The sequence below is a fragment of the Pteronotus mesoamericanus genome, unplaced genomic scaffold (genome assembly GCF_021234165.1).
Source record: "Pteronotus mesoamericanus isolate MK-2021 breed Mesoamerican mustached bat unplaced genomic scaffold, CSHL_Meso_final contig_75, whole genome shotgun sequence".
In the NCBI taxonomy this organism is placed as follows: Eukaryota; Metazoa; Chordata; class Mammalia; order Chiroptera; family Mormoopidae; genus Pteronotus; species Pteronotus mesoamericanus.
In genome coordinates, this window is record NW_026555249.1 from 10,099,129 (window position 1) to 10,358,304 (window position 259,176).

The 259,176-nt window shown below is 42.4% G+C and overlaps 6 protein-coding genes, 2 non-coding genes and 3 pseudogenes across 11 annotated transcripts; 4 read left to right on the top strand and 7 right to left on the bottom strand.

The window, feature by feature from the left end:
* Positions 1 to 5,133: 5,133 nt before the first annotated feature.
* TTC33 (tetratricopeptide repeat domain 33) lies at positions 5,134 to 35,668 on the bottom strand. Of its 2 annotated transcripts, none has more exons than XM_054583971.1 (5): positions 35,406 to 35,668; positions 31,575 to 31,796; positions 10,746 to 10,827; positions 9,175 to 9,306; positions 5,134 to 5,736 (listed from the first exon to the last, which is right to left on the bottom strand). In XM_054583971.1, the coding sequence occupies exons 2-5, from the start codon at positions 31,793 to 31,795 to the stop codon at positions 5,383 to 5,385; spliced, it is 789 nt and encodes a 262-aa protein (XP_054439946.1). In that variant the 5' UTR covers position 31,796; positions 35,406 to 35,668; the 3' UTR covers positions 5,134 to 5,382. The 2 variants fall into 2 exon arrangements, with proteins under 2 accessions (XP_054439946.1, XP_054439947.1); XM_054583972.1 differs by lacking the exon at positions 35,406 to 35,668 and adding an exon at positions 35,273 to 35,342.
* Positions 35,669 to 39,141: 3,473 nt separating this feature from the next.
* PRKAA1 (protein kinase AMP-activated catalytic subunit alpha 1) lies at positions 39,142 to 69,879 on the bottom strand. Its single transcript, XM_054583970.1, has 9 exons — positions 69,737 to 69,879; positions 56,326 to 56,467; positions 54,624 to 54,717; positions 51,070 to 51,214; positions 49,572 to 49,659; positions 47,005 to 47,229; positions 44,938 to 45,424; positions 44,709 to 44,835; positions 39,142 to 42,319 (listed from the first exon to the last, which is right to left on the bottom strand). The coding sequence occupies exons 1-9, from the start codon at positions 69,861 to 69,863 to the stop codon at positions 42,075 to 42,077; spliced, it is 1,680 nt and encodes a 559-aa protein (XP_054439945.1). The 5' UTR covers positions 69,864 to 69,879; the 3' UTR covers positions 39,142 to 42,074.
* A 968-nt stretch (positions 69,880 to 70,847) lies between these two features.
* Positions 70,848 to 73,416, bottom strand: LOC129079036 (39S ribosomal protein L30, mitochondrial-like; annotated as a pseudogene).
* Positions 73,417 to 73,621: 205 nt separating this feature from the next.
* Positions 73,622 to 74,641, top strand: LOC129079037 (WD repeat-containing protein 5B-like; annotated as a pseudogene).
* Positions 74,642 to 76,318: 1,677 nt separating this feature from the next.
* LOC129079062 (U1 spliceosomal RNA) lies at positions 76,319 to 76,480 on the top strand. The gene has a single exon (XR_008530040.1). It is a non-coding gene; the product is annotated as a U1 spliceosomal RNA (small nuclear RNA).
* An 8,154-nt stretch (positions 76,481 to 84,634) lies between these two features.
* Positions 84,635 to 87,662, bottom strand: RPL37 (ribosomal protein L37). Its single transcript, XM_054583973.1, has 4 exons — positions 87,584 to 87,662; positions 86,331 to 86,466; positions 85,990 to 86,074; positions 84,635 to 84,750 (listed from the first exon to the last, which is right to left on the bottom strand). The coding sequence occupies exons 1-4, from the start codon at positions 87,584 to 87,586 to the stop codon at positions 84,681 to 84,683; spliced, it is 294 nt and encodes a 97-aa protein (XP_054439948.1). The 5' UTR covers positions 87,587 to 87,662; the 3' UTR covers positions 84,635 to 84,680.
* Positions 84,833 to 84,912, bottom strand: LOC129079061 (small nucleolar RNA SNORD72). Its single transcript, XR_008530039.1, has one exon. It is a non-coding gene; the product is annotated as a small nucleolar RNA SNORD72 (small nucleolar RNA).
* A 3,503-nt stretch (positions 87,663 to 91,165) lies between the features above and the next one.
* On the top strand, positions 91,166 to 98,782 carry CARD6 (caspase recruitment domain family member 6). Of its 3 annotated transcripts, XM_054583968.1 has the most exons (4): positions 91,540 to 91,565; positions 92,599 to 92,706; positions 92,785 to 93,339; positions 95,851 to 98,782. In XM_054583968.1, the coding sequence occupies exons 3-4, from the start codon at positions 92,829 to 92,831 to the stop codon at positions 98,211 to 98,213; spliced, it is 2,874 nt and encodes a 957-aa protein (XP_054439943.1). In that variant the 5' UTR covers positions 91,540 to 91,565; positions 92,599 to 92,706; positions 92,785 to 92,828; the 3' UTR covers positions 98,214 to 98,782. The 3 variants fall into 3 exon arrangements, with proteins under 3 accessions (XP_054439941.1, XP_054439942.1, XP_054439943.1); XM_054583966.1 differs by lacking the exon at positions 92,599 to 92,706 and having other exon boundaries at positions 91,166 to 91,565; XM_054583967.1 differs by lacking the exon at positions 92,599 to 92,706 and having other exon boundaries at positions 91,166 to 91,565; positions 92,914 to 93,339.
* A 22,761-nt stretch (positions 98,783 to 121,543) lies between these two features.
* Positions 121,544 to 173,844, top strand: C7 (complement C7). The gene is made up of 18 exons (XM_054583974.1): positions 121,544 to 121,657; positions 125,955 to 126,010; positions 127,751 to 127,826; positions 131,416 to 131,557; positions 133,573 to 133,720; positions 134,783 to 134,921; positions 139,980 to 140,156; positions 141,364 to 141,607; positions 143,826 to 143,939; positions 146,961 to 147,127; positions 149,445 to 149,673; positions 151,567 to 151,744; positions 156,414 to 156,501; positions 158,630 to 158,762; positions 162,817 to 163,008; positions 167,274 to 167,364; positions 169,631 to 169,815; positions 172,641 to 173,844. Exons 1-18 carry the CDS (start codon positions 121,652 to 121,654, stop codon positions 172,820 to 172,822), a joined length of 2,547 nt encoding a protein of 848 aa, XP_054439949.1. The 5' UTR covers positions 121,544 to 121,651; the 3' UTR covers positions 172,823 to 173,844.
* Positions 169,861 to 169,961, bottom strand: LOC129079059 (uncharacterized; annotated as a pseudogene).
* Positions 173,845 to 182,674: 8,830 nt separating the features above from the next.
* Positions 182,675 to 240,519, bottom strand: MROH2B (maestro heat like repeat family member 2B). The gene is made up of 43 exons (XM_054583999.1): positions 240,393 to 240,519; positions 231,150 to 231,311; positions 229,338 to 229,399; positions 227,796 to 227,906; positions 226,631 to 226,790; positions 225,911 to 226,009; positions 223,550 to 223,704; positions 220,497 to 220,637; positions 220,032 to 220,124; positions 219,870 to 219,939; positions 219,327 to 219,440; positions 218,331 to 218,404; positions 216,617 to 216,739; positions 215,619 to 215,732; positions 214,633 to 214,789; positions 214,422 to 214,462; positions 213,664 to 213,805; positions 213,043 to 213,086; positions 210,818 to 210,925; positions 210,069 to 210,185; positions 207,408 to 207,515; positions 206,749 to 206,901; positions 204,562 to 204,588; positions 203,786 to 203,905; positions 203,480 to 203,559; positions 200,794 to 200,929; positions 200,609 to 200,704; positions 200,231 to 200,320; positions 199,756 to 199,876; positions 198,266 to 198,363; positions 195,845 to 195,997; positions 193,248 to 193,405; positions 192,573 to 192,699; positions 191,818 to 192,005; positions 190,629 to 190,769; positions 190,069 to 190,183; positions 189,320 to 189,466; positions 188,886 to 189,068; positions 185,296 to 185,451; positions 184,876 to 185,010; positions 184,393 to 184,495; positions 183,186 to 183,251; positions 182,675 to 182,781 (listed from the first exon to the last, which is right to left on the bottom strand). The coding sequence occupies exons 1-43, from the start codon at positions 240,517 to 240,519 to the stop codon at positions 182,675 to 182,677; spliced, it is 5,022 nt and encodes a 1,673-aa protein (XP_054439974.1).
* Between the last annotated feature and the right edge of the window lie 18,657 nt (positions 240,520 to 259,176).

Below are 259,176 nucleotides of genomic sequence, written 5' to 3' on the forward strand. Positions count from 1 at the left end.
GACATGTATAATAGGCATTTTATTACATGTAAATTACACCTGCAGAGAGTTAACACTGGGCACAGAGAGCATCAGGGCTTGTCTCCCGTTCTTCCCTTCCCCTTAAACCTATGGGCAAGATTGTAGTCTATCACCATTCCAAGTCGGGAGGCTTTTTAAGTACCCTGAACAAATGTTTACATGTTACCCAGTAATTAGCATTACCCATTTTCAATAGAATTTCCACAGTTTAAAACAAACTTAAGATTAGAAAAAATGTCCTCATTGGGTTTCTGTCCCATGCTTACTTGGAAATATAATCTGCACTCACCTTTGCTGGGGTTACAGTGCATCGTGTAACACCCCCATCCCCTCCTGATTTCTGAGCCACTTGAAAGCCAAAAGGAGTCAGGCAGATGGAGAATCGGCATGTCAGACTTACTGAGATTTGCTGCTGAAGAAGTGTAGGTGAGAGGGTGTAATCTGGGTCTGTGCCAACGATGGCCACCTACTATCAGCCCAGAATTAGGCAGACCTACACCTAGTATCAGCCCAGAATTAGACAGACCTGCTCCCCAGGGTTTGGGCAGCTCTGCACAGCCACAGGGAGGCAGGCAGAGAGCCTTCGGGCAAAGCTCACACGTCTATCAGGTTAGACTCTCTGCAGGCACGGCCAGTCCAAAAGAAGGGGAGAAAGATCTCTATGTCCTGTGACTTAGCCTAAACCCCCTCTCCTGTGGATGTGGGAGAGAAATGGAAAGGGAGAGATCAGGATTCCTTGGTTAGTGGATGTCCGGAGAAGCCCTGTGAAAGGAAGCCATCTTGACCTCTGCCTTCCCAATGAAGCGAAGGTCAACGGTTCTCAGCCTTTTTTTCCACCTTGGCACAAGAAACAGGTGAAGGTCACGCACGAGGCAACTAAGGCACAATTCGTGGTACGCTGGCTATAGGGCCACCCCTTCTCTTCCATTCAAGTGAGCATATTTAACTGCAAGTGACTAAAGTGACATATTTCAATTTACTTTGGTAATGAGTAAACCATTCACAAATTTCTATAGTACTGGTTTAAAAAAATTAGTTTCTCAGTCCCAAAATGCCACCAATTACAAAATACCCCATCAGTGTAATAATCGTTCGGGGAAAAAAACCCACACATTTAATATAGCCATTGATTTGAAGATAATTATGAAACTACGGTTCTTGTGTCAACTCACAATTCATTTAGATACATTATGTCATGAAATCAAAGTCCAGAGGCAGTTTAGAAGGGCTTCTAACTCAAGAAGCCTGAAAGTGAAGAAGTGATTGGCCATTTTCTGACTGCTGGGAAAGGCAATGAAACAAGCTTTTGGCATCATGACATAAAGCATAATTTTCACACTAAAAAGGCTACACCGATCAGCTATAATCAAGGAAACTCCAGCTCTCTGAGACAAACCTTTTTTGTCTTCATTAGTTTTGCCATATAACATCAATTTAAAAGCGTTTCATACTGAGACTACCGCCTTAAAATGTTGGGCAAAGATTCCAGTGGCAGTAGATTCAGGCTCTGTGATCTATATCTTGCATGACCTTTCAATGTTTATGTAGCATTTGTTAGTAGATTTAAGATTAATAGTCTATAATCTAAGAACCTGTTGTCTACAGGATCGTATATGACTGTCAAATTATCAGGCACGGTGTGTGGATGTGTAGTGTTCTGACTAATGAGCATCTAGGCCATACAATTTTCAACCAACAAAAAACACAAATTTTATTCCATATACTTTCAGTGTTTAGCGTTATTTCAGAAAATATATTAAACATCTTTAATTATATTACCATAATGAACATCAATTATTTTTCTTTCAAGTTCAAAAAAAATGTGCTAGTACAGTCAGTCAGCTTAGTAAACGTCAGTACATCAGTACGCAGATCCTTATAAAACAGCACATGCATTTTTCTCTTCATGCATGGAAGAGCGTCAGCTAAGCGTCTTTCAGGGCCTGTAGAAATGAGCTGTCTGTCTTCTCCACAGTTCAGCACTTCTTCTCTGCCCCGCCTGCTGTGAAAAGCATCTCAGGTCTCAGTCTGAGAAAGGAAGAGACGGCCTGCCTCCTGCTGTCACTTTAGAGGAAACGCAGGGTTCTAAGCAGCACCCAGTGGCGGCGCGCCGGCCCCCCCACTCCGCCCCATGCCCCAGCCCGGGGCCTTGCCTCTTCTGCGGCTGGACACAGACCTTACACCACCAACAGTCCCCAACTGATAATCCTCTGTCCCATAACATCAAAAGCAGTGACTTCTCACTCTCAGATAAGAATAAAATTACAAAATTCTCTTCCTTTCTTAAAGTCGGAAGAAGCTGAGGTTAAATATCTCCAAACTAATTCAAGCTCTTTGTAGAAAGAGCTAGCATTTACTGAGTAATTCATATGTGAGATACCATACAAAGTGCTTTACATATTTTATTTCACATAAGAAATAAATCAATCTAACTTTTCAAAAGCGAATAACACAAAATAGGCAAAACTTTAAAATACATAAAAAAACTTCACAAATTACATAATAAGTGAACACCCATTACTCAAAACAACATACCAGCTTCTCTAAATACCCAACTATCTATCCTTTGAGAATATTTCTTATTAAATGACATAAAATAGAATATTTGGGGTTTTTTGGATCAGTCTAAAACTAACCTCTCCAACCAGAGCTAATTTTCTAATGTAACTTTGGGGGAAAATGTAATATTTTTCAAGGCAAGTGCTCTGACTCTGAAAAAAGGTAAACATTCCTCTAAAAGAAAAATTTCAAAAATCCTCTCAGAAAAATATAAACCATTTACTTACATGCTCTAACAGGGTAAGATTTCTTAAAATAAAGTAAGTTCATCTCTAACAAAGATAAAATTAATTGTATATCAATAATAGCTTCCTGAGTGTCAGAAGTAACAGTACCCAGCAGTTCTATATCACTGTACACAATGTATACACAATGTATGTACTATAAAAATAATAATTCACATTAGCAATGGCAATACTGAATTGTGGCCATAACTGTGGTGTTTCAATGAACTATTTCTTCAATATAGCCTTCTCTATTCATGGTCTCGTACCACAAATCACAGTTCAGTTTCCATGTATGCTGTTCCTAAGTTAGTCACTCACTGGAACTGGAAGAGTCACGCCCCTACTTTTTTTTTTTAGAAAGATATAATTTAGTATTTAAAATTATGATTATTTCTCATTTTACTGACTAGTTCCAAACAAGTTATCTAGAAAAGGAATTCCAAACCATCAGCTGGAGAGTTATAAGCACAAGATATTTTCAAGGTTTTTAACCTTTTTTAAAAAAGATTTACTTTTAGAGAAAGGGAAAGGGAGGAAGAAAGACAAGGAGAGAAACATTGATGTGTAAGAGAAACATCAATCCATTGCTTCTTGCACACCCTCAATTGGGGACCAAGCCTGCAACCCAGGCATGTGCCCTGACCAGGAATTGAACAAGCAATGTTTTGGTTTGCAGAATGATGCCCAGTCCACTAAGCCATACCAGTCAGGGCTTTAAGCTTTTAAAAATAAAGAAAATACTGCTTGTGACTAGGACAACATTGCAGTACAATTTATGATGTAGTTACTAGAACCATTCATTTAAAAAATGGACATCTTAAAAATGACTTATGACTTCTGATCAAGATGGAGGCATAGGTAAATAAACCTTGCCTCTACACACAACTAGAGGAAAAAATACAGCCACACTACAAAGCAATTATCACCCAGAACTGTCAGAAAATCTGGTTGTGTGGAGTCTGAATCATTGGGGTGCCAGAAGAAAAGGAGGAAGAGAAAGAAACTGAAAGCTTATTTGAAAAAATAATGAAAGAAAACTTGCCTAATTTGGTGAAGGAAATAGACATACAAGTCCAGGAAGCAGACAGAGTCCCAAACAAGATGGACCCAAAGAGGACCACACCAAGACACATCATAATTAATATGCCAAAGGTTAAAGATAAGGAGAGAATCTTAAAACCATCAAGAGAAAAGCAGAGAGTTACCTACAGGGGAGTTCCCAAAGGGCTATCAGCTGATTTCTCAAGAAACTTTGCAGGCTGGAAGGAACTGGCAAGAAGTATTCAAAGTGACGAACGCAAGGACCTGAAACCTACATTACTCTAACCAGCAAAGCTATCATTTAGAATGGAAGGGCAGACAAAGTGCTTCCCAAGCAAGGTAAAGCTAAAGAAGCTCATCACTACCAAGCCATTATTACATGAAATGCTGAAGGGAACATTATATAAGAAAAAGAAGAAGATCAAAACAATGAATATTAAAATGGCAATAAACTCACAACTATCAATAACTGAATCCAAATAACAAACTTAGCAAACAAGCAGAACAGGACCAGAATCATAGTTATGGAGATCATTTGGAGGGTTATCAGTAGGGACAGGGAAGGAGGAAAACGGAGGTAAATATGCAGGGACTAAGAAGCACAAATTGGTAGGTAGAAAATAGAAAGGGGGATGTTAAGAACAGTATAGGTAATGAAGTAGGCAAAGAACTCATATGCACGACCCATGGGCATGAACTAAGAGGTAGACAGCTGGAGGGAATGGGGGTGCTAGGAGGGGCAAAGGGGAAAAAGTTGGGACAACTGTAATAGCAGAATCAATAAAATATATATTTTAAGAAATGACTCGCTTGTGGTAAAGACTATCTACCATTGTTAAAAAAATGAAACCATCATTCTTACATTTCTTAGTACTTCCTACATCCGACAAATACTGAAGGTGGCAACCCCCGTGGTTATAATTATTTTAAAGTCAAAGTCAAAACAAGCATACATCAGAATTAAGAGAAACTGCAGAAAATGTCCAGAACGTACACATTTGCATGCATTTCCAGCCAAACTTCCCAAGAATCTGCATATAACCAAATGACAACCTTGAATCCAAATGAACATCAAAAATATTCAAGCTTTGTGACAAAATTACTCTAACAAAGCCAGAAAAATAGGAGATTGAGTAGTAACAGCAGTATATTTTTAGGAAGGAAACAAATCACCGACTTCCTTTATCATAAAAACGACAACATTTTAGTAACACTGGCCATCAAGTTACTCACTATTCGAGCATTCACTTCCAAGTGGTGTCTTTAAAATGTATTCACTTCTATATTTGGATTAAGTTTATTCATCAAAAGCCATTGTAGTCAGAATTCTAGTCTTAGTAAGTTTAAATCATAACTTATCAAAGCATAGTCCAAACACTATGTAATAACTCTACCCTTTAGTTTTTGTATGCCTCATGTGAAAAACTTATTTTACAAACAGGAGCTTTGCCCAGTTTCTCCAGAGTAAATGCCTGTATGCCTAAATCTTGAAGTGGCAATCAAAAAGGTAGACTCTAATACCTCCTGCAAAACCTCATCGGGCTTTGATAAACACAGAGCCATCGGGTGGTGTAGCACCATCTTCCTTCTCAGTTACAGTCTCTACAGTCCCAGAAGCTGACACAATAACCATTGTTTTATTTGCTGAAACTGCCTTTTGTTTTTCAGCAATAGCTGCACAAACAGCAACAATCTCATCACTTTCAAAGTCATAGTCAGGAATCGACTTTGGGGAGACATGTGTGGCTTCCGCTGGTGCTGCACTTTTTTTAATCTTCTGGGCTACCTTCTGCTGCTCGTGGAGTGTTCTTGCCCAAGAAAGGTCTTCTTTCCATATTTCAGGGTTCATTGGATAGATATGAAGGGCTACTTGAAAACTTCGAATTGCCTAGGGAAAGAAAAGGTCAAGTGGTTTTTTTTTTTTTTTGCTTTGTTTTAAAAGATGAATGTATTTAACATAATCCACAATATCCACACATATATATATCTTTAGATATATGTATATGTATGTACAGATAATATATGCATATATATTTTTTTAACATAATAGGCTATAAGGATGGAAGTTAGGGCTGTGCCCTAACCATTAAAGATGATTATGATGAAAAAAACAAAGGTTACAAAAGTGTGAAAGTGACCGACAAATTGCTGATGAGGACTAAAAGTCCATTAAAATCAAGAGATTACGGTTCAAAACAAGGCAAATGCATTGCTCAGCTTCTGCAGATCAGCAAATACATGAATCTAGGGAATCTCCTGGGCTAAAGCATGGTCATCAGGAAGGTACCAGGAATGCACAACGTTGAAGCCAACTCTCAGGGACAAAAGCAAACACTGCATAGTAACGCAAGGGTCAATCCTCCAGAATTATATAACAATTATAAAGATATATACACCCAACATCAGAATACCTAAGTATGTAAAGTAAACATTGACAGAACTGAAGGAGAGAGGATCAATAAGGAAACAGTGTTTGAATAACACTGTAGAGCAAAGGGACCTATAACAAACTTCTACAAGACATTCCACCCAACAGCAGCAGAATATACATTATTCTCAAGTACACATGGAACACTTTCCATTATAGATGTACGTTACATCACAAAACAAGTCTTTGGGACAACTGTAACAGCATACACAATAAAATTTTTTAAAAAATATATAAATAAAAAGAAAATTCACACTGCAAAAAAAAAACAAACCCAAATTTAAAAACACATACGAACCATCTAACCATCTTTTCTCAGTCTAATGGAGTTAAAACTACAAATCAATAGCAAAAGGATAACTGGAAAGTTCACAAATATGTAGAAATCAACGTACTCTTGAACAATCAGTAAGTTCAAAAAGAAATCAAAAGAGAAATTAAAAAGTATCTTAATACAAATGATAATGAAAATACACTAAAAGTATGGGGTGCAGAAAAAGCAGAACTACGAAGGAGGTTTCTAGCCATAACTGCCTATGATAAAAAGAAAGATCTCAAGTAAAAAAGCCTACCTCTACACCTCAAAAAATTAGAAAATGAAGACCAAACTAAGCCTATAATCATTTTCCAATATACACAACCAATTCTGCATAAAAGTCTACATAATAGAATTATACCCAACTCTTGACTTTTAATTTATTGCCTGTTCTATTTACCTACATATTTTGTTATGTTTTTATATATAGGGTGGGGCAAGAGTAGGTTTATAGTTGTGAGTACACAAAATACAGAGTGTATTCTTATGCTATTATTTATTATTGTATTATTTTTCATATGAACTGCAAACCTACTTTTGCCCACCCCGTAGTGTGAAATAAGTTCGAAATTTTAGCTTGCTTTCTGTATATTTTTCATAGTATAGTAGAATCTCGGTTCTCGAACTTAATTTATTTCAGAAAAGGGTTCAAGAAGCAATTTGTTCAAAAAACGTATCACATCTTAGGGATGCACAACGGATCACACAGGTATCAGCATGAAAGGGTTGTATAGTCCAGAACCAAGGTTTTGGTTGACAACCAAAGACATTTTTTCCCTGAATAACTTGGTCAAGAACTAAATTGTTCAAGATGGCAGATGTTCAAGAACTGAGGTTTGACTCTATCACTTCATTATGCCATTGAGTAAAGTAATTTTTAACCATTCCAGTCTTTCAAAATAACATGAAGTTTAGCCCTGGCCAGTTAGCTCAGTTGGTTAAAACGTCATCCTGATACACGGCTGTGGGTTCAATTCCTGTCAGGGCACTTTAACCAATGAATGCACAAATAAGGGGAACAAAAAATTGATGTTTTTTTCTCTCTCTCCTCCTTCCTCTCTCTCTAAAAGGAATAAAATTTTTTTAAAAAACAGATTTTTATATAAAAATTACAAATTTAGATCTTTTTTCATGTAGAACCCTTAAAAACATTAAATGAGGACAAAATTACTTTTAATTCCTCCAAGAATTTTACAATATGAGTATAACAGACATAACCATATCCATAGGAAAAAAAGAACTGAACTAGTATTCTTAATTTAAAAACTTAGAATTTTGAATAATTTTGTTGTTGTTTCAAAGTACCTGTTATCTCACGTGCAATGTATTTTCTTTCTTTATAGGACAATATTTTGCTAAATATTTTGTCCTAGGGATTTTTTTTTCCATTACCATAGCAAGAGCATAAGTATTATATAAGTTTTTATTTGTTTTCCTGTTAACCTATTAGAAAACCAAATTTCTTGAACTTTTTTCCAACTGTAGTATATTTAAGTCTTCAGGAGAGAAAAGATGACTACATGGCCAAGAAAGAAAATGGCCTTTCGTTTCTGTTACGGCTGGTTTCTGTTACTCTGAATTTCATTTCAGATTATCATTTTTACTTTACTTTACTCCAATCAATTCTCCTCAAAATTCCCTCTATATGATTTCTGAGTATTTGACACACCTTTGTTTTGGTATACAGAAGTAATATATTTACAAGTGTACCAGAAAAACCTAAGTTATCCACAACTTACTGACACCAGTGCTAGCAAAATTACACTCAGGGTTTATCAATAATTTTAGCCTTTAAAGAAACTTGGTTTTTGTTCTGTTTTTAATCTCAAAGGCCTATAAAAGCATTAAAAATATGAATTTATTGAATGACAAAAAGGAAGTTTTGCTATATTAGGTGTACACGTACTTTGTAGGAAATCGGCTGTCAGGAATATACAAGCCCCGCCGAAACAGAAACAGGACAGTCCTCACAGCTAGCTGTGCCACCTACGTGGTCTTTGCAACCTACAAGGTGTAGTCCAGACAAGCTGACAAATCCATTAAGCACCAGCTTATAGTAAATTTTACACAATGAGTATTTCATTTTTATAAGCTTCCACCCTTCCCCATTTTTCTCCTCATTAAAGACTGGCAACTTTTCAGTCCAAATATTTATCATCGTTACACTCCCATATTCTCCTTTCTTCCTTTCCCCAACATAATCTTTTAGTGATTTCATCTCCATGGTGATGCATTATAAAGTGCTCACACCGCTTTATAATGTGATAAGTTTAATGATGAAAAGAATTAACCCCAAAGTTACTTATTGTATATTTACCAAATGTCAATGTTTTATGTTAAATTTCTAATTAATTTCCATGATTCCAAATACCTGAAAAATATTCTGACCCTGATAATAAGTGGTGCACAGGATGGAAATAACAGTAATAACTTTGATCTGTGTTTGTGGTTTAATACCTTTAAGAGGTAATTTGCTATTTATTTTTTGCATAGATTTGATACATGTTTAACTTTCAGTTACAGGGGATCAAAACCTGCCAAGATAAAATGCCAGCATCATAGGAAGCACCTGACTTCCTTACCAAGACTATCTCTCCTAACCCCAGCTGCGCACGCCCCAAAGTCTGCCAGGACTCCCAGGAACGCGGGTTTCTCTGCACGGCCATTTCCGCTGCGTGAACTGCAGGGAACATTTCATGAAGTGACATGAGGACCTATGGTCAAAAACAGAAACAGGACTGTCGGTAAATCTCACAAACTAGCAAACTCCTAATAGGTTACCATGCATAAATAACCCTTTTCACTTCTACAAGTATATTTTTAATCTGGTAAACGTAGCACCTCAGTGGTTTTGACCCCCACCTCTGCCATTCAGGGTCAGGAATTATATTCTTCCTCCTACTACTGAAATATCAATACTATAAAAATAGGTACTGTTCCTTTTCTAATGTCTGAACCCTACTGTCCACCTGGTCAAAACCATGCAGCCTTCCTCCAGCCACGGTGGCTCAGAACTATCTGAACTTTCAGTTCCACTTCTATTCGTGCTGCTCACCATGGGGACTTTAGAGCGCTCCAGGCCTTGCCGTTGAACAAGGCAAACTTAAGCTTGTTCAACCACACATCCTGTCCCTAGGGAACATCTTCCTGCTCTAAAAATCATTCAAACACTCCACAGCCTCCTCTCCACCCCCCAAAAACTGGGTTCTTCATACCACACAAATCAGAAAAATCAGGGCATTCCAGAACCTTTCACCTTCGATCTATGGCAAAGGGCTGGATTTCATCTATAATTTCCATCTGCACTTCATAAAATTTGTGACACAAGCATCATCATTAGGTTCCAAATTAAATAACTCATTTCATACAATTCGCCCCAAATCTTTCCTTTAATATGTACATATTAAAGGTTGAAAATAACTTATCCAAATGAAGGCCCTCATGCCACTTTTATTCAGGAGACATAATTTATTTGGGTTTTTCCTGGACAAACTAAAATCAAAGCTGATACAAGTGTGCCCCAGCTTGAGGTCATCATGAGGAAAGCCGTCTGCCAGGCGGATGGAGGCAGGCGGCACTGCAACTGCTCCCTGATGTCCTGCTCCCTGAAATGCGTCCCACGCTCGGAGTCCTGGAGCCTCTTGCATAACTTAGTTCAAGGGCTCGGTGGTTTTCTTTGTGAACTTTCCCACAAAATATTAGAAATGTATCTTTAAATACAACTGTTATTTTTAAGCTATTAATAAACGGAGTCTATTCTGTCTTTTTGCTAGAACTAGGCCACTTTCAGAGAAACAGCATCACTTGGAATCCAGTCCATTGGAAGATGCTAAGTTATCACTAAGTCTACTGCAATTAATCTCCAAGGAGGGCAAACACACTTCATTTTTTAGGAGATCAGCAGTGACTTCTTAAAAGATGCCCCCTGTTCACACTTTACCACAGTCAGGTGGGATAACAGTCAACTTCATTGTGAAGGTAAACAAATTTCTAATTTGATACGTAAGGAAAAGCCACAAATGGTATCATAACCTTTTTTTCCAAAAAAATTTGTATTTAAAAAAGAAAATGGAAGGAAATGCTATTTTGGTCCATCATTGCTCACCAAACAGTGCAACTTCATACCGACAGGGAAGTTCTTCATAACCCTTACCTGTGACTTCATCTCATACAGGGTAGCGTCGTTCGGTGTTAGCTGCAGGGCTTCATCCCACTTCTGAATTGCCTCTCGGTATCTGTGGTTGTTAAAGTTACATTTATTTCATACTTTTAATAAGTCCTTGAAAGTACATGACCAAATTTAAAAACCAGATACTAAGGAATAATAGTTTCTCAAGAAATATCTCTATTCAAGAACTAATAACGATGATGGTAAAAAAGCAGGAAAATTTACGAGATAAAGGGAAAGGAGAGAAAAAGGGAAAAAAGCAAATTATAAATTAAAAAGTTCTTGAAAATCTTTTTCCAAGATTTTATTTCCTGGGCTGAGAAATCACCAGAAGAATTTCTCTTTTTTTCATCAACCTTAACATCTGCATATGTTGTCATTCATTTTAGATGCACTGGGTTGGCCAAAAGTTCATTAGGTTTTTTCCCTATGATGGCTCTAGAAGCACTTAGTTGTCTTTACCTTCATTTGAAAGCATTTTGTTAGATTGTTTTCTGATGGCTGTCATATCAACCTGCATTTAAAAAAACTTATCAAAATTGGTACATTTTTGTGTAGCCATTTTAATATTGAAGACGGAAGAAAAAGTGCAACATTTTGGGTGTATTATGTTTTATTATTTCAAGAAAAGCAAAAACACAACTGAAATACAAAAAAAGATTTGTGCAGTATACGGAGAAGGTGCTATGATTGAGCGAATGTGTCAACAGTGGTTGCAAAGATTCTTGGTACTGTTGACATTTTAGCCAATAACTCTGCTATGGGGCTGCCTTATGCATTGGAAGGTGTTTAGCAGCACCCCTGGCCTCTACCCACTAGACGCCAATAGCAGGAAATAGCTGACATACTCAAAATACCAAATCAATGAAGTTACTGGTGGAAATAAAAAATGTGTCTTTTTTTTTTTTTTACAGAAAAAAACTAAATAGACTCTTTGGCCAACCCAGTATTATAAAGAACTTTTCTGAGGCATGTACAATCCACTTGTAACCCTGGGCTCTGGACAGCAGCAAACTAGCTGACAGAGATGACAATTTAAGGAGCAGCCACGTGATTTTGTAAAGATGCTTCAGTTTTAAGTTTCCTGGTGTGTAACAAGCTCCATGAACACAAGAGACCATGTCTTGCTCAACACCAGTAATGCATGGCAAGTCTGGAAGCTATGGGTCAAATCAACGACCAGCAGCATGCAGATGGTAACTTCCGCTACCACCTTTTCACCGATGTTCTCCTGGTCACATCTCTCTTTTGAGCTCCAAAGCCATATAGTCACTAACACCTTCACATAGGTTAACTCATGTATACTTGATTATTTCTATGAAGAGAAAGTTCTGATTACCAGACCATTTTTCATTGTACTTTTCTGTCCTGCACCTTTCCCCCAATGCACCCAGTTCTGCTTTCTAGAGCCAAACAGAGAATGTATTAACCCACCAGCTTCCCTTCCTGGCTCCATACAGAATGCTCTATAGAGGCTACAGAGGGGAAAGCGCACACACACTCACGCCAGTCCCTGCCACAGATCAGTTAGAACAGATATTCTCAGAGTGGGACCCAGGCACTCACATTTTTTAAAAGCTCCCCAGATAATGCTATTAAAAACCTGGGCTGTGAACTGCTTTTAATACCTCTCCTAGTACATTAAGCCCCGCCACAGGCGATCTTCTCTTGAGTCACCTCTTGTTGCCTCCTTTCCAGGCCCTTCATGTCCTCTGAACGTGCTCTTGTACATCCTTTCCTACCTAATAGGAGAAGATCCAAACCAAACATGAGCAAAAAAAGGTGAGCTGATCTGTACTGATTTTAAGCAGGGACCAGAGGGCCAAAGAAATAAAGGCAGAATTTGGTAGAAAATACAAAGTTGAAGAACACATATGGGGGGACCAAAATAACCAGAATTTACTTATAAAAAACTGTATTTATTCTTACATGTTTAAACTTCAGTCACCTTCAAAGTACTTTCTACTTAATGCAATACACCTACCGAGGCTTTTTTCCACTGCCCCATACAGTTTTTCAACTCGCTGATTCTGATGCCTTTTAGTCTCATGCCCTTTTTTGTTTCGCCTCTTCCACATCAGCAAAAGGTTTCCCTTTGAGGACTTTTTTCATCCAGAGAAACAAAAAGTGTCACCAGGGCAAGACCAGGTAAACAAGGAGGGTGGGGCATGGGGGTCAGGCCATTTTTGGTCAAAAACTGCTCAACACTCAGCCTGTGGTGTGGGCAGACGGCTCGTACGTAACTCACCCGCCATGAAATGGGCGCACACACTGAGAGAGTCTTCAGAAAATATTCACTGAGGCTGAACACGGCCTCTCACGACGCCGCAGCTGGTGCACTGGTACAGACGGGTTCCTCACTCACTCACCTGGCTGGGGACACCTGCAGCACAAGGGGCCCGCCCTCCAGAAGATAATTCCGGTTTTGGGGGGAGTGTCTCCCATTGTAAAAATGTACATTCCCTATTTTCACCTCGTTAGAGAGTTAATTTACTAGAAATTAATTCCAATTGGCAATACCACCTCCGGGGGCTTATGCTATCTAGGCACACGACAAATGGGCCACCGCCAGCTTGGCAGACGCGTGCCACGGAGCCGACTCCGTGCTGGCAGCGGCGAGGGCCGGCGGGGGGAGTGTGCGCTCTGCGAAGCCCCCAGGCACGGCCGCTGCGCGCCGCAGCGGTGGCTGTTGCTGTCCGGCAGTAGCAGGCGTGTGTAACGCTCTGCTGAAGATTCACCCCGCAAAGGCTGCCGCCTGTTCCCAGGCACACCAGCTCTGGGTGGGCAGAGGTGGCTATGAGAGCTGCTGCCTGGACCACTGCCGCTCTCCGCTTCCCTCGCAGGGGCCTCGGATACCTGCGGGTGGCTTTCGGGAAACCGGGTTGGGCTCTGGGTGAAAGACGCCTTCCTCCGGGCTTAGGAACGGCCAGTGATTTGAACACTGTGCCCATTAGTCCACTCTTTTTAATCACATGCTACCATCTGCCTCTGCCTGCATCAGAAATTTTCTTTTGTTACCCATCAAATCTCCAAAGATTTTACCAAGAATTATTTCTCTATCAAGTATTTGCCAAACTCAAGGATCTATCACAGCCGGGTCCCCAAGCGGGTAGGGACGAGAGACACGCAGTGTCATGGGGCCACGTTATCGGTGCTCTTCCTCCGCCCCGCTGGCAGGTACCCGCCCCCCGCCCCCTACGCTGCTGGCACTGCTGCCTTTCCCGTCGGCGGCCCCGCCAGCGGCGCACAGGCCTGGGGGTGGCACGCGTGCCCCACACACACTCTGTGCTGGGCAGGTGGCAAAAGGGCTGGCTACACTGCGAGTCCCACTGTTGTCTCTTTGTTACCCTGAGTGGAAATCTGAAGTTCACAGTTATTTTTAGATAATTTCCATGTTAATATTAGCTTAGAACCTGCCTAAAGCAATTCAAAGTAAGCCATTAAGGTAATTTTCAGGTGTCATGAAAATTCTTTGTTTGCAAATTGCGATTAATCTGCTAAAGTACCACTAACTAGCCCCAGCTAGTGTGGCTCAGTGGGCTGAGCGTGGGCCTGCAAACCGAAAGGTGGCCAGTTCAACTCCCAGTCAGGACACAGGCCTGGGTTGCAGCCAGGTCCCCAGTTGGGGACCTGCAAGAGGCAATTGATTGACGTTATCTCTAGCACATCAGTGTTTCTTTACCTCTCTTTCTCCCTCCCTCCCCCTCCCTCTAAAAATAAATAAATAAAGTCTTTTAAAAAATAAAATACCACCAACTGTACAGAACGCACTAGCTGCTTTTGACCGGCTACCTTCTAACAGGCCACGCTGCTTAGATTCTAAGCCTAGCCCCTCAAGGGTCCCATGCTACCGCCCTGCCTTTCCCAGCCTCCCACGTAGAGTGGTATCCTTTTAGCAAAACATACTTTTAATTTTAAAAGAATGGTAGAGACAAGATGCAAGCACTTCACCTGGTACCTTTTAGCAAAAGGGAGGATAAAAAGGAACAGACAAAGAAGGAAAAAGAAAGTCTAGACTTGCCCTGGCCAGGAAGCTCAGTGGTTAGAGCGTCACCCCCAAACACCAAGGCTGCTGGTTCGGCCCCCAGCCAGGGCACATGGGCGAATCAACCAGTGAAGTGCATAAAGAGGCGGGACATCGATCGATGTTCCCCCACCTCCACCCCCCCCGCCACCTCTGTCCTGCTCCCCCTCCTCTCTCTCTAAAAACCAATGAACATAACCTTGGGTGAGGATTTTTTTTTTTTTTAGGTTTTAAAATAAATATTAAGAAAGTATTAAACTGCTGAGTTTTACTCACTAAAATTTATTAAAAGTGTCTGAACATAGGATTAGATTGAGTCATAAAATCTACTTTCAGAAATAATTTAAACTATTTACTCACACAAAAGAAGAAACAGTTCTTTAAAATTTTCTCATTTACTATTGACAAGAACAAACCACTCAGGTCGGATCAATTCGTTCTGGAAACAGTAGAAAGGAGCTCTGAAATTATATGAAGTTGTACATACACTGAATAAAGGTCATTTTCCAAAGCAAATTAAAACAATAATGCCAACTTCTACCTAGTGCAGCACGTTTTTTAGTTGTGACTGTATTAAAAGCAACTACCCTATTGTACCTCTTGCTACACTAGATAATAAACTCTGAAATAAGTAAAAAGTTGCCATTTTAATCTCTCAATATCTACTTCAGATACAGGGATTGTTTAAAATATTTTACCGTCTATATTATTCATTCACTTAGCATACACCTAAATGTTACAAAGTAAAATTCACCAGAAATTAACTCACAGGACTCCCTCTCTTCACCTAGATGAATCCAATCTGTTGTCTCTTGCTTCCTGAAAGAATTCAGTAGCCCCTTATCTAAATCATTCTGGTAAATATTGGCTCATTGTACCCAGTTCTTTTTCTTTACAGAACAATTTGAAAGTTTACATTTATTTCTGTGTTTGTTTAAACCAAATGCTCTATGTAGACAATGTGACAGGCACTTTGCTCACTGAGTTACACGCAGCTGTAGCACCCATCACGACAGCATATAACCCATATCAATAACTTCTGGAAAAAATAAGGTGCACCGTGTCTGTGGATGAATTAGGACAATGGGGAGCAGGCCCTGACAAGAAAATAGCTGCCAGTGCCCAACACAGTTTTAAATTCCACAATGAGAAATGCAGCCTAATGTATCTTAACATTATTTGGAGAAGTTAGCAATAAAATCAAAGTACACTTTTATCCTAAGACACATTATCTGAGAAAAAGAAGAGCCAACTGACCACTGAAAACTTCCTAAGCCATAAAATAAGTACAAAAATTCTACATCAAGGTTTAGCAAATTATACCCAATAACTTACTGAAGTACAAAATCCCAAAGACACATGCACCCCTGTGTTCATTGCAGTATTATTCACGCGGCCAAGACAAGGAAACAACGGAAATGTCCGTCGATAGAGGAGTGGCTAAAGAAGATGTGATGCACACACACAATGCAATACTGCTCAGCCGTAAGAAAAGATGAAATACTGCCATTTGCGACAACATGGATATATCTTGAGAATATCACCCTAAGCAAGATAAGTCAGACAGAAAAAGTCAAGAACCGTATGATTTCACTCATATGTGGGATATAAAACTCAAAGTGGCAAATGAATAAACAAGACAGACAAACTAAAGCTCACAGACACAAACAGCAGTATGGTGGTGACCAGAGGGAAATCGGGGTGACGGGGCCGTAGGGGGTGAAGGGGGTCAAACACATGGTGACAGAAAGAGACCTGACTTTGGGTGGTGGGCGCGCGACGCAGTGCACAGATGGTGTCTCACAGAACTCACGCCTGACATGTCCCGACCACAGGTGGGCCCCTGCAACCAGGTGAGTGACCTAAAGCACACACATGGAGCAGAACTGCCCTGCTGAGCCCAGCCACCCACAGTCATGAGAAGTAATAAATTTTAAACCACAAAAAGACTGTGCATATATTTGAAACCTATACAATTTTATGAATCATTGTCACTCCAATAAATTTAATAAAAATAATTTTTTAATGTGATAAAAAATAAAGTATAAAATCCACATGACCATGTAGTGTGCACTTCAGAAAAAAATTATGAAAGGTTTCATATCTAATAGATAAATGGGAAAATAAGTGTACATGACACTCAACCATACTCAATATAATTTAGCAGCCATTTCTGGTTCTTTATAGCTATTTCCTATAATGTTCTTGATAAAAGTAGATACAGATATAGATTAGATATAGATATCTCAAAGAAATTTAATCTTCTGGTGCTATTATCCACTAAGCTTCAATATTACCTCTAAAAGCAGGAGGTGATTTCAATCCTATCTCTAAATAGTATTTCCAAATGTTATTATAGACACAACATAAAAGCTTTGGAAATATGCTATGTTTTGTCATCTTTCTCTGGAAAATTAACTTGTTCCTTAATCTTTTCACTCACAATTTTCCCGCAAATGAAGCAGTCACAACTGCTGCAGGACTTAAGAGGAGGAGACGTGGCGCTTCCGGCACCAGCCTGCCGGCCCAATCTCGGGTCCGCCGCCCCCACTCACGCCTCTGCTCCGCGCAGCTGTGTCCCGCCGCGCCCCCACCACGCACCGGCCTGTGTTCATGCGAGTCCCCAGGGCGGGTCCGCAGCACAACGAGCATTCTGTTCCTCCTCCTCTGCATCGACTCAAAGGCTCTCTCTCAACTCTAACCCCAACTTAAAATCCCCGGTTCTTCACTAAGACCATGAGTACCACTCTGACCACAAAGTAACACAGATTTCTAAAGTATTTGTTTTCAAAATCATTCTAAATATAATTATTTAACATACAATTATTTTCACAAAAAGTTAACTCAATACTTATAAAAGTCCTATACGACTGGCACTATTTATTCTCATTTTACTGAGGAGGATACAAAGGTTGGAAGCAGCTGCAGGGCTAACTCTAAGGCACCTGATACTAATCCTGCGAAACAAAGATTTGAAGCGAGCTCTTTAACCGAAAGACCAAAGCTTTCTCCAGCTTCCCTAATGCCTCCTCCCGTGTAATACTCTTCTAACTCTCCGTGTAGTTTTATCTTCTCTTTACTAATGAGTTCAGAGATCAAAGGGCAGATGTAGTTGCATCCTCTACACCCCCCAGAACACGGCTGGCCTGTGATATTAGATGGTGCTGGTGTCACAGAATCTACCCGCCTCATTTGTCCTACCTTCCCTTCTCCCAGAGAAGCCCTGGGAAGCATCAGACAGAGGCATGGAAGACAGGAAAAGAGGGGACAAGAGCAGTTAAAAAAAATTCTACCCTAACACAAAAGTAGCAAACACTTTAATCTTTACTTTTTCCATCTCACCGTTCCAGGTTCAGAAGTTACAAGAAATCACAAGACCTGGGGATTGGGAATATGGGCAGAAAGAGCCAAGAGATCAGAAAGTTAGGTATAGCAGAGAGACCTTAAGAAACTGGGGTGTCTGAGGTTTCTGGGGTCTTTGTGCCTTTTGAGGAAGGGGCTGTAGGTCTTTGGTCTCTAGACCAAAAGGTCCATTCAGTGAATAGTTTAGGCTTTGAGTGCCATACAGTCTCTGTCCCAGCTACAGTCTCAGTTCCGCTGTGGCGCACAATCAGCCGCAGACGACACATGAACAAATGTGCATGGCAGGGCCCAAACAGAGCTTTAGAAAAGGAGGCTGTGGTGAGCCAACCCCACTCTCCTCGGCCCGACCACTGTTAACGTCTGTCACATTTGCCAAATGTCTCTTTTACTTTCAGTCCTCTTCTCTGCCCAACTCAACCAGAAGCGATTATAAGCCCATGGAGGTCATTCACAGCAACGCACGGAGGCATTTTGGGTTGTCACTAGGACTTGGAGGCTCTAGTGGTGAGGGACCGGGGATGCCCCTGCAAGGGAAAAGGGCAATCCTGTACAAAGGACTGTCCCGCCCAAAGTGCCACCGGCACTATTCTGGAGAAATAGGTCACTGACCCTATCCTTATCCCCACACAGCCGCTTCGGTACCTAGACTTTCGTTACCCCAAAGTACAAAGTAAACTAGGAAGTTCAAGATGACCCCACCCAGCCACCATCACTAGGTCTGATTCCCCTTCCCACTAGGCGGCACACAGGTGTGCATGCGCATGCTCACACGCACACATGCAAACACAGGCTCGCAGGTCTGAGGGAAAAAGAAGACTGTCCTCTCCCCTCAGCTACACCGCTCTCTTTCTGCAAATGTGGCCACCGGACAGCAGGGGCGTCGCTAGAAGAAACGTGCCTCGGCGCCCACAGGGCACACAGAGGCGCACAGAACCAAGGGAGCCGTTTTCTGCTGACTAAAGAGAAGCAGGCGTGGCGGGCACTGACCTCGCTATTGTTGGCCTGCTGAGTTCCCTGTCCTCCCCCACTTCTCTCTTTGCTCTGCTTCTCCGGGCCTACAACGACACGGTGACACCACCCAGATCCTCCACTTCTGGATCACTGGAAACTTGGCACCTAATAAATCAATGGTCTCTCCTGATTACGCTCTCAGAGAGCACAGAGCAGATATGCTCCACAGCATATCACTTAATTCCGCCCCAGTGTGGGACACACCGCAGACGGCGCCCTCCTGCAGCTGCTGGGCGGGAAGCGTTAACAGATTAAAGACCTGGTCTGAAGTCACTGTGGTTAATAAGTGACCCAAGTCTGACTCAGCCAGTTTGAAGACAACCCTTCAGTATCCAACTGAACCAGCACAAGGACGGAAGCAAAACGACCAGCTCCAGGGGCGGCACCGGGCAGGGTGAGATAATAGCCTCCTCTGGGGTAGGAGCAGCTGGTGATCAAGCCCAATAAGCACACTTATTTATCAGAGAGAAACGTCAAAGTGTTCAGCTACTTTGCTCCCAATTAGATTTCTAATTTACTATAACTCCAAGTTTAATGAGCTCTATAGTTATCAGCGTATTCATTTAATAAATATTTATTGAGCACGCACTCTGGGCTGAGTAGGATTCTACAAACTGAGGATGCAGCATTCAACAAGATAGAAATGGGGGTGGGAGCTGGCGAAAGAGGGTAAAGGGGGACACACGGTGACGGAAGGAGGCTTGACTTGGCACAGGGGGGGCACACGATGCAATATACAGATGATGTGTTGTAGAACTGCACGCTTGAAACCTATATAACTTTACTAACAATTGTCACCCCAATAAATTCAGTAAAAATTTTAAAAGATATAAACAACTCTGGCTGGTATGACTCAGTGGATTGAGTGCTGGCCTGTGAACCAAAAGGTCACCGGTTTGATTCCCAGTCAGGGCACATGCCTGGGTTACAGGCCAGGTCCCGGGTTGGCGGTGCGACAGAGGCAGCCTATCGATGTTTCTCTCCCTTACTTTCTCCCTCCCTTCCCCTCTCTCTAAAAGTAAGTAAATAAAATCTTTGTAAAAATAAAAAGATATAAACAGACCCTACTCTTCTAGATCTTACATTATAGAACATTTGTGTGTGGGAAGAAAGCAGAGAAAGACAATAACCGCAGGTTAATATATGGTAAGTGCCATGGTAAAAAAAGCAGAGTGACCAGGGAGTGACCAGGCAGCCACTCAGAATGCGCGACAGGGGAGGTCTCTGGGAGAGCGTGGGGGCTGAGGTCTGAGCGTCAAAAAGTCCTCAGCAGCTTAAGATCTGGAGAAAGGTCCCTCCTGACAAAGAGCACAAAGAGCCCAGGCAGGACTAAACACCCCTGTCTGGAGGAAAGGAAAGGAAACCCCAGGCACGGCCACAGCAGGAGGCAGAAGGGGAGGGAGAGGTGCAAGAGGCAGGCCACGGCCAAATCACTGAGGGACCAGCAGGCTTGGTTACAAGGGTGAATTTAATGGGGTGTGTGATGGGGAATCGTAGTGTTTTTATGTAACACAGAGACGCCAACTGCTTGACACTCTAAAAAGGTCAGTGAGGCCTAGGGAGAAGAGTGGACGGCAGGGGTGTGGGAATGAGCACAGGAGACCAGCTGGCAGGCTACACGAGCGACAGAGGCAAGCGATGGCACATTAGACCAGGTGACAGTGAAAACAGAGGGGAGGGTAAAAGAGATTTAGACTCTGTTTAAAGAATGAAGTCAACTCAACTTGGTTCGGATGTAGGAGTTTAAAAAAAAAGGAAAGGAATCCAGGTTGCCGTCTTAGTTTGGGTTACCGGGCACCAGTGTGAGGCCTAAGCTAGGCGCTCTGCGGGGAGCAGGACCCAGGGGAGCAAGGGTGAGGGGAAAAAAGAGACGTGAGGTGGGAAGGAGGGAGCATACTGAACAGGGGGCGTACAACCAGCAATAGTTTCAAAAACCAATACCCACAGTTCCTAATCTTACAGAACTTCTAAGAGACTGCATGAGACCTGAGTCTTGGAAACAGTCCAGTGGCAGGAAAAAGGAAAAAGAATATTCATCTGCAGGCTCCAGCCCACCAGGCAAGATGTTCCCTGCAAGGTGTTAGCCCACGCCCACTCCTGGGTGCGTGATCCAGTCCCTCCAGAGCACCTGTGGGTCCCCGCTGCCAGCATCGAGGTGGGACGGCCTCAGCACTGCACATGGGGCTCGCTGCTCTGGGAGGGCAGCAGCTGTTGCCAGGGCTTTCTGGTCTCAAAGGCAGCAGCGGGAGGTGGCCGGGGAAGACCGGCTCCGGCTGGCATGTGAACCAGCTGAGGTGACCCCTGGCGTCTGGGCTTCAGTAACAGGGTTAAGGGTAGGGCCCTTCACTGACATAGGGATGACTAGAAAGGACCAGATGTTTGGGAGAAAAATCAAGAGTTCTGTTCAGCGCATGTTCAGTCTGAGGTACTAATTAGACGTCTAAGTGGGAGTAAAGCAAACATCGGAGGTTGGAGACTCTGGGATTCAGGGGGGAAGACAGCAGAGCAGACACGTGCTTGGCCGTCATCGGGCTAGAGACGGTGCTGAAAGCAGGAGACCATGTCAGCTGAAGGAGAGCCTGAATGTGGAAAGGACAGGAAGCGAAGGACTTCCTAAGCAAAGGGGACTGAGGAGCAACACTGGAACAAAGGAAAAGCACGACCGCGCAGACCGGGGTAGCAGTGTGTGGTGGAAGGGAGGGAGGGAGGGGTCGGCGGGGCTCAATTCTGAGAGGTACGGAAATGAGCAGAGACATACGACTGAATGTGACGAGGTGTGGGTGACATAATCTTTATAAGGGAAGGTTAGTGGGTTAGTGGGGACAGAAACCTGACTGGAATGGACGGAGCAGATGATTCATGAAGAAAGGGAGCCTGCAGGGAAGGGGCGCGGAGAGTGGGAGGGCCCATGGGGTCGAGGGCGGCTTCCACGTGGAGGCCCTCAGGGTGTGCCTGCAGCCGTGAGAAGGAGCCAAAGGGAGGGAGCCGCAGAAGACATCAAAATGAAGATCGCTGTCATTAAACATATCCTTGCTCCACTCAAGAGAATGTGTGTCACATAGCCAATGACCCTCAAGTTCACTTCTAGACAAAAGACAAATGCATGGTAAATTCTAACAATATTCCTGCTTCACACAGACACACAAATTCTTGAAGTGAAAACAGACCGCTGTGCTACACAATCAAATACCACCACCTAGTGGCTGAAACCGTAGAAGCCAACGTATCCAAGGTGGCGCCCACACTGCAACTACTGAGAAGGTGTATCCTTGTTAGTAATAATTCTAGAAAAAGATGTTTGAATGAAATACATTACAAAAAACTAATATTATATGAAATGTACCAATCACACATGAAATCCTAACTAGGTGCTAGGCGGCATGCTAAGCTTTTACATGGACTTGCTCTTTAATTCCCAAACACAGGAAATAAGTGTCACCACTTTACTACATCTGAAGAAATTGAAAACTGACACTTAGAAGGTTAGTAATTAGACAAAGTTTACACAAGCAGAAATGATAAAGCTAAGATCCAAACAGAGGTAAAAGGACTTCAAAATCAACCATCTCTACATAGCAGCCAAATGATTTAGAGGTTGAGTAGAAGAGTAAACCAGTTTGGGGTTACAAAGGATCATGAACACTACAAGGCAGAACTTCAGAATTTAAAAGGTATTCCACGGCTCACCGAACGCTCTGAGCCTGAGCCTGCTTACGGTCCGGCGCGAACGAGGGAGAGCGAGGGCAGGAGGCTGGCGCCCAGAGCAGGCCTCCGTTGGAGGGAGGGCGCCACGAGCGCACCGACTGGTCCTCCATTCAGTGTCTTCAGACAAGTCTCCATGGGCTAAGCAAACCAAGTGAGAAAACACTGACAGTGAAAAAGAAACAGAACACCACTCGAGGTAAGAGAAAGCACCCCGGGACACAGAAGCGGCTCCCCTCCTTCCTCCCTGCTGCCTCCTCTAAGCCATCCCTTCAGAGGCAGGGCTACCTCTCCACCCCTCCAAGGACTGCTACTCCTTCCAAGTGCAAAGCTGTTCCATACTTGGTTGCACTTAATCCTCACGATCGTTTTACAAACTAACAAACAAAAACAGCCCCAAAACATTACGTGACTGTTACACATCCTCTGAAATGCTGAGGAGGTGAGATTCAAACTCCAGATCTGGGAATACATGCAACTGCAAAGATCCCCACCCAACTTCTAGGTTGAGACGGGGACTTCTGTCACTGCTCTCACAGCAGGGGACTGGCTGAAGAAAGCTGACAGGTGACAAAATGGTCAAGACGCCCCAATCTGCAACATCCAGACTATGAGTTTCATTCAAATCTAAATTTTTCCTTCTTTCAATTAATTGTGAATAATAGCAAATATAGGATAAAAATTCATCCTGAACATTTAATAGAGAGATATAAAACAAATACAAAATTAACACCTTAAGTTTGGTTTTTCAAATCAAATTTTGGTATAATTTATACACCAAAACATGTACTTATTTTAAACCTACCCTTTGCTGGATTTTGGCAAATGTATACACTCATGTAAATTCCACAACCATCACAATAAAGAACATTTCTACTGACCCAGAAGGTTCCTTGCTTTCTCAGTCACACCCCTCTCCTCCAGTTCCTGGCCCACACAACCACTGATGTCCTGTTACTACAAATCAGATTTGTCTTTGAAGAGACTTGCACAGATGAAATCAGACTATATGCACTTCTGATTTCTTTCTGTGAGTATAATGATTCTTGGACGCATCAATTATTCCTTCTCATTGCTCATTAGTATACCACTGGACGGATATACAACACTCTAATTATCCATTCACCTGCTGAGGGCCATTCTGGTTTGTTCCAGTTCATGGCCGCTATTAACAAAGCTGCTAAGAACATTGTTAAGCCAGTCTTCGCGTGAATATAAGGCTTTCATTTCTCCTGAGTAAGTATCTAGGCGTAGAACTACTGTATGGTATAGTAAGGCATATGTTTAACTTTGTAAGAAAGAGCCCGACTGTTTTCTGAAGTAGGAAAACTATTTCACCTTTCCATCAGCGATGTATGAAATTTCAGTTGCTCCACATCCTCACTTGACATTGTCAGTTTTTTTCCATTTTAGCATTCTGATGCTTATGGAGTAATATATTGTGGTTTTAATTTGAAATCCCCTCATGTTTAATCATGCTAAGCAGCTTTTCAGGTGCTTATTGGACATTCACCTATCTTCTTTATAAAGCTTCAGTTCAAACATTTTAATGGGACAGTTTCTGATTGAGTTGTGAGAGTTCTTCGTAAGTCCTGTGTCAAATATGTATTGTACATCTTTTCTCCCAGTCTGGCCTGATGTTTTATTTTCTTAATTATGCCTTTTGATAGCCAGAAGTTTTAATTTTTAATCAACTGACCAATTATGAGTCATTTCTGTACCTTATATTCTTTTCATTGCTCCATGAGGTCTGTCCCCAAAAAGTCCAGCTATTGTAAATATAACAAGAACGGTTTGTGCAACATCAGTGTAGCCTAGCAGCCAAGGAGAATGGACTAAAAGGCATATGCATGAATGATGATGACTTGACTGTACTAGTCAGTGGGGGCAGCAGACACAACTGAGTGAGCATGTGTACTGTTCATCATATTCAAATGACTGAGAGAGTAGAGCAACGAATCTGCATCAAATTTTGCGTTAAGCTTGAACATTGCTCCGCCAAAACTATTTGGATGATTAAGACGGCTTTTGAGGACAATGCAATGAGTGTAGCATATATAAAAGTGTGGCACTAATGCTTCAAAGATAGTCGAAGATCTGTTGAAAGTGATCCATGTTCTGGAAGGCCTGCAACAAGGACACCTGAGAATGTTGAACGTGTATGGGCCACAATCAACAAAGATCAGGACTGACAATGTGAGAACCAGAAACTGTTCTGGGAGTTCCAAAAATGCCTGTATCCAAGATTTTGACACAGTATTCTGGCATGAAACATGTCATCGCAAAATCTGTTCCATGGATACTGCTACCAGAACAAACAGAACATTGTACTGTAGTTGCTAATGACTTGATAAAAACTACTACCAAAAAACCAGATTTCCTCAAGAAGGTCATAACTGGAGATGAACCATGGGTCTACATGTGTGGCTATGATCCAGAAAGTAAGGCCCAGTCATCCCAACGGAAGTCACCTGGTTCTCCACGCCCAAACAAGGTGCAGCGAGGTGCGGCAAAGTTGAGGCAAGATCAAGACCATGTTAACTGTATTTTTTGATTACAAAGGTGTTGTCCCTCACGAGTATGCCCCTCCAGGCCAAACAATTAATAAGGAGTACAGCCTCAATGTTCTTTCTTGGTTAAGAGATGCAGTGTAATAAACATGGCCGCAGCTACAGGCAACTGATGATCGGCAGCCTCATCACGAAAACGTGCCCATTCATGCATCACATCTCATGCAGTTTTTTAGCAAAATATCAAATCACCCAGGTGACTCAGTCCCCCTACAGCCCAGATTTGGCACCCTGAGACTTCTGGCTTTTCCCAAGAGATTTCAGAACATCGAGATTCAGGAAAATATGGCAGGACAGCTGATGGTGATTCCAACAAAAGATTCTACAGTGTTTTTAGCAGTGAAAGAGACACTCAGAGAACTGTGTGAGGCCCCAACATGTCTACTTTGAAGGGGACTGAGACAACATTGTCCTATGTATAATGTTTCTTGTATCTTCTTCAATAAATGTCTCTTTTTCATAGTACATGGCTGGATACTTCCTGGACAGATCTCGTGTATATGTCTATCCTTATACTGATAAAGTGTTATCTCAGCATTCCTCAATTCGTTCCAAAACTCATGACAAGTGCCAAACCAACAAGCACCGAACAATGAAGCATCTTCTCTTGCAGGGCACCATGGTGACTCATACAAGTTCTAGCAAGTATGACAAGTGGTGAGCAAGCACCAACTGCTGAAACTTTTTCTTGTCAAAATACGGTAAGTACAGGGTTTGACGAGTTCTGAAGCCAATGAGTACTGAGGTATGACTGTTCTATAAAGATCCATCATTCAAGAATGTTGTAAGTGTTGAAATAAAGTAGGCTAAGTTTCCTAAGTATGTTTTGTTCCACAAAATTTTTTGACTAGTCTATATTCTTTGCACTTCCATATGAAATTTAGAATAAGATTGTCAGTTACTACAAAAACAAGCTTGTTGGAATTTTCATTGGAATTGCATTGAGTTTACAAAGCAATTTGGGGAGAACTAACGCCTTTACAAACTTATTCTGATATACGAACATGGTGGGGGGGGGGGGGTGTGGGGGGGTGTGTGTGTGTGTGTGTGTGTGTATACGTATATATAAAAACACAATTAAGGTCTTCTTAAATGCTTTTCAGAAATGTTTTATAGTTTCCAGTGTACAGTTCTTACACATACTCTGTTGAGTTTTTCTATTTTGTTTGGGACCAGTACTGTAAATGCTACTTTTTAAAAATTTCAGTTGCCAACTATTTAGTTTTACCACCATTATTGGCTTATGAGCCTTTTATTGACTATACAGAATTTTCTGGCTCTTTTCTGACATGCTATCAATTTGAACCCTTCCAAATCTGTGTCTAAGCTCTGCCACGACAGGCACAGAGTAGCCTTCTCTCCAGGACAGTGGACTTCCTCTACTAAGGCACAAAGACTCCATGCTGACTCTAGTTAATGTCCTTGGTGATCTTCAAACTCTTCACGCTGGTTGGTTCAAGCCTAAACACCTGTCTCTTCAGTCTGTGTGAACTCTACGAGTAGTTCACCTTACAACGCTCCAGTCTTTTTACCTGAATTTGTGGAATTTTTCCCACAGTGGAATGGCCTAATGTTCAAAAAACATTCAAGGGAACCTCATACAGACTACTGAAGCTCTGTTTCTAAGCAGTTCCATCTCCTCTGGTACACTATTCCACAATTTCTAGCTGCCTTACTCTCTCCCAAGCCCAATCCCCATCTCCCTCGCTCAGCAAGTCCACTGTGGTATGTCTGGTTTCCCTGTCAAGGGCTTATACCTGCCTTCAGGCAGAACGTAAGGCGGGCACAGGGATCACCTCATTTGTGTCCCAACCCTCTGTGCTGACTATTACCCAATGTTTGAAAACAGTTGTTTCATATCTTTTGTCAAGTTTTCCAGTTGTGTGGGGCTGTCCAGGTCAAGTTCTTGACACTGTCTCCTCACTGCAAGTTGAAGTCCACATCTAATTTTTAATGAATTTTTTTTTTTTAATCCATCATTGGATTTCAGGTTCACAAGAACCCCATAAAGCAAAAATACAACCAGTGAGAAAATACAGCACCAATAAAGGATACCGAATAATTGAGAATATTATAATAATAGTATCAATAATAGCTAGTATTTATTGAGTACTTACTATGTGGCAGGCACCACATTAAGTATTTTACACAGGTAAGTTCATTTCATCAGCGCAAGAGCATTATGAGGCAGGTATTTTTTGCAGAAGAGGAAACCTAAACACAGACAGGCTCAGGAACTTGCCTAAAATGGCAATGCTGGTAAATGGCCGCACTGAGATAAGGAATAAGCCACCTGGCTCTAAGGCCAAGCCCTTAGGCCGCTACACTAAAACCTGCTGTTATTTTCTATTGTATGAATACAAGCCTCCTGCACAGAAAACAACTTGGAGGATAAGGGGCGGGAGTATGGGTTACAGTGATAGGAATGAGACCTACAAAAGAGCGATGATCCTCAAGTGCCATATTCTCATGCTGGAGGAACATGGGACAGTGCTGTTCTCAGAGGCCCTTTCTGGCTGGGATATAAAATAAAATATGTTCTCAGAATACTCCCAGAGATACAATGCAATAAATGACAGTTCATCCACAAACACCTATTTAACCATAATATAGCTAAAAATAGCAGCTTCATAAACAGTCAATAAATATGTACTGAGAGCCTCGTAGAGGCCACGAACTGTTCTGAGAGCTGAGGACACAGTTCAAAAGTCAGACCAAATCCCTACCCTCCTGAAGGCTGTATTTCTACAGAAGACACACAATAACACAAATAAAAAATTAAAAAGCGAGTAAGGTAACTTCAAAAAGGAAGAGATGCTAAAAGGAAATTTTAGAGGCTGCTGTAATGGAGGAGGAAGGGGTGTGAGGTGCTACTTTATACTGCGTGGTCAGAGAAGGGCTCGCTGAGAATATGATACGTGAGAGGAGACCTGGAGAACAAGATGACGGACGTGGAAAATAGGAGCTGAAAGCTTTCCATACAGGAATTATAAAATCAAGTTGCAAGAGAACTGCATTCAAAAATGCTGGGAAGGCCAGAGTGGCTAAAATGTGGTGAAAATGAGGGTGGTTTAAGATAAAGCTGATTTGAAAGGCAGGGACTGAGTTTTCCTTTCTTTTTTTTTTTTTTTTTAATTTAACTTCACTATTTATGCTTCTATTATTTTCTACTTATATTCTTTTCAGCCAAGCTTAATACGCTCTTAAATATTTTAAACTATTACTTCTATTTATTTTTGGCATGGAGTCACCAAACTACTCAATTCCTCTAGATTCCTTTAATTCTGTTTAGTTATTCTGCAAAGCTGTGTATACACTACTCTAAAACCAATGCTAATGAGCAAAAAAGCCTTAATGATCTCACAGTGTTCTTCATTCAAAATAAAGCATCTAATCCAGCTGATTTTAATGAAATGACTCAATGTTTTGACATGCAAGCAAAAAAATAAGAGTTATTTTGTTTATCTGCAAAGCTGCTATCTGTCCTCAACCACAGGAAACTCAGAGGGGATCCTGTGGCAGCAACTGAATCGCTTTTCCCTTTCACACACTAGTGTGGTCTAGAGAAAAAGGCAAAAACAACAAAGTTAATGAACTTTTAAGAGGCATTTACAGGAATTTCTAAAAATGTTTTATGGCTGCTCTGAAAATTATTTCATAAATGTGGAAAATTTACAGTTGGTTTTCTTCTGACTAAGAATGGTCCATCCCATGGTGTACTACGAGACAAAAAATCTTTGTGCCTAAAATACCTGCTAGTTTTCCTTGATATTTATTTTCTATCCTTCTTTTCCAATTTGATGTGCTGGTATATTATAGCTTCAGTATGATTTTATGTTTTATATTAAAATATGTTAATAAAAAATTACACCAGAATAAAAAAAAAAAACCTAGAAACTTAAATGTTGGTTCTTCAACTTTGACTCATTTATGACAAAAACAGTTAACTAATCTTCTAACTGGCCCTACCAATTAGAAAAAAAACAAAGAACAAAATAAAAAGAGAAGACATAGTACTTGTTCAGCACTGCTGCTTTTACTTGCCCAAGCTCTTCAATATCACCTGGGAGATACCAGTCCAAGCCCACAGGCCTTGTTCCGACCCCTGGGGAGCTGAGGCGTGTCCCGCCCTCCCAGTCACCTATCCAGATGCTTCCCCTGCTGATCATACACAGGCCTTCTAAAAATCCTCTTTAGGACAAAGAAACCAGCAGTTCTCATGTTGTCAAGGGTAATTTTCCTAGTGTAAAATGTTTCCTTCACCAAAGATAAATATTTCAAGACTTTTATAAAAACATGGTTTTCAGCAAATATTACACAGCCAGCAGGCTGACCTAAGCACAATGTCTTTCAAACGGATGCACTAATAACAACCTAACGTCATTTACCTCCCAGTCCAATGCAGTGTAAAGCATAAACACTACAGGAAGCAGTCTTACCCAAAATGTTTAAGTAGAATATAAATCAAAGTTCAACACTTAACTTTCTGTCTACAAGAGACACATGAAGTAGAGACACAGTTAAAGAAACAATCAGATAGAAAACTGGTCTGGACTCTTCAAAATGTAATGTCATGGGGGATAAAAACAGGGGACTCTAGTAGACCCTAAAGAGATATAATCACCAAATGCAAGGTGTGAACTTTGGATTCTGGGTTTTAAAAATCACTATTTAAAGACATTTAGGTGAAAACTGGAAAAATCTAAGGGTGAACTGGATATCAGATTACAGAATTGTTACTTTTCATAAATTGGACAGCTATTGTGTTTGGTAAGAGAACATCCTTATTGTTAGGAGATGTATGCTGACTTAGGGACCAGATGTCATGTCTGCAACTTACTTTCAAATAAATCATTGAAAAATTAAAAGTATACAATTGTGTGTGTGTGTGTGTGGTGTGTAGGAAGAGATAAATAAAGCAATTATTAAGAACTTTTTAATCTAGCGCCAGCTGGTGAGGCTCAGTGGATTGAGTGCCGGCCTGCACACTAAAAGAAAGCTGGTTCAATTCCTAGTCAGGGCACACGCCTGGGCTGCAGGCCAGGTCCCCAGCAGGGGGCGCTCAAGAGGCAACCACACGTTAATGTTTCCCTCTCTCCCTCCCTTCCCCTCTCTCTAAAAATAAATAAAATCTTTTAAAAAAAGAAGTTTTGAACCTAATATAAAGTATAGCATAAGGAATATAGTCAGTAATATTGTAATAACTATGTATGGTGTCAAGTGGGTACTGGAAATATCAGAGAGAACATTTTGTAAAGTATATGATTGTCTAACCACTATGCTGTACACCTGAAACTAATACAAAATAATACTGAATGTAAACCATAATTGAAAAATAAAATTTTTTTAAATATTGGGGTCCAGACAGAGGGTATAGGGGTATCCAACTATACCTCTATTCAACCTTTCACATTGAGATTTTTAATTCCTCTAGAGTTCATTCTTTATGTGGCATGAAATACAAATGTTTATTTTCCTCTACGCAAAGCTTTCTCTACACAACCTACTAAACAATTTGTCCTTTCCCCAGTGATTTGTGGATGAGTAATTTTTGATTCCGCTCAAAGAGCTAAGCCGAGGAAAGGGAAAAGGAATAAGAAAAGTAGGAAAAACAGCAGGGAAAAAGATAAAAAGGGTGCATCTAAAGAAAGCATTAGAACTTAGCTGAGGAAAGGCTGAGAATAAATGAAGCTACTATCAAATTCCATACTTACTAAAGTACATAAGTCAATAAAAAAATAAGTGAAAACCTCTTTTAAAAAATATATACACACTCAAAGGTTTTCAGGGAACATCTAACTTATGTGGTACACATTGATACTATCACAAAGAGAAAGTTTCCAGAAATTACATCATCTCCTACCAACCAGTAAATTGGGTTGCTTTATGCTGAGCATTTACTCCACTTCAGACAAAACAAAAAGGATGGCAAAGCAGAGACACTATAAGCATCTCGAAGACTTTTTCTAAACTTTGAGATTCTATGGGAACATTTAAAGGTGACTTTAAAACCTATTCTTAAATTCGGCACCTAGATCAGATTTTAAAAACATGAACTTACAGAATTCGTAACTCTTCATTCCATTGCTGACAGCAGGTCAGAAAATGTAGATATTCTCTGTAAGAAAAGTCTAGGGAGCATACCTTTTGTTTTCCGCCAGGTTTGCTCCTTCATCCTTCAGCTGTTTGCTTTTCTCAGCAGAGCCTTCAAGCAGCACTTCTTTCCTGCGTTTTACGGCATGAAGCCAGTTCCCTTCATCACTCTCAGCAGCATCCTTTTCATCAGCAGCCTCTGCTTCAAACTGCTGGGAAGTGACCTTTGAGACTTTCTCACCAATTTTCCTCTTCCATCCAAAGGAAGCCATTCTGGAAAACGATGAAGAAACAGCTTTAAATTTCAAACTTGGCCCTTTCCAGAAGGATGCCCACTAGGTGAAGAAGGAATAAGGGTCAGACTATCACCGTTTTTTAACTCCTAATTAGCCAGTGGTCCTAGGAAATAATCATCAAAGGCCACTAACTAAACATTAAGACAAGTGGACGTTATACATCTCCTGATGGAAGTGACAGCCCCCCCATGACGGACTCTGTCCAAAAATTAATTCTGAATCAGATCTAGCCTCTGGTTTATAAAAAAAAATATGAGATCCAGATAAGCATGCAAAATAAAATGAGAGAGATGCAGACAGAAAGCTAAATAAATAAATAAATAAATAAAGCAAGCCGGTTTCTTCAAGAAATAAACTGCCAGTGAAAAAAAGAGAGGAGAGATGGAAGGGAGGTAACTCCTAGATTAAGAAAGACTAAGAGACACAGTAACTAAATAGAATAAGAGGGTCTTAAGCCAATGATGGGGAAACTAAGGTAATGAGAACACTGATTTGATATTTGATGATATTAAAGAATAGCCGGTATTTCCTAGACGTGGTAAATAATATTATGATTGTTTATTTAAAACCTTATCTTTTATGAATATATACTAAAATATTTCACATGAAACTATATGATATTTAGGAATTATTTTAATGTAACCAGTGAGGGTAGGGGTGCAGCAGAGAAGCACAGATGAAAAGATTGTTGTGAGTGGATCGCTGATGAAGTTATGCAATCGGTACATAAGATTCCTTATGCTCTTCTCTCTTTTCATGTATGTTTGACATTTTCCATTAGTTTTTAGAATCACACTCTGCAAATTCACAGTGTTGGGTGAATCAAAAAAGATAACGAATGTTAAATTGTTTTGTGAATCTGTAATGATTCTGTAATAAAGAAATTTTATTTCTTACAAATGTAAGAAATAAAAAAGAATGAAAGAGTAACTGATGGAACAAAGTTAAAGGAAACCCAGGAAGAATTCAACAAATATTTACTTAGATTTCCTGAGGGATCTAAGAATTCTTGCTAATTACATGGGTGGGCTTAAAAATACTGAGAAATCCCTGGAATTTTTGTATAAATTTTTATACATCTATGTGCATTCTTAAAGACGTCTAGGACCCAAGGAGCTTATAATCAACCGAGTGATCAACCTGAAGGATAAGAAAAGCAATAAACCAGAGGTCTTCATAAAATTATCAAAGAATGGGCACTGTGGGAACAAGGTAGAGAGAAAAATGAAATAGGGAGTAAGTTCTAGCAGATATCAAGGTCTTCTCCATTGATTCCCATCTGAAGTAAAGTGTAAGTGATCACTAGGAGGAGGGTGCAGAACAAGTGAGGTGAGCTGTGAGGCCGTTCACATGGAAAGGCCTGAGATAGTGGCAGAACTTAAGAGTAAAAAAATTGCAGGTTATATGCCTAAATTCTTAACGAACATGAGTGAGTGCCAATAACTTACAGCAATCAAGAAACATATAGGCTGATGACGGTGAACCAGATCTTTTACAAAGGAGCAGGGATTTTTAGAAAAACCCAGAAAAGTAATGGGTTATAAACTGTACTACAGAATTAGGACAATGCCAAACTCTCTCCCCAGACCCATTATAATACGAGAATGAGATTCCTATGTTTGAAGATGACTACAAATAATGTAGGGGAAGACCCAAGAAAGGGCTGAAAATGGAAGTGCGGTTACTTTGGAACCCAAGTCCAGAGGTGCAGAGTGAGGACAACGTGCCAGAATGAATTGCTAGGAAAGTCTCACAAGGTATCAGGATAATTCAAGACCAGAAATAAGTGTTGTGTTTACGACTGTCCTTAAAAGTGACACGAATGAAAATGATTTAGTTTTCTGGTTTCAAGTTTCCTAGTGGAACTTTGTGTGGCACCCTATCAATGGGTGGGAACCCTATCCTTGCAGATGGACGTCTGGTGTGCTTACTGAAGGCAAATGACATCGTGACTCATAGGTCAGGTCTGCCGATTAATGGGAGCAGGGGTTAGGGTAGCAGGAAAAGGAAAAAAGGACAGACAGACCCACATGTATTTTTAAAAATTAATAGTTCATTCAGAAATCCTAGAGATCAGAGGCTGTGGAGGTTAGGACACAGTGAGGTTTTAGGAGTATAAAAGGCCTGATGTCCCCTATCAGTTGATAAGTTTAGCCTTGACGAGAGGGACAAGAATACATTCCTCTTGGACAAGAGCTAATATTGAATGAAAACTATAGGCAAGTTCAGAGGTAGAGGAAAAAGAAAATGACAAATTTCATACCCCTCAAGCTTCACATTTTTCAGAGAAATAGAGGACTAGTCATCCGTGTCAAATAAAGGGAAAAGAATTGATCTGAGACATGACAATAGAAAAGATCTGAAATAGTCACAGTGAAGAACACGAAAAGCAATAGTAAGGGATGAGTAAAGATGCCAAACAGTACCAAGGGTACACTGATGTTAAAAAGCACAAACCTCTTACCAAAACCAGTAGTATAGTTTTATACTTTCTTCAGAATTGTCTGGAGACCACTATTACTGTTTGCAATACAAAATAAGTGCTGTAACAGAATAAACAAAGGATGCTGGGATGTCAAAGAAACACTTCAGGGTCGATGGATTTTGAAGAATAAAAATGTGCCAGGCTTTTTTTAAAAGAAGGGTGAGTTCTATAACACAAACAACACATAATTTCCACCTTGGAAAATTCAACACTATGAACTGGTTAGTGCACGTTTATTGTTCTAAGGCTATATATTTGGATATAAAATTAAAATTTCTTATAAAGAAGGGTTTCCTGAATCTGTATTTAGATGTACAAGGCACCAACACCCTAATCTTTACATTTTCCACCAGGATAGAATAACCATATAGGTAAATCACAATCAAATGGGTTTTATGCTAAACTCATAAAACAACACAACATCAATTTTACGCAGAACTGTATTTAATTAATGCCATGAAAATTCTAAACAACAATGTTGCAATCTAAATTTTCTTGGGGGCACAATGAACCCTACAGCAGGCACTCGATTACTGCAGCCGGCGTGACAGTTCGCCCAGTCCCCAGCCTGAAGCTCGTCTTCGCAGGGTGGGAGGATGCAGCTCCCGAGGCGAGAAACCGCTGGGTGAACAAGGTCAGGAAATCAAAACAGAACCCTTCCGGGTACAGGATGTATTCGGAGGTGCGAAAGGCAAGAAACGATTTACCCGAAAATGTCGCCGCAAGACTGAAGCAGTATTAGCGACTTCCCTTCATTTTTCACAACAATAAAAATATGCCAAGTTCATCAAAGCTGCCCGGAAGGTCCCCGCGAGTTCCCTAGCCCCGCCCTCAACCGCAGACACAGTGCACTCGGTTCCGCTCCTCCCACTGCTAAACCGCACCGACAGCCCAGAAGCCCGGAGCCGTCCCGGACGCCGCTACCTAGGAGGGCCGACCCCCAGACCTGCTCGTCCCTAGACACCAACCTTAGTGTCCCGGCTATGCCACAGCCCCGCTGAATCTCAACTGCAACTTCTGAAGCAAGTTTTCCCTTAACCACAAGCCCCACTCGCCCCCTCTTCCAGCTCTTCCCAGCCCCAACCGGGTAGCCCCACTTACCTGATGACCACTCCGGTCCCGTGTTTACATTCCTCTTGCCCTTTGCCCACCGGAAGCGGAAATCATCATGGCCGACCGCCGACCTGCGTACTCTAATGCATGGGCTTTCAAGGGGGTTGGCCGAGCCCAGCCGTCGGAACGGTCCAGAGAAACCCACGGGGGGAGAGGTGCTTCTCAAAGCGTTTTTCATCCGCCAATCTCTCCCTCGGGACCACAAATCCCAGAAGTCGCTGCGGCCAACCCCACCCCCATTACCCTCTGGGATTTGTAGTCCGGGCCTCTCGGGTTGGGCGCGCTCTCTAGTGGCAGGCGGGAGTGTGGAGTGCGCAGGCGGCCGCGGTGAGGGAGCGCGGGAATCTGGCTACGCCGGCTGAAGTGCGCTCCGAGCGAAGCCCGCCAAGCTAGATTGTGCACCCAGCCAGTTGGCAGACAGAGCGGGCGAGACATGGGGAAAACGATTTGGGGGACTTCACTGCATAAAGATATAACCCTTCTTCAAAAGAGTTCACACCCTAGCTAATGAGGTCGACGACACGCAGAAGCCAGAGGTAAACTCTCTGAAAAGGGGCTCAACGGCGGCCTTCACGTCGGAAAACAGGAGTTGGACCTAGGAGAGAGAATTACGGTCTGAAAAAAGCTGGGCTTCACGTCTTGAAAAAAAAAGAAGTGCGGGAAAGTCACCCAAGGAAATGTTTAGGCAGTGGAACAATGGAGATGGTTGTCACTGCAGCTGGCGGGGGCAAAGAAGACCGTTTTGGCCGGCCAGGCTCCCTCCGCGCCGGCCCTGCCTCCTGGGTCCGGGAAGGCGAGCTCACCTGGGCCCCGCGCGCAGCTCCGCCGCGGCCCCGGGCCTCAGCCGCCAGACGCCCTTCGCACCCACCGCCGTCGCGAGCTGTGCCCCCTGGAGACGTGTCTGGACGTCGCCAAACATCCCTGGAAGAAGAGTTTTGCCACTCCTGCCCCGTGGAGACCCACTCATGCGAACCGATGGTCCTCAGACCCCCGAGGACGCTTCAAAGACAAAACCGTCTTCACACTGCTGAGGCGACATCCTGTGCCCCTTTCCCGACGTTTGCCCGGAGAGTGGAAGGCTCAGGCGGGGAAGTGCCGGCGCCTTGGCGCCCATGAGGCGGTGCTCACAGCGGGGAGTCACAGTGTGGGGAGTCCCTTCTGCCCCACACAGGGCACGGGAAGAACAGCCCTTCCGAGACGGCCTTGAGGAAGCAGTGATTATTAAAATCACTATTCTTTTTAATGTTCTGCGTGGGGGGAGGGGGGTGCGGCGCGGTGCTCCCGAAGTCCTGGCGCTGCGCCCCGAAGTGTGACGCCTGTGAGATCGCCCTCCAGGCCGAAGTGCCCGCGGATTCATCGGGGCACAACTTCGACCCGCAACGCGCGGCCCGACTGGTTACCCAGGCGTGGGTATTGACGGCCTTCTCTTGACATTGCACAAGGGGAGCCTGCTTCTCGTAAGGAAACAAGTGGTAATGTTGCCAAAGATAAAATTCAAGAATTGAAAGACAAATTGTGGTTTTTGGAAAACACCTGCCATAACAATCTTGACAGGTTCCCAAGCTGTCCTCCCTTTTTCTAAGATCATCGCGGGTGATAGATATGACTTGTATGTATATTGTTGGATTGAAGGCATCAACAGGGCTGCGTAAAGCGAACCCGTAGATCAAACCGGTTAGCGCACAATGAGGTGGGCGCAGTGCTTCCTAAGCTGGGTAGAGGATTATATGGCCATGTTCACCACAAACCTAAAACACTGAGAATTCAAGCTAAACTTAAGATTTGTGCACTTTTCTGCTTATACCTCTACAAAAGTTCTGACTCCCCAACAAGACACTCAGAGCAGGTTGTATGCCCTATGGTCACATTGATAGTGCTGGGTTAATAGTTGCTATTATGAGGGGATATAATTGGCAGAATAATCAAATGGTGCGTGAAGCTGCCCTGGCTGGTGCGGCTCAGTGGACTGAGTGCCGGCCTTCGAACTGGAAGGTCGTGGGTTTGATTCCCAGTCAGGGCGCATGCCAGGGTTGCAGGCCAATGTCTTCTCTCTTTCTCCCCCCCTTCCCCTCTAAAATTAAGTAAACAAAGCCTTTTCTTAGAAAATGACAGGATGAAGCCCATTCCAGGGCTTTCCTAAATTTCTCAGAACTCAACCTTGATCCACTTTACTGTGTGTGGTAAAGGCCACCCCCTCCCATTACTTCTCTACTGAAGTTTGGCCTATGATCTTGATGCACCTATTGAAAAAGTTAATATATTTACCATGCCTTCTGTCTACAGACCTGATCATCTTCATAATTGCTAGAAATCCTCTAAATGTATTATAGTATTTATTGACATTCACAATAAACAGAACAGTTCAGTATTTTCAAACCATTTTTTGTAACAATTGTGTATAGTCAGAGTAAATACAGTACCTAAAAGGTCAACCGTATGTGCTGTTCATAATAGTCTTTAGTACGGTTTTGTTACAATTATCCAGCTATTTTAATGATTTGGAATGCCAACAATCTAATACAGCGATTTTTTTTTTTAAGATTTTATTTATTTCTCGAGAGAGGGGAATGGAGGAAGAGAGGGAGAGAAATGTCACAGTGTGGTTGCCTCTCCCACGCCCCCTACTGAGGACCCGGCCTGCAACCCAAGCGCGTGCCCTGACTGGGAGTGGAAAGCGTGACCCTTTGGTTCTCAGGCCGGCACTCAATCCACTGAGCCACACCAGCCAGGGCCAGCGATTTTCAACCTGTGTTCCATGGCAATTTTTAAAACATGCAATACCTGATTTTTTACTCAGGGGCACTGACCTGTTTTCCCTGATTGTCAAATTTAAAAAAAAAAAATGAAAACAGCCAACACAGTAGCCATCCAGTGTGAATCAAAATTATAACATTTTTGTCAGATCAGCACAACACGTTTTTTTTCGTGTGCTGCAGAATTTTAGTAATTAGTTTATGTGTGGCATGAGATGAAAAACGGTCATCCTAGCCAGTGTGGTTCGGTTGATTGGGCATGGTCCCACAAAACAAAAGGTCACCAGTTGATTCCCCAGTCAGGGCACATGCCTGGGTGGCAGTTTCAGTCCCCTGTCCAGGTGCATAGGAGAGGCAGCAGATGGATTTTTCTCTGTCAAATCGATGTACCTCTCCCTCTCCCTTCCTTCCCCTCTCTCTAAAATCAGTAAGCATGTCCTCGGGTGAGGATAAAAAAAAAAAAAAGGTTGATCGAAAACCACTGATTTAGTACAAACCCTGCCTAACAATACCACATGTAATACAAGATTTAATTCTAACAATTCTACCAGTAGTGGAATAATAACTAAATCTCTAACATTAACAGCCAGAGAGAAATGGTAGCTGCTTTGGCTTTTATCATATATATCTTAATATTTTGTTCAGTTGGTTGAGACAAAAATCACAATGTTTGCTACAGTTTGTTCAAGCACTATATTTTATATTTAGGCACGTTGTTTTAAAAGGTGCACAGATGGTCAGCTATAAAATGCTGTTATTTTTTCAGTTTTTCCAGAGATTAAAAAAGTTAAGCACATTTTAACAGATGAAAAATGTTTTTCTTTATTGTCCATTTTCTAAATCTAAGTATTTTAAATTTTATACTTAAATATACTCCATTCAAAACAAACATGAACATGTCTCAGAATATTGCACTACCAAGATTGATTTCTACCCTAGTAACAATTTATAGTTACGTTTTATGTGGAATTTCATTCATCTGGTCAGAACTCAAAATGAAAATGAGATTTCTATTGTGGAGGTAGGCAATAGAAGGAGTTAGATAAGATTTAAACAACACACATTTTTCTTTCATTCCAAAGGTGCCAGTCAGAGCACAGGCGCATAGAGTCCTGCACACAGCCATAGTCCACCAAGCATTAATTCAATGTGAAGGGTATCACTGCCGGGTCAAAAAGGGTGAGGCAAGGGTAGGAGAGGGCAGAACTTCTTATATACAACCATTTAAAACTCTGAAAAACTATAAAAGCACCTCAAGAGAAAATATAATCAAAGTAAAAGCAATGGAGTTTATTTCAGTGAAATTATTTTAAATTAGATATGATATATTAAGCTCCCATATCCCCCAACCTGGTAGAAAAATTCCTCTCAGAGAGAAATCATTTATTTTAATGGCAAAATTTTTACATATCAGTAAAATCTGTTATATTTAAAACTATGTATATAGTACATTTCTGGCAAAAACCTTATACATCTTTCAGTTGTCAAAACAAAGTAAAAATATGGTTGCATAAAATCACAAAAAATATAAATTGCTGAAAAGATAATAAAAAAAGATTAAAAATCATTTGCATTGACTCCTTTACATCTTCAGTTAGTAAGAATTTGCAAACTACAATAAATTTGTGAAAATTCTGGTGCAACCTTTACACACTCAACCAAAAGTTGTCATTTCAAATATCCCAGCTTAAAAAAGAAGTTACTGCAATAGTCCGTGCATTTATCATACTATTTGTACAAGTGCAATATTTAAATATCTTCACAATAAAACTCAGTAACTAAAAGGAAACAATAACTTAAAAAGAAGCAAAGTTTACAAAATTAACAATTTTTGGAAGGTCCTATGTAATTGGTTCCTCCTTTTATTCCCCACCCCACCCCCCAACAGCTTATAGAGACATTACAACAATGTCTTAGTTCTATATACAAATTTGTAACTTTAAAAATACAGTCTTCTGTTCTTAATATCAGGAACAAATGCTGCATTTAGAGAGCCTACTTAAAATCAGTATCTTCAAAACAGAGGGCCACATACAGGTTAAAATACAGTTTCGAACTTATATTTAAATGGAACTGCTATTATTTTATATAGCTTTCAGATTCTAAATTGAATAGAACAAGCCTTTTGCCTGGACAAAAAGAAGCCACGATTTTTCTTTTGAATTCAGTGCATGTTTCTCGGGGTGCTGGAACCAAATCTACAACTACAGTAACTATGCAAGCTCTCATGGCATCTGAGTACATTATTGTCTAAGTACACAGGTGCTCACTGTATTTGCAAAAAATAAAACAAAACACAAAAACTATATTAACAAGTAGTCTTAAAAGGGAAAAAAAGATAACCGTTGCAATGGAAAAATGATTAATAGGAAAAATATCAATTTCTTGAAGTTAAAATAGTATAAGGCAAATATGAGTAATACTTATTTTTTATTAGCATACACGATACCAATTTTATCCGAGGTGACTTCATATCTTCATTTATACCTATTGTGTGATGCTATTACTAAGAGCAAGAAAAACAATATAAATCAGAAATCTTAGAAAGATTAGGCATCTTTGGGCAGTTCCCATAATGCTGTTTTTTAAAAATTAAAATTCAAAACAAATGTAACCATTTAGAATTGTCCAATTTGTTCCATATTTTATAAAAATGTCATACCTGACTAAGGAGACATAACCAAATGCAATAGGTAAACTTGAACTGGATCTGGTTTGAAATAACCAGCTGTAAAACAAATTTGGAGGACAAGCAAGGAAGTCCAAATATGCATGATTAGATGACAGTATGGAATTATTTTTATAACACGACTGTTTTTTTAAGGACAGTATCATTATTTTTAGAACATGCTTGAAGTGTTGCGGGTCGATGAGTACGTCTGCAACACCCTTATGGTTCAGAGGAGTATATCATATATACACATATATAACTATCTATATACACAATTAGATATAAAGCACATGTGGCAACATGTTAACAAGCATTGAATCCAAGTGGTAGATACACATGTAAAAATGTTTATAATAAAATTTGGGAGAAAGTGTCTTATCTGAACATTTAAATAGTTTGTAAGAGATGTTTTTTCTGTGCACTGAATCAATTTAAAAGATACATAATCGAATAACAAGAAGTGTTTGCACACATTCAATACTGACTGACATGAGCAGAGGAATCTGTGAGATTGGCAAAAACAACATGATTTATTTACAGTATATGCAACTCAGCTCTTGTGACAAAAAGAGCAATTTATGTACAGAATATAATGGGATAAATTGTTAAGATTAAACAGTGCCTAGAATATCTCAATATGTTAATTCTGTGTGTTTTTTGACTTAATGAAGCTGAAGAAAAAACTTGCATGTGTTTAATATCTTGATGTGACTTACCGTATACTATAGAATATTAAGGAGGGATACAGAAAAGTCATCCACACTGTCCCTACTGTTAGAAGATACTTGCTACTTAAGGAGCCCAGAAAACAAAATCACCTATAAAATTCTCTGAGGATTCTAGGCAAATATTTATTGAATAAATTTATGAAGCAAATATATAACACAACATGTAATAATATATGAAGGCCTTTATGGTAAATTAATATTCTACAAAGCCCTGTGTATGCTAAATATAAAATAGCCAAAAATCAAGTGAGCCTGAGAGACCTATAATTCATTGTGTATATTATATTATGCTATAGGCCTACTGAACAATGAACAAAATTATCTTAATTCATTTTTGCACATTAGGTTTTTAACTATTAATCATGTTCTAATCCCTGTGCAAAGTACATTCCAAAAGGCCAATCCTCAGTTATAAAGATGTATAACTTGATTATAAATGGAAGCATTTGGCTATAATTTATTATGCATGCTTATTGCTATCAAAGAAATAAGCAAAGTTTTAGGTTTACTGTGCAAGAATTTTAATTAGATTCGCGCACATCTCAAAAAATTCTATTGTGTGACTTCCGGGTCTTGGAGTTAAGTCAACAGGAGAAGAGTCAAGTGAGGTCACAGATGAGGTAAGAGAAGCTTCTGAGGATTTTCCTTGAGCCTCAGCATCTGAATCACTCCTTTGGCAAGATCGATAGTTGCTAACTGATCCCGATCTCTGTGGTGTAGCAGTCCCTGATTTGGCTTCAGTAATTTCATCTGGGTAAAAAAATAATTCAACTTATTATAATCCATTACACCCTTAAAAAAAGATTGTTAATAGCATTTCCTTTTCTTCTTTGAAGGCAACCACTGACCAGCTATCAAGAGCATGTCTATTTTGAATACTTTCTCAAGTAGAGGAAAAGCATCTATCTATGTGAAATTACTCACCTTTTGTACACACAGCATGTAGTCTCCTGATGGCTAATCAAGATGGGGTATAGTATGTAGCTACTCATCAATCTTGCAATCTAAGATTAAGAGCCCAATAAACTAATAACTGGGGGTTTAATAAACATCATTCCCTAGCAATAAAAATTAACACCTCTAAAATGAAATCACAGAATAAATGCACTTAAGAAGACATTTTAGAATCATCTCATCCAACTCCTTGATTTATCATATGAAAAGAAACCCCCGAAAGTTAAGTGACTTCCCACAGGTAACAAATGAACAGAGAATCCAAGTCTCCTATATTTCTCTTCATATTCAATGTAAGATCTCAGGGAAGAGCATTTTCTTTTCATATTTGATATAAGATCTCATAGAAGAGCAGCAATCCACAAAATCAAGGAAATGAACAAAAGCAGGAAAAAACTAAAGTTAGGAACACAATACAAAAACAATAAATGGTCATTGCATTGGTAAACCCAGGTGGTAAGTTTGGGAATTTGATCCAAATAAAATGAGAAAAGTATCCCATTCCATATCTCAGACTGCATTAGTACATGTTAGCAGATAAATACCCTTTGGACATAAAGATAAGCAGACAAACAGGTTTGGCAAGCATATCACAGCTCAAACTGGTATCTTTCTGATACTATCCTTGAGTTTACAAAAAAGACAAAAAATTTGTGCATGAATCTCACCTGACAATTCCACACAATCTCAGATGAACAAAAATGGCAACATATCTTAACTCAATTAATTTGGCCAATAAAGAATTGCCATAAACATTTACCTTTGTTTGTGAGAGAATTTTTATATATATAGATATATTCTTTTATAATGATGGAGTAGAGAAAGAATATTTACTTGAATTGTAAGTCAAATGTGTTCCAACAACTTTTTAATAGATAAGGTAAATTAGATTTAATAGCATACACACATGAGAAATCTGAGTTAATGTAAATTTCAAATCATGTCATGATTTTTGTGCCATTTACTGTATGCTATTATAATCATATATATACCTTAGCATTTAAGACATTTTTCTCATTTAAAAATAAAAGCAAAAACAAAAACCAAAAGTCTGCTTTCTGCAATTAATTTACCTCAAGTTAACTAACCTAAATAGTTGAGAAGAGATATTCTGGCAAACTAAACATGATGGTAACCAGAGATACATTTTCTAAGTATAGATTTTCATTTTGAAACTACTAAAACAGTAAAACAATACTCAATATAATTAATGTTTCTTTAATAAAATTCAAGAAGTTACTTTAAGATCTTATAGTGAAGTAGGTTCACTACTTTGATAACCAATTAAAAAAAGACCTAATTTAAAATTTTAAATATTTCAGTGATTTAATCATCAGTTGTCTGATTGTATCCTAGTTGGTAAATAGAAATTTACAACATTCTAGGTTTAAGGTTAATGTCACTGCCAGCTAATATGATAGTCATGTTGGACATAAAATCCTTTAGTCCCAGGAATCCTTCTACAGTGCATTTCACACAAAAGTGATCTATTATTTAAGCACACTTTTTGAAAGGTAAGTAAAATTCAAATCATGTAACTATCACAAAAATTATAAAAGATGCATATTTCTGATTAAGTCTCTATTGTCTGGCTGGAAGGAAAAGGCTAGTTCAGAGGAGAAAAACAACTGGAAGTCCCTACAAAACATGTCTCTTAAGTGACCTGCAAGAAACACATAATTCCTTGTCCTATGAGCTACTAATGAAATCTATTTACAGTGCCTTGTTGCTTAACTCTAAAAGCTAGTAACGAATTATCCTTAGTTAAAAGCTAATAATCCTTAAGTGAAAAAAAAAAGTTTCATTAAATATCAGATATAAAAATAATTTAATACAAACTTACAAAAAAGTCAATGACTATTTCTAAATAAAACACTTTATCTTATCAGAATGAACCACATCAAAAAACAGAAATGTGGCATAAACTGTCACTCTAGGACTAGGCTGCATCTGCCTTTCAGAATTCTACAAGATAATCTTAAAAAATCAATATGCTCTAAGATTACAGTAACAACAAGATTCACAAGTGATGACATCACAAAGGCACAAAATCTCACATTTTACATTCTTTTGCTATTGAGTTACTAGGAACAATTCAAGAAGCTTCAAAAGAATCAACGATTAAAAGGCCAAGTTAGGTAACAAGGTCTAATACACCCTCTATGGTGTCTTGTGATGTACATACCATCAATACTTCGGAAATCCAATAAATACGTTCTACTATCCACTTGGTATAACTGTAGGCTCATTTTGGAGTATGTACTTGTCACAGGATTCTTCCTTCGGACTCGCAAATAATATGGGTTTACAACCTAGCATATGGTATGGACAAAAACAACATCAAAAGCAATTCTTCCATAGAACACTACAGGTTTGCAAACGTGCTAATAATCAGAATGCTCTTTCCTTCCTACCTTCCATTCATAATCCAGTTGTTTAATTGCTCTACAAACTTCTGCCATGATATCATTTGGTCGACTTTGACTTCTAATTCCCAAATGCCATTTTGCCTTCCTTACACCTTGGTGTTTGGATTTCTGTGGATTTAATTCATCAAGGGTATGGCGTGCCCTGGGTGTCTCAGCAACCAAGAAGGGCACTCTTTCAGGATGGGGCCGAGTCAAATGGTGATCATCAAGAAAAGAATCAGGTGGGCTTGTCGCCAAGTAAAAGTCTTTGGCCTCATTCATTATTCTCCGGTTGTCTATGATGAGGTGATAGGCAACGGCCAAAGGGTCCTGGTGATTTCTGTTATAAAGGCAGCTGAGGACCTCCTCTTCTGAGCACTCAAATTTCTCACACACTTCTTTTAAGGCTTCATCATCAATCATGGTTGAACTATAGGATGGATCCTCAGGAAAGAGATATTTTGGAAGATCCTGCTTAAACCATTCGTGTTCCCTGAGAGAAAAAGGCAGGGCCAGGGGAAGGATTTTGAGTAGAGATGGGACTGAAATTAACAGTTTGGAGAATTTAGGATACAAATTCGTCTGTATTTATACTCATACTGTATTACCATTTTTTTTTTAAACTGAGACTTCCCTCTTCTGCCTCACATTTCATTATACATATTAAGGGAAATGCTGTAGCCTCAGATTTTCAGAGGGAGAAAGCATTGCTGTAGTAACAGGAAAAGAAATGTGTATACTTTAGATCACATTTAAATTGGAAAAAATATGTAAATGAGAAGAGGCACCCCTCACTTAGATATTTTAAAGTGTAAATTTTATAAAACGATTTGTCTCTTTCCTCAGCTGGTAAAGGCATGCCCTGACCTTTGCGGTCCCTGTTTTGGCTGCTCTGCAAGCACACTGAGTGAAGGGAGAGCACTCAAGCTTTACGTGCCACGTACATATAACCCTTCCTCCTCCTCCATTTCCCTAATGCTTCCTTGTTTACTATCCCAGATGTACATCTGACTTCTTCCTTCCTAGTCCCTCCATCTCATAGAAATATAGCACCTAGCCACATTTCTCCAGAGGGAAATTCCCATGGGCAGGGGGGGGACAGAACGGTAGAAGAAACATAGTTTTAGTGAATTTTAAAAGCCTTCATCAGAAATGGCTCGTCTAGCCCTGACCTAGGTGGCTCAGTTGGTTGGGTGTTTTCCCACAAAAAAAAAAAAAAAAAAAAAAAGAAAGGTCACCAGTTTGATTCCCAGTCAGGGCACATGCCCTGGGTTTGTGGGTTTGGTCCCTGGTTGGGACACCTACCAGAGGCAACCAATCAATGTTTCTCTTGCACATCAATGTTTCCTTTCCTCTTTCTCCCTCCCTCCCCCTCTTTCTAAAAATAAATAAAATGAAACATTTTTTTAAAATTTGAGTAGTTTTGTCACCATCACTTTTGTCTCATTTAAACTATGAGTTTGAACCATATGAAAATGGCCATATTGATGGATTTTTTTCCTACGGAACAGCAATTTCATACTGATTCAATGTCTACCACTATGAAAAATACATTTCATTGATTATATTAAAATTTCCTCATTCCTTGAGATGAACAAAGGAAAAATATATAATTCATGAGATCAGAACTCAAACGACTACTACATAAACTTACTATTATAAAGTGTATAATCCTAATATGTGAACCTAATGAAATTAATCCTAATGAGAACACATAAAAGTCAAATATGAAGCATACTCCAGAAAAGCTTAGAGAGCCATTATAAAAATCTAACACCCTTCCAGCATTTTTTATTAGTTATTTTTTTAATTTAAAAAGTAATATAATGTTCATTATTACAATTTTAAAACAAGTAAAGATGCATAAGTAAAAAGTGCAAGTCCTTCCTCCTACCAACCCTACTTCCCTAAGGTAGCCAGTATAGTGTATATTTTTAAGTAACAAAATAAATAAGTGTATCTATACACTATTTTTAACATAAAAATAGCACATACGGTCCTGCCACTTTTTCTTTCACTTAACTTGCATCACTGATACTGTTGGGTCTGATCCTCCCCAAGTGGCTTCATTACCTGATGTCTTTGACTGTGGCCCTCTTCATAGGGTCCACCTGCAGCATATGTTTCAATAGGCTGATCACAGAAGGATTTAAATACTGAGGGGTGTAAAAGATGCCATCACATATCTTCTTAAAAAGGGTTGGCACATGGTCATCATCAAATGGAAGGGTTCCACATAATAATGCATAGAGGATAACCCCACTGCTCCATATATCTACCTCTGGACCTGCATACAATCTGCAACAGGAAATACCCATTGGGTTAAATATACATTACTAACTTAAGAGTCATTTCATTTAATCACAAATTTTAAGTATGAATACTTCATTTGAGGACACCCCCAAAAAACTGTAATTATCTTCTAGAAGGCAGGACCCTGATAGCACAGGCTTCCCCCACTGGGTGAGTGTTCTAGGAACCTATCTGTATCAGTGCACCAGCTGGCGTTGTTGTGAGAGGCTGCATTCGGCCTCAGTGAATTTCTTTTGAAGACTTTCAACACGTTTGCCCATTTCATGGTGGGTAATTTATGAGCACCTGCCCACACCGTGCTGAGTGTCCAGCAGTTTTTAACCAAAAACGGCATGGCCCCCGTGCCCCACCTCCCTAGTCACCTGATCTCACTCCGAGTGACTTTTTTTCCTTTCTGCAGATGAAAAAAGTCCTCAAAGAGAAACATTTTGCTGATGTGGAAGAGAGGAAACAAAAAACAGCAAAAGCACTAAAAAGCATCAAAATCGTTCAAAAACTGTTTTGAGCAGTGGAAAAACCACCTTGATAGGTGCATTTTATCAAATGGAGAGTACTTTGAAAGTGACTGAAGTTTAAACATGTTAGAATAAATACACCATTTTTAATAAGTATATTCCAGGGTTTCTTGAGACCTCCCTTATAATTATTAGTTAGAATACAGTTTGTGTAATCACTGTTGAATACTACACATAAAGGTTTTATACTAATTCTACTACACATAAAGGTTTTATACTAGTTCTATCAGTATTTTCTTTGGAAAAAAAATGCCAAAAATTTTTTTTTTTTTTAAGTTACAGACTATAGCTAAACTTCTCTTCTTACTAACTTACGATGGTCCTCACGAGATCCAACCAACAGAGCCAAACTTTAAACAAATCTATCATCACTGAATTTAAAACCCTTGTTTAGTTGTTTGGTTACAGAGGAGGGAGTAAATGATCTTTCATCAGCTGAGAATGTTCATTACTGATGGACTCCTACCGAAATCTCCTACCAAGGCAAAAGGGGCCTACAGCTGGGGAAGGAAGCCAAGCTAACTGGCTCACAGACCTTACATATATCTGCAGACTAGTTAGATAACCCATTCAAAATCAGGCTTCAGAGAAAGGATTTCTTTAAATTGGTCAGATAAATTGGTGGACTGATCAATAAGCACTGTTTTGAAAGTAAAAGTTTCCATTCATACCGACCTTACAGAAAGGTCTTATGCAAACCAGAAAAATTAGACTTCGGTCATAGCACATTGCATATGTGCATAATTATAATACATTTATTTTTATTTATTTAACCCTGCCCCCAGTATCTAGGTCCTGAATTGTTTTCTTCCCAAAAGACTTTAGACAACACAAATGAAATATTCTTTTAAAAGAATTTTAAACATTAAGTTAATATAAAATGATAAAACTTGATAAATCTAAAATTAGGATACTTCTCTCTTATTCATTGCAATGACTTTACAGAAATATAATTTCTCTGAGCAGGTTAGGCAAGCAAGCTTATGAACATAGAAAGAAAGTACTATAATATCTCTGAATTGTGAGTTAATCAGGATGTGCAGCATTCAAACAAAGAAACATGTTTCAAATAAAAGTTCTTAAAAGTCGATTACAAAAAATAGTAAACAAAATCAACTTTCTGTTTGGAATTTCATTGGTATAGTGAACAACAATTACTCTTAAAAAAAAATTAAATTTCCCTGTCATCTAAACTATTCAAAAAGCTGCACCTTACAAAGGTTCTCATCTTCTCAAACATTAGGTTAGTAAATTGAGAAGTTAGATTTTTTATAATATTGCAGGCTCTAAAAGATTTTTAGAATTAAAATTCAAAATTAATGAAGTCTGAAAATTTTATTAATACATGGGTCCAATTCTCCAGGACCCTTATCATAAAACCGTAAGCTACTACAAAATATCATCTATTTGAAATGTTAAAGCTATACATTATACTTTTAATTCTTCATTTAAGTAAACAGTAAACCACTTCTAACTACTAGGTATTTCTGTATTATTCAAACTTTTTAATGTCTTACCTACTCTAAAACTCACTAGTTTTAAACCTTCAATTTCTTCCACCAGGAAAGTAAGTACTCTCATCTAACTACTTTAATATAATATTGACTTTGCATACCAACATTATCCTCTATAAATGGAGTCTTTAATTATAATGTTTTATTCTTAAAACAGAACATTTTCTGGATGAGAAAAGAATAAGCCTTAAGTCTCTTTCCTTCATGAGAATTAAACACTACACGCACTACAGACTAACAAATCTAGGCGGAAAACACAATCACAAATGCACTGAGGGCAGGGAGTGTCGAATACTACCTTCCTGAAATTACTTCTGGTGCAGCATAGTTGGGTGAGCCACAACTTGTTCTTAAAAATTCACCATCTGACATCATGTTTGAAAGACCTGAAAATGCACAAAATCAACTACTCAAGATTTCCCAAGGACAAAAATAAAAGCAAAACTCCATTAAATAATACAAGTGAGTTTGCATTCTGGTAATAGATCATTCTTTGCTCCAACAAAATCCTATAGTCTTTTCTATTCCCAAATATTTTGCCACTGTGCCCTAAAATTTGTAATGTATTTCAGCATTTAAAGTTAGTGCACTTTTGGAATTTAATGAGTATACGTTAAGATATTAGTCATTGTGCTTACTAGAATAAACTTCATGTTCAAATTTTATTAATACAGAAATTCCTAGGAAAACATGTAGAACAGAGGAGTAGAAGGATTAAAATTAAAGGATTCTCTAAACCCATTCTGATTCTTTAATAAGATATAATAATTTTGAAAATCAAAGTTTCCTTTTAGTTTTACTCCGTAAAGATGCCTCTGCCTTCTCAAAAATGTCCTCTATAAAAATTTTTATCACAGTTGAGGTATAAGGAAATCAAATAATTTAGTCAATTACCAAAGAACAGAACAAAACAAAAAAATAGTAGCTTAGGGCTGGTTGGCACTATTCAGTGAATCTCTATACGGTGAAAAATATATATTCAAAACTGAGGAAAATATTTATAAGACTCTCCTCTGATTGGAACTGAAGCTAAGTAAAAGAAAGTTGCAGATGCCCTGGCTAGTGTGACTCAGTGGACTGAGAGCCGGCCCATGAACCAGAAGGCTGCAGGTTCAGTTCTCAGTCAGGGCACAAGCCTGGGTTTGGGCCAGGTCCCCAGTTGAGAGTATGTGAGAAGCAACCGATCAATGGTCTCCCCACTCCCAACTTCCTTCCCCTTCTCTAAAAATAAATAAATAAAATGTTTATTTAAAAAAAAAGTTGCAGAGATTTCAGATTTAATAATGTCAACGGGCAATTTATATAGGAAACAAAGGGAAAGTAAATTCATTTTGACAATCCAGGTTGAAATTACATCTTTCTCAAGTTGAAATAGTTTTTCTATCATTTACCTTTTTTCCCTAAATAATTTGTTCATACAGTTTACCTCCTGGCTTTCAACGCCTGAACAGCTCTGCCTCAGGCTCTTTCCTCTTGCTCCAGAACTGATTGAAGGACACACTGGAAATAGGTCGTTCACTAACTTCTCCTTCACATGTGATAGGCTCTTTCAAATGATGTCTCTACTGCCATCAACTTAAATTGTTAACCTACTGTCACAAACCTCAATTTTAAAGACATAAAGCTAAGAAAAGAGAATTCCTTATCTTTTCTCCTTTCTGTATGCTCATGAACAAAATGGTGAAGATATAGTTCTTCGGGAAACTCAGTCTATTACATAAAAATAAAAGTTATCTGAAGACTGCTACGCTTGTTCATTAAACATAGTGAACACAGGAAACTAAAAATCTCCTTACCAAAATCAGCTATCTTGGCATTCATGTGCGCGTCCAGCAGGACATTCTCGGGTTTCAGGTCTCTGTGGACCACCATGTGCCTGTGGCAGTAGTCCACGCCAGAGAGGATTTGCTGGAACAGACGTCGACTTTCTTTTTCATCCAGCTAAGGAAAGTAGAGAGACATCTTAATGGTGCGTCTTTCAAAGAAATTCTTCTACCTATAATTCTCCAACCTGTAAAACTGTATGCATGCACAAAACCTTCCTAATGGACCTCACTTATAAGACCCCTTTGAAATGCAGAGGAGAGAGATGCAGCACCAAACAGGAATGCTAAAGAGGGTCTTGGAACCCAAATCAGTAACTCGATCTTCTAATGTTATTGCTCTCAGGAACACACGGTTATAGCTGGCTTTCCTTTTTATCTCATGAGCCATTGCAAATAGTTTTAATTTCTGCATAACAGCAGGCATGTTTTCTCCCATAAATTCAAAATGTTTCATCTGCATTGCGCCATGTACTGTTTAATGCTATATAGCAACAAAAACAAAGGACCTAATACAGTTGATGAAAATAGACAATAAAATAAATGACTGATAGTGCTTTGAAGGAAAATAATACAGGATAAGGACACAAGAGAGTTACGTGTGGTGGGAATACTACTTTAAACTATATAAGGAATCAACATTTAAGCACTGCTAATGAATTAGCAAGCAACGATCTTATTTTATCTTCCAAAATAAAAGATATTTTAATTTTAACAAAAAAACCTTCATTTCATTTATTTTATAAAATATAAAAGCATTTATCTTTAATCTGCTTACTGAAAAAATTAACTTAGGCAACAAATACATTTTTTAAAATATTCTTTTACAAAATTTTTTTCCAGCCTGGCCGGTATGGCTCATTTGGTAGGTTGGAACATCGTCCCATAGACGAACAAGTCGCGGGTTCAATTCCCAGTCAGGGCACACACCCAGGTTGTGGGTTCAGGCCCTGCTCGGGGCATGTATAAGAAGGCAACCCCAGCCGATGTTTCTGTGTCACATCAATGTCTCTCTCTCTCTCCACCTGCCCCTTTCCTCTCTCTCTAAAAGCAATGAAAAAACTGTCCTTGAGTGAGGATAAAAAAATAAAATAAAATAAAATAAAATAAAATAAAATTCTCTTTCCATTTATCTGTATTTCTGTATTTTCTTATTTTCTTTTTGTCCATGATCATTACTCAGACATGCTTGCTCCTAAGAAGTCATATTTAATAAATAAGCTATTAAATCCTTTAGGCAAAGGACTCTAATATGCAGTTCTCTAACATAGGTCACAAATTAGCATTCTTGAACCAGACTTTTACACCTTAAATGACATGGATAATCTGGGAGGAAAGATGAAATAATTTTTTAAGGCAAAATTAAAACTACTGAAGTACTATGAGATACCCTTCCTCTAAAAAAAAATACTAATGCATTAGCAATCTAACACCTTAATTTCTAAAAGAAATGTAGGTTCATTTTTTTTAAATACTTTATATCAAATATACTAAATGAAAAAAATGTGTTCTAAATGTGAAAGAGAAGAAAACTTAATTAAGCAAAATGTAAGTGGTAAAGTAACGAGATAGGCTACAAAAATGCAGATTACACTATATTAATAATAAATACAGTACAAAGGATGAAGAAGGGGAAATCTACAAAGGAAGATTAGAAAAGTCAAAGTACCTTTCCAGTTACACATGGCAGACTGAACCTTCTGTCTCTACTCCTTGAACTATTACTAAAGTAACATTATTATATAAAGATAAAAGGAACCAGAGAAGAGACAGCAGTAATCAAGAGGAGCCACCAAACTGGAGGGCAGATGAACAGTGATAAAGACTTCACCAGCCAGAAGACACTGGAACCTAAGCCTATAGGGATGGAAACCAATCGTAAACTGGTCTCTATACAGAATCCTGGGAAAACTCAGAAGCTGGATGTATTGGTAATTTCTGAAGGTAGAAGTGAGAAGTGGTCTGACAATTGGTTAAAGAAAGAAGTTTCAAACTCCTCCCCACTAGGAATGAGACCGATGATTTACTCTTTAGTAAGGCTGACGCAGCTCTGTCCTCAAGGACTCCATGGCAAGTATGAGGCATCAGAAAGAAAACGGGGGTGAAGTGAAAATTGACAGACTAACTAGGGCCACCTGCAGCCTCCTCCCCATTCAGTTTCCAAGTGCAGGCAGCTAAGCTGATGGTCTCAGGGAGACTAGAAGGTTTCTTCTGGAGCAACAATCTGATCCAAGGGAAGATATTTGTAATTTTTGGCATCGGGTGTACCCTAATGAAATGGACAGGTCACTACCTAATCAACTTATGGAGGCCCACCAATCAGTAAGTTCTACCCCCATGAGGTTGCATTTACTACCTCACTCTCAAGTGACGGCACAACCAAGGAGGAAGGGACAATGCACAAAAGACAAAGACCAATAAAATGAACAGTAACAACGACATGGAGCAGGGAGCACAAAGCGTACAGAAACAGTGCAGGGAACACAAGAAAAACATTGTCATTTTCAGATAGATAAGATTATCATATCTGTGGAGAAAAAGTGGCTAAAGGAAAAAATTTCAGGAAACAAGGTAGATCTTTGAAAGAGAAAAATGACAGCTGAAATTATAATAAGCAACAGATAAAAACTGAAGACAATTCCTATAATATAAAGCAAACTGATGAAAAAATGAAAAATAGAAAAGAAAACAAGATACCAGTTCAACTTGTGCTTATTTCCATTTTTTCCTGGCAGAGAGGGGGAAGCGGAGGGGCATACAGTGAATAGAGAAGTACAATATCTAAAATTTAAATGAACCAATGTTTAAGAGATGACAAATCAAAATTAACCTGAATAGTGAGTTGAGTTTGATGAAAGTAAACATATGTGACATAGAACAAAATTCTTTATATCATGAATGATATAAATGATATACTTTATCATATCATTTGGTTGGGAGGGGAAAACAACGGGTCCTCAGCTCTAGACACGGCACTTGTGCACCACACAGCCTGGAGGTGAGAAAAAGTATGGGCCGGGGGCAGTGCTTAGTTTTTGCATCTGTAACTTGAGGCACTGCTCAAAATACTCAGGTTCATCAGATTCCTGAGACCAAAAAATGAATGCAATTTAAATGTGGCTAGGGTTAACTAGCAAGGCCTAGATCTTTAAGTATTTAATAACATATTTTGTAAGGATTAAATACCTACAATATTTTAAGATCTATATTAAAATTGTAGGCCCCAAAGCATTAAGTCTGAGGATCATGAGTTCTGGGGTCTCATTCCAATTCTGTCATTAATAAATCATGTGACCTTGAGCAAATATACAAACTGTGAGTCTCCATTTCCACATGTGTGTAAATGAAAGGAAATAATCTATAAGGTCATTACTGGTTCTAATAATCTATGATTCTAGACAAATATGTGACTAAGGGCAAAGGTTATGAAATAGACTTCTTAACAAAATTGCTTTCCAGTGTCTTATAACTAGTAAGGGATAAGGGGAGTTACAAAACAGATACAGGATTAAATAAGAACTGCTTACCCTTCCATTTTTACAGATATAATCAAATAGCTCTCCTCCTGAGACATATTCCATCACCATGAAAATATCAGATGGTGTACTGATGACCTGGTACCTGGTGAGAGAAAACATTGCCTGCCAAGGTTAAAACATGTCCATTCATTCATTCCATCAATATTTACTGAACACCTATAATAGTCCAGGTACTGCCCTAGGAGCTGAGAAAACTGCAGGAAACAAAACTTCTCTGCCCTCCTGGAATTCATGTTCTAGGAGCCAGGAAACAAACATTAAATGAATAGGCAACATGTCAGGTTGGGGACCGCGCTACGAAGAGAAAGAAAGCAAACTACAGGGACTCTCACATGGAGTGCTCGAGGAAGGCCTCCTGGAGGAAGCAGTATTTGAGCAGCGCCTGAGGGAAGTCAGGGCGTAGAGGGTGCCACTGTGGAGGAAGCAGGAGCAGCGAGCACGAAGGGACCACGCAGGTGGAGGCCCGCCTCCTGCGTAAGCAGTAGGAGGACGGCTGGCAGGCTGAGCTGGCAGAGAAACACGTGGGGAGCCAACGAGGTGACTGGGACACGAGGACACAGACCCTTACAAGCCATGCTGGAGCTCTGGCTCTTACATAAAGGAGATGGAGGTTTCAAGCAAAGTGGTCATGTGATCTGGCCTATTCACAGGTTAACTGTGGCGGCACCGGGAAGAGCTGGCGGGGACAGTAAGGGCGGATGCAGGGGCTGCTGCGGTAGGAAGGCAGCTCACACCAGGCTGGTGGCGATGAAGGGACTGAAGGAAGAAATGCGATGGGTCGTGGGAAGTGAGAGCAGCAGAGAAGGTACGGGTGGTTCCTCAGTTTCCGAGCAGAGGAACTGGACTTCACCGAGGCGGTGAAAACTTTGGGAAGGGCAGGCTGGGGAGGCCAACAGAGAGCTCAGCTTCGGCCGCGCCGAGTCTCCTGTGCTCCGAGGACATCCGCGTGCAGGGGCAGCGCGGGCAGTGGGCCGGGCCTGGAGTTCAGGGAAGAGGCTTCAAAGCAGAAGATGGCTATGCAGGGGTCATCGGCATATGGCCAGTGTTTAAAACCACGCACCCCAACAAAGGAAGAGAGGGGAGAGTGAAACCAATTCTGAGTCAGCCAGTTCATTACAAAAGTCGCAGTCGTTATAGCTTACAGCTTGTAGAATAAAGCTGAGCAATAAATAAATAATCTGAAAACCCTACAAACTGGCCAGTGTAAAACAATGGTAACGTTAATACCCTTTGGAAATGCGGGATTCCTGACATTCAATTCTTTGTTATTTGTTTTACCAGATTTTTACCAGATATAAGCAACCCGGGAGAAAATCCTTTTTACTGCAGGGACCCTCCTAAAGCTGACGGACACGTGACTACTCACGTGGAGGCTAAGGGTTTGTACCAGCAAGTCGATGTGGGTTCTGCAGCAAACAGGTCGCTAAACATTATCTGAACAGTACCTGTCAGAAGGGCACGGATCCGGGAGACAAGAAAGAGTGGGAAAGATAACCGCTGATAAGCACAAGGGCAAAACAGGAACACAGGCTTGGGTGACAATGAATGGCATTGGACAAATACACGGACAGGAAGACACCCCAGAATCAAGAACCAAGGAAATGCCAGTCATCTTTCTCACTTATATTAATTAGGTAACAAAAATGATGAAAAAAATTAAAGGACTGTATTTAATATAATCAGAGCTTACAGTTTAATAATATGAGGATGCCTGAAGAGCTTGAGGTTCTGAATTTCTCTGCGGATCTTTCCTACCACATCAAGGCTTCGAATCTTCTGTCGATTAAGTATCTTCACAGCAACTTTATGCCCAGTCAATTCGTGTTTGCCAACTGTGGAAGAAATCATTTTAATGAATTAGTGCCAGGCTTGCCTAATTACATTTGTAGACATATTTATTCTAAGAGGAGTAATCTTAGTATTCTCAGAAAACACTTGAGCACATTTAACTTCCTTTCAATTCCGCCTGATTTACCCGTGTTTACATGAGTGATTAAGCAGAGGAACACAGGAGAAACTGGTTAACACTGGTTCCTTCCAGGAAGCTGGAAGGCTCAGGGAGAAAGACAAGACTTCTTTTTTGCCCTTTTAAATTCCCTTTTTTTATTTTTCATTTTTAAAACTATAATATCAGACATATAAGCCGAACTTTTTTCTTTTGGTGTACAGTTCTACAGATTTCAACACATGTAGAAACTGGTGTGACCACCATTATAATCAGACACAGAACGGCTCCATCACCCCAAAACCCTCCTCGTGCTGGAGGCGAACTTCTCCTGTCCACAGCCCCTGAACCTTTTACAATTTGGCTCATGAGCATGTAATTCTTATTTTTTTTAAATAAGAAAAAAAATTAAGTGATTATCTCTTGATTTTGAATGCAATGCCCTGATATTCAAAATGGTGATATAATTTAGACATTTTTATAGAGGCAAAGTCTCTAAAAATTTCACCCTTTCTCAAGAACCAAGAAAATGGTATCCACTGCAGAAGGAAAGCTAAGAGGACCCCCAATATGGTAATGGACCAAAGTCCCAGGTTAACAGATATGCAGAAGGCCCAGAAGGCAACAAATCCAAACAGAAATGTTACAGAGGATCCAAGATGGTTATTTCCATGGGGGGAAAAAAGAATAGAGTCTTCCAGGGAAGAAAGTATGGAATATTGTACTGACAGATTTTACAAAGACATCTGAAGATGTGGAGACTTTAAATTTAGGTTCAAGGAAAACTAAACATGAGCCCTGGCTGGTGTGGCTCAGTGGATTGAGCGCCGGCCTGAGAACCAAAGGGTCACTAGTTCAATTCCCAGCCAGGCCACATGCTTGGGCTGCAAGCCAGGTCCCCAGTAAGGAGCGTGCAAGAGGCGACCACACACTGATGTTTCTCCCCCTCTCTCCCTCCATTTCCCTCTCTAAAAATAAGTAAATAATTTTTTTTTTAAAAAAAGAAAACTAAGCACAAGAAAATGAGGTAAGAACTCAAGGAAAATTAAAAGTTCTACAGAAAATATACTCATAATATTGGCTTACCAAACAGTTTTTATACAGTCACAATTATGAAAACACCAAATATGGATTTTTAAAATAAAAATATAATGTATTAGGAGAATGAAGAGGTAGAGAAAAGTATAAGAGAATATCCTCATCCACCATAACAGGAAGTAAACAAAAAAGCCTGTCAGTAAGAATTAAGAGGTAGCTGTATGCATGCATATACCAATGAGAAATGTGAAGGTTTAAAGAAAAACAACAGATAAATACGAGAAGAAACAACTAAGAGTTGAAAGTGAGGCAAGGGAATTCTGTTTTATAAATACACCTCTTAGCTCTATTTGACCTTTTAAAATATACAGGTATCACTTTACAAAAAAAATTAATTTTTAAATATGTGATTTAACATTTTAACTATACAGGAAGAAAATGTTCTCTTCTAAATTAGAACACAGTGTGTAAGACCACGATCAGCGAGCTCTCCCCGGCAATCTTGATCGTTATCAGCTGAATATTACACAAAATAACAAGAAATCCCTTCTTAGTGACTTGCATTTGTTATGGGCTGAAATTACATTTCCCTTAAATTTTACATATTGAAACCCTAACCCCTTGTACCTCAGAATGTGACAGGCCATGGACACAGGGCCTTTAGAGAGGTGACCAAGTTAAAATGAGAGAATTCAGGTAGGCCCTCACCCCAGCTCACTGGTGTCCCTGTAAGAGGAAATGTGGACACGCGGAGAGGCGGCGGCGGGGCGCACACGGGACGCTGCGGGCACCGAGGGAGAAGGCAGGCCTCCCCAGGCCGAGGGCAGAGGCCTCCGAAGAAACCGGACCTGCTGACGCCATCGTCTCAGGCTTTAGCCTCCAGAAGGTAAGACAATGAATTTCTGTTGTTAAAGCCATTGAGTCAGTAGTATTTTGTTATGGCAGCCCTGGCAGATTAATATAATATTTTTTACTCTTTCTCAGTTGAAAACTCAGTATTGATACCCTAAACTTCTTGTGTTTAAACATTATCTTAAACACAGAATTTTTCTCAGGCCAATCTGAATAGGCTCTCCTGCTCGATCTGGGATTTGGGACAGAGCTGAGCCTCACCCTCCTTGGAAAACCCCCAAGAAGGAGAACCTTACAGATTGGGTGCAGAGGTTTTCACCCAGTTACCATTTCCCCACCACGCTAACCCAGGCGACGAGTGACGCGCGCTTCTGCCCCCACCCCCCAGGCCCTGCAGTCGTGACGGCCAGAACAGGGGATGGCATAGCTCCTCATTACTTTGAATTTTTTAAGCATTTCCTACTAAAATATTAATTAAATATTTTAATTAATATTAAATCCAAGGCCAAGTTGTACAGCTGTTTCACAACGAGAGAAAAACGTCTTTTTACAGTGAGACTCAAAGAAAAGTGTTTAAGTCAAAGTCCTAATTCTCAATCCTTTTCTTGCCACCTACGTTCAACTTCCATTTTGACCAGATCCTTTAACATTCATGATGTCTCCACAAAGCGAATTTCACAAGTAAACAAGCAAACGTGCAACACCGCCAACTGTAACCCAGAGGCTCATCCCAGAATCAGAGAGTAAAATGTCATTTCTAAGTTACTATAATATAAAAGGAAACTTTAAATTTAACTACCCTTTATATAGCTCAACTAATCTCAAATCCCCCATGGCTAAGAAATTATAGCAGCTTCCTGAAAGATGACAGAGTAACGGAATGCATTGGATGTACAACAAGGTCTGTCCAGAAAAAGTCCAGCCATTACTAATACAACGAGAACAGTTTGTGCGACACAGATGTAACCTGGCAGCCAAGGAGGCTGGACTGGAATGGGCCTGCGTGAACAATGATGATGTCACCATACTAGTCAGTAGGGGTGGCAGACGCCATTCAATGAGCTTATGTACTCTGTGGCTGTCGCATTCAAAGTGACTGAGTGAGTAGAGCAACAAATCTGCATCAAATTTTGTGTTAAGCTTGAACATTCCTCTGTGGAAACTATTCGGATGATTCAGAAGGCTGCAGCTATTGACGACTAGTGATTGGCAGCTTCATCACAATAACGCACCTGCTCATGCATCACGTCTTGTGCAGAGTTTTTTTTGCAAAACATTAAATCACCCAGAGGAATCGGCCCCACTACAGCCCAGATTTGGCGCCCTGTGACATGGCTTTTTTCAAAACTGAAATCACCTTTGAAAGGGAAGAGGTTTCAGACTGTCAATGAGATTCGGGGAAATGTGGCACGACAGCTGATGGCAAATGGGAGAACTGGGTGAGGTCCCCAGGTGCCTACTTTGAAGGGGACTGAAGCGTCATAGTCCTATGACCAATGTTTCTTGTATCTTCTTCAATAAATGTCTCTGTTTTTCATATTACATGGCTGGATACCTTCTGGACAGACCTCATACTTCTATCGAAACCTCATTAAAATAAACATGAAATTAGTGAGGAAGAAAACCCTACACTCAAAGTTAAAATGAACTGTGGAAATCAAGCACATTCTTATTTCTGATAAGGCTTTCTTCAATCTCCTATACCAAACAGACGTGATTAGGAGCCATCAACTTGACTGTTCAAACACTATTCAAGAAGTATTTTCTTTCCAAGACCTAGTTTATTGATATGTGAAGAAGTAGTAATCTCATCTGTCCCCACTACCCCCTAAACCTCCAGGCCCTTGGCTTATTTACTAGGAACCTTTTCCCATTAACTGCATAGCTGAAACACTGGGAAGTATGCACAATGCTGTTAATACTGGCAGAGACTGAAACCTGGAAATATTAGAGCAGAATCCACTGAGGTCCGACCTCCCTCACAAATCAACCAATCCCCTCTCACAACATACTCTGCTCAATTTAATTTCAACCCCATGTAGCTTTAAGAAACAAGTGGGGTTATTCAAAACTCCAGACGTATATTCTCTCATTAAATATGGAATGGCAGCAGGGGACCCAAAGCATTCTCTCAAGTTCGTTCCTTTGGCGTCATGTGCTCAACATGTACTCGATGCCAGGCCATGCTGCCGGGGAAAACAGAAGCGGCCGAGAGTGGCCTGGGTCCTGCAACCTCTCTGGCCTCCGAGGACCAAAACAATGATAAGGTTAAAGAAGTTATAGTGTCAAAGAAAGAAAGGGCGGGGGCAAATACACGTTAAGCTCACCCAAGAAACGAATGTTTTAGGAAAAATTAACTACTTAGGGTGATAGTTAAGAGAATGTAGAAGTTATGAGATAAGAGCAGAGCAAGACGAGTTTTGCATCTGAAAAAAAAATCATTTAAAAAGCAGTAAACTGTAGCAAAAATGTGACAGAAAAATTTATGGAATGCACACCAAAACATGGGAAGAAATTAGCGATAATAAGAGGGAAAAGGATACAGAATCAAGTAAAATTCAACTCATGAGTAGGGAGTAGAGTATCATTCCACCTATGAATAATAAAAATAACCCCCAAAGGATAAACAGAATGAAATCAAGGTATAGCTCAAAACTTTTTTCTAATTCATGACTATTTCATCAAATTAAAATTATAAGTATAAAGGCATAACTTCTTCACTTTTGAAACATTAGAAAAAATTCACCCAAGTATGACCGCAAAAGTATTCAAACAAAAGTCAAGACAGAGGTAGGGAGGGACAGGGGCCTGGCCAGCAACTCTAAACAGATCATTCGAATGCACCTGTGCACACACGCAAGATTGAGAACTAAGTAAACTGGCAGGGTACATGGTTAGTTTGGTTTTTTAAGTGGGAAATTAATACACTAATTCCTTTTTCATGGCTGGGTGAGCTAAGAGAATATTATAAGGGAATAAAAGAGTTGCTAATGTCCAAGAAGAGTATGAAGGATGACGTTCATTTTCTAAAAATCTGAAGTTCCCTTCCTCAGAATTTAACTTAGAATTAAGTAGGTGAAAAAAATGTGCATAAATATGTTTATTACAGTGTCTTAGACAAGAACAAAGAGTGCAAATAGCTTAAACAACCAATTTCAAAAAACAGTGTAATATGTTGTTTTTCCAGCACCAATAAACTCTCATAGGAAGACTACTGAAAATGTTCTTGTAAAAAGAGCAAACAAATTTATACATGCATTCCACATTTTCCAGCTACATAAACAATATTTACATGAAAATGATTATGTGAAAAGTTATTCTACAATGATTTTTTTCAAATTGTACATACTATTTTGCAGTCTTTTCGATTAAAAAAAATCCAAAGGGAAGTTAAAAAAAAAATAGGTGTTAACAGATTGACCTTTTCCAGGAGTAGGGTGGGGCACCCAATTCCACTCCCACACCAGAAGGCAGCCTGTACAAGGCATCGACTTTGTAGTCACACAGATCTGACTTTTGTTCCTGTACAAAGGTGTCTACTACATGCTTGACTTGGGCAACTTAAATTATTTCAACCTTCTCTTCACTCATCTGTAAAAATAAGAATACCACATACTCCATAAGGGTGACTGTAAGGAATACATAAAGTAGTATGTATTTCCATAATGCATGATACATAGTAAGTGGATGATAAATAAATGGTCACTACTACTTCTTAGGGCTATTTATTTTCCATTCCTCCCAGCCCTGTCCCCCATCCCTACCTAACCAGCCCTAAATGTTCTGGGCTAGCCAACTTGAGCTCAGCTCTTTGACTGTCTCCCCCCGCCCCCCCATCCACTTAGATCCAGTAGCATGCCTTTACCCAGGCACAGACTAAGCGCTAAATAATCGCCGTAACTTCTACACATCTAGCTCCCGCCTCCGTCAGGTTCAAACCCACCCATCCAACCTGCTCCATCCTTCCCCTTCCCATCCACACCAATGCTGAGATTTCTACCTTCCACAGTCCAACCCATTTCCCAACTGTGGTTAACTGTCAACAGGTTACTGCCAGACACTCATTCACGTGGCACCAAGCCCCTGACGGGGGCTTCACCAGGACCCAAAAACTACAGGAACACTCATTCGGTCATATGAGAGCACAGCAGTAAAAGACAGCTCCACTTGACTTGAATTTAAATCAGACTTTTTGAATGAATACTGTTTTTAAAAGACATAAATCTAGTTAATATATAATTTAGATATACAATTTACTAGTTAACACGCATGACATTCTCACTTTGTACCCAGACATGCTGACTCTAAGTCTCACCAGCCTTAGAAGGTCAGTATTATTAGCAACGCTTTACGGGTAATGAAGCACAGGAAGATGAAATAACTTGCCCAAGGTTACGCAGACAGTGGCTTGCAAAGCCAACAGCTGAACCCAGGTCTGTCTCAAAATACTGTGCTTTCTCCAAATGGTACATGAAATGTGATAAATTTTTTTAAAAAGAAATCCTCCAGAAGACATTACATAGTATAATAATACAAATATAAACACCCTTTTATCAAACACAAGTAGAAGTTAACACATGAGAGAAATTCTTAATTTATAGTCTTATAGTTTAAACAAAAGAATAAGAGACTGATTAATAGGCTAAAACTCCTTTCATTCACTTAGGAAATAGCTAATGAGTGCCTGCAAGTGCACTGCTACTGTGAGCATTTTCCTGCGTGAGAAAATGAATCCGGTCTACTAAAAACCTGTTTTAACACAAGATTCCAAGAAGGCATTTTATTTCTTCTATCAAATTGATTTAAAAGTTACTCAAAAGTTAAGGTATTATTAAAGGAGAAATGAAGACCATAAAACTATAAGCATATAAAGTAAAATGGCAAGTGTAGTGGGTTGAATAGTTTCCCTCCTCCCCAATTTCAAGTCTACCTGGAACCTCAGAAAGTAATCATACCTGGAAATAGAGTCTTTGCGGGCATAATGAGCTAAGGATCTCAAGATGAAATCATCCTCCTAAACTGAGGGTGAGCTTTATACCTAATGACCGGTGTCCTTCTAAGAAGAGGGGAGAACACAGGAAGACACACACAGACACACACAGACAGAAGGTGGCCGTGTAAAGACCAAGGCAGAGACTGCGGTTTTGCTGCCGCGAGCCAAGGAGCGCCAGCAGCCACCTGAAGCCAGAAGAGCTAAGGGGCAGACTCGCCCCCCCACCACACTCTCAGCCGGGCTGTGACCCTGCAAACCCCGGGCTGTGAGAGGTCAATCTGCTGGGTTAAGCCACCCAGTCCGTGGTACTTGGTTACCACAGCCCTAGGATATTGACCCAATACGTTTTTCAGTTTATAAGTGAGTTTTCTGAAATGATATTCACCATGAACATTAACAAGTTAACAGAATTAATATCTCTGGAAAACAGGTTTTCCGAACTGTACTGCACATGCCCAAGTGCTGTTAAGTGGAACACGCTGTGCAGGGCTGGGGACCAAGCAGATGCTCGGCGGGTACGAGCATCAGCTACTCGCCGTGCCCTCACACGCTGACGTCCGTAGGAGTCGCCTGGCTGGACAGGGCTTCTCGCTCCTAGCATCTTGCTCCTAGGCTCCATGTTCCAGCTCCTGTGGTTTTCTGCGTCTTGGAGTTGTGTCTCATCTTTCACAGACTACCAAGAGCCAATTCTTACAGCCAATGCTCTAATTTAGGGATTCTAATCTTCAATGGGCCAGAAAAATCATAAAACTAAAATTATTATAATAGATTTTTAAAAGTATGCTCTACAAAACACTAGGACTGGAGACTCCACTGAAAAAAATTCATAATCAAGAAAATCTGGGAAAGGACATGTTTTCCCTTTTCAAAATCACTATGGTCCCTGACAGGTAGCTCAGTTGGTGAGAGCATCATATACACCAAGGCTGTGGGTTCAGCCTCTGCTCAGGGCACATACAAGAAGCAACCAATGAATGTATCAATAAGTAGAACAACAAATCAATGTTTCTCTCTCCCTCACTCTCTCTCTCTCAAATCAATAAACAATTTCTTTAATCAGGTGTTCATATATGATTTAAAAACAAAAACAAAACCTTGCCCTGACTGGTGTGGCTGAGTGGGCTGGGTGTCACCCTGCAAAATGAAAGGTCGCTGGTTTGATCTCCAGTCAGGGAACATGCCCAGGTTATGGGCCAGGCCCCCAGTTGGGGGTGTGCAAGAGGCAACTGATGTTTGTCTCCTACATTGATGTTCCTCTCCCCCTTTCTCCCTTCCTTCCTGTCTCTGAAAATAAATAAATAAAATCTTTAAAAAAGCAGCTCACTATGCGTATTAACAGAGTAAAGGCTCTAAAATGCCCTGCAGTAAAGAAACCTGTTGAAAGTTGTTTAGCCTGGTGTTCCCCAATCCTGACTGGAGCGGTTTTTCCTTCTGAGGTTTTCCAACAATGTCCCAGCACTAAAGGCACTAAAATATTCCCTCCTTCAGAGAAGGCAGGATCCCCTCTAACTACTCCTCCTCCGTCTTTCTTCCCTGCAAATCTGGGTAATTTAAGACCATCATATGATAATCTGTGCTTTTGTTTCTTAATAGGAACAGAAATATTTGCCTTGAACTCAATTACCAAAATACTTCAATGTTAGGACTTCAGAAGCATAATACTTTTGGAACCATAGTGTCTGATAGCTTAGGAAATACACATGATCACATTTAAGCCTCGCAATAACTGTAGTTTTCTCAAAACTAGACCAAAGATTCTCCACTGACTACACTCAGTTGCAGCCCAGTTAATTGCTCTCTAATCAATCATTCCAATCAGCAATGTATGTCTTTGCATGCTTTTTAAATTTACATAAATATCAAGTGTATATATTCTTCTACTTCTGCTTTAGCGACCTAATCTTACATACTTGTGATTTGCCCACGCTGATATATATAAGCTCCAGTTCGTAGCTTAAACGGACCGTGTCATAAACGGACCGTGGCAGGATATGCACTACTGAGATGTCCCCTTTTTCCCAAAGCTCAAAGGTTTACTTTTCAGACTTCTCCTGTTTTACAGTAGTGCTAAGATGCTGCTCTTGAACAAAATGGAAAATCTGCACACAACTCACAGCAAAAGTTACCATAATTCATGTCTCCCTCACAAGAACAGCAGAATAGTCAACTAAATATTAGCTAACAGCCCGCTCTGGCTCTCCAAAGGGAACTTTGTGTAATGGTAGGACATTGTAACAAATGCTCTTCTAACCAGACATGTAATCCTGAACTGAATCAAGATCATACTTTGAAAGAGAAGATTTTAAACAGGAAACAGATGCCACCCACAAAGGCAGAAATATCTATTGAGGATATTCTAATCACCTAACAACTTCATCCCCAGTCTAAAATGCAAAAAAATTAAAATCTCACTTCTAAAAATATTGGCTAAAAAAAACAGTCCTGGAAAGGGGTAAGCTTTAAAAGCTATAGGTAGAAACTTGAGGAAGCTACCTTTTAACAAAACATTTCGGGCACCCATGAGGCACACCACCCAGCACGTCTCACCCACCAATGGCTGAAGCATAAATAGGACAACTCAAGCCCAGCGTGACTCCTCCCAGATCTTTCTCCTTCCTCTCTCTCCAGAGAGCCCACTCCCTTGAATGTGGTGTTTGTCTTTCCCACAAGTATGACTCCATAAACAATATAGTGAGATTGTTTTCCCATGCTTAGCTTGCAAATTTAATTTTGTATACTCTTTCACTACACACTTCAAAAGTGCAAAAGGGTAAGCAGTGAAATGTCCCCCTGCTACCTAGTTCCCCTCCCCTCAACAACTAATGTAACAGTTTCATTTGGATCTTGAAAGAAACAGTCTATACCTAAGTATTTACACTTAGATACATAGTTGCCCTGCTTCTTATACCTAATGATAGGTATGCTCTACATGTTGTTCTATTACCTCCTTATTCTTCCTCTTAAAAAAATACACCTTGGAAACTGTTTCTTAAATTATATAGTCTCTTGCTCTTTTTTTTTATTCATGTATGCAAGGCAAATCACTGTATGAATAAACCATAATTTAACTATAATCCTACTAGAAAGTTACTTCCAATCTTTGTATTTACAAATAGGGAAATGAATACCTCATCATTTCACAAACAGGAGTATATCTACAGGATGAATTCCTGGAAGCTGAATTATTGGGTTAATTTTAATAAATACTGTCACACTCTACAGAGGGGATGCCAACTTACATTCCAACCAGCAATGTATGTTTTTACATGCTTTTTAAATTTACATAAATATCAAGTATATATATTCTCCTATTTCTGCTTTAGTGACCTAATCTTACATACCTGCGATTCACGCATACTGATAACATATAAGCTCTAGTTCGCATATAGATTTTTTTTTTACTTAAATAACTTCCACTGTGACTCATTTACAAAGGAAACACTCACCTACTTAACTGACATTGAAGTTTTATGTAGAGATACTCGCCAACCTAATAGATTCTATGTATGAACAACTCAAAGGCAGCTTTCTCTTGGAAAGCTAACAAAAACTGCCAGTTTAATGTACTGCAAGAGCCACGCAAGCCTTTGCTCACTCAGGCTGTTAGAACCTCTGCCTGGAGGGAAAGGGGTGGGTCAGCAAGGGAGAGGAGACTAACACCATGCGGGGGGGGGGGGGGGGCAGGGTGGCGCTTGGAAGTAATAAAAGAGAGTTCAAGCCTAATTCCAAATTAACCCTAGTGGTCTGTTTAAACTTTCCCCTCAAAGTGTTACCAACGGATGCTTTTAGCCTGTAATAGGAAACAAAATAATCATTATAAATTTACAATTACTTCATAAATGCCTTTTCTATGTTGATTTTACCAGTGGGTTTAACTAACTTTAAAAGCTCTTTCTACTTCCAAGTTACCTCCGTTAAACTATATGGCTAACTCTACCATTCATAAGAAGTCTTGTCAAATTAAGGCGGGTGTAAGTTACCAATATCACCACTGGAGTAGCTACTGTTGCCTGGTCACTGAGCACCGATATCCCCCTTCCTCCTAATAATACCCATTTCTGTCTAGGTAACGACCCCATCCCCCTACACTATCCACGTACTTCAGAAGATCCCCTGCCCTGCCCCGCTACACACACCCCACACACATCCGAGAGCGGCCATACCCCTCCAAGGGGATCCCGCTTCCTTGGCTAGTGCCCGCTGAGGGCGCCAGCCTCCGCCAGTCGGCACGGCACCCCTGGCCAGCCAGAGGGACTGGGTGAGCCAATGCGCTTCACGAGAGGTGCACCAGCAGGCCCGCCCGAAAGAAGTACATGAAGAGATGCTCCTGGCTAGGTGGAGTTGAATTTTCTATTAGGACAAAAAGCATCCCAACTGTTTAACAACTTAAAAATGCACTGGTTGAGGGTTTTGACCCACATCAACTAACGTATTTATGAACAAATTGAACCATATCTATGCATCCTGTGATCCTTTGACTAATACCGGCCCTTCTACATTTGATGAAGTTGTTGACTTGGAAGTGAAGCAATGAGGAGTGAAGGCTAAGGAACAGCAAGTCACTGTTCCTCACGTCACAGCCACATCACAGAGCAAATCCAGAACACAAAAAATTTCCTCTTCCTTTCCTATCTGCCATGCCAAAAGCCACCTAGCAAATTAAAAAAAAAAAAAAAAAATTAGACCTGACCCTGCTCGGGTCCGTATGTCTATATTAGGAGAATGATGAGCACCCCAACCCAAGCCGAGCTGGGGAAGGGGTGAGGGCATCAATACTGTCGTCACCATGGGGCTGGGGGCGGGGGGCAGTGTAGGAATTAATGAGCTTTTCTTACCAATACCTTTAAACTAAAAGCAGTTTGTAATTGCTAACAAGCGAAGAGACAGCACAGCCAAAATAAATAACTTCGGGGAACAACACCGTCTTACTGACCTAATACACACCCACCCTAATGGGTGTTATTACCCTACCTTGCCATTTGTTTCTTCCTTTCTCACATTGTTGGCCCCGCTGATTTTCCTACGAGGGGTTAGGCAGTTGTTTCCCTGTGCGCTACACAGCGACTTTCCAGTTCCATGACTCAGAAAGGGCAAAAGGAGGGGTTCTCCTCCTCCGTCCCTAGATAAAGTCAGAACGTTTTTAATTTAGCTCTAGTACAGCAAGGCTGTTAGCTGATTCACTGTACAGACTTCCACAAACTTTTCCTTTTTTCAAGTCAAAGAGTTACATGCAAGTCACAGGCTGTGAAAGCCAACGCCTGAATTGTTCTCTGTTTCATACTTTTTCCCTCTGCATCCCTCATAACAAAGTCAAATTTTTTTTCTTAAAACATGCCTCACAAAGTTTTCAGTTACACTTTTGTGCCAGAATTGGGTGGACTGAAGAGCAATTTGCTGTTTCCAGGAAACTGTGTTGAAACACAAGAGTAAGAGAGTCCACACACTTTTCCTTTAAAAAAAGAAAAAAACTTCAAATGATGTGCACTAAATTGCTTATCAAAATATAAATACCCTGTGAAAATAAATGGAAAGGAACTGCATTGAAGGACTGATAAATGCTATCCGGAGGCAACATCCGCACTAACTGCCAGGCTGAGGTTCGGCACAGAGACTGCAAACTGGTGATTCAGAAACCCTGAAGGCACGGGGTCTGCATTCAGAACACAAGCCGTGCATCGCAAATGCGGGACCAGCGTTTGATGCATTAACTCCTCCGAAAAATAATTAGTCACCCTTTCCGACAGGATGGCCTCTTTTTTTTTTTTCCCCCAATTCTGTAAGCTACCCGTAACGCAGCCTGACTTTTTGGGGAACACACTTCACACTGAGAATCGGCCGCTGCAGGTACGTCGACAGCACCCCGGAGAGGACGGAAACACGGACAATGCCGAGAACTGCCAGGGAAGCGAGGGGGCCGGCCCTGAGCCGAGGGAGCACTGCCCGGGCGAGCCGGGGCCGCGGGCAGAGCCCCCCAGGCCGCGCGCGGCCCCCGCCCTGCCACCTGGGAAAGTTCGCCCCACCGCGTCCCCGCCCCTCGCGCGGGCGAGCCCCCGGCCGCGGCGCCGTCGCCATGGCGACCGGCCCCCACCCCACCCCCACCGGCCGCGGAGGGCCCGGCCGGCCGCGGCCTCGGGCTCCGCTCCCGCCGGACGCAGGACCCGGGCTCCCGAACTGGGGGGCGGGGGACGCGGGGGACACAGGGGATGAAGAGGTGCGCGAGGCGGAGGTCGCCGGATCGGGGGCTGGGGCCCAGCCCCGCCCGAAGGTCCTCACCCTTCACTTTGCCGAAGGTGCCGACCCCCAGCGTGTCCCCCAGGATGTAGTGGCCGATCTTCACCCGCCCGTCGTGTTTCTGCTTCTCGGCCGTCGCCATCTTCCTCCAGGAACTGAGCCTGCGCATGGCGCCGCGGGAGGGGGCGGAGGGGGCGGGCAGGGCCGCGCCGGGGGCGGGCGGGGGTGTGGGGACTCGGGAGGGGGGCCCGCCGCCAGCCGCCGCCCAGCGCAGCCCGCCGAGGCCCCGCCGCTGCCGCCGCCGCCGCCGCCGCCGCCGCCGCCGCCGCCGCTGGCGCAGACGCTCCCCCTGGCGGGGCGGGAACCGTCTCCCGCGCTCGCCCGCATCGCAGCCGCGCGGCGCCCGCCCACCTGCACGCGGGACGGGGCGGGCTGGCGGGGCGGCCGCCCCTCCCGGGCTCCGTCCCCTCCGCCCGCAGGGGTCTGCCCCAGGGATCTCTGCGGCCGCGGGGCAGCGCTCCGGGGCGGCGGCAGCCCGCTGGCGCAGGGCAGCGGCGCGGCTGGCTACGGGAGCAGCCCGCGCCGGAGCGTGGTCGGGGCACCGCCCTGCCGCCGCCCTCCAGCCTCTGCGTTTTCCCTGCGCGGGTGGAATCCGGCAGCCACGGGCAGTTGTCAGTTACTTCTTTGACGAGTCCCACCCCCCTCTCGCCGCTATTTTTTTTTAATTTAATTTTATATTTTATTTTTTTACTTTGAGCCAGGAAGTCGCCCTTGGGCACCTTGACAGCGCAAGCAGCGCTGTGGGTCTTGCTTCCACCTGGACGCTTTCCTGAAATGTCCTCCCCAGAGCCAGGTCTGTTGGAGGGACTAGGTTGGGGATGTGTGTGAATCTATTTGTGCTCGGGGACTGGGGTGCTACCCACACATTTTGATGCATGGGAATTAGTATTTTAGACTACCATTAAAATGTAGACTTTCACTGAACTGAAAATAACGCTTGCAGTTGCATCCACCACATCAGTCAACAGTTTGTTTTTTTTTGGGGGGGGGGGGTTGGTTGGGGTTTTTTAGTCAATAAAAATGACCGGCATTTAAACTATATTTTAATGAGAACATTTTCTCACCATCTTTAAAAGAAAATGGTTTGCACTTTTCAATCCAAAATAGCTCTGGCATCGGGACTTAATTGCTCTCTGGTCCAGGGGGCGTGGGCGCCGCGCACTAACCCCCCAGGGCTCTGGGGGCACGTGTGGCTTGTCCTCTTTGGGAGTCCTCGGGGCAGCGCAGGGGCTGGGTTCTTACCGAGCATTTCACCACTTTCGGTTTTGCAATCACTGAAGGGATGTTTCTGGGAACTTGAAAACACGCTTTTTCTAACCCAAGCATCTTTATTACATCTTTTTCCCAATATGGATGTCTTTCGGTACGTTTTATTCTGGTAACAATACGCAGTTTATGAGGATGCTGTGCCCCGCCACCGTATTTCTCCTGATCTGCAGGTGAAGGCTGAAACACCGTATCTAGAATTCTTGACTTGTAAATTTATGACGATTCTGCTCTGTGCAAACAAGACACTCGCACTCTTTGTCACAGTTTGTGATCTGCCTGGGCGCCTCTGAACTACTGAGCCGAAACCCAGGCCGGGGTGATGACTGTCCTCGGCAGAGGCTGCGGACAGGGAGCTGAGCACGGGGAGCCGGCAAATACTGTGCTTGGAATGAGTAAGATCTGGGCTCTTACCTATACAAATGGCATCATGCCGTATCACAGGGGAAGTAGAGAAAGTATACTTACTTATAATGAATATACTTCCTTTGTAAACAAAGGAATTTTTAAGTGAGTTTATTGCTTGACGTAGGCAGAAACGAGTCAGATCATATAAACTGCTTTCTTGGGGGGTGCCAACCCCCCCCAAAAAAGCAATTTCTAGTATCTTAATTTTGCAGCATCATAGCACTTGGGCCAGTGTCAACAGGCAAAGAGTTGGACTCTTCATGAAAATAAAATTTTAAAAAGACTGAAAATGTTATTTTTTCCCAGGGAAAATTATGAAACTATCCTGATTCATATAGGCTTTCTATTTATGAAATCAAAGCAACATGCATTAATTATTGCTTTGTTTCAAGCAAGGTACTGCAGAGGACCCAAAAGCCTTTGAGCTTAGAACACATGAAATAAACAGAGAATAGTTACAGCTCTCCGTGGGGAGAGCATCAATTCCTGCTTTTTAGGGACGGCTTATATTTGGAAGGGCCAAAAAGTTAGGAAACCTTTGATTACTGAGATATTTAGTAGGGGCAATGACTACTGCTGTAATTTTTGCTTTCTGGTTTCTTCACCTTCACTGGTTTGCCTTGTGAGTTCCTGCAGCTCAGGCTTTTGGGATCTCTACCAAGGAGAAGGAGCTCTCTGGATTCTCTTAAAAGAAAAAAAAAAAAAAAAAAAAAAAAACACTTTAATTTCCCCCCACCCCCAGAAATAAATTAAATTACTTTAAATTTATATCTGTTTTCTTTTAACATAAAAGGAAAAAAATCACAAGATTCCTCAGCTTCTTATAGTTCTAGTGAAGCCAGAGCGTCTTACAAGGGAGCAAACAGAAGCTGAATTTTGCAAATCCATGGCCAGTCTTCCCTGAAACTATGAAGACATGATTCAGAAAGAACAAACTTTTTTTTTTACATATATATATATATATATATATATATATATATCAGGAACATCAGTTTGCTTCTGCTTTGGGGTTATTTTAGATTATAATTCTATTTAATAAGTATTTATTAAATACCACTATTCACTCAAAAGCATTGTTGGAGAAATGAAACCTAAAATCATAGATCAAAGAACTGACTAGGAACTTTGAAGTCACCTTATCCAGTCTCCGACAGTCTGTTCAAGCAGCTTTTACTGCTGTTTTTTCTTGTCCCATTAAAAACTGAATGTTTCTAAGAAAGTAAATAATAACAGTAATAAGCCTTCTTTATTTCTTTGCTTTTTCTCTTTCCTTCATTCCTTTTTAAAAATTTTTGTCACATTTTCTTCCACTCTTCCTTTTATTCTCCCATTGATCCATAACTGAGACCTTCACATCCAGCATCTGATAACCACCAGACACTGTGGATAGATACAAAATGACAAGTCATGTTCCCTGCTCTGGAGGAGCTTCTAATCTAGGATGGCAGTTCTCTGAGTCCTCTCCCCCATCTTCCTCAAACAGATAACATTCACATGTTCAACATCTTCCAGGGCAGATGCAAAGATAAGGTGGACAGTGGCTTCCACCCAGTCTCTGGACCCATCCGTTGTAACTCTGCCCCTAACAAAGCAAAGCAAATTGGAATATAAGTGGGCAGGAGTGACATCATAGAAGTAGCCTTGAATCCACTCTAGTTTAAAGCGAGGGAAAAAGTACTTGTTTTCGGACTTCAGTACTTCAGCTTTCATTAGTACAATTTCAGCACCGATGACATACCCAGATGACCCAGAACTGCGGGGGAGACGCTCAGCAGTTACTTGTCAGCTGCTTCCTCTGTGGCCCTTCAGAGAGCCTTTCAGGGAGGGGAGTCCTCCTAGCCTTTTCGTCTCAAGAACGTCACAGTGTTGGTACACCCGACATTACACCACCTCACTGCCTTCCTCTAAATACGGTGACCAGAGGTAAAAATTCTGTAGCTACATTATAACTTATATTCAGTATTTATTAAACACACACCTAGGTACATATTAGGCAGTTTGCTAGGACTCAAAAAACAAAGGAACAATATCTGCCTTCAACATGTCATAGCAATGTGGGAGATGCTACAAAAACAAAAAGAAAAAAAAAAACCAGAGCTCGGTGCACTCATTCGCGCCTGCAGGATGCAGCCGTCAGAAAGCCAAAATACCAGGCTGCCTGGTTCCAGGCTGGACGCCTAGCCAACTACTGCTTGGAGCTTCAGAGCCATGGCAACAAAGGAGTCAGACATCAAAGCAGTCGACCCTCACCTCATCAACCATTTCCAGCAAACCGGACTCTGAAAAACTGAACTGTGCTCTCAGATGTACTCTCGTGGGACATACAGAAGCAGTATCATCGGTTAAGTTTAGTCCTAGTGGACTAGATTTTTAAGTTGGAGAATGGCTAGCAAGTTCTTCTGCTGAGAAAGTAATTATAATTCGGGGAGTGTATGATGGAAAAGATGAGAAAACACTTTAGGTCACAATCTGGAAATACCAGATGTTGATTGGTCATCAGATTCCAGGCGTCTTGTTTCTGCCTCGGATGATAAAACTCTAAAGTTGGAGATGTGAGATGTGGAAAGCGTTTGAAAACGCTGAAGGGACACAGTAATTACGTATTTTGCTGTAATTTCAATCCACCATCCAACCTCATAATTTCAGGATCTTTTGATGAGAGTGTGAAAACATGGGAGGTGAAAGTGGGAAAGTGTCTCAAAACTTTGCTCATTCTGACCCAGTTTCCGCTGCTCCTTTTCACTGTAATGGGCCCATGATGGTGTCTGGCAGGTATGACAGTGTCTGTGGGACCTGGGATGCTGCCTCAGGCCAGTGTTTGAAAACACTTAATGATGACAGCCCTCCTCTTTTGTAAAACTTCCTCCGATGGTAAATATATTCTCATTGCAACTTTGGACAATACTCAAACTATGGGATTACAGTAGCGATAGATGCCTGAAGACATAAACCAGTCATAAGAATGAGAAATGCTAAATATTAGCCAACTTTTCGGTTACTGGTGGAAAGTGGATTGTGTCTGGATCAGAGGATAACATGGTTTACATTTGGAATCTGCAGACTAAAGAGATTGTACAGAAATGACAAGGTCATACAGATGTAACCTCACCAGCTTGTCGTCCTACAGAAAACATCATTGCATCAGCAGCGTTAGGAAATGACAAAACAGTTAAGCCATGTGTAACTGCTAAACTCTTTAGAAAGAAGAAGTAGAGTCAAGTTGGAAAGAAGATATTTGAAAAGATGATTTCTCTTAATTTTGGCATGGTTTTATATTTCTTTTTAACATTGTCTTGGATTATGTAAGATTTTATGACCTATATCCTAAATTTACAAAACAAGACAGTTGGAAAATCAAGTCTGGAAACTAGGGCTTCTGACGTTTTATCTTGAAGTTTGCTATTAATCTCTTGTGTCTGTCCCTAAACAGATTTCCATTCTATTCCTGTCAATGACTATCCTAGAGGATTGGTGTATTGATACTTGAGAAACATTTAGAAGATTCACAAGACAGAATGACTGACTAAATGAGGGGAGCAAAGGAGTTTCGAATAACCCCAAGGTTTTTGGTTTGGGAGATCAAGTGAGTAAGACCATAAGCCTGTGATGATGATGGATTGAAGATGTATGTCAGATGCCGCTCACACACTTTAAGTGACAGCCCTACATGATGGGATGTGAAATGGTCCACAGAATCAAGCCTGCAAACTGGGGAGAAGAGGTGATGGTTAGATTTGTTCTGAAAGTCTCAAACATTATGAATGGCATTTTACTAAAGGACCCCTCAATGCCTTGTCAGGTTGTGCCCTCTCGTGATTTTCAAGCAAACTAAACATCTGAACGGGAAGCCACTCTCTTGCATTGTGTCGGACCCACCAGCTCCTACCCCTGCATCAAGCTTAGTTCAGAAATCACCACTTTGTGGAGCCACCACTGCCTGCCCAACTCCAACCACAATTGACAGCTGAGTTAGGTTTTCTTGCTATTTCTATAGTTTCTGTTAGTAAAGTTAAAATGTATCATTTACCAATTGTATTGTAATGGTTTCATGGACCATGTTTCCAGCATATTATGTGCTCTGTAGAGCCAGTTAAGTATATTATTCATCTTTGTAGTCTCAGTTTTTGTATACTTGGTGGACTCAAATAATGTTTGATGATAGCGAATTATACCACAAAAAAAGCCAAAAAACAAAAAAAACACACATATATTTGGACCTAGTGGATTGAGTGCCAGCCTGCTAACCAAAGGGTCGCCGGTTCGATTCATAGTAAGGGCACATGCCTGGGTTGGGGGCCAGATCCTCAGTAGGGGGTGCATGAGAGGCAAACACACTGACATCTCTCTCCCTCTCTCCCTCCCTTCCCCTCTCTAAAAAAAATAAAATCAATACACACACACACACACCCACCCCCCCACCCCTGCACGGGATTATGATAAGTTGGTATAAGCTTTAACTGTGGAAGTCCGTTAGGGCTTGCACTTCAATATATTTAGAGGAGCATTAAGAGATGGTGCTTCGTACTCAAAGCAAAGGGTGGCAGGCTTTGGGGAGGCAACCCACACAGGACGAGCATGTACAGACTCACGGAGGGAGGGAAGGCTCTGGCTCTCTAAAGAGCAAGTGGTTAGAGGGGTTGGGGTGAGGGCACGTTATAGTCCAAATCCTTAACCTTACACTATGTACCTCCAGGTATGTAGTGTAAGAAGTGAGTTTTGAATTATAGGACACCCTGCTGGTGTTCGGGAATTGGGTCGTTTCAGATACAGACCCACTTGGATCAGCCTTGTAGTGTAATTAAGCTGTGCCTAGCTGCATTCTAAGGTACTGCATCCGGTCTGAAACAGTGCTTTTAGCTTACTAGTTCTTTGCTAAAGCAAGTATTTCCCATACTTACCTGGCAGGGGAGATCCATGAACCCAGGGGTGGTTTTGCCAGGGCGAGGCATATTAATTGTACTCTGGATGTGCTGACACCTACGATTCCCCTAAATGTGGGAAATTTAACTGCGTAATTCGTGGTAGTGAGGACTGCATTAGAGCTCGCCCCTGGTTTAAAAAGAAATATTTCCTACTTTCCTTTCTGGTTAGTTTCTGTGAGCCATGGAAAGGGGCTTTCTCGGGAATACAAAAAGAAGAACGCTCTTTCGGAGTTAAAGCGATCGTTTGCAGGCCATCAGGAGCATTCTGCCTGTTTGACAATTGCATTTTTGATCAACTGGCAAGCCTATTTGCAAACAATTCTTTTTTTTATTAATTGTTCAAATACATTTTCCCACCACCACTTTCCCTGTTTGCGAACAATTCTTAATTATCTGGGAGTGCATTAATCCTGGGAGCAGGCAAAATGCATGGTGTGCTGGAGAGGTTGCATTGATGGAGAAAGTATGACCTTGAGACTGAACTTGAACTCACATGGTAGGAATCCCAGGAATAAGCTTTCTCTGCTCTTTGCCTTTCAACGGATTCCCCACCAACTAGCTGAGGAGCCTCAATCAGGGATAACCCCCAAATGCTTAACCATCCGTGCCTGGAGAGCAAGAGGGTTTTTTTTGGCGGGGGGCGGGGGGTGGGGGCAATAATGGCTTTAAGTGCCTGACGGATACTAGGAGTAGGGCACGTTAGTACCATTACTTGAAGCACCCACATGCTTTCCATTCTCAGGCTAACTTGTGGGGATGAAGTGTGCTGAGTGACTGAGGTGGGCATGGGGGGGTGCACCGAGGAGCCGCGGAATCATCAGAGGAGGGAGCTGGGGAGAAAAGTGTGGCAAAGACAAACATTGCCCCCACTATTTACGGAATAATCTTTGGCAATCCCATGGGCTATGGGGCTTTCACTAACTGCTTGACACAGCAAAACAGGCAGCTGAGTAAGAGCTAGAGACGTCAGTGTTGTTTTCAGAAACTTAGAGGTGTACTTTGGAGTGTTCAGCCTGAAATACCTACATTAAAGCAGGTCAAGGACCCAACAAGGCTGTTTAATTGTGTAGGTTACTCAGTTCTTACTGATGCAGCCACCTCCACGGGTCCCAGTCCAGGTCCTCTGGAAGTCATACCATCTTCCCACGATGTCCAGATTTGAGCTTCCTCAAAGCTCATTAGCACCTTTGAGGGCTGAAAGGGGAAGGGGGAGGTCGCTCCCAAAGGCCTTCCCGCAGCCCCCTTCATTCCTGCGACCCAGAGGAGAGCTCAGTGCTCTATCTCCTCTGCTGCGGGCAGAGCCGTCACAGGACTTCCTGGTCCATGGTAACTGCAAGGGAGACCCTGGGGTCACCTAACTGGGTGCCCCGAGCCCCGAACCCCCGTCTGGTTAACTGCCCCTGACAGCGCTGCAAGGAAGGCTGAGGCGGGCCGAGGGGCGGCCGGTCCATCGCCTTGGCAGCACTTTCACCCAGCAGCGCAGCGCAAACGCTAGGGAGCTCCTTTAACCTTTAACCACCTTCCCTCAAGCTGCAGGGACTGTTCCGGAAGAAATTAGAAAGCAGATGCTGAAAGCTCTTTGAAATGCAGAGAGGGCAGGGGTATTTGGATGGCTTCCTTGGGGTAAGGCTGAATATTTTTCTATAATTAACAGTAAGGAAAAAAAATGAACTGTCTGTGAGGGCATTTTACCTTTAGCAAAGTCATCTTGACTGGACCAGCTCTGCGCCCCAAAGGGGAAAGCTGACCTGTTTAGACATTCATGTCGCTGGGAGGGGTCAGTCGAGGGAATGGAGGCCTGCCGTCCCACAGGGGTCTTCGGCTCAGGGAACTATGGGGGGAACGTTAGAGCTGGGAGCTTAAATCTTATTTTATAGTCTAGGGAAATGAGACCAGAAAGACCACCCTCCTCAACGTGAGGAAGTGAGAACAGTCTCCAATAACCTGTTTTATTAGTTTAAAAAAAAGAAAAGAAAAAAGGCCTGCCCTGGCCTGGCAGGCCAGTTGGTTAGGGGGCTGTTCTGGTACACCAAGGTGGGTTCACTCCCCAACCAGGACATGTACAAGAATCAACCAATGGATGCATAAGTATATGCAACAAACTGATGCTTTTTTTTCTCTCTCCCTCCCTTCCATTCTCTAAAATCAATTATAAAAATAAAAAAATAAAAAGACCTTTCCCTTAAAGGATTTTTAAATTTTCTCCACATATTAATACTCAGGAGCTCAAATCATTTTAGACATTTTGGAAGGCAAAGCAAATACTTTTACATTAGCTATTTATTTATTTGCAGAATTACATCGTTAACACTATTACAATAGGGCTTTTCCTGCCTCAGGGAACTAGCAGCTTACACACACACACACACACACACACACACACACACACACACATGCATGATGTATCTAAGAAACTGGTCACAGCTTTTAGAATCCCAGCCCAATCAAGGACATAGATGTCCGAGAAGGGAGAGATGGGTAAAGAAATTTCTTTGAATGAAAGTTTTAAATATTCAATCCAACCTTCTTGGAAAAGGGGGTTACTACATTCTAGCTCTAAACCTAGCCAGGGGAACTTCAAAGGCACCCCTCAGAGAGCTCTGAAATGTGTTTTCTGCTACTGCCAGGAGGCCTCCTTGCATTTAAGAATGTGCTCAGGCCCAGGGTGGGAAGTGCCCTGTGGGCCACTCAGACAGAGTGTGTGGAATAATTTTCAATCCCCACAACAGGACCCTCAGAGGTAGAGAAAACCTCAGAAGAGGTTGGATCCCGGGGCAGGAAGGAATCAAAAAAACTTTCAAATTGAGATGGAACTACAGGAGAAATAACCTCCAGAGGTCACAGGCGTGCTCCAGAGAGAAAATGTCAGGTTAACGATCTGCGGGGTCCAGAGGTTGTGAGCGGACACAGCCAAGGAAGAACCACCCCATCCCCTCACCCCTCCCACCCTCCTCCGATCTACCCATTAGCCCCACTGAGAAGTGGACTTGCAGCTCACAGGCCCCAGGGCGGCTCTACGAGGAGGAAGCTGGGATCAGGGGGATGGAGGCCCCTCTCCACTGCTGGCTTCCAGCCCAAAGGAGGCCCAAGCTGGGAGACGAGCGTTAAGGTAAGCCAACTTTGAGTTTTGACTCGTACATAGGATCATTTTGTTTATTAAAATAAAACTGTTTTCACAACTAATCATGACTGGAGGGTATTTACTGTGTGAGTGATGTGAAATTACATGGGTGAGACCAAGTCTGCACCGTGCGGCGCTGCGGCACAGTCCCACTGAGTAAGGACATGGGCACCAGGAGAAAGTCAGGTTTTTATCTCGGTCCACACACCATGCCCGTTCTACGAACACTTCCATACATGAGAAATCTGATTTCCCTAACAAAACATCTTTCTACCTTATTATACTGTTAAAGAAAGCTTTTAAAGGAAGCTTAAAAAAAAAAACAGATTTTATTTCCTTTTAGAGAGAATGAAAGGGAGAAGACAGAGAGGGAAACATCAATGTGTGACAAGTACATCAACTGGTCGTTTGCTTCGCCCACACCTGGGGACCTGGCCGGCAACCCAGGCCTGTGCGCCAACCAGGAACCACAGGAACCCGTGACCTTTCGGTTCACAAGCCAGAGCTCAATCCACTGAACCACACCAGCCACGGCCAGAAAGCTTTTGCTTCAGATTCCATTCTTGGTTCCTGAGGTTACTGATAGTCTTTGCCCAGTGCTTCTTTTAGATTATGATTCAAACTATGTTTTGAGAAAAAAAAATCTAAATATAATCCCTACATACTAATGTGAAACCTTTCTCTGAAACCAACACTTAAATAAAAACAATTCTATAGTGTAATACTTCACTTTTCTTACTGAGCATACAGTACTACAAAGTTTGTTAAATACAGCGAAAGTTAGATTTTGCAAGCAGCCCAGAACTCAAAAAAGGCTGAGAAGCGTCTGCCTGAAAGACTGTCCTTGTTTTTGCAGGAGTGGCTCCTTATCATTTAGCTTCCCTCCCTCCCTTCCTTTCTTTCATTGGTTTTAGAGAGGGCTGGAGACAGAAACACTGGTTTGTTGTTCATCTTAGTTCCGCATTCACTGATTGCTTCCTGAACGTGCCCGACAGGGAGCACACCTGTAACCTTGGCGAATCAGCTGACCGAGTGGCCAAGGCCTCACTCAGCCTTCTCAACGACCTTTCTGAAGAGGGACTCTGCACTCCCTGCCACACTCACTTGTCTTTGTCTTTCCAGCACTCAGTCACTACCCGAGATGGCTTACTTGTTCCCTGTCACCGCCAATACACATAACGTACGCACAAGCACACACCACTGAAATGCGCCAGCTGGGCAGCAGATGAGACTAGAAGCCTCTACTGACAGAACAAACGCTTTGAAGGTGCCAGTGACCTCATGTCCTCCTGGGAGGGGCATGCCAGGACTGACCCCTTGCTGAGTGTGCCGGCTTTGGAAAGCCCTTTCAAGGGTAAAAAGACTTGTATCATTTCGTTCCTCACCTCTTCTCAATAAACCAACCCCTTGCAGAGAAATACCTTCAGTTTATGTGGAAACCACCATTAACTAAAATGCTCCTACCATGGAATAACAGATTCTGAAGTCTTTATTTTCCAAGTTGTCTGTTCTCTGGAATAGCCATCACTGATTTAATACAAAATAACAACCTTGTTTTCCATTTGGTTACTATGGTGTTATATATACTAGGTGACCACTTAACAAGTCAGTCTGGGCCTTTAAAACCACAATTATACAAATGGTCCAGGTATATCAAGACCAAAATTACCTAAACCTGTCTAGATTAAAACATCAGGAATAACTTAAGTCCTTAAACCTTTACATTATAAAGTGTTCTTCATAGGCTTGTACCAACATGAACAGTATACACGGGTGTGTGTGTACAGTACACACGAATTGTGTGGGTATATGTAGTATAGACACACACCAAAGCTTATTTCCTTATTAAAATTTCTCCATTCTGTCAGATTCTCAACTCCAGAAGTTAGACCTTTATCTCAGGCTGTGTGTAGGCAGAGTAAGAAACTCTTTTCATACAGTTATTATAGAAAAAGAACATCCTAATGGTTGTACTTGTAATCAAGTGATGGAGTCATCCCTTGCTGCCTGACCATCTTAGGCTACAATAAACTGTGCTGATTAAACAAACAGAAAGCTCAGCGCAGGTTCTCGTCTGTCTTGTTTTTCACTTATGTCTCCTGGGCCTGGAACTGCTTCTGGCACAGGCTCACTGAACACGTGCTTGGCTCCTGAGGACAGGCACGCATCAGCAACAGAAACGAAAGGGCACCACAGGATATGGACGTAACCTTCCCAACACATCTTTTGTTTTCTAAACCAAATCTCGGCTCCTAGTTGCCCCATCTCCCCTGCGGCTCTAGCAAGCAGGTTTTTTTCTCCATACTCTACTGAAATGGGGTTTATGAAAACACTAACCTAAATTTTGCCAAATCCAGATGTCTCTTTTTAATTTTAAAATCTCCTTTCTCCTTGGCCTCAGCCTCATAGGACTGAGTGCCCCTCAACTACTTTCTGCAACCCCTGAGGCTGACTGTCAACTGCAACCGTGTTTTTGCTCCCACTGTATCTTTCAAATGGCCTGGCACATGGTAGGTGCAGTCACCTGATTATGTTGAACCAATGAACAAACCACTCTCCCCCCGCCCCCCGCCCCCATGGACCACTCCTGTAATTGCTGAGTTGGTCTCTTAATTGTTTTCTTTCTGGAAATCGTAGTTTCAAATGGTTTCAACCATCATTGAATAAGGGATGGTTACTGAAGCCGATTAAGAAACTGAATCATTTTCTCTATCACTCTCATTCCTTTAAATTATCTTCACCATTCTAACCCTGGAGTCCATTCCCTTTCACAACTGTGTCGTTTCTGCCGAAGGCGGATCGCCAGCCCACTCCCCACCTGAACTGCCACCAGGCTTACTCAGCGCTTCCTAGAGCCGGCCTTCTGCTGTCCCACAGGCATCCCGACGAAAGCCAATTTTAGCGCCCCTCCCCCATTCTGTATTCCCCCTGTGAGTGCACCAACCACCTCCTCACCCTCAGAAACCTGCCGCCCGAGTTTCCTGACAGATCTGAGGCCTGCTGCACTAAACACAGTGCAGTTTCTGCGAATGTGACCCCACAGAGCCCTCAACACAGCCTACAACACAGAAAGGGGGCTAGGAAGCTCTTCCCTTTGATTCAAGTCCCAGATGTTCCAGGGAAGACCTGCCCACTCCAGCCAGCCCCACTGGCCCTGCCTCAGCCCACGTCCTGGCGACCTCGAGACTATTCAAGAACCCGCTGCCTAGCCTTCCAGCTTCAAGACATCACACTCACACACCCAACATGAATCTTGCTAATGACTAATGGTGTGTCCCTGGCACCTCTGGAGATGTATTATTGCTTCATGACCATTAGATTCTTCTCAGGACAACCCCACCCACCTCCTGACCTGACAAACCCCAGCATCTGTGATTGAAAGGCCAAGTCAACACAACACATCCGTGTCCCTGGGTCTCATTTCAGCCACCCACTGGTGACACCCATCCAGTCCCGAGTGCCCTCTGCCCCAGAAACACACTTCCCTAGCTGGTGTGTCACCCGGGCACACCAGTCAGTCTCAGTGGAACAAGAGCAGCACTGGTCCCAGGCACCTTTTGTCAGATCAGGGATCCACTGCTTAACCTTTAACTCCAATCCTCAGGACTTCGGATCCATAGAACACATGATCTTTTGCAAAGTACAATTAAATGAGCAACAATTGCACCTGTTTGCACTTCATTTTGCACGTGTTAACCCAGCCCCATCCCCTCCCCATTGCTTCCTCCTCGGTCAACCGAACTTCAGCTGCGGCCAGCGCACCTTCGCTTGGTGTGCGCCAGCTGTGATTGATGGGGACAGTTACCATTGCACCAACGTCCCGCTGAAGCCCACTTCGTGCCAAGGGCCACAGGCCCTGGCTTACGAGGGTTAAGTTCACCTTATACCCAATACTCAGGCCTTTCCTAATGCATCACTGCCCCCCTACCCCTATCGTGCCAGCTTCTTTTCCTGACCCAGGATTCAGCAATTCCATCGGCCTTCAGGTCAGTGCCCGCTTGCTGCAAATCCTGACGTTCAGTCCAGAGTGCTACGTATCTTAACGGGCCCCTCCATTGCTCAGGAATCAGCCACCAGTACCACCAGGATTTCAGAAAGATCTTAAGAACAAGTCACATTTCAGCTCTAGCAAGACAAAATTACTGTTTCTTACGTTGCGAGGAAGCCCAGCACCGATTTAGATGAGCAGGGGTTTCTGTGCAAGTGAGTAAACCCCGAGACCCGAAGCGAGAGCCAGGAGCTGAGGAAGGAGCAGGATGAGGGCAAGATGAACCAGTTCCTCGGGAACACGTTCTGAAGTGCAGCAAAGGTCAAACTGTGCAGGTGGCGAGGCCCACAAACCCTCTCAAGGCCGCGTGAGGCTAGAGAGCAGTTCGGCCACCTGACTACTTCACGGCGCCGGATCCAGCGCCCGTGCTGTTTGACCTACCTCCTCTCCTCTCACTCTGCAGGCCAACAAAGTTGGCCTTGTCTCATGTCAAAGAACTCTTTGGCAAGAAGCCACCAAAAGTGGGAAAGCGTGGCAAAAAAACCCCCAGAGCATTCAACACAGAAAAATCCTTGATCACCCAGTTCTAAAATGTTCTAACCAGGGACCAGTTTATACTTGGCTTTCCTTTATTCTGATTCAGTCCACGGTGTTTGCATGTGGCCCTACAGACTTTCACGCACCTAGCAGGTTGCTTTAGTTTCCCACTTAAACTTCATACACAGCCTCCATGTCAGATGCCAAGAAAGCATTTTGGAACAGAATTCATTTGACCCCTAGCCTTCATGTTCTCACTGACACTCAATCTCTACTGTACAGGACTAACAATCACTGCCCCAAGTCATTACACTATAGCGGATGAATGTTACTAAAAGGAATTAATTTACGCTTTCATTCACTCTAGCATTTTAAATATTGTGTGGCACATAAGCCACACAAACCATGCTACTTTCCCCCTTACTACATTCTTTACATCACCTATAGTGTTGTTTGCTTGAAGGAATCCTGGAATTCTGCTTGTTTCTCATCCTCTTAAGCAGTATCAAAACTCAATTCAGGAGTTAGTGCTCCAAAACATCACTTAACAAGTAAATCTGACATTAAGTTGTCCCACTCCCAAACCTCTAGTTCATTGTTACTACAAGTCTATTAAAAATACCTTAGCACACCAGATATTTTTGGACACCAGAACATTTATTGTGGGACTAATCAGTGAAATCCTTAAGATGAACTGGACGCGGCAACAGCTGCCCTCTTGGGTTTAGGTGTTGTTCCTTCACGGAATCCATGCCTGCACCGTGTTAAAAACAAGAACCGTTACTTCAGCAACCTCACATAGACATTTCAGTTTTTGCTAGAACAGATGTTTAATGAGCTTATCTCAGTTAAATGCTGAAATCAATAATGAATTCATATGTTCAGACATTTATTTTTACAACATCACCGATAAGCTGCAACATTTTATTCAAACCCTTCTGCTCAAGGCACCTATTTTAGGGATATATATAGTTAACTGCACTTGAAAAATAAACTCGACATTGGTTCTACTCATCACTGGACTAGTATTTTCCCACAGCTTGTTAAGAGACCCGAGGTCCTTGTGAAAGTGGGCCCCTATGTTGTGAGGCAGATATTAACTACTTTCCTTTAACCAGGGAAAGACAACAAGCATGTTCAATGGCGGGGAGTTTGTAAACTGCTTGACAGTGCTTTATTTTCTAACTCGTTTACCAGTTAGCCTACTTGAAGGGAACTGCACTGTGTTCACAACCATTTGGAAGACTCATGAACTGATGCTCAGAAAGGTTAACCCCTCCACCACACCAGCAGACCACTCAACACGAAGTCCACATCACTGTATAAGGGTTTGAAGGGTAAAACAAAGGTCACCTCAGAATACCAACACCAACACATCTAAGGGTGCTGTGTTCATAAAGCCCCGTCTCATGATCTTTGAAAATTATAAAATCTGGAATTGAGTGGGTAGCAGCCAGGGATTCTGCTAAATATCCTCCATTGCCCAAAACAGCTGCTCCCAACAAAGAATCGCCTATGTCGAGACCGTAGATGGATTAATGCTTTAAAAGCAACTTGTAAGTCCAGGTTAGGGCTGAAATCTCTGCTTTCCTAACAGAAGAGGTAGAAGTTCTCTTACACAAACGCAGCAGCAAGTACGACAGTTTTCTACTTGCCCAGAGCCACAGAGCTGAAAGTCTGGCTCCAGACCTCATTCACACAGTGCTGTCTTGACAAATTTTGGTAAGAAAAGGAGATGTAGGTATTAATAAATACTATCACATCTCCGGAATCTAGCTTGAAACATACCCATGGCATTTGTAGCTCACACTACTGTTTACTCAGAGATTAATAAAATCCAGGGTTAATGGATCAGGTTATGTTGGCAAAAGTACCTCCCAACACCCTTTCCTCCCCCGTAAGGCCAGCATTCTTACTTCACATCGGTAAATGAACAAGGGGATTCTGATCCGGGCTCAGAAAACCTACAATGACCAAAACACGGAAGCTGTACCTGAATCTGCGGTACACGATTTTTAGGTGCCTCATGCGACCGGTCCCGGTGGTGTTCCGCCGTTTAGCCTTGGCACTCCAGTTATCTAAAACACAAAGTTCGGGTGAGGCTCTAATGATTTTCCCCGGACACCGTGCAGGCACCACTGGTCAATACAGGTCAGAAGCTCCCTTGGGTTTTCAATCAGCTTCATGGGCACCCAGACACACTACTTTATGGGAGGCACCAAAGAACGTCCAAAACCAGCCCCTCCCTGCCAAGAGCAACACCAACATCACCATTCTTAACCTCAAGATTCACCCCAACACCTCGCACAGTGGGCTAGAGAGCGGTCAACTCACACTTCCTCTTCCGCTTGGCCGGGTAGCCACACTTGCCGCAGGTGGACTTCTGCAAATGGTATGCCTTCGAGCCACAGCGGCGGCACAGTGTGTGCGTCTTGTTGCGGCGTTTGCCGAACGATGACGTCCCCTTCGTCTGTAAATTAAGGGGACAAACAATTCTGAAACATAGCAATTAATATTCATGTAGAAGAGAGAAGGTTTAAGACAGTCATAAGGGCTGACGATTCTGTTGGGTTGGCCAGATAGTTCATGTGGTTTTTCCATAAAAGGTGTTTTTCATTTTCACCAGTAACTGCATTGATTGGGTATTCTGAGTATATTGGCTGTCTCCCGCTATTGGCTTCTAGCAGGCAGAGACCAGGGTGTGGCTAAACATCTTCCAATGCATAAGACAGCCGCCCAGCAGAGAATTATTTGGCCAAAATGTCAGGAGTACCGGGAAACTTCACACTTGACACATCTGATCAATCACAGCACCTTCTCCATACACTGCACAAATCTTTGTTTCCATTTGTGTTTTTACGTTTCTTGAAATAATAAAGCACAATAAGCCAAAATGTTATTTTCTTTCATCTTCAATATTAAAATGGTTGCATAAAAATTAATTTTAAGTTTATTTTAAATGCATGCTCATTTGACAAGTGTCACAATGCAATCTAACAAAACTGTTTCGAAGTTAAAGACAACTAAGCACTACGAGGCACCCATACAAATAAAAACTATACGAACTTTTTGGCCAACCCAGTTAATTTTTCTTAAGAGGTTCGATCAAAAACCACTACCAACATTTCACATTTATCTAAAGCTTTCCGCAAGAGTTACTGTTTTGAAATCCGCCACATTTAAGAGAAAAAAAGGCAAAAGACGAAATAACCTGATTCTCCTACCCTCACCCAAAACCTTAAGGACGCCTCCCAGACAACACCAACAAAATTCCGTTCCTTACACAGCGAAGCGCTCCGAAACCGAGCTTCGTCCTTTAGTTCTCATCCGAAAGCAGGGCGGTGCGGGACCCCAAGCTCAGACCGCAGCAAGAGATCTAAAGCGGTTGCAATTCCACGACTGCAGGCTCGGCACCCCAGTTATAGTTAAGAGCCATTCTTCTGCTTCGTGAAGGCCCCAGCATGTCCCTTCCCTGCCCACCCGCTCCCATTATCGGGAACCTTGCCGGCACCCCCTCGGAGAGCAAGGAGCGTGGCATGGGGGACGAGGATGGAAGGCGATTCGAAAAGCTCTTGAGTACAACTCACCATCTCGCGTCTGCCGCTGAGACCAAAGAGACCGGAAGCGAAGACACTTCCGCTATTTCGCGCTGAGAAGCTTCCGCTCAGGAGAGTACTTCCGGCGGGGCACCGTGCAGCGTCCTCAAGTGTCCGTCGCTGCGTGGGGTCCAGAGGAGGATCCGGAACCAGGCGGGGCCAATAGGGGTTTCAGCTCTCGGCAGGCGGGCGGGGACAAAACGCCGGTCTCAGTGCTGTCGCTGTTTCTGCTGGTGCTGGAGCCGCTGCCGGGCCTCCTTGCGTTTTCAGCCAGAGCTGCGGTCACCTCGCGGATTGCGGTCCCAAACTGAAGGAGAACCTGGAGTGTGAAGCTGTCCCTCCCCCGCCCCGGGGGTACCTGCGCCGACTCAGCGCCTCGGGAGCGTTAGGCCGGGTCGTGATGGGACTGGGATCCCGATGCGAAGAAACCTGGTTCTCCAAGGTCTTCCTGCCACTCGCTGGAAGCTTCGCTGAAGGGTCGCTGCGCGTACCCAAGCTCAGAATCTGAAAACCAAGCAAATAATGTTAGAAAACTGTAGTAATTTGGAGGTAGAGTTTTGGTTACGAATGTCATTGTGCCAAGGAATCACACGTGGATCTTGAGGGTAGTTTCCTGCATCGTAACGTGAGGAAATCCGATTCGGCAGCTTTAAGTAGGCTCTGGGAGCCTGCACTCAGGAAACACTTTCTAAATAGTTTCGAAATTGGTGGTTACCAGGCTTCGAGTAAAGTGAATCCAGTTGTAACCCCTTCCCCACCAAAGCCCCTGCCCTCGCAAAACGATGAACCGACCAAATATTTAAAAATTGTAGGGGAAAACGATCCCAAATAACCCTATTAATGTGCTTTCTAAAGCAAACTCTACCTGTCAATGTGAAATGTCAGCAAAGGTCATTGACTAACCGCTGGCAGAACGATGGTGAACTCTAGGAATCAGGTTTAACTGTGTCAGGTTAACAGCTGGGAACAGAAGCAAAGATAAACCTTTACTAAGATTATATGCCTGGGGCTTGACCACACACCATGACCTGCCCCAGTTAGAAATTTAAGATCAGATGACCCTGGGAGGTTCCTTTGGATCGAACCTCCCTCTTTTCCACACGTGAAATACTCCAGATTATTCCTCCAGTGTCCTGTTGATCATTATTTTACATTGCTTTCAGGTTCTTATGAACTGCATCACTGAATAAAGACCAACTAGTTTTTTTTTAATGAAAATAAAGTTTGCTAACAAAAGCAAAAAAGAAAAAAAAAAACCCATAGCGTGTTAAATAGTAATGTTTAAAGTAGAAGGTTTGACTCTGTAACCTCTCTGCAGAGATACCAGTGTTACAATTGGGGTATCTCTTTCATAGCTGTCTTATTTTAAACACAATGTGTATTTATATGCACATGTTATATATGCACACTATACACATTAATTTTAAAACAAAAATAAGATCTACAACTTATTTTTTTAAAATATTTAGTTTTAGAGAGGAGAAGGGAGGAAGAGGCAGAGAAACATCAATGTGTAGTTGCCTCTCTCGCACCCGTACTGGGCACCTGGCCCCCAACTCAGACATGTGCCCTGACAGGGAATCAAACTACCCACACTTTGGTTCACAGGGCAGCGCTCAATGCACTGAGCCACAATAGCCAGGGCAACTTTCTGTTTTCTATAACGATATATCATGGGTATCACTGCCTGTCAATATGTAAAGATTTATTTCATCCTTTTTGACTACTTTTTGATGTTTTGTTGTTGATGTGTTACCATTTATTCCACAAATCTCCAATTTTTGGAAATTCTCATTACTTTCACTTTTCAATTATTATAAACAATTTTGCAATACAGAGTCTCATGCACACATCTTTGGGCATTTGGTCATTTCCTTAAGAAAATTTCCTAGCAGGGGAATTGTTGGATTCTAGGGTATAAATATTTTTTTCTTTTGACATTTATTTGTTTATTGCTGCATATTGCCAGATTTCTCTCCAAAAAGATTTTATCAATTCACATTTTTATTATCACAGAACGAGTTTAGAGAAGGGAATACCTAGTCCAATCTGAAGTTCAAGAGAGACTGCTCAGAGGCATGGACCCCGGGGGCCAGTCATGGAGCCTGAGTCTAGTCAGAGAAAGCCAGCAAATAAACCGCAGGGAGCCAGTCTGCAGGAGGGCTGGGGACGGGGTTGTCGCAGGGCCCCGGCTTGTTCGAATCAGCCCTCTCCAACACTAGGCAGCATTGACATATTTAATCTTTGACAAAAAAAATTATCCTTTCCCTTTTTAAGTTTTTTTCTTTCTTGAGACATTATTGCTTGTTCTGAGGATAAGGACACAGATAGTTCCATTTTTACACAACTTTTAACCTGCATACCTACAGACCCAAAACCTAAAATATAGGTGTGATTCTTTTTCTACAGTTATTCCAGTGACCTTCCAGCTTAAAATTGGGAAGCAAATTTTCCTTAACAGAATATCAGGTACCAGTATCTTCAAGTGTTGATACACTGTTACATCATAGTCCCACTAATTCACTATTTAATATCATATACACAACATAATCTAATATTCAGTCTTTCACTGCACATTAACAATGTTACGAGGAAAATTGGACTACTACACCAAAGATGTTACAGAGTGCACAAAATTCTGACAGGGGGAACCAAGATCAAGGAGTGAGATTCTTTAGGAAACAATTCTACCAAAAACAGGGGAGTAGAAGTAATTTTAAATGTTGAAGACATGTTACATGCACAACTGACTACAAATTGCCATTAACTGTGCTTTGTATTATAGGACATACCCCCATTTATGGAATGTTAAGCTGACCCAAGACAATCAAAGCTTGCCATATTCAATACCCCACTACTTTCTGGTTGTACCAAAAAGTAACCAGCAAATGATTTCACCTCTTTAAAAAAAAGAACTTACATTTTTTTAAAAAATGGGATGAGGTGGATCCCTCCTTAAAAATGTCCCTTGAGCCCTGGCTGGTGTGGTTCAGTGGATTGAGTGTCCACCTGCAAACCAAAGGGTCATGGTTTGATTCCCAGTCAGGGCACATGCCTGGGTTGTGCGCCAGGTCCCCAGTAGGGGGCGCAAGACAGGCAACCACACATTGATGTTTCTTTCCCATTCTTTTTCTCCCTCCCTTTCCCTCTAAAAATAAATAAATAAAATATTTTTTAAAAAAGATCCTAGAGCTACTAAAAAAACTTACATTTACAAAGTAGTTGATAAAAATATTCCTTTGGATTGTAAAAAAGGGAGCCAGGGACCACTGATAAGACATGGGGTATGATATTAATCAGACCTAGCTTCATTCTCTCCTGCTTCATCAGAAGCTGATCTCTCCTCATTTTTAGATTCAGTCTGATCTCTCCATTTTCTGCAAGTCAGTCTTCAGTGTCTTGGATAGCCACTTCATCCTGCTTTCCCCTTGCTTTCCTTTCCCCCTTTGTTTGCACTTTCTTGTCCGCAGATTACCCTCTCCTGCCACCTTTTTCTTTGGCTCCATTTCCAGTTTTGCAGGAACTGACAAACTCGCCAATCTCCTTGGGCTCCTCCTTCACCGCTCTGTAGCATAAGGTGACCTTCACGGGCAGTGTGGCAGCAACCAGCTGCTCGGATCCGCCTAAACTTGTTTTTGTATGTTGAAAGGGTTTTGTAATCCACTTCCTGGGCTAGAGAAAAAAAGAACAATGGCTACCGAGAGCGCTCCCTCAGAGATTATAGAAAGAGAACGGAAGAAGTTACTGAAAGTCCTCCAGCAAGATCTGGATTCTGTCTTAGATTCACTCACCTCTCGGGGGCTAATTTCTGAGGATGAGTATGAGATGCTGGAGGATATCACAGATCCCCTGAAGAAAAGTCGAAAGTTGTTAATTTTGGTACAGAAAAAAGGAGAAGTCAGTTGTCAGCATTTTCTCAAATGTTTACGTAGTACTTTTCCAGAGTCAGCAACCACTTGGGGCTTAAGGCACGGTAAGTTGAATTTCTATGCTTGGGTAGTGGGGCGGCGAGAGGGGCGGGAGAAAGGGTTGAAAGGGAGGAGGCAGATTTCCTGAAAAAAAGAAAACAATTACTTCTTATTTTTATTTGTATGTTTTGCAGAGATAATCTTTCACTGAAAGATGGTAAAGGGGAAGTGGCCAGGATTTAAAAAGCAGGGAACAATGTATCTTACTGGTGTAGGGGAGTGATAATCTTTTGTTTAAACTGCAACCAATATGGGCAGTTGTTTTAGCGCCCGCGCAGACTGCTCATTATTACCACAGTCTGAAATGCGCACAGGTGGGCAGACACTGCTCTTCGTGATGACACAGCAGGGATTTCTTTATCAAGTGAGTGAACTCACAAATGTCAACAGTCCCCAAACCACAAGCTGCATCTTTCACTTAGTACAGACATTTGGGAAATACAGGGAAAACAATCCGCATGCATGGTGGATCACTCACTTCCTTTTTTCTTTTCTTCTGTGATAAGAATGCTAGCAGAACCCTAGTTTTCTGAAGAAATGCTAATGCTAGTTTTTCAATGTTCAAAGATAGTGGCAAGTGAGGGAGCAATTCTCCCAGAATGAACTGCTCAGCAGTTCTGTAGGTGACCACCAGGGGCAAGGGTAGCTTCTTTTATGGGCATCTAATGAATATTGAGGAATCTAAGGAGTAGGTTAGAGATGTCAGAGAGGTGGAGTGATGGATAAAAAGGTTAATGTTAATGGTCCTTAATGTAGAATAAGACCTGTATGCTTAGAGAAGTAGGTCTTATTACTTCTAGGATTTGCTATTTTAAGTTAGAGCTATCTGCTTCCTGATTAGAAATTATTAGGATCAGACTTTATTAGCAACGACCCTAGGAATTCTGAGCTGGTTTGGGGTCACAGTAAATCCATAAGTAAGTGCTGTCCATAAGACTTAATTTCCCCCCCCCGCTCATTTAACATTTGAGTTTGCTATGAAAGACTTGAAATTTTGAGCAAGACCAGAGTGTGGTCTAATTTTTTTTTTTTTTCCAGTGGGAAAAGAATGTTCTGACAGTTGACTTACTGCCATTTATGTTGGAGGTTGTAGGTATTCCTGACTTCCAATGAATTAAAGAAGAGAGATATTGCTTGGAAACTCAAGTAAACATAAAATTTCATTTTTGTCAGTTTGGAAAACAAAATTAAAAAAAGCCCTAAAACTTTCTTGTCCATTTTCAGAATTTTTTAAACATGAGAGTACAGAACCTCTTCAATCTGTGGGTATGAGCAAGAATCCAGAAGAGCCATTTTCCCCGGGAGAGAAACAGCCTGAGAATTCTGAGCTCACAGAATTCTTTCCCTTCACAGAGAAAGAGCACTTGGATTTGGAAACCTCTGAGAAGTTCATGGACAAGAAAACTAGTTATGGGGAAACAGCTTGGTCCTCGAGGGCATGTGCGAAGGACCACACACCAACACTCCCATTGCCACACTCAGGAGAGAACATTGAATATAAAGTTTCTGAAGCTATTTATTTACAGGACGGACACAGATACGATCAGATCGATGATTCTTTATACTTAGGAGATGAGGACTACCTAGAATCAGTCACGTACTCTGAAGATGTAGAAAGAGTGGAAGAGGAGGATCCTAGCGACCCAGAGTACCTGGTCTATGATGGCGAAGGGGAGCCTGCGTATTCAGAAACCACGGAGTTCTCTGGAGAAGAACAGAGTTACGAGGAGTCAGAAACGGGTGTGTCGTTGGAGGAAGAGGAGGAGCAGAGTGTGGAAGGTATGGGAATGATATGTGATCATTGGACAACAGCATATTTTTAGGCTGCCATGACACAATGGGGAGAGAGGAGGAGGAAGGGCACCAGGTGTCCACATCTCAGGAGCTCCTTGTGTCCCTCTAAGTGGACTGTCCTCAGAGGAAGGTGCTGACAGGGAGGAGACCCAGAACCTAGGAAATGCTGCACAGGATAAGCAAAAGTAAATATTGATCACAGCTGATAGGTTTCTGGAGTCACGCCTGTCACACGTTGATGGAGTTGCTAGCCACTTACTTGAGGCGTTACCTTCTACTCCTTAGATTAAGTCTCTTTCGTCAGTCTAGTGCCTTGTAACCTAGGGGAGATGGCGATTATGGGCCTAACTATTGAAGTGGAAGCAGGAGAGGAGTTCGTGGTGAATGGAGGAAATTTCAAGATACTCTTGTTTAGCTTGGTCCAGTCCACCATATAGTGCCACCTTGAAGAAGGAAACTATATTAGAATCTTCAATGAGAATATTTTTTTCTTTTTAAAAAACAATTTATTTATCTTTATTGAAGTTGTTGGAGTGACATTCATTAATAAAATTATATAGGTCTCAGGGGTACAATTCTATAATACATCATCTCTGTAATGTATTGTGTGTTCGTCACCCCAAGTCAAGACTCCTTCCATCACCATTTACCCCCCTTTATCCTCTTCCGCCTCCCTCTGCCCACGCTTTCCTTCTGGCAGTGACCACTCTGTTGTCCATCTGTGAGGTTCTGGGTTTTTTTCTTAATCCCTTTACCTTCTTCACCCCTCTTCCTACCCCCTCCCCTCTGACAGCTATCAGTCTGTTCCCTGTGCGAGTCTGTTTCTATTTTGTTAGTTTATTTTGTTCATTAGATTCCACATATAAGTGAAGTCACATGTATTTGTCTTTCTTGGACTGGCTTATTTCACTTAGCATAATGCTCTCTGGGTCCATCCATGCTGTCGCAAAAGGTAAGATTTCCTTCTCTTGACGGCTGAGCCGTATGCCATTGGGTAACTGCACCACAGCTTTCTAAAAATTCAAAATATGACAACTGCTTTATTTGAGGAGGTGCTGTCCAGGGAAGCAAGCATAACCAAGCTCTGAGTGGGGAAGGGAAAGGTGACTACCATCTCACACTCAGTCCCAGGCCTGGGGGATTCATAATCCAGGTCCGGGTGGGGAGGAGGTATTCCCCGCTTGGCACACCTGTGTTAGTTTGCCGGGGCTGCCCTAGGGATGTGCCACAGACTGGCAGCTTCAACAGCAAACAACAGACCTGTATGGTCTCAGCAGCTTGGACGCTGGAAGGCTCGCGTCCAGGTGTCCGCAGGCCTGGGACTTTCTAAAGGCTGCAGAAGAACCTGTTTCTCGCTTTGCTGGTTTGCTGGAAATCCTTGGCAGCTTTCAAACAGCCCAAGATTTCTTAGAGTTACTTTTGTTAGTTCTTGAAATCCATACTTTTGTCTTACTTCTAGGGTTTCTTCTCTATTTTCTAATAGAGGATCCATGAAGCTTATGCTAATTTGCTATCCATCAAGAGCAAAAAAATGCTCGCAGCTCTTCTTTCTCTACTAAGCACTGTCTCTATATTCTCAAGAAGTAGCTAGAAGGTATATTAGAAAATGGGAGATCAGGAGAAGTTAGGTACAACAAGTAAATTCTGAGAAAAACTTATTGGTAATAAAATATTCCATGTTTCCCAATTTGGGCAAGAAATACTTTTAAGAAAGAAATCAGGCCCCGACTGGTGTGGCTCAGCGGATGGAACGCGAACCTGCGAACCAAAGGTCCCTGATTTGATTCCTGGTCAGGGCACGTGCCTGGGTTGTGGGCCCGGTCCCTGGCGGGGGCTGTGGGAGAGGCAACCAATCAGTGTTTCTCTCACACATCAATGTTTCTCTCCCTCTGTTTCTCCCTCCCTTCCCCTCTCTCTAAAAACATAAATAAAATCTTTAAAAAAAAAAAATCAGTATCAACCTAGAGAATTCCTCATACATGTGTATAATGATGCATTAACAAGGTTTTAAATTGCTGCATATAAACAGCCACAAAATTGGAAAACCTAAGTAAGCATAGACAACAATTAAATAAATGATGGTCCATCAAAGTCATGAAGGATAATGGATTAGCTAAAAGTGATGTAAGTAGATCTGTATATATACTGTCTGGGAAGAATTTACAAGGAATGCCATTAAGTGAAAAGAGGTTTGAGAATCATTTGTTTGGTGTAATATCACTTATGTAAAAATAAACTAGCATCCATTAAACCAAACTAAGTCTTTCTATATACCAGTGCATGCTTATGGCCTTGCACAGAAAAAGGATGGGAAGCAAACATACTGACGTCTCTTAGAAGGAGAGTAGCATTGGCAGAGTGGTGAGACGGAACCTCCATTTTATTTGTACTGCTTCATCTTTTTATAATGAAAACGCCAATCACTTAACTTTACAAGTGAGTAAAGGACTTCCAATTTGAAAGTGATTCAAGGAGTATCTATCTTCTTTCCTGCAGAAAGAAAAAAGGTCTTTAAAGACGTCCTGTCGTGTCTGAACATGGATAGGAGCAGAAAGCTTTGGCCAGAAGCTGTTAGACAGTTCTCCTTGGACCGAGGGTGTCAGTGGGCGCCCGAGGCTCCGGGAGACTTGGCCTGGAACTTCCTGATGAAAGTTCAAGCACTGGACGTGACGGCTCGAGACGCGGCCCTTCCGCTGTGCGAGGAGCGCCGAGGGGAGCTGCCTGCAGGCCCGGAGGACGCAGATGCCGAGTGCGCGCGCGCCATCCATCCCCTGGACGCGCTCTGCGCCGCCGTGCTGTGCTCAGACAGCACTTTGCAACGCCAGGTCCTGGCGAACATGTATCGATGCCAGTTCGCCCTTCCTCTGCTGCTGCCAGATGCGGAGAACAACAAGAGCATTTTAATGCTGGCAGCCATGAGAGACATAGTGGAGCAGCAGCCAGCGCGGGCTTTAGGAGGGCCTGCAGGGGCAACAGAAAAGTTCCTGACGCTCCTGAAGGTGCCCGTCCTCGCTTTCGTGCGTCTCGGAGACTGTAGCTTCTCCAAGTCCAGGATCCTCAACGCGCTGCTCAGCCCCGGGCGGCCGGAATCCCGTGCAGTCTTCCTCCACCGCGAACGGGCCGTGCCGGGGCCTCCCCGCAGGATCTCCGACGGCCTGGTGGAGATAGCGTGGTGCTTTCCTGATCGCGGTCTGTGGGAGAACGCTCACCTTTTCCAAGAGCCCGTTGCCCTGGCCAACCTTCGTGGAGATCTCGAAAGGTTTTGGATGCAATTTGGCTTCTTGATGGAAATTTCCTCGGCTGTATTCTTTTTCACTGACTGCCTAGGTGAAAAGGAATGGGACCTGCTCATGTTTTTAGGAGAAGCTGCCATCAAAAAATGCTACTTTGTCCTCAGTCCCCAGGCCAGGGAGAGCGAAGAGGCTCAGATTTTCCAGAGGATTCTGAAGTTGAAGCCATCACAGCTACTGTTTTGGGAGGAGGAGGAAGGTGGAGAGGAAGGGAGGAACATAAAGAGCCTCCAAGCTGCCCTCCAAGAAGTGATGTCCTCTTCGCTCCAGCGTGTGTCCGTGGAGGACATGGGCTCCCTGGCCAGGGAGCTGGGGATCCAGATAGACCAAGACTTTGAGAACGCCAAAGGAATTCAAGTTGCTCCTAGTGAAAACTTGGCTGGAAGCACTGAAGATGAGGGACCACAAAGACACAGTCAGCAAGAAAGCTCATCCGAAAGCCCAGCTGAGCGGCCGGCGAAAGAGGCAGGAGCTGGAGGGGAGGCCAGCCCGGCTCCTGAGCACGGCCACCTCACCCCAGGGGTCAGGCCTCCCCTGCAGAACTCCTGCCTTCTCCCCATCATAGTGGGAGGCCATGTCAACCGTGTTCCCTTGAGAGCTCCCTGGCTTATGGGCTCCCACTCTGGGTCAGGGCAGAAGTCTAGGTGGGTCCGTCCTCCACCCTTTCAGAATTCGTGGGTCCATAGTCAAGGTAAAAGTTTTAAGGCCCAGTACTTCCAACCCCAGAGATTTTGTTCAGGTGAAAGGTTTATGAAATTTCCGAGACCTCCTTGGGGACAGCACGTGTATGGACTATTTGGCAGACCACCAAGACCTTTTAACCCATGTGTACAGCCCTGGCCTTGCAGACCACAGACAATGGGAGCTTGTGAAAGGCCTGCCGCAGCGGTCTCCCGGGTACCTCACCTCCATGCCCCAGGTTTGCGGCCAGCAGGACCATTTGGGAAGCCACAGCCTAGGCAAGCCCACCCCCGAGGACCACAGCCAACTGAGGCAACTGGAAAGCCTACGAGGACAACATCCCATCCTGTGAATCCTCACTTGCAAGCCTGTGGACCAGCAGGAGTCATACAAAGACCTGTAAGACCCGCCCTTCAGCAAGGATTCAAGCTGAAGGCACAAGGCAGGCCTCTAGATCCAACTGGCCGAATGGGGTTCCATCCCATGTCCAACAACAAATTTTCCCCCAGCTCTCCAATCAGTCAGGCCAAGCCACCCCAGCACCAGCACCCCCAGCCCAAACCCTCCCAACCTACGTCCTCTCAACCCAAACCCGCTCAGACAAAACCCACGCAGCACCAGCCCTCCCAACCCACATCCTCTCCAACCAAACCCACCCAGCACCAGCCCTCCCAACCCAAGTCCTCCCCGTCCAAACCCACTCAACACCAGCCGCGCCAACCCCAGTCCTCCCCGTCCAAACCCACTCAGCACCAGCCGCGCCAACCCCAGTCCTCCCAGTCTAGGCCTCAGCCCAGACCTACTCAACCCAAGACATCGCAAACCAGCCATCCACAGGCGAGGGCGTCCTACGCTAGAGCAGGGCCCAAGAGGAGTGGAAAGCATTAAAAGGCTTCCTCTAGAGACCTGTGGAACTACCTTTAGCCAGGCCATTCTGATCATAAAGCAGCAACTCGAGGGAGAGTGGCAGTGATCATAAGAGACTGGTATCCTTGGTGTGACTCAGAGAAACAGATGTACACAACCCACTTGGATATCATTGAACTATCTGTAAAGATTGTGTCCCTAACAAAGAGGGGAAATATGAAAAGAATGAAGACCAGAATCAAGCAGTAAATAATAAGTTAATTGAGTCCAACCTCGAGTGTTAGGTAATATATAGCCACCGTCCCAGGAGTGGGGGCTGTGAGGCAGCCCCACTTGGGGAAAAATAGGGCTGGAGTCTCTAACTGTGAAGTGATCATAAACTAGGGCTCAGGTTGTCTCGCTGTTGCCAACGAGATTGCCTTAGTTGTTGGCTGCTCCAGAGATGTCTCAGTCAAACTTCTTCGTTGAACATCAGCTGCTCAGTGGGTGATCCTGTTTGTCTGGAATAATCAGTTTGCTTCTAATAACAGCCCCAATTTTCTTAGATAATAAAATTCTCATTTGACCCTTACATATAAAAATAATGAACTATCAACCAATAAAATTATTTTTTTATCAACTTTATGTGTATATTTTGTATTTTAAATGTTTGTAGTAGGTAAGATAATTTGGCTTATTCGTAAAGGATCTGATATATTAGCCTCATGATTCCAGCTTAAAATGTGTAACTACATTGTTAATGTTAGAGCTGCTATTTTTTTAATATGAAAAGATTAAGATCTGTTTACAGAGTTTGTTAAAAGTATTGAAATGTTTAAGAGAATTTAAGATTCACAGAATTTACCATTTTAGTTTATTAGATTTATTTTTGTCCTAAACATTCTGCTAAGTTCTGCTAGTTTGAACCATTAAAGTATTATATTAATTTAAAATATTTATGTGAAGTTTTAATTAAGTTTGTAAATGATACCAAATTTTTTTTTAAGATTTTATTTATTTTTAGAGAGAGAGTAAGGGAGTGAGAAAGAGGGGGAGAGGAACATTGATGTGAGAAACATCAATTGGTTGCCTCTTGCATGCCCCCAACCAAGAACCTGGCCCACAACCCAGGTATGTGCCCTGACCAGGAATTGAACGAGTGACCTTTTGCTTTACAGGATGACACTCAACCATCTGAGCCACTCTGGTCAGGGCATGATACCAAATATAAATAAGCAACCACTTTAAAGGTAAATGTTAAAATTTATCAGATAGAAATAAAATAATAAGATTATAAATTGAATTAGGAGCCTTGGTTTTTGAATTTGTAACTTTTATAAAATTAATATTAATTTTAAGTACTTAGAATACCCTCAAGTTGTCTTTTCTGAGTAAAAAACAATTTGCCTTCAAGGACGCACAAAAAAATCATATGACAAATAAATGAGAAATGATCGTTGAAAAAGAGTAACCTCTGAGAACATTCTCATACTATTATAAGTACCATCCATTTGTTTGTGCACATATTAAACAATCAATATTGAGTATTTAGACGGTGTTCCATACCACTAAAGGTAAGATTAAGGGTAAAGAAAGAAAAAGAGGACTACACATGTGAACCTTTATCTTTGGCAGGAGAAAAGCATACCAACTAGTTCGTAAGTACAAAACCTTTTATGTAAAAGTGGTGTCTCTCAAATGAAAATAATGTTTAAGATTTCAAAATGAACAGTAGTATGATTTTTAATTTTAAATTTAAAAAAGGTTTTAAAGAGAGGGGAAGGGAGGGAGAAAGAGAGAGAAAGAGACATTGATATGAGAGAGAAACATCAATTGGTTGCCTCTCATGAGGCCAGGACCGAACCCATAACCCAGGCATGTGCCCTGACCGAGAATTGAACCAGCAACCCTTCATTTTGTGGGAAGATGCCTGACCAACTGAGCCACACCGGTGAGGGCTAGTGTGATGTTCTTCTAAGTTTTCCTCTGAATCCTTCCAGATCAGCTCCTGGAGGAAAGAACCTGCCAGGTTATTGTCACCAACGGATTCGGTATCTCTCTGGGTCTTGAGAATACATATATAGCACATTGAAATTAGACAATTTGAGAACAGTTTCATAAAGGGGCTATTTACAAAAGACCGAGCAAGAGGTAAAAACAGCAGAAAGCAGAGCACAGTACCCTGGATCTAGTAAAAGCGAGGCATGTTACCACCCCCCGGGTCTCGAGGGCGGGAGCGGTGCTGTCTCCAATCAGAAAGGCTGTGTGGAAAGGGTCCTGGGTCTGGTTGGTTGGAGGATACAGCAGGCTGCAGTGACCAGCGGTGGGAGGCAGGGGGAGGGGGTGGATCCCAGGGAATAGACATCTACTCCTTTTCTCTGAAATGCCAGCGTGTCCCTTTGGCAACATTCAACCCAAACCCAGAGAACAAGAAGCCCACCTAGACAGTTGATGCAGGGCAGCCTGTTAGGGTTCAGAGCAGGTTGGAGGGTGCATCTAGGGAAACAAACAGAAGACATCCAGCAGATTCCTCCCTTTCCACTCCATTCTTTCTCTTTTCTTTTTCCTTTCTTCCTTTTCTCGCATTTATTTACCGGGCATCTATTATGTGTAAGGCATTGGATTAGAAACAGAAAATATGGAAATAGAACAAGAAGTCCTTCGATAGTCGTGCAATCCTATAAATCTGTTTCCTCCTTATTATAAAATTATAAGCTCATTATACGTAGTTTTGAAAATGCAGAAATGCACAAAGAAGAAAAGAACATAAAAATAATCAGTGATCTCATAACTCAGAGTAACTAGTGATGTAGTCTTCTAGGTCATTAATAATATTTCTATGTACTTTTTTCTATGTATGTATATTTACAGGCAGCACTCAATTACATTTTTGAGTCTGTACCAGGATCAAATGTGGCCAAGTCAAACACAGTATTGGGGCAGGCAGTATAAATAGCATGAAATACTGGTTTTCAAGACATCTTAAGAAAGTCTGAATTCAGGACATAAGTATAATTTAAGGGTGTCATTGTATAATGCACAGGTCCAGTTAAGTCAAACGTGCAAAAGTTCAGAATCACTTGATTTTATTTGCTATTTACAAAGCTGAGAGCATTTAATTTGGACCTGACTTCTTTTGTGTAAACAGACTGAAGAGTCTGCTCGATGATTTATTTACCTCTTCCACATCTGAAAATTTTCTCTTGAACACCTTCAATCAATTTATACTTCTGTACAAGAAAGCAAGTAAAAATTACTTTTTTAACATTAAAAAAAAAGCGTCGTCTTTGTTGAGGTCCTTGAAATGTGTGTACCCTAATGTGATACAAAAGACTGGCCACGGGGATAGAGCTGCCTCATAAATCATATTAGCGTACGTCCCACTGGCTCAACATTGGCCATATGACCACATGTAGTTACGAAGGAGTTTGGGAAATGTAGTCACTAGTTGCGTGGTCACCCATCCAGAAAGAAGGGGACAGGCAACAGTTTGCCATAATGTCATAACATATCAAGACCAGTAGAGGCCCAGAAGAGGAAGACAAAGTCACCAACATGGCATCCTGAAACAAACATCAGACATTCAGCCCTACCGCCTTAATCATAAAATTTTGCCATTTATTATATGATATAAATTGTTTTAGTGATGAGGAGGGGTGGAAATTGCCTGAATCGAACAGAGGCTTTTGAATAATGTTGCAATGAAGAAAGATTTTATTTATTTATTTATTTTTTAAATTTTAAATCATGTTTATTCTATTACAGTTGTTTCAGTTTTTCCCCCTTTGCCTTCCTCCACCCATCCCACCCCGCCCTGAAGAAAGATTTTAGAGTGTGTACTCTTTTAAATAAAATAAAAGAGTTGAATAATAAGAGTTAAATAAAATAAATATAATAAATAAAATAAAGTTAAATAAAAGTTGCTACTGCAATGTGGGTAGTGCCTGCCCTGGTCCTTCATTAAGCAGGAGGGCAATCAAGTTTTATATTAGTCTATAATAGAAACATAAACTGTACTGTTCCCTAATCCAAGGTGTTGACATTTTTTTACACGTTTTCGGCAAGTTTTCTTAAAACTTGCAGCGGCGTGGCTGTATAATTTGAGCGTGAACAGATCCCCCTCCCATCCCCCCCACCAGAGGTGACTAGGAAAGCTGCATATCGCTGGGATTCCCCGCGGAGACTCTGGCTCAGGGGATCCGAGGTGGGCCCGAGGCAGGTCTGAGGACCAGCCTCAGAGCAGGCACTCCCACCGAGACAGAAGGACCCTCCTCCCCACCCCTGCCCCCGTCACAGTCTGAAAAACTCAGGTGCAGGCTGGCCTGCAAACCGGTTTTCCGGGGCTGCAAGAAAGACCTTTTCTCCTGGGCCAGAAATCCAGGCTGCGATGATTTCCCTTCATCACCATTCTCACTAAACCCATTCATCTCCCGCTGGAAAACTGGGGGAGAAAAAGCCGGTGCAATGAGGCGATAATGTGGTAAAAACTTATTACCCACTTAAGTGGAGGGCTGTTCTGCCTATAGATTTTTGTGTTAACACTTCTCACTTTGTCTGCAAGTTTTGCACCTGATTACATTCAAAAGGTGTCCTTTCATTTTTCAAAATGCACTTCTTTTTCTTTGCTCCGTGGCTAAGACTTGATTGTTTTCTAAAGCCCCCATCCTTTCGCCTTCCTGCCCAGAGTCTCTCAGGGATCTACAGTCATTCTGGGGAATGACTCTGCTAGGGATTAATGCAGAGCGATTTTTGGCTGGGGTCCTGGTTTGACAGGAGCATGTCTCCAGTCCTCACAAACTGGATACATTTCTCTCGAATGGCAGAGGCAGAGAGAAAGAACAGCTCAATAGGCCAATGCCCTACTGTCCCCCACGGGGCACACCTGCTCCCCTGTCCAGTCCCTGCTAAATCCCCACTCCCACCCCTATGCCCCCGCGCGAGTGATAAAGCCCAAAGAGAGATTTGAAGACGGCGTGCCTTTAATATTTCATATCTGATATTTACTATCCCATAGTGGGTGGGAGACGGGGTGAAGTAAGGGAGGAGGAAATACTACCAAAGCCTATCAGTTAATACTACAAATACCATCCAGTCACACCAGTCGGCTCAAGTGCGCGCCCAGAGTGGCCGAGCAGCTTGAGGAAGGGCAGCATTTAAGCGACAGGTCCAGGGTCTGAGAGGCACAAGGAGGAAGGCCGGAAGGAGAGAAGGGCCAAGAGGGGCACGGCTTGCAGGGTGTTTCCAGAGACCAGCAGGGGCTGCGGTGGGCGCTTGATCAAACTGGAACCAATCCCCTTACTGTGGACTAGACCTACTTTGGATGCTTTTACGAAGAAAAATGAGATGGAAATTTCAGAAACTTAAGAGGTAGACCTGTCAGAAGAGTGTTCTGTTGCCTCTTTCCTCTGCCCAAACCGAATTTAAAGTTCTCCACGTAGGACCCCAACAGTTTCAGTCCTGGGCAGGCGTGGGCGTGCGCCTCGGTTGCTCCCTGCACCCCGGATCCTGCTGCGAGGATGCAGGGGCTCCCGTCCCCGCCCGGCCCGGCGCGGAGCTGGGCCGCCTGGCGACCGGTCCGCTGCAGGGCCCCGAACTGCGCTTACCTCCCTCGCCGCCCCGCCTTCCCGGCTCTGGGAGCCCGAGGTCTCCGCGGCTCGTCCGTTAGTGCCCCGCGGCTCGTGACCTTGGATTATTTTAAAAGAAGAGAAAATAAAAACAAGAACAATCTCTATGTTTTCACATTTTCCCACTGAATTTTTTTCTCTAAAATTTAGGAAAAATATCATTATACTGCCATCTTCTGGATCTTTTGAATGCTAACAGTGAACGACAGATATTTAAATCCCGGTCTGTTCAACTCATTCTAATCTGGGGCTGACGTATTAAACTTTGTATAATTACTTATTTAGTTAACTGGAAAAGTTCTCTGACAACTTAATTCGTATTAAATGTATTCAGAGGTCAGTTATTTTTGTTTGTAGAAGAAGGAGACAAACGTACGTGGTTACAATTTACAAGTGATTTAGCAGCCACTTTTTGGCCATTCCCAAGACAGTTTTCCCAAGACAGTTTTTGAGATTAATGCTAATAGAGGTGTTGAGTAAAAAAGCATTTCCCTTCCTGGTGGGAGAATAAATTAGTACAGTCTTTTGGGAAGGCAATTTGACTGCATGGGTACAAAAATAAAATACCTGTAATTTAGTCACTTTTACTCTAGTGAATTTACTTTATAAATTCATCCTACATATATCCCTGTTCATGTATGCCAAGATGAATATATGTACAAAATGAACACTCTTATGTTGTTTATAAAGGATTAGAAAAACCCAGAATGAGTAAGCGAGTGATGGTACTATACCAATGCAATGTAGTTCTCTGAGGTCGATGAAAAATAATGGTATAGTTCTAAATATGCTGGTAATAATAACTGTTATTTCTTTTTACTGGCAGATGTCTATGTAGGAAAAACTACATTTGGATTTCTTCCACTAGTAGAGTAATACATTCAGATTTTTTTTTTTAAAAAATGGAACGTGAGGCAATAAAATACACTTTTAGCTTCACAATCTATGATACAATAAATAAAATAATATGTAAATAATGTTGAGCGGTTTCTACTCAAGGAAAATTTAAGCTAACAGGAAGAAAAATTTAGTGCTCTGTGAAATCCATACCATGAGGCTAAATTTACAGTAAATGTAAGTTTATTACATTGACTATTTAGTAAGAAGATATCAAATAGTTATAGGGACCATGCCTGGTGCTGGCTGAGTCTTTTCCATGAGCTAAGAGCCATCCAACCTGCTTAGCTTGTAAGAAGTCAGTTGATCCTCCCCATGACTCTGGAAAGACAGCTTGAAGACATTATTCCTATTTATTGAGACCGAGAGCAAGGAAAGGTGAGTGAGTCGCTGCAGACGACAGAGCTGGCAAACGGTCAAATCGGCAATTGCATGCAACTATTCTGCACGCATATGCAATGCTCTTTCTATTGCAGCCAAATGGGTCACAGGGGGAAAGGTTACTGGTGCAAATGCCTGCAGCAGAGTGCTTAGTAATGTATATGAAGTGCCAATCACACCAGCTGGCACATTGTAAGGACTCAAAAAGTGTTGACTATAATCCTTGTTATTATTACATTGAGCGGAAAGAGGGCAGGCCTTTTTCCTACTGACACGGACAAGCGTCCTTCCCACCCAGCCCTTCCACTGAGACTTCTCAGACGCGTCGCTATGTTCTGACACTAATCTGCAGCAGAAGCCCTGGGATGGTAGGAGTCTGAGCGCTACCGTGTTCCTGGAGCCTCGAGGAGAGCTCATGTGAGTGCTCAGCAAGCATTGGCAACTAGATTGAGCAACTATAAGGTTCTCTTGTTCCTTTTTTTTTTTTTTTTTACTGTAATATTGGTATCATTGACCTACTATTGGCCACTTAGTCTCTATAATGGGCATACTTTGAGATAGTGCTTCTCAAGCTGTAGTGGTTATGAAACCTCCTGGGATCTTGCTAATCATGGAGACACCAGGAAACAGTAGATTCCCCCGAAAGCTTTATTGTTTATTGTTTATTTTCATACCTCCTTGCATGGCCTTCCACCGTGTCTTTGGTTTGCGCGTCAAGACTGATGATGTCATACACATGCAGAGAGGGTATAAAATGCATAATGAAGCTTTTTGGGGCTGGAACTTCTCATGGGCAGGCTTCCCAGCTGGTCCAAACATGGCTCAGGAGAGCAAGGAGAGAGCGCTGACGAGGTTGTGTTGTAATTTGGGGTGGGGCCAGGATAAGGTCAATCTCAGGCAGTTGCTCACAGCACTTCTGCTGATATCCCTTCAGCCAGAGGTTAGCAATACAGCCTCGCCCAACTGGGAGAGAAGTTGTAAAATGTTGGCTTTATTACATGTTGTCCTGTGCCCAGCTCAACATCAGAGTTCCATTACTATAGCAACGGGAAAGTGAACATAGGGGCCAAATCCAGCCTCTGCTCCAGTTACTAAATAAGCATTAGGTGGAATAACATCAATTATTTGAAGTCACCTGTGTATGGTTTGCTACTCTTACAATTTCTGGTTCAGTGTTCCAAGGGTGACTATAGTTGTAACTTGTATGTGGTTTTTCTTATGTTCCACAGCAGGTGAGGTGTGCTGAAGGTGAAATTTAATGGATAAGAATTGGAAACTAACATTTACTTCTGGCAATTGCCAGGCAGCCGATGGGGCACCTTCACATTGATTTTCTGTTTTGAAAGAGATGAGAGAGATAAGGAGAAAGAGTTCTGTCATCCAGGGCTAACCATAGCGAAGTAGTAGGAAAGGTGGTGTTTCTTTCCTAATGCATGCTTTTCCTTTCAACAGGCATTTTCTAAAGTGCATTTTATGTATTTATTGTTTTGCAACAGAATGTGGAACATAGAACCTTAACAAAAATATTTATCTGTACAAAATGCTACGTAGAACTTAAGTACAAATGAAAGCATAATTTGTTCAAACAAATACTTACACATCATTTGGGGTCTTCCAAAACCTTAATTCAGCTGCATGGTCTGTGAATCTGACTGGCTCAGCTGCCTCACTGCTGGACCCCAAATAACAGTCATTCTTTTTGTGCCCAAACTGCAATAATAATCCACATGTGAAGGCATCAGGGCCAGGGACCAGGTGAGATCACAGTCAATTCCTTTTCCTAGAGTTTTCCCCAGAGCTTGTCCCAGCATCCTTCACATATGACCTGCCATGGATAAAAAGACATCAGAAATTTCTCTCAAGCCAGAGGTTCCGGTGGTAAGTGCTCCTGAGTGCTCTACGTGAACCCTTGGCTCCCATTTCTAGTTACTCTGCATCCAGAAGGCTTTCTTCCATGTACCTCACAGGACAAGCACAAGGGTTCCATCCAGCTACTGACAATTTTGGATCAAGCGCCTGGAACAAGGCTTTGTCCACCTGCATTTCTGCAAATCTTCCTCCAGTGTTTGAAGGTCCCAGCATACACAACGTCAGCTCCTTTGTGCCCACACTGCAACATCAACCACTGGCTCACAGAAAATTCTGCTTACTTGGAAGATTTTTCCAACATCAGTTGCCCAATGGATTCTGGGAAAATCCGACAAGTAGATGAGGGAGAGTGAAGGGCCTGCAGCTGCTCCGCGAAAGATCACATTGCCAGCAAAACGCCCCCCGGCGCTCTGTGTGCCTGCCTGTTCTTCCCAAGAACAACTGCTTGCTGGCCAGATGCACAAAGGGAAGGGCCAGAGCAGGGAAATATCTGCTGACACTTGTTGTGATGCCCTTCCAGAAAGAAAACATGGCTGCGTTTCGGGGAAGACAGGATCTACACTCTACTGTGCCTGTGCAAGGAGGCAGCAGCAACCTGTTGGCTCTTATGTTGCATTGGCCACGGCAGCTTCAGCCACTTGACTGGGGACGGCAACCCTGGAGATGGCAGTGACGAGGCTGCCATCGAGAAGTCCCTTGTGAAGCCCATGACCTGGTGGCAGAGTGGGCTGGGAGACGGGGCGAGGCCTGAGTGGGAGCTTTGACAGCCAGGAGGGTTGGCATTGCTGGTTGGTCCCTTCCACAGACAAAAAGGGTAATATGCAGCTTAATTTCTCTCCTATATCTTTTCCTCAGCATTTTTTTTACTTGCCCTCCACAGAGTCAGCACTCTTTTCAAGTAGGACTCCCCCTCGTCCCCCGACTGGAGGATTGTTTGAAGGCAAGGATAATTTGTTAACGCTACACGTCCAGGCCTCATGACAGATAAATATTTGGGGTAAGGGTATCCAGAGAACATGCCTTGAATAAATGCATGAAAATTGGCATGGAGGAGTTTTCTTGGTTGAAAGAGAAGGGAAAAGAAAGGGAGGGTGGAAGACAGAGGCTGAGCATGCGGAAAAGTCTCTTCGCTGCGCTGTGTCGGCCCTGACTCCTGAGAAACTATGCTCTGTACTGGATGTAGACTTGAGAAACTATGCTCTGTACTGGATGTAGACTTGAGAAACTATTCCCTGTACTGGATGTAGACTTGAGAAACTATTCCCTGTACTGGATGTAGACTTGAGAAACTATTCCCTGTACTGGATGTAGACTAAAAGAGTCAGGCTTAACAGCTCCGCCTTACCAGGGAGCAGAATTCATCATCGGCATTCTTTCCCTATATTTTCTGAAGGCTGCTCTCAGGCGGAATATAAAATGCTTTAGAAACCCATTTTCGTTATAGGCAGCACCATATATTTTATGGGCTTGTCGGAGGGACTTAGGGTGAACAGAGGGTCAGTTTTATCTTTTTTCTTTTTTGTAACCAGAAGGAACACATCACTCAGCAGAGTGCTCAATGATTATGGGAGTGAAAAAAAATCCCCCTCCGCAAAAAGGGTGGGGAAGCTGTTGTATTAAAAACTATAATAAACTTTCTTTATTGAAATAGACCCAATCAATATACTTTATTGTACTTTACCAGGGCATTCATACAAAACGGATCAAACACTAGGCAAAGCTTCTTCTGAGAGGGCTGGAAACGCTCTGGCTGGAATTGCACCTGGGAGCTGGAGTCGTATCTATGAATGTCGTTTGTTCTGCAATATGCTCTGAGCACCCACTGTGGGCCCAAATGCAGAGTGCCACTGGGTCTGGGAAATGCACTCGCCTGAGGAAACGTTTAAACGTCTCGGCTGGAACGGGGTCACACAGTGAGCCCGTCGTGCAATGCTTCATTGTAAAGGGGGTGGCGAACATGAAGGCACTGCGTGCAGGGCTGTTTCTAAGCAGAGTTTTTTTAGGGTCACGAAGGCTGACTCCTCAGGTTTCAGCTGTGAGTACACAGGCCGGGAGCGGGTCAGCCAGTGAGCGGAGCAATTGGCCTCTGGGGAGCATGTGGCGGTCGTCTATGGTAACAAAAGGCGGGGCAGAGTGTTGGGACACAGAGACTGGCAGGTGAGAAGATGCACAATGACAGGTGTGGAAGTCCTTTTATAATGGATTCCATTTACCCATGAAATAAGAGAGCCCTCGGTTAAGAATGGTGTGAGACAGCACATGTTGCAGGTATGAGGGGAAAAGTAAGTACGAGACAATTGTTCACAAGCCTTTCCGTGGAAGAATTCTTGGATTTTTTTACTCTGTTACACTAATCAACTTTTCCCATTGCCCCCGCTACCTATTCCTAGCATGCCAATTATTAATATTAAGTAGAAGCCAGTGATATTCATAACAAGATCGATGAGGTAAAATGTCACAGGAGACAGCGATGCCACACAAACAGCAGTGAAGCCCAGTATTGCCTCTGCTAAGCTCCGTGAGTGAGAGGGAGCCCTGGTCCTGCCACTCAAAGCCTTCGTAGCATCACCTCAGCCGTCTCCACGTCCATCCCACAGCCTCAGAAGACACCAGCTCAGCTCCAGGGCGAGGGCGGGCAGAGGGGCTGCCTGCCTGTCTGAGAGGCCTGCCAAAGAGCATTCTGAGCCAAGTTGCTCTGACAGGTATCCCAGAGTCCAAAGTTACCTTCTTCCTTCTCTTCAGGGCTTCTAGTAGAGAGATGCGGGGCAGAATTTTTAGCTACTGAGTTAAGAGTATAAAGAAACAAGGTACTGCAGCCAGAGGGAAAACAGAGTGCTTTGGTTCAGTGGGAGTATATGCAAGCTCTCCTTTTTGGTTCAGTTTGTTCAGTGAGGTAGAGATCAAGGTTATTACTAGGGAGTGAGTTTGTGGGAAGAGGTTTAGAAAAGGAGGTGTGGAATAGTCACAGTGAACAAGTGAAGAGACCAGGCAGAACAGTGTGATTGCCACTTAAAGGCTCACTTGAGGTTCACGATCATGAATTTAAAGTAAGACGAGTCACAGGGTATGAATGGATTGAATTAGGGTTGTGATTTTGACAAATATATATATCTCGTCATTATATATCTCCAGGAATAAGTGATGGGATGCAATGGGGAGAATTGGCAACAGTCGCTTCATCTAAAAGAATCCAAAAATTCTTATAGTGAAAGGCTTGTAGATAACTGTTTCATCCTTCTCTCTTCTCATACATTCAATCTTTCTCTTTCTCTCAACACACATAATTTACATATATAAGTTAGAAATAATATATAAGTAATAAAGAGAAAATAATAACACATATTTGTACTTTCTTATATTTGCATGAAGGAAACACTGGAAATACACCCCCAAACTAACACAAATGGTTACTTATACAAATGCTTACTAATAGGAGGTTAGGGGGTCAGAGATGGGGGTCCTTCCAATTCTTCACAAACTCTTTCAAAAATAGGAAAGGAGGAAACATGTTCCCAGCAACAATATGAGGCAAATATTACCCTGATCCTAAAATAGAGAAAGATATTACAAGAAAAGAAAACTATAGACAAATATCCCTTGTTAGTATAAATATAAAAATCCTCAAGGAAATACTAGCAACCAAACCTGGCAGCATGTAAAAAGGGTTGTATAACAATGACCAAATGGGGGTTTATTCCAGGAGTTCAAGACTGATTCAACATATGAACATCGATTAACGCAGTATACCATATTAAAAGAATAAAGGGCAAAAAGCACATGATTATCTTAGTAGATTCAGGAAAAGCTTTTGATAAAATCCAACACCCTTTCATGACACTTAACAAACAACAAAACAGGAGTAGAGGAGATCTTCCCCAACATAATGAAGAGCATTTATGAAAAATGTACAACTAACATCACACTTGGTGGCCAAGGACTGAAAATTTTCCTTCCAGGATGAAGAACAAGACGAGGATGTCTGCTTGCCACTTCTCTGCAATATTGTACTGAAAGTTCTAACCAAGGCAATTAGGTGATGAAAAAAGGCATCCAGGTTGAAAAGAAAGAAGTGAAACTATTTCTATTTGCAGATGATATTGTGTTACACATAGACAATTATAAGGAATCTATGATAAAACTAAAAACTAAAGAAATAAACTAGTTCATCATGGTTATGAGATACAAGATTTAATTACAGAAATCTACTGTGTTTCTATAAACTAACAATGAACAATCTGAAAAAATTTTAAAAGTCCATTTACTATAGCATTAAAAAGAATAAAATAGTTTGGAATACATCTAACCAAGGAGGTTCCAGATCTGGACACTGAAAACTTCAACACATTGCTTAAAAAAATTAAAGGCCTAAATAAATAGGAAGGCATACTGTGTTCATGAAATGGAAGCCTTGATACTGTTAAAATGGTAATATTACCCAGTGCAATCTAAAGATTCACTACAATCCCTGTTAAATCCTACTGGACTTTGTTGCAGCAATTGGAAAGCTGAATCTAAAATTCACATGGGATTACAAGCGATCCTAAATAACCAAAATACTCTTGAAGAAGAACAAAATTGTGAGACTTATATTTCTTGATTTCACAACTTACTACAAAGCTACAGAAATCAAAACAGTGTGGTACTTACCTAAAGATAGATCAATGGACTAGAATTTAGAGTATAGAAATAAATGCAAACATCTATACTCAGTAGATATTCAACAGCGATGCCAAGAACATTCAATGGGTAGATAAAAATCTCTTTAACAAATAGGACTGGGACAACTGAATGCAGAAAGAATGAAGTTGGGCCCCTACCTCATACCATATACAAAATTAACTCACAATGAATGAAGACCTAAAGAGAGCTATGAAACTCTGAAAAAAACATATGGCTAAATCTTCATGATCTTGGATTTGGCAGTGGATTCTTAGGTATGACACCAAAATCAAGGAAACAACAAAAAAAGAGAAATTAAACTTCACCAAAATTAAAAGTTTGTGTTTTTTTTCATAAAAGGACACCATAAAGAACGTGAAAGGACAACTTACAGAATGGGAGAAAATATTTATAAATCATATATCTGATAAGGGTCTAGTGTATAAAGTATACAAAGAACTCTTACAACTCTATAACAAAAAAAAAATGAATAAAATGCATAAAGGACATTTCCCTCAAAGAAAAAATACAAATTGCCAAAGGCACATGAAAATGTGCTCAACATTATTATTAGTAAGATGAAAACTAAAGCCACAATGAGATACCACTTTGTATCTCTTCTGATGGCCATAGTGAAAGAGATGGACAGCAAGAAATGTTGGCGAGCATGTGGAGAAATTAGAGCCCTCATGCATTGTGAGTGAGAATGTGAGTGGTGCAGCTGGTCTTGAAAACAATTGGGTATTTCCTCAAAATGTTAAGCAAAGAGTTCCCATATGATCCAGTAACTCTGCTCTTAGGTACACTCTCAGAAGGACTGAAGACACATGTCCATACAAAAACTTGTACATAAATGTTCATAGCAGCATTATTTACAAGAGCCAAAAAGTAAAACACTTAAATGTCCACCAGCTGATGAGTGAATGAATAAAATGTGGTTTACCCATAGAATATTATTCTGCCACAAAAGGGAATAAAGTACTGATACATGCTACAACATAGATGAAACCTGAAAATATGAGGCTAAATGAAGAACTCAGACACAAAAAGGCACACATTGTATTCCTCTGTTTAAATAAAATGTCCAGAAGAGGCCAACCCATAGAGACTGAAAGGAGGTTAGTGGTTGCCAGGAGCTAGGGGACATGGGGACTGACTGCTAATGGGTACAGATTTTTTCCTGAGGATGATGAAAATATACTGGAATTATTTATCTGGTGGTGGTTTCACATTCACATGAATATTTTTTAAACCACTGAATTATACACTTTTTAAAAAAGATTTTAATTATTAATTAATTAATTAATTTGAGACAGAGGGGAAGGGAGGGAGAAAGACAGGGAGAGAAACACCAATGTGTGGTTGCCTCTGGCACGCCCCCTACTGGAGATCTAGCCCGCAACCCAGGCATGTGCCCTGACTGGGAATCAAACCAGCCATCCTTTCGTTTGCAGACCAGTGCTCAATCCACTGAGCCACACCAGCCAGGGTTGAATTATACACTCTTAAAGGATGAGTTTTATGATGTGTGAATTACATCCCAGTGAGCGAATACACCAGACAGGCGGTAAGGGAGGGCCTGGCTATCCAGCGACAGTAGATCAGAATGGGCAGAGGTATAAATCAGAAGTATATTGCACAGAACTTGACTGAAGGTGTGTGAGAGGCTGAGGGATGAAGGAAAAATTCACGAATGACTCAGAGGTGCCTTATCACCTTGTATTCCATTGATTTATTATATATTTTTCCATCCCATTAGAATATACATCCCTCAACATACATTGGCTAAAAACATAGGGTTGATTGTGGTGGGGAGGAGAGATGGCAATTTTAGGTATAATTCAGATAAAACATCCAGTGTGTCCATTTTCACGAGTCTGTTTTATACAATTCAATTACTCAATTTCCCCTGTAAATAGAAAGGTTGTTTTCTGTGTTTCGGACAGTTTTGAAAGACTACTTCCCATTTTGAGGTTTCCCCATTTTAGTCTTCAAAAAAGTTTTTTAAAAAATATATTTTATTGATTATGCTATTACAGTTGTCCTAATTTTTTCCCCTTTGTCTCCCTCCACCTGGTACCCCCCTTCCCTCCAGCAATCTCCACCCCTTAGTTCATGTCCATGGATCATACATGTAAGTTCTTTGGCTTCTCTATTTTCCTATGCTATTCTTGACACCCCCCTGTCTATTTTGTACCTACCAATTATCTTTCTTAATCCCTTCACCTTTTCCCGGATTCTCCCTTTTCCTCCTCCCAGCTGCTAACCCTCCAAATGACCTTCCTATCTATGATTCTGTTGCTGTTTTGGTTGTTTGCTTAGTTTGTTTTTTTTAGATTCAGTTGTTGATAGCTGTGAATTTGTTGCCCTTTTAATGTTCATCAACTTGATTTTCTTCTTTTTCTTAAATTAGTCCCTTTAACATTTCATGTAACAAGGGCTTGGTGATGATGAACTCCTTCAGTTTTATCTTGTCTGGGAAGCACTTCATCTGCCCTTCAGTTCTAAATGACAGCTTTGCTGGATAAAGTAGTCTAGGTTGTAGGTCCTTGTTTTTCATCACTTTGAATATTTCTTGCCAGTCCCTTCTTGCTTGCAAAGTTTCTTTTGAGAAATCAGCTGACAGCCTTATGGGAACTCCTTTGTAGGCAACTCTCTGCTTTTCTCTTGCTGCTCTTAAGATTCTCTCTTTGGCATTTCAATTATGATGTGTGTTGGCATGGTCTTCTTTGGGTCCAACCTGTTTGGGATTGTCTGTGCTTCCTGGACTTGTATGTCAATTTCCTTCACCAAGTTAGGGGAGTTTTCCTTCATTATTTTTTCAAATAAACTTGCAATTTCTTGCTCTTCCTCTTCTCCTTCTGGCACCTCTATGATTCAGATGTTGGTACGTTTAAAGTTGTCCCAGAGGTTCCTAAGCCTCTCCTCATTTTTTGAATTCTTTTTCTTGCTGCTTTTCTGATTGAATGCTTTTTTCCTTCCTTGTGTTCCAAATCATTGATTTGATTCTTGGCTTCATCCTCTTCGCTATTAGTTCCCTGTAGGTTTTTCTTTATTTCACTTAGTATAACCTGTATTTCTTCCCTTATCTTTTTGCCATACTGAGTGAGTTCTTTGAACATCCTCATCACCAGTGTTTTGAACTCTGCATCTGATAGGTTGGTTATCTCCATTTCATTTGGTTCTTTTTGGGGGATTTTGTTCTGTTCTTTCATTTGGGCCATATTTCTTTGTCTCCTTAGTTCAGCAGTCTCCCTGTGTTTGTTTCTGTGCATTAGGTAGAGCTTCTTTGACTCTTTGTAAAAGGCACCTGTAAATTGTGTGGAGTGGAGCCTTAGGTGATCACCAGCGTGGGACAATCTGTTCCACTGCTTTGTGGTTCTCCCTGCAGTGTGGGGAGGGCTCAGGGAGGAGACAGTGCTGCTGTCTGGCTTCTGGAGGTTTGCCCTGCACTTGACCTACTTCCAGTCACTTCACCCACTTCCCGTATGCAACTGGAGCCCTTCCAGCTGTTGCCCTGGTGGTAAATCCCAGAGTGGGTGGGCTTATGTATGTTTTAAGTCCTTGCCGGCCCTTTGAACAAACTATCCTAAATATCCGGCAGTTTCTTCAACCACCCAGACCCCCACTGGTTTTTATAGCCAGAAGTTAAGGGGATTTATCTTCCCGGTGCTGGAACCCTGGGCTGTGTGGCCTGGCCTGGGGCTGAGATCACTCGTTCCCAAGGTGTCCCTCCCGATTTTTATCCACCACATGTGAATGTGGGGCCGCCTATTCTGTCACCACCGCCCCTCCACGCCACACGGCATCTCTGCATGTCTGGATGAATGTGGCTTCTGTAAATCCTTGATTGTTGGACTTCCATCCAGCTCAATTTTCTGATGGTTCTGGCTGTTACTTGTTTTGAGGAATAGTTGTAATTCCCTTTGTGGTTGCGCACGGAGGTGAAGCGTATCTACCGGTGCCTCCATCTTGACTGAAATCCCCGTTTTCGTTTTGATGCGAGCAGCCACTAATCTCTCTTGACTCTACGTTCCGTGTTAAATGTTCTGTGACATTCTTGGCTTTTTCACAAATGGGCTGCCCTCTTCATTTCCCCTTCAATCGGGGCCACATATTTTGAAATATCTTTTGGCAGTAAAAGCATTTATTAACATAATAGGTTTCACTTTCTATCAATCAAAGTTATCATAAAGCAACTGTGTATTGGACGTTTCATTGAAGTGGGCTTTGCCGTCACTAGCATGGTGCTAGTTGATATAATTTCAATGTAAAGACAAGGACCTTGCTACTTTGATAAGCCTGTACATTTTCCCTTCAGATCATGTAAGTTTAGGTCAGTAAAGTAACTCTAGGTCCCCCAGTGAGTGTCTGCACAGGTCCATGAGAATCTAATGTCACACAGTTAGTATTTATTAATTGGGCTCATTCCGGACTCAGTGTTTGCAAGTTGATTTTATTCTTCCCAGGAAGCCTTGCACCCAGACTGTGTATCATTAAAGAGGTATCTTTGGACGAACTATTTTGCTGACATTTTTCTTTGGCTCACATTCGCTTATGCATATTCTTTGAAAGACTCATTTATTGTGCTTGTATGTGGAGGGGATGAAGACCTGTATGTGTTCAAGATACTACAGTGTGAATTTTACATACGTTGCATTTCATCAACCCTTTAGAAAATGTTTCATTATTTTTATTTCATTTTTTTCAAAAAGCTATGCAAATAAAATTTATTCTCCATTTTCTAATTTGATGAAATGCCTGTGTTTGCCAAGTGCCTGTGTGGGCACTAGATGGCCCTCTTGAGTCATGAAAAGTAAATGGACTTTTTTTGACATCAATCTTTTTCATTATTTATTTTTTTAAATTTTAATTTAAATTGAATTTTTGGGGTGACATGAGTTAATAAAATAATATAGGTTTTGGGGGTACAATTATGTACCACATCATTTGTACACTGCGTTGTGTGTTCACCACCCCAGGTCAAGCCTTCTTGGTCACTGTTTATCTCCCCTTTACCCTCTCCTACCTCATTGTTTTTAAGTAAGAAATTTGAGGCTTAAGAGAATAACACAGATAGTAAATGGTTAAGCCCGGATTCGAGACAAGATTTGTCTAATGCGTTTTCCGGCAGGCCGCATTTTCTCCCAGGAAGCCGGCCTATGCACTAACAGAAGCCTAAGAAAGAGTAAGAAGCCCTGGCTGGTGTGGCTCAGAGGACTGAGCACCAGCCTGAGAACCGAAGGGCCGCTGGTTCAATTCCCAGTCAGGGCACGTGCCTGGGTTGCGGGCCAGGTCCCCAGTGGAGGGCGTGCGAGAGATAGCCGATCAATGTATCTCTCACACACTGATGTTCTCACCCTCTCTTTCTCCCTCCCTTCCCCTCTCTAAAAATAAATAAATAAAATCTTGGGGGGGAAAAAGAGAAAGAGCAAGAAGTCAGTGAAACTAATCTCTTTGAGTATGGGTAACTTAATACATCTTCATGTATATTTAAACACATATGATCAGTGTACTTTACTCAAAGTCTCACTCTGAAAGAGCGTGCATTTAAAACGTTGCCACTTGAAAAAAAATCTAAGGCCTGTACCAGCAGTCGCTGAAGTGGAGACCTTTGATTCGCTAGGTTTGCCTTGGCCCCAGGCCATCCTTTTGGGCCTGGTGTCCATGAAGCCCTTCAGCAAGATCTATTAATGCAACGCATATGCTCACAGTATAACCTAGTTCCGTCAAATGAATGGATGAGTGAAGAAGCAAACAAAGGCCAGAGAATCTTTAGGATGCTTATTATAGCGCACTCTGAAGGATACAATAATAGCAGCTAACAAAATGAAAATAGGGGATTCAAAATTTTATTTTTGAATAGGTAATGTGTTCATTAATGTATTACAAATATAAACCATTACTATAAGGTAAAAAGTCTTCGTCCTGTCTCTTTTCCTGTCTATCCTGAGTCCACCTTTTCACCCAGTCCCCTTCTCACATGATGCCCAGTCCAGTTATAATTTTAGTAGTTTCTTGGGTATCCTCCAGACTTCCTTCATGAAAATATAAACAAATACGAATTTATATTCTCCTTATCCTTCCTCCTTTGAACCCCTAAGTTATACTGTCATTTTTTTCTTTTTTCTTCTTAACAGTGTATTTTGTAAATCTTTCCATATCAATGCATAGAGAACTTAAATTTTTTATAACTCTATAATACTCCATTCAATTGTATACTTTCACCCATGCACGACTCATGCATATTTGGGTTGTTTCTAATCTTTTGTACAATAACTCACATTTTATTGAACTAAACTCACCATATTCCCGGCATAATGCTAACTGCTTTACTTGGATTCATTTACTCTAACACTCGATGAGTTAGATAATATTATGTCCAATTTTTAGATAAGGAAGAGAGAGGATCAAAGTACCTAAGCAACTTGCTGAAGATGTGAACCCAGACTTTCTGCCTTTGGAGTACGTTTTTCTACTAGTGAAACATAAATCCGTACCTTTTACTGACTTCAGAAAAGTCCCTTTTTTTAAGAAGTTTCTAGTTATGTGTTTGTGACTGTTCTTCACTTGTTTCCAAGATTTTTTCACAAGCATTTGAAGGGTTTGTACAATTCATGATTCTACTTCTTTCTACTACTTATTCTTTATTTTTTCAAGGCCCATGGAGAATGTACTGATGAATCTGATATCAAACTAGAGGGAGTTTGAGGAGGAAATGCCTAAAATTTTGGAACAGATTGACATTATCTGAGACCAATTAGATTTTATTTCAGGGCTACAATAATCTGAACTCTTGATCTGAAAAACAAAAACAAAGAAAGCCCCAGACAAACCCAGCTGTCTTTGTAGGCACAAGTTTTAAAGTGTAGAATAAATAAACGGCCTTGTCTGTTGATATGCACCCTTCCTCTGCAGGAACCAGCGAACTCTTTGCATTTCTGAGAAGCCTTCCTTCTCAGAGCTGTTTGATTTCATTCAAATGTGAACCAAATGAAAGGTATCTTGGACTTACAGGCTGCTGCTACTATGTGCATTGCAGATAACGGAAATGCCAGATAGCAGTTAGAAACCCAAACAAATTGGGCCTTCTCCTAAATTTAGCAAGTGCCTGCCACCATTGAAAACCGTAACAACAAACCAGTCTTACCTCCCCCTGATGGTAACTGGATCCTTTGCCGGGGTGAGAGGTTGGGGGTTGGGGGGAAATTATGTGTGGTGTTATCAGGCACAATGACCTCTGTCTGAAAGAGGAGTGTGAAGCCCTGTAAATATCTCTTACTCCACTTAAACCTTGAACAACTTTCATATGAAGGACTGGATGCCAACAGAGGCTACTAATTAGTGACCTCACTTTAAACTAATGCACCACTTACAGTATTTAATGCAGTGCTATCAGCAGAGGTGGGCAGAATCTTTTTAGATGTAATGATAAAACATTTAATAATCATTATTTTGCTGAAGTAATGATTTGGAGAAGGCCTAATAGTCATTTTTCACTATTCATACAGTGACACTTTAATGTAGAAAGAGACACCACCTGGAGTATTTATTAGCTTAACAAGCGCTTGACTGGCAGCCTCAGAAGATTCACTGCTTCTTACCGCTTCCAAGTGGTTGAGCTGCAGAGCCTAAGGTTCTTCTTTTACTCCAGGGACTGAGCACGCCTGCCATAGGGGGCGCTGTTGCTTCTTTGCTCCAGCCCCTGGCAGATTTCAATTCTGACCTTACCGGTATCGATGGGAGAGAGAGAGAGGCTTTATCTTTCCCCCAGTTGGGTTCCTTTCTCCTGTGCCTCCAGATTCAGCGGAATCTGTTGGAACAATACAGAACAAAACTAAATCGCTAGTAAACGAAATGGATGTTTTCAAATATCTCCCCTAGGTGGACCAGAACAGCTTCTTGATATCATCAGTGGTTTAATAGTCTATTAGGATTTGAGGATGTTAACAACTTTTGGGGTGCTACCAAGGGAAGGGAGGGCTAACTGGGAAAAGCGGGTGTGTTGTAGCAGGCGATGGGGAAAGGGCTGGGCTCCTGAGGACCCTTCCCCAGCCTGGCGGAGATCTGCTTCCCCCGCCCTTTCGGCTTAGCTCAGACACCACTTGCCGAAGCACGTTCCATGTACCCGTTTTGGAGGGTTGTTAGAAATGCAAGTTCTGTGGTCACGGTCACATGAATTTAGGAAACTCTGGTTTGAAAAAAGTTAAAAAGAAGTATTACTTGGTGTCAAACTTCCAGAACATTTAGTTTGCCAATGCGTTTAATTTGTAGAACTTTGAAAACGTTTAATTTATAATTAAACTGTGTGTACTGTGCTTGTGACTCTAAGGCTGGGCCTTGGCGGGGAGGAGACGGACACCACACCAGTGCTCCTCGGGGCTTCTGGCAGTGTCCGGACGCATTTTTGATGGTCTCGACTGGGGAGGGCGTTCTGGGCTTCTGCGGGAAGCTGTTGAGTGTCCTCGGTGCACAGCCCAGCCGCTGCTCTCACCCGACACCCACAGCGGGGGACCAGGCCCCACGGTCAGGAAACAACTCAGCTGCGGAGAAACTGCTCCGGAATCTACACAAGCTCTTAACACCTACCGCACCTCCAAATCAACGGTTCTGCGGTGCCTGAGGGCACAGAGGAGAAAATGCGTGGGGAGACTCCGCCCTCAGTTCAGGCACGGGCTTCCGCCACGGGTGCGGTGGCCTCCGTGGGCACTCGCCCTCTCTCCCTGAGCCCCGTGCGGTGCTGCCACTGCCGCCACATCTCTCCCTGAGGTTCGCCCCGGGGGGCTTGACACGCGCTGTGTTCCTTCCCCTTCCCCTCTGTGCCCTCTCCCACTCTCCTTCCTGGCTTTTCTCCGTCTTCTTGCTCCTCGAGTCCGAGCACCCTTGTGGTTTTGTACGTCACTGTGATCAGTCCCCCGAGACGTCAGCTATGTTCCCTCATGCCTGTGGCTTCCCCTGCATCCCTCTCCACGACAGTTCTTCCTGAAGGCATTTACATTCCCAGCTACATGTTGGATGTCTTCTCCCACCTGGCACTGAGGTCTCTCCTCCTCGCACTGCCTGCCCTACAGCAAGTGTCAGAAGGGTTAGCCAACCCACGCAAAGAAACTGTAGCTCAGCTGCATACAAAGCCTGGAAGATCTTATCAGACACGCAGCGTTTTATGAAATCGGTGAGAGTGATGTTGGAGAGCTGCTAGCGTAAGGCAAAGCCATGAAAAATGAGGACCTGGCCGAGGAAGGCAAGGCGACAATGAGGAAGAGAAGGTCCACATGGCTGGTGACCATGGTAGGAATTTGCCAACACAGGGATGTGGCTATCAAAGGATTAAGGAAGGAAGTTCTTGGAAAAACTAGCGATGACTTTTAATATATTTGCAAAAAAAAAAAAAAAAAAAGAAGATGTTCTTTCTGATCATCCTATGAAAGTCAGCATGGAGGATGGGTATGGGTCCTATATTAATTTAGGCCATATTTTTTGGGGGGCGGGGAAGCTTCCACTCCAGAATGTTCCATTTACATTTTGAGTGACAGACTGCATTTAGATCTTTTCTGCTACAAAGTGTTTAATCTCTAAATCCGGCATTTAACACCCTTTTAAAAAGTCATGTAAACGTTTGCTTAGTTTGGTAGATTGAAACAGGATGAGGCTTATTCCTCATCTCACCCACAGTCTCCTTTGGTTGAGAATCACTTAGACGCTGCGCTGAGAACATTCTCTCTTTCTTGGTTTACAGATGTTTCCTCAAAACGACACATCCGAACGGCCCCCCGCTGGCTGGGGGTCAGGCCTGTGTGGGTTGGTGGGAAGCCTCGGCTTCAAGGCGCAGACTGATCACAGGGCCGGGCGGGCGGGCCCTGTCCCCGGGGAATCTGGCTGGGGCGGGAGCGGAGCCTCCGAGCCCTCGCTCTACATAAGAGGGCCGGGCGCGGCCCGGCCGAGCAGGGAGGGAGACCCGGAGGGCAGGCTCGGCCAGCCGCTGGGAACTCGCCAGGCACACTCAGAGCAGAAGTTTCCATCCTCTGTCTCTCCCTGAAGGTTTTCCCCAGCATGGAGGTGAGAGAATTGTTTCCTTCCTTTTGTAAACAGAGCTATAGCAAGTGAGAGTAAGGCTTAATGGGAAGAACAAAAAAAGGAGAGGACATGGGAAATAGGGAAGATGAAGGTGGTTTTTAAAATCCTTAAATATATTGAACAGTTTAGCCAAAGTGAATTCCTTTTTCTTGTCCTGCAGTTAAATGATTGGTTTGGCGGTCTGAGAGTCAGAAACGGGGGACAGTGTTTATGAAAGACTGGAGAAAGCCATTAAGAAATGCAATAGTACTACTGTTACTTCCTAGGGAAAAATTTCCTCCGGTGTATTTTTGTGTGTTTGACGGGGAGCCAAGCAACGAGCCCCTGTGATCTGACTTAATGAGAGCTTTATTAAAAAAAGAGAATTCGGAGACCTGGAACTTCAGAAGTCAGGAGCGTGACAGTAGAAGGTGCAGGCAGCTGGACTGAAGCTGACGGTCTAGCACATACACAGGGCCCAATGCAGCATGGCCAGATGATTAAAAAAAAAAAAAAAAATTACTACTCAGCCAAGAGAGGCCCAAAGGCAGAAATCACTCTCAGACTCTACTTCTGGGATGCAAAAATAACTTGAAATTTCTACTGTAGTTTTATTATTGAAAACCTCAGTATTTCAACTTTAAAAGTTTTGCAATAGAACACTGAAACAACAAAGTCTCACTCCTGTCAGCTGCTAGGCTGCCTTTGCGGTTGCTATGCTGTCCATTTGTGACACTGAATCTATGTCCAGTTACCGACGGGGCTGGAGGAGGACTGAGGGATGGGTGTTGGATCACTCAGGCATGGAATTAAATGATTAAACATTAAACAAATCGCAAAGTTTATTTGTCTAATGTTATGATGCTAGAATACCAAGTAACCCTCCAAAGTTAGAATTATGGTATAATCTAATTTTTTTGTTACTGTTTTGTATTTTTATTTAAAATTTTAGGACATTTGTTGCCTCAGAAAGAGACCTTTCTGAGATGACCTTTCTTAGGGTCCTCTAGCTAATAAATAGGTCTTCTCCTAATATTTGCATTAGCCATCAACCAATTTCCTTATTTATTTCATAATAAGACATCTTAATAATTGTTTTGTTCTTAAAAATTTGTCCACGATCATTGATTATTATGGTGTCATTCTGCCATGATAATAAAGTAATCACTTCCCTACAAGTGGTATGCAAAGTTCTGTATTTGAAAGTACATATTCATATTTTTTTACATGAAACCTGAAGGGAATATTTTTGTGATACGCTACAAAGAAGGGCTATGAAGACACCACCAAAGATGATTTCCGTGTCTGACCTTTTAAGGGGGAGTTTGCTTTTGTCTTGTCCGCACCGTCATGTGAACTGAATTCAGAGAGGTGGTCCCAGAACCCCACTGGGTCTTTCTGTAGCCGTTGGTTAGGAGGTAACTGGGGCCTGAAGTGTTTCAGAAGGACTTCAGCGCAAAAAGGGCTTCCCTTTGGTCTGGCTGTGGCCCAGCCTTTACGATCTCCTCCCTGGACGGAGATGAGGGAGCTGAGCCCAGAGTTTGGACCCTCAGGCCTGATCCTCGTGGGCCCGGGATGGGGACGGGCGCTGCTCAGGCCAGGGCCTCTCCGCTTGCTCTCTACGCCCAGAGCTGATCTGACCGTATCGGCTGTCTTTGCTCAGTGAGGCTGTGTTGGCGTCGAGAAAAAATGCCTTTAAAAAACAGTGTCTTCTTTCCCAAACTACAACACTACCTTACTGGGAAAAAGAAGTTGAAAAAGAAGATAATGTCTATTATTTCTCCACCTAGTGGGAAACACTATTACCATTTTAATCCACTTCTTTCAGACTTTTATATGAATATGTACAAAATACGCTTTATTAAATTGCTATCTAACTGGAGCTGGATCTTTCTACCCATTATGTCATGAACATGTTCTCCTGCCATTGGCATCTATACAAGCCTTCGAATGGCTGCGGAGTCCTCAGTCACATTATTGTACCTTTGTGCATTTCTTTATTGTTAGAAGTGTTGCAAACTGATGTTTCTTTCTAATAAAGATGTAAGTAAACTGATTTGAAAACCTAACTTCTTCATTTGTATAGTGCTTTATATTAAAAAAAATGTATTGAACAAGACATCAATTAGGAAAGGCTAATGATCTAAATTGGATTTTTTCCTGTTTAAAAAAAATGGGTATTGAAACCTGGTGTATACTACAGAGGTTACTATTTTATTATTTACCCCAAACATGAAATATTGGACATCAATACAATCTTACAGAAAGAGTAGCCCTAAATCTGTCCAGTGTCCCTTGGCCATCTCCACCCTCAAAGGTATGTGAGATTGTGTCCCGTCAAGTATGAAGGATGTAGAGAATGACACCCTCCTCACCTTTGAGAAGATCTAGCGGCGTAGGCTGGTTGACTGGCCTGCCTGGAGCAGAACAAATCAACACAGTGGTATCAGTTGCATCCCAAACAGCGAGCATTTGAGAGAACAAGAGTGCGTTGCAGCATCCCATGGGCCACACATGGATGTTTGTGTTGTCAGGGGCTCTGCCCAAGAGGCTGTCTGCTGGGTAGAGCGATGCCCGCGGGTGGCACCGGTACGGGAAGGACCCCAGGAAGCAGCACTGATGAGAGTCAGGAGTGATAGGCAAGAAGGGGAATCATTTATACCAGAGAAGAATGGTTGTAGATCCCTGGTTGGTCGCCGGGGCATCCAAAGAACCACAAAAACTCTGAGAGAGGTAAAGAATTGGCATTCAAACATCCAACGCACCCTGATTTACCATCACCAGACTCCTGCTGAATGTGTCAAGCAACGTGACCGCAGTAAATTTAATAATTATAAAACTTTTCGGGGGGGGGCTCTTTTCTTTTTTACTGCTGCTGCTCTGACTTTGAAGTTAGAGGCAGCTTGGGGTGGGCGGGGAAGAGAAACAGGAAGAATACTCATCTCCTGTTATAAGCATCTAGGAACTGGGAATAGGAGAGAAATCTAAAATCGGATGATAATATCAGTTTAAATTTGACTATTAAGTTGTTCTAGAATTTATATTTTCTGAAAATTTCTTAATGCCTGGGAGTGACTCATAAAGCTATGAACCAGGCTTTCCCAGGGGTAGAAAATTGAGAGCACAGAGACATACTGAGAAAAGAAAAAAAAAATGTAGTTTATAATTAGGAATAAAAAGCCTTTAAAAGGTGTTGCTTTCCATTCTATGCTTCCCATGCTTGTTGAAAACTCAGGAAGTGTCCCAGCCTACCCCCTTATTTACACATCTCCATATTGCCCACAGCTCCTCAGTTGTGCCGATCAGAATAGAGGCAAGAAGGATTTTATAACTGAAGGAAGATACCTAATATCAGGACAGGTGGTCTTGGGGGCTGAGTAGAAGGTGCTGGGAAAAATGTTGGGAAGCCACCCCCCAGCAGCATTGACAGAAAAGAGTTTGGGGAAGAAGAGAAAGAACATCAGCCTGTTGTTATGAGAGGTTGAGATGATTTTAAAGATGGTTATACTGGGTTATGAATTGAATGCATTTGATATGCTTAAAGCATCTTCAGTAAAGATTTGAACTGTATTCCCTACACCTTCAGTTGTCAGATAAAGTTGGAAGATACTTAAAAGTAACAGTAAGATAATAGAAATCACCTATAATTTCACAACCGGAAATAAACTATTATCTTGTGTTATATTTCTTTTTAGGTTTGTTCTCAATACACATTTGATTTCTCAAACAAAATGTACCGGTAGTGACACTTTACACACAATATTTAGTTGGTGTTATCAGGTAAAGATGAGGATCAAAGGCCTCGGAGGTTTTTCAAAGACTGGTCAGGAGTGTGAGGAACATCACCGCCCCTCTGGCCAGGGACGAATCTCAGCTTCCGCTTCTTCATTGATGAAGTTTGTTTCCCCTTCGCCTCTTCAGCTCTTGGCACTGCTCTTCCAGACATTTCTCTCTGGGTGCCCTCATGGGTGTTGAAGTGAGAGAGATGGACAGTGGAGAAAGGAATTCAAAGATCACGGGACCCTAATGAAATGCTTATGACAATTTAACTCCAGTGAGAGTTTTAAATTTGTTCATGGCATCGCCCAGCTCTTAGTTGTTCTTACAGAAATGAATCGCAGGAGGTGAGCTTAACAGAATTATATTAAACGCTTATTTAAAATGGGAACTTAAAAGACAAGCCTTCTCCGTGGTCCTTTCACGCATTATATCCCCAAACTACAAATCTTGACTTGTACGAAGAATTTGCCTTCAACTCATTAAAGAAACGCAAACTAAAATAATGCTTTTGTTTCCCCAGGCAATAAGTTTATTCATCTTGATGGGATTTATAGGAGAGTTCTCAGTTTTCTCAAGGTGAGTCTTTTTTGGATTGTGTGTGGAAATCATTAAAAGTTTTGTTTGTTTGTTTTGAGGAAATCCTTTAGCATGGCCTGATTTCTTGCATTTGCAGCCTAAGCACGTTTATCTCTTCAACAAGCAAAAGCTTGTTTTATTCTTATTCTTACTTTATTTATTTGCTGTAAGGAAGAAAACTGAAGATGAAAACCACCTCGAGGTTTTCTGCTTGTCCCAGTCGCACGGTTTTACCTGCATCTCAGGGGCACACATGTGCTATACAGCTTAGAGCAGAATTTGACCTTTACATGCAGTCTCTGCAAAACATTCTTTGGATTTTAAATGTTGAAAGTTTTTAAAAAGAAACTAGTGTTATTGGCTCTTGAGACCTGGAACAAAGCAGCATCATTTACCTATGGCCTCACTTTGCTTTCGCAGTCAGTTTGGTGGGACCGGAACAGGTTAGTTCACGTGACCAAACTATCCGAATTTGTGTCATGTTCTGTGCCAGTGACTGGGGACGTGAGGAGGCCCGAGCCAGCGCTGAGTCTGCTGGGTGATTCAGACGTAGAAACGGGTGATTTCGGGACAAATGTGCTAAGGGCTCTCTCCACGAGGGGCCCGCACAAGGAGCTGTGAGAGCACAGGGAAGTTCAGGCCAAGGCCGTGTCCCACCCTGAGCCTCGGTGTTCAGGCTGCAGCTGTCCCTGCGACCCAAAACAGGAGAACAGCAAGTTTGGATTCTTTAAGGGTCAATGATTCCAAGGCATTGGGATCAGTGGCGCCACGTCAGCAAGGCTGGCTCCACAGAAGCACCCAGACACACAGACTGCAGAATGGGACTCCTTACTCTAAGGTCACATGACCGCCTGAGATAGGCACAGATCACCTTAACGTGAGATGTTTCCAAGGCTAGAAATGTGTTTGAAATCCAGAAGTCAGGAGCCTCCCCGCCTCTCCCCCTTGCCAATGTGCCTTTAGGCGAGGCTGCCTTAACTTCTTAGGTCTAAGCCATGACACAGCCGGAGTTTAGCCTTGCAAGAGCATCAACTTCCCGTTTTCCACATGGATATTATTTTGGGGGGTGGAATTATTTAAGCTTGAATTTCCTCTGTATGGGTATGTGCTTAAGAAGCAACCTAAATGAACAAGGGAGCATTTAAAAATAAATTCCTGTCCATTTACCCTTTGCCAGTTTTTAGTATCCCATTCCTCACTTAGAAATCCTGGTCTCCCATGTCAGAGCTTCTGAATAACTCTTCCATTCATTGTCCAGAATCTTTTGAAGGCCATAATATCTTCCTCCTATATGTTCTCCCTTATACCTCCCAACTCTGGACACTCCCTTACCTATATGTCCTTAAACATCACACTGTCCACAATTGTTATGAAATCTTTCAAATGAGATATACTGTGTTATGAATTATGGCTGTATTATTGTATCATGATTATTTGTTTATGCATTTGTTTCTTTGTTCCCCTCTCTCTCAGTGGTTAGTGACCTATCTCTTTTAACATGTCGAAAACTCTAGAGTCTAAATAGTGCCTGGTACATTATAAATGTTTAATAAACATTGATCTCCAAAATAGTGAGTCCCCTTTACGTATTTTTAAAACATATTTTGGGTACTTTTGGTTTTTCTTAGGAAAAGAATTGTGAAGCAATCTGTGACTGAATTTGACTGTTTCTGGCTCTCCTGACTATTGTTTGTGTCCCCGCTCTCTTCCCTTTCTCCCTGCATTATGACATCCGGACAGTGCCTCCAATCCAGTCAATTGCCAGTGGGGTTCCTTCGGCCCTTGGTCAGAATGCAATGGTTGTACAAAGTCTCAGGTAGGACCGTGCAGAAAATTTGTATTTATTACATATATGCTGAAATAGCTTAGGTATAGAAAGGCTGGCATTAACTTTTGAATGCAATTTTTTTGCGCCTTGAAATTATAATAAGTAATTTTAAAGGGAAAGAAGTATAACTTGTATAATAATTAATATTGCAATAAAGTAATTTTTGGATTGTAATTTTTCCTCACAGGACTTTTCTAAATCTTACGTTTGAGCCTAGAACTCTACATAAGATGAAAATTATAAGCGCTCACTAACTCTTGAGCTATTAGGGAAATAAGAATAGAATGAAATGAAATTAATAGGCAATTCCAAATCTGTTTCATGTTTACTGGGCTCAACTTTTTCCCTTTTTTTAAAGTTTTCATCTTTAATGAAATCACTTTGAAAATAACACATATTTGCATGACATCAACACTACGGTGTTTGGAGTCACAGTAAGGTACATAGAATTACATTAATAATTACTATGAATGTCAATATTTCAGCAGTAATTTTTAACCAGTTTTGTTGATTTTAGAGAGAGAGAAAGAGAGAGAGAGGAACATCAATTTGTTGTTCCTCCTATTTAAGCATTCATTGGTTGATTTTTCACATGTGCCCTGACCTGGAATAGAACCTACAACCTTGGTGAATGGGGATGAGTTCTCACCAGTTGACCTACCCAGCCAGGGTCCAAGCAGTAATGCCTGTTACGTGGCAAACAACTTAGAGAAAGCAACTGTAAACAAAAGAGACCCATAGCTTCAGACAAGGCAAATCCCAGGATGGCACATGAGAAGAGCTGTTGCTTCAGCCAAGGGTTTCTGGCACAACCAATGGTAAGGCTGCCAAGACTGTTCAGTAGCAGTGCCAGAACCAGCCACTCCTACTCTCACAGCACCTGCATCAATGCATTTGGCAGCAGTATCAACGTCTCTGCTGATTGCACTGGTCCGAAACTCCCTTTTGGCCGGCTGTGACACACCGTTCTGGGCTCCCTTACATACCTAGAGCCCACTCCAGTCCTCGCCTCTGGTGGAGGTGACTAACACTGGCGCAGGCACTGGTCTGGGCGCAGCTCTGGGCCCAGCTTGGGTCAGAGCCGAGCTGCAGGCGGGCTTGGCGCTGGCCACGTGGTCCCCTCCCCTGCTTTCTCTCTTTCCAGGAGGCGGCAGCCTCAACTTTTCTTCTTACTTGAAATAAACACTAACGAGTAGCAAAAGTACTGCTTTGTTTTACCTGACAAATAGTGAATGACCATGGAAAGTCAACCATTTTGCTATGTTTTAAAGTTTGATTCTTATGTAATACAAATAAAATATCAGACCTTGTCTGGAGATTATAGAGCACTTCTAAAAATGCCTGCTTTTTCTCTTGTTATAAATTATTCATTGGAGAAAAATCAGAAAAGTATAAATAAATAAAGCACTACTTATAATTCCACCATTGAGAAGGAACCAATGTACCAGCATTTTTGTATTTATTTCACTCATGTTATTTTCTTTGTGAGTTTATGATTTTAAAAAATAGGATTATTTGATCATAGTTTTGTACTCTACTGTTTTAACCTAACATACTACAGCATGGATATTAACAGCTGTATTAGATTCCTTTATACAAACACACCAAACTTATTTTCTACCTATTGTTTGAGATTTAAATTATTTCCATTTCTGGTTAATATAAAAAAACTTTAACAAACATTTTTATGCATAGTAGTATATTCTCTTTTCTGATAATTTTATTAGGATAAATTCCAAAACGATAGTGTCTGTTTTAAAGATTCTTGAACATTTGAATGTTTAAATATTTTTTATAGAAATATAATTGGTGAGTAACATTATAATAGTTTCAGGTGCACAACATTATTTGATATTTGTAAAATATTTTAGAGGTGATACAATGTGTATTTAAAATTTATTAATTATTAGAACAGCAGAAACATATTACAGAAGATAATTTTGAAGCATCATCACAATCATCATCTTCATCAAACACGTACTTAATACCTTCATGAGTGGTATTCACAAAGTTACATAAATGCAGAATTTGTCTCCCGACAAAGGTAATAGATGACAACTCTGATTGTAAGCCGAAGAGTACATGAACAACAAGGTAAACATCAAACAAAACTAACCGCAGAAAACATTTTTGTAATTTAAGAAAGAACACTAAATAGAAGTAGATAGAAAATATTTTTCATAGTAGCAAATGTTTTCCTTTGGGCAAAGATCATCATGCAATGGATACTACATCCCTAGTTTATAAAGTCAAAATTTTCATCTAGAAAGAGGCAAGTGAAAATGGAAAAGGGGTCATAGGGTCAGAATCTGACAACTGAGATAGAGATGCTGAGAATAAAGTCACCAAGCTGGTCCTGGTAGATAGTGAGCAAAACATTATTTATACAAACAACACAACCTGTGCTTTGGAACTTCAGAGAATGACAGATTACAAGCCATACGTGAGAGATGTCTTCATCCATTAAATACAGAAACTAAAAACTTATCAAGAAACTGGTCCTGAGTTCCATTCCCCCCCTGAAAAATGCCAGAGCAAGGCTCAGGCTGATATGAAGCTGCTCTGGGTTCAAATCACATGACTGTGATCCTTTATCCCGGGGAATCCCTACTTCTAACCCAGTTTAAGATGGATGAAGAGATTCAACATATCTCGCCTTCTCTGTTGGTCTTTGCTCAAGGTTTAAATTCTCTGGAATCTCAGATTTAGTTCATTTTTATTAATGGGGATGAGCTGAGCATAAAAGATGTACCTTTGATTGCCTTTGGGGAGGAAAAAGATTTTGTAGGTCTTTCCTTTGTTTAAGCATTGGATACATGTCTTAGTTGTGATTAGTGCATTTTAGGATGACTTGTTGTTTCTCACTTGGTTTGATGATTTCCTCAATTTTCCTCCTACTTTTCCCCACAGAGGTTTGCTTTTGACATATCTCTCATTTCAGAAGTCAATGATTTTGATCGTCTCATAAAATTTCATTGTAGATGTAGCTTCACCTTTGGACTACTTAGAGTTCTATTAACATATTTCTCTCCGGATTCTTTTGCCTTACCCTTGTCTTGCCTTCCTGAAAAAGGGTTAATGTTTATCTCAAATCAATTGTCACCACTTTTCTAAAGTTTTCCATAATGCCACTTCATCTCAACCCCCTTCCCAATACCATTACCCTCTCTCCAGCCAAATTCATTGTCACTTTTCTAATTAGCTTCTGGTACATAGCTTTGGCAAAAATTCATCATCCTATTTGCATTTCATTTGCATATATGTTTACCCAGCTGACACTTTCAGGTTACATTCTTAAAGATTCACTAATATACTTTTTTAGTACTCACTCCGAGAGTAAATATATATGTATATATTTATGTATATATATGTATATATATATTTTAAATATATATGTATATTCTATAATAATAATCCCAATGTCACTGGACTCAAGGATAAATGGGTCTGTGGGTTCATTGGTTTAGAGGTTTAACTTCTATAGGACACCAGACCATTTCCCAAACATTGCTTCTCCCATTGCATGAAATTTTCTCAGATTTTATTTCTCAGATAAGAGAATCTGTTTTTTGTTTAGACTCGCAGGCGGATGATTGAGGTTTATGGGCAGTATGGCGGCCAGCCTTGTGCCGGAAGTGCTTTTCAAACACAAGCATGTGAACCTACGCAAGGATGTCCAGTAGAAGATGGATGTGGAGAGCGGTTCCGGTGTTTTTCAGGTATTTGTTTTCCATCAGTTTAGCATGCACAGTGTAAACTCAAATGTTATTTGTTTAACTTGCTCAGTATATATTTGTTGAATTTTACTGACTTTATATTGACCTATAAGTTAATTTCCCCCAAATGTCAGTTATCATTTATATTGGTATAACAATGACACACTCAACTATTATTCTTTCAAATGCAAGGGGAAGCATATGGTAATAAAAGCAGGGATATCCTTTGCCTTTTGAAAGAAAATATGACTACTGACAGACCCAAACAGTTCTTGACATTGGATTTTTGGTGGCGATCTGGTATGAGCACTGAGATTAGGCAAAAATGATGTTACTACCAAAATTATTATGTTTATAAGAAAAGCAGCTGTAATAACTAATCAAGGAGCAATACAGGTCACCCCTATGCATGGGTGACTGAAGTATAATTTTTCCATTATTTGATTTATTGTCTATGGTGCATTTGTGCAATCAGATTAACTCAACAACTTTTAGCAGACATTTATTACTCTTCTTATATTCCAGATATACTGATAAGGGTTGGGTTGTGGATTTATGTTAAATGAAACATATAACTTCTTAAAAAAATTAAAGTTTTATGAACAGAATACTACATAAATAAACTCTGTATTAGGAGTGTTCCTCAACAATATCTGTCAAACTCTTATTTTACTTTCAAAACACAAATCAAGTAATGCCTCTTTTGGGAAGCCTTCCCTAAACTTTTAACTGATAAAGCTAATTCACAAAACACTTTTCTGTGTTCCCTATGTACATTGTGCCATTTGTATTCTGCAATATTTGTTGGCCTGGATGTCTTCTGGTAGACTCTGAACTCTTTGAAGAAATACAGGGTGGGGCAAAAGTAAGTTTACAATTGTGAGTATGCAAAATACAGAGTTTATGCTTGTATTATTCTTTATTAATCATTGTATTATCCATACAAACAACTGTAAAGATACGTTTGCCCCACCCTGCATTTTATTTGATTTTTGTTTCTGGAGTGCCTGGTGCATAGTTGACTCTCAACAAATGTTTGCTGCATTGGACTGAGTGACAGTACCATGGAGTGCACGCTGTACTATCAACACAGTGTATACAATGCCTACTCTGAGGACAAGAGGAAAGACATGCATTGTAGCCTATGGGATAGGGATGGTTTCAGAGAGGGTATCATGTGTAATTTGATTCTTGAAGACAAGTGGGTAATAGGTAGAGAAAACCCACCTCAGCTGAGACAATGTAGGTGCAAGGTCAATGGCGATGACAGAAGGCCTGACCTTTATTCATGTAAGTGATCCAATATGAGGAGGGCATCAGGAGCTAGCAGGATGTCTGGAAATGATACTGGAGAGGTAGGTAGGGGCTGGATTGTTTGTGGCTCCAGCACTCCCCCAGAACCCTGGGCTTATGTCTACTATGACAATGATGTTGTCGAATTGTAATGGTCTATGCCTTCCTAGTTTTTCCTGTTACATTGTCAAGTATATTAAAAGCCTGACAAATACCAACTTTATTCATATTTGAATCCCCACACCCAGAAGACTGTATCACACAGAGTAGGTGCTAAAGAAATGTTGAGTTTTAACCCTTGGCTCAGTTCCCGTGCTCTCAAAGCTAACACATTCACATCACCAAGAAGAGCAGGACTTGTCAGTGGTTCTGGAAAAGGAGCCAGTAGTTGAAGAGCAGGAGGTTACTCTACCTTCCCAGTGGTTTGTGTTGTATGATTAGGGAGGATTCAGACACTGCCTGATGCTCATGGCGGAAGGCCTAGAGTGGGAATTTGGGTTTTATTTTCAATTTTGTGTCCAGCCAAGGTGAGAATAAGTTTTGTGTGTTGCAAAACGAGGACCAGAATAATCATCAGTTTCCCCCTGGACATGCTGAAGATTTAGGTCAAATTCACATTAGCAGGCCAGTGTGGTGCTGAGGGTAGAGGCAAACCTTTCTGATCCCATGTGGTGTTTCCTTTCTTCCCTCTTTTATTTTTGTGTGGCGGCTTTCCTCGTGGGTAGGTCAGTGCATCAGCAAGTCCTTGGTTTGCAATGGTGATTCCGACTGTGAAGAAGACAGTGCTGATGAAGACAAGTGTGAGAATGTAGAAACCAGGCTTTCCTGCGACCTCGATAAACCTCCTCCCAACTTAGAACTTACTGGAAATGGGTAAGGTGCTGGGCAACCTCCTGTGCACATTCTTGAGTTATAATTCTTCATTTTGTTTTGTTTTATTTATTTTTTTTATGGAAATCTAATAGCGAATCATCCGATAGTCAAGTCTTCGGCTCAGAGCTCTTTGCTACATCCTGAAACAACTTTGTAATTCCTATCTGTATATCTGAGATATAAATATATATATATTTATATTTATATATGCAGTAAAATATCTAGTGACCAATTGTCCCTGGACTGTCCTTGCCTTAACACTGAAAGTCCTGCATCCAGGGAAACATCACAGAACTTGGAAAAACCCGAATAGTTGGTCACACTGTGGGAGGGAAGGAGGGCGGGAGGGGAAGACAGAGAGGGAGAAAGAGAGAGCGTTGATTCAGTGAAGTAGGTCTAGTCAAGGGAATGAAGACAGCAACATGAGAGCAGAGAAAAGGGAGACGTGTGTTGGGATATTCAGGCTGAAAAGTAATTGCTCAAACTATCTGGGAAATTTCATTTACAGGTAAAGTTGGGACTACAAGAATTCTGAAGAATTTTTAAGGCTCAGAGACCCAAGTTAAGATTTCATGGCTTTAAAATAATCTATTATAGAATGATAGATGTAATTTTTTTTCCATGATATTTTAAAATTCATTCACAGAGAAATTATAAAATTACTCTGAAGAGTCTACCAGCCAACCTGCTAAGAGACAATCAGTTGAAATTTGTTGTAGAGAGCTCTCTCTCTCTCTCTCTCTCTTCAAGTAATCTTAATTGCATTGGTTTTATCCACAGATTCAATTTAAAGCCATTTGCTGCCATAGATACAAAAGAGCTGCGTGCTGTTCTTACACTGAAAAGATGTTGGCTTTTCCCAGATGTTAGTTTTAGCTCCTACACCACCCAGGGGAGGCTGGATAATGAACGGTGTGCACTGGGATGCTGTTCCCTTCATTTGCACTCTACGACAAGCTTAGCTGTGACGCATGTTTAGAGTTCTCTGATGATGCCTTTTGCAGCAAGTGCTATTTCTGATGTTTGCTGTCTTTTCTTCCTTTAAAAACCACAAAACAATAGTTACAATGCCCTCACCGGCCAGTTCAGGAGCAGAGTCATCAACACGAAGAGTTTCGGTGGTGAGTGCAAAAAGGTGTTCAGTGGTGACGGAAGAGATTACTACAGACTGAGCTCAAACCTCCTCTCCTATGCATTCCAGGTACTTACTGACATCAGTTTTACTTATTTCTAACTGGGGAGTCGCTACCAGAGATCATTATTGACATGATATTCATTTTTTTTTGGTATTTGTGGAGAAATTACTGTGCCTACTATGTGGTCATTCTTATAAATGTTTTATATGGACTTAAAAAGAACACCTATTATGTAACTCTGGAGTACAGGGCAATGGTACGTTCCGCTTGTGCCATGTAAGCTGAAATACTGTTTTGCCTAATTTTCATTTTGCCTCTTCTCCATATGGGCCTGGGACCTCATGGTCTGACCCTCCATGGGTGTCAACACTTGGGGCCTCAGCTGTGCCTGGTATGATCATTTTCTTAGAACTGCCACAGTGTCCCTTAAAAACACTTTTATTTTTAACTTGAAAAATATCTCATATATACAAAAGAGTGTGAACAACATGTACATGCAGTTGGAAAAAAACTAGTAAGACAAATACCCATATGTGCCCATCACCCACCCGAAGAATTACAATATTGCCAGTGACTTAAAGGTTCTCATTTACCCCTCTCTGATCAATTTCCCACCAACCCAACTCCCCAGGCAACCATTATCTTATATTTTGTATTAATCATTTCCTTGTTTTTCTGTACATGTGTATCCCCTATGCCTTTGTCTCTAAATAAAAATTTGTAATTTGGTTTTGACTGTTTTTGGCCATTTATATAAATAACTCATATAGTATGTAGTTTTCTATGGATTTTTTTTTTCACTCCAAATCCTGGTGTTGAATTTTATGCACGCTGATATAGATGGCATTTTTATCGTTGTTCCCAGTAGTTTCTTATGAAAATGCCTTGAACATTCTTGTGCACGAGTGCCATGCAAATGAGGGAGAATTTCTCCAGGGCAGTCCTGGAACTCGAGTTGCTGCCTGGTCTATGACATACTTTACTAGGTAAAGTTTCCAACATGGATGTACCAACATATAACCCCACCAGCAGTGTGGAAGAGTGGGCTACGCTTCGTACCCTGGCAGATGTTGTCCGTGTTGCCTGACTTTTACCTTTCTCTGGTGGCTTCAGTCAGATTCTCCTCTGGCTCCAGGCTTCTGCTTTTCACGTGCCCTTTCTGTCAGACACACCAAAATTCATCTTGTTCCTTGATTTCAGCACAAAATCTACTGACCCAAAAACAATTAGGGCTTTGGAGGACGTTCCTGACGACTTACAGGTAATACAGAGGAGAAAATTTTCTGTTGCAGTTGTGCAAACGCATTCAGCAAAAACAGTTGACATCCTCTGTCTTAAAACATTTGTCCTTCCACAAGCTCAACTAAATGAATTTCTGGTCTCATCCTGTTTTAGCTCTTTTCTTTCTTCCTTCCTTTTTTCCTTCCTCCTCTCCTTTCTTTTTCTTTCCCTCTCTCCCTCCCCCCTTCCTTCCTTCTCTCCTTCCTTCTTCTTTCTCTCTCCTTTCCTTTCCTATTCTTCCCTTTCATTTTCTTTTCCTTCCTCCTTCCCTCTCTTCCTCCATCCCTCTCTCCCTCCCTTGCTTCCTTCCAACTGAGGAGATTGCTTTTATTTTGGCCTGGAGGCACTGTTTGTCAGACACCTTAGTGGGCAGCATCCACGGAGCGGGTCCACAGGTGCTTCCCTTCTTCGCCGCTTCCTTGCTATCCTCTTCCAAGGTCTCCTCCCTTAGTGCTTTCCTCCCTCCTTCCCAGAATGCCCCCGATTCCTCATTCAGTGCTTCCTACCTATTACTCCGAAATTTGTAAACCAAAATTATTAGGATGTTCAGACAGAAGGGCCCTCGTTTATCAAAATTAACCTTCTCCAGAAAGCAGCTTTGATTATGAATAGCAGTCTCACCATCCTCCAACTCACAACAGAACAAATTACATTTAAGAGCTACTGCATCATGAAAATGAAAAGTGAAGCTGATGTGAAAAATAATTGTAGTTATCAATTTGAGTATCTCTTGTGGCACCTGCACTATTTTTGTCAATTTGTGTTGGTTTGATCCTCACAATATCCTTGGAAGACAAGTGATATTTTACAATTTTATGTATGTAGAAATTGAGGCTCAGAGAGAGGACTTTAGCTGGCTTATCCCGAGTCACAAAATTATGAAGTAGGAGAGTTTGGATCCAGCCTGTGAGACTTGACAGCCCTTTATTTTTCTATTACATTTTACTCTCCCAATGCATTGTATTTAATTGCATTTCAGTTCTAAATTCTACATGGTGAATAGTATGTATTCAAATTTAACCTGTGGCCAGAAAGGAGAATGTGAGATAGGGATATGTAGAAAAAATTTTTCTCTTTCTACTCCTAGGAGGGTGTGTTGATAATTTTTTTCATAATTATAAGAAGGAGAAATGAAAAAAATGTATGTATTAGGGTGTAATTTAGAAAGTTACAGAATGAAGAGTGTAGTAAGGAAGAGACTGTCTGACATAGCTGGAAGGCAGCCGTGCCGGAGTCTGCAGTTGCTGAAGAAGAGGAATGATTTAGGAACAGCACAATCCTGGTGTCTGTTTTTCTCAGCACGGCTTGGTTTTTGGCTTGACATCTAAACACCTTTCCAGTCACTGAATTTGTAGGTGTTTGTCACAGTGGAAGGAAATTATAGGCTGTTATTGAATGAAGAATATAGATGTTCTGAGGATCCAGCCCCGGAGGATGGGAGGGGGAAGCAACTGGCCGTGGGCCAGTCACTAAAGCACGAAACGCAGGTGGGGTGTGGGCTGCTGAACGTCCTCCCGATTTCGGAGATTGACCTCGGGCCACTGGGGATTCCGCTCTCTGTGAGGCGGGAGGTAACTTTTGGTTTGTTGGAATGTAAATATTAGTAAATATTTACCATACAGCAGAATCAGTAAACCTCTGCTAGAATCTCGGTCTTGGTTATCAGCATCAGAGTTTATTCAGGGTAAACCCAGAGGCAGCCGCTTACTTTGCTGAGGCATATTTTCTGTTTCCTCTTGTTTTTCGTACCACAAGGAAGCCTTTGAAACATAAGCACATTCCAGCTCCATGCTCCCCTTGGGAAGGGGTCAGTCAGCTTAGTTTGTCCTGGGAGACCGCCGAAAGGCTTGTACTGATTCTCCGCACATAATGAATTGCGAGTAGAAGATTAGGGTGGAGAAAAGAAATAACTTCCTGGATCTCTTTGTATTTGGTCTTGAATATATTTCATTTTATTTTTGAAGAGAAATCCTATATGCATATCAAAGGAATGACAAAAACATTCTCTAAGCAATTTTAACTACTGCTTAATTACTTCATCTTCTGCTTCCTCTGTTTAAACTCCACTGAGTTTAGATGTCTGAGATTTCTAAACCTAGCTTGTTAACCAGCAATAATTTAAACAATAAAAATATGTGCACTGAGGAGCATTTATATATGAAGCACGATTTTAAGTGCTTTACATCGATTTTTTTTTCTTTATAATAACTGAAGAAAGTAGGTCCTGTTATCTCTATTTTACAGATGGAGAAACCGAGGGACAGCAATGCCGAATAACGTAGCCCCGATCATAGCGGTAACAGGCGACAAGCATGGCGCCTGAACTCGGGAGCATATGTGACTCCAGAGTCCTTGCAGGGCACTGTGCTTTGGTGGGGCGGGAGCATGTGTAGGTGGTGATAGGAAGGAGACAGCGGAGAAAGAAAAGTTGACGTAGGAAAGGGAATAACTGATCAATTAAATATGTCCTTTGAAGAGGTGGGAGGAGATGAGACACAGAAGTCAGCTTTAGACAGGAGGAGGGACACTTTGGGAGGAAAGGAAAAGAAATGCTAGTAACTCTGTGGTTTGGTTAGCCAGGAGTTTAAGAGGACTCTGTCTGATCATAGGAGTGTTTGTAAAGAAAGAGGTTAAGTTCATCTTCTTAGAGGAAAGGAAGTGGCTCTAAGACTGGAGGACCGAGGTTATTACAGAACTTCTGAAGCAGATACTGTAGAGAACGGGAGAGAGAGAGAAAATTAAATAGAGAAATATAGGACTGCTAGAATGTGTTGAGCGCTCCACTGAGGCTGGAAATCATGCATGGACTGATAGTGGTGCCGATCTATGGTTGGGTGATTTGTCTATAGCAGTTTGGGCCTAAGCAGTTTGCCTGAAAGCATTGTACCAGGGTTGGGTGTTTGCCAGACAAATGTGATGTCAGACACATCTAGGCAAGGAAGTTAAGTTCACTGGCAAGAGAATGGTTGAAGTTGTAACTGCAACAGGAAGGAAGTGAAAAAGTGAAGGTTCTGATAAGAAGAATTGATGAAAGGAAAAGAATTGATGAACTTGTCTCTACTAAGCTGAATACAGATAGAGAAATAACAAATGCGGGTTAAAAGAGAAAACAATGTCAGAGTTCAGGATGTTTGAATTTGTGGTTTCAGAGGGAATCCAGAATCTAAGCTGGAAGGAAGAAGGTATTAATTAAAGAAAATTTAAGATCATACTACCTTGAAAAAAGATGATTTTTGAGATTATGTGTAGAGTACATGAGAGTAAGGAGATGCTGAAAACTAAGCCGCTAAGAGGCTTACTTGCATAAATCATAACAGAATTGGAAAGTTAAATCTATTACTGGATCACATAGGACATTCCAAAACAAAATCCAAATAATTTGATTGCTTCATGTAACATATTTGCATCTCTGTTCCTCTTTATTAGGAAAAAAAAAAAAGGTCAAAAACCAAATGCTTTGTAGTGGTGTTTTTGTTGTTGTTGTTGTTGTTTGTGTTTTTTTAGTGTAGCCTTCTTAATTTTCTCACTTCTGGCCTAAAAGTTAACGTTAAAGGAAAATGGAAGATGCTTGTACACAGACGTATTTTGTGTCACTTGGAATTGCCATTATTGTTACCATGTTTCCTGTTTAACAAAGAGTAATTGCAGAATGAACCCTATTCCTCATACTCATACAGGCTTGGTCTTAATGACAGACACTGTTGTTTTGTGCCAGTGAAGAACTTTGCCTCTTGGAGACTGTATGAAGAAAGTATCCATATTAAAGGATCTATGACGAAAGATTCTTGATTATGTCCAGGGCCTTAATTTGCTTATAGCAAAACTTTTTGTTTCCTTTACAGGTGAAAATAAATAATGATTTTAATTATGAATTTTACAACAGTAGCTGGTCTTATTTAAAGACAACATCAACAAGATATTCATCATCTAAAATGAAAAGTTCATTTTTTGGATTGTCTTCATCGTCATCTACTTCATTCAGTTATGGACAAGGGTGCAATGAAATCCAGAATAAAAAGGTTAGTATGAAATATTAGTTAACTTTTCCATATTTTACTGGTTTAAGTATTTATAACATTAACAAAAAAATGTTTACCAAAAAGATCAGCTTTCATTTTTGAAAGAGGGCAATAGTATCTTCAAAGAGATAACATAATATATTTATAAGGTATAATCTTGTCTTGTTAATTCTCTTTGAAATATTAACTTATACTTTCATTTTTTCATTAAAGTGTTTGTACTTATTTGAAAACCTAAAAATAAAACTTACTTTCAAATCTTCTAGTTAAAACTTTCCTAAATTTCTCATTCATGATTACCGATGCTACTATTTTCAGTGTTATAATTTTAAAAATCCAATTAACATGTGCTTCCTGAATGTTAATACTAGAAAAACTTAAAAATATTACTTTTGAGATGCCAAAGTTTTATATAAGGAAATTGAAAGACTTAAGATACTATATCGTTTTGAAATTTTAAAACTTTCATCTTGGGCAACCTGAACAGTTGACAAGAATTGTACTAATTGATAGACACTTATTGCTGAAACAATTTCAGGCAGATCCTCATTCACAATCTGCATACTTTATCTCATTCTTGAAGTCAGTAACTTGATTAATACATCACACAGGGGAGGTATAAAAGGATATTTTGTTTGTTTCATGACTAAGAAGCTGCAGAAACATGAGCTATAGAAATATTTATCATATTCATATTGTTCACATAGTGAATATTTGGCATAAGGTAGATCATTCTTGAACATTATGAAAAATGCTTAAGAAGTAATTAAAAGACCTCGTTATAAAATGGCTTAACTTGTTGATACTTCAGTATGGGAGCTAATTATATAGTCATCCTACCTATAAGTCCTCACCAAGATGTGGGCCCTAGGGACATATTATTTTATATACTTATTTGTGAAATTATTTTGCAGTTAATGAAGTTGGTTCTCCCTTTGTGGTTGAGGAGGACATACCAACTTGGTCACGGTGTTCCATAGAAGAAATTACCATGACATCCCGCAGATATTATTCCTACTTGGGATTCAAAAAATTACTTAGTTTGCTTCAAGTGAGTGGGCCCAGAATACACCTTCTCATGCATCAAAATTAAAATCCATGTAGCCTGGGTTCAAGATGGCTGTTCATGAAAACCTTGGACAGGACATATCTCCATGACCTTTTCACTGAGACCTAAGACTCCCTTTCCTCTTTCCTCTTCCCATAGAGTTATCAATTGTTGGTTATCAAGAACACTGTGGAAGTGGCTCAGTTCACCAACAACAACCCAGAATTTTTACAACTCGCCGAGCCGTTCTGGAGGGAACTCTCCTACCTCCCCTCTTTGTATGACTACAGCGCCTACCGAAAATTAATTGACAACTATGGGACACATTTTCTGCAGTCTGGATCCTTAGGAGGAGACTACCAACTTCTATTTTATGTGGACACAGAAAAAATGAAGCAAATGGGTAGGGTATTTTTTAGAAATGTTATATAAAAACATTGTAGGGATTGTAATGGGGGAAAAACATCCAGTTAACTTAAACTTGAGAGCTTTAAAATAAAGACAAATAGAAATTAAATTGCAGAGGTATCCCAAACTATAAGAATCCATTATACTCTAATTCAGAATCATACAGGCTTTAAGAAAAGCCTTCCTTTTCTTTTAGACAGTGCCCTGAAATGTGAGTTAAACCATTATGAGTATTGGTTATCTCCAGAGGATGTTGACTGGATTTTTACAATACTTTATAACCTTTTCCATTTTTCCGATTACATGATATTTCTAGGGAAAACCAATGAGGAATTGACTGTTATTGCAGAAATCAAGATGATTTTAAAAAAACATTGTATTCACCTCTGTTCTTTACCACTCACATTCCTTTAAAAAATCTGCTCTGGATATCACAAGTTTGCTTGCTGCATAATCCTTGTAACTACAGCTTAAATTTATGGGCCGCCTTCCTTACAGCGGGCGAGTTTTGTACCTTAGCATTGATCCCCACTGTGACCTTTGTCCTTAAGCTGGTATCCCGGCCCCTTCCTCCCTTCCAAACCACCGCTTCAGGGTGTTCCTGATCAGTCAAGATGCCCTTACAACCTTGGAGGAGAGTAAGCCGCCGCCTTCTTTTTTTTTTTTTAGAACAGTTTAAATATTTCATTAAAGCAGCTATTTAAAAATGTTAGGTAGCACACTTCATTTACTTTACTATAACAAGATATAATTAGTGAATAGCTGCTATTAAAATAGGATGGGAAAATTAGAGCAGTAGGTTTAAAAAATTGCTGTTGCAGGATTCAGCTCCTGTGTCTACTTGATATAACTGTCGTTAGGAGATTATAAGGAAATGTTCCAAATTGTCTAATTATATTTACCAGAGAGAGTTCAAGGCAATTTCCCAGGCTTATAGTAGTTGCTTCCATCACGGGTTTTAGAGTGAGTGGGAGGCTTCTTACATGAGATTCAGGAGCGGGCTTGTAGCTTTGTCCTGTGCGCAAACTACAAAATTTTTCTGTTTCCACTGGCTAATTTTTTCCATTGGGTTTAATGTTTAACAATAACATTTAAGTAGTATTTGAACTTTTTCTAACTTCATTGGTTGGATTAAATTGCATAAGCAAAGGTTTTTGTAGAAATGACAGGTGCTATTCCTCTGGAAAATTAATCCAGAGAAAGTGGTTTGATCGAAACTCAGTTTCACAGCATTTTTTTTTTTTAATTTAGTGCCTTTTAAAAATAAAGAGAGAATTTTTTTAAGCTTTTTAATTCTGTAAAAGCATTTTTTAGTAAAATTTTACCCTGAAGCGGTTTCTGTTCTTCTTAAATGTTTTAATTTAAATATAATAAAATCTCTTGGAACAAAACACAGGGTGGGGCGAAAGTAGCCTTACTGTGTGACTATGCGAAACGCAGTGGACTCTTGTATTAGTATTTACTAATTACTGTATTATCGTCCTTACGAACAATTGTAAACCTACTTTTGCGCCTCCCTATATGGACCCCCAATTGTTCTTTAAGAAACACTGAGGTTATTATCATTAATGAAATTATAGAAGAAGAAAAGCATATTCCCATACCTTATTATGTTCTATCCTCATTTAAAAAATAAATAAATGCATTCGATAATGAGTGGTAATTTTCTCACACGAAGGTTATGAGTCAGGGGCAGGAAATATCAGAAACCAAAGAGGTTTAAGGCAGAGAGATGGAGGCTGTGGAAGTAGCGTTTCGGAATTAATAGCTGTAGAACCCAAGCCCAGCTTCGGGGTCTCCAGGAGCCCGCCACATGCCCTCTTTTACTTACTTGCTTCATGCTTGAGAGACTGACTGCGTGAGTGAAGGGTAGCGCTCCTTGGGGTGTTTAATTTCTGATCCCTCCACAGTTTCATGTAGAAATCACTCCTGTCTCCTCTCTCTGGTCAAAATTAGAAGGGTTGAGCAATCTATTTGCTCAACAGGTTGAAAGCGCGCTTTAGTAACCATTACTTTGTTTAATAACGAAAATCAAACATCCCCTTTTCTGATCCTTGACTCTTCCAGAGTGCTTGAAATGCACCTGTCCTATCAGTCTTGGTTAGACTGGCTCAGCAGTAGGCGACAACCTCGTATCCTCGCTCACACCTGGCTGTGTCTCAAAGGTCTGCAACAAATATGACAATTAAGCACCTTTTAATTTTTCCCACCAGGTCTTCATTCAATAAATTCGAAGAACTGTGAGTCCAAAAATATCAACTTCCTGATTTCATCACATTCTTCACACCAATGCAAGGATCTGCAAAAGGCCTTAAAAGATGCTTCGGGTAAATGAGAAAGGGGCAGTATGCATTATAAGCTTCACCTCCATCCCTCTCTCTTTGGTTAATTCCAGGTTGTCAATGTCCTTTAAATTGTAGCTGGTGTCCTATTTTGTATTTTTCAAGTGTTCAGCTGTTTCTGCCCCTGATCTCTCTGTCCTATGTCGAGGCAGTGAGGCTCATGCAGAGTGAGGTTCACAGGGTATCTCCTGTAGACTGCAGGTATGTCCTCGGTGTCTGCAACCTCTCTTCCCTGCGGTGATGGTTGGCAGGCAAGACTAGAACAATGTCCCCGTCAGGGGAAGGTTCAGGTTCGCTCTGTGACGCGGATGCTCAGTGAGGCTGAAGTCTTTGGCGCATCCTATTGGAGGCAGTGGTGGTGGTCGGGAGCAGGGGAGCCAGGGGCGCTCATCTTTGAGCGAAGAAGTGTCAGGAGAGCGAGCTGACCTAGACTGTGTCTAGATTCCAGGTGTAAGACCTGGTGACAAGGGGTGCCATCGGACGATTTAATACAGGGAGTGATTCAATGAAAGTTCCCAAGGATAACATTGCAGAGAAGGAAGAAAGACTGAGGAAGAATAACCTGATAAGAGAAGAACCAGAAAAGATCAGTAGCATGGAAAGCAAAGGAGGAGAGGTCAGCAGAGAGAAATGCAAGAGAGCAGGTTACTAAGAAGAGAACTGAAGGCCCGTCATTGGCTCTGGCAACTAACACTTAATTGTCATCAAATGGAGAGACTCTTAGCACGGTAGGGATAGAAGTGGGACCACCGTGTGTTATGTGAGACCGTGGACTGAGCAGTATTAGAGAGTAAGTTCTGGGGAGATGGCAGGAACTGGGGAGAAGGTGAAGACTGACCCAGGCGCCAAACTTCTCATTGAAGAAGAGGGGATCCTTGGGGTATTGGCAGATGACTGCAAGGTGGAGGGAGGCAGAGCAGCGACGCCAAGTTTATTTACTCATTTCATTCACCGATGTTTTGTGAAGCCCATAGCACGTGCCAGGAATTGTTGTAAGCACGGGGACACAGCAGTGGATTTGCCAGAGAGAGTGGCTGCTCAAGCAGCCGACATGACAGAGGAGGGGCACGCGTTTTGAACAAGATGGCAATACACTGACCTGGAGAGAGAGGTGCAAGTGGAAGCTCCGGGAAGCTGTTGACTTCGGTCATCAGCTGGGCGGGCGACTGGAAGCTGTTCACCGATTTTATTTTATTTTGTATTTAACAAACACAGAACACTATGTGCCCAGCACAATTTTAAGTGATTTACAAAATTAATCACTATACTTTGCCTACTTAAGGATGAGGTGTTATTCACATTCCCATTTTACAGACAAGGGTGCTGAGGCACAGCAAGGTTGCCCAAGGCCATCTTCAGGGAGCGTCAGACTCGAGCTTCCAGGGCATAAAGTCCGGCTTCGCAGTCTGGGCTCTTCACTCTTGCACCAGGCTGGTTGTCTCGGGGAGGAAGGTCTGCTGCAGCAGAGCTTGCCGGGGTGTGGTCAGCAAGGCTACGGGCTTGAAAAGAAACACAAAAACTGACCTTTTAGAACCTATAGTTCATAAACAGGGCTTTCTGTTAAGGCAGTGGCTCTCAAACTTTGGCATGCATGGTGCTACCTGGGTAGCCTGCTAAACTGCTGGCTCCGAGGTTCTTGTCGCATGGGTCTTGGCTGGGGCTCAGGTATCTGCGGCCACTCCAGGTGACTGACTCACGGAGCTCAGGGACTGAACTTGGCGATACACTTCATTAAAAGGGTGACCGTGTGCATATTAAAAATGAGCTGACAGCAAAGATGAGGAAGCACTCAGGCAATTTATTTAAAATGTCAGGCTTTAATCATTTCTGATGATAAAACTGTAATTTTTGAATTTGCAAAACTTTCTGAAAATTTTCTGAAATTTAGTTGAAAGAAAGGAAATGAAAGTCATCCCAAGTTTTACCTGTCAGTTAGGAATTTCTGGTCAGGGCCAGTGTAAAAATCAATTACAAATGGAGATAAAAGTATTTCTGAAATTATAAGGCACATAATGAAAAAACGGATTCCATTTGTATTCGAACTTTTTAGAAGACTTTTCATGTGTTTCTGTATGCCTGTTAATCAATAGCTTTTTTGCTTATTTTTTAGTTTTCCAGATGCAATGAACGCCTCCCATTTTATTATGAAAAATTTTAAACATACAGGAAAGTTGAAAGAACAGAATAATAAACACCTATATACACACCCACCTCCTCTGTGTAACAGTTATTATTTTGACATTTTGCTATATATCTATATATAAAATTTATAATATTGACTACTTAGCAATGTATAAATATTATATATTGAAGATGTTTGTAACCTGTGTTGAACCATTTAGAAGTAACATCATGATGCTTCACCCCTAAATATGTGCTTGTATCCTTCAAGATATATTATTCCGATATAACATAATACTCTTATTACACTAAGAACATTAATAATATGAACAATATTTCCCTAAAATCATCTGCTGTCAGGTAATGACTGTTTTTCTTTTTCTTTCTTTTTTTTTTTTTTTACTTTAATAGACATTACTCTTTAGAGTAGTGTTAGGTGTACAGCACAATTGAGCAGAAAGTTCAGAGAATCCTTGCGCACCCTGTCCCCACACAGACACAGCCTCCCCTCTATTAGCACCCAGCGCCACTGTGATGCATTTGTCACAATTGATGGACCTACATTGATACAATATTATCAGCCCAAGCCCACAGTTCACAAGAGTGTTCATTCTTGGTGTTGCACAGGTGTATAAAGACATGTATCCACCGTAGAGTATCACGGAGAATCATTTCACCGTCCGAAAAACCCTCTGTGCTTCACCTATTCATCCCTCCCACGGCACACCGCTGGCAAACACTGACTTTTTTTCTGTTTCCATGGTTTTGCCTTGTCCAGAATATCATAGAATTGGGTGGGTTATGTCTTACACTTGATAAGATTTTCACGTTTCTGTTCTCATCCTGTGCATCCTGACTGACTGCCTTTGATTTTTCCTCGTGTAGCAAATGAGAACAATGTGCTGAGAGGGACCCCCTCAGTCAGAGGGGGGAGTCCGGGCCTGGTGTCCGGCCTGAGCTACCTGGAGTTGGATAATCCCGCCGGAAACCAACAGCGATACTCTTCCTGGGCAGGATCTGTGACTAGGCTTCCCCAAGTCATCAAGCAGAAGGTACGAGACGCTCTGGGTGAAGCAGGGGAAGCTGCCACGGTGACAGGCCCTGGGACAAGGAGGGCACATTAAGGGGCTTCAGCAGAAGAGGCTGTGATTAGCTTCTTCTGAGCCCCAATTTATGTTCGGTACAAGCACGTGAAAGCATATGGTATCATAAGAAACAGAAGCCTTGTTATCTTATATGTCCATGTTTCAGTTCAAATGTCTTGTAAATCCCAAGAGAAACTAATGACAAGATTTGCATGTTAAGCTTTTGCCCTAAGTTTGAGTGTGTTCCCTGTTCCCTGATGCAGAGGAGCTACAGATTCTTCCAAGAGGAAGGCACTCAGGCTCACTGTGCTTGTCGGATCACCCTTCTTCCTGTGGCCGTGGCTTGCAGGCTCCCGGGCCCACGTGCATTCGGCTAGAACCAGTGCTCCTGGCAGAGCTTCAGGATGTTTTATGGGCACAGTCAGTTCTCTGACAATGCAACAAGTGTGTTCTTAAAACATCAAGAGCTAGGCCAAATTGCACAATAAAAAGACTACAGGATTTACAGGAAAGATGGGGTTAGGGACACAAGCTCAAAAATTTAATCTGTGACACTCACTAAAAAAAAAAAAAAAAAAAAAAAAAAAAAAAAAAAATAGATAGGCACTGAAAAAATAAAAACAAAACCATACCCAGGAGCACAGTTTGATACATGTTAACTTGTTAAGAAATGCGGATGCTGTAATAAATACGGCACACTACCTATAAAAAGGCCAGAAGCACGTTGGGCGTTGGAACAGTTACAGCTTGTGAATTATTGTAAAGTGGTAGGAGAACAATTAGAAATGACAGATGGTTGTAACACCAGGTGCAGATGAGGGTAGTTTATCACACAGGCAGTGAACTGGATGAATGTTGGAGGTACGTGTTTGTGTGTTTTGTGTATCCCTACGTGGTTTGGTCCAGTACGTCCAGTGTTCTGTGTTCACCTGGTGCTTCCTGTGGACAAGTTGTATGTAAGAAAATGCAAAATGTGTGTGGCATGCTTCCATTGTTCTGCACTATAACAACCTCAGTGGAACAAACTTGTATTTTGAAAACAAGTGCAGTAGCGTAATTGATTCGACGATCTGTTCTCTGCCATGGGGGTCAAGCAAAGTCCCAGGTGAAACTTGACTTAAAGAGATTAAGAAACTTAATCTCATGTTATGAACTCAAAAATTAGAATAACTTCTCAAGTTACCCGCGTAACACCGTACTGCTCCCACCTGCCTCCTGAAAAGGGTGACAGGGGTGGCGGTGGATTTTCCCAGGAAGTCTCATCTGAAAGTGTCGTTCGTTAAGGTTCACGGTGGTCTATTTTCATTGTTAACATCCCGTACAAACCTTTAAAAATCCTCCAATGTCGATTAGGGAAAAGCAAACTTTCTTTTGCTGTTCTCAAATATGCACTTTTCCACATAGTTCTGTACCTGTCAGAGCTGGCTGTGCAAGCTCATTAGCTGGACAGGAAAGGAGGAGAGAAAGTAGAGACGTTCCACAGCTCCCTGGCTGCGCAATGCCACCTGGTTCAGAAGAGCCGGGGCAGCAACGGAAGGCAAGGTGACCGACTCCGCATCCGTCACAGTTGGGTGCCGCCACCAAGGTGTGCAGACTCTCTCCAAAGCCAACGATGCGCATCTCTTCCTAATGCTGTGCTCGTGGACGTCATGGAGGTAGCCTGACATCAGCCATGGGTGACAGCGGTTTACACGCAAGCAATTGGCAAATGTACAAATCAACGCCTGTTTGTTCCTGGCAGAGCAGATTGTCAACACACCTGTGGTCTCAGAGGGTCGGACGTACCCAGTGCGGAGCCATCGTGCCTGCCTGTGTTACATTTCTTCAGAGAGGAAGACTGATGGTCTTCACTCGAGAGACATGTTAAGTCTCTTGGAGTCAAGATATTTAATTTTAAATTTAATTGCACGTGCTTTCTTTACTCTAATGTGAATGCATTTCTCTCTGTCGCCTGCAAGCGTGGAAATGTATTGTCTTCAAAATAATCTTTCAGTAACTAGAAAAATGAACGTCCTGTTGCTTTTTTAAAAAGAAATTATGCATGCACAGAAGATACCAAAAAAAAAAAAAAAAAAAATGTCTTCCCTTGCCGGTCCTAATTTTCCCCAAACTTGTCTTGCAAAGAAAGTAAATTGCTTTTGAAAAAATTTGAACAAGAAATAATTGAAATTAACGTAAGAGTGGCTTTTGACTTTGTTTTAACGGTGATTGAGCTTCAATGCCACAGGGAAAATACGGTCGCCTAAAACCCTGATTTCTGATGGTGACATCTTTACCTGTATAGCTGACCCCTTTGTATGAGCTGGTAAAGGAAGTACCCTGTGCCTCGGTGAAAAGGCTCTACCTGCGACAAGCTCTTGAGGAATACCTGCACGAGTCGGACCCCTGCCACTGCCGGCCCTGTCGGAACGGCGGCCTAGCCACTGTGGACGGGACCAAGTGTCGGTGCCACTGCAAGCCGTTCACATTCGGCGCCGCGTGTGAGCGAGGAGTCCTCGTAGGGGATGAAGCAGGTCAGTGCGCTGCGTTTTCTCTGGCTGTGTTGGACCCGCGGAAAAGGGACTGCCCTCCCCGCTCGGTCCCCTGAGGTGCCACTTCTTGCTGGATGGAGAGGAGGAAGTCTCACGGGCATCTCAGTTCATTATCTCCCTCCCTGCTCCGCTTTCTGGTCGTAGGTGCGGGGCCACCGCCCTTGTCTGAATTCCCAGGCTGGCTGTGCCTGCACCACCCGCCTTCCTCCATTAGACTAGATCAGTGCCTAAAACACCTTCTGTCCTTCCAAAGTCCTCTCGTTAGGGTTTTGCAGAAACATAGGTCTGTGGAGCAAGGGTTGGCATTGCCTAAACTGTCCGATGGCAAGCTCCTCGAAGCATCTGCATTTCTACTTTGTATTCTGCCCCATCGATCAATTATTTGCACATGTGTGTTGAGCACCTGCTACATGCTCTGCGTTGTGCTTGGTGCTTTAGGCACTTTAGTACAGGGCTCTGTGAAGTTACTTTATGAGTAGGCAAGGTATGAGACAACTTATGTATATTTGTTTTTATATGTGCTTATGTCTCTCTCTTCTAGAAAGCTCATTTCTTATGATCAGGACTGTTTGATTTTTTTCTTTATTTCCAGAGCCTGACATAGAGCTTGATTTATAGAAGTCAATTAATAGATGTTTAATAAATGAATAAGTGCGTGACTTAATTGTGGTTCGTTAATAACAAGCATCAGGAAGGCATCCTTGCCTCCAGACTTCTCCCCAAGGGGCTTGTCCTGATAAATTAAAATTCCACCACTGACACTTTTCTGTGTGGCTTGGATTTCCAGGTTTTTGATAAGAATGGAAGCTCCCCCTGCTGGAAAGGAGTGGAATAGCAATCATAATATATTGGCTGTCACTACCCATCTATTGATATATACTCAGGGACTGATTCATTAACTCAGTTTCTAATTATAGAAGAGAGCATAAAGAAGATCATGGGAAAATATTATACAAATCAGTATTGGGGGAGGATACTGAGGAAGGGGGTTGGAACAGGTTGTTCAGTAGAAATGGCTAAGGAACCTACAGTAAACATACCCATCTATTACTAGAAAACAGTGTTTTGGGGAATGGTTTCTGACATCAGTTTATGACTAGTAAAGCTAAGCTCTTAGAATTTGGTTCAAGTTCCTTCTTGCCTCCCCCAAGGAATATGTATGATGGGGGGAAACACTAAAAACCATGAGTCACGCATCAGCCCTGAGGTAGAGGGTAGCCAGGGTGGGCTGAGGAGGTGCCCTGTGTAGTACTGGGGAAGGGTGCTGCCAGCAGGTAAAAGCGTTGCGCCTGCCTGCACCCTTCCTTTCTTTGTACAGTTCCGGCCCCGGGTTGGCAGCCGGGAGTACACAGAACACCATACCTTTTCATACCCTACCTACCCCTGCTTACCAGTAGGAACTTATTGGCTTTACTGAGAGACTGTGGGGTGAGGAAAAGAATCTGTATTCAGTCGTAAGACTGGGCTACAGCCTGGATGTAGCTCTTGGCAGCCATGGGCATGGGGCATGGAATTCGACCACTTTGTGTTAGATGCCACACCCATCAAGTAAGAATGGCGACTGACCACCTGCTCACCTGGATTCATTCTTGTGAGAAGTAAATACACGATAAAATGTATGTGAAAGAGCTCTGAAATGGTTGTAAATTGATAAACAAGTTTCAGATATTATTGCAAGAAGTTTGTGAATGCACTCTTGATATTTTCCACCCTGTGCAGAGGCCTCCTGGCCCTTGTAGAAGACCTCAGGGAACGCTGGAGGCCCTAAGTCCCCAGGTCGTCCTCTCCCCCAGCAACCACCTGAGCAGGAAGCTCGGCATGAAATCCTGACATCTTCCTCTCCAAGTACCTGCTGACCAACCTCTTCTCTCACAGGAAAGGTTGATGGAGGTTGGAACTGCTGGTCTTCTTGGAGCACCTGTGTTGAAGGAAAGAAAACAAGGCATCGACAATGCAATAACCCTCCTCCCAGTGGGGGTGGGGTATCCTGCATCGGAGAAACGTCAGAGAGCAGGCGGTGTGGGGAGGAAGACGAGCAGCTGAGGCATCTGAGGTAATGGAGACCAGGACGGCTGGCAGTGCCGCGAGGCGCGTTGTCTGCTGCAGTACGCCGCGGACCATGCGATTGCTGCTACTGAAAGATTTAAAAGTTAAATGGCGATTTTTATCAGTGACTGCTTTGCCCTTTAGCTCTGGGGTCAGTTGGAGGACGGAGGCCTGTCGTGGCCACCTTGCACTCCTGTTCCAAGTTTCCCTGATATTGTTACAAACCCCTGGGGAACTGGGAGGCAGTCTGGCCCCGTAGATGTGAGCAGAGAGCAGAGCAGCAGCATTGGCAGTGAGTAGATGAGCGGCTTTTTCACTGTGTGACCCTGGGCAAGTTACTCGCCACACCTCTACCTCTAACATTAAGATCCTCATAGTAGATACAACGATAATTGGATATTGTTAGAATGAGAAAGGATTAAGCAGGTAAAGTGCTTAGCCCAATGCCTGGCTCAGGGTAAGCATTCAATAATCATGTTAATTTTCAGATACACCTCTCCTTCTTACTTACTTAGTTATTTAGGATTAAACCAGAAGGCCAGATGCTTGAGATGGCTAATAGCTTTTTTACAAAAGCCAGTGAATTTTTATTAAGGAGTATCATGTTGTGATTCCTTCCACTAACTTTTAGTTCCTCATGAGTTGGACTTTAATGTTCAAATTAGCCCTTTTGCTCAAAGCACAGTTGTCTTCTCAGTAAGTCCACAATCCTTTAAGTTGAGATTCTTTAATCTCCACTTGAATATGATGACATACTTCAAAAATTCCCTCCCTGTAACCTTTGGGATCCAATTTCTTTAAGCAATTTATTTTAGATCCCTAGAAATAATTATGCGTGGTGAGAAGTATATCGCAATTTTGGCAAATGATCTAAAAATCTGAATCATTTCTAATTTTGAAAAGTCTTGTTAAACATGCAATTTTTACTCATGAGCCTGGCAAAAAATGTCATAGGTCTCATTGCCACCACTGCAATGCGCTGACCATGACGGAAGCACAATGTGTGTCTCAGGGTAGGCACCTGAGATGGCGAATATCTTGACCGGTTAGCCCAGTGGTCTGGCACTCACTTCCTGTGGCCAGGACCTTGCAAAAGCTCTCTCAGAAACGCTTAGTTGATGAATTGTACCGTCCTACCAACCTCTTCTAATCAGGGATTGGCAAAAAATTCTAGGCAGATACCTAGAAGGTCATGGAGCTGGAGAAAGCATGCTACTTGGGAATCTGGAGGCGCGGTGCCTTATTTCTTCGGTCCTTCATGATGTAACATAATCTGTGTCTCTTGTCCGAGGAAGGTGGAGCAGGTGGAATGATTGTGAGAGCCGGGTGCTGCCTCCGGTCCATGTCTTGGGGGAGATTGTCACTGAACAGCAAGTGGGGCCTCACTGACTGCCACCACCCTCTGGGCAAAATTCCAGAGGCAAAGATTGGGTGATAAAGGAAAGGAGCCTGTATTCAAAAGCTTCGTAATTTTGGAATAACAGATTTCCACATGCATTAGTCATTTAAGCTATCAGTGAAAGCTAAACTCTTCAACTTTTTTCCTTTTTAAAAAATATATGTTATTGATTATGCTATTACAGTTGTCATGATTTTCCCTCATTGTCCCCTCTGCCCAGCACCCCCCTCTCCCTCAGGCAATCCCCGCACCATTGTTCATGTCCATGGGTCATGCGTATAAGTTCTTGCTGCTCCATTTCCTACATTGTACTCTACATCCTCATGGTTATTCTGTAGCTACCTATTTGTATTTCTTAATCCCTTCACCTCTTCACCCATTCCTCCACACCCCCTTCCCATCCGGCAACCATCAAAACGTTCTCCATATCCATGATTCTGTCTCTGTTCTTCTTGGACTCCTTTTTGTTTTTAAGATTTTATATATTTATTTTTAGAGGCAGTGGAAGGAAGGAAGAAAGAGGGAGAGAAACCTTGTTGTGTAAGAGAGATATGTCGATCAGTTGCCTCCTGCACGCCCCCAAGTGGGGACCTGGCCTGCAGCCCAGGCATGTGCTCTGACTGGGAATTGAACTGGTGACCTTTCCATTTGTACACTGGCACCCAGTCCCCTGAGCCACTCCAGCCAGGGCTGTTTCTGTTCTTCTTGTTTGCTTAGTTTGTTTTTTAGATTCAGTTGTTGATAGATACGTATTTTTTGCCATTTTATCATTAATAGTTTTGATTGTTTTCTTAAATAAGTCCTTTCAACATTTCGTATAATGGTTTGGTGACGATGAACTCCTTTAGTTTTTTCTTAGCTGGGAAGCACTATCTGTCCTTTGATTCTAAATGACAACTTTGCTAGGTAGAGCAATCTTGGCTGTAGGTCTCTGCTTTTCATGACTTTGAATATTTCTTGCCAGTCCCTTCTTGCCTACAAAGTGTTTTTTGAGAAATCAGCTGACTGTTTTATGGGAACTCCCCTGTCGGTAACTAACTTCTTTTCTCTTGCTGCTTTTAAGATTCTCTCTTTATCTTTAACCTTTGGCATTTTCATTATGATATGTCTTAGAGTGGGCCTCTTTGTATCCATCTTGTTTGGGACCCTCTGTGCTTCCTGGATTTACATGTCTATTTCCTTTGCTAAATTAGGGAAGTTTTCTTTCACTATTTTTTCAAATAGATTTCCAATTTCTTGCTCTTTTTCTTCTTCTGGCACCACTGTGATGTGAATGTTGGACTTCTTGAAGTTGTCCCAGAGGCTGCTTACATTATCCTCATTTGTTTGGATTCTTTTTTCTTCTTGTTCTGACTGGTGTTTTTTGCTTCCTTATGTTCCAAATCATTGATTTGATTCTTGGCTTAATCCACTCTACTGTCGTTTCCCTGTAAATTGTTCTTTATTTCAATTAGTGTATCTCTTGTTTCTGACTGGGTTCTTTTTTTTTAAGATTTTGAAGTCCTCACTGAGTTCCTTGAGCATCCTTATAACCAGTGTTTTGAACTCTGCATCCGATAGATTGCTTATCTCCATTTCATTTAGCTGTTTTTCTGGAGTTTTGATCTCCAGAAAACATTTGGACAATGTTTCATTGTCTCCTTATTTTGGCAGCCTACCTGGGTTTGTTTCTATGTCTTAGGTAGAGCTACTGTGACTTCTTGTCTTGGTAGTGTTTCCTAATGTAGTACGTGTCCTGTAGGGTCCAGTGGCCCAGCCACCCCTATCTCCCAAGCTTGAAGTGTGCTCTTCCTGTTGCCTGAGTACACCATCCTTTGTAGTTGAGCCTTGGTTGCTGTTGGTAGATCAATGGGAGGGATTTACCCAGGCCAGTCAGCTGCAAAGATTGCCTGTGACCACTGATCACCAACCTCCACCCTCCATGGAGGATCAGCTGTGCAGGGGCAGGGTGGTGGTATAATGGGGCACAGCCAGCCCCCCCCAAAAGTGTATTTGTAACGGGGTCCAGAGATTGGTGTGTCCAAGAAAATATATTCCCCACCCCAGGGCAGGCCGCCATGGGGGTTGGGAGCCTTGAGCCGGGCCATTGAGAAATCAGTTTGCATGTCAATAACAGGAGAGCTTCGTTCCTCCTTTGCAAAGGGGATTATTTGGCATATCACCAAAGCTAATCTGGAAGGTTTAAAAGACTTAATACAGAAGGTAAGAGAGTAAGAAAGAGGAGAGACAGGGGCCTGCAGGAGAGACAAAGGGACACAGACTCTGGGGAACAGTGTGACAAAAGAGGGGAGAAAGGACTCTTGCTAGCGGGCCAGGAGAAGGTGCCACATGGTTATGGATTAAGAGCCGGAGATCGTGGCGACGCAGTGGATGGTGCTGAGACCCGCGAGAGGCCTTCCTAGCCGAGCCCCGCACTTCTTTTTCTTCTGAAGGACGGTACCCTGACTGGCCTGACTGGTCTAACTGGGCAAAGGGGGGAAGGCAGGACGGTGTGTGTGCTGGTGATTGTTTTGAAGGGATTTTGAGGTTTAAGGGTGACATTTAGCCATTAATCAAACCTGTATAACTTTTGAATAAATAGTTCCTTTCCTTTTCACCAAACTCTGCCATTCAGAGCCATAATTCCAAGGGCGGCGGGCAAAGGACCCACAACCGAGGGGTCCCGGGAAAGCGAGGTGTTGTTTCGGTAATAGCATCTGGGCACCACCCCCACGGGTCCTTTTGTTCGGTAACAGTGGTGCTCCAGTGTGGTCTGTAGCTGTCCACTGGGTTCACTGGCCCCTGGGGTTACCTGGGTGGTACAGGCCAAGGTCAGCCCTTACCTGTGTTTTGCCCAGGGCTGAACTATAAAGCCATCTGAGATGGCTGCTACTTGTGCTAAACTTGGAGATTCCCAGCAGAAGCCAAGCTGTGAATCTAGGCTGCCAGCTGCTAGTGCCGGGCCTGGGGCTCACTGAGGCCTGCTGTTGCTTGTTTGAGAGGATTTAGGAAATTGTGAAGCACGAACCAAGATCAACCATTCATATGGAAAAGCAGCTTGGGTGGGCCCCTAAGTTGGGTGGGGCGGCGTCCGTGGGGGTCTCCAGGGCAGGGCAAACAGCTGTTAGCCAGGTTGATGGAGTCTCAGACGTGGCAGCAGCTTGCAGGCTCTGTGGGAGGAGGGCTCAGCAAAGGGAGTCCTTTCAGATGCAAATGATAAATTTTCTATGGTGTAAAATATTAATTGTACTGTGGAAATTTATCACATTAATTATATTTTGTTTCCTTTGCTTTCTAGATTGCTTGAACCACATTGCTTTCCTTTGTCTTTGAGTCCAACAGAATTCTGCCCACCACCCCCCGCCTTGGACCACGGATTTGTTCAAGTTGGTTATGAGAGAGACATATTTTCCCTTTATATATACTCTTCGCTTCAAGTTCTACCTCTCCTCTGTAGTCCATGTCTTTCTGCATGATACAACGGTGCTAACAATATTTTATTATTGTCTTATTTTATTATTATCTTGGTCTTAGTGATGGGGATTTTAGACCATGACTTTCATTCTTTGGCCCAAGGTGATTAGAATTCTGCCAAAGGCAGTATGTCTTCTATGGTAAGGTAAATCAATACTGCTGCCCAATGAATTAGAGGTGTAATCATGCCAGAGGGTGGCTAAACATTTCCATTTCCACTAAAATAGAAATCTGTAAACAAGCTCTTCATAATGAGGACTTTTCCCTATTCTTGCCATTAAAAGAAGCCTTTATCTAAAAATTTTTTTTCATAAATATGGGGCTTGTGATGAAGTATTAGGTTTATTCCAGGAGCCCTCATACATTTAGGCAGTGTTGGTGAGTTATAGGTCATTGTACCCCCCCGAAAATTTGGGCCATTTTCCTGTTCAGGAAGGAACACGAGCCATCTGCTACTTGTCATTCTAGGGAATTTTCTTGGCTTTGGGACCGTGTTAATTTGTGCCCTTCTCACTCCTGTTATGATGAGGCTTGGGCCCTAGACCCGTGACATCTCCTCCTGGCTTGCATAGGAGATGTTGTTCATCTGGGTTTTCTGTGTGCAGCTAGCCTTACTTTCTCCATGAATGAGTTGGCCTCTCAAATGGCAGGCCTTAGAATATCCATGCACTGAGGTTTTGCTGAAGTTTTGCCAAATGTAGGTACTTTTGGGAAATGGAAGAGCGCTCTGTGTGTGTGTGTGTGTGTGTGTGTGTGTAGGGAGGGAGAAAGAGAAAGAGAGAGAGATATGAACCTAATGTTACTAGTACTATATTGTCCCACTAGAGTCACCACAGCCCATGAAGTTGCCAGCGGCAGCGCATGCTCAGAGTGTGAGGCCAAGCAGACGAATACATTGTAGCAAACCAAGAGGCTGCCATCCCCACTCTAGTGCCTGGGGTGGCCTGTGAGGAGCCCATGGACAGGCTACATCAGAGTCACCCCAGACCTTAGTAACAGAGGTGGCTGCTTGCCCCTTGTCTTTCATTTTTTCTCATTCTGTAGGTTTAGGGTAGATCCCGAGAGTCTATGTTTTTCTAAATTGCTACGAACAGTTCTTAATGGAGAGCCAAGATCACACCCAGCTGAGTGCAACTTTTCCATATAGGAATCTCTTTGTAAGGCCCAGCAACTAGAACAAAAAGCAGACTGAGTGTCCTTCCCCATTTTCTTCAAACCTCCATATCAACCTGGGCCTCTGTTTCCTACCAGCTTCCATGAAGGAGCCAGCTGGGTCAGGACTGACAAGGAGAGGAAGGAGGCACCAGGGAATCTTGTTTTAATGCCTGTAGCATAGCCAGTCCAGCTGCAAACCCTCTCCCAAGAGAGATCTCAAACAGGCCTGATTGCCCACATCTCCTCTGCGAGCCAGGAGGAGACTCAGGGCTCAGACTTCAGGTTCCTCTGTGGTTCACTAGGAAAGCTCACCTCCTGGCATTAGAGGCTAATGACACGCCCTTGAATCTGTCCCAGCCCAGCAGCACTTTCCCTACAGGGTGAGGTGGGAGAAGATTAACATGCTTCCTCCAAAAGTCATCAGGGGGAAGCTTGTCGGGAGCATGCTGCTGGGACGTGATCTTATCTGTCTGTTCCTCAGGCAGTATTGCCAGTGAACAACCCCTAACACCTTGCCATGAAGGGTTGAATGACCAGGACATTTCCAAAATCTGACAACAAACTAAAAGCATAAGGGAAAGAAGTCACTTGGGCAGTGTGTACTAAAGCAATTTTAGTAAAATGCTTAGTACAGTGCTTGGTATTTTGAGCACAATCAATAAACCATAGTTCAGTGACATTAATGGCTTTATTTCTGTTCATGGTGGGACAAGTGTTGGTTAGGAATATAAACAAAAGATATTTTTATAAACAACTGTTAAATCAGCGATTTCAATGTTGGTTGCTTGATGATTAAGAGAAGGCATGGTTTATAGACCAAGTATATCTAAAGAAACATTTTGGTAATGCAAAATAGGCACACTCTTTCCCTTTATTTCTGTTTAGGGTGAAGATACCAAGTTTCCTGTTGGGAAAAACATAGTATATACCTGCAGCGAGGGATACTCTCTTGTTGGGGACCCCGTTGCCAGATGTGGAGATGATTTACAGTGGCTTGTTGGGGAAATGTATTGTCAGGGTGAGTGGCCTCGGCTGTAGTATAAACTTTAAGATGAGATAATAATGTGGAAGAGAATGAATTAAGATCAAAAATTGCCCGTCGAGTGCCCTGTGTCTTGACCTCCCTTTCCTGAAAGGCCCATACCATCCCGAGTTTTGGGAGGGCCTAGAGAAAGTCCTCCGCATTCTCTGGTTGATAGAGCTCCTGGAAGGTGTGGCACCTTTTATTGTGATTTTAAAGTTTCTGGGGCCAATTAGAGTTGTCCAGGAAGCTCAGCTCTGGCTAAGACCATCAAGACATCCTCTAAAGCTCAATATCTAGGAGTGTACCACAATCAATACCACAATGCATCTGTATCCTTAAATGTTTTGGATCCTGTTCCAGGATAGGCATATTGTGTTACCTTAACACTACTCTTTGGCTTCCATCTCAGCTGCACTGCAACAGACGTTCGCCTGGCAGATGGACAGAGTGTAGAGAGATATTTTTCCTTTATCAGTTGGCCTGTGCATGTGAGGAATGCTCAGTGAACATAAGCACATTTTTTCTCTTGCACATACACCTAGAAGTGAAATCTCTGAGTCACAGTGTACACCTACATTTAAATTTAGAAGATGCCACCAGTGTTCCATGTGACCATTGCCAGTTTACATCCCTGCCAAAAGCTGAGAGGTTAAGGTTGCTCTGCATCGTCATTCACACGATGTCAGATTGATATCATCTGTCTTTAAAATGTTTTAGCTATACAAGTATACGGTGATATCTTACCTTTTAATCTGTATTTCTTTCTGATGAATAGCAATGTTAAACCTGTTTTCACTTGTTCATTGGACATTTGGCCATCTTCTTTGGTGAAGTGGTTGTCCAATATTTTGTCCATTTTTAAGGTTTGTCTGTTTTCTTGTTGTAGGACCTCTTCCATTTTGCCTTTTTGCCTCTTTCTCTATCTTGTCTTTCTGGCTCTGTCTGAAGTTCTTGAGCAGAAATTACTGAGATGGAATATAAACATTTCCTAGCTGGGGATAATAGAGCCCAGAATTGGTTCAATGAAAAGATTAACCAGATACTTTTGCTTGAAGAGCTTCTTTCCCTTTGTTGTGAATCTACTGGTGAAAAACAGTCCCAGTCTTTGTTCATTTTAAAATGTCTTCAATTTATCTTCATTTTTGAAGGATGTTTTTATTTGGTAAGGAATTATAAGCTAGTATTTATTTTCTATAAAGATTTCATTACATTGCCTCAAAGTTACTTTTTTTGTTTTTGTTTATGTTTTTGTTTTTGTTTTGGTCTTTGTTTTTCAGCAGCAACTCTACTCCAGTGTACCTCGGTGTGATTTTCTTTGTCTTTACGCTGGTTCATACTCACAGCAGTTCTTGAACCTAGGCTTTAAGGTTCTTTGTTAATTTTAGAAAGTTCTTGATCATTGTGTCCTAAAATATTGCAGCTGTCCCATCCTTGCTCACCCTCCTCATGAGACACAAATGATACATTTTTAGACTCTATATATTATGTACATCCTTTTCTTTGTTTTACATCATTTTCCTCTCTTTGTTTCATTCTAAATTTTCTATTGACCTATCTTACAGTTTGTTAACTCTCTGTACAGTTGTATATAATGTAATTCTAAGAGCTCTATTGAATTCCTAATTTTATTTTCCAACTCCAGATATTCTATTTGTCTGCTTTTCTGTACTTTCTGGTTCTCTGTTGAAATTCTCCATCGTGTCATTTATTTTTTTCCCAACATGTTAATCACAGTTATTTCGAGGTCCATGTCTGTTCATCCCATTATCTGGATCTGCTTCTATAGTCTTTGTATTTTACTTTGGTCAATTCTTATCTTTTTTGACTGTTAGGTTAGTTTTGATTGAATGCCAGACTTTATGTGTGAAAAGTTGAAGAAATAATTTGAGGCTCTGGGTGATGTTATCCTCCTCGAGGGAAGATTTGTTTTGTTTCTGAGCGGCGGTAAGGCTGGTCTACAGCTGGTTTGCCTTTATTCCTAGTGTATGGCCATAAATGGACCCCAACTGAATTGTAATAGGTTTTTTTATTGAAGTCCTTTCTTTTAAAATTTTTAAAATTTTTTAATTTTTAAGTATATTTTATTGATTCTGCTATTACAGTTGTCCCATTTTTTCTCCCCTCTATCCCCCTCCACCCTGTATACCCCCTCCCACCAGCAGTACCCCCCTTAGTTCACATCCATGGATCATACATAGAAGTTCTTTGGCTTCTCCATTTTCTATACTGTTCTTAACCTCTCCTTTCTATTTTATACCTACCAATTATGCTTCTTATTCCCCGTACCTTTTCCCCCTTTTTCCCCCTTCCCCTTCCCACTGATAACCCTCCATGTGATTTCCATTTCTGTGATTCTGTTCCTGTTACAGTTGTTTACTTAGTGTGTTTTTGTTTTTGATCTTTTTTTAAAGTTCAGTTGTTGATAGTTGTGCGTTCGTTGTCATTTCACTGTTCATAGTTTTCATCTTTTTTCTTAGATAAGTGCCTTTAACATTTCATATAAGAGCTTCGTGATGATGAATTTCTTTAGCTTTACTTATCTGGGAAGCACTTTATCTGCCCTTCCATTCTAAATGATAGCTTTGCTGAATGGAGTAATCTTGGATGTAGGTCCTTGCTTTTCATGACTTTGAATACTTCTTTCCAGCCCCTTCTTGCCTGCAGGGTTTCTTCTGAGAAATCAGCTGGTAGTCTTATGGGAACTCCTTTTGTAGGTAACTCTGTCCTTTTCTCTTACTGCTTTTAAGATTCTCTCCTTATCTTTAATCTTGGATAATTTAATTATGATGTGTCCTGTGTTCCTCCTTGGGTCCAATTTCTTTGGGACTTGCTGAGCTTCCTGGACTTTCTAGAAATCTATTTCCTTTTCAGATTGGGGAAGTTTTCCTTCATTATTTTTTCAAACAAGTTTTCAATTTCTTGGTCTTCCTCTTCTCCTTCTGGCATGCCTATGATTTGGATGTTGGAACATTTAAAGTTGTCCCAGAGGTTCCTAAGCCTCTACTCACTTTTTTGATTGTTTATTTCTTCCTTCTGTTCCGAATCATTGATTTGAGCCCCAGTTTACCTAGGCCCCTTCTTTTCAACAGGACTGGACTCTAATTTTATAATCCTAGCCCTGTGAGACTGCCTAACATTCCACTCAACTTTTGAGCCTTTAAGTCGAATACTTCTCTTCAGTTTAGCAGCATTTCCACATTGCCCCACTCTCTTCTACCACCAAATTTGCAAATACTTCAAGGACAAGGGCATTACCGAATGTTGTCATTACCACTTTAGACTTCCTTTCTCTCTGGAGCTTGGACCTTCAAAACTTGACTTGTATCTTGTAACCCCAGCAGCACACAACACACTTGACAAAGCAGAGGCACTCAGTAAGTGCTGTTTTGAAAGAATGAATACATGGATTTCCTGCTGCAGAAGTAGAGCTGTGTTTTGTAGACTATTGTCCGTTAGAGAGATTATCAAGGTTGGTTTTTTAAATTGTGCATTCTGACTTGCTTTCCATCACTATGCGTGCTTCTCATTTTTCTCTTTGCTCTTTATTCAAGTAGAAAATTTGAACTAATAAACTAGTTAAACAAGAAAGAAGAGATGAGAAACTAAATAATATTTCACACTTTTATGGCTGCAAGGTTAAAGGCAGTTCTTCAAAAATTTCAGATAGTAAAATATCCAGTTCAAGACATGCTAATGACACACAAATGAACACAGTTCTTGGAAAAATTCTAGTGGGACTTAACCAGACCAGAGAGGTAAGTGGCAGCTATGAAAAGTCTGGTTTTGACTGCAGGCCAGACTGTAGGACTCTTTATGATCTAATTTATTTTAAGCTGTCACATTGCTTGGAGGGTAGGAACTCTTTTGGTCTTCACACATTCACTGGTCAATTTTATGTGGGGCGCAGTGGGACATCTCTTGTCTTCTAATGTGAAAGAGCAGAGCAAGTCTGTCAGTGACATTCAAGACTGTCGTATTTTTAAAAAGGTGGTGCAAGAAAGCAATGACCCTTGCGCTCTGCTCTTTTTTTTTTTTTTTTTATCTTTAGAAGTGGCCTGTATTCTTCCCACACTGATGGATGGCATTCAGAGTCACCCCCAGAAAGCCTCCTATGCAATTGGCGATAAGGTGACCTTTTCCTGTTCAGATGGCATGTCCTTAGAAGGTCCTTCGACATTTCTCTGCGGATCCAGCCTTAAGTGGAGTCCTGTGATAAAGGATGTCCATTGTGTGCGTAAAGGTGAGCAGCCCACGTCTGTCTGAGGACACCTGCCCTCAGGAGAGGGGTAGCCCTGGGAGCCGTCCTTGCTGGCCCTGAGTCACTGTAACTGTTGAGTCCTCGCCTCCATCCCTGTCCCTCTGTGAGAAGGAGGTCCGTGCATAGACCGAATAACAAGCTTTGTTACATGGCACACGTAGACTCACGGGGTGAAAGGAAGGCAAAAATAGCCCTGGTGATTCTTAAATTTTGACTGAAATCTTTAATATCAAAGATTAGTTTTATATTACAGTGCCAAGGAAAAGGATTTTTAAAAGCTAATTTCTGGTTTTCTCTTGATTTTAAATATACTTTTATTAAGTACAAAACTGAGATAATAATTATATAAAGTTCTGTATGTTTTATTTATGGGCTTTCAGAGAGTTTATTAGCATTATTGAAATTAAAATTTTAAAAGCATTTACATTTCACACTGCAAAGTGGAAGTATTGAAGGAAAAGTGCTACGCTTTGTAAAGTTGTTATGAATAGCATAAACCCAAAAATCTAGTATTTTTGAACATTAAGCAAATTAAAATGGCATTTTAGAACTAATGGTGGAAAAAGATTTGGAAAGCCAAATCATTTCTTTTTCAGAGATATTTAAGATGAAATGGATTTGTTTTTTAAAATAACCTCTAATTTCTTCTTTGTTTACATTATTTATTTATTTATTAAAGATTTTATTTATTTTTAGACAGAGGGGAAGGGAGGGAGAAAGAGAGGGAGAGGTACATCAATGTGGTTGCCTCTCGCATGCCCCTTCCTGGGGACCAGGCATGTGCTCTGACTGGGAATCGAACCGGTGACCCTTTGGTTCGCCGGCCAGTACTCAACCCACTGTCACACCAGCCAGGGCTGTTTATAGTTTTTAAATAACTAAAAAATGTTTGAAATAATTCAAAAGAGGAAAGAAAGAAAAACTCTCCTGCATTCCATTTTTATATGGTATTCTTATTTCCCTAGGCTATGATTTTGAATTTGGTGCTGAAACTTGTCTTTTCTAGTGGGAATGAAGTACTACATTCCGTGAGTGGTACTCTTAGGTGAGTTAGATGGCACAGCTGCAAAAAGCAGGCTGCAGAGGCTCCCTGTGACCGATGCTGCCACGGCTGCGGCGGGAAGGGGAATGCAGGGAATGCAGGCAATGCAGGCAATGCAGGAGGAGGGCAGCCCATCCCATGGAATGGCCAGCACCGTGTCTGAGGCCCTGGCAGGGATGGTTGCTTTTTCTCTGCATTCACGGAAGCACAAATGCACATTTATTTGCATATTCGCAATTTACTTGCATATTTTCAGGAATGGACCTGCGCCAGTAATTCTGCAGGGAAAGAGAGCAATGTGCAATTGATGAGGTTGCTCTTGAATTCTCAAGGAATAATGTGCTCGTCTTTCCAAACTGTTTGCATCAACTGTTTTCTAGCACAATTTGGTATGACATTCCTCCCACTTAGTAGCAAATGCTATTTCAGTTTTAATTAAGAATGTTTTTCGGACCTGCACGTTTTCAGAAGATGTAGATAATAATAACCACTCTTAAAATAAGCCTCTAATGAACAAAAATTCAGGTTTGTCAGCCTCCAAAGTTAATGTTTTAAAATACCTGCTGTATCAATATGTAGTCTTTTTTATTGTGGTAAAATATACATAACATAAAATTTGCCACCTGGACCGTTTTAAACGTACAGTCCAGTGGCGTTAGGAACACGCACATTGTTGTGTGACCATCAGCAGGGTCCATGTCCAGAGCTTCGGGATGACCTCCCACACTGAAACTCTGTCCTTGGTAAACACCAAACCCATATTTTCCACCCAATTACTGTTTAGTCTTGATGAGAAGGTAATTTGGTTTTAAAATAGTAAAGGTACGCACTCTACGTGGGCCCTAATTGCGTGTTTATTTGGTTAATGGAGTTATGAAGAAAGCAAAGTTATGCTCTTTTTAAATGCAAAAGTTTTTGGTCTAGGTAATTCTCCAGGTAATTTTCACAAATTATAATAACTTTTAGCAAGTATTTAAAATCTAAAATTTCATCTTTAAGAATGATTAGCAAATGAAGTTCTAATCATAATGCAGAAATAACATCCATGGCTTTAGCATTGAACTCTAGATTTGGTACATTTTAGATGACATTTTCTCAATGCCAGCGCTGTTGGAATTTTGGGCCTAATAATTCTTTGTTGTGGAAGAGTCGGCTATGCATTGTAAGAAATTTAACAGCATCCTGATTTCCACCTGCTAGATGTCAGTAGCGCCCCCTAGTGACAAATTGCCCTGGGTTGAGAAGCACTGACCTAGATAATACCATTAAGTATGTGTATATGTATATATATATACTTAATTTTATAATTGTTTCAATTTTTCTGAAACAATTTTAGGTTTCAGAAAAATTGAAAATATATTTTCTATTTACCTTTTACCTGCCTTTCCATAACGTTAACATTTCACATAACAACATAATTTAGTTGGTCAAAACTAAGACATGAGTATTATTACAATACTATTCACTAACCTGCAGACTTTGTTCTTATATTACCAATTTTCCCACTAATATCCTTTTTATGGTCTGGGATACAATTCAAGATACTACATAGTATTCAGGATAACACCGCTTAAAGGGAAGTGTTTAAAGAAGGAACACTTGTTACAGACGCTGTGGGTCGTGGCAGGTGTACTTCACGTTGCTACTAGTTCTACAAGTTTATGGCTCGTTCACAAGATTTTCCTGTCATGTTTAAAAGCTCTTAAGTTTTCCAAAGTTAGGAAGTATTTCATAGTTTGTGCATTCATGGAAACATGCTCTTCAGCCCTTTTTTTACTGCTTTATAGATATATTCTTCAACAGGTAACTGGTTTTATAATGCACTAAATTCCATTGTAAAGAAGCTGGCAGGAGGAGGGAATAGCGGAGTGTTGTAATTACTGTATTTTGTCATGTATAATGTGCACCCACGTTTTTGGCCCAAACTTTCAGGGGAAAAAAATATTTTGTTTAAAGTTTTTAATTCAATTATTTATTTATTTATATTTAGAAACGAAACTGATTATTGTATTCCAGGGTGTTATTTTGCATACGGATATTATTATTGCTTTCTAGGGTTATATTTTTAATGCATAAACATAAATCAAATAATTAAAAACATTTACATAGATGTGGAATTAGTACTACCCATGTATAATGCTCATCCTTATTTTTCCTTCAAAAATTTGGACAAAAACGTGTGCATCATGCACAGCAAAATATGGGTATTCACATTGTAGCCAGTAAAGCCAAAGCAATGCAGGTCAAATTATGCTCTCATAATCTGGACCAACGTGTTTTCCTGTCAAAATTGGAATGATGGTTAACTTTTGGTCAATTTGTAGAAAACATAAAACAATGGAAAGGATTTTATTAACGTAAATACCTCCAAACATTTACTCATTGTTGAAGAGAGACTGCTTAGACATTACATGTGAGAGCTTGGGGATTTCAGGGAATTCTCCATGTGTAAGTCAAGTTATACTTCTGTTTTCTGTTCCATTAAAGGTACAGTGGGCAAGATGCCATCCACACAAACACCAACTTTAAAAAAAAATTAAATTTATTGGAGTAACATCGGTTGATAGGATTTTGTTAACTTCAGGTGTGCAACTTTATAATACAACATCTGTATAATTTACTGCTTGCTCACTGCCCAAAGTCTAGCCCCCTCCTGTTGTCTGCATCTGTGATAGATTTGTGTGTCATTTTTGCGCAGCACTCAGGCTAATCTCCTTTGTATCATTCCAATTTTAGCATACGCACTGCCAAAGCGAACACTAGACACCAGCTTCTTGATACAAGGGAGCCTGCTCTACCAGCCTTGGATTCAGACAGACGTGGACTTGAATCCTGGCTTGGCCACTCTGTATATGTGTGACCTGGCACCAACTGCCTAACTTTTCCGTTCTTTACTTTCCTCATCTTTTAAATGGACATTTGTTAAGGAGGGTTAAGTATGACAATGTATAAAGAATGCATAGCTGATAGAAAATGCTCCCATAAAGGTAGCAACCATGACCAATGACATTATTTTTAGGGTGCTCTGAAGAATGCTCTATCTCTTGTAAAATGCTTTCCAGCACTTTATATTTTTACTGTACACACTTGTTGCAGTTGAGACTATTGCAGAGCCAGCCAGGTTCAACAATGTAAACAGTATGTTCTTGGCCACAAAGAAGCTCTTCTCCCGATGACTGCACCTCCTGTATCTCTTGCTTCTTAGATGTCCCTCTGAAACCGGCAGTGCCTAAATGCCAGCCCTGGGAGAAAGTGAGGAATTCAAGATGTGTGTGCAAATTGCCCAATGAATGTCGGTAAGGCCTGTCTTGGCTCACTTCTCTGTTCCATTTTACTCAAGAAAAATAAAAGGGTTCTTTAGGTGCGAGTCTCTGTTGGATCCAAGATGCTGCTCACCAAGAATTAAGGATCTGTGGTTTTTAATCTGCTCTATCTGCGGGCAGCTGTTTGCCTGGCTCACCAGGCTGACCACTGTAGGCATCCAACCTGGCTAGGAGAGGCTACCGGACTACTGGAGCACTGCCTGTCCTCCATGTAAAATGGCGCAAAAGGACAACGCTGCCACCTGAGGATTTAGAGCTTGAGAGGATTAGGGCTGAAAGCCTCCTGAGACAGGAAGCAGTGCCCACAGTGAGAGAAGCAGTGGGTTTCTGATCCCGGAAACGTCTGTCTCTAGGTTGCTTTACAAGATGCCACCCAGCTGGAGACAAGTTCATTGTAGAAGGAGACCTGAGGGAGTTCCTAGGTGTCCCTGTCATGGTCCTAGCTGGGTACAGACAGCACGATTAAATTAAGACAGACAGAGGAGAGTGACAAGTGGGACTGTTAACTGGAGTGTGGGGAAGTAAAGGACAGACAGGTGTCCTGGACGGGTCACAGCGCAAGCACATATCCATGCCCACGCCTGATGGAGCAAGACAGGAGCACTTATAAAAACCTAAAGACAGGGAGAGGTGGAGACAGCAGCTGAGGAGGGACCTGGGGAAATAAGCCCCTGACCTGCACTCCCCTCCCCTTCCAGTCTCCTACTATTGCTCCCACTGATCAAATGACCCCAGAGCTAGAGAACAAGGAGGTCTGTCGAAGTGTGAGATGCAGCAGCCTGCCAAGCAGGGGGGTGGGGGAGAGGGAGAGGCCCCCGAGAGGCAAGTGGGAAAAATATATCTATGCCCTGGACTTAATCGCGACACAAATTTACTGGCCAATCACTTGGCTTTCAATTATTATTATCATCGAAGTACACACCCAGCTCCATAAACACCTGCAGTGGGGAGCGGCGATTGTGGGAGTGTCTGACCAGGAGGGACTCCTTGTGGGAAGGAGAATTCAACAAAACAGCATGAATGGCAATGGTGTTTGGCCTCAACATTCTGACTGCCGTTATTTCCTCTTAACCATTATTTGCTTTGATTCCCTTTCATTGTCCTTCCGACTTCCCCGATTCATTCAGTTGACCTGCTGCCTGCTGTTTATAGACCCCATGCATGTGAGTTTACATATCAGATCCTGGCAACAAGGTGGCCTGGTCAATTCTCTGGCTTTTAAGCTGTTTCAAGTGGTTATATTTAAATAAGCAGAAAAAACAGACATATAAGGATTTGTTTTCATTGCATAAGTAACTCCAAGTAAATTTAGCACTTAGTCAGAGAAGAAAACATTAGAGCTAAATATATACACAAGTAGAGATAGACATTGTCTGCTGTACAATAATACTTTGTTGTCTAAGCTTTCCCTACGGTGATGCCTTCCTTATCCATCAGCGTTCAGAAATGTAGTTGCTTTATCAGTGACATTTCTAAAAAGCTGGATCTCATCATTTTGGCACCAGTGCGTAAGAAAAAAAGGAATCATTTTTTATGGAAATATTTCTAAAGTACTTCGTAAATGTAGACAAAAAAACATGGCATTGAAGCAAAGCTTCACCTTCAGTCATAGTTTCACGTCAGTCACCAATCGCTGGGTTGGGAGGGCACGTGTGTCCTGCAGTCGGTGGCCCCACGTGACCGCAGCTCTGAGTGCCGGATTTCTGCGTACTTTCTGTCCCTGTCCTGTCGTTAGCCCACCTGCTCTCCCTAGCACATCTCGCCCTCTTTTCCAATTTGCTGCATCTGTTCTGTTCTTGATGACACTAGATCGACACTAGCTCTCTCAGCTCCTAGACATCATGAGCAAATCGAGAGCAAAACACATGCATTTAGAGGGGTGTCCAACCACGGCCGGCGGGCTGCCTGCGGCCCAGGATGGCTACCAATGCAGTCCCAACACAAAATCGTAAATTTAGTTAAAACATTACGAGATTACTTTCTGATTGCGTGTGACAGTGTATTCAACGTGTGGCAAGATGACTCTTTGCCCAGCGTGGCCCAGAGATGCCCAAACGTTAGGCACCCCTGCCGGGGGTTGGGCCCTCGAGATGAAGGGGGCGCGAGTGTCTGTTCCAACTTTTTTCTGTGATCATAGCACCTGAGACCCTGAGCGCAGGGCCTTGCCTGTCGCTTCTGACCCTCATCCTTTAAAGAATGAACGTGTTGTAAATAACGTGATTAAAAACGCTCATTCCAGGCCGTCCCTGGATGTGTGCGCGCGGGACGAGAGAAGGGGGCGCGTGCTGCCCCTGACGGTGTGTAAGCTGCACGCCCTGCGCTGCCAAGGCCTCCGGTTCACGCTCGTGGGCGGGGACACCTGCGCCCGGCCCCCCTCCGCCGAGAAAGCTTGCGACGCGTGTCCCCTGTGGGAAAAATGTGACGGTAAGGGACGTTTCTTTTTCTTTTCTCTTATTAAAAAAAAAAAACAACAACGTGGAATGCGTCACGAATTTGCGTGTCACCCTTGTGCAGGGGCCGCGCTCATCTCTGCATCGTTCTTATGTTAGGATCTGTGCCGCCGAAGAGAGAAAAGGGAATTTTTTATTGGAAACTGCAAAACTGCTAAAGCAATAGTGCTGAGGTTTAGGGAAACATAGTTTTCTGGTTCAGCAGCAGAGCCGAGCAGGCACCGAGGATGTCAAAGGCTCCGACTGGCCCGAGAGTGACCTGGGAAGCAGGCTGGGTCAAGGACCTGGGGGCCAAGGACCGCCCGCTCCGGCATGAGTGTCCTCTCAAACCTCAGGGAGCCCCGATCTGCCTTCGTGATTTTTGCCCTGTCCTCGTGTCATCCATATCGTGTACTTGGAGCTTTGGCTTTTCCAAGAGGGGAAAACCGGGGCAGAACAGCCCTCTCCCCACGCCCTCCGGCACCCGGGCAGCTGTGCCCTTGTGTCCCTGTGCAGGGTGCTGACTAGGGGTGCTCTACCTCGCAGCGCAACCAGCCGGCCTAGGGGCAAGGGCTCAGGCCTGAACCACTTGTGCCAGGGAGCTCTATCCGCACCTTGGCAAGTCCACTGAGCCCTCACGCCGGCAGAGAGCCTTCCCCGTCCCTGGGCCATGTCTGGGTCGGGGGCTGAGTCCTGGCCTGAATTTGACCAGTTCTCTTCTGCTTTGAGCAAGAATCTGGTCAGCGGCTGGTATCCACGGTACAGGCCACTCCTAGGCTCTGGACTCCCTATCACGTGCAGTACCTTCAGGGGGCGGGGCTGGGTCAGCAACTGTGGTGCTAACACCCCCCTACCCCCATCCCTTAGAGCTCACGCGGGCCCTTCCACAAATGGCCTCTCCCGTGGTTTCCCAGCCCCCGGGTCTGCTTAGGCACAAGAGCCACAGCACCCTCTCTAGAGTCACGTGAGGCCATTGGCACCTGTGGAGAATCCAGACCAGCCAAGCTACATCATGACAAGCAGCTCGCAAGGCCACTGGTCTCTCCTTCCCAGGCCTTGCTGAGTCCAGGTGCCTTCAAAAATCTCATGGCCTTTCAGGCCCCTGGTCACTTCTCATGGGCCATTTCCAGAAGAAAATACGCCTTCCCATGGTGAGTCTCCGGCCCATTCTACAGGTTGCTGGACAGCCCTGAGCGCATGCGAGGCATGGCTGCAGGGCCCTAGCCTTGAGGTCCTTGCTGGCCATAGACAAGCTTGATCCGGACAGAAACCACACAGGGAGCGTGTCCGTGGCTTCTGCGCAAAGACAGAGGCCTGTTGTCCATCCAGTCTGCTGACGAGGGGTGACCAGTGAGGACTGAGTGGGGCAGTGTGGGTGGAAGCTATAGCTGGTGCTGGCCGCCAGGCCAGGAGGCCCAGAAGAGGCGAAGCTGGGGGAACAGGGCCTGGTGTCCAGGGCAGCTGTCTCCGTGGCACGGACTGGCCCCACGCCCTCCTCCTGGGGGGTGCTCTGGGCTTCTGGCCACCTGGGAAGGCCACCCGAAAGCACGGTTCCCTCCAGACTTGGTTGCTGCCTATTCCTCCTCTCTGTAGTTGGGGCTGTGGAAGACGTAGCTGTATTCATTGTGTTGTACTATTTTTGACATCTTGTGACCTCATGCTAGAAGTATTCTATTGTTTATAGAACCGTCTTGGATACATATAACTCTGAAGCACACCTGCATGTCAGTAAAAATCTCAATTTCATAAGAAATAGACCCATAATAACTATTTTTTCAAAAAGAAACTTTATATCATTTTCTTAAAAGGAAGTCTCACTTGCCGTAAATATGAGGGAACTATCAAAATACACGTATTGGAACAAGACGAGGGGTAGGCTCGAGCCAGCTGCTGCGGGAGTATGAGGGGGCTGTTTCCTCGGGGCGAGGGGTGTGGGGCTGGGGAGTGGCACACGCAGTGCCGCACTGACACTCTCCTAGAGGGAGCTGAGGACCTGAAGGGAACACAGAGAGCCGCCACTTCCTGGAGCTGTCATTCAGTATTTCTAGCGCTGTGTCCAAGTGGCACTTACGATGACCTTGACCACCACCACGGGCATGGCCCGCCTCCCTTGGTGTCAGCTGCACCCCCAAGCGGGGCGGGCTGGGTCACTGCCCTTGGTTTCTCCGTCTCTCTGCAGTGCAGACGATGGCATTCGTAACTGCAGCTGTGTCTGGGACCCTTTGGTTTCAGCAGTCACCACAAGTGACCGGCTGCCCTTGTCACTCTCTTCCTGGAGACACCTGGCTGGTGTATTCCAGCCCCGAAACTTCAGTACACACAATTGCACAGCTTATTTCTGACATTTTGTTTTGTTTTGTTTTTTGGGACATGCAGCCTTTGGTGTTTCATGCCCTTTCTCTCGAAGCAAATTGAATTCTTTGGTTCTTTGTCTCTCTTTGACCCTCGGCCCTCAGCTCTTTGCCGAGGTCTCCTCATGTGGTCGGGGGTTGGCAGGCCCCACGCGGGCTCCGACTCACGGGGACAGCAGCCTGGCGGAGGAGAGCCGGACTGCTCTTGACCACTGTGGTCCAAACAACAGTAGGGAGCAGGGCACCGGTTTCCAAACCTGCTAATTCTGAGTGGAGCAGAATGCCTGGCTTCCCTGGTCCCCTGCTTGCCTGGGCAGCGGGGTGGGGGCGGGAGGGGGGGGATTCCATCCCCAGAGGCAGGAGCTCCTCTGGGTCGCTCACCACCACGTGGTGACTTTGGAGGGAGGTAAAGGGCCTTGCCTCTGCCATCGCCACCTGTGCCAGTGAGCCCCCTCACTTGCGTTTGCAGCCCAGGACAGCAAGTGTGTCTGCAGAGAGGCCTCGGAGTGCGAGGAAGAAGGCATCAGCGTCTGCGCGGAGGTGAACGGCGAGCAGCGGACGCTCACGGAGTGTGAGGCTGGCGCCCTGAGGTGTCGAGGGCAGAGTGTCTCGGTCACCAGCATAGAGCCCTGTGAGGGGGACGCCCAGTAGGCTCCCGGCTGCTAGCGGCTTGCTCGGAATCCAGCAACGGCTGTGGCCTGTGGCCTGTGGAAACGTCCTCATGCATAACTGAGGCTGCAGTGTCCCCAGCGGGAGGCACGCTCTTTTTCCTCCCCTGCTTCCTCAGCCCCCAGCTGCCCACATAAGCCAGCCCTTCATCAGATACTCTTTTTCCTTTTTTAAAACAATATCAGTCAGGCTGAAGAATGGTCATGAGTTTCTGCCTGAGTCAGCTGTGTTCTTGGAGAAATTGCTCACTTCCCTGGACTTTGGCTTAATCGGAAAATTAGCGGGTTAGACCAGAGAAGCTCAAATGCTCCCTTTAGCCCCATGGGCCTTCACTGGGTGACCGTCCCGGGGGCCAGAACACCCTCCGCAGCTGGATCAGGAAACAGAAAGGTCAGAGGGGCAGCCCCCTGCTCAGTGAACCCAAACACGAAGGGGACCCTGAATGGAGAAGGACAGGTGCAATTACTCCATCCCAGGAAGGACCCTCATCCTCCACCCTGAGCCGCACGGCAGGGCGGGCTGCTCGTCTTGCCAGGAGATGGAGACGCTGACTTGTCAGAGCCGAATGTTCCATGTCTTGGTCACGGGCACCTTCTGCCTTTTTGTCTGAGAACACACATGATTCAGTCTTCCCTTGGGGGCTTTTTTTATTTAGTGGGTGTCAAACCCAAGACCTCCAGTTTGCTCCACACCCTTTTCTGCAGCAGGAACGTTCACGCCTGACTGCGGCAAGCTTGCACGTCAGAGAGATCCGTGTTCTCTGATGCAGACACACACCAGATTTTTCAGGGGCGATGGAGGTGGATCGATGGGAAGCATTGGCATTCAGTTTAGCCCTTATTCATTCTTCATCAAAACAAAACAAAAAGAAAACAGCTGTGGGAGATGCAGTGAGTGAGCTTAAATGAAACTTAAAATATGCTTGTATATACAAATACTATCTCTGTATTTTTCTGATACTGATGAATACATTTCAACAAAGCTTTCGTTAATATGACAATGATTAAAACACTCATTAAAGATACTATCCTTTGGAATTTTTTGATCTGCATTCTGTTTAATTTTAAAGAGTCTTTCCATGAAGAATAGTTAATGTGTTCTTTTAAAGTATATTTTTATTTTTTAAGCTGCTTTATTGAGGTATGATTGACATATCAAGGTAGAAAAGCTGTGCACATGTAATGTATACTAACAACTTGATGAGTTTGGGAATAAGTATACTTCCATCAAAGCTGTAAATATATCCATCACTTCCCAAAGTTTCCTCCCACTCCCATTATTATTATTGTTATTGTAATACAACATAAGATCTTTCTTCTTAGAAAATCTTAAGCATCTGTTACAGTGTTGCTAGCAAGAGGCGCTGTAGCTTGCCCGTGGCTCTAGCTGTGTTGTATGGTGGGTCTCTAGGACATACCCACCCAACATCACTGCAGCTCGGTACCCTTGGGCCATCAGCTCCCCGTTGCTGCCTCTCCTTAGCTCCTGGCAACCACCATTCTAATTTCTGCTTCTATGGGCTTGACTGTTTTAGATGCCACATGTAAGTGAGATCATACAGTATGTCATAATTTTGTCTGGCTGATGTCACTTAGAGTAATACCCTCCTAGTCTACCCATATTGTCACAAGTGGCAGGGTTTTCTCCTTTTCTAAAAAAGGCTGCATAGCATTCCCCTGCACATCTACATCACATCTTCTCTTTCCGCTTATCCCTGGTTGAACTCTTAGGGTGTTGCCATGTCTTGGCTGGGGAATAACGCGACGGCGGTCATGGGGCTGCCTGCCGCTCTTCACGGTTACGATTTCCGTTCCTTTGGCTATATCCCCCGAGGTGGGGGACTGCTGGGTCAGATGGTAGTTTTACTTATAGTTTTTTGGGGGGAGCCTCCATACTATTTTCCACATGGCTGGACCCATGTCTCACCTAGGTCAAGCGTTACCTACCAAATTGTCCCTTGAGTGACGTTTCAAATATAATATGTGGAAGTTTCAAAGAGGTAAGGTCAAATTGATTAAAAACAAGAATATTCAGAAATGTTTAACTGAGGCCAATGGTGTTTGTGAGAATTTATTATGGAGCTAATTTATACCCTGGGTGGAGGATAGATTTGAAAACGCCTTGAGATGCAGATCTCAAAACAAAGGGTTGGACCAGTAACATACTTGGAAGGAGATAGCTCAGTCTCCTCCCAGCCTTAACCTCATGTGGAGGTAGGTGCCTACTGCTGTACCACCACCCCCTTCCTGACTGAGGCACAGCACATGGTCAGCACTGTGAAATGCTATAGGAGAAAGAGGCCTGGAAACCCCCCTACCCCCAGCAGATTGGACAGTTAAAGTTTGAGAAAGAAGTTTCACGGAGATAGTGAAGGAGAAGCACGGGGTTCACAGCCAGCCGTTGGAGACAGGGGGAGCAGTGAATGAGGCTGTAGAAAGATGTTGTCTTGAAATACGTAATTTTGTGCCTTTTTTGAACATTCTTCTGCTTGGCCTTTCTTCTAGTTAGACAGAGACATTCACAATTGTCTGTAAGAGAATTAGATTTGTTACAGTGGGCCTGCAAGGAGGAAGTAACTTTCAACGTTAAATCTTTAAAAATGTTTGAGACTTCCAAAATAAGGTCTTAAATAACTAAAGAGAGGGCTTTGAGGAAAGCGAGAAGGACAGTTTCTGCCACGAAAATTGATTGCAAAGAGAATCGAGGGAGTGTGAGAATTTCCCTGCTGCCCCGTCCCTCTGCCTCAGGCCAGCTGGTGAGGCTGGGGCAGCGCCGTGGGGGAGGAGGCAGAAAGTGCTCAGATTAAAGTCATCTGGACCTTGGGTGGGGAGGGACAGAGGGAGAAGAGGAGGTTGTCTGGTGCATTATTCATCATTAACTTCCGAGAGAAGGGGGAGCCAAGCCACGTCCCTCAGGTCATCGCTCACAATTGAAGTGGCCCCTGTAGGTCACCTGGGCAGAGAAGCTGCTTCAGAATATCTCCTAATTGCATTGGCCAGAGCCCTCCTGTGACATGTAACACGTTTCCTGATCACTGACCAACGGAAGGGCTGCTATCGATGCCCTGAAATTTAGTGAGCCCCTCCCAACGGTTCTGTAGGTAACCTTTCCCCCCACCCTCCGCAGTCCAAGACACCTGCAATCCCCTTGAAACAGAGGGAAGGTTCTTGGTATTCAGGTGGGGTACGTGGGGAGTGCCGAGTAGCCAGCAGGAGTATCTGACAAGCAACCCCGGGAACTCTACCCAGGGACCAGCTAGACGAGGTAGCTCGTTTGAGTGAGGGTCCCCTGGTCCACTGGGCAGGTCATGGCTAATCTCAGCTTCATGTGGCAACTGTAAGCCCATCCTGTTGTTAAGTGGCCACTGCAGGGGCTGGGCAGCTGGTTGACCCAGCATTCCCTGCAACAGCTTACTGTGTATCTGCACAGAAAATCATCAATCACTTTGCCTTTTGGTTAAGATAAAGAGGTCTATTAATAAAAATATTTGAACCCCACAATTTATTATTGGTTCTATACTTTCTGTGCCACCAAAATTTCTTATAGCCACAAACTCACACACCCGCTAACTCATCATAAGCATTTGGATTATATGTAAGACAAGTGTAATACCTAGTGGAGGTGGTCATCATGAACTTGAAAATAAACTAAGATGTTACATACTCTGGGTATAAGATGAAATGTGTGTTCTACTACTCTCTCTGAAGTAGTAAAGGGAGGAGGGGAGGAGAGGGGAATCAAGAGAAGAGAAATGAGAAGAAGTGGGGGGAGAGAGAATGAGAGAGATGGGGCCATCCTTGGTATAGGATAAGCAGAATTGAGTGCCCACAGTCCTATTATGTACCAGACCACTGAGATTTTTCCTCCTTGATGAACTAGTTAAAGTGTATTCACTACTTGTGCTAGGAATGCAATGACCTGTTTCCCATTCAGAACACTGAGCCAGAAAGCAACCACAGTAGGAGGCAATTTCCATTAATATCTGAGAAACCAGAGGTATATGCACAACTTTCAATTACCTTGGTCTTCCAGGCAGTTTGCACATTTGGGGACGTGAAAGCTGATGGCATGATAGGAGTCCCTGCTGTGGCAACTGAAGCACCTACAATTTGTCTTTTTATTTATTCCCGTCAGGCAAAAACTCCAGGTTTACCCTCCAAACATCAGTCATGTAGGAAAATTTCCTTTTTCAGCCAGAGATTAACAAGACCAGATAAAACGAGTGCTGTTGCTTCACGAGGAACGGGCTGAGGGTGAGGGGCTGAACAGGAAAAGAAAGACGATACAATGTTGCCCTTGATCCACAGGCTGCAGTCACTTTCCTGTGGAAGAACGAGCATAAGGAACTGTCCCGTCATCACTGTTATTTCCACGCATCCCTAGGCGAGGAGACTTGTGCTGAATTCCAGGGGAGGGGCCTTGGGTACCTGACGGGTCAGGGAGGTTTGAGGCGGACGACCATTGGCCAGAAGAGTGAAGCATAATTAATACTGAATTATTACTGACCGTTACGGAGCTATCAGCTGGCCACGTTGGCTGGTAACACAGAGAGGTGTCAAAGGAATATTCTGTAATAGTGGAGTTTTCTCATCTAAGGAAAGTTTTACCAGACATCCTCAAAAGAAAGTGCTTCGCACGAAAGGCTCCGGATTGGTGTAAAGTGAGACCATGTGCAACCCAAGCGTGCATTGTGACAGTATTTAAAAAGGGCCCTAGCTCAACTCCCAGGTCCTGAGCACCAAGAGGAACTCCTGAAATTGGGTGCGATGGAAGACCCGGGACAAGCCCGTTCAATGGGCGACTGCGGCCCTCTAGGATTCAGTGCTTTGGTGTGAGGAGAAGACTTTCAGAGGATCCCGAGTCTCTTAACAGTGCAACGGTTGGCCGTTCACTGCGGACATGGTGCACAAATGCATGAACTGTGAGAGGAAGGCCCCTGAGAGGATCTGGTCCCAGACCACCTCTCGACTGGCAGGGGCGGGGGCTTGGATGGTTCTGGGCCCCTTCTTGCTCAGTAGGCTGCCTGTGAATACTCAATATAATGTCCATTTTCCATACTTGTACAGCTAGTTAGCAGAAGGTCTCATCTGGAGATGGGTCTTGTGCCTCCCAGGGGGGTGCTCATCCTGTGTCACCACACTGCGGGCCTCGTCCCAGTGCTGTGGACCTGGGATGTCACGTCTGAGCTGCGTCTTCCTGGGTAGGGCGGAGTTAATGAGCTGTGGGGGGCGGTCTCTTGCTACATCTACAGGGCTGCTATTCTGGAATACTAACTTGGACATACTTCCAAGGCACAAAAGACAAAGCGTAGTATTTTAAGTCCAGGCTAGTTGTTGGGAGGTTTTTGATTACTCTTTCAATCTCCTTACTAGTAAGTGGTCCTTCATTTTTTTTTTCTTATAATAATACATCCTTAGTCCAAAAACCCATCGCCCACTCTCTGATGTACCAGTTTATCTACTGTGTTAGTCCCATGCTAAAGCCCTGATTTTATCATTTCGCTACCTTGACCACGAACTTTTTGGCTTCCCACTGTTCTCTAAATACCGTGTAACTTGATTTGCCATTCAGTGTTTGTGCCTTGTTATTTAGCCATCTTTATCCCTTAGCAAAACCTTGCTGCTATCGTCACAGGGAGCTTCATTCTATCTTCCATAGAATGTTATGGACTGAAAAACGGCCATGCCACCAGGCCTGTCCCCAGGCCTGGCACGGTCTCGTGAGCCCAACCCTGAGCAGAGCCCTTGAGGGTTGGATGTGGGGTAATTAATGATTTTCTGACGATTCCACTGGGATCAGGGTAAACAAATTCCAAAAGCCCTCTTCTCTCTCTGGAAATAGAAGGTCCTGGTTAACCTGTTCTGCAGGCTAATGAGCAATTCTCCAGACTCTGTCTCCAAGAGAGGGCCTGTTTTTGACAACTGCAGTTAAGAAGGTATTAGAGCATTGGCCAATTTAATCCTCAAAATCTACCTCTGAGAAAGTTTGGAAGAAGTGATAGGTAAGGTAGAAGAAAGGATTTCTTGTGTTTTTGGGTGGTTCTAAGATCGAAAAAGAAGCTATGAATCATGGATATTTATAAAATTGTGTTTCCAAATTTTTCTTGCTTTTGGAAAAGCCACATAATTCAATAAATAAAACTGAGGACACTTCATCCAAAAGGAATATAGATGAGTGAGGATCTTTTGTTGGATGAATGGTTTGACAAAGTAGAGGAAGCCAAGGCGATTTCTCAGGTCACGACCTTGGGATTTTCTACACACATAGACATACACATTTCTGTAATAAAACCCACTCTCTTTCCTCACTTTGCTCTTGACCCCTCCCATGTTTTGTACTGTCCCAGTTTAAGGATATCTGCAGTAAATGAGTAAAAAAGAGAAATGGCAAGAAAGGATCATCCCCAGTTGCAGCTGTGTAAAATTGCTTGTCAGAAAGCTGTTCTCTCTCAGGCGCCTAAATCAAAGCTCCCGGCTAGCTCGAGGTTGCTACCAGGTCTGACTGACCATGAACTTGCCAGTTCTGTACTTAGGTAAGATGAAGGGTAATGGTGGGATTGAGGATGAAATAAGGTAATAATAAACGCTATTAGAAAATCTTTGCTATAATCTCAGAGTTTCTTGAGGGCTTCAGAAGAAGCAGCTGGTCTTGTATTTTATCCTTGAAAACTTTGGTCACACAGGGACAATTCCCATTATGCAACCCCCCTGTTTTTGTTCTCTGGAAACCAGTTTCTTCCTTCCGACCTCTGATCTTTGTTCTCCTCTTTTCTGGTGAAACTGCTTTCTCATCAGGGTCGGCCAAGCTGGACGTCTTTGATTTACCAGCAGAACACTGGCTCTTTCTGTCGGGTTGAAGGACAGAGTACTGCATTGCAAACCATCCCGAATCAGAGCCCTGCAAAGCAGCGCGAGACCATGAAGCGGTCTGTGACCATCGCAGACTCTCTATCCCTCAAGAAAACTCGAGCTGAAAAAATGATTACATGGGCTAACAGTAGTGAGGCAAGCAACAGGAGTGAGACTGGACAGGATCTGTAATTTCCTCAATAGTGCTCGAACATGTGCTGCTTCAGTCGTTCCATTTTTCCAAGACCCTCAAGAGGCCTCTCTCACCTGGGTTATCTGTCTGTGTTTGATCCCATCAGTGAACTGCAGAGGCCGAGGGAGGATGGACTGGGAGGACAGGCAGCAGGGAGGGCTGCGGGCAACTCTCTAGAGCGAATAGCAGTCGCTGGGATTAATAGACACAATTGCTGGGGAGAGTGAATAGGTCCGCTTTTCTCTTGTCGCACAGCCTGCCTGTGGCTCACTCTGCCTGATACGAGAGCAGGTCGGAAGGCTCCGCGGGGGCACTGCGGTGGCTAAGAGGCGGCCAGAGCCGTAGTGCGAGCTGCTGAGCGGGGATCTTCCCAGTGAAGGGGCTGCCTCATCGCCAGCCCCCCAAGAAGGCCCAGTACATGGCCACATCGGGGCTGGGTAATCAGCTGGCTTTGTGTGCTAATCACTGAGTTCATGTTAATATTTGTGATTCTAATAATACATTTGTTAATATCATTAATACTTATATTATATAGTTAGCATGTACTTAATGATTCTGTGCCACTTTTCTCAATGCCATATGTGCGCAGGAATGCATTTAATCCTCACAATAGCATCCTGACATAGATAATTATTATCCTAATTTTACAGGTGTTGAAATTGAAGTACAGAGGGATCGTATGATTTTTCCCAAGTAACACGGGTGTTAGAGGTGGAGCTGGGATATGATTAAAAAAAAAGTCTTGGAAATTCTTGTCAGGGAGAAAACTTTTTAAGATTAGGGTTTAGGCAGATAAAGGTTCAGTGGTGATGTGTATTACATGTGGCCATTCTACCTAATTTCCGTCAATCAGTGATGAGGAGGACTCTCTGCTGGGTGCTGGGGGTGGGGTGGAGAGTAATAATGGGGACTTACAAAGAAGTACAAGTCAAGGTTCTGTGTCACTGAACTTATACATTTGTTGAGAATTTCCTACAATTCTTGGGTGGCTCAGCCCAAATTCTATATGGCTCTTTGTCCCGTGTTCTGAAAGTGTCTTGTGCAACATTGTAACTACTAGCTATATATGACCACTTAAATTTAACTACACTTAAATAAAAATTTAATTCCTCAGAGAGACCAACCGCACTTCAAGTGCTCAGTTGCCACATTTGGTCAGTGGCTTACCATATAGGTCGGTATAGATGCAGAACTTTCCCATTGTAGCAGGAAGTTCTGTTGTACAGAGATATTTTGAAAAGTCATTTGACTTTAAAGAACCTGCCAAAAGAGGTCAACTAAACCCATAGTTCTTGCCTTCTTTCCTTGCTCCGTTTCATATGTTAGCCTTGGGAATACCTTCCGACTCCATTAAGTATTTAATGAAAGCTATTACCCAGAAAATGCACCTATGCAATTACACCCAGAAATTTGCATACAACTTTGGTGGGATCATGAACCCTCTGTGTAATAGTTACCCACTGGTGCATAGCGAATTACCTCAAAACTCAGTGGCTTAGAGCAAGAAGGATTTATTATCTCATACAGTTTTGTGGTTCAGGAATTCAAGACGAGCTTAACTTAGTGTGATTCTGGCTCAGGACTCTCATTAGAATGTAGTAGCATTGTCAGCAAATAAAACACAAGATGCTCAGTTACATTTGAATTTTAAATAAACAATAAATAATTCTTTGTTATATGTATGTCCTAGGCAATAATCAGGACGTATTTTAACTAAAAAAAAAAAAAAAAATCGTTTACCTGAAATTCAGATGTAATTGGGCATTCTGCCCTTTATCTCATAATCCCATCAGTGTGCCAGGTTTCCGCTGTGTGAAGACTTTCACCGGGGCTCCTGGATTTATTTCTGCGATGGAGCATTAAAGTGCCTGGGAAGATCTCCCAGGTTGTTTACGGAGGCATCTGTTCTTCACTCGGAAACTCCTTTTGGGCTGCTTGGGGGTCCTGTTGACGCGGCAGCTGGCTTCCCCCAAAGTGAGTGACTCAAGAGAGTGCACCAGCATGTATGACCTTGCCTTGGAAGCCACAAGAATTTGTAAAAAGGATACACCAACTTAATGTTGCTGCTAAAAAATCACCGTGAGCGTGTTATTGTTCAATGAGGGCCAGACTCTGTGTCAGAGGCTCCTTTTTATGTAGGTAATTTCATGTATGGAACCTCTCAGGTATGCACTGTGGAAAAGAGTCAGGAGTGCTATATAGAAGTATAACACGTGCTCACACATATACATGTGTGCGCACACATGACTCAAAGGGAAGAACGCTCTGGGGTAAAATCGGGGAGGAGACCATGAGACTTAACAGAATGTCAGAAAGTGCCTTTTGTGGAAAAGTAGCGGGCAAAGTCCTGACACAAAAATTATAACGCAAGAAAGAACATGACAGGTTCAAGTTTATTGTAAGGTGGCTTATTAGAAAGAAAGGCATGTGGGTAGTAATTCGATGCTGGCTAATGCATGAGAACAAAAGGGCTGTGTGTGGAAAATAGCAGCGGCCCCCTTCCTCATGGCAGCAGAGTTGGTTCAAGTCCTGACAGTTTGGGGCACCTGCTGGCGTATGAGCGTCTCAAGATAGAGGGCTGCCCCGTGGCAAAGCCCTGTGGCGGTTGCTGCTCAAGTGCATTTGTGGGATTGACTTGTGACTCGTGGAGGCCCTGGCGGGCGAGGAGCCCACCACCATCCCGAGGTTCCCCCCAGGCGCCTTGTCCCTCCTTTGGACGCTGCAAGTGGGAGGACGCGAGGACGAAGACAGGAGTCGGTTACGGAAAAGCCTAGCGGTTTATTTCCTGCCGCCTTACGGAGGGATGCTTAGCTCTTTACACCTTCTCAGGAGGGTCTGCACGGCAGCTTCGGCTGCTCGCTGCACGCTGATACAGGGGTCTTGCCGCAGCGCCTGGAGCCCTGAAATGGAGAGAATGGCAAAGTCCTCCTGCGAGGGAGGAACACCCAGGCCCGAGCTGGGCGGCCGTGAGGCTCCCCGCTGAGGGTCACGGTGGGCTCAGGCTCTCACACTCCTATGTCACCCTGAAAGGCGAGATTTGAAATATTCCAACTTCTGAAAGTTGAAATAAGGTAAGAGAAGATCCTGACCTTGTGCTCAACAGACACCTGGAAAACTGTAGCCTCTTGGGTATGATGCCTGCAAAGGAGTGGGGCTGGAGACCACTTTATACCCTGGGGAAATTCCCATGTTCATGGGACGTCGGAGACAATTGCTGGGCTAACGTGAAATTTGGAGCAGCAGTGGTGTCCCTTCCTCTCAGAACACAGCAACACACTGGGCAGAAACTAGGGCTGGTACTCACGAGCATTCAGCTGTTCTCTGTCTAACAGCTCCACATACTGATTGGTCAGATTGAGAACAATGGCGTCTAAAACCAATAAGAGAAAAGAGGACTGATTTCACTATAGAGGAAGAGGCCATGCAGCTGGTCAGAGGTTAAATGGTCTGGCTAGTGAATGAGCAAACTACGCCTGCCCCTGCCCCCCAGGATGATAGGAGGGTCACGTCTGTTGGGGCGTGAGTGCCATATCTGGAATGGTCACTCACTTGAGGTGTATTTGAGAAAGCTCACACTACGTCCCCCCGGGGGGGTGTGCCCATGATTGTCAGGGTTTCAATGTGCGTAAGATATGGTCCCTGTCTTCAAAAAATTCACAACCTAATAGTGGAGTCCTATACACCATCCACTAAAGAATCCTCACTCTTAAAAGTGGCCAAGTTAGTAGGCCTCTCCCCTGTGGGCTGGATCAGTTGGAACAGCCGTCATGAGAAGACTCAGAATTCCAAGATAGAAGGGTCCTTAGAGATTCACTCACTTTCTGCGCTGTCATTGTATAAGTCAGACAAGGAAGCGACACAGACGAGTGAAGTGAACTGCCCAGACTCACACAGCAGAGCCAAGGTCTGCACCTCCACATCAGCGCACTCTGTGCTAGTGCTGTGTTGCAGCCAAGGCTCTCAGCTTTCCCTGAGCAGGGGTGTATTGTTTTATGAGAAGAGATGATACAAAGGGAAACATTTAGGCAAGGGGCAGCAGGCGTGGAGGAAAGGCTTGGGGGAAAAAAGGAGCAATGACTTGGGACCAGAAGAAGCACAAAGGGCCCAGTGTGGAAAGTGGGTGTTGCAATGTCAGAAGGTGTTGTAGGTTTTCATGTGCAAAAGAGAATAGTTTTGATCGTTCCAGGGAAGATGGTGCAGGGCAAAATTTTCCTCCTTTCTCACTTTCTCTCTTCCTTCCTTCCCTCCTTTCCTTCCTTCCTTCCTTCCTTCCTTCCTTCCTTCCTTCCTTCCTTCCTTCCTTCCTTCCTTCCTTCCTTCCTTTCTTTCTTTCTTTCTCTCTTTCTCTTTCTTCTCTCTCTCTCTTTCTCTCTCGCTCTCTCCTCCCCCGCCCTTTCTTGTCGTACCTTGTCCCACCCGTCACGTGAGTGTTCCCATTGGAGCAGCTGCAGTCAGAGCACAGTTACAGGGGCAAAGCAGACTCACCTGAGCGAGGCGTGGCCTGCCCTCACCTGTGAGTTTGACAGCTGTGCTCCTGATCATCTCCCAGCTGCTGCTGAAGAAGGGGAAGGAATGTGTGTGCAGGATCCACAGAATTTCCTGGTTTTTCTTGGCCTAGAAGAGAGAAGAGTTGCAAAGAGGGAAACCGGAAAGGGACCCTTTAGGAGAATCAGCATCCAAGAGGCCCTAGGGTGGGAGCTCTAAAGGCCAGTGAAACTCACACAGGCATTAATTATTCTCTCAGGCTGTTCCAACCTAAATTGAATCAGAAAGGTACTGGGCTTACAGGACAAATCACAGAGGTGTTTCTGGAATCGAGGAGAACAGAGTCCAGCCAGGACTTGGGAACTCTGGCGGGATACCAAGGATTCCTGCTGTCCTTCCAAGACCCTTCTGCATCTGGCTGGAGCTCCTTTGCCCGTTGGCTGCCTTTCTGGGATTTGCTGGGACCCTTGCCTGTATTGTTTTTCAGGCCCCGTCGACGGCACACTCACCAGTTTCACACAGAATTGCCTATAGAAATCTCGGGCCCGTGGTGGATCCTGACCATCAAGGAGATTATCTAATACCCCATAGAGCTCCTGGAGGCCCAGAAAAGGGATGGAGACCATCAGGGCATCACGGCAAGCCTGCAAGACAGAGTTTTCTGCATCACAATCCGTAGCACTGGATTCACCTTCCAAAGGGTGAAATGTTGACTAGTGTTGGGAAAGGGGCAAAATCAGCGGTGGGAAGGGCTTCCTAGTCGGTGTTTGCACCCTCCTAATGTCAAGGGAGCAAGAGCAAACGCAGGAAGAGATGGCGAGAGAGAAGCCAGCAGTGGAGAAGTAGCTTTCGGGCTCAGACGGGGCGTCCCGGCACATCTGGCCACGGCGGGTGGGGAGGGTGCAGGTGTCTGTGCAAGGGCCACTTACAGCTCCAACTTTGGGATTGGGATCCCAGAGGTGGAGAAGGAACGATATCATGCTCTTTTTAATTTCTTCTACAAAAAAAACCTTCCACCTTCTTCCTGTTAGGGACGCCAGATTCTCAAATAAGACGATGGCAGTCAGCCTCACATCATCCTGTTCCTGTGGCGACAGATGCGTGTTGTGGGTGAGTCCCCCTCTCAGGCCACTTCCAGCCAGCACCCCCTGCTCCGCCCCCACCCTGCCCAGTGCAGTCTGGTCGCAGCCCCAAGTGTCCCTTTCCAGCAGCCCTCTGACCCACACTCACTACAAGAGTTCCAGTGACCACGGGCCTGGGGTTTAAGTGACGCCAAAGAGCGGGAGGCTTGGGTTCTGCCTTTGAGTAGCTCCTGGGGGAATGCGACCACAGGAATGAGAAGCAGGGAGCGGAGAGCCAGGGCAGGGTTCCCAGTTATTTTTTATTTCCACAGATCAGCCTGACTTCGTCACGAGCCTAGAGTCATGGAGCCTCTAATCTAAACTTCCCAGGGCCGAGGACCCTTCTCTAGGATCCCAAATACTTTTTAACAGAAGTATAGGTAGCTCGGAAATTTGGACTTTGGGTCTCAGAGAAGAGGGGATCAACAACAAAAGGTGTTTAGCACTATTCCGGTAATTATGGAACTTCCTTGCTTGTTGTCCTGGGTGGTAGGCAATGATCTTAAGAACCAAAAGGGTGAGAAAGATGCCCTTCTATGATCTCAGATACTTTGCTGATGAGGTTCAGAGTTCTAACAAACTCTGATGAATTTTCTGGAGGGTTTCCCTCCCCTCAAGGTCTAGAAAATTAGTTTAAAATACCTACGGGGGAGCACAAGGATGAAAGAAAAGGTCCTGTGTAGCAGAATGTTACGTAGATTAACAATAAACAAGGGTCCACAAAACCATTGCCATGAATAGGAGGGGGAGAAGATAGAGGGGTTAATTTTGATGGCGAACTGCATGTACAAAATGCCATGAAATGCTAGGAAGTTAATAATGATCTTCCAGAAAAAATAAAGATAGCCTCTTGAGAAAGGGTCAGAAAAGTTACACAAAAAAGGTGAGATATGACCTTGTATGGTAGAAATGTTCTTTAAATGTACTACAAATATGGTCAGAATATAGATTTTTAAAAGGTGTCATTTTTTTTTTAAAAGAAAGCAGATCAATAACAAAGTACCTAAAAGATATTTACTTAAAAAAAAATCTGAATTTTTCAAAATCGGCGACCTAAGGATAAGTTAAGGGAGAATCCGTGGGTGGGGAGGATGAAAGAGCAGAAAAGAGAAGTGGCAGGGTGTTTCGGGCGCTGGGGGCGACACTCAAGGTGAACGTCCTTGTTTGGAGCTGAAAAGATGGAGTCACAGAGAGTAAGGCGATTGCTCAGGGTGACCGGAGGGGAGAGAGCAGCAAACTGGGCCTGGAGCTCGGGACGGCAGCCATATTTTCCGTTCCACCGTTTCACGGACGTGTTGCCATGTTCTGAGAAGTCCAGAAAAATACTTAAATATTGGGGGGGGGGGGGAAAGAAGGGGGAATTTGGAGATTACAAAATTGTATGCTTAATCTATAGAAACTATGAGGGCAAAGTATCATGAACTGTAGTTAAATATATTTGCAGAAAGAGAGCATTACTGGAGAATAAATTGCATGTCATTGCTGAGACCCAAGTTTTATCAAACTTTAATGCAAATGTGATGGGAATTTATACCTATTAGGATTGAGAAAGGTCGAACCTAACAACCAGCAAGACTTGAGATATTTTTTTTCTTCTGCACTAAGACAGAAAAACATTCTCTTGAACACAAACGTTGGAGGCGAGCTTGTGATTATTGGAGGCTCAGATCCACGAGGATTGTTACCACTGGATCAAAAACAACCCAGGGAAACCTAACAGACAGATGGGGCTCTGCAGGGGTAACTTCAGCCCTTTGTTAAAGATCGTCGCCAACTCTCCGCGCAATGATAAAGAACCATATTTATGATTATACAGAAGATATTAAATTGAGTGGGAGCCAAGTGAACATTTTTGAGAACAAAATGAGAATTAAAGGTAACATTGATACACCGGAGAAAGTAGTTGGAAAGGAGCAGAAAGCTCCTTTCAAAGGTGAGGTTTAAGATAACATGTATGTAAACAAGGGGCACTGACGCACATAGATCTGAGGAATTATTGACTATGGGCATTCAGTGCGGGCTGAAATCTGGAGCTCTGTATGGTTAAGAAATTCTGTCGAAGAGTCAAGAAGAAAGGACAAGATTGAAAGAAAAAAAAAAAGGAATGAATGAATCAGGAAAGTGTGGACTCGAGAGGTCCTTTTTTCTTTAGATTCAATATTTCTCAGGCCTCATTCAGAGATACAACACAGTCACTGGCTTGTAAAATACTTAAGGAGCTGAAAAATTAGGTTTGTGAAGAATAATGAAGGAAATGAAGACTTTCCAGTCTGGAGACTGGAGGTAAATAGGTAATTGAATAAAGCCTTAATGTTTCAGAGGGAGGCAATGAGTGGTCTTCCATATCCTCTGACAACACAACATGAAAAGATAGGTTTAGATCACAAATGTAGAGATTTAAGTTAGACGGGAAATAGAGTTGTACACTATGGCCAGGAATAAATAATACACGCCAAGAATAAATAATAAAATTGAGTTTCCCAGAAGTTCTAGAGGAAAATGACCTTCCCTTGCCCAGGATTGCTGCCTGATATTTTTTTGAGGTTAGGGCTGTGGACTAGATCAGGGAGTTGACAAACTTTCCCCTAAAAGGCCGGACAGTAAATCATCTGGACTCTGCAGGACATCTGGTTTCCGTAACAGCTAATCAACTCTGCAGATGAAATGGGAAAGCTGCCACAGACGTTATGCAACCAGTGAGCATGGCTGTGTTCCAATAAAACTCAATTTACAAAAAGATGCTCTGGGCTCAACTTGGCCCCCGAACTACAGTTCATACTGACTCCTGGAGGAAATGAGCCACATAGGTGTTTTGAGTCTTTAAATCTTGGATGTGGAAAAGATAGTGTTGGAGGCAAGAGCACCCTTACTGGGTCCTGAGCCCTGTATGGGGTATAACTGATCGTCATAACTTGTGTTCCCCCCGAAGCAAACTGAGAATGAGGATTTAGGAGTAAGTAATTTATTTGGGAGGTGAGCCCAGGAAGCATTATGGGGAGTGGGAATGAGACAGGAAAGAGACAAAAGCTACAAAAGGGAATATTGTTGAGTGTGTTACTCTTGTAGGAATGTGGAGCCCAATCCCAAGGGGTGAGAAAGCTGGGGAATTTAGCTACAAACTCCTGTTTCTTATCACTTGAGGGTCCTTCCTCAATGTTGGGCCCAACCTGCTCAGACCCATTATGATTCTTGGGCCAGAGAGTACCCTTAGGCAGAGAAACACAGGAAGCCACAGCCTGTTCTGGCATTGTTCAGGTGACCCCTGTGCAGGTGACCTCAGGGCCAGGCCAAGGAATATGGGTGAGACACCGACATTATCAGCTACAAGCACTACCTGAACCTCTTTGTGTTCACTCACTTCTTCTGGGGAGGCAAGATTCCTGAACAGGCTCACTTACGTCTTCAAAGAAGGTTCTTGTTTGCAGCACTATTTCTTTGAAGTAGAAGCTCACGTCGCGGTCTGTGAGCAGCTCCAGGATCTTCTTTAGAGCCTTCAAGCTTTCACAGACGACTTCGGTGCGGGCCAGGTGGTACAGGCCTCTGATGATCGATTCTAATATTATCTGCTTATGTTTCTTCACCTGTTTTGAAGTAAGCTCTTTTGATTTCAGACGCTGTTGTATGTGTGTCTGGAATAGGGTAGAAGACCCTAAAGAGGGGACTGAAATTCTGTTAGGGTTTCAAGTCCTTCAAATCAAGAGATACACCTTCAGCAATTTATTTGGACTTGCACTTCATTTCTCTGCAACCACAAGGTGTGGGTTAGTCAATAAGTATTTCATACCCTACTTAAATAATTTCCCACCCGCCCTCCAAAGAAGCCCCCTGTTACCTTGTGAGGGGCCCCAGAAGCTGTGTTGCCCAGCCCTCGGATGGCCATTTGCCTGAGAATGGCGCTGGAGTCCCAGGCGCTCTGATCCATCAGGATGAGCACATTCCGCAGGTTCCAGTGCTTCCAGAGGACTGGCTCCTTCATGAGCTGAAATGCACACAAGTCCTTACCTTTAGGTGAGGGAGTGGCTTCCCTCCAGCAAGTGCGGGAGGCCTCCTGACTGCAGCAAATGAGGGGGACCCCGCTGCCTGCAGAGCAGAGGAGGAGGAGGAGGCCTGCAGGGGGCCAGCAGGTCTCGCAGAAACTAAGCTCTGGCTGGGAGCAGGCCACAGGTCAAGGTTACGCAGTGATGGGAAGAGAATACCTAGTTCAGGAGATGCTTCTGATGAAGCTAAGTGGAAAAACGGGGCAGGGAAAATGGGAGCTTTTCTTCTCTGCATCAACTGGGACTGCCTTCATCCCAGGGGGAGGGGGACAGTAATGTGTGCCTGTTGGTTCCTTTTAGTTTTGTCCCTCTTGTATTTATTCTCCGCCCTTCTCTATTCCGGGAGGCTGGCTTCTGCAGACTAGAGGGAAGGAAGAGGTTGGGGGTGGGGCCTTTCTTTTCTTTCTTTCTTTCTTTTTTTTTTTTAACTCTCCCTCCCTGCTCAGGTACCACGTCCCTGGCTGGTTTGTCTCCCCTGGAAGGTCCCTGAGAGACATGCCCCAGGGGACATTCCCGGAGCCCGCGGCGATGCTGCCGGCCTTGCCTCGGAGAAGAACGCCATGCCGGTGATGCGGTAGCTCTCCGAGGAGGAGGTGAGCGATGGGTGCAGCTGCTCCATGACGGCCAGGAGGACTCTGTGCTGCCACACAGCCATGCTCCTAGAAAACGCACGCCTCCAGTTGTGGCAGGGGCACCTTCCTTTCTCAGCAATGGAGGGAATGCTAGCCTATGTCTCTCTCAGGAAAATAAATCCTCTAAAAGGGGATGCTCAAGGAAAGAGCACCAAGGCTTAAACTTTAGAATTGTCTACTTGGTGCCTAATTTAAGTGTGGTTGCCTAGAACTGTTCAATATTTCGCTGGGTTTTTTTGTTTTGTTTTGTTAGTTTGCTTGTTTTGAGGGGGTAGTGAGCTCTGGGCTGGTCCTACCACCTCTTCCCAAGCCCCTTTGCTCTTTCTTCTTTGATTCATCCCCTTGACCCTTCTCCTTGACTGTATATAAGCCCTTGTTGGGTCAACTGCTCTTGATGAAGTCACTGTACTGCAATTTTACTCCACTTCTAGTTTTCTCCTTCGTATCCAGTTCTGGGATACCTGCACGTTACCTGGCCAGTGCGCACACTCCGAGGTGGTGGGTATTGGGATTGTGGAGCAGCGTCCACACGTTGTCCCCTTCGTCAGACTCTATGGCGAGGCCTCCTCTCACGGCCTGGGCCTGCACGCACTTCAGGGTGGCAGTTGAGAGCCTGTGGGAGCCAGTTGGCATTGCGAGAGGAAGTCAGTCCTGCTCAGTGAGCTGTGACTTCCCCGGTTCACTCTTCCGCTCCCCCTCGGCCCCTGCCTCAGTGGGTGTTGTGCCAAGAAAAAACAGGCAGTCTGGTCTCACACTTTAGTCCAAGGGAACATCGAGGTGATCTGAGGTGGTAGATAATGCCACAAAATCTCATCAACCTCTCCTGAGAAAATAAGGCCCTATGGATGGAAGGTGAAAAAAACACTATATTTGACTGATTCCAAAGCAGCACCTCGGAGACCAGGCTGCGTCCGGCAGTCACCAGTGGGTTACAACTGTTGGCCGGACAGTAGCTGTGATGTGGTTGCCGTTGTCTGTGCGCGCAGACGCACATGCATGGATTGAGGGATGGCTCTTTATACTGATGTCATTTTAGTAAAGTTACACTCACTATTGGGCTGTGCCTAACTGCTATTGAAACTATCTTTTTAAAAGTTGATTTGACTTTGGAATGAAAACTTATGCAGAAGGGCAGGGAAACAGAGCAATGTGATATTGGATAAAAATGTATACCTAATAATTCTAAACTAGCTCTTTGGATAAAAAATCAAATACAATTTTAAACTATAAGAAAGCATTGATTCATGGATTTTTTTTTTTCTTTCTCAATGGTACACAAAATAAGCTTGCTTCCTTCAATCAGTGAAGTCTTAGACTTGGTGAAATATGGTTTTCATTTTTCTTCTTTCCCTGGTGGCCTTGAATATTGTAGAATTTCAGCTTTCCTTGAAAGGCTTCAATGAAAGAAAACAGAGGAAAGCGGGTGGGCCCTCTGGGGAAGAAGACACAGCTGCTCCTTTGTTCTGTGACCATTCTGGGCAATTATACTGGGTATTGGCTCAGGAAGAATTGCTCCAAGGCTTGGGGACAGTGGGTCGGGGAGCACTGTTTCTTCATGGGTAGCTGAGGCCGAGCCAGAAGGCGCGCGCCTTGATGTCTGCAGTCCGGGTTCTGGATCCGGGGGGAGGCCGGCTCTGGGGGCCCCCTGCCCGGCCACCTACCTGCAGGGGTCTGGGATCTGCTGCCGTTCCCCTTGCTGCATCACCCGCCGCCGGTAGCTCAGGGTGGACGTGGGCATCTTCTGGCCCAGCGTGCAGCTGACCAGCTTCAGGAGCAGAGCGAACAGCTCGGGGTACAGGCCTGTCACAGGGGTGCCGATCGTCACTACTTCATGGATGGCACAGGCCACCTGAGGGAGAAAGGGCCCTGTGGTCAGGCAAGCTCCTGTCCTCCGAGGTCACCTTCTCACGGGGCTGATCAGCAACTTTGTTTTCTCCCCACTTGACTGCCTCCCAAGTTGACCACGTTCATGGTAAAAAACACACAGAAAAGGGAGGGGAGGCCTGTCTGGAAACTTCTCAGCTCAGACTGTGTTTCTCTCTCAGGACTGCCATGTTCGGGGACTCCAAACTCCAGGGCCACCAGTTAGGCAAGATGAAATGGTGTCCAGCCGTGAGCGGGGTCGGGGGTGGGTGTCTCTCAACAGAAAAGGGTGCTTCAGATATCTCGAAGACAACTTTGTAAATAAATATGGAGACGCAGATTTTCTTCGGGCTGATGGGAACTTTGCTTCTAAAAATGGCAGCCACAGGCAAAATTACTGCCATGTGTGTCCATTATAAACTGGAGTTGATTTAAAATCAGGGCACGAGAGGACAAGTGTGATTAATGGCGCATCACCAAGTTCCAGGTGGAACAGTCACGGGGCGGGGGGGCGGGGGCCGATTCCAGATGTGTGACGGGTTGTCCGACTCACGGCGATCGCGTCCATGCCGGCCACGTCGTCTTCTAGGCTGCTGCCCAGTTTGTTTGCCAGGGCTCGCAAGAGCTTCCCGCTGGAGGCCGGGTGCTCAGCCAGTGCCTTCCACAGTGTCTTTGTGTCCCTAGGGCAGCAAGGCAGGGGGCTGAGAGGGCACAGCTCCTTGAAATGTGAGCTATTCCCTCTGACTCACTGACGATGAACCAAAATTTCAAGGACAGACAGACGCGGCCATTAGCATGCCTGGGGATAATAAGGATGTTTTATTTAACAATCCAGCATTCTGGCCTTAGATTCCCGAGGTTTGTTATGTCCATGAAGACAGGAACCTACCAAATAGATGTATTCTGGGCAACCAGAATGAGGAGAAATATTCACTTTTTAATACTTATTCCTATGGTGTGTTTAAGAAAAATCTCATCATTCAAGGAGTATATATATATATATATATATATATATATATATACATATATACACACACACACACACACACACACACACACACACGTGTATGGAAAACATTACTTGTGATTCAAACACTAATTTTTAAATTATTATTCAGGCGAGATGTTTTCAACCTTTATTTATTATCTTTCTCTCAGATGACAGCCCCTTTCCAATGCCTTGCAGAGTGGCCTTTCCTGGGAGAAGGGACCAGTTTAGTTACTCTACCTGTCAAAGGGCAGAGGCTTCTGCAAAAGGCTGGTGACAACGGCCTCCATGTGAAAGCTGGCTATCTGGGAGATGGCTTCCAGCATAAACTGAAAACTTTCTTCCTTTTGTCTGAGGACTGGCATGTGGTAGTAAATTATGCTCAAGATCTCCAACAGCTAAAAAGAAAAAGCTAAGTTAAACATTCAGTTGTCATTTTCCTTTTATGTGAAAGGCTTAGGGTGTCTATGGTCAGCCTATTGGTGGTTGATGAAATACAAAAGATGTTAAAAATGATAATCAATCCTACACATGGTCTTTCTCTTATTTGGGAGAATTATTGATGAGTTGGTATTTATTCTCAAACAATTTAGTATATATTTCAGGAAAAACTGCTTTATGCCAGATATTGTGCCAAGTTAAGTGGTGTGCGAAATTTACCCAACGTAGATAAGAGACAGCCCCTTTCTCAGAAGAAATGGGTGGTCTGATAAAGGCTGTTAGGCATCTACTCAAAGGCTTGTGAACAAGATGATGTGTGACAAGGGGTATGCAAGAGAGACACAGGACTGACAGGGAATCCAGAAGTAACTGAAGTTGCTTCGGAGAGACATCTGTTCTGAGTCTTGAAGGACATACAGCAATTTCAAAAGGCAAGGAGAGGCATCCTCGTCAGAAGGAACACAGGTAAAGATATAAAATCAGAAAGCACGAGACCAGGTGGAGCACAGAGGGTTTTTAGAGCAGTGACACTACTTTGTATGACACAACAGTGGACACATGCCATTGTATATTTGTCAACACCAAGAGCAAACCCCAGTGTAAACTATGGACTTTGGGTGATAACATCATGTGTCAATGTAGGTTCAGCAACTGTGTGTGAGGGAAGACAGAGGTATAAGGGAACTCTGCACTCTGCCCAATTTTGTGGTGGGCTAAAATGGCTCAAAAAATGAAATCTCTATCCTGTGCATATCATGCTAAACAAAATGTCAGGCAGAAAAATTTAAGAACCATGTGATTTCACTCATATGCCGGATATAAAGCTAAAAGCAACAAATGAGCAAATAAGAAAAACAAACAAAAATAAACTCATAGACACAGTTAACAGTATGGTGGCTACCAGGTGAGAGGGGGTGGGGGAGGGAGGAAGGGGTAGAAGGGGTCAAATGTATGGCGATCGAAGATGATTTGACTTTGCGGGGTAGGCACACAATGCAATGTGCAGATGATACATCATAGAATTGTACACTTGAAACCTCTGTGATCTTATTAATTATTGCCACCTCAATAAAAATTTAATTAAAAAATTAAAAAATCTATATTTAAAAAAAAACAGCATGAGATCATGGGCACAAGCACATGCAGAAAACATTTCTGGAGTCAGAGATGGTCTAGTTTGGAGTACAGAGAGAGTGAATGTGCTAAAAGGAAGACCATTTGATAGCAAAAATGGAGCCTGATCCCACAGGGCCCCGAAGGCTGCCTCTGTGGATTTGGGTGTTAATCTGCAAGTGGCATGGAGTGATATTATGTATTTGGATTGTTGACTTGGAGAAGGGTGTGTCTCTATGGTAAAGTAACTTTGCTTCTAGTAGATGTTTCTCTCACTTATTTTGAGTAGAAAGTTTTAGGTTAAGCATAACATGATTACTACAGAGTCTCATTCTGATACTTCTTGGAGAAGATTTAAGTCCCTTTTGTATCCTTTTACTTATTGTGTGAGTAACCCTCTTTTATGCTAAACACACCAATTCACAAACAGTCTGCATTTATTAATCTTTGATTCTCCCATGTCTGGCTCAGTGCCTGCCAATTATATGTAGTCAATAAATGTTCCTGGGCGGGGGGGGGGGGGGGTGAACTGATTGGAAAGTAATTAACAATTTTGTAAAAGTCGTGCTTTAGAGAATTCTTTGACTTAGGGTGGTGACTGTGGGCTGTGGGGACCATATGTCCTTTGTCCCAGTCTCCTTGGGATGCCTGCATTGAGTTAGAGAGTCTTTTCCTCTTACAAACCTTTGAATTGTTTGTGTTCTGTTTCTGACTTCCAGAGAGAGAGTAGGACATATACATTTGGAGTTCTTAGCCAAGCTTCCTCAACTGAAATCCTGTTTCCTCGGCTTCCCTCTCCAGTTGGGAACACGGATGGAGGACTTTCCTCTCCATCGGTTCCTCCACAACAGCCCTCCCTCCCTCCTTCCCCCAGAATAAGTTCTAAGGCATGCGGGAGAGCAGCCGGGAGGGTGCCAGGGGCCTTAGAGACCGGTGCTGGCTCTCAGTGGCCATCCCAGGGACATTCACATGGTCACTCTCCTCCTTGAATGTGTAATAGCCCTGTTTCCCACAATCCAAATGCCCCTGGTTCAGAGTTGCTTCCTCTGGCCAAGGAGTGGCAGTTTGGAAAGTCTTCTTGATTACAGATTAGAGAGGCAATTGAGGCACTCTGTCAACATGAGCCTGGTTGGTGACAGACAACTTGGGTCCCTGCTGAGAACTCCTGAGGCTCTGCAGGCTTCGTTGGCTGCCCACCAGAGGACAAGGTGAGACGTGGCAGCCGCGTGGCATTGCAGAAGTGTTGGACTTTTGCTCGGTTGCCCAACTGGCTGTCCGTTTACCTGATCTTCCAAGGCAGCCCCCTGTTCCTTCAGGGCGGTGATCATCCACACTCCACAGGCCGTTGTACACGAGGGGCTGAGGGTCTCCAGGCCATCCAGGATTTCCTCCAGGAACATGACAATTTCTTCACTTGGGATGAGTTTACTAACAATCTGAGAAGACACCAGAAAAACTCACCTTATCAACCACCACACTTCAGAACTGGACACCTACAACACGCTACTCCTTGCTTTAGGATCCTGGAGGCCAATGGGCTTGGCAAATGTGAGCATATGACTGGGACCTCAGAAACCAGAGAAAACAAATAGGACACGGACATGACTTTTTCCCTCTAGGGAAAATTTCCCTGGAGTTGCATTTTCATCATTTTACATTTGTCCAATCCCAGGCCTGCTGACACAATATTCTCTCCAAACTAAGGTTATATAGTATGCTCCACAGGGGAAGCATGATGCACAATGTGTACATAGTAATTTATGTTTCATGGTTCTTTACACACATTTCATACAGCATGGAAGTAAGTCTCATGTCTACCAAACACCGGCTAAGATGAACCACTGTGAGCCTTGTATTTTGCTCTTCCTTGTCTCGATATTAAGAGCAGTCAATAATATGTCAAGAAATTTAAAATTTTGCAGTTTGGTCTTTACGTACAAGAACTATATAGAATGTTGGTTGATAGCAGCGTGTGAGTGTGTGTGCGCATGTGTATGAATGTATAAAAAGTCAGCAGTTTCCAAGAATTCCAGGAGCATTACCTGGGGCTTTAACCAAGCAAGGCGGTCACAATTACGGGTCTGTAGGTATGAAAACATTCCTATTTAAACTGACTCCCACTGTATTAAATGGCCTGATGATGTTTGGCAGAACCACCCTTGAAAGGAAGTGAGGTCCTGTTCACGAGCAGTGGCATGTCTCGGCCCATGTGTGACTTATCATGATTCCCAGGTCAGAGGGCTAGGCCAGCCTCTCTGTTCCACGTGGCACCAAATGCCTGCCTGGGGTTCAAGCTCAGTGGCTCCCTCCCTCCATCCCTCCCTTGTTTCCTTCCTTCCTTTCTTCTTCTTTTTTTAAAAATAAAAACCACATTGTGATGGGTGTTGGTCTACAAAGAAAAGAAGGGAGGGAACTCATGCTTTTGAGCCCCAATCTTGTGCCAGACACTTCCTCAGGCATGTGGCCTCTCCCCCCCACCCCCAGTCCCCATATTCTGATCACTTTCTCGTTGTCACCACTGCTGCCTCCAAATCACCAAATCTCACACTTACACTCTTGTAGCTTCCTCCAAAGGTGGCTCACTAATTTCACTCTTGCCTGCCTGTATTCTAGTCTAGCGGTTGGACAACACTCCAGAAATAAAAATTTAATTAGTTCCTCCTCACAGAACTCTTGCTAGCTCGTAAAAGGTTCCTGCAAATTAGATAAAGGCACTTTGTCCTCTATTCCGACTGGTTTTGTTAGATACTTCGTTGCCATCTGTGGATAACTGCCACAATACATACAAGTCCACGATGTCGACTTCGGGAAGGATGCCGCTCCCTATGGGGATGCCCTTGTGCATTCTTCTCAAGTAGCACAACTGTAGGTAGTGGCCCTGACTCTTCTCAAAAGCCTCCGCTGATACTAGCTTTCAATTGCCGTAAAAGCCAAGGTCCTTAGCAAGGCCTGGCATGTTCCCAAACTGGCCCTGGGCTGTCACCTGGACCTCATTATTTACTTCTTTCTCCATTGCAGGGCAACTGTGCCTGCTGCTTCCCCTCTGCTGGAATGTTCTTTTTCACATGTCTGCATGCTTCTCTTTTTCAGAGCGATGCTCTCTGGGGGATTGCCCCTTCCTGACTCGACCTTCGTTTCCTCAATGATCATAACCTGACGTGATGTCTATATGGCAGACTCCATCTACTAGAACGCAAGTTCAGTGAGGGCAGGCGTTTTTTTCCTTTTCTGTTCTTAGAGCTTAGGACAAAGTCTGGCATGTGGTAGGTGCACAGGGCATGTTAGGTAAATAAATGGATGACTGACTAAGTGAATGAGTTGATCGACCCGTCCTCAGAACAACTCGGAGAGGCAGGCGAGGAGCTTTTCTTGGAGACAAGGATTCTGAACTTCGAGCAGTACGCACGGAGTCTACCCGATCAACTCTATAGCCCTGTCCCTTCTACTCTACCCCACTGTCTTCCTCAACCTGCAGAGGGCCGCTTGGTTGACAAGGTTACCCAGACTATGAAATGAGCAGTAGCAGGCCTCAGCGGGGCCCATGTCCGCCCAGAGTTCATAAACGACAGGACGAAGGGTCTTTTGTTCAGCTTGGACGGCTATTCTGCTGCCGTCTTTGGTAGTGGGGTACACACAGCTTGCTCATTTGAAAGCCAGCCCAGAATCACCTTGACATCCCTTGGCCAGTCCTCCAGGCCTATTACCTTTGCTATTTTAGAAGAAATCTTGACCTGGACCTGCACATCATCACACTCCAGCCCTTCCTGCAAACCCTGCAGCCTTTCCATTTCCAGGCGAATACCTAAAAGCAGCAATGGAAGACACAGGTAAGAGTCCAGAGATCTGACAGATGTGGAAGAGGTCGGCTATCTTTTGATGCAATGCTAATTCAGATGTTGAACACCTTTAACAAACACAGTGAAGACTCTCTGCTGAGACAGCGAGCATAAGAACAACCAGGTACTGAGTAGTTTCCACCTGCCGGGCACCGTGTTGAACTCTCGCATACAGTGACCTCACTTGTTACTCAGAAAGATCATCTGAGGTAGACTCTCCTGTTATTGTCCCTATCTATCTTGCACATGAGAAAGCTGAGGCAGAGATATAAAGCCATTTGGCCACATGGCAGCGAGTAAAAAATCGGGAAGTCGGGTCGGAGCTTGCACCCTGGTCTGTCTTACACCCTGACAGCGATGCCCAGGCTCTCGCTACTTGCTCTCCTGCCGCCTCTGTCGGCCTTGCGTCCTCCCTGCAGCGAGCTGCTGTCGGGGGATGGAAAGGCAGCTCTTGCAGGAGGAACGTCAGCGCCTGCATAGGTGCCTGTTGATCTCAGTTTATAAAAGTAGACCTAAATAGTAATGATTTTCTGCTTGTTTGAATACAGGGTCTGGCACAAATAATGCCCCCTTTTTTTATTACAAAATCTTTTATTACAAAGTTGTAAGCACATCATTCTGTAACAGAACAACATCCCACTCACTCACACTACATGACATTGTTCAAATTAAAGCTATAAATTATTACACCCATACTACTACCCTACCAACCACACTCAAGCAGGCTTTCTTCCGGACCCTGTGTGAAGTAATTGTGGAAACTCACACCTGAATGATGTGGTGGAAGACCACCAGCCCAACAAACACACACACACACACACACACACTTCAGAGTCACACAGACCTGAACTCAAAGCCCAGCCCCATGAGTTCAGCAGGCCGAGGTACCGGTACATTTTTAACCTCAGATACCTCATCTCAAAATTGACTGAATAACATCCATGAGTATCAAATGGGTAATTAATTTAGTATCACACTTGTTAATTATACCTAGGTGTTTAATACCTACCTTCTTTCTCTCTACTATGCTTATCTGATCAATCAAGAGAAAGAGTTAAAGTGAATAACAAACTAGGGGATTTCTTGTTAACAAAGAGTATTTGAAGCCCTGAACTCGGCATGTTTTAAGGAAATAAAGTAGGCTAAAGGACGGAGAGGCAGAAAAATAATAGAATTCAAATTCCTTTCTTCCTCTGAGGGCCCCACTCTGACACATTTCCTCTCTTACTGAAATGGGCCCTCACTTCCTCAGAAGTGGCTGAACTGGGGAGGGAGGGAGGGAAGGAGAGAAAGGAGAGAGACACACATATATGAGGAGAAAAACTGAGAACAGGTCTCTTCATTTGTCCCTCACTCACCTTTTATACAGAACAGAGCGATGGTGGAGCTGGCAGAGGCCTGGCGGATAGAGGGCAGGGTGTCGCAGGTGTGGGGAGCCAGAAGGCCCAGGAGTGAGCCAATTTTAAAGTTACCTGGTGCCTGCAGGACAAAGGAGGCCCCCAAGGTGATAGGGTGGCTTCATAATACCTCCAGGTATTCCCAGCCCTGGATACTCAGTCCCTTGTTTTCTCCCTGCAGGCCCTTAGAATGAAAGGGTTTCATTCTTGGATTTCCCCCTGGAGGGCAGTGGAAAAGTAAGCAAGCAAGTGTGCCAAGACAACCGGATGCTGAACCCAGGTGCTTGCCACCCCTGGGGTTAGGAGACACCTCTCTGGAAAGCGTTCAGGCTGGGGCTGGAGACCCATCGTGTGCAGCAGTTTTGGATTCCAGGGGCCTCAGAGATCCCTGCTGTCAGCAGGCTCTGATGCCGATTCATTCTACGGGCTTTCTCACCTCGACGTCATTCGTCAGCACTTTTGCTGCCATCTGGAAGGCTCTTTCTCTTTCCCATTCTTTTTGTGAAACAAGCCACATTCGGAGAAGCTGTTGGTCAAAGAAGAAATGTCCTTTCCTTAGTGTCCTTCCTCTTCACTCATTCGCATTTCCCCCGCTCTTGCTGCCACTCTCTCTCAGCCCCGCTCTCCCTCTGCCTCGACTGGAGCGGGGGCTCGCTTCCCCACAGACCATTGTTTAGTGGACCAGCCCTAAGGGGTGGGGTTAGTGGGTCAGACGGGGCGTCTTCCTGGGAAGAAGATGAGGTGCGTTTCGAGTGGCGCATTGGGGCAGGGATTAGGGGACGTGGGGATCAGTTTGAGCGGTAGCCTTACTCACATTGAACATTTCCTGGCAGTCCTCTGCTTTCATACTATCCCATATCATGGTCCTCAGCAGCTTTCCCAAAGCATCCATGGACCGTTCGTAGAGAAACTGCAATCGGGTGAGTGGGAGGGTGCTCCCGGGTAAGGGGCGGAAGTCCCACCAGGTTCTTCCTTCCACTTGGGCCTCACCCCACCTACCTTGATGTGCTCCTTGTCCTTGTCTGTCTCGCCCTCGTTTCTGAGATTTTCCAGAGGTGGAAGGGGCAGCAGCCTCCGAATGTTCTCTTCAAGAATATTAAGGTGGTCGTTGAGTGAGAGGCGCGGTTTCAGTTTACTGAAAGGAGAACCATGCGGAGGAGTGGGTGTTGGATGATGAACAAAACAGGACCCAGTGGAGTCCCCAAGAACTGCTGGTCCTGTCTGAGGGGGTCAGCTACCCATTCTGACATGGTGGGATGCCGAGGGAGGTGGGGGCAGAAGCAGGGAGAGAGAGACTGGGGACAATAGACTGTACTAGTGCACATCGTCAACACGCCTGGATTATAATTCACCAGAGTGAGAAGCAACTCAGCACTCATTCCGCCTTGCTCAGTCCTTTAGTGTATGGTCTCTGATAGCATTAACCTTCTGATTTTCTTTAGTGCTCGTGTGTGTGTGTGTGTGTGTGTGTGTGTGTGTGTGTGTGAGAGAGAGAGAGAGAGAGAGAGAGAGAGAGAGAGAGAGATTTCTAAGTTTGGAGCAGTGACTTTATCAATTTCATCTGCCCTGTCACATTATATGTAGTGTCACACATACTACAAGTTCTTATAAATGCACAAGTGAAAAAAGGATCCCTTCCTCCCTCCCCACCTTTCTTTACACATGAGGATATGAACCAACCTGGACATACCTTGGCAAAATGCGAATGTTCAATAAAACATGAACTATTCCATTTGTTATTAAATAAATATAAATCCAGATAAGCTAATACAGCGTGTCAGTGAGCAAATGAGTGAAGAAATGAAAAACGACGATGCTGCCCGGGCGGGCAGGGTGACAGAGGCCCTCCCACAGGGAGGACAGGCAGGAGTGGCGGTGACAGCTCTATTGAAAGGGTCACAGCTGTTGGCACGTGCTCAGTAGCCTTCCTGTCCTTGTCGTCCGGCTGACTTTTAAAAATCAGCTGATTGACACAATTTATGCGCAATAAACTACTTCCATTTAAAATGTGCAATTAAATGAAATTTACACCCATTAAATGACCATTATCATCAATACAAAACATTCGTATCACCGCAAATTTTTCCTTATGCCTCCTCGTGATTCGTCGCTTCTTCCACTCTGGCTCCAGGCAAACATCAATTTGCTTTCTGTCATTAGACATTAGTTTACAAGTGTCCTGTCCAGCTGAGGGCAGCCACTAGCAACATGTGGCTACTGAACACTTGAGTTGTGGCTAGTCCGAATTAAGAGATGCTGCTATTCTAAAACACGTTGGATTTTAAATATTTAGTATGAAAAATTATGCAAATTAGCTCATTACTAGTTTCTATATTGAATACACATTGGACTAATATACCAAATATATTGGATTAAATAAAATAATTGTTAAAAATAATTTGTTTCTTTTTATTCTGACAATATTTATTAATCTTGTCATATTAATGACATATGTGACTTGCATTATATTTCTACATCACAAAACTGTTCTAGAGCCTGGTTAATTCTTCATTCATGTTCAAGGTTTATTTATTTCAGCCATCTTTAAATTTTCTTCACTTTGTAAACATGGCAACCTATGTCTTCCCTTATCTTGCCTCTTGCCACACCTTAGAGAAATTATGTAGGTGTGTTTTGCATTTATTTCCCCAGTAGGCTCAAGCTCTTCTAGGGCAAGGCCATATTTTGTTCATTATTGTCTTCTCAGAATCTGTCTTAATGCCTGATACATGGGTAGAACGTGATGATGTTATTCTCAGTGTAATAAGCAAGGCACAAAACCCCAAATATTGTATGATTTTGCTTAATATGAGGTACCTATCATATAAAGTTCATGGAGACACAAAGCAGAATGGTGGTTTCCAGGGCGGGTGGCAGGAGGGAATGAGAGCTGCCCAGTGGGCACAGGTTGCACAATGCGATTCTACTTACCGCTGCTGAACTGTGGACACTTAAAAATGGCCAACATGAGACATTTTATGTTGTGCGTATTTTACCACAGTTAAACATTTTAATGAAAAAAGAATGACGTTTGTGAAGAACTGGCAATAATTTGGAAATATAAAAGGTGAAGTGAGAAGAAAGCAGGATGAAAAAGCACATGCAGAGTAGGATCATAACTCTAATAAAAATAGAGCACTGTATATAAAGACTTGAAGAAAACATATCAAAATGTTGAGAAGGAGGGGGGAAGAAATCGGGGTGATTTTATCATTTTTTAAAAAAACTTCTTATAGTTTCCAAGTTTTAACAATAAAGTTGTATTTCTTTTACTGCAAGGAAGAAATATTATTTTTAAAATTTACTTAAAACTATTTTCTGCCTCAGGTTTATTGCTACTAACCAACTAGAATGCAATTACAGCTTTTGCAATTTGGTTAATGGGAAGATCAAAATTTTCCTAGAGGCCTAGATCCAGGAAGCAAAACTCCCTTTTGCACAGAAATTTCAGCCTTCATATGTCAATACATGTGATTCCTCTGAGCAGCTCTTTAGTCCCTGTCGGTCATCCAACAAGCAGTCTGTCAGCTCTCTGACTCTGGGAAGAGACACGGTCCCTGTTTGAAGTGACCCGCTGTGCTCATTTTCGGGAGGGTGCACTGGAGTCCTCCCTGTTCCATAAATCAGAAGGAAGACATGGGGGAGAAAACATTTTTTTCAATGAGAACAACAAAAAGTTCTCTACCTGAGGTACCTGATGGCGATTAAGGCTTTCCACCGAACAGGGCTGGCCAAGGAATCCAGGGGCTCGTCCCTGATGAAGTCCTGCCACACAAACAAGGAGGTGAAATGGTTTGGAAAGGATCAAGGGACTTTCCAGATGCAGCCACAGCCTCATTGGACCCATGGGTGCCCGTGGGCGGAAGTATGGCAGGGGTCTATCTGTTCCTTGGGACTGGCGAGTTAGCGTCACCCATTTGAAAAAAGACAGCCCTGCACCCTCGGTCAGGGACTTCTCCTGGCCTGGCCTATGTCCTCTCTGCGCCCTCACCAGCATGTGACCGAGCAGCACCTCCTTGTAGGAGAACTTGAACCCCTGATCCTCAGAATCTTGGACAGCAATGCCAATCTCAGTGATACTTCTTGTGAAACTCATTTGCAGATCCATGTCCTACAGAAAAATGATTCAAGATACAAGCCGGGTCTTAGGCAGTCCTCCTGGTGCTTAAACACGTGACCTAGTCTTGAAATGTGTGCCTAGGGGGAGCAAGAATCTCTGCCCCTATTGCCATCTCTACCTCAGTCTAGGGTGGACATTGCAGGGGAGGGGAAAAGCAACTCCCTCCCCCGACCTCCTGGAGACTGAGGTTTCTCTGGAGTAGTGGCTTTCCAACTTTTTGGACCAGAAACCAAAGTAGGAAACAGTTCTCAATTCCACCCAGCATTTACATGAACTCTCTCTCTCTCTCTCCATCCTACTATCTACCTATCTAGAAGAGTTTTAGGACATTTATTGCTATATGCAATGTGCTCTTCTATTTCTCTTTTATTTCACCACAAAAGTGTTGCTGGTTGTGATCTGCTAAATTAATTTCACGGCCTGCTGGATAGGTCACAGTCCACAGTTCACAGCCTCTTCCAAACCACCTGGAACCAAATACATTCGCTCCTAGGTTAGGCTCTGGAATCCTGGCTGCAGAATTGGATTCATCAGTTACACATTGGGATGCATTCCTCTGGAATCCAATCCAGAGGACATCGATGCTTACTGCACTTCCAGGGAGCGTGATTTGTGTTCAGATATATACATTCAAACATGCCGCATACCTTGTTCATCACAGACATGCCCAGAACCTGAAAATTCAAAGGCAAAAGCAGATACTGGAGTGAGCAGTAAGAGAGTTCCTCCCCTCCCCCAGCAAGAAGGCCCGCCTGTCAGCCTGCAGGGCCCGGTGACACGGGACACCCCGTCTCCTCAAATGGTGGGGTCTGCTCATTTCCTCCCCCGTTTTCAAAGTGAGGCCTATGCATTGGCAGAAGCTTTCGCCTGGGTGAGTTGTGACTGCTCTCTACGGGAGGTAGCAGGGCGACGCCAAGGCCTTGGGTTTCAGGCTTCACGGTTTGGTAAGAAAAACAGGAAAGGCTCTTGGCAGGAAGGGCAGGGAAGACTTCTGAAAGGGAAGTTAACAGAGCAGCTCACTTTGGAACTGGATCCGGTCAGTTCTGGGGTAACGTTTGTGTTGAGAATGCACATTCGTTCCGGTGGGATTGGTATACGAGGGAATACTTGTAGCAACTCTGGGCTGCGTTTGCTTATGTACAGTTGGGTTCGAGAGGGCAAAGTGGTGCCCTGGTTGAACTGAGCGATGTAAAATACTGATGCACGCCCCTCAGCACATCTGCCCGCGGCCTCAGCTTACTGTGTTGTGGGCGCTTCCCGGCCAAGTCTGGCATTGCAACTGTCTGTCAGATTTCAGATAAGTTCTCTTTGCCACCCTTTCATAATATTTTACAACTTTCACAATTGACTTTAGGTGTTTTTCAAGCAAAAGTGCCATAATTTTTTGTAATATATATTTAACTATTTTTAAAAGTTGTTTGTAAAATAGACTCTTGCTTTTTTAAATGTATCATTGATGGATTTTCAAAAATGCCGTGCCCCTCAAACCATAACCCCTGTGGGTTTTCTTGTTTAGTGCATGTGTTGTGTTGCGGAAAAATTGATTATACCTTGAAAGTGGACAGTCAACTTTATCTAAAACATCTTTATCTCCTTTCTTCTTTTATTTTTATCATAATTTCCCTCAATGATGGACTGAAAATTAATGTAACGTAAAATGTCTTTTTTTCTTTTGGCTGTGTTTCCTAGTCTCGTTATTATGTATCATATTTTGGGTGCGTCAGAACCATCTTTTGAAGAGCATGTTGAAAGTACAGATGCCGCGATCCATCCTGGAAGACTGTGGTTCATGAGAGATCCCTATTTATAACATATTCCAGGTAATAATTCTCACGCAGCTGAGGTGTCAGAATCACTGCCCTACACTTTTCCACGAGCACATGCTTATACCTGTGTGTCACGAGCTCCCTATGATTCCATTCTGTTCACACACACGTGAATAAAAGTCAAGAGCCCAGATTGATCAAACGGTGGGCTTGTGGAAGGCACAGAAGAGGAGATAAAGGAGAATAAGCTACAATCCTTAAATTCAAGATGCCGACAATCTAACGGGAGAAGCAGATGTGTATGTAATCCATGAAAGCTTCTCAAACCTGGCTATGGATAAAAATCGTTCATAAACCTTTGAAAAAAATAGATGTCATTATTTCACCCCAGACCGACTAAATCAGCCTCCCTGGAAAATGGCACTGGGAAGCTGCTTTCAACTTCATCCCTAGGTCATGCCATTTTTAAAAATGGAACTAGTCAGTAAAATAGTTGAATTGACAATATGTATGAAGCACGTTATTAAAGATGCACAAAGTGCTGTGGGAGCAGAAGTTATGGGGTGAATTCTCATTCAGTTCGGTGGCTCTGAGTTAGCATGAGAACATTCTTGGCAGGTGTGAGGGGTGCCAAGGACAGTCCGGTGGCTGGGCTGAATGCGGAGGGGAGAACAGGACAACGAGGTAGACCGGGTAGACTGCTGAATGACATGCCATTGGCAACACTTTAGAGGCTACTAGAAAGAATTAATACCCCAGCTGCCTTAAAGTAGAACGGGAGTAATTGGTTGAAGTCCCAAGGTGGGTAAGAGCGCTGTGGGTACAAGTCATGTGGCAGGGCATCATGGGAGTGGGAGGACATGGACGTCCTCAGACCTTAGGAGAGAAAAAAGTACCTGACTGTTCCATAATAAACTGTGCTGTTCCCAGATGTTCTCATCTCCCAGACACCCCAGATCCTGTCTTGCCTTTGGCCTGTCCCCATGAGCATGAAGATGCCCAAGGCCTGAGCCTCCCCAGGTTGGGGAACCCCGCCCTGGAGCCTGAGGCAGCCGCCTTGGCTGTTACCTGAGAGCACTGGCCGTAAAGAAGGAGGACTTGGGATACGATGTCCTGATCGAGCCTGGTGAGGAGCTGGGCCTTGGGAGCGTGCAGGGCCACAGCGCCGTAGACTACCATGACGTCAGTCTTGCTCAGGCTCCTTTTCCCCGAAAAAAGGCCCTGAAGACAGGAGAGGCATGGGAAACATGACTGAAGGGGTTTCCTTTTCTCTCATGTCTTTTCCTAACCCGACAGACAAGTATGGGGTTAAGAAATGGGACTGGGATGATGAAAATGTGTCTAAAACGGATACTCTTGTTTGTCCATATTTAAATACCCTGGATTGTGTTGTCGCCACATCAGGCTTTAACGGAGCTACCTGTGAGGAGGGTGTGTTTCTTTTTACTCATTCACTTTGTGTCCTTCAGGGGAGGCAGGGCATATGGGACACACTGTGAGACCTGAGCAGCTGGTGGGGACACACCGAAGCACACCCAGAGCTCCTTAGGACTGTCCTGGGCAGCACTGGGGACAGAAAATAGAGTACCCTTGCTACCCAGCGAGTCATTCTGCGGGGCGTGGGGTCCTGCAGTTCTAACCCGGAATAAAGACCTGAGGGCAGGGGTAAGTTCAGCATGACCAAAAGCTTTGGAGAGGAAAATTGTTCTGTTGTTGTTTTGCTTTACCTTACACCGATTCATGAAACTCTTTTCCTGATCTTGGAATGTTCTAAGAACTTTTAAAACAGTATCCAAGTGGTTCTCGGCACAGTATCCTAAAATAGATGTTATCCCCTAAAATCAGAAAAGATACAAGATTTTGAGTTTAACCATTCTCTTATTCAACAAACATTTACTGAGCCCCTATTATGTGCCTTTCTGGGGGCTGGGGATGCAAAAGTAAAAAAGACACACACCAAACTCTTTGTCCTTGTGGAGTCTGTAACTAAGGGAAGCGGCAGGGAAGGGACATCACATAGACACAGATTCAACAAATGTAAATATATGTTATGTAAATATATATAAATATATATAATGTAAATGTAAAGAGAGGATTTTGATAGTGATAAGTGTGATGGAGAAAAGAGAAACAGAAAAAAAAGGTGCAGTTGATGTAGGTTGGAGGGAGTTGGCAATTTAAATAGGGCGCCCAGAGGCGGCCTCCCTGACAGGGTGTGCTGAGCAGAGCCCTGAAATGAGCCGGGGCGCCAGTCACCGGGCTCTGGGAAGAAGAGCCCTAAACAGAGAACGTAAGTAAGCGCGAGGCCCTGGGTCCGCAGGGGAGGGCTGAGGGGGTGATCAGGGAGGAGAGCGATGCCAGATGAGGTGGGGGGCGGGAGCCTGGTTAGGGTAGGACCTTTTAGGTCACACTCAAGATCTTGGACTTTAGGCTTAGATTGGTGGGGCTTTGTGAGCTTGAGTTGACTGACATTTTAAGAGGATCACCCTGTTGATGAAACTTTATCTTAAGTGGTTAAGCTTTAGAAGGCCAGCACTCTAAGGTGGCGCTCCCTCTACCCCGCCTTCTCCCCCTCCCCGCCTCTTGCCCCAGGCTAACTTCACCACCGCGCCTTCTGGATGACTTGCTCCTGAATCCAGTTACATTTGGTTTGGTTGCAGAACCCTGCTGGAGAACCCAGGGGCTAGACCACTGTTACTACGGCCTCGGCTAGCGCTGTTCTCGGTCCTTAGGTACCGGGCCACCCAGCCTCCGTCACCAGACGATGCTCGGGAGAGTCCTCCACAGCCTGCAACCTGACGTTCCTTGGTCTTGGCCAGAGAGGTAATCCTCTCTGCCTTTGACCTTCTGTGTGTTCTTGCCCCTCAATACTCTGTGTTTCTCCTCTCCCACTCCATCTTCCTCCTGTTTCCTCCCCCAACTTTTCCCGGTGCCATCATCTTTCTGTCATTTGAGTCTGGAAAAACCCAAGCTCTGGAAAAATCTGACTCTTCACCTTACCTGTCACCTATGCCTACACCTGGTCTTCTGGATGCTACTGAAAAAAAAAGTGACACCACAGAGACAATTGGCGGCCGTAGAAGGTGATTGCAACCCCAGCAGGGCCCCCAAATCTGCACAAACACCCTGCTGTCTTCCTATAGTTCAGCTCCTCTCTCTAGTTCCTCACAGTAGCAATTCACAATCTCAAATCTTCTCTTCCTTTGAAACCGCTCACCTAACACTCTCCATGAATAGAAAGTTCAAGAAGCATTCCATTTTCCCTTATTTTACTGTGGGGAACCGGAGGAGTACAGATAGTATGTTGACACCAAGATTTGAATCCAGCTAGTCTGACACTACGATCTGAAGCCTGGCGTGAGAGCTCATGCTTAGGAGCTGGGAAGTCAGCAAGCCATGGGTTTAAGAAAGTCATGTGTTAACGTCTTACCTGGTTGGTCGGAGATCATTTACTGAGCTAAGTAAGGGTGTAGGACACGCTCTAAAACTTGCAGTGAAGTCAAGTAGAAAAGGAATTAAAGAAGCTCAAATGGATGTCATAAAGTTAGTCTTTTAAAGTTTGTAAACTCCTCAGACCTTGAATAAGAGCCTTGTTGCTTGCGTATATCTAAAATAAACTTTATTTCTTAGCTTATAGTGGAACTAAAAAGGCAACCAGGGTAGGGAAAGTGGTGCTAGCAATAGTACAAAGAGCAACAATGGATAATTAACTATCTGACTAGGACAAAGAAATAATAGGAAAAAAAAAGCAATTTCAAAAGTTAAGTAAGTCTGGTAGTATCTGCACATTTAATATGGGGGAAGGAATTCTGAACACCTTGGAATTCCTGAGGAGAGTATATAACACAACCCAATAATTATTTTATACCATGTGATCTTTATTAACCAGGGAAGTTTTTTGTTTGTTTTTTTTTTTTAAGATATACCCTCTCCTTCCTCCACATTCAAATATCCTCTCCAGTCTAGGCTAGGATAGGGGATAGGTAAAAATGTTTTGCAAAAGCTCTCCAGGTTACACTTATATTTTCTCTAGGTTGAGAACTCTTGGTATATAAGGTTACATTAAGCTTGTGAACCCAATGCTTTTGATGTTTATGATCATATTTAAGTTATAAAGCCAATGTCAAAATACTTTAAAGATACGCATGTTAAGTGAGAATGATAAAACTCATTTCTCAATATTTTTTTGCAAACCTGGTTAAATAATAAGGCATTGATATTTAGGCAGGGATGTGTCATTTTTCTGAAAAATTTGGTCGGGTTATTCTGAAGGTATCCATGGATAATTCTGGGTGAGTAAGACATTATTGTGAGATTGTCAGAGGTTTTTCTGGATGGAATTCATTACCATTGTCATTAGAGGAAAGAGAGAGAGAGAGGGGTCCTACCTGCCGCTGGTCCCCCAGTTGGTTGGGAGCAATCAGAAATTCCCTAATCTGTGAGCCCACAAAGTTTGTATCTTGGCAGGATGCTAAGGTGGTCCCCAAGGCTTTCCAAAGGAATTTCTGAAAAACAAAGGATAAGCAGCAGAATGGTAGAGGTTGGCAAGTAAGACTCTGATGACTTACATACTTTATCTCATTGGACCCTCATAACGCCACGCCCCTCGGAAGCGGGGCGCAATCTCTGTTTGGTTGGTGGCTCACTGAGGCTCCAGAGAGGTGAAGCAATTTCCCTAGAGCTGCCTAAGGAGCAGAAAGTGGGTGCAAACCCACTTTCGAAATGGATGGCTACACCAAGGAGGGTTAGGTAGAGGCTAGCTGGAGACAGGAATGGAAGAACCAACCTTCGAGCATTCTTTTAGCTCGAAGTTTTTACTAAACTCTAGTAGATTTTTTCTGGACACAAGCTATGTGCCAAGTGCTATGGTGGGGCTGCTATTAGCCTCCCAGCATTCTTTCTTTTTCCTTCTCTGGAACGGAGCCCCTGAATTTTAGTGAGCATGTATCTGCCTTGAAGACTCTTATACTTCTCGGCTTTGCTCAGCCCTATGAGCCACTTTTGGTCAGAGGTGAAGAGAAGGTAGCATTGTTCTAACAATTCCTCCCTCTTCTTGATGGCGGTGTAGGCAGACTGGAACTTGAGCAGCCATTTCACACTCTACGGTAGAGTGAAGGCCCTTTTGCTGAACACCAACCTTCTCCACGGAGCTGTTGCTGTAACTGCCCATCTGCTGGCTGAAATCCCGACTCAGCTGAATGGTCCAGGCTGTGTCATCGATCTTCCATAAGGATTCTTTGAGCAACTGCGGTAGGAAGTGGAAGTCACATACAGATGTGACTGTTCAGTGTGCTTTCTTGGAACTTTTTTGCTACCTTATTTTTCAAAAGTACAAATATATATTAAATGGGATTATTCTGTTTCCCATTAAAAAATGATTGACTTCAGAACTTTGCATCTTAGTTTATTTTAAAAGCCATATTCTGTCATGTTCTGAACTCCCATTGGGAATAAGTTCCACAGAATGTGGAAGTAGTTCCAGGTAAGTGTCTTTCTTTTTTTTAAATAAAAATTGCTTTAAAGCTTTTTAAAAAAGTAATCTATTCTGAAACTTAAATTGAAGTTAAGGTTTTTCAACTTCAAGTTGTGAACAGAGTTGGAAAAACTCCATTAGTCAATGTTAGTTTGCTTTATTATATACTTTATTAAAAAAGGGACATTTTTGTAACAAAGAAATAAATGTCTTTAAAAACCAATTAGATATACAGGCACTTTTTGCTTTACTTCAACTCTAAGAACTAAATATTCCGAGTGCCACCAACTGCTCTGAGCCAAGGCCGCACTCACTCATTTGACCCCATGTTCCTCCTCGTGGGACAATATATAAAAAGGTGTTTTTCTCTTCCTGGAGGAAAAAATCCATTGTAATTTCTAAAATCTATTATTTTACCTATATTTTCTCTGAGCCTACGAAAGGACACTTCATGTCAAAGACAATGAAAAGATCTGTATGCATTTTCTTAACAGGAACGCATTCAGTGAGTGGGTTCTTTGAAGAGAAAAAAAATTAAACAGCCCTGAAAGTTGAAGGGAAGAAGCAAGGGAACATGCAAACAGTTGAAAGAAGGTGAGAAGCACACTCAAGACTGAAAGAGGGAAAGAAACGGTCCTCAAGGCGTCTCTCTCTAGGGAAAAGACCCTTTCCTCCTAGTAAGAACAATTATTTTAAAATGGTAGCAGGGGAATAGAAGGCAGGACTTTTGCTGGGCAGGGGCAGTGAGGTAGGGGATTAAAGAAACGTGAATAAGGAGAAGAGGTAGATCCTAGAATTAAGCACCAGGAGAGGAGACAGCAGCTTTCACATCTCATACTGGGTGAGAATCACTGTGGGAGTCTTTAAAACTTGTCAGTTCTCATGAGCCACCAGCCCGCAGCCCCACCCCGAGAGTCTGATTCTGGAGGGGCTGGTGATGGGAGGGGGTGCCCCGGAGAGGTCACTGGAAGCTGGCATTTTAAAAGCAGCTGTGTGCCAGTTACAGAACAGTCAGGGGGGTGTAAACTACAGCACAGGGAATAGAAACAGCAATATTGTAATAGTTGTGTATGGCGCCAGCTGGGTTCTGGAAATATTGGAGGGAACACTTTGTAAAAGTATGTGGCTGTCTAACCACTGCGCTGCACACCTGCAACCAACACAAAATACTATTGAAAGTAAGCTGTAATTGAAAAAAAAATCTCTCAAAAATAAAAAAATAAAAGAAATGTATGTAATTCCTCTGCTAGATTAAGGGCTCCCTGCTCCTGGGCTTCTTGACCCCTTGTCGGCTCCTGAAATCAAAATCCTCCCTGCAAACCCAATGTATAACTCTTTGCAATTTACCATTTTGGGAATTTGCATCACGTGGGGCTCTGGTTAGTTGCAAAAGTCCAAAAGGTTTTTCATGAGAGAAGGAGGTTCTTTCTCTGAAAAAGGGTGCAACATGGTCCTTTGGTTTTTAGAAATCAGAGAAAAAGACAGTGAGAAGCAGGTATAGAGGAGAAAATGGAGTTGTAGTTAGAAGCATGAAAGTAACAATTGTGTTAGTTTGTGTTTCTTTGTATGAATGGCAAAAGAGTGCAATTCCAAGGAGAGAGAAAAATAACCCCCTGAAAATTGGAGAAGATTTAAGAAAGACATAGAGAAACATATTAGTAAATGAAACTTTCAAAACTGTCTTAGACTCTTTAATCAAACTGGAGACTAGAGATGGTTGCTCAAATTACGGTGACTTAAAGAGCCTAATTCTTAAGCAATCACTTTAACATTTTCATCTTTTTCCTAAGAAAAGGAAATGTTGCTGACTGCCCTTTGGAACCCAGATGGGTCACCTGAGCTGATTTTATCACCCCATCATCAACAATTAACCCAGGCGCTCCCCTTACCTGCAGCAGCATGGCTTCCCATAGCGCGATACTAGTGTTCTTTCCTGGAAAAAGAAATTAATGCCAAAATTGTCCCCAAAATCAAGACTTAATTTCTCTCTTCCAAGTTTCCCAAAGGATGCTGGAGTTCCATTTCAAGCCTTGGTTTTTTTTTTTTTTTACACAGGATGGTTATTTCAGTTGAAATGTACCATGTTGCCCACTTTCAAGTGCCAGTCAAGGTGGGGAGAGGGTCTTCAGTCCATGATAAAATCTAGGCTTTTTGCTAATTTCAACAGTAACTCCTGAAATGACCATTATTTCCTTATTCTAATATGAATGAGTAATAACTTTTTAGAACAATACCAAAAGAGAGTTTCTCTAAGTACAAGAAAAAGACCAGGGCAAAAGTAAAAGTTCCTGCTAAGGACATTAGCCACCAGTTCCTCATGTAGTATAAGTTATTTGGTACAAAAATAGAACAGGAACAATCAAGGAAGAAATATGGCTGTCTACCTTGTATATCAATATCATTGTTTTGATTGCTTAAAAGGAACTTAACGGCTTTATACACGGAAGTGGTGCCTCATTTCCTTGTGTTTTTGCCTCCTTGGATAAAGACCTGATCCCACCCCCTCGTACCTTCCAGAGGCTTCAGGAGCTCGGGTAAACACGTTTTCCACAGGTTTACCAATTTGGGGTGAATTATCTCAGGCAGTATCTTCAAAAGACCTATTGCACCAGCACCACGTAACTGCCCCAAACTGGCAAGCATAGATATTACCTGAAGGACAGGAGACAAAACGCTGGTCAACCCATGGTGTTTAAAAGGCTACCTACCTTTATTCTTATATAACTTAAAAGATAAATATTATCAGGAAAAAATTAAAGAAAAGGTCATCTACTTTTTCCTTTTTACTATTGTCCTGGATTTCCTTGATTCCTACTTTAGCTAATCTTTTAGTAAATTCTGATGGTCTATTCTCACTTATTTGAGAGCAGAAATAAATAAAAGGTACCAACACAGATACATTGATTAATTAGATAAGGCCATGTGGAAATAATACTTGAGTAAATGATACATACGGGGCAAAAAAGAAAATACAATTTCAGCAACAGATGGGAAAGTCATTTGGATCAAATTTGGATACTTATGGATCAAATTTGTTGTATGCTTATTTTAAAATCATAACGTTTAACAAGGATTTCAGAGTGAGAAGGCAATCTTGGTGATTTTATATTCACATGAGTGTCATTAGTGTAGCAGAACATTTATTATGCCTGTAGCATTTTTTTTGGCTTGGAGCATCTGTGATTTTTATTAGCATTTTTCCAGAAGCCCGAGTAACCACTATTAGCTTCAATTTGTCCCACACTGGTTTTCTTGGTAACTCACTCACCAGAAGTCTGGCCAGGAGCTGTTGTGGGGAAGGAAGTTTCACTAGAAAAAGAAAGCAACTATCATTATTGCTGTGGGGACTACAAAGTTTCAGATCAGGGCTGGGTGTGCGATCAAAGCCCCCCCCCCCACCCCCCCCCAGCACCGTGGCCTTTCTGGAAATGAGTCTCCGGTGAGAGAACTTGTTCTGCTTTGTTTTTGAATGTACAAACCAGCGCCTGTAGAGATGACAAGGGCTGTTGCCTCCGAGGCATTGTTCTTCTTCCTCTCCTCTGCCATAATCAGAATCCTGATGATGTTGAACAGGTAGTCCAGGGTCCCCGTGTACTCCGCGGGGACCACGAAAGTCAGGATTCTCGGCCACAGCACCTGTGGAAAACATAGGCCAAGCTGCAAGGATGGCTTATTCGTTTCCATTATTTCTCCTCGCTCCTCACTGTGTGTTTACCTCCGAATGAAAAAAAAAAATTTCCCACTCATTCTTTGGCTCTTCAGGCCAAATCAAAATGAGCTCATGAAGCCACGGCCTGCGCAGCACACCCACTTCCAGCTGCTGGCTGCAGTGAGGGCTGGTTGGTGCTTCTCCCTGGGCTGTCGCTAGAATCTGGGGCAGGGCGCGCGACTCTCCGCGGCGAGGGAGTGTTCTGGGCACTGCGTCCCGGGGCTCCGCTCAAGTGCCCCGTCTAGATGAAGCCTCTGACCCACTTAAGTGGGTCTTTGATTGCCTCCTGGCTCTACCAGGTATTTCTGGTAGTTTTTTAGCTTAAGGAAAAGACGAATGCTGAGGCCCCTCTCCTGAGGTTCGGATTACCTTAGGCTTCAAGTGAGGCCTGAGAAGGTGTGTTTTAACACGTCCCCGGGTGAGCGGGGCATGTATAGCACCCACTGCATGAGACCCACCATTCAGCACGTAACAGCACGTCTAGGTATGGTAGGGGAAGAAGGGCAAAACGTACTAGGGTACTTATAAAGTGGTATGTGCTAGCCAGTTATCACAGAATAATTCATTGAGTCATTCTCGATCCATCTTTGAGGACCTACTATGTGCTGGGCACTGGGCATCACAATCGCCTTCCTCCAGTCAGAGCATCAAAGAGCTGACGACACACGGAGCTCGCACTCATGTCTTTTCTCCCAAATGCGCAGAGCTTTAGAAAGGCGATCAAAGTAACTGTAAGTGCTGACAGAGACCCCTTACCTGAGGCATTCCAATGACCAGCGGGTCCAGCGTTTTTAAGACCTCGAGGCTTGTTTCCTGGACAGATTTCTCTCCCTTTTCATCCTCCTGGGAGATAAGTTTCATTGGTTTCTCCTTTAGGAAACAGGAAACAGGAGGCTTGTTAATGCTCTCTCCCGTGGGTCCCCTCTAATGGCGCGGGGACGTGTCCTCAGACTCTGGGTGCAGAACTCAGTGACTCAGCGGAAGGGCTCACGGCGCCCTGCCATCTTGGCCTTCCACAACCAATCCCTGTTTTAAAGCACGTCTTGGGGGGAATGGGTTAGAAAAAACACCCCTGGCTGAAGCTGAAAAGCAAATGGCGAGGTTCCTTAAACCATGGACAAAACTCTCTCTCTTTCTCTTTCTCGGGCCTTTGCCATTTTCTCTGGGAATGAAAATGTCAAAGGCAACCCTTCCTCGCGGAGTGGATGCAGTTTCAGTTGTGATGGACTTGCTCAGATCACTTGGATCGTATACACGTGCTCCTCCAAACGAAGCCAACTCCACTGCAGCAAGTGTTGTCTCCTATTCTCGCTAAACAGTTCGTTTTCTCTGCCTCTCTCCACGCCACCCTCACGTCTCAGAGGCCGGGCTGCCTCCTCCTCAGGGAAAGCTGTGATTGAACTACCCTGTGTTTTGTGTAAGTCAGAAGTGCCTAGTTAAAGAACGAGTATAAATGACCCATGGACAGGGACAACAGGGTGGAGATTGACCTGGGAGCTGGGGCAGAGGGGCAGGGGAGAGCAATGAGGGAAGACTGGGAAAACTGTAATAGAATAATAACAAAAAAAGAAATGATATCAGTGAAAGGGAACTGAGAACACTAGAGGCTGAAACATTTATCAATAAAAGTGAGGAGAGTGAAATAGAACTTCTGAATCAGCTGTTGAGTTGAACCCCAGCCATTTCTTTGAAAACTCAGTTGAGTCAACCGAGCTTGCTCCAGAGCAGCACTCAAAACTGCACCCTCTTCATACCAGGTTCTTGTTGGACACCGCGAACTGGGAGAAGACATAATGGATCAGTGGCCAGCCTTCCCTGGCTTCGATGTGGCATTTTTCACACATGGTTTGGATGAGGAGGAGGGTGGAATTTCTCACCTAGAATGAGAAAAACACATTTGCAACATTTTAACTATGCTGGGCAGACTGGGAATCTAGCTTCTACTCTGTAACCTGGATGGATCATTCAGTGGGAATCTTTTTAAAAAGGGTGTACAATTGATAAGGTTGCTGTGATAGAGCAGGAAATAATTTGTAGGTTATGATGAAAAGGTTACCAGAAAAGCTCTCTATAACCAAAATCTTTCTTCCTAGCTCCCAAGACATATCCTCCATTATTATAAATTACGAAATATTGGTAACTTCGGGCTAAAACACTGCCTCACTTTAAAAATCCTCCATGAAAGATAGTACATTGAAGTAAAGGTCCACAGTCCCTCATGCACAAATTCAAAATCCAAACACCTCTGAAAACTGGGATTTAAAAAAAAAAATGGTGCCAAGTCATTAGTGGCAAAACCCAAGCTGAAATGTTTTAAAGCTGTTTGTGGTCTTATTTTATGTAGTGTGGATAACCATACATTTTCTTGCAGAAATATTAATGGTTCTGACTGGGGGCTATTGTTATAATACTTTTTCTAAAACCTGAAACACAGTGAATTCTGAAATAGGGCTATAGGTGGCCCTAGGGACTGGAATAAGGGACTATGAACTTGTGTTACACATTTTTAATAATTTGGCTTCAACCCCGAGTCCAGGGGATTGCGTCCCTGGAGGATTAAAAGCTCAGCCAATTCCTCAGTGAAGGGGCCTTTTAACGGAGGCCGGGAAGGAGAGGGTCTCTGGAGCGGGCGGCAGAGCCACGTGGTGCCGTGGTGGCAGTTGGCAGAAACGCTGCCCAGCGTCCCCCTGAGTGAGGAAGAAGGAGGCCCACCTTCTCTCCGTTTCTGCGGGGGAGCTGGGCCTCCATAAGTTTCTGTGTGCTTTTATTCTACCTACAATCTTCTAGTAATTCTTTAATTGGCTTGGCCAATTACTGGGTCAGGCTTTTTTCTATATAATCACTCCATTGGTATTTATGGCATAACTTTTATTTTAAACACAGTCACAGTCAATCAAAGCGTCTTAGGAGACTTTTCTCTTCATTATTGGCTTCTGTGTAGGGCTCTGAGCCAAATGAAATGTGGTTTTCCTACAAAACATACAACAATCGCTGATTTTTAAGAATTTGTGTTAGCCTAAGTTCTGTATCTTCCCTACCATGAAATACTTTGATAAATAATCTGGAAATATTGAGCAATCTGTTATGTCTAAGACTTGATCTACTTGTCTCCTGCTTGGAAAACCAGATGTCTCTTCACAGAACAAGGTCAGGGGTCATTATTGGAGGGAGGTGTATTGTTTTTATAACTAACTACTTATTTCTAAGCCCTCTAGTTGAAGAGCATTGCAGGACGGCACAGCGATGCTCTGTGCAAAAGTCCTTTTTCCTGCTGAGAAGCCCTTGAACTGAATGTACTTTAGAACTGGATCTTAATTTGGTTTATTTTTTTTTGGAAGAAATGGAGTTTTTTAAAAAACAGAATTGATCCGAGGTCCTCTCATAAGCAGATCCTCAAACCATCGAAACTGTTTGGTTTCCTCCTAAAACTCCCGCCACCCACACAGAAGTCCCCGCCAGTTCTCTTACTTTTACACTGGGGTCGCCCAGGACGGTTTTGACCGTTCTTTCGATGGAAGTGATGTGATCCCTCAAGCTGGGCTCTGAAAGGCGGAGGAGAAATTGAGAGGCCTGAGTCAGTGGGAGCACAGTATGTTCTAGGATTGAGGAAAATCCACTAGAGTTATGGAACATTATGGCAAAGTCTCTTGTCCTTAACCTTCTATGTTATTCTGTTCCGTGCTATCCTCTCCTTCTCTTTAAAGAGGTCGATTGCATTCTTTGCTCCTTATTATATTTGGTTCCATCTTGTGTAAAATTAAGGTAAAGTCTAAGGTGAGTTCAATACAACATGCCCAATAGTTCAGCTTTAAACTTTGTGAAACTACTTCAAAACCCTTGTTTGATTTTTCAGTAAATCCCAGTGCTAGCTGAACTTAAAAACTATTATGATGTAGTGCAAAAATAAATGATCATATTTTATTAATCCAAGATATCATTGATGTTATGAGGCACCCTTATTTTTTATATTACATCTAAAAAAGAAAAAAGAAAAACTACAGTGGCTGATTATAATTAAAAATGTTGTCAATCATAAGGTAAGTTCCAATGTTATGAAAATATGTGCTTCTTGGAATTAATAAAATATGATAGCTTATTAAATTCTGCTCTTTTCTAAGTATATGAATCTCTAGAATATTGTGCATTTTTCTCATAGACTGCCTGTTTATCAAGCCCCTCAGCTGGCTTACTAGATCTTCTAAATTCTGAATTAAATTCTCAAATATTCTACTTGTCCTTCTCAACTCAGTGCATCCACAAATATAATAAAAGAAGGGAGGTAACTAAAAAATGCCTGTTTAAAATTAGCAGATTGCAGACAACCAGGAAGACAGAGCTTCACTTGAAAGTGATGATCTTTCTATAAAACATCCCAAAGACGTAGGATAGGATAAGAGCATGCATAAACTTTGGTTTTCTTCCTGCTACAAAATAAACCACTCTGGCTTCATTCCTGTTGCTTACCTTCAGCATTGATAGCCAGTCTTAACAAAGTCAAGATTCCCCTTCGAATGGCTTCATTATTACTTCTAATTTGTTCATCAAAAAATTCCATCAGGTCTGCAGGGATGGAATGGGCTGTAGATTTAAGAAACACTGGCGTCATTAGAGCTCATTTTCTCCTCAAGTGACATATTCATGAATGGGAAGAGGGGAATTCCATGAGGATTGTCAAAGTCACTCCTGAGTTGGTAGGTAGACTTTATTATGTTCTTGCTTCTTTAGTATCATAAAATTAATTAGGCGGTTAATAACCAAAATATATCTAGCACTTTTTTGGATTTAGAAGTAAAAGTTTTACCTCCAGATTATCAGTCGCCCTATATACTGCACTCTTTTGGGGAACAGATAAGATAAGACATGCACTGAATACTGTGAGTTGAAGAAACATCTTGTGTGGGTACGTGTGAAAGTAACTAACGTTGACAGTTGGCACACCCTTCATCACTGTCATCATCATCACCTGGAGACATTTTTATTAAAAACTCTCTGGAAGCTCGGTCCTACCTAGAATGAGGAAACAGCTTGAAGCTTCCATTTCATTTTCCTTCCCTGGAGGCTCCGGAACTCTGCACACCTGAATGGGAAGGAAAAAGCAGGAGGTAGCTGTTCAAAAACAGAAAACTCGTGCAAATGAAACAATCAGAATGTACAGCATGGTCTTCTTACCTGGTGGAGTAAATTGATGAAGATGCTTCTTTTCAGGTCCTTTGGAAGGCCAGTGTCATAAAGGACAGCTGCAGTCAGTATTTGTTTTAGGCTCTAGAATCAAAGGTTAGTTGGAGGCTGTCCATGAAGCGACAAGCACAGGATGTAGAAGGCAAATAGTTATGTTTTGTCAGAACAAATCCGTAACCTTCCTACAGTTACCATTTTTTTCTTTTTAAAGTGATCTGGCCCCTCTACTTTGTTCAGTGCTTCAGCAGCTTAAAAAAAAAATTAATAATCCCTCTCTGGAGCTTCCATCATCCAGCTATGCCAGCGTCTTGCTGCCCCATATTTCCCGAGAGGTATTTGTAAGTTCAGCTGCCCAGCGAGGTACTTCTGTTCCTTCGGCCCTCTCCAGACTCTGTCTGCTCTAGGATGGCCACCAGTGGGCCCTCTGAATCAGTTCCCCTAGGGCGTGGCCCTTACCTGAGTGACGTGGAAATCGATCTCTTTGCCTTTATACTGGTTCAGGAGCCAGGGCACCTGGCCCAGGGCGAGGTCACAGAGTCCTTCCCAGTGCAGCAGCAGGCTCACAGCGGGGCCGTGGGCCTTAACGATGGACAAAGTCTGCAGAGGCAGCGGAGAGAGCGCTGCTGGTGCTTCCCTGTGCTTTTCACACACTCCGCTGAACACCGGGAGGTGCGGACCCCTGCCTCCCGCCGCCCCTGCCCCCCGCCGAACTTACTCACTGCTTTCAACAAAGAAGGGTCTCTAAGAAACTGTTAAAAATGTTTAGGTTAAGATCACTGCATGAGGCAGTTATATTATGTTTGTATTTCTATTTCTATCTACATCTATATCTATATTGATTCTCATTTCTATATTTGCCCCTTTTATTTCTTTAACCCCTCTCTAATAGGCACTTTCTATCACTGTATTAACAAATTTGAAGTTTCCCTCATATTAAAAAATTCTTTGACTCCATATTACTTTGACCAACTATTATCCTCGCTCAGTTGCTTTTTTTCTTACTCTCAGAGCGAAGCTTTTTGAAGGAGTGGTTTACATTTGCTATTTCCTCTTCTCTCCTCCAATTTATTCCCCAATCCACTATAATCTGGCTTCCACTGACATAAAAAATGAAAAAATATAAATTTAATATGTATTGATTATAAAAGCTTAGAAATCCCCCAAATCCTGATGAATATTGTACCCACAGTTCTCATAAATAATCACAGCTTAGTGAATTTTTAATATATTCTTTATTTCACTTTAAAAAAAATCTTTGCTCTATGGATTTAAATTTTTAAAAAATTGACATCATTCTTTAAACCATAGTTCTATATACTGCTTTTTCTACCTAATATTAGATGATCAATTGTTTTCTATTAGCTAAATTTTGCTGTACAGAAAACGACCTCAAAAGTTAATGCTAATAACAGCAACCATTTATTTCACTCAAGACTGTGTGTCAGCTGGATGGTTCTTCCAGCACATTTCTGTGAAATGAATACTTTTCAAGATTTTTTCTTGCTTGAGCACTATGTCCATTGGTTCTAGATCTCTCTTTGCTTCTCTGAAGATCCCTCCATTCTTAGTTTGCAAGATCTCATTCCGCTTGGTCCTCCTACTCCATCAGCAGCCCATTTGCAATTCTCCATTGTGAATTCTTCTTTCTTTGCTTTTCCTTAAATATTGATTTCCCCCCACTCCAAAATATATTTTTGGCACTTTTTCACTTCACATACTTCATTTTAAAATTTTATTTTTCAAGTAAAGTTTGAATTCAACACTCTTCTGTCTTAGATTCACATGTACAGCACAGGTGATAGACATTCGTTACAGGTTAAAAGAGTTCCCTCTGATAATTCAACACATAGTCTTCTTGAACAACTCTATCCACAACCATCTATTCAGTTGTCCCTTATAGAAAGCTGATATCCAAATCTGCATAGCCAGTTTTTGCTTTTCTTCTTAACACCGATCTCGAATATCTCCAAACCTATTACTATCTCTACCTAGATGTCCCATAGGCATTCAAGTCAAAATGCCTAAAATTAAACTTATTTTTTCCTCCTGCCCCAAAAGTGTTATTCTTTCTATTTTTTTTTCTCATCTTGATTAATGGTCCCAAGATTATTCAAGCTGGAAATCTAAGAATCATCCCAGATGTCTCCATTTCCTCATTATTGATGCCAAGTCCTGTTGATCCTATTTTGTTGCATGTGATCTCCTTTGTATTTATGATCTGGGATGTTTCTATAGCCTCCTGACTGAGGCTATACCTTTTGTCTTACTCTACCCCTGTACCCAATTTATCTTTAGCATTGATATTATAATGATTTTTCTGGCACTCAAACCCTTATTTAAAATCCTTTAAAGGTGTCTCATTTCTTAAAAAAAAAAAAAAGTTCCTGAGTAGCATTCAAGGCCCTTCATTATGCAGCTTAGACCTTTCTGGTTTCATTTCTTTCTGCTTCTATATCCTCTTTCCCGTCACCTTCGCCTTCTCCCACCAGACTCACTCCAGTGTGTGTGCAATCCCATCTCTGACCTACGCTTTGATAGGTTTTATTCCCTCTTCAGGGAATGCACCTGCTCTGTAGTAAATGACTTCAAGGGTCAAAAGCTCAGTTCCGCTGTCGCAGCCTATCCAGTGCTCCTCCCAGGAGTTCAGTGCTGCTCCCTCTGTGCTCCCTTATTCCTTCATAGACCTTCTTTTCACTTGCCTAACTCTCTTGTGGGAAGCTAGGAAAATAGTCAGCAAATCTGCATTGAGTTTCATTTTTCAGGTGTCTTGAAGAAAAGACTTCTATAGGATATTTAAAAATTCCATGTTGGCGAATAATTTAACCCAGCATGTTAAAAATAAATGCTTTAATAGCTTAAAGTATAGGAAAGAAACTGAATTAGAGAAGGTGGCTAAGTGTTAAATCTTTTATAATGAAGCAATAGGAGATTAAATAGGATATAATTTAGCCTACTTTGAAAAAAATTATAGCAATTAAGCAAGATAAGGATAGGATTATATATATGTACTTTGTGAACTATTCTCTCTAAAGCATTATAATATTTTGAAGTAGTCAGCCAAATTCTTACATGTTATTTTGTTTCACAGTGACAGCCATGGACCCAGGGAGTTTCTGTGGATTGTTGTTTTTCCTAACCAGTGATTCAGCCTAAATGTGGGCTATGATTTCTGACATGAAATAGCTAGTATTCCATATGTTTTTTTTTTTCCTTTTAGCTTTCTTATTGTTCTCTCCACACATCAGAATGTCAGTTGCATGAGGGTGAGGATTCTCGTTTGCTCAACCTCTGTTGTGTCCCCAGCACATGAAGCAGTGTCAGGCATGTCATGCAGACTCAGTAAATACTGGTTGGAAGAATGAATAAATACTGATTAGCAATAAGAAGAACAAAAGTTTTGATAAACCTGATCAAACACAACCCAGAGTTTAAAAAAAAAAATTAGGTGCACAATCATGTGAGAAGAAAAGAGGAAGATGAGCCAGCAAGGAGGAGGAGGCCCCACTCACTTGCACGGGTGAGGCCCCGGGGGCCCACTTCTCCATTATGTACCGGAACAGCATGAAGACCTTGTCGGACAGGCGGTTGGCATCCAGCCTGGGGTAGGGGAAATCTCTCCAGTGGTTGATGTACTTGTAAATGGCCTTGCTGAACTTCTCAAGGGCTGCATTTTAAAAAGAACCACAGACTGAGAAAAATATAAAGGTGAGAAGGACCATACAATAATTTGAAAAAAGAGTACTTATAATTACCAAATATAGTATAATAGTTCCTATAAAATCTTATGACTATACTAGATAAAGATATAAAAAGTGCTCAGCCACATTAGCAAAATGTAAGTTGAAACTATTATAAGATATCATTACATGCCATCCAAAATGGCTAAAATCTAAGACCATGTCCAGTGTTGACAAGGCTAAGGTGCAGCTGGTATTTTCACAGACCGCTGGTGAAATTATGAATTGATACAAATACTTTGGGAAACTGTTTGATTCTGTCTACCAAAGTTGAATATGTGATCTCTGTGACCCAGATTCCACTGGCAGGTAAATAATCATTAGATATATATACATCTAGGCACTAAAAACCTGTATAAGAATGTTCATATTCTTTTTTTTTAAGTAATAGCCTTAAATAGAAAACAGCCTATATATCTGCCAATCATTAGACTGGAAAACTGAATTGTAATGTAGACATTTAGGTAGACATGTAGACACCTCTGCAAAGAAAAGTCTAGACAAGATGCCAAGTATCTTAGCTTTAGAGCTGGCCATTCACTCCAAACTCTTCCTGATAATCTGCTATGTTTTATCACAATCCTTTGTGCATGTGTTTGTGTGTGTGCATCTCACACTGGCCTATAAGTAACATGAGAGAAGGGATGATGTCTTGTCCATGGATGGTATTTAATGGAACAGATACATGGTCTACTTATTTGCTGATTGATTGAATGAATAGATAGGTGAGTGGATAGACAGCTATTGAATTTTAAGGCTTTTCTTCAGTGGCACCCCGGCAGAAGTTGCTTGAGGACCAAAGGGCACTAGATAACTTTACAACACAAAGACAGAGAATTCCTTTATTTATTGCCATAATGATGTCTGGTTTTCATTTCTTGTACTTTTTGGTTTGCTAATCTTACAAGTACAAATGCTGTAAGAGGCACCAAAGTTTATTTGCAGAATACAATGTTAGCTATCATAGTAAGTAGGGATAGCAAAGAGTATTGAAAAGTGTGCTAATCTTGTACAGTTGCTCAAGTCCTTGAGTCAGACTGTTATAGTTCAAATTTTGGCTCTGCCACATACTAGCTGTCTGACCTCAAGCAAGCTGTTTGCTCTTTCTAAGCCTTAGTTTTCTTATCTTCAAAATGGAAGAAAATGTTATCTACCTAGTGGGATTACTGTGAAGGTTCAATGACATGCCCATGGCAGTGCCCAGGCACATAGGCAATTTTAGTGCATGTCAGATATAAATATCACCTTCACTGAGGACAGGACAAGAGGAGAAGGGCAATGTAGAATGGAAAAGTCTTGGTTAATAGATAAAGAAGGCATTCCTGACAGCATGGGCTTTCAAATCATACAAAAAGAATCATATTGGGGATGTTACAGATCTTAGCACTCAGTTTATTTGATGTTTTTAGAGGCAACACTGAGGTTGCGTGAAGGCTGGAGGCACCTGAAGGCTCAGTGGCAGCTCAGAGGCAAGAGTCTGGGTCTCAGACTCAACCCAGAAGCCTCTCCCTGTGCTGTGAAGGCTTCTGCCTGGCATTCCGGGGCCTGCTGTTCTCTGCAGGCCCTTGATTATTGTAGACATATTTCAGTTTGAAGGTGGAGGGGGTTCATGGCCATAATTTGTTTACCTCTTTTCCTTGATTTTATGATTGCTCATATTTAATTAGATTGTTTACTTATCATTATTATGATACTGCATTATAAAGAGATGTTAAAATTTAGCCAACTGGTGAGAGCAGGTAAGCCCACGTAATCATTGTAGAGAAACTGTGGCCCAATTAAAGGAGGCCAGTAGAAATGCAGACCATACAGAGCAGTGGCAAGAGCGCATAGATAGAGTGGTTATATAGACCTGGGCTTGAACGCAACCTCCGCATCTCATCAACTCCGTCACCACCTTGGGAACATTGCTTAATTTCCGTAACCCTCAGATTCTTGCCTATAAAATGGCCTCACGAGTACTTACTTTGCAGCATTGTTGTGAGGATTGATAACTCTCTGCAGAGGGCCTTCCGTATGGCAGGCGCTCAGTGCATGGTAGCTACTAGAAAGGACAAGACTGGAGTGAAGGAAAAATGAGACACTGGCTCGATTCCTGGTCTGGCCCTGAAGCAGAAAGCCCACGGTACCCACCAACGCAGAAAGCTGCCCTTATCCTCTCCTCCTCGGCCAGTCTGAGCATGGTTTGCATGGTGAGCAGGGTCATCATCATGAAGGGGATGCTCTGGGACGCTGCAGTGAGGGGCCAGAGAAGAAAAGCATTATCTTCTCACACGGGGAGCTCTGCGACTCCACCTCAGGCCAACGGCAAACATTGCCAGAGGTGCAGTAGGAAGTTGTTCTCTATCCTGCCCCTACCACAGTGCCAGGCTGCAGTTAGAGAATTAAGGAATCACCAGCTTGACATAAGGTACTAGCTATACAGTTGCCTGTACCTAAGTTTAATAGCAATTACTTATTTGGATAATTATTTCATTAATGTTTGTCCCTCCCACCAGAACTTGCTTATATCCCTAAGTCCAAGCCTAACATCTTAAGAAACTCTTGCTTCATGTAAGTTTTCACTCATTTGCTGAATGTGCCTTGTGGAAAATGTGCTTCTGTAGGCACAAAGCTGGATGAAAGGGAAGGTGAGGTTGGGGGATTTCTGGCCAAATTCGGAGCAACATGGACCAGTGGTGGTCAGCAGGCTCATCTTTGCCCGTACACAACTGCCCAAATCCCTCTATCAATATTCTTTAGGTCAGCATATAGTAGCGACATTCTTCCTTCTGCTATTTGCTCCCACTAGGGTTTTCAACAACTGGCCAGGGGTTGTTTCCCAGGAAAATGTGGCAAGTATTCCCTCCATACCATAGCTGGTTGCCAGTTCTGCCAGGGCGAGCACAATGAACTCGTTTGGTAGCTCCAGGATCCGAAAGTTACTTTGCACTTCGTACATCACAGAGTTGAAATCATGTGCAGCAAGAGACACCAGAACCTCGCCAGCTAGCATTCTGATTTCTCTGGGGACCTGAGAAAGAAAAGGAAAACAGCAATGAGGAGAGGGAGAGCGGAGTGAGTCTGCAGAGGGGAGTGGAATACATATTTGTAAGTTCCCCTGGCTTTGGGATAGGTAGGGAACAGGCTGTTTACAACCTCAGGTGAGAGCCTCAGGGCAGCTGTCAGCAGCTGGGAAATCAGGGGTGGTTTTAAAACTAGGTCATAATGGGAGTCTTGTAAGCTTGGGGTCAGTGCATTATTTTCGCACTAATTGATCAGACATGGTAAACATAGGATTTATATTTTATGTCCGAGTGATAGGAAGTACTGTGGTTGAATTACAGTGATGGAAACTGCCATGAGGAGAGAAAACTGGGGCTCTTAGTCTAGAGCTTTGGGTTTTAATACTGAGTTGATCTAATAATATCTTTGATATTGGAGATACTTGGAGGGACCTTTGCTCTTGGTAACGGTGAAGTAGGTAAATGTGGTCAACCTTACTACTGGGAAATTGCCTATGAAATCTCAAGCTCTAAGATTAATCCTAGATTGTTAATGCCCTTGGTAGGTAAATAAGTAAAAATCCATTCTGGAAGAAAATACTATTATCCCAGGACTCAAAATAATTTCTGCAAATAATTTTTCAGACACAATGTTTATGTACATAGATAAATAGGCACATAAAGAGTTAAAATTTATATGAGAGCAAGGAAAACTGGGTTCTAGTCATTTATTCTGTCAATACATGGCTTGTTACTTTGAAAAAAATCCCTCTAAACATTAAGTGCCTCATATAAATGTAGGTTGGATAATATTACTTCTAAAGTCTTTCTTAGCTTTGCCTCAGTTTCATCATCTGTGAAAGGGCAAATAACAGGCACTGTTACTGTATCCAAATTACCATGAAGAACAAATAAAAGTGATTTATGATCCTGGCCATGATGTACAAGAAGCCTGTGGGTGTCTACATGGTGCAGCTGGGTCACTTAAACAGCTGTTGCTAGCTGTGACCCTAATTCATCATCAACAAACTTACATTGTTGTCTCTCATGTCCTTAGAAGCATAATAAATCAACTTTTGGACGATGGCACCATCCAAAATGTCAGTATTCTGAATAATGGAAATCAGATGACTATAGATGTCTTCCTGTGAACATACAAGGGATGCATAGAAATTTGAGTTGCAAAACTAAAGGAATCAGAGGAAGCCCAAATGAATACCACCATTAAACTAAGCAACGTACCTCTACTACACAACAGAATTTTATGTATCTTAATTGGGGCTTCCTGAACATAATATGCATCTTTAGGAGTCAAAGGCTTTTCTAAGTTGAGCAAAGTTCATTCTAAAAACTACTTTAACTTGACTACATTTCTGTGACAAAATCTAATTGAAGACAAGAATGGGCTACCTGACAATCAAAGTCTCTTGAAATCACTGTCGTAGGGCACTCAAGGGGAATGGAAGTGCTCATCAGCCTGATTGTTGTTCTTACTACCAGGGAGTGACCAAATTAAGGAACAAATGCGATTCCCAAAAAGGCTGCTAAAGCTATGAAACTTGTTCCTAAGGAAGATTTATAGGCCCTTGCTCCATTCATGCCTTTGTGGGGAGAAAGTTGTGATGCTGTTGTTGTTGTTGTTGTTGTTGTTTGGATAGAGCTATAGACTCTGAGAATTGTTTGGCTTGACCAGATGCTGTGTGTAAAGGCTTTGTTGCTCTCTTAGGCAGCTCCATGGTCTTTGGGAGAGGAGAGACTGGTGTTCTGCACTCTCCAACAGCCTCAAGCATGTTACCTTCAGGTATTGTGCCCATATGTAAAAATGTGAAACAGCTCTCTTTGAATATCGACTCTAACAGGCAGTCAGGGCTGAGAACCCCTGGGTTAAGAAAGGACTAGGCACTGTCCTTCACAGGGAGGCTACATTGAAAAATGGCCAGGAGCCTTGCTTTGGAGTTAGACAGGCTTGTGTTTGGACATAGTCCTGCTGTTCTTAGGCAAAGCATTGTAACTTCTCTGTGCCTCGCTTTTCTTAGTGGTCAAATGGTCACAATACCTACTTCACAAAGTTGTGAGGAGGGAATATAATACGATACACTATTGTTTGGAAAGCTAACAGTGAGTGTACATTGAAAGGTAGCTATTTAAAAGGTGAATGAAGCCAGAATAGCCTTCAAATCCCAGAGGAAAGAACCTGTAGTTGTCAATTAGCATTGTAGACGACTAGGGGAGATCTTGTGATTTTCAGAGGGGTGCTGCAGTTGTACAGGAGGGGGCTATAATCCACAGGGTCGTGGGTCCGACACCCCTTGTCTGCATGAGTCTGTAAGGGGTTATGGAAGGGGCATTCTCTGCTAACTTCTAGGACTGGGAACTCTGATTCCCCAAATGCCAAATGTGACCGTTTAGAGATTATAATGACTTTAATTATAAGTGCATTTTCTAAAAAATTGATTAGCACATTAGAAACCAGAGGGAAAAGAGGAGGTTGAGTCAAGGAAGGACGTCTATGAAATGCTGAAATAACCAAATTAGAGAAAGTGAATGGGAAGGAGATTTTTCTCTATTTTCCTTACCTTGCTGATATTATCTTCTTTGTTCAGCATGCCAAGAGTGAGGTTAATGTCTCCAAATGTCTCTGAAATGCACAGAAAAATAAATTGAGTCTGCGCTAAAATGCCCCCCTGTTCATTATAATCAATAGTCTAAGAGAGATTTTTCTCTCTCGCCTTCCCTGTCATGCTCTCCCTTGCTTCTTAACTGCCAGCTCTTGGTCGGCAGGAACTATGTCTTATTCATATTTCTTATACTTGACATGCTCAAAACTAGCTGACGCTAAGTATTTTCCCCAAAACCTAAATTAAAGGTTGAGGAAAAGATTAAAGAGGCTCGATGTCCATGTACCCCTCTAGTCCTGTAGGCATAGCCTGCCTTGTCTCCTTTCCAGCAAGGCTCGGCCCTCAGGTTTGGTGAACTGGGGCCCTTTCTCACACCCGACAGGAACCTGGGAAGGCAATGTGCGAGCCGACTCTCCCTCAGCACACTCTCCACCTTTCCACCATAATATTATTTAGAATAATATTCTAAAAACCTTTAGAATATCATTACATTCTAAATAATATAATAATCTCTCGGGGAATATTTGTATTTGGAGACAGCCCTCTGAAAAACCAAAGAAATAATTGAGTCAAAGTGGTTGAGTAATTTTAGGCCCCCTGGCAAGATGGTAGAAGAGACACTTCTGGAAGTGGCGATTGTCCCCAGGCCTCCAAGTTCAGCAACAGACCCCGCAACACAGTCTTTTTTTGGCAGAGCAGAAAGGCGACCAAACTTGAACATTGGGGAATATATTTCCTAAGAGTTCTTCCTAATTAATCAGTATTTAAGGTTAAATGGTGTGGGGCGGGGTGGGGCGGGGGAGAAAGTGGTTGAAAGGAAGTAACCTCACAGGGTTATCTGATCATAAAACCCTAAATGAGCAGGTAATGGTGGCTAGTCATATCTCAGGCATATGTGTGTGTGTGTGTGTGTGTGTGTGTGCGCGCGCATTTTTGTTGTTGTTAATCCCTTTTCTTTTTTCACCCAGCCACCAAGCCTTTCACTTCTTAGTAAAAGGTTTAGCTATGCTTTAAGCAAGCCCTTTTCATTTTTTCTGTGCTACTAGGTTAACACACCTTTGAAATAAAATGCAACCACCTGCAAAAAAGCACATAATCTTGTAACTATCCTGTAACTCAGTCCCTACCTTGCTTCCTCCCACCTTTATGTAATCTTCCTTGGTTCCCTCCTTACCTTCAAATGCATAAATGAAGCTGCAAAACTGTTATTTTCCAGAACACTTGAGATCTTGCTTCCCAGCATATGTCATCAGTTTGGCCCAAATAACTCATAAAATTTATGTACAGTTTTGGATGTTTTTTACATTAACAAAAATAAGTGGTTTTCCTTTGTGTTTCAGCCACTTTATCCTCAGACAGACTATACATTTTAAAGACTATACAGTCATCTCTCAATCTCCTAGTCTATCGTTGGTCACTTACAATCAGTGTGATTTTATTTTAGAATTAAGGGAGAGTAGAGAGAAACAGTCTTATGTGGTATAGCTTTTCATAAAACCTTTAGGGTATAGACCCCCCGCAATGACACACACCATCCCCCACCCCACACACGCATTTGATCACACAGACACGAGACACCTAAGTCCTCAGGGGAGCATGATGCTTACCTACAGACTCCTCCATGCCCCGAGTCTTGTCTTTGCTATTTCAGGCTAAGAGAGAGCACCTAAGTATCCAAAACAGTAAGGCTAAAAACTTGAAGAAGCAGGTTGGCAGGTTTCTCATACAAGGTTCACATAAGATTCTCTAACTGAAAATTCCCTCCTTCACTTGATGTGCACAATGATCTGGAAGCTTCCAGCGATGGGCTGCTGTTGAGGAGGAGGATGCCGTATTCGACCACTATGACATTTTCTGGCTTCTGAGCTCCTGCTGACCAACGAAATGGCTGCATCTCACCAAATATTGTCCCTTTCGTGGAGACCAGAGAATCTGAGAAGGAAGAAGTTAGACACTGGAACTCAAACCATTTTTGTAGACCAAACAGGCTCCTCTCTCTAAACTTGGGTCCATTGATTACAAATTTGGGAATGATTTTCAGTGGTTACTTTACAGGCTTGGTGTTGGTAAAGCCTTTATGGTGATCTTGGTGATTGTTCTACTTGGTGAAAGTCAGTCTCACACACTGGGCATGCTCAGTGGACTGGAATCCCTGCCAGGGGCAGTTGAATGGAATGTCCAACTGACAACAGCAAAGCAAGGTCTTCTCTACCTCCCTCTCTGCTCTCCCTGCCCCACCCCCATCATGGACGTGGCCTCACTCCAGGCTCAGGATTTTTCTCTTGACTCCATTCTTTCTTCTGGTTTTCAAACTATTTTTCTTTTCTTTTCTTTTTTTTTAATCCAGACCTCTTGGTTCTAATGCTTTCAGCTCTATTAGTATGGACTTAAATCTGGCCCCCATGTCCCCTACCCTAAATCTGTATGACCACAATTTCCAAGGTGTGTCCAGATGGTATGTTAATGGGGCAGATGTTAGAGGGAATGGGAGGAGGGCCCTCGCTCTCTGTAGGTCTGGATGGGACAGGGGCTGGGGGGGTGGCGGTGGAGGGGGTGAGGCTCAGCCCCATGCTCAGGTGCTGCTGCTTCTCTGGTGACCTTCCCTTCATTAGTGAACTTCATTTCAGATTCAAAGGTAAAACGCTTCCAACTAACTCTTTGAATCCATCACTCTTTTCATAGACCGATATTTGGCACTGCGGTTATTGCGGGGGTCCTCAGCAGGCTGGTGTTTCAGAACATTTTCTGCTTCCCAAGTCAGCCTCACTATTTTCTGATGTGTCCACAAGTACCTAGTAACAGAAGTCACCTGGCGTCCTTATTTAAAATGTCCCTTCCCAGGTCCATGTCACCCCTGGTAAATGAGGATGAAAGGCAGAAATCTGTCTTTTTAACGAGTATCTTAGGTTTCTTAGGTGATTCTAGTGAATCTTAGGTTTGCTAGAGTCTGAGAAACACTCACCAGGATCCTTACCCAATCACCCATTAGTGGGCCACTGAAAACATGGCAGTTACCAAGGGGTTACCATTGGGTTGGGCATAACCAGCAGCTGCTCACCTTGAACACCGTAACTCGCCCATTGGAGAAGGGTGAGAATTGGTGGGTCAGAGCAGTATTGAGGTGAGGAGAGGCAGCCTAAAACTCCTAATGCCTTATAGGAAAATAAAAAACATTGGCCATTGCATGCACTTAAAATCTTAAAGAACAATATGTAATAGAATCAATAAGAAGAAAGCTAGCCATTTAGGTATTATAATCAATTTCTTACTCTTTTTGTAAGTGATGGCATAAATTTTTGTGAATGTCTGTACCTAAAGAATTCCTTGATTTCATAGAGATACTAAAAGTTAGGAGATGATCGATTTTTTTGCATGTATTTGCCAAGAGTTAGATGGTTATTGTTTTCAGTGCAAATATATGGTATTCAGCTATGTTATTATGATAAAATATATATTCAAAATACTTATTTTTCGCCCAGAACATGTTTTGTGTATGAAATAAAAATAAAGAGAAAAAAACAACTTGGAGTTCAGAATTGCATCTACGTTCTGCTTTAAACTAGTGTATCCCTCTGGAAAAATTGACCTCTCTGGACTGAGCTTGTGTTCTCAATTGTAAAATCCGAGGATCACATTAGTTGACCTAAGGATTATTTCCTGCACAAAGCAAGTTCGTTTTTACTTTTTTGGTAATGCCAAAATAATTTGTAATGCTGTTTTTAATTCCTAAACAACAAACGTATGATTTTATTTTGCATTGGGCCTTTTGTGGATAAGAAATGTCTCATACTCTTCCCCATACAAACCCAGGATGGAGGCTCCCCTCTACCTTGCACTGATAGCAGCAGCTGGTGATGGAGGGAGAAGAGGTCAGAGAAGTGTCTAGGGATTGAATGTAAGGCAGCCACTGAGGAAGGCACAGGAAGACTCACAGACACACCTCAAAGCCTAGTGACTAAGCCTCATTAATGTTCCTTGAATAATAAACCTCAACGGATGTTTGCTATGAATTGCTAATCTGAAACATGTGTAAACAGCAGTTCCTTTTTTTGTATATTATTAAACATGTTGTATTTTAAAATTGAGAATATGATTTGAAAGTCATCCCTTCAGGAATTCAGAAGGGGCTTAAGAATTTAATCCACAGAAGGAAATTTGCAGAGGGATTTATAGAATGGTTCACTCGCAAGTGATAGATAATTCAAGCCCCTGCAGATGAGTAAATAATTTTCTAGCAATTTGTTTCTCCAATGCCTCTCCCATGAGGCATCTCTAGCTTCATTACCAACAGGTGCCAGGGGAAGAACACAGCCCGACTTTATGATTTTATGGGAGGAGAGAGGAAGCCCTTGACCCCGAAGACCTCGCCTGGCTCCAGGCATCACAGGAACTGGTCGTCTGCTTTCTGGAGCTCTTTCTACCTCGGCTGAAGCTTTCAGAAGGACTAGATTTTAACAGTCAGGTTATGTTAGTGAGGAATGAAACATCATTTTTTTTGACTGAGGAATTTGGCTTTAATGGTTGCTAGAGAATTCAAAGTAAAATATCTCAGCATTTCATAATAAATTACTTGGGTCCTGTAACTTCCTAAGTAAGTAAATCTTTTTAAAAAGTCATTAATTAGTATTGCGCTTTTAAGGGGAAAAAAGATAATTCAGTTACCTCTGGGTGATTATCATATATACAAAGCAAAAATATATATATATTTTTTTCTTAGGGAAACAAACACATCTTCATTGTCTTTTTATTCCTTTTATAAGACTAAAAACACACTTAAAATTCATGATTTTGGTATTTTCAATTGCCTCTAGATATATCATAAATATGTGGGGGGGTTTTATGGTATACTTGGAGACTTTTAAAATCCTATAAATGTTCAATGAGTTTTACAAAAACAACTTTTTAGATGAAATTCTTCAAAAACATTTAAGTCAAGAAGTATGGTAAAATAAAGGTTCAATTGATAAAATTTTTGATTACCAGAATCATTCAGGTATGAGTAGCAATTGTGGTGGAAAAGAAGCACATCTCAAGACCATACTCTGGGTCAAGGACTGAAAAACAAACCATGACTTTCTTGGTTGGTCCTAGTGTTAGAATAGGTTATTCTGTTTTTCTCTTTTCTTTTCTTTTTTCTTTTCTTTTCTGTTCTTCTCTTTCTTAAATAATTTTTTATTGTTATTCTATTACAATTGTCTCAATTTTTCCCTCTTTGCCCTCCTCTGCCCATCCCACCCCCTGCTCCCACAGCCAATCCCCTCGCTGTTGTCCATGTCTATGGGTCATTCTTATGTGCTCTTTGTCTAGTCCATTCCCCTTCTTTCCACTCTTATGCCCCTCTGCCCTCTCCTCTGGTCACTTTCAATCTGTTCCACGTTTTCATGCCTGTGGTTCTATTTTGTTCATTAATTTATTTTGTTCATTAGATTCCTCTTATAGGTGAGATCATAAGTATTTCTTTCACTGACTGGCTTATTTCACTTAGCATAATATTCTCCAGCTCCATCCATGCTGTTGCAAAAGGTAGGAGTTCCTTCTTTCTTTCTACTACATAGTATTCCATTGTGTAAACGTACCACAGTTTTTTGATCTGCTTACTTACTGATGGGCACTTAGGCTGTTTGCAGCACTTGGCTATTGTAAATAGCACTGCTATGAACATTGGGGTGCATGAGTTCTTTTGAATTTGTGACTTAGGATTCTTAGGGTATATTCCCAGCACTGGAATCACTGAAAAAAATCCCATTTGCTATAGCAACAGGAAAAATAAAGTACCTGGGAATAAACTTAACCAAAGAGATAAAAGACCTGTACTCAGAAAACTATAAAACACTGAAGAAAGAAATTAAGGAAGATACAAATAAATGGAGGTTAACATCATTAAAATGTCCATACTACCCAAAGCAATTATAGATTGAATGCAATTCCTATTATAATACCAATGGCATATTTCACAGATACAGGACAAATATTTCAAAAATTAATATGGAACCAAGAAATACTCTGAATAGCTTCAGCAATCTTAAGAAAGAAGAACAAAGCAGGAGGGATCACAATACCCAATATCAAACTATACTACAAGGCCACTAATCAAAACAGCCTGTTACTGGCATAGGAACAGATACATAGATCAATGGGACAGTTTAGAGAGCCCAGAAATAAACCCAAGTCTCTATGGTCAATTAATATTTGACAAAGGGGGCAGAAGCATGAAGTGGAGTAAAAATAGCCTCTTCAACAAATGTTGTTGGGAGATCTGGACAGGTACATGCAAGAAAATGAAACTAGACCACCAGCTTATACCATACACCAGAATATATTCAAAATGGATAAAATTATGACTCTTCTTATTTGTTTCTGTTTCTTAGATTGATCTACTTTGACTCCCTGTCTTTGTGGTGTGACCTGTGATAGGAGACCTGTGAAATTCAGTGGTGTAGTCTCCTTGATCCCCTGAACTTGATGCTCTTGGGATTCCGTTTATGCCATTTATGTTGGTGCTCTGGTTGTAATGGGGTTTTGATTGTTGTTTGGTCATTCTTCAGTGGGTCCTTCCCTCCAGCTAAGAGACTGACTGTCTCTCTGCCCACCACATCTTCTGTGCTGTTGTGAATGTGCTGCCAGAACAAAACCACACAGCCCAGGAAACAAAGCCACACCACAAAAATAACCCCCACCCACATTCACACTATCAACAGCAAATGAGCCAGTATTAATAAAGGTATAAAGAGATTAAGACTATTATAAGAAAGGAAAAACAAATATGAAATGACTAACAGGAAGATCAATGATTTTGAGAGGTAGAGGGAGGAGCAATAATAAGAGTAGGGGATAGGGACAAGGCGAAGAGAGAAATAAAGTAAAAATTACATCGTAAATAAAAAAGAGAGGAAAGAAGGCAGAATGGAGTAAGAGAAAGGAAGGATATGGTATTAGGTTTAAACAGAAATTTAAAAAATATGTAGTGAGAGAAAGAAAGAGAAAAAAAGAAAATAAGAACCAAAATAGAGAAAAAGATCCGCTACAGCACTATCAACAACCAATGAGCAAAAATTAATATAGGCAGGATGGGAATAAAGGGGAAAAAAGAAAGAATAGCTTAAGAGACGTCTAGAAGAAAAGGCAGTGATTTTGAGATAACAGAGGGAGAAGCAATACTTAGAGTAAGGAATGAAAACCGGGCTAAGACAGGGAAAAATTAAAATTTGAGATGAAATAAAAGAAAGGGCAGGAGGAAGGCAACATGGAGTAGGGGAAGGGAACAGTAAAACCTGAGATTTGAAATACCAAAATAGAGAAGACCTAGAAATAAAATTGAAGAAATGCAAAAAACACCATGTTACCCATAACCAATGAGCAAGAATTGATAAAAGATGGAGAGAGAGTAAGGTTATTTTAAGAATAGGAAAAAGAATGTGATATGACTAATGACAAGAGAAATGGTTTTGAGAGGCTGGAGAGGGCAGAAATAGTAAGAGTGCAGAGGGGAAACTAGTTGTAGCAAGAGAGAAAATAAAATTTAAATCGAAAATAAGAGGAAAGAAAAAGTAAAATGTGGTAAGAGAACGGAGGAGCAAAATATAAGATTTGAAATAAACTATAATATAAAATATAGTGACAATATGCACAAGCTTGAAGGATAAGAAATGAATGTTAAAAAGCTATTCAAGAAAGAAGCTATCAAAAATCCTGAAGAAGACCATTGTGGAATTCATCTTGGTAGCATCTAGTATTTACACTTTTTTATCTTTCTGGATCCACCCCTGGTGATGTCAGATGGTGTCCCAGTCTGGCCTTAGGCAGTCTGTTCGAAACTACCAGGCATCCACCATCTATGGCTGTCTCCTTCAGTTGCTAATCTAGTCAACCTGTAATCAGCAGTCAGGATTAGGCAACACAGAGTGGGGCAGGGTAATTCCTGTGGGCGGGGCTATTGCCTCCCCTCAGGCTGATGCCGCTTGGGAGGGGAGTGGTCTGCTTGAGCAAGATGGCTCCTGCCATATGGGGAATGACTCAGCACAGGGATCCTGGCGGTTACTCCCTCAGTTCTCTCCCCAAGGCCAAGGTCTCCAGTCTCTCCTCAAGCATCTGTAGTCTACTCTGTCCCCACTTTGCTGGAGTCCAGGGTAAGCGGCTGCAGATAAAATTGTAAAGGGCCAATATTCAGAAATAAGTTGATTTAAAAGGCTCTCTGTGACTCCAGCTACCTCTCCCTGGCAGATTGAGATTCTGCCACTTTTCACAGATGGATGTTACCTGGGTTCTTTTCCTGTTCTGGTGCTGTAAGGATGGGGAACCCAGCTTGGGGTTTGGACTTCATACTTCTAGGGGAACGCCTGCTGGCCAGGAAATATTCCTCCAGTACTTCAGCTGCTACCTGTGAGAGCCCGTCCAGTCCTCTTGGGTCTCCTCTGCACTCCGTACCAGTCACATTGTGCTGAAGTGTTTTCTCCTGTCTGTCCGTGGTTATAAGGCTTCTTTCCAGCTAGTGTTCAGTTGGTTGTTATGGATGCTTTCTCTATAATTTAGTTGTAAGTCCAGATTGGACTTGGGAGGAGATTAGTGTAGCTTCCACTTACTCCACCATTCCTGGATCTCATATATGTTTTTATCACCAGTTTCAATAATTATCAAGTCATAGCTCACCTTCTTTCATCCATGTCCCCTTTTCTTTCCCCCATTTATGGATTATTTTGAAGCAAATCCAAGATTCAAAGAATCTATAGATTGCTTTGGGTAGTATGGACATTTTAATGATGTTAAATCTTCCTGTTCCTGAACACGGTATGTGCTTCCACTTATTTGTATCTTTTTCAATTTCTTTCTTTGGTGTCTTATAATTTTCTGAGTACCGGTCTTTTACATCCTTGTTCAGGTTTATTCCTAGGTATTTTGTTGTTCTTGAAGCAATTGTGAATGAGATTGTTCTCTTATTTTCCCTTTCTGTTAGTTCATTATTGGCCTATAAAAATGCAACTGATTTCTGAATATTAATTTTGTATCCTACCACTTTGCTGAATTCATTTTTCAGTTCCAGCAGTTTCTTGGTGGAATCTTTGGGGTTCTCTATGTATAGTATCATGTCATCTGCAAATAAAGACAGTTTTACTTCTTATTTTCCCATTTGGATGCCTTTTATTTCTTCTTCTTGTCTAATTGCTATGGCTAGGACTTCCAGAAAGGCAAATACCATGTGATTTCACTCAATTGTGGAATCTAATGAACTAACAAGAAAATCAGAGACAAAATCATAGATGGAGAACAGAAGACAGCTAGTTGGGGTGTGGGAGTTTAGGGCTTGGAAGGATTGAGCAAAAATGAAAAAGGAGTCATGGACACGGTCAACGGTGTGATGATTGCTGGGGGAGAGGGGTGTAAGGGGACTAAATGGTAATGGAAAAAATACAATATAGATTAAAATTTTAAAAAAGAGTCCTTAAAGAAAACATAAGCATAATACCATTATTATACTTTAAAAAACTAACAGTATTTTCTTAATATCATTAAACATTTAGTTCAATTTACTCAGAGTATCATTATATATTTTTTTAGAGTTCATTTATTTGAATATGACCCAATTATGGCCTATCCATTGCCACTAGCTGATAATGCCTCTTAAGTCTTTTTCCATCTATAGATTTAAAAAACTTCACATCTACGTGAAAGATTGATGTTAATTCTTCCCATTTCCTAACTAAACAGTCAATAAAATCTGTATAGTTTACTTGTGCTATTTGGAATATATTTGCTTTAGGTGTAATAAAACAAATGCTAAATCACTTACTGGCTATAGATCAGCTATAAACTGGAGGTTCCTGGGAAATCTTCCTCAGGTCCAATTAATTTGCTAGAGCGGCTCACAGAACTCAGAGAAATATTTTACTTACTAGATTACCAGTTTATTATAAAAGGATTTCACTTAATAACAACCAGATAGAGGAGATGCATAGGACAAGGTATGGGGAAAGGGCAAGGAGCTTCCATGACCTTATTAGACATTCCACTCTCCCCATTCTCCATGTGTTTACCAGCCTAGAAGCTCTCCAAACCTATTATTATGTTTTTATGGATATTTCATTACATAAGCATGAATAATTAAACCGTTGACCATTGGTGATTGAACTCAATCTCCGGTCCCCTCTCAGGTGAAGGTCAGGGGGTAGGACTGAAAGTCCCAACCCTCTAATGACACGGTCGGGTCTCCTGGCAACCAGCCCCCAGTCTCAGGAGTTTGCCAAACGTCACCTCATTAAATAACAAAAGACATATTTACCACTCTCAACACTTAAGGAAATTTTAAGTGTTTTGGGAGCTGTGAGCTAGAAAATCTGAATGAAGGCCAAATTTATATGACAAATATATTTTGGTTATACATATATCACAATATTGCACATAGTTTAAAGTTAACATGAACAAAATTTACTACTGCCTTCTGTGGCTTAACATGTGGGCTATAGCAGAATAATTGTTTTCCCTATTTAGAAAACATTGGTTTTGTAAAAATAACAATATTAAGGAAATAAAGAGAAAATAAGCCTACAGATAACAATACTGTACAATTTCAGCCATAAACACTTGCTTTATAGAGACAAACATATACAATATAAGAAGGGATACTTTAAAAAGCAGGTCTGTGTGTGCATTTGTATTTGTATGTACACCTTATTTGTATTATAAATTGGGAAGGTATCTCATTCACAAATGATAGGATTTAGACAGATTCGTGGTTCTGAAGTTGACACTTAAATATTTCCCTGGCCTGTCAGGAAGAAGTGTCACTTTTAAGATTTATTAAATGTGGACCATATGCACATCTAAATTTAGAGCGTTTTACTTAAGCAATTGATTTAGCAGTTCTCACAAGGGCCATTTTGTTGCCAGTGGAAATAGGATTCTTCCACAGAGTCATCATAAAAACACTTCGAGGGCTCATGCATAGGAGGATGTGAGCAATAGCGGCAAGATTGATCGAAGCAAAAACAAAGGACTGCCTCCGGGAGCCTGCTGTCCCACCCCTGGCCAGGGGGCTCGGCTCCTTCTTGCTGCAGAAGCCCAGCCTCCGGGGCTGAGGACCTGCCTCAGTGCCGGTCTGGCCCAGGAGGGCCGGGGCCCGGAGACGCAGACCTCCTCTGTGTCCCATTTCCCCATCTGTGCGTCCACCTCCAGGGCCGGATGGCACTGGGGCAATGATGGGTGACACACCCGGGCCCACGGCTGCTCCTGAGAGAGAACCTCAGGCCTTTGTTAAGCTTTGATGATATTGCATCGGGTTTAGGAAGGAGTACACTTTCTTTCAGACTAACCAATCTTCTTCCTAAACATTTGCGGGCTTGTGACGGGTTTTCTTCCTATCCAATCCCTTTCCTGGATCTTCCAGGGTCCTGTGCCCTTATTCCATCTACTTCTTTCCCCAAATTTTCCCAGGCTAGACACCTGTTCTTTCTGGCCACCGTTTTAGCTCCTATTGTACATGCCTCATAGTGGAAGGACTTGTCCCTCTGTTATCTTGGCTTCTGCTGTGCATGTGCCCAGCGGAGGAAATTCCCCTTCTTGTTTTATTCCTTCCCCCCTGGTGATCTCTGGGGAGGGGCCAGTTGTTGCCTGGGGACATTGGAAAGCCTGTCCTTCCTGCCTGCTTGGGATTAATGTCCATTTGGCAGAAGATGCAGCTGCCCCCTGGGACATCTGGAATTCAGGTTTAAGGTCTGATTCCAGTTTTGCTCCCTTCCTTTGTTAATAACTAGCTAGCGGTCTACTGTAACAACTTTTTCTCCATTTGTGCTGACTGCATTGATATTAGATACAGCTTTCTCCGTGGCAGGAAGATCATGGAGCTCGTCAGATTACTTTTGAAATGCCTGGGAAGTATCTTTTTCCTTCGGTGTATGGTGAAGCGGTGTGTGTGAATGAGAGAAACTTAAAACTGGAGGGGAGGCTGGGCGGCCCTACAGCCACCTGTGTCCTACTCTAAAACCCCTTCCATCCTCTCGCCTCCCATTCTTAGCAGCTGCCACCTTGGCCTCTGCTGCAAAACTTGTAGAGATGGACCATTCCATTTTGACACAACTCAGATGATTAGAAAGTTCAGTGTATGTGCTGGTTTCTTTGGTTTGGAGAGCCTACGACTGGCTACAGATCTGTCCTTGGTAGTAGGAAAACTCTATTCTCACTTCCATGTGATAGTGCTTTAAATATTTGGTAAGATTTCCAGAAGCATTCTATAGCTCACAAAGTTTTCTGTTTTCTAGGAAAAGTCTCTACATGATCTCTTACTAGTTCCCCCAATTACGTGATTTCTATGTCTCATACTACCTTTCTCATTTTCCTCTAAATACCTTGTAGTGTTTAAAAGCCCCTCTATATTGCCAATAACTGGTCAATATTCCATACTGATGTAAATATTGAACTTTTCTTACTTCAGGCTAAGATTTTTGTTTTGTTGTTGTTGTTAGCAGTTTCTATACTCTAATTCGCAGATTATTTTTACTTGAATTGCCAGCATACTGTATTTTCCCTAACTCACATTTGAATAAAAGATTTTTTAAAGACAATTAAAAATGTATTATTATGCTAAATTTAGTCTTATTTGTTTAGGGGTATCATTATAATATATTGTGATTCTTCCACCTTCTAACAATATACCTCACAGTTTTTAGAAAAAATTAGAAGTTTATCTACTTCAAATGAGGGCAGGGCATTTTACTTGTTAATTATTTCTCTGTTTCTATTTCCTAGAATAGTAGTAGACATATCGTAGATGCTCAATAAATATTTCTTGAATGAATAAATTAAAAAATAAACATTTAAAAATGGTTTAGAGGCTGTAAACTAGGTGATCTCACCCATAGGTGTATTTAGAAATTGGTAACATGATACAGCCAGTAAGGAGAGGATATCAGGGGACCAGAGACAAATTCATAGAAATGAAAGATAAATGTTTTCAGAAGCACTAAGAAATTAAGCTTAGTAAAATAAGTAAGTACTCAGGAAGGTGATCAGAGTTCTGGACCCCTGGGTTTTCAGGTGGCAGATATATATAGAACAAGTCATAGTTATGGATCACATGGGGAGAGAGAACTTTGTCAGTAGGTAGGAGGAGTGAGTGTGTGAAGACCATGGACCACCCCAGAAAGGAGCAAAGCAGGAGCTTGGTGGCCTCCTACCACCCCAACACAATGAGCAAAACTCAGCTACTAGAAACAACAGGGCAGAATGATAATTAGTGGACTAACACTTAGAATTATATCAGTTTCAGATGGACCAATATAAGATGTGCGAGGAAGGGAGTGGGGCCAGCAATTTGAGGGCTACTACCAAGTTGCCCAAGATTTGCTCCTGGTGCTTCAGATCTGGGACTAATTTGCATTGAAGAAAATCTGGAATGGTAGACATGTCAGCATTATGGACTGAATGTTTGTGTCCTCCAAAAGTTTATTTGTTGAAATCACAACCTCCAATAGGATAGTGTTAAGAGGTAGGACCTTTAGGAGGTAATTAGGTCATGAGGATGAACCCCTCATGAATGGGATTAGTGCCCTTATAAAAGAGACCCTAGAGAACGCTCTAGCCCTCTTTCTGCCATGTGAAGATACCACATGAAGCCAGAGTATATTCTGTTCTGTCATGATGAGCCTAGGGAAGAGGGCCGGTTCAAGATAGCGAGGATTTGGAGTCAGTCTCTCGAGATCAGGTGGACAAGGGCAAGGAAAATCAAGTAGAAATTGGGATCTATAACCGGACCCTTGTTTATTCTGTTCTTGTTGACATTGATGAACCAGCTATTTGAAGACTGATTATCAATAAGTCTACCATTTTTTCTTTCTGTATGTATTTATCATATAATTCTTTCTTGACTACATAGTTGTGAGAGTTTTGGTTAAGTGCTCAGCTGAAATAAAAACATGCTCTTTAGAGCACTCATAATATTTTTATAGAAATTGTCCATTTCCTTATTACTGTCCATATTCATTAAGGTAACTTCGATGAGCCAAGTCTTTTTCTTTCCCCTTTATGCAAGCTCCTTCCTCTGTATCTCTGCTAAACACTTCACACAGTAAAATTTCACAGATAGTACAAGTAGAAGATGGTAGTATTTACTGAGCACATGCTACGGTCCAGCTAATGTATCTTACTGCTTTTCATTATATTAATACCTAATCCTCCAACAAAACTATAAGGTGAGTGCTAGTATTCTTACTTCACAAATGAGAATAACAAGGCTCACAGAGAATGTTATGAAAAAAACTTAGAAAGTTAATTAATTTTCACAAGCAAACTTGGTCCTTGTTGACTAGATTTGAGTCAAGTGTTTAAGTAGATGAAGTTTCTCTAGAGTACTTGCTTTCATATTTCCATTCCCTAATTTCTATTCTCCAAGCACATACATAGTTCAGCCAAATTGAATTTTCTCTATTCGATCCAAATTTACTCATGTTGTATCTCATTCTCAGAGGTATTGCAGCTACTTGGCAAGACCAAAATGAAGTGATCTGATAAATTTCTCTTTGTGCCTGCCCCTGAGATTTAGGTGTTACTAATACTGGGTAGATCTATGTATTTTTCAGAGGAACTTCTGGAGACCTAAGACACGATTTAAAAGAAAAATAGCAAGTGTGCAAATTTTGGGTAGCATGATATACTGGATTATATTGAGATTTAAGGGAGGAGTGAAGTCATGAGGACAGCAAGATTTTTCAGTCTTTAAAAACATCTCACATCCAGTGTGTTCACAGGACACTGATTCTCATCTTTGAAATGCTCGCATATACTGCATCTCATCAAAGGCCCACAAAGTGAAGGATGGCAGGTATTGCTACCTACATTTTGTTGTTCAGGACCCCAAGGCTTCCACAGATGTGGGATTTTGCTCAGGTCTCCTGACATCAGGAATTATTCCCCTCCTTGTTTTCCTCATTGAAGCAGCAGGTGCTCGATGTGTGTTGGAAAATGGAATTACTGAGTATTGAAAATTTTTCTTATTCTGCCAAATAAGAGCAGGACGCTTCCGGTTTTAAAGGCAGAGGCAAGAGTGGAGTGGATGCCATAGAGGGGGCGGCGGCGCAGAAAGGGCGCGGCTGGCTCGGGAGGCGGGGGCTATTGAGTGGGGTTCTGTAAGAGCGATGGTCATAAGGCAGCACTAATAAAATAAAAAGTGGTAGTACGCACAATAAAAATTCCTAATGATAAAAACCATAGATCTCTAAATTATCCCGGATTCTACATCATCCCGAGGCACTGCTTTATTATAGACCTTACTTTCCTGCTCTTTCTAACGGAGACCCAGGGTCTCGCACAGCAATGCTAATTTCCCAGCATCCTCCTCAGTTTCTGCTGAGCACTGACTGTTGGGATGCTTTTAATGAGGCTGATTATCATTTTGGCAGCCCAAGAGAACTTCCGTGAGAGAATCAGAGAGTACGGCTTGGGACAAACACATCCCAGAGCCATTGTTATTCATACAGACTACTCAGCACTTTTTGTGGCGGGGGGGGGGGGGCAGGGGGGAGGTAGAAAACGAGAGTAAAAATTAATTGCTATATCAATAGGGTGATCCCAAAGACAAAACTGTAGTCCCTGGAAGCTAATCAGCTACATGTCTGGGTGGCATAGTCTTAAGGAATCCCTGAGGTTTCTCCCTCAGAACAAAAGATACACGATAAGTGCTGGAGTCTGTGCTTGAGTGTGAGAGAAGATTTGTGTGTTCTCTAATGGTTTATCTTCATACCACCATTGCTTACACACTGCCCTGCACTATCAAGTTTAACTGCACTTGCACCCATTGTAATCATGCTTCTATTTGTGTGATGATGCGACTGATGTCTGTCTTCCTTCCATAAAGACAAAGACCACGTGTGCTTTGTATCCATTTGTGTCCCCCATGCCTAGCAAAGTGCCTTGGCACATTGTCCTTCGATAAACAGATAACCACCGACCACTAATGAACAAATACAGATCACCTGCCCAAGTATCTTTTGTGAAGTTCACTCCTTTCATTTTGTCATAAAGAGTCCCCAATGCCAATCCTGTGGTAAGCAAAGAAATGGCTGGATCAAATCCTCAGGCCATTTTGAGGCAGTCGAAAATTATGGTCGTTCTTAATTCATTTCTCTAAATATCTTTCGTTAATGTTTACATAGTGTAAGTAAGGGGAAAAGGTGGTTTTTATTAAAGAAGCATACAGAAAGACACATTTTCTTATATATTCACATACACGGACCAAAGCAGAATCAATGTTTAAAAAATTGTCCAAATGTTCTCCTTATCTGCATTTTACAGAGACTGTTAATTGTCTCTTCAATACATGTTCTCTTCTATAGTCATTGAAGCTTTAGCTGGGGAACAATATATCTGTAAAAACTACATTTCCCAGGCTTCCTTGGTGTCAAACAATCATGGGACCAATGCTCTCACCAATAAGATGTGAGTAAAGGTGCTGAGTACAAAACTTCCGGATCATCCCTTCAGAAGGAAAGAAGACTGACCTCTCTTTTCTTTCTCTTCTGTCCTGGCTAGAACGTGGGTTATTGTGGTGAGTTGTTTTTGGCTTGAGGATTAGGGTGTCACTTAGGAATGGCAGAAAAACATCATAGAAAAGCCTGTTCCAGTCACTGTTGAGCCTATGTACCAACCAGGAATGCCAAACAAAACCTACATCGAGAGAACTAAACTTCTCTGTGCACATCTTTAATTATCCAGATTTAAGATCGCATTTAACTAACTCTATGTCAACTTGTTTTTTTGCTGTTGTTATTTTAAAACTTTTAATTTGCATATTAAAAAATTGTGCATTCCAATAATTAAAATCATTTTAATAGCAAAAAAATGGCACTCTGATTAAATTGCATTTTATAGCCTGCAGGACACCGTGGATTGGCGTGGTTTTTACTCTAGATTTCACTGTCTCCCACTCAGCCTCTTCCTTCACCAACATGCAAGTTGTTTTCCTTCCCTGACAGCCAGAGAGGCAGATGGGAGAGGCAGGTACGACCTTCATTGTCAGCAATTCTGATGTGAAAAGGGGCACCACAGTCATTTAAACTGACCCAACCTCTTTACAAAGTTAAACAGATTAAAGAAGGCAATTGCTTTCTTATTTTTAAGAAGGCAATGTTTGTGGTACGTAGAGTGCATATTGGCAGCACGGGCCTCATTATGATTTGCCTGCTTCCTTTTCCTCTTCAGTCATTTCTTTGGAAGGCAGTGGATATTTCTCTTGCGTCTCTTGAATGTCTCAGTCTCGGCCATGTCGGGTTTATCAGACATGGTTGCTGAGGATGTGGAGGGAGGCGCGCGATTGAGAGAAGTTCGATCAGCTCGATGATCACCGCCCAATTCTATGTCAACTTGTTGCTAAATAAAATTGCGCCTTTGTGTCTCAATAATCAGAAGAGTTAAGTCAGTGCAGAGGGGAGTGTTTTTAAATTCTTTTTCAAGGGCGTTGCCTGCTTTTGTAGGGTTTATGTGGGGGAAATGCCATGTGGAAATGTGAGATAGTTTATTTTCATGATGACTCAGCATGTTTTATAAATTAATCTCCCTGTAATCTGACTCTGGATAAGAAGTTTCTATTCTTATCCAGACCTTCTATAAGAAGGTTCTCCATACATGTTCCTTGACTTGCCCTTCCCCTACTTTCTCCTGTTATGTTCCTCTCCCATCTCCTCTGATCACTATCAGTTTGTTCTTTATTTCCATGTCTCTGGTTCTATTTTGCTCATTTGTTTGTTTTGTTGATTAGGTTCCACTTATAGGTGAGATCATATGGTATTTGTCTTTTACTGCCTGGCTTATTTCATGTAGCATAATGCTCTCCAGTTCCATCCATGCTGTCATGAAAGGTAGGGGTTCCTTCTTTCTTTCTGCTGTATAGTATTGCATTGTGTAAATGTACCACACTCTTTTTATCCATTCATTTACTGTTGGGCACTTAGACTATTTCTAGCACGTGGCTCTTTTAAATAACACTGCTATGAACATTGGGGTGCATAGGTTCTTTTGAATTGGTCTTTCAGGATTCTTAGGGTATAATCCAAGCAGTGGAATTACTGAATCAAAAGACAGTTCCATTTTTAGTTTTTTGAGGAAATTCCATACTGTTTTCCCCAGTGGCTGCACCAGTCTGCATTCCCACCAACAGTGCACTAAGGTTCCCTTTTCTCCATATCCTCACCAGCACTAGTTGTTTGTTGATTTGCTTATGGTGGCCATTCTGATTGGTGTCAAGTGGTATCTCATTGTGGTTTTAATTTGCATCTTTCTGATGGTTAGTGATGTTGAATATTTTTTCATGTGCCTATGGGTCCTCTGTATGTCCTCCTTGGAGAAGTGTCTCTTCAGGACCTTTGCCCATTTTCTAATTGGCTAGTTTGTCTTCCTGGAGTGGAGTCATGTGAGTTCTTTATTCTGGAGATCAAACTCTTGTCTGAGGTGTCATTGGCAAATATGTTTTTCTATTTTTAACAGGAAGAGATTTGTCATAAAGTAGCAGAATATTATCATGTAAAAATTAAGTGTGTTTTTTTAAAACTCATTGATGGATGATTTGAGACAGTGAAATGATGGGGTCGGTAATTAACTGATGAATTTTATTTTTATTTTTGGGGGGTACAGGGAATTTAAATGGAAACATACTCACTATGAATGTCCCTAAAAAAACTCCCAGTAATGGAGGTGGAGACCTACGGGCTGTGAGCCACCCTTGGTTACTGGAATGTTTTGTGCTTTAATGTCTTTCTTTAAATTTCTGTCCAAATGTTTTAGTGAGATTTTGGATACAATAATGACATGTAAACTACTACCCCAGGAATCTCAGTGACGTGCAGTCTCCTTTCCTTGCTCATGAGGCTGCCGGTCATCTGGGGTGGCTCCGTTTCAGGCTGTAAGTCAAGGTTGGGCTGTGCTCGATGGGTCTCTCATTTGGGGATCAGAGGGCACAGCAGCACGTTTTGAGCTCTGGTTACATGTGGAATACAACCATCACTTAGTGAAGCAAGTCACGGAGCCTAGCCCATCCTCAGTGGGGCAGAGAATCAAGAGAGTGGGTGTGTAACTCAACAGTAATGAACTCTCTGCCATGACAACATCTCAATGTGGGGATTTTCACATAAAGTGGGGAAATTTTAGATAAAATTCTGGAGTCTCGAATCATAAAACCTGATAGGTTTGTCACTGCTGAGCCTACATTCTGTTAATGGCAAATATTAGGGGGCGCAGAGTGTAGCTCTTCCCTTCAGACGGGACAGGCCCTTTCAGTTAAGCCAGAACCTCCACCGCCCACCACTGCCATTTGTCAGCCCTCTTTACCCATCATTACCCATCTGGCTTCGGGAGGCAATTCTGTTTATGACCAATTTAGATTGTACAGCAGATGGGTCACAATCACAAAATTACCTCAAAACCCAATTGGAAAGTGTTAAGAGGCTATTAAAAAGAAGTGCCGATAAATTGGCACGGGAGAGCTCTGGCATTATTTTTGGCTGGTGGCAAGTCATTAGGATGAAAAGAGAGAACAGTTTATGGAACGCTATTAAAGAGTGAAAATTGGAGCTGAGTCGCATTGCATGGGTAAAAGTTTGCTGTAGAGCCAAAAAGCCTTATTCTAAGGAGTGATCTGCAGACACAAAAGAATATGCAAAATAGAAGCATGCCCTGAGTGTTAGTATAAGGGCAATCGTAAGCAAAAGGGGAAGATGTATTTATAATTGATTTGTTTATTTTCACATTGTCCTTTTCTCTTTTATGAGAATTAGTAAGTTCTCTTGAGGAAGAGAAACTATATGAAACTATAAGAATAAAAGATAAAAACTATTGTTCCTCATCAGTTATTTTCAAGAGTGATTTTCATAGGCTGAAATATCTACACACCCCTTTCTTCAGTGTCACAGCTTGCCAGTGCCTCTTAAAGTCATGTCACCTTGTCCCTGGAAAGGAATTACCTTCTGTGAAGTCTGGCAGCTGGAGATCTTGGGACATACTATTTCGCAGTTGCTTAACTGTGTATGTAGTGTGGCTGACATTTGAATATTTCAAGGACTCTTAGGAAACATTTCTAGAATTAATTGGTTAAACGTTGTCCCTTCACTGTGCATAGCAGCAATATTCAATTTTTTGCAGGGATTGTGACCTGTAGAATTAAAAAGAAAAGTACAACTCAATTCTTGCACCATGCTGAGACAAGGTCTGGAAAATAGATTAGTCAACTACTGCTACAAAACTGTGCATAAAACATCATCCCAAAGCTCAGTGGTTTAAGACAACAGGATTTATCTTCATGCATCTGCAGATTGGCTGAGGGGCCTGCACTAGGCTAGATGTGGCTGGATGGCTGCTGGTCTTGGTTACATTCACTCGTGTGTCTGTAACTTGCTGGGTCCAGCTGATCCGGGCTGGGTGGGTTTGTTTCATGTGTCTCTCATCCTCACCCTGGACCAGCGAGTCATTCTCATGGTGCTGACAAAGGCACAATAGGACACACTCAATCATGCAAATACTTTTAACCCCCTGTAAGCATTATATCTATTTATTTCCTATTGGCCAAAGCAAGTCACATGGCTGAGACCAGACTTGGGATGTGGGGGTTACTCTGTTTCAAGTGAGAGGGCCCTATCAAGTTACATGGCCATGGGCACACATACAGGAAGCAGCGAGCGAATGCCATCTACCACTGAGAGCCAGACTGCACTCATGTTCAACGTATACTCCAACAGGACATGGGGCTGCAGGAATCAATGGTTTGGACATTTAAACAGTCTTGGGTTCATATGTTGGCTCTGCTCTTTATTTGCTTAGTTCTGTCAACTGAAATGTGGGGATAGTAACGATACTGACTCCTTACATTGCAGAAAGTGCTTGGGACCTGGTGGGCACTCAGAGATTTTAGTCCCTCCCTCTTCAAACATGCTTTGTTTCAAATAGGCTTTCATCTTGCTTCACGAGGCTGTGATTTGTCAGATTCATAATCTTGATCTTTAAAGAAACCCTCACCAGACATTGTTTGGTGGCACGAATTGAATACCTAGTAGGACTCTTTTAATCAGGGATATGGAGGAACATACCCCGCCATATCACGCCTCCCCAGGGACCAGTTCCTTCAATTATTTTTCAAAGCCTGCTCATTGAAACTGTCCTAGCATGAACATGTTTGTCAGAACATGAGTCTAAACTGGGCTAAGATACATCTGTGATTTCTAATGAAAGTCATACACCGCTAAAAATAAACACGAATTCCAAAAACACCACAGTGTTTTCCAAGCCGGCAGCAGAGCAAAGTCTAAAATAAGACAGGGATGCTGCAAGCTAAGAGTGCTGCAGGTAACATTACAGAACTGGAATGAAACACATTTGTTGTCATGGCAGAGTTGTCAAGGGCTGTATTGAATCTGCCTCAAACAAATAAAAACAAAATCAGTTTCTAGAAAGAATATTTTCAGTGCTCAAAAATACAGTTTTCCCTCAGTATCTGTGAGGGACTGGTTCTAGGACCCTCTCAGATACCAAAATTTGGAGATGCTCAAGCCCCTTGTACAAAGTGGTGTAGCAGCTGCACATAACCTGCATTTGCACATGGGCTGCCACAGGACATCCGTACACGTCACTGTATTCGCATGGATTCAGTGTGGTGCTCAGTGCAAGGACAATTCGAGTTTTGCTCTTCGAAACTTTCTCGGATTTTTTTTTTCTCTACGTGTTTTCAATCAGTCATTGGTTAAATTTATGAATTCAAAACCCATGGATACAAAGGACCAGTTGTATAGGCTTTGGCTATGAAAGGATACCTGTCTGTGTAGTTGAGCCCAAAGGAAGGTTCCACTCAAAAGTGAAAAAAATCACTCCAGGAATATACTCCCCCTCTGCTAGGGTCATTAGTCCTGTTTATCACATTTTCCATCCCTGGATCACTGCAATTCTTATGTACTGCAAGCTGAGTGGGTGTGATATAATCATTTTTATTATATTATTCATGACAGTTTGTCTAAACTCATCAACAGTTAGGGCGTATTTATGAGTATGGAAGAGAAGTCCCCTGATCCTACGGATAGTATGGCCTTTCTCTGGTTCAAGTCAGAGCCAGCTCCTGGGTGACTTTTTTTTTTTTTGTAATATCAAAGTTAAGCACAAGGATAAGAGTCAAACTTCAGCAACACTCATTTAAAAAGGGTTAGTATTAATTAATGTGTGTTTAAGGGCTAGTATTAATATTACATTAAATTGAAAGCTGTAGAATAAGAAGAATGCATGTGGATTCACAAGGCCTTGGCTATATAACTTATTAACTGACTGGTTTTGGACAAGTTGTCAATGGTAATATCTGTCCTACCACTTCCACAGAATGGTTTAGAGTATCAAAGGAAACAACACATAATGAGATAGTTCTTCTAAAATGTTAAAGTGCTCTACTCACATGTTCGAGGTGTCATAAAAGCCTAGTTCTGGAACATTTTTGCATTTTAAATCCTTTGGTCTTTGAGGGTCCTTTGTTTTACAGGGTTCTTTTCAAGTCAGCCGATGTCATAGGTAAAAATTATCACCGAGATCAAGCAGCACATACCAACAGCTTGAGCCGTGTTTGTCCCTGTGACACTTGGCTGTAATTTCACAAATAAGGAACAAAGCAAAGGTGTTTATCAGAGTGCTATTTATAAAGTAAGAATGTTTTTAAAATGCATGGAGATGTGCTCTCTACAGGATCAGCTGTGGACTTGGCATCTAAGAGGTGTGTCTCTCAGCTCTGTCTTCAAGAGAGAAGCTGCCACCAGGAATGCAATTAGCTCACACCTCCAGCTACTGCGGGACCAGTCACCACACTCAGCCCAAGGTCACTCTTTACTTAGGTTGCTCCCAGCAATGAGAAGCGTGGCAGGGGCTCAAGAGCCAGGCCTGTCCTATCCTCTGTGTGTGACTCTGTTAGTCGGCAACTGGCTCTGGGCCCTGGGTCAGGCTGGCTGCGCCTTGATCAGCGCTGCGCTGCCGTCTGAAGCTCTTCCTCGGCAACCTTCCTCCTTTGGCCTATTTTTCGCCAGTATCAGATATGCACTGTTCTCTGAGATTCCCTCTGCATACTCTTGATTTCTCTCTGCTTTTATTTTTGCCAAGGAATCTTTTGTATAGCCATGCTCTATCACCACGGAGCTGTTTTCTGCTGAATAAAGTTTCCTTCTTCACCCCGCCCCAAATCGGGGATTCCTGTTGACTTCCTGTTGGTGCTGAATTGGCACCAAGGACCATTGGTTGTTGACATTTCCTATCTTTGTTTCTTAATTATTGATTTTGCAGTAAAGAGGTGAGAGCAAGACCAGGGGAGAAAGTGGAACCTCAAAGAGGAATGTTTCGCCTTTGGGAACATTTTTTCCTTGTCCTCTTGAGGTGTTTGCTGATTCCAAAGTCAAGAGGTTGAAAAGTTAAGCAGAGCTTTCTAGGGGACTGATGAGGGCCAGGTAAAGTTGCAATTTTTCCTCTATTTTCCTCATTGATTTTTGTAGTAAATAAATCAGTCCACTTTAGAAAGGTGACAGAAGTCCTCAGTACATTTTAGCTGCCATTATTTTGTTGTTGATGTTGTTTTTATTATCCTTGTCCTCCTCCTTTTCTTCCTCATCATCATCTCTGAAGATTTTAAAGTCCTTAGGAGACTGTTTCAATACTTGCTATTATTTTAGAGTAATTTCTTCTGTGTTTGTTTTTAGCTTTTTGATGTTTATTTTCTCATGTGCTTTGACAATTTTTCTTGCAAGTTTATCTTGTGTAGGATTTCCATGTATGTGTGTATGCCCTCGTATGTGTTTTCCTTCTCCCTCACCATGCACCTTTCTCTCTGTTAGTATTTTATAGTTGGCTTCCCCCATAAGCTGTAATCCTCATTGTGGAACCAGACTATATTTTGGTAACATGGGGCTGTTAAGCTGGGAGAATGTCAAAGACTCATTTCCTAAGCCAACCTGTTAGCTTGACCCAAGTTTGGGGTCTGAAATGTTGCCACTCTCCCCAGGCTGGGTGGGCTTTTAAGAGAAAGACTTTGTTCATAACAAGAAGCCCCTGCTCCTCTCTGAACTCATGTCACCAAACTGATTCTGGCTGTCTATCATGTATATGGCATTATAGTTTCTCATCAGCCACCTAGAAATTGATCTAGATGTTTGTTCTGGGCCCATCCTGAAGCTTGCTAGGTCTGTGGTCCTAACCCAATTTAATTCTCCGTCTAGTTCATGAATAACTAGTTAATATGATTTAAAGCACACATGCAACTTTTAAAATATATAAAAATATTTTATTCATCATTGTTATATGTTGATAGCAGAGCTGTTGATTTCATGAGTAATTTTGTAATACTACCTTGACTAGAATGAAGTGTCACTGTTATTATTGTCAACGGCAGTAACAGGAGAAATAGCAGTAGTAATTATTGCATGTTGTCTCACACTAAACTTCCCATCACCTAAAAGTATCAGATATTTTTGTACGAACTGTCACAAATTCAATGTTCGATTTTCTACATGCACAATAATATTTTTTGATGTCCATATATATATTTTTGTAGGTAGGTGACAGGAAATAGCCATGTTTATATAGTCACATTAAAGCTATTGCTTATAACAAAATAGCAGAAGAAATAGTTGTCCACTTTTCAATCAAGTTGCCCACTTTCATAAAGGAGGAGGGAAGGAAATAAATTAAGTCAGAACAGATACCTTGAGAGGGGAAAAAGAAAAGAAATGTTATGAAAAAATAGATACAAAAGTGATAATAAAAATTCTAAAATGTTAACTTGGTAACACAAGTCTTTGGCTCATATGTTTTCGAGATATTTCATTGCTATTTAATTATTTCGTTTTGTGGGTTACATAGTGGATTAAATTTTTGACCTTTCATTAAATACGTTTTCAAAAATTAAGCTTATAAAAGGCATTCAGGTAAAGAAACATTTAAGTTGAACAGCTTGCCAATTGAAACAAACAAATTAAACAGTTTTTCTAAACATTAAGCAATTTCATGAAACAGGTAGTAATAGTTGTTTTTGTCACGATTTTCCTCCATTGGTTTCTTTTTGAGCACCTCTGGGTTCAGACATGGCAGGTAGCTTCTAGTCTGGTCATTCTTGTCTTCCTCTTTCTGTATGTTGTCTGTAGGTGGTGAGGTGGAGGTTTCTTGGCACCATATCTCAAGGGAACAATAAGCATATCAGATAAAATAATCCAATTAATTTGTTTGGATTTTAGCTGTAAAAAGTTGATTAACTAATCTCTGGATCACAAGGCATGGCCTTCTTTTGGTTCTTTGTAAATGGAATAATATTTAGATTTCTGTTTTACGTGCAAATATCTTTGCAGTTAGAAACACATTGTTATTTCCAACAAGTGGCTGAACAAGAGTAGAGTCCTTGAACAGAACTTGCCTATCTTTTGCTTATGCTTAAAGGCAAAATAAGGTATTACCAAACATATTTGCATTTAATTAGCAAGAGTTTGTACACTGCATATAATCTGTTTTAATTGGCAGGAGAGTGATTAAAAGTATTTCTACAATTGATTTTGAATGCCATTGTGTGGTATATATACTGCAGGTTCATCGAAAGAAACCCTCCTTCCCCCAGTGCCCACCATTCTCTGTGACCAGAAGACTGACTTTCCCTTGCTTATGCTTCCTTGCTCTGAAGACATTTGCATTCGACACCCATGTTTAAAGCCAGGAAGGTAATATCCGACTACTCCTGGAAACTGGACTCCTAAACAAAATTTTTCCATATAGTGTGTGTATAATACAGGCAGACATAATAATACTGAAAAGAATTCCTAAAGGAAAGTTAACTTAGTATAGTAAAGAGTAATGCAATAAAAATTAGGACACTTGAATTCTAGTTCTTGTTTTGCTACTATCTAGTTGGTGATCTCAGGAAAGCTTTTCAGCTCCTATGGGACTTCCCTCGACTCCCTAACCTATCCTACCATCATGCTACCCAGTTTTGTTCAGGTCAGAAACCTGGGAGTTATCTTTGCCTTCTTTCTATGATCAATTGTATTCAAACCATCAGCAAGTCCTATTGATTCCATCTCTAAAACATAGCTTGAATCTAGATACTACTCTCAATATCTTCTGTAACAACCCCAGTTGAAACTACTAGTATCTCTCACCTGGATTAGAACTATAGCTTCTTCTTTTTTTTTTTTAAATATTTTATTTATTTATTTTTAGAGAGAGGAAGAGAGGGAGAAAGAGAAGGGGAGAAATATCAGTGTGTGGTTGCCTCTCGTGTGCCCCACACTGGGGACCTGGCCTGCAACCCAGGCATGTGCCCTAGACTGGAAATCAAACCAGAAACCCTTTGGTTTGCAGGCTGGCACTCAATCCACTGAACCATACCAGCTAGGGCTGAGCTATAACCTCTAACATAGTCTTCTTGAGTCTGTTTTTTTAAAAATTTTTATTTTTTAATGGAAGTTGGATTATTTTTATCTTCTTCACTTAAAACCATAACTAGGAAAAAAATTAAAACTTTGTACTCTGTCCTAGAAGTGCCTGCATGATCCACCCTTGCCTATACTTTCAGTCTCATATTTCACTATGTTGTTTCATCCAGCTACATCAACCTTATTTCTTTCATTTTTAAAAATAGATCCTTTCTAAAAAATATTTTATTTATTTTTAGAGAGAGGGGAAGGGAGAGAGAAAGAGAGGGAGATAAACATCAATGTATGAGAGATACATCGATCAGTTACTGCTTGCATGCCTGCAACTGGGGACCTGGTCTGCAACCCAGGCAGGTGTCCTGACTGGGAATTGAACTAGCAACCTTGTGGTTCACAGGCCAGCACTTAATCCACTGAGACACACCAGCCAGAGCTAAAAATATGTTCTTGAATATAAAAAGTCATTCTAATATTCTATCTCCTAACTCTAGTATCTAGGTCACATGAGTGTCTGCATTTATTGTCTGTTCTTCTGTTGATTAGTGGTTATATAACCATTGTATGCTCCTGTCTATGAATAGTAACTTTTAGTTAACTATCAGATATTGCATATTTTTAAAAAGGTGGAGTGTTCAGTTGATGTTATAACCCACTGGAGAACTGTCAATCTCTTTTTTTTTTTTTTTTTTGCTAGACAGAGTGTGGAAGTGATCACTAATCGGCTCTTTGTCTGAATTGGGTTGAGGCTGGAGAGTGGTCTATCATTTATTTATTCTTAGAGCTTGGTCCACCAGGGCTTCTCACTGAAATTCTGGTGGAATTCTGTGTCCTCAGCTTTGAGACATAATGAAAGTACAAACCTCAAGAATGTGATTAATTTCTGAATCAGGAGACCTTTGTCTTTAAGTAGCAGAAACCCCAGCTCACAAAATAGCTTAACCATTAGAAAAAATATATTGTTTTATAACAAGAAGACCAGGAGCATGGATACCCCCAAGCTGGGTAATTCAGTGGCCCAATTATTTCACAAAAGGTCCAAAAAGCTTTTTTTTTCTATGTCTCTGCTGGAGCCTCTTCCACACATTGGCCTAGAGAGCAAACGGAAATCCCCTCATGGCGTCAGAATGACTGCAGCCGTTCCAAGCCTCACACTGAGTGAGACATGGCGACATTCAGAAGACTTCGTCTTCCTGTGGACTATCGAAGAGTGAGAAACTCATCCTAAGAATCCCTCCAGAAGGTGCTCATCACCTCTCATTGACCGAACTTCATCAACCTGATCCTGTCTAAATCCCATGTGGGAGGGAAATGGAATCCCATTAATTGACTTGAACCAATTTGGATTTAATTCTTGGGTCTGGTGTTGGGACTGGGACCAGCATCTTCTCAAATACTAACCATTGCAGGGGGAAGAATAGATTTTTTGGGGGAGGGGCAATAAATACTACCTGCTACGATATGTTAATTAGATTTTAAATTCTATCCAAGCCTTAGAAATTGGAATAAAGGATCCACTTTTGTATGCCTTCAGCATTAGCGAATGCCTGAAGTTCTTTATAATACACTTTTGATAAGCATTTGGTATAAAATATAATAGGAATGATTTGGTAATCAAGAAATATGAAACAGACTTAATTAACATTGAAATTTTTTTTTAAATAAACATTTCTAAAGTTCTAAAAAATTTCCCAAATAAAATAAGGAGTTTCTTAGAAGAGTGTTGGCCATCTTTGCATTTATGTTCCGTATCAGTCCTAGCAGGTAAACTCTGCATATAAGGATTTTTTTTGTAATTTTAATTTTCCACTAATAAATTTCTCTACAAAATAACAGATGCATTAAGAATGTATTTAAGAACTAAATATAATCAATATTTTTAAATTTTAATTTGTTTCTGCATTTCCCCCTAAATGTACTAGTGATTATAGGTCATGTTCAAAGCAATAACAATCCCAATTTACTCAGTATTCCCCATAGAAAACTGAACGGGTTCTGGAATGCAGTTTGGGGAAGTGAAAAAGATCAGCTTCTAATGTCATTCGTTACACTTATTGTCAAGATCAGATAGATGTGTTCGGTAATGATGTAACCAACAAACCACCACAAATCTCAGAAGTGTTTATGGGTATGGAGCATGAGGAAAAAACCTTCTGAGTATTTCTGCTCATGCCACATACCCAGAGAAGTTCGGTGGGGTATAGAGGACCCTGCTTATGTTAGCCACTCGGGCGGACGGAACAGCCATGATTGCAGATGTGCCTCTGGAAAAGGGGAGCTCTGGCAAAACTGTGGCAGCAATTACAAGTGTTGTCCAGAAGCTGCGCTTGTACTTCTGCTCACATTCGATTGGTCGGAACCAACTGCAGGGCACCCCAACCCAGGTGCCCTGGGAAGTAGGATGCTACCCAGGTCCCTGAGAGATGGAGAGCCAGCGCCACTGCTGACCCGCATTTTTGACAAGTGTAAAGAAGTCCCAGTGTGTATCACTGCCTTTCGGTAGGAGGGGAGACATGCCCCCAAAACAATGACTGTTTTAGGTTGTTATAACAAAATGGAAATGCTTCAGTGAGGGTGGTACTTTGTGTATACAGTGGTGTGTTACAGATACAGCTTCACGAAGCACAACAAATTCTGGTCTCATGGCTTTAAACTGTGATATTGTTTTACCCTCATGTTAATAGTCATATTTTAGATAAAAGGTGGCCTTTTCCAAATCCATGTTATCTCTGCAGACTGGAAGGGTGGTATCAAATAAGTAATGATTAGAGTGTATTCTCAGCTCCCCGGCCTAATTTTCTCCTCAGTCTACTCATGGGTCTTCCATCCACATTGCTTTGATGTTGTGGATTGTTAGGTTTTCACTGGCAAACACTGGGCCATTTCCCCTGACTTGGCATGAAGGGTGATTCATTCCAAAGAGCACTTGTAGCCTTTCTTGCTGATATTGCTCATCGTGGTCAGGCCTTTATGAGCACAGTGAACAAGCACCTTCCATCAATTTAGGTAGATAGGGAGTCTGAAGACTCCAGCCATTACTCTAAGTGAGCCGATAAGCTCCTTAATAAATCAGACTCCAATGGTAAGGCTGGCAGTAGAGACAGTGTCTCGTGTGATAGGAAATAAAGGATGAGGCCCAGTCACTCTCTCCATCGGTGCTGAATAATAATAATATACCCAAGTAGTTGAATGCACAATTAATTTTGGCTCCTAGTAGTTGTAATATACACACTCCAGCCAATTCCCAGAACAAACAGAGTGAGTTGACTGGTTTTGTCCCCATTTTCACATGATGGAGCTTGGTCTCAGAGGAGTTTTTCTAAGTTCCAACAGCTACTCAGTGTCTCCAATTGCATTGAACTTTGAGAATTTAAACTTGATTTAATTAATTACCCAGTTTT

Excerpts from the sequence above, each read along its gene's own strand:
- MROH2B (XM_054583999.1), bottom strand. The coding sequence starts at position 240,519 with ATGGGACACAGAGGAGGTCTGCGTCTCCGGGCCCCGGCCCTCCTGGGC. Across the intron at positions 200,705-200,793 it reads AGGACAAGGAGCACATCAAG|TTTCTCTACGAACGGTCCAT; the intron begins GTAGGTGGGGTG and ends ACCCGATTGCAG. Across the intron at positions 183,252-184,392 it reads CACAGCTGTCAAACTCACAG|ACGCCATTGTTCTCAATCTG; the intron begins GTGAGGGCAGGC and ends TATTGGTTTTAG.
- CARD6 (XM_054583966.1), top strand. The coding sequence starts at position 91,232 with ATGTTGAAAGGGTTTTGTAATCCACTTCCTGGGCTAGAGAAAAAAAGA. Across the intron at positions 91,566-92,784 it reads CACTTGGGGCTTAAGGCACG|AATTTTTTAAACATGAGAGT; the intron begins GTAAGTTGAATT and ends GTCCATTTTCAG. Across the intron at positions 93,340-95,850 it reads GGAGGAGCAGAGTGTGGAAG|AAAGAAAAAAGGTCTTTAAA; the intron begins GTATGGGAATGA and ends TCTTTCCTGCAG.
- TTC33 (XM_054583971.1), bottom strand. The coding sequence starts at position 31,795 with ATGGCTTCCTTTGGATGGAAGAGGAAAATTGGTGAGAAAGTCTCAAAG. Across the intron at positions 10,828-31,574 it reads AACCTGGCGGAAAACAAAAG|ATACCGAGAGGCAATTCAGA; the intron begins GTATGCTCCCTA and ends TAACAACCACAG. Across the intron at positions 9,307-10,745 it reads TGTATGAGATGAAGTCACAG|GTCCTCATGTCACTTCATGA; the intron begins GTAAGGGTTATG and ends TTTTGACCATAG.
- C7 (XM_054583974.1), top strand. Across the intron at positions 134,922-139,979 it reads TCCTCTCCTATGCATTCCAG|GTGAAAATAAATAATGATTT; the intron begins GTACTTACTGAC and ends TTTCCTTTACAG. Across the intron at positions 167,365-169,630 it reads AAATTGCCCAATGAATGTCG|GCCGTCCCTGGATGTGTGCG; the intron begins GTAAGGCCTGTC and ends CGCTCATTCCAG.
- PRKAA1 (XM_054583970.1), bottom strand. The coding sequence starts at position 69,863 with ATGCGCAGGCTCAGTTCCTGGAGGAAGATGGCGACGGCCGAGAAGCAG. Across the intron at positions 47,230-49,571 it reads CCAGAAGTAATTTCAGGAAG|ATTGTATGCAGGTCCAGAGG; the intron begins GTAGTATTCGAC and ends TTCCTGTTGCAG. Across the intron at positions 44,836-44,937 it reads AACTGGATTATGAATGGAAG|GTTGTAAACCCATATTATTT; the intron begins GTAGGAAGGAAA and ends ACCATATGCTAG.
- RPL37 (XM_054583973.1), bottom strand. Across the intron at positions 86,075-86,330 it reads GGCCAAGCGGAAGAGGAAGT|ATAACTGGAGTGCCAAGGCT; the intron begins GTGAGTTGACCG and ends TTTGTGTTTTAG. Across the intron at positions 84,751-85,989 it reads ATCGTGTACCGCAGATTCAG|GCATGGATTCCGTGAAGGAA; the intron begins GTACAGCTTCCG and ends AACACGGTGCAG.